General features: G+C 41.6%; 5 long non-coding RNA genes, 1 other non-coding gene and 2 pseudogenes across 38 annotated transcripts in view; 5 read left to right on the forward strand and 3 right to left on the reverse strand.

Annotated features, from left to right (window-relative positions):
• LOC143673851 (uncharacterized) overlaps positions 1-53,318 on the forward strand; it is a 135,348-nt gene extending 82,030 nt beyond the window's left edge. For 8 of the 11 annotated variants that reach the window (XR_013170731.1, XR_013170732.1, XR_013170733.1 and 5 more), the window contains 6 exons: positions 23,737-23,924; positions 24,427-24,718; positions 50,141-50,215; positions 50,822-50,929; positions 52,453-52,738; positions 52,997-53,318. This is a non-coding gene — a long non-coding RNA (uncharacterized LOC143673851). The remainder of the gene's footprint in view (positions 1-23,736; positions 23,925-24,426; positions 24,719-50,140; positions 50,216-50,821; positions 50,930-52,452; positions 52,739-52,996) is intronic. The other 3 variants (XR_013170734.1, XR_013170736.1, XR_013170730.1) reach the window with 3 other exon arrangements.
• Positions 30,458-30,563, forward strand: LOC143675264 (U6 spliceosomal RNA). The gene has a single exon (XR_013171504.1). It is a non-coding gene; the product is annotated as a U6 spliceosomal RNA (small nuclear RNA).
• A 21,820-nt stretch (positions 53,319-75,138) lies between the features above and the next one.
• On the reverse strand, positions 75,139-80,132 carry LOC143673854 (uncharacterized). Its single transcript, XR_013170743.1, has 3 exons — positions 80,060-80,132; positions 77,899-78,075; positions 75,139-75,330 (listed from the first exon to the last, which is right to left on the reverse strand). It is a non-coding gene; the product is annotated as an uncharacterized LOC143673854 (long non-coding RNA).
• LOC143673849 (cytochrome c oxidase subunit 7C, mitochondrial pseudogene) lies at positions 77,239-77,539 on the forward strand (annotated as a pseudogene).
• A 2,940-nt stretch (positions 80,133-83,072) lies between the features above and the next one.
• LOC143673850 (uncharacterized) lies at positions 83,073-167,842 on the forward strand. 20 transcript variants are annotated; one of them, XR_013170720.1, is made up of 23 exons: positions 83,073-83,215; positions 83,638-83,706; positions 84,792-85,001; positions 85,430-85,483; positions 85,630-85,735; positions 88,101-88,406; positions 89,178-89,236; positions 89,870-89,921; positions 91,330-91,519; positions 94,616-94,748; positions 98,127-98,306; positions 98,445-98,568; positions 107,170-107,474; positions 108,249-108,307; positions 110,285-110,370; positions 113,440-113,520; positions 114,953-115,531; positions 118,671-118,759; positions 119,240-119,664; positions 123,140-123,666; positions 124,170-124,227; positions 130,774-130,894; positions 142,635-147,163. It is a non-coding gene; the product is annotated as an uncharacterized LOC143673850 (long non-coding RNA). The 20 variants fall into 20 exon arrangements; XR_013170710.1 differs by lacking the exon at positions 98,127-98,306 and having other exon boundaries at positions 83,074-83,215; positions 119,240-119,400; positions 119,534-119,664; XR_013170715.1 differs by lacking the exon at positions 98,127-98,306 and having other exon boundaries at positions 83,074-83,215; positions 114,953-115,079; positions 115,370-115,531.
• LOC143673853 (uncharacterized) lies at positions 114,782-168,406 on the reverse strand. 3 transcript variants are annotated; one of them, XR_013170740.1, is made up of 4 exons: positions 168,247-168,406; positions 166,762-166,870; positions 162,106-162,181; positions 114,782-115,030 (listed from the first exon to the last, which is right to left on the reverse strand). It is a non-coding gene; the product is annotated as an uncharacterized LOC143673853 (long non-coding RNA). The 3 variants fall into 3 exon arrangements; XR_013170742.1 differs by lacking the exon at positions 114,782-115,030 and adding an exon at positions 134,673-135,166; XR_013170741.1 differs by lacking the exon at positions 114,782-115,030 and adding an exon at positions 161,426-161,510.
• Positions 168,407-168,459: 53 nt separating this feature from the next.
• Positions 168,460-171,397, forward strand: LOC143673852 (uncharacterized). The gene is made up of 4 exons (XR_013170739.1): positions 168,460-168,664; positions 168,968-169,075; positions 170,599-170,878; positions 171,137-171,397. It is a non-coding gene; the product is annotated as an uncharacterized LOC143673852 (long non-coding RNA).
• Positions 171,398-177,046: 5,649 nt separating this feature from the next.
• Positions 177,047-221,760, reverse strand: LOC143673855 (retinoic acid receptor gamma pseudogene; annotated as a pseudogene). Its single transcript, XR_013170744.1, has 3 exons — positions 221,618-221,760; positions 219,939-220,048; positions 177,047-178,838 (listed from the first exon to the last, which is right to left on the reverse strand). The product of XR_013170744.1 is annotated as a retinoic acid receptor gamma pseudogene (transcript).
• Positions 221,761-257,222: the final 35,462 nt, after the last annotated feature.

The raw sequence follows: 257,222 nt of genomic DNA on the forward strand, positions 1-257,222 counted from the left end.
TCCCACCCAGCAATAATTGAATGAGGCTTAAAGGACATGTCTTTTTGGGGGTCCACGAAAGATTCAAACCAGCACACAGTCCATACATGGTATATGATCAGTGGCTCAAAATATCATCACATAGTTGTGTATTTATCACCGTGATCAGTTGTCAAACTTTTGCGTCAGAAGAAGAAAGAAAGAAAAAGAAAAAATTCATTCATTCCATGTTCTTTACCCATCCCTCTCACTGACCACTAGTGTTTGTCTCTGTGCAGTTATTTTTACCCTTGCCCATCCCATTATTACTTTTTATCCATATATTGTTTTTTACTTATGTGTCCATACCCTGGAGAAGAAGAACATGAAATACAAGGTTTTCACAATCACACAGTCACATTGTCAAAGCTGTATCATTATACAATCATCTTCAAGAGTCAAAGCCACTAGAACATAGCTCGACAGTTCCAGGTACTTTCCTCTAACCACTCCAATACACCATAAACTAAAAAAGGAATATCTATAAAATGCATAAGAATAACCTCCAGGATAACATCTTGACTTTATTTGAATTCTCACAGCCACTGAATCTTTATTTTGACTCGTTTCTTCCCTCTTTTGGTCAAGGATGCTTGCCTCATCTCATGATCCCAGGTTCGAGTGAATCCCAGGAGTTCTAGTCCCACGATGCTGGGATGATTTACAACCCTGGGAGCCATGTCCCATGTAGGGGTGGGGGTGGGCAGTGAGTTCACCTGCTGAGTTGGCTTTGAGAGAGAGGCCACATCTGTGCAACCAAAGAGGTTCTCTGAGGGTGACTCTTAGGCATAATTGTAAGTGGGCTTACCTGTCTTTTGCAGGAAGACACTTCAAAGGGGAAAACCCCAAGATCGAGGGCTTGGCCTATTGAATTGGTTGTCCCCAGTACGTTGATCTTATAAACTGCCACTTTGCTGTACTCATTTGTTAGCTTTGCTGTAGTTTTATTTTTTTTGGATTTTCAACATACAGTGTGTCATCTGCAAACAATGAGAGTTTTCTCTCCAATTTGGATGCCTCCAATTTTTCTTTGTCTAATTGCTCTGGTTAGAACTTCCAGAAGAATGTTGAATAACAGTCATTTCAGTGGGCATCCTTATCTTGTTCCTGATCTTAGAGGGAAAGCCTTCAGTCTTTCCCTATTGAGGATGATAATAAGCTGTGAGTTTTTCATATTTTCCCTTTAGCATGTTGAGGAAGTTCCCTTCTAGACCTATCCTTTAAATTGTTTTCATCAAGAAGGGATGTTGAATTTTGTCAAATGCTTTTTCTGCATCAATCAAAATTATCATGTGGTTATTCTGTTTTGGTTTGTTGATATGGCATATTACATTAGTTGAGTTTCCTGTGCTGAACTACCCTTGCATACTTGGAATAAATCCCATTTGGTCATGGTGTATAATTCTTTTAATGTCCTGCTGGACTTGATTTGCAAGAATTTTGTTGAGGATTTTTGCCTCTATATTCATTAAAGAGATTGGTCTGTAATTTTTTCTTGCAGTATCTTTCCCTGGCTTTGGTATTAGAGTGATGATGGCTTCATAGAATGAGTTGGGTAGCTTTCCCTCCTGTTTAATTTTTTTGAAGAATTTGAGCAAGATTGGTAACAATTCTTTCTTGAATGTTTGATAGAATTCACATGTGGAGCCATCTGGCCCTGGACTTTCTTTTTTGGGAGCTTCTTGATGACTGATTCAATCCCTTTAGTTGTGATTGATTTATTGAAATTGTCTATTTCTTCTCAGATTAGTGTTAGTTGTTTATACCATTCTGTGACGTTGTCTATTTCCACTACCTTGTCTAGTTTATTAGCATGTAGTTGTTCATGGTATCTTCTAATTACCTCCTTTATTCTACAGTGTCAGTAATTAAGTCTCCGCTTCCATTTCTAATTTATTTATTTGCTTCTCTTTTATTTTCTTTTTATCAATCTAGCTAACAGCCCATCGATTTTATTGATTTTCTCAAAGACATAACTTCTGGTTTTGTTTATTTTCTTGTTTTCATATTCTCAATTTCATTTATTTCTGCTCTAATCTTTGTTAGTCTTTCCTTTTGTTTGCTTTGGGGTTAGTTTGCTGTTCTTTCTCTAGTTCTTCTAAGTGTGCAGTTAATTCCTTGAGTTTTCTCTTCTTATTTAATATAGGGATTGAAGGGAATAAATTTCCTTCTTGGCACTGCCTTTGCTGCATCCCATAAATTTTGATATGTTGTTTTTCATTTTCATTTTACTCAAGACATTTACTGATTTCTCTTTGTTCTAGTTTGTTAACTGCCATAATGCAATATACCAGAAATTGAATGGCTTTTCAAAAGGGGAATTTAATAAGATGCTAGTTTACAATTCTAAGGCTGAGAAAATGCCTCAATTAAAGCAAGTCTATAGAAATATCCAATCTAAGGCATCCAGGGAGAGGTACCTTGATTCTTGAAGGCTGATGAAGTTCAGGGTTTCTCTCTCAAGTGAGAAGACACATGGTGAACACAGTTAGGGTTTCTCTCTCATCTGGAAGAGCACATGGCGAACATAGCATCATCTGCTACCTTTCTCTCTTGTCTACCTGTTTCATGAAGCTCCGTAGAAGGTGTTTTCCTTCTTCATCTCCAAAGGTCACTGGCTGGTTCTTTCTGCTTCCCATGCCTATGTTGTTCTTCTCTGATCTTTCTGAATCTCTCACTTTCTCCAAAATGTTTCCTCTTTTGTAGGATTCCAGTAAACTAATCAAGACCAACCCAAGTGGGTGGAGACACACCTCCACCTAATCCAGACTAAGAAGTACTCTTGATTAAATCACGTCTCTGAGGAGATGATCTAATTACAGTTTCAAGCATACAATACTGAATAGGGATTAGAAGAAACAGCTACCTTTACAAAATGGGATTAGGATTAAAACATGGCTTTTCTAGGGTGCATACATCATTTCAAACCAGCACACTCTTGTAACTTCTTCCTTGACCCACTGACTGTGTGATGGTAGGTACTGGTGTCGGCTTGATCAAAAGAATTATGCCCCATTGTCTGCAAGGATATTTCATGGCTGATTGATAAACTGCAAGGCTGGTGTATCAAGTCATCAGTCAGTTGATTGCATGTGTGGTGATTACATCTGTGATCAGCTAAGGTGTATCTCCACAAATAATCCAACCAGTAGAAGGCTTTTAAGGAGGAAGAGAGACTCTTTCACTGCTTCTTCAGCCAGTGCACCTCTTCTGTTGAATTCATCCAGACCCTTCATGGAAGCAGCCAGCTTCACAGTCTGACCTATAGATTTTATACTCTTCATTTGCATGATGTGTGAGACACCTTTATAAATCTCATATTTACAGATGTCTCCTGTTGGTTCTCTTTCTCTGGAGAATGCTGACTAACACGGCCTTGTACCAGAAGTAGGTGAATTGGCGAAAAAGATACTCAAAATATCACCATTAGATTCTGCTGATTGTATGGTTATATGAGACGAGGCTTGTGTGTTTTGACACTTTTGTGCAGTATTTTGCAATTAAGAGGTGTAATGATCTTCACTGATTGTTGTTAGATATACTGGATAAAGTTATGAAGGAAAGAGATGAGGTGAAGGCTTCAGTTTGAGACTTCAGCACCATATGAATGATGTGAACATTTCCATTGTGTCTTGAAAGAAAATCTTATTTCTTGTCACAGACTTGAGATCTCTGAAACCAGACACAAAGCCTCATTGTGTGAGTAGCAGATTTAAAATATAGACTAAAACTCAACCTTGCAGAGTGTCTGCTTTAATTTTATGAAGGCTTTGATTGGAAAAGAATGGGACCATGAAACATGGGATGGTGATATATGGTCTGAGAATGATGGTGGGGAGACAAAATCCCTGGAATCTGCTGAGCCTTTGCTTGATAGATCTGTAATGGACTGCCCTGAGGAAAGAGCTTCCTGATGTCCAGCCTACCTTGAGGGAAGAGCTTCCTCACTTCCAGTCTCCTCAGAGGAGTCTATCAAACCTCCACCTAACAAGATTAACCCTTCATTGCCTGCTAACCCTGTAACCACCTTCCCTTATGAAACAGCCCTCATTCCTCTGTCTGGCGTGACTAATTCTGTTTTACCAGATGAAACTGCAATGGAATGCCCTCACGTAATTGGCTTGAAAGACACTTCTGTTTCTTTTCACTCCCCAACCCTCTTTTCTTCAAGACCTATAACTAGACTAAAGTCCCTAAAGGCCCTGAAAAGTGAGGTACGAAGTGTGACTCATGACGAAGTATGCTATACTCCAAAAGAACTGCATGAGTTCTCCAATCTGTATAGCCAGAAATCAGGGGAATATGTGTGAGAATGGATATTAAGTGTGTGGGATAATGGTGGAAGGAATATAAAGATGGATCAAGCTGAACTTATTTATATAAGCCCATTAAGGAGAGATTCTGCATTTGGTGTTATAGCTCAAGGGGTTAGAAGGGCCATTAACAGTTTGTTTGTATGGTTGGCTGACATTAAATGCTAGAACTGCCCTGGTATAATGAAGGTATCCAGAGGCTGAGAGACATTGTAATGTTAGAATGAGACCTAGACTCAGTCCCTGATATGGCATCATTCCCCAAGGTGATCAGCCTGCTACCATCATGGAAGAGGCAGCAATTTTGTTCTAATTGGATTAGACATACACTCTAGATATGATTTTGTATACCCTGCATGCAGTGCCTCTGCAAAAGCTACCATCTGTGGACTTATGGAATACATTATCTGAGGTCATAATATTCTATGCAGCATTGCGTCTGATCCAGGTACCCACTTCACAGCAAATGTAGTGCAGGAATGGGCACATGCTCATGAAATTCTCTGGTCTTACCATATTCTCCCTCATCCAGAGGCAGATGGGTTGATAGGACAGTGGCATGGCCATTTGATGACCCAATTACAGTGCTAAGTAGGTGGCAATACCTTTCAGGGCTGGGACAGTGTTCTACAGGAAGCTTTGTATGCTCCGAATCAGCATCCACTCTGTGGTTCTATTTCTCCCATAGCCAGGATTCATGGGTCAGGTCGAGGAATCAAGGTATAGAAATGGGAGTGGCACCACTCACTATCACTACCTGTGATCGCTAGGAAAATTTTTGCTTCCTTTCCCAGGAACCTTAAATCCTGTTGGTCTACACCCTTATTCCAGAAGGACAAGTGCTTCTACCAGGAATATGACCATGATTCCATTGAACTGGAAGTTAAAACTGCCATCTGGTCACTTTGGGCTTCACATTGCCACTGAATTAACAGGCAAGGAAGGGGATTACTTTTCTGTCTGGTGTGATTGGTTCTGATGATTAAGGGGAAATAGGACTGCAGTTATACAATGGAGATTAAGAAGAGTTTTCCTAGAATGCAGAAGATCCCCTAGGGCATCTCTTAGTCCTACCATGCCCTATGATTAAAGTCAATGGAAACTTACAACAACCCAATCCAGGTAGGACTACCAATGGCCCAGAAAACTTCAGGAATGAAGGTCATGGTCATCCCCCCTAGAAAAGACCCATGACCAGCTGAAGTTCTTGCTGAGGGTATAGGGAACATGGAATGGGTGGTAGAAGAAGGTAGTGATAATTATTAATTACAACCAGATGACCAGTTACAGAAACGAGGGCTGTGTGTGTTTGGAAATTTCCTCCCTGGTTTGAGTACATTTGCATTTGTTCCTAAGCACATATTTTGTTTTCCTTTTGTCCTATGTCATAAGTTGTATGTTCGTGTTACAGTATTTAAATATTTGAACTTCATAGAATATGAAGTTCAAAAGTGAATGTTACCTAGACTTGCATCCTATTCTGGAGAGATATAGTACATTTTTGGTTGTATATACGACAGTTGAATATTGTTAGATGAAAGATATGTCTGTTGTTGCATTGTATTTGGAAATTAAGCATGTTTCAAGGTGATATGTATAGTTGCCATGTTGACAAGGGGTGGACTGTGATAGTTAGGTTATGGTGTCAACTTGGCCAAGTGATGATGCTCGGTTGTTTGGTCAGGCAAGCACTGGTCTGCCCATTGCTGCAATGATATTCCATGGCAGGTTGATAAACTGGAAGATTGGTGTATTAAATCATCAGTCAGTTTATTGCACCTGTGCCTGATTACATCTATGATTGACTAAGGCACACCTCTCGCCATGTGATAATCCAATCAGTTGAACAGTGACTCTTTCACTGCTTCTTCAGCCAGCAAGCCTCTCCTCTGAAGTTCATGCAGACCCTTCAACAGACCTGCCAGCTTCAGAGCCTGCCATACAGATTTTGGATTCTTCTGTTTCCATGGTTGCATGAGACTCCTCTATAAATCTCTTACTTATATATCTCTCCTACTGGTTCTGTTTCTCTAGAGAACTTTGACTAGCACAGATGAAAATAAAAATGATTTGAAGAAAGGAAAACATAATATAGAATATTTATAAAGTAAATAAAACTATATTGGTATGAATTGTATTCACTCCCTCAGAAAGATATGTTCAAGTCCTAACCTCCATTTCTTTTAATTCACTTCCATTTGAAAATTGGATCTTTGAAGATGTTATTAGCAAAGAGTGTTCCCTTAATACACTATGTCTAGGGTCCTAATAAGTGAAAGAAATTTGTACACAGTCAGTAAGTGAGAGAAAGAAGCCATGTGATGAAGTCTGAGATTGAGTTGCTGCCATATGCCATGGAATTCCATAACACCCATCAGATGCCATGAAAGAGGCATGGGATGGATTTTCCCCTATAATAGTAGGCAAGGCCTGCTAGCACCTTGATTTCAAATGCCCAGCCTCCAGCACTGAGGGATAATCAATTTGAAGTTTTAAGTCACCCAGTCTGTGGTGTTGTGTTGCAATGGGCTCAGCAAACTAAGATACTAAAAGTTGGTTCTTGGAACACCAACAAAATTGACAAAACTTTTGCTCCACTGTGAAAAAATGAGAAAGGACTCAAATTACTAAAATTAGAAATGAAAGTGGAACATTACTGTCAACTTTAATATCTATAAATGAGACAACCTAAATCAATTAGACAATATTCTAGAAAAACAAACTGGGAAAACTGACTCAGAAGAAACAGAAAAGCTGACCAGAACCACTGTGCCCATTTAAAACTATTGTGTACTCCAGAAAAGCCATATCCTTTAATCCTATTTCCATATTGCTGGGTGGGATCTTTTTTATTATTTTGTTTCCATGGAAACGTGGCCCTCCCAGTTGTGGGTGGTAGCTTTTAATTAGGTGGTTTCCATGGAGATGTGTCTCTACCCATTCAAGGTGGGTTTCTTATTGCAGTCCTTTAAGAGGGAATAATTTTGGTAGAAGTGTCAGAGCCAGCAGAGCTGACAGCCAACATGAGACCCATACATTTGGAGATGCAGAAAGAAAACACCTGGGAAAGCTGTTTGATATGAGAAGCCAAAGGACTAGCAGATGCTAGCCACATGCCTTCCCAGATGGCAGAAGTGTTCCAGACCCATTGGCCTTTCTTGAGTCAAGGTATCCTTCTGTAGATGTCTTAGTTTAGACAATTGTTATGGCTTTAGAACTGTAAACTTGTGACTTAATAAATTCCCTTTTTAAAAGCTATTTCAAAAAAAAAAAAAGCTATTTCATTCCGGGCATACTGCATTTCAGCAGCTTTAACAAACTAAAACAAATTTTGATACTGAGAAGTGGAGTGCTACTATGGTATCAAACATATTGGAACAGCTGTTTAAATGGATAAGGAGAAGATTCTGGAAGAGTTATGAGGAGCTTGATAGAGAAGGGCTAAAATGCATTGAAGAGACTGTTGGTGGAAATGTGTCTTCTAAAGATACCTCTGAGGAGTGTTTAGACAGAAATAAGGAATAGGTCATTGGGAACTGGAAGGAAGATGACCCTTGTTTTAAAATGGCAGATAATTTGGCCCAACTGAGTCCTGCTGTTGAATGAAAGCTGGAATTTAAAGGTGACCACCCAAGATACTTAGCTGGGGAAATTTCCAAATAAATGTAAAAAATGCAGATTGGCTGCTCCTTGCAACTTATTGTAGAATTCAACAGGAAAGAGATAAGTTGAGAACTGAACTCTTAGGTACCAAGAATTTAGAGGGGCTGGAGACAAGAAAAAGGTGGTCCTCCCTACTATCCCCATGTTGCAACTCACATCCCAGCATTTCCAGAGAGCAGGGCTGCTGTGTAAGCCTTACAAAAGCGTAGGACTACTCCTTTCTAAAGCCCCGAGGAGAAATAACTTACAAATTTAGTGGCTTTTGCCCTGCAGGTGTTCAGAACTGTTTGGGTCTGATGACCTTGTGTTTCTTCCAATTTCTCTTTATGGAAATGAAAACATGTATCCTATGACTGTCCCTCCATTGTTTATTGGCAGTAGATAACTTGTTCTGAGTTATACTCTATACAAAGAAGGTGAATTTCTGCCTTAGGTGAGGCCATGCCTGTAACTGACTTTGATGAGATTTTGTAGTGGTTTTGTCATTGTATTGTAATTGTATTGTCACTGAAATGGTTTAAGGCTTTGTGATAGTGTAATGGCATGAAGGTATTTTATATATGGAAAGAACATGTCTTTTTCTTGGGCTCCAGAGGATGGAATGTGCCAGTTTGAAACTGTTGTGTGCCCTGGAAAACGATGTGCTTTAATCCTATTTCACTATTGCTGAGTGGGATCTTTTTTATGAAATTGTTTCCATGGGGATGTGACTTACCCAATTGTGGGTGGTAACCCTTAATTAGGTGGCTTCCATGGAGATATGTCTCTACCTATTCAAGATGAAATAGCTTACTGCAGTCCTTTAAGAGGAACCATTTTGGAAAAAGCTTCAGAGCTGACAGAGCTGACAGCCAACATGAGTCCCAGTCATTTGGATGTGCAGAAAGAAAACACCCCCAGGAAAGCTGTTTGAAATGAGAAGCCAAAGGACTAGTAGATGCCAGTCACATGCCTTCCCAGATGACAGAAGTGTTCCAGACCCATTGGCCTTTCTTGAGTCAAGGTATCCTTCTCTAGATGCTTTAGTTTGGACCAATTTTATGTCATTAGAGCTGTAAACTTACAACTTAATAAATTCCCTTTCTAAAAGCTATTCCATTCCTGGCATATTGCATTCCAGCTTATTTAATGAATTAAAACTCCCACAATAAGAAAGATTAAATCTGTACTCTGCAAACTCTCAGAAAGAAAATCCCCAGACTGCATGGCTTCACTGGTGAATTTTATCAAACATTTAAAGAATTAACACCAGTCCATCTCAATCTCTTCCAAAATGTAGAAGTTAAGGGAACACTTCTAATACATACTATAAGGCGATCATTAGCCATGACAAAGCTAGGTAATGATATCACAAGAAAAGAAAACTACAGACCTCTATCTCTTACAAATATAGATGTAAAATTCTCCACAAAATTGCATACTGAGTCAAGTAGCATATTCAATGGATTTTACATCATGACCAAGCAGAATTTATTCCAGGAAGGCAAAGGTGGTTCAACATACAAAAATAAACCAGTGTAATGTGCGATGTTAGTAGGATGAAGGAAAAAACATCATTTCAGTTGTTGCAGAAACACTAGTTGATAAAATTCAACACCTTTTCTCATCAAAAACACTCAACATACTAGAACTATACAAGAACTTCCTCAACAGGAAAAAGGGCATTAATGAAAGCTGATATCATACTCAGTGGTGAAATGTTGAAAGCTTTCTTTCTAAAACTAGGAAAAGATCTTCTATTGGGAGATCTAGGCCATGTAATTAGACACATAAAAGAAATAAATGGCCTCTATAGTGTAAAGAATTTAGTAAAACTGTCTTTATTCCCAGATGACATGATCCTTTTTATACAACATACACAAAAAATCCACAAGAAAAATAGTAGAGCTAGAGAAAAAAAAGCACAGCAAATTTGTAGGCTGCAAGATAAACGTGAAAAACTCAAATGGGTTTCTAAGCATCAGCAAAGAACAACTGAAATATAGATTATAAATTATATAATCCCATTCAGAATAGCATGTAAGTAGACAGAAAACAGAAGATAATTTTAAATGTGTTTTTCTGGGTGATAGAAACCAGAACCCATGTTTAACATATTCTATTATTTCATTGACATGACATCCCATGAAGGCAAAATTATAGGAATGGAAAGCAAATGTTTGCCAGATATGGGTAGTGAGGAATGACACTGAATATAGAGAGTATATATATTGTATGTAAATATTTTTAAAGTTTAGAAATCATGCTGGATTTTGAGGAAATTCAGGGTGGAATGCAATCTGTGGCAGGCAATATAAATATATTATACCTGAATGATACAGCCTCACTGAACATAGTTGGGAAAGAAAGGGAATAGTTTAAAGAACTCTAGAAAACTGTTTTGTCAAGATAATATAAGGCCAAAGACAAGACTAGTATACAAATACCATACCCTATTTGGTAAGATTGTTTCTCACAAGGGTTGCAATTTAGCTATTCTGACCACATGTGTATAAGGGTTGAAAATAAGTAAATATTTTGAAAATAATGAGAACCAGGTTTCCCGCTTTTAGGGAAAAATATTACAAATAAGCAAAAGCAGGAATGCCAGAATGGACCCTGTGGTGCTGGACTGCAGGCAGGAACATCAGTATAAACTGACACTTATTTTAATATATAGAAATAAATACAATGTGTACACATAAATTTATTTCCTAGCTCTATCCACAGAAAGTACCTAGAAGCAGTGAACCTGTAAGAATTAGCACATCTAGTGCTTAGATGCTGGTTTCTGAATATCACTCTTAAAGGAACCAGAGCCCTTTTTATAATAGCTAATTTGAAGACAGGAGTAAGGAAAATCCATGAGACCTAAGCATCTTATAATGCCAGAAGATGGAACTTTATTTGCTGTTGTTGTTGTCTTTGTATTTAAAAGGATGGCAATATGTCAAAAGGACACAGAGCCAGTCTCAAACAGCTCCCAATTTCCAAATCTGAAATATATTTAGCAACATAATAATTCTTGTTATAGATTATAGCCCAAATTGTAGAATAAATCTCTGTCTGTCCATACTGATCAAAACAACCAGCTAAATTAATTAATTAATTAATTAATAGGAGAGGAGGAGAAATCATCTTTAATAAAAGTAGGTGTCAATGCACTTGAGCCCAAATCACCAGCAACACACCTGCAGTATGTGCTGAATTTTCCTACTCATTGGGTGTCCTTACTCATTGCAAGGAAGAGGCTGCACACCACAGGGGAACCACAGAACATCTTAGTAAGATGGAGCTAGAACTTCTTTCAGTATTTGGGCTTTGGCCAGATAATTTTGGGGAGAGTCCAAAGAAGCAAGGTTTGCTCTGCTTTGAATACAGGAAGAAGCAGTAGTCACTCATATCAGCCAACAGGAGATTTTTCATAGTGAGCGGCACATGGACCTTGTTTCTGTCTGTGCTTAGACAAAATTATGAAGTGATCTTGTTCCACTTCCTCATGGTTTATGAAATTGTTTATATCCAGCAGGAAGCACCATGGTATGGCTTGAGTGCCAGGACATATTTTAACAACACATGCCTAGCTCTTAAGTTTCATGGCGGTTTCTGAGTGTCAGAGGCTGCTTTCTTTTTCAAACCAATGAGGAAAATATAAAATCACTGTTAGAATACCACAGTATAATTGATGTAGCCATGAACCACTGATAAGTGCTAGAATTATTGGGGAAACTTTAGGGAGAAACAGGATGTTTCAAAGAATCTCTCAGAAAATAGTTATTATTTATGATTGTGATTTTAACACAGGTCCACAAATTCATTGACATTCCTCCTTCTAGGAGGTGGGTCTTAACAGCACACCATCACCGCCAAGTGTGTGGGCTTATTTCTAACAAATGTAGGGAAAAGTAGCACCTTCACTATGGAGAAACCTGGCGGACACCACTTTAACCAAGAGACCAAGGTTCTATCACCGGGAATAGTAGGTGTTGACATCACGTAACCCATGTAAGTGGGGGAAGGCACATCACCTCTGTGATATGCTTCCGTATAACCTACAGCCTCAGTCAAATAATGAGAAAACATCAGACAAATACAATTTGAGAGACACATTACAGCTACTTTAGTAATTCTAGCAAGAAAAGATACTCATAAAGGTGTTAGCAGTTGTGGAACTTCAAAGTGGTCAGATTCTGGATTTATTTTGGAGGTAGAACCAACAGGATCAGAGTGCCTGTTTCCCTGCAGCCTTGCAAATAGAGGGTGTTCTCTCACACTTTCTTAGTTGTTGCCAGTGTGGTAAAAACATGATATCTTGTTGAATTTGATAAGCTTCTATGTTCTGATGAGTAAGGTGGAATAGTTTTTATTGTTTGTGGCTGTTTTGCATTTTTAAAGGGTGTGACAATATCATTTATTTGCATATGCTATGACTGTTTACTTAGAAAATCTTATGACCAACTATCAGATTTAATAACAGAGTTCAATTAAGATATCCTGATACAAGAAGTATAAACAGAGCATAGCTTTCTTTATAAAGACAAAAGCCAGTTGCACAATGCAAAGGAAGAAATCCCATTTACAAGAACAACAACAAAATTTGGGCATTAATTTAAGAAAAATACAATTACATGATGAAAACTACCAAAGCTTACAAAAATAGATTTTTAAGAAATGAGAACATGCACCTTATTTATGAATGAGAAGCCTGAAAAAAGATATCTATTCTTCATGAAATATTTACCATTTTTTTCCATTCCAATAAAAATGGATTTTGTTAGCACTTCACTCGTTAACTCTTATAAATATTACGCAAAATTGGCAAGAAACTTTTGGAACAGGAGTTTGTTTTTAAACATTTTTTATTGTGAAATATAACATATGAAGAAAATTGATATATTTCAAAGCAGAATTTAACAAGTAGTTAAAGAGCAAATTTCAAAGTAGGGTATGGGTTACAGTTCCACGATTTCAGGTATTTCCTACTTATCTATTCTAAATCACTACAGACAAAAAAGAAATACCAGTATAATGATTCAATAGTCATAATCATTTGTTAATTCCATCTTCTCTCTAACAACTCCTCCCTCTGATTTGATCTTTCTCCCAATATTCAGGAATATTTGTGCAATGATCATTCTGACTTCTTCATGTTGAAAAGGGGTGCTGATGTTATGGGATAGGGGGATGCAACTGTTTGGTGTTCTTTGAGAGACGGGTACCTCTGGGTTTTAGGGCTTATCTGACATAGGAACCATCTAGTGTTTTAAGTTTCTGGAAAATGAGCTTAGTGAGTGAAACTTCTATGGAGTCACAGATAGAGCCATGGATATTCTTTAGGGTTTTCAGGAATACTGTTGGTTGTGCTTGGCATACCATGGCAATTTGCAATATTTAGCTGAAGCTTGCATAACAGTAACCCCCAGAATAGCCTCTTGACTCTGGGTAAACTCCTTTAGCCACTTCAACCTTATTTTGTTACATGTTTTTTCCACCCTTTGGTCAAGTAGGCCTTGTCAATTCCACGATGCCAGCCAGGCTCATCCCTGTGAGTCAGGGCCCATGTTTCCAGGGAGACCCACACCCCGAAAGTCATGTCCCATGTAGTGGGGGAGATAATGAATTTATTTACAGAGTTGTGCTTAGAGAATCTGAGCCACAGAAGAGATACTCTGGAAGTGAACCTCTTAGGTGTAGTTATAGGTAGGCTTATATTTCCTGTTACAGGAATAAATTTCACAGGAGCAAGGCTGCAGATTGAGAATTTGGGCTATCAATTTTGGAGTCCCTAATTCTTGAGAGAGTGTTAGGAATTTCCCAGGGGGAAACATTTAATAGTTTCGTATTTTTTACTCCAGTCCCTCAAGGGAATTTGCCATTACTTTTTAATTATATGTCTAGTTAACTCTGGAATGTATCAGGGTATTTTATTAAGTTACACAGAATTACAAGATCTCATTCCCAGTCTAGGCTCCATGTGTTTATGTTTAATTGAGCTGGCCAGACAGGTTGTGTGCTGCAGAAAATGTAAGTTTTGTACAAAATAAAATCTCTTCCTTTGGTCTCACACAGAAGGTGAAGTTTTAAAACACAGACATCATCATCCTTTACCCTGTGTTATGATTTACCTTAGTCCCAACCAGAGCACCTTCGTTCATGTCTCCAATTAAAGTCTGCTTTCGTTTTTTCCTCCTTTACTAGTTGCTAGATGGAGTGATACTGACTTTCAGTGCTAACTCTGAGTCTTAGGTGTCACACAAGTGCCCAAAGTTTCAGGAAAACACCAGGGTATTTTCTTAAATAGCTTATTGAAGAATAAATGTTTTCAGGATTTTTTGGGTTTCTTGCATATATTTTTTCAAAAAATTGTTTATATTGAGATCATTACAGAGTCACAGTAATTGGCAAAAATTGTTTTCTTAAACAAGTTTCTCCCAATGGTTACACCCACTATGATATAATACAATATGAACACAAGTAAGAATCTGTAAAATGAGGCATGCAATAGTTCTGTACCATTTTCTTGTGTAGTTTTATGTAACCACCACCTCCTCAAGGTAGAACTGTTCTGTCAGCATATCATGCTACCCCTTTATATACAGTCATATGTACCTCCTATCAGTGACCATTCCTAATCTGCAGCAACTACAGGTGTGTTGTTCATCTCTATAGCTTTTTGTTTCAAGAATGTTATATAAATAGAATCATACAGCTTATGTTGTGTTGAGATTAGCGTTTCACTCAGCATAATGCTCTTGTGATCCATCAAAGTTGTAGTTACTGTGAGTAGTTCAGTTCTTTTATAGCTACCCAGGGTTTCACTGTGTGAATTTTAGCAGCGTTCGGCCATTCATCTGTGGAAGGACATTATGTTTTTTTTCATTATTTTGCTATTACATGCATTGCTGCTATAAACATTTATGTACAAGTTTTCATTTCTCTGGGATAAACAGCCAGGAGTGTCATTGCTATGCCATATTGTATGTGTTTGTTTAATTTTTCAAGAAATTCCCCCCTATTCTTTAGAATGACTACATTATTTTATATTGCTATGAGCAATGTATGAGAGGTCCATTACTCCCTTTCATGGCAAGTACTTGATAGTCATTAGTTTCTATGTTAGTTTTTATTAGAGGTATGTAGTATAATTTTATTTTGTCAGGTATTAATACAACTATTCAGTGTTTCTTTTTATTTGTGTTCGCATGGTTTTTCTTTCCTTTTATTTTCATACCTCCTCTGGTTTTTATATTTAAAGTGGATTTCTTGTACACCTTATTTATTGGAGTCTTGGAGGCATCATGTAGTTGGATGTTGCTGTCAATCTCTGCCTTTTAATTGGACTGATTAGACCATTGTTTCATTTCTTAAATGTTAGTATTATGACTGAATTTGAATGTACTATAGGAATATTTACTAATTATTTTTCCTATTTCTTCTTTTTGTTCTTTTTTCAGTCTTTAACTCATTGTAGTCTGCCTTCAAATAATGTTTTCACTTCACATGTAAGAATCTTACATGTTTCTTCCATTTTCTCTCTTTGTTATTCTTTGTTCTTTTTATCATATATTTTACTTATATATATCTTATAAACCGCAGAATGCATTGCTGGGTTTTTTTTTTATGGTTTTTGTTGTTGTTAATTTTCAGTAGATGGAATCCAGTGCCGGCAATGGGGCTTTCCCCATCTTTCAGATTCTGACCTCCCCAGGTGGGGTGCCTGTCACCACTAGGGCAGTGATGGGTCCGGGACAGTTTATGGAACCAGGTACCAGGGAGCACTGCTCATCTGACTGGTAGGTACTGGGGTGTGTTTGGTATCAGCCCACTTGTGAAAGGCCAGGAGGGCCTAAGTGGAAGGGGAGCCTGATCACCTCCCAGAGACTCTCCAAGTCCCAGTCTCCAGTTGGAGGACCAGGGGAAATGGAAGTGTTCATGTTCAGTTCCAGGAAGGGTGGTGTGAGTGTGTGGATGCGTGCACGCGTTTGTGTGCATGAAAGGAATCCTGAGCCTTAGGAGCTGCGTTCCAGGCTGCAATTGATTTCAGACCCTGCAATTCCTGTGACATTGCTTAAGGGCCAGGCCAGACTAAATGAAGTGACGGTTTGTTCAAAACCGTCTGTTGTTTGTCTGTAAGCCCTCTCCCCAGTTCACACCACCAATGTGGGAGGGAAAGTCAGTAAGACCCCGTTATGGTGCGTAATGTCCACCATTGGACAGTGTTCTCTCGGAGGCTGTATGCACTCTGAATCACCATCCGCTCTATGGTGTTTTCTCCATACTGAGGATTCACAGGTCCAGGAATCAATGGGTAGAAATGGGAATGCTACCACTCATTGTTACCCCTACTAATCCGCTAGAAAAAGTTTTGCTTTCTGAACCTACAACCTTAAGTTCTGCTGGTCTAGAGATGTTAGTTCCAAAAGGAGGATTCTCCCACCATAAAACAAAGTAGTTATTCCATTGAACTTGAAGTTAAAACTTCCAGCTGGCCAGTTTGGGCTTCCATGCTTCTGAATCAACAAGTGAGAGAATTGCTGTATTGGCTGGGGTGACTGATCCTGACTATCAAGGATAAATAGAACCACAATTATGCAGTGGAAGTAAGGAAGAGTTTTTCTGGAATATAGGAGATTCCCTAGGGTGTCTCTTAGCACTACTCTGCCTTGTTATTCAAGTTAATGGAAAACTACAATAACACAATCCAGGCAGGCATGAAGGTTTGGGTCACCCTACCAGGCAAAGAACCAAGATCAGCTGAAGTGCTTGCTGAAGGTAAAGGGAACCTGGAATGGGGAGTAGAAGGAGGTATTGATAAATATGAACTACAACCATGTGTGACCACTTACAGGAATGAAGACTGTGAAGGTATGAATATTTTCTCTTTGTTTTGTTATGGGTATGTTTGTATTTGTACAGGAAGCAAGTATATTTGTTTTCTTCTTTTATCTCCTTATCACATGGTGTTCTAGTTTGCTAGTTGCCAGAATGCAATATACCAGATGCAGAATGGCTATTAAAAAGGGAAATGTAATAAGTTGCTGGTTTATAGTTTTTAGGCCATGGAAATGTCCAAATTAAAGCAAGTCTATAGAAATGTCCAATCTGAGGTATTCAGGGAAAGATACCTTGATTCAAGAAGGCCAGTGAAGTTCAGGGTGTCTTTCAAGTGGAAAGGCACATGGCGAACATGATCAGGGTTTCTCTCTCATCTGGAAGGAAACATGGCAAACATGACGTCATCTGCTAGCTTCTTCTCCACCTCCCCGGGAGCATTTTCCTTCTTCGTTCCCAAATGTCACTGGCTGATGGACTCTCTGCTTCATGGTCCTTTGGCATTCTCTGTTCTCTCAGAATATCCAGCCTTTTCCAACAATGCTTCCTCTTTTAAAGGATTCCAGTAAAGTAATCAAGACCCACCTGGAATGAATGGAGACATATGTCTACCTAATCAAGTTTAATACCCACACTTGATTGAGTCATATCTCTATAGAGATAATGTAATTAAAGTTTCCAACGTACAGTACTGAATAGGGATTAGAAGGAACAGTTGCCTTTACAGAATGGTATTGGGATTTAAACATGGGTTTTCTAGGATACATAAATCCTTTCAAACCAGCACATATGGCATAGGTTGTATTGTTTATGTCATAGTATTTAAGTTATAGGATATCAAGTTTAAGAATAAATATTACCCAAGGACTTGTACTCCGTATTGGAGAGATTTAGTGTGTTTCCTCCATTGCTATGAGATATTAAATTTGTTGTTTTAAACCACCTAGTTTGTTTCTTTGTTGGAGCTGTTCCAGTTGACAGATGAATATTGTTAGGTGAAAAACTATGTCTGTTACTGCTGTAGTTTGCTAGTAGCTGCTGGAATGTGATATACCAGAAACAGAATGGATTTAAAAAGGGGAATTTTCTAAGTTGCAGGTTTACAGTCCTAAAGTAGTAAAAACATCCAAATTAAGCAAGTCTGTAGAAATGTCCCAATTAAGTCACCAGCAGAAGGTTACCTTCACTCAAGAAAGGCCGATGAAGTTGTGAGGATTTCTCTCTCAACTGGAAAGACAGATGGCAAACATAGTGACGTCTCCTAGCTTTCTCTCCAGACTTCTTGTTTATGACTCTCCTACTAGGGAGTTTTCTCTCTTCATCTCCAAAGGTCTCTCATGATTCTCCTAAGACTCTGAAGCTCTCTCTAAAATGTTTCCTCATTTAAAGGATTCCAGTAAACTAAGCAAGACCCACTTGGAATGGGTGGAGTCACATCACCACCTAATCAAAAAGTTAATACTAACAATTGGGCATGTCACATATCCATGGAGCTAATCTAATCAAAAGATTCCAATTTACATTATTGAATAGGGATTAAAAGAAGTGGTTGCTCTCACAAGTTTTGATCATGATTAAAGTATGGCTTTTCTAGGGTATATAATCCTTTCAAACTGGCACATTGCTCCTTCTAGACCCTAAAAAAGACATGTTTTACCTATATACAGAATACATTCACTCCCATATCACAAAGGCCTTAAAGTATTTCAGTAACAATAGAAATACAATAGAAGATTAAACCAGTACAAAGTCAGCTACATGTGTGGTCTCTCCTAAGGCAAAATTCTCTTCTGGCTCTGGACCTGTAAAACTCAGAACAGTTGTTTGCTGCCAATGTACAAAGGAGGGACAGTCATAGAATACATATTCCCATTTCCATAAGGAGAAGCTGGAAGGAACACAGGTGTTACCGGACCCAAGCAGTTTTGAAAACCTGCAGGGCAAACTCCAGTAGATTTCAAACTCTGAGAGTCATTTATTTTCAGAGCCTTTAAGAAAGCATCAGTCCCACCCTTTCCAAGGACCTGTGTAGTGGCCAGCCTCTTTCCAAATGTGACCTCGGGGGACACTGAGTTGACTGCCTCTTTCTCAGCTCCACCTTCTGTAAGCATCGAGGCTCCACACAACCCCTCCAAATTTTTCCCCTTATCCATTTAAAAAGCCAGTCCAACATGTTTGGTATTTGCAAACCGCAGCAGCACCTGTCAGTACCAAAATCTGTTCTAGTTTGCTGGCTGCTGGAATGCAATATACCAGAAATGGAAAGGCTTTTAAAAAGGGGAATTTAATAAGTTGCTAGTTTACAGTTCTGAGACTGTGAAAATGTCCAAATTAAAGCAAAGCTATAGAAATATCTAATCTAAGGCATTCTGGGAAAGATACCTTGGTTCAAGAAGGCCAGTGATGTTCAGGGTTTGTCTGTCGGCTGGAAAGGCACATGGTGAATATGGTATCATCTGCTAGCTTTCTTTCCAGGCCTCTTGTTTTATGAAACTCCCCCAGGGGCATTTTCCTTCTTCATCTTCAAAAATCTCTGGCTGCATGGGTCTCATAGTTCTCACGGCTCTCTCAGGACACTAAAGCTCTCCCCAAAGTGTTTCCTCATTTCAAGTTTCAAGTAAACTAATCAAGACCCCCTTGGAATGGATGGAGTCATATCTTCATCTTATCAAAAAGTTAATACCTACTTTTGGGCATGTCACATCTCCATGGAGATAATCTAATCAATTTACCACTGTGAAGTGCTGAATAGGGATTAAAAGAAAAGGCTGCCTCTGTAAGATGGCTCAGTAGTAATACATGGCTTTTCTAGGGTACATAGTCCTTTAAAACCAGCACAGGGTCCAAGCAAATCTATAAATATGTAGAAATGGCTTTTGAGTTACTTTGTAGTTAGTGATCAGAAGAATTATAACTTATGTGATAGAAAAAATATTTGATAAAATGACACCCTTTTATGATGAAATCACTCAACAAATTGGGTCTATAATAGAAATCTCTCAGTGTGGAAAAGGGCCCTAGTTAAAATCCCACCGCTATCATCTTAATGATGAAAAAGTGAAAACTTTATTAGGGTGCCTCCTCCTTTCAATTCTATTACACATTCTATTGGAAGTTCTGAGTTGAAGAATTAGGCGAGTAAAAAAATATATATGGCATGCATATTGGAAAGGAAGTAGTAAAACTAACTTGATTCTCAGATGACATGCTCTTTATTGTGTGAGTTTGCTAAAACTACCAGAATGCAATACACGAGAGATGGAACAGCTTTTAAAATGGGAATTTATTGTATTACAAGTTTATAGTTCTAAGGCTGTAAAAATGCCCAAATTAAGGCACCAAAAGAGGTTACCTTCACTCACAAAAGACTGCTGCTATCTGGAAAAGCTGTATCAGCTGGGAAGGTACCTGCCTGGCTTCTGCTTGTCTCTTGTTCCTGGGCTCCATTGCTTTCAGCTCCTTTTTCCTGTGGAGGTTCCTCACTTGGCTTCTCAGAGAATGGGATTCATCTCTTGGCTTCCCTTGGCTCTCTCCAGGTTATGGCTTGCTTTGCATCTCATGGAAAGGCACATGGCAATGCCTGCTGAGCCCTGCATCTTCAAATGTCTCGGTTTCCTGCTGGCTCTTTTGGATCTGTTGCATGTATTCCCAAGCATCTCTACATCTTAGGTTTCTCCAAAATCTTTCCACTTTTAAAGAACTCTGAATTATACAACTAATCATGGTGCTGTGCTTTGAAATTTATTGCTTTTTTGTATATATGTTATTTTTCACAAAAAAGCAAGAAAAAAAGTCGGTTGTGGTGATAAAAAAGTATTGAAGCCTTCTAGCCTTCTATATTCTGGAGCAACTAGAAGGAAAAATCTGAAAGGATCGTGGGGTGTCCCATGACAAACTCTGGGATCTGTCCTGTAACTTCTTGCCGAAGAGTGCTTTGAAAACTATTGCTTTTCCATTTCTTTGCTTTGTTTATATATTATGTTGTACAGTTAAAAAGTTAAAAAAAGCTACCATCCACTATTGGCTGGGTCACATCTCTATGGAAAGAATAAAAAGGTCCCACCCAGCAATACTGAATGAGGATTAAAGAGCATGGCTTTTTTAGGGTATTCAAGAATTTCAGACCAGCACAGATACCAAGGCAATTAACTGAAGAAGATATAGTCTAATGAAAAAGTGATGCTGGAATAGAATCCAACAGCACATTAAAAAAATTATACACTGTGACCAAGTGGGTTTTTTTTCCAGGTATGCAAAGTTGGTTCAAAATAAGAAAATCAAGCAATGTAATACAAAACATTTAGAAATTGAAGGAGAAAGCCACCTGATTTACCTCAATTGACACAGAGAAAGGCATTCAACAAAACTCTGCATCCTTTCTTGATAGAAACATTTCCAAATGTAAGAATCTAAGGAAACTTCCTCAACATGACAAAATGATAAAGCTAACATCGTATGAAATGGTGAAAGACTGAATGCCTTCCCCCTAAGATCAGGAATGAGGCAAGGATGCCCCACTGTTATCATTTTATTTAACATTGTGCTAGAAGTTTTAGCTAGAGAAATTAGATAAGAAATAAAAAGCATTCAAATTGGGAAGGGAGAAGTAAAACTCTCATTATTGGCAGACACCATGATTCTGTATTAGGAAAATCCTGAAAAAATTTTGACAGTGCTATTGGAGCTAATAAATGAATTCCGCAAAGTGGTGGGATACAAGATCAACAAAAATCAGTTTTGTTTCTAGAACTAGTAATGAGCTATCTGAGAAGGTAATTAGATAAAAACATTCCATTCACAATAGCATCTAAAAGAATCAACGTCTAGGAATAGTTTTAATGAGGGATGTAAAAGACCTGTACATAGAAAACTAGGAAACATTGCTATCTCTGCGGAGATAACCTAATGAAGTTTGCAATCCATAGTACTGAATAGGAATTAGCAGAAACCGTTGCTTCCCCAAATATGATAAGGATTAAAGCATGGCTTTTCTAGGGTACATAAATGATTTCAAACCAGCATAGGCCCACTCAATTCTGGGTGTGACCTTTCGATGGTATTACTTCCATGAAGATGTGATATACCCAACTGTGGGTGAGACCTTTGGATCAGATGGAGATATGACTGCACCCATTTGAAGTGGGTCCTGATTACTGAAGTCCTTTAAAAGGGGAGTATTGTAGAGAAAGCACATTTGCTTCAGAGCCAACAGAGACACAGATGTTTGGAAATGCAGAAGCCCTAGGAGACACCAGGAACTGAGAAACCTCACAGAAGTTATACAAGAACCAAAGCTGGCAGAGAGTTACACATCTGGTGATGAAGAAGGGAAATGCCCCCAGAGAAGCTGTATGGAACCAAGAGCAAAAGAATCAGCAGATGCCAGCCACTTGTCTTCCCAGATGACAGAGGTGTTCTGGATGCCATTGGCCTTTCTTAATTCAAGGTATGTGTTCTATGGATGCCTTAGTTTAGACATTTTTATCACCTTAGAACTATAAACTTGTAACTTAATAAATCCCCTTTATAGAAGACAACTCATTTCTGGTATATTGCATGTTGGGGGCATTAAGAAATTAAAAAATGTTTAGCTCTACAAGAATATAATTTACATATTAGAACAGCATGCTTGGATTTCCTGTTTCTAGAGATAAGCTCAGAGAACTTTTTTCTTCAAAATAGTAGAAAATAGTCAAGCATACTGACTTTATTAATGTAGGAATTGTTAACATTTTACTATAATTTTCTAATTGTGTTTTGCTGAAATATTTTAAGGAAATTACACATATGTAACAACACAAGCCTTAACGCTTTCATATGTATCTCTAAAAAAAGTAAGTAAACTTAGCTTCATGATCACAATTAACAAGAGCAACAATTATTTTCCTTTTAATTTCTGATATTAGTACATCCATAAATTTCCCCAGTTATTTCCATATATCTTCCATAGCTTTTGTTTTCTCTACCCGAAACCCTGTTATTTGCTGTTATGTCATAAATTCTAACCTATACACCTTGAGGCTCCAGGTAGTAGAGTGGAAATAACATCTTATAATTCCACAGTGCTTCCAAAACAGACACAGAAAATTAGTGGCTTCGGGCATGGTATGTTTTAGGGAAGTGCGGTCAAGACTCTTCCACAATTTCTTGTGCCATTTATGGTAGAGGGGCTGGGTGCTCTCTGGACCCACACAGTCCACATCTTCCTGCTCCGGCCCCCTGCAGATCCCTGGGGACTAGATTCCACCTCTCAAGGGAGAGTGCTCAGGGTGGCGTCCTGTGTGACCTCAGGACTAGTGTAGAGGAGAAGGCTTCCAACCCGGACTCAGAGCTCAGGGTAGCTGCGTCCTGGTGTGGAGCCAGTGCTCAGGGTGGGTCCAGGCATGGAAACTCTGGGCCCAACACAGGCTGCAGTCCTGAGCGGGAAGAGCCCCTGCTGCAGTGGTAAGACACAGGGGTTTTAAAGAGAACGGTGTGGGCTGAAGAGAGTTAGTTCTAAAGCCAGAGAGACCCCGGTAAATTCCAGCACTTTCACAGGAAGGACAGGCAGGTTCCTCATCTGAAAAGGAGGATGTCAGTACAACTACCTCCAGGTGTTATGCTCAGAGCAAAGGCATCACCTGTACATCATCCAGCCAAAGACCACTTAATAAGTAATGTGCAAATATTGGCTTCTGTCATATTTGGAAGACACTTTGTTCTTTTTATTTAGTATTTCATTTAATCCTTACAAATGCCCTATTGATAGGTATAACCATATTTTCAAAAAGCAGAACAGTTTAAAGGTGATATAACCAAGGTTACAGGAGGCAGATGAGCTATACTGGAAATGGAAATATACTTCCCCAAATCAGGCTATTCCTAATAGCCTTTGTGCCTAAAACCCAGTATTACAGTATTGACAGCACTTAGCAGAGTGACTTGTCCACAGATCCCCAAGACTATGATGGTGAAGTGAATGTGGACACAGGACCCTCTGCCAGGTGGATTTATGCTGTGAATTCTGGCATCTCTCCAGAGACTTGGGCCAGACTGAGGCTCTTACTCTTCCTGCTCCATCAGGACTGTTTTCAGTAGACACAGCCTAATATTCTAGTGGAGTGCTTGTCTGACAGACAGGTAAGGGGACCACACGTGTAGTTTTAAATTTCTCCTAGTGACATTAAAATGGTAAAAAAAAAATAGTGAAATTAGTTTTAAGAATCCATTGTGTTTAACACAAAACACCCAAAATATTATTTCAATGTTACAACCTAGTCACTTTCAAGAGCTTTGGTCACATGTGGCTAGCGGCCAAAGATATGGAAAGTACAGTTATTCAGAACTCTAAGAGTCAGATTTAAGGCCCTACCTACATCAGTAGTTTTCAACTTGGGAGGGAGACAGTTTTGCTCCCAAGGGTCCATTTTGTAATGGATGGAGAAATTTTTGATTGTCAGAACTGGGAAGGAATCCGCTACTGGCATCTATTGGGAAGAGGCCAGAGATGTTACTGAACATTTCATAGTGCCCAAGTCGGCTGCCCACACCACTAAATTATCCAGCACAAAATGTCAGTTATGCTGATTTTGAGAAAGCCTACTCTAGATGAGGGTTTTAACTGACATGAATTTTTCTCCAGTCCTAGGTCCCAGCCTCTCTGGAATGAAGCAGTGTTTGTCGGGCACAAAGGACAAAGTCCCACAAAAGGAGGCCTGCATGAAAGAACAGCCTCTCTGGCCAGAGCTGCAGAGCAGGGACAGAAGAGCCCAGAGAGGAGTAGGTGCTGAGTTGCACCACCAGAAGCAGTTTTTGGCTCCCCCTGTCCTGAGTGGGTCAGATGGGGATGTTGCCACATCCAGAAGCCACCACAGTCTATGTGACAGTGGACATCGTGGACCAGGTTGCAGAAGGTGGTGACCTACGTTGAAAGGGTGAGTGACTACACAGGAGCCCTCACATGGCTGGAGGGCTTAGAGACATGATCTGAAGGGAGGACAGACCCAGCTGAAACTGAGGAAATCCTGCCTCCACCCCTCCTTCAAGTGTCTCTCATTTTCTCCATTCTTCCCTCACTATTTCTAGATTCTCAGTAGTTCTCACACCATGTCAGTCACCACAGGTTGCGTCTAAGTTCTCTGAGGCTCCCTTTATCCTGAATATATAATATTAAAAAATAATAGTATAGGTAGGAAATTTTATTTCTGACACTTGAAAGCTTAATAAATTATTGGACGTCAAATTAGTGGCTTTTCCAGGTGCATTTAGGACATTGTGAGGAGTAGAGCACAGTGGTGTTCAGTCTGTCTCAGTAAGTCAACAGCAATGTCTTATCTAAAAGGACTCTTGAAAAACAGCACCCATTACAGCAACAGGATTAAGAAATTTTCTCTCATTAAGCATCTTTCAGGCTCAGGCCTTGCATAGAGTGGAGCGCATACCCTGGGGTTTGGGGGAGCCTGGCTGCCACCACATGGAGGGGTGAGCATGTGCCGTGGAGAGGGCAGAGAGCCTGGGTGCCGGCCCCATGCTGGGAGAGGGTGGTGCCAAGAAAAAGGTGTTCTCCCCAGTGTCCCGCAAGACTCCGTTTGGAGCGAGGCAGGCCTCTGCCTTTGTTACGGATGGGCCTGCTGCTTTCAGAAGCCCCAAGGACGAATGACCCTTGGCCTATGAAATCCAATGGACTTTGTCCTACAGATTTTCAAATGTACTTGGGTCCTGTGTCCCATGTTCCCTCCATCCTATTTGACTGCATATGTGTATGTTGGCAGCAAATGACTTGTCTTGGGGTTTTAGAGGTCCAAAGCCAGAGGATAATTATGCCTTTCAGAGACCGTGCCATAACTAACTTTGATAGGACTTTGTTCATTTCTCACTTTGAGTTTCATGCCTGTTCGTAGCAAAGTGGTTTAAGGGTCCCTGATACTGTTATGGAATGAATATATGTTGCATATGGGAACAACAGGTCTTTTTTAGGGTCCAAACGGTGAAATGTGTTGATGTGAAGGAATGCATGTCCCCTAGACAAGCTGTGTTCTAATTTAAATCCCATTTCAAAAAGGCAGAATAATCCCTATCCAATACTGTAGGTTTCAGACTGGAATGAGATCCTCTCCCTGCAGGTGTGATTTAATCAAGACTTTTTGTTAAGCTCGGTTAGGTGACGACATTACCGCAGTCATTTCAGTGGGTCTTGGTATGGTTCTGGAGTCCTGTGAAAGAGGAAGTATTTTGCAGAATGGCAGGTGCACAGAGAGCAGAACAGAACGACATAGCCATGAGAAGCAGAGTCTACCAGCCATCGACCCTTGGAGATGAAGAGGGAACATGCCTCCCAGGGAGCTTCCTGAAACCGGAAGCCGGTAGAGAAAGCTAGCAGATGACGCCGTGCCCACCGTGTTTCTGTCCAGACGAGAGAGGCACCCTGACCGTGTTCACCATGTGCCTCTGCAGACAAGAGAGAAAGTCTGACTGTGTTCACCATGCGCCTTCTCACTTGAGAGAGAAACCCTGAACTTCATTGGCCTTCTTTATCCCCAAGGTATCTATCCCTGGTTGCCTTAGATTGGAATTTCTATAGAGTTGTTTTAATTGGGTCATTTTCTTGGGCTTAGAACTGTAAACTAGCAACTTATGAAATTCACCTTTGAAAACCATTCCGTTTCTGGTGTATTGCATTGCTGCAGCTAGCAAACCAGACCCAATTTTGGTACTGGAGAGGGGGGACTGCTGCTGCAGTTCGCAAACACCAAAGATGTTGGAATGGCTTTTGAAATGGATGAGGGAAGGATGTGGGCCAATGGTGAGAAGCTTGATAGAGAAGGCCTAGGATGCTTTGAAAAAAACTGTTAGTAGAAATGTGTCCTCTAAAGATGCCTGTGATGAGGCTGTAGACGGAAAAGAGGCATGTGTGATTGCAAACGGGAAGAAAGGCGATCCTTGTTTTCAAATAGCATTTTGTCGGGAAGAATGGATGAGTGGCTTTGTCTGGAAGGTAGATTTCAAATGCCATGAACTTGGATATTTAGCATGAGAGATCTTCCACTGAAATGTCGAAAGTGCAACCTGGTTTCTCCTCTCATTATCGTGAGATGTGACCAGAGAGAGATAAGCTGTGGCCTGAACTCTTGGGTACGAAGAAATCAGAAGTGGGTGTTCTGGAAAATGATGGGCTTCCAGGAAGGGAGATGCCAGAGAATAGTACTCCCTGTATGGATGGAAACAGTCATTCTTTTCACAGAAAGCCAGGATCGGACATGGAGTTCTCCAGGGAGGGGATGTGGAAAAGCCTTATGCCTGATGGGCATGAACCAAGGCTACTGCCTAGAAAGCCAACGAGAGTGCTTTGGGACCTGTAGAAAGAGAGCCACTACCAGTCTGGACTGTGGGGTTCAGAGAAGGGAGACCATGGAAGAAAACTGACTTCAGAGGGAAAATGCATAGAGGCTGAGGTCTGAAGTCAAGAAGCTTTGGGCCAGGAGAGAGGACATACCCAAGCCCATTGAGAGGGTGAGCTTGCCCGAAAGGCTGATTATCGGCCTTTCACCTCGTGACAGTGTAAGCATCATTCCGCCTCAGGCCTTGCATAGAGTGGAGCACATACCCTGGGGTTTGGGGAGAGCCTGGCTGCCACCACATGGAGGGGTGAGCATGGGTCACGGAGATGGCAGAGAGCCTGGGTGCCGCCCCCATGCTGGGAGAGGGTGGTGCCAAGAAAAAGGTGTTCTCCCCAGTGTCCCACAAGGTTCCCTTTGGAGAGGGGCAGAGCTCTGCAGAGGCCTTTGTTCCAGGTGGGCCTGCTGCTTTCAGAAGCCCCAAGGATGAATGACTCTCAGACTATGAAACCCAATGGACTTTGTCCTGCAGATTTTCAAATGTACTTGGGTCTTGCCTCCCCTGTGTTCCCTCCACCCTATCAGACTGCATATGTATATGCTGGCAGCAAATGACTTGTCTTGGGGTTTTAGAGGTCCAAAGCCAGAGGGTAATTATGCCTTTCAGAGACCGTGCCATAACTAACTTTGATAAGACTTTGTTCCTTTCTCACTTTGAATTTCATGCCTGTTGGTAGTAAAGTGGTTTAAGCATCCCTGATACTGTTATGGATTGAATGTATTTTGCACATGGGAACAACAGGTGTTTTTTAGGGTCCAAACATTGAAATGTGTTGATGTGAAGGAGTGCACGTCCCCTAGACAAGCTGTGTTCTAATTTAAATCCCATTTCAAAAAGGCAGAATAATCCCTATCCTATACTGTAGGTTTCAGACTGGAATGAGATCCTCTCCCTGCAGGTGTGATTTAATCAAGACTTTTTGTTAAGCTCGGTTAGGTGATGACATGACTGCAGTCATTTCAGTGGGTCTTGGTATGGTTCTGGAGTCCTGTGAAAGAGGAAGCATTTTGGAGAATGACAGAAGCTCAGAGAGCAGAGCAGAACGACCTGGCCACGAGAAGCAGAGTCCACCAGCCAGCAACATTTGGAGAAGAAGAAGGAACATGCCTCTCAGGGAGCTTCCTGGAACAGGAAACCAGGAGAGAGAAAGCGAGCAGATGACACCGTGCTCACCGTGTTTCCTTCCAGATGAGAGAGGCACCCTGACCTTGTTCACCATGTGCCTCTGCAGACAAGAGAGAAAGTCTGACTGTGTTCACCATGTGCCTTTTCACTTGATAGAGAAACCCAGAACTTCATCAGCTTTCTTGATCCCCAAGGTGTCTTTCCGTGGATGCCTTAGATTGGAATTTCTATAGACTTGTTTCAATTGGGTCATTGTCTTGGCCTTAGCATTGTAAACTAGCAATTTCTTCACTTCGCCTTTTGAAAAACCATTCTGTTTCTGGTGTATTGCTTGCCTGCATCAAGCAAACGAGAACAGATTTTGGTACCCGAGAGTGGGGTGCTGCTGCTGCAGTTTGCAAACACCAGAGATGTGGAAATGGTTTTTTCAAATGGATGAGGGGAAGAATCTGGGCCAAATGTGAGAACCTTGAGAGAGAAGGCCTCGGATGCTTTGAAGAAACTGTTGGTAGAAATATGGCCTCTAAAGATAGCTCTGGTGAAGCCGTAGACAGAAATGAGGCATGTGTGATTGCAAACTGGAAGAAAGGTGGTCCTTGTTTTCAAATAACATATAGATAGGCAGAATGGACTAATCGCTTTGTCGGGAGGTTGATTTTCAATTCCAGGGACTTGGTTATTTGGAGAGATGTCTCATTGAAATGTCAAAAGTGCAGCCTGGTTTCTCCTCACATTATCATCAAATGCAACCGGAAAGCAATAAGCTGAGGCCTGAACCCTTGGTTGGGAAGAAACCGGAAGATGATGTTCTAGAAAATGATGGGCTTCCAGGAAGGGAGACTCCAGAGAATAGTGCTCCCTGTGAGGATGGAACCAGTCAGTCTCTTCAGAGCAAGCTCGGATCAGACATGGAGTTATCCAGGGAGGGTTTGTGGAATGGCCCTGTGTCTGATGGGCACAATCCAAGGCTACTGCCTAGAAAGCCAATGAGAGTGCTGTGGGACCTGTATAAAGTCCACTGGTGCCAGTCTGGACTGTGGGGTTCAGAATAGGGACACAATGGAAAGATACAAACTTCAGAGAAAAAAACTTGGAGGCTGGGTTCTGAAGTCAGGAAGCCGCTGGCCACGAGAGCAGACTCACCCAAGTTGGTGGAGAGGGTGAGTTTGCCCCAAAGGCCGAGAATGGACCTGCCACCTGGTGGCAGTGGAAGCGTCATTCCACCTCAGGCCTTGCAGAGAGTGAAACACATGCCCTGGGGTTTGGGGAGAGCCTGGCTGCCACCACATGGTGGGGTGAGCATGTGCCGCAGAGATGGCAGAGAGCCTGGGTGCTGCCCCCATGCTGGGAGAGGGTGGTACCAAGAAAAATGTGTTCTCCCCAGTGTCCCACAAGGTTCCATTTGGAGAGAGACAGAGCTCTGCTGAGGCCTTTGTGATGGGTGGGTCTGCTGCTTTCAGAAGCCCCAAGGACGAATACTCTCAGACTTTGCAATCTAATGGACTTCATCCTGCAGGTTTTTTAATCTGCTTGTCCTGTGTCCGCTGTGTTCCCTCCACCCTATCAGAATGCAGGTGTGTATCCTTCCTATGTTGGCAGCAAATCACTTGTTGGGGGGTTTTAGTGATCCAAACCAGAGGGTAATTTTGCCTTTCAGAGACTGTACCATAACTAACTTTGATAGGAGTTTGTTCATTTCTAACTTTGAATTTCATGCCTGTTGCTGGCAAAGTGGTTTAAGGGTCCCTGATAGTGTTATGGAATGAATGCATTTTGCACATAGGAAAACATGTCCTTTTTAGGGTCCAAACAGTGTAGGAGAAGCTGGTCCTGAATCCTCCGGGTTTCCACGGTGTTGCAGCTGAGGTCTTCTATTTTATTGAACACATTTAAGTGATACCCAGTTTGAGGTCCTGAAATGGGCATAGAAACATTTAAGCATAGATCTGTTTGTAAATTCAGATAGCATACTGTTATGTATCCTGGAATGCCTCAGGGAATCCACAGGAGTGTTTAATTATGAGAGGACAACAGAGGGTCCTCTGTCAGACAGTTTGCACAGGAGCCTTTGACTGCACTACATTTCTTTGGATGACATATCTCTGCAAAGCTGCATTCTTCAGAAGCAAGGACCATGTAAAAATCCATGTCGAGTGCTTGTTTCACAGCACAGATACTAAAATTGGAACAATACAGAGAAGATTGGCATGGCCCCTGCATAAAAATGACATACAACCTCATTTAGTGTTCCATATTAAAAAAATTCATGTTGAACAGGAAATGGGGAAGCCAGGCATCTGATTCAAAGATTTCCCAGTCTTGGAGTCCTTGTCCAGGACAGACCCAGAGCAAGCGAGTACGTTACTAGTGCATGGAATAACCTGCTCTTATTTGAGAGTCCCAACCTCTTGATTTCTGGTAATTTGCTGTTCTGCATGATTTTTTTTTGAAGTGCTTTTACAGCTATGATCAAATAATGATTTGTTTCTTGCCTGTTTCCATATGTAGACTATAAGCTTCCTGATGACATGGTCCCTGTCCATCTTGTTCGTAGCTCCAGGGAGTAACACAGAGCTGGGTATACAGAAAGTGCCCAGCCAGTATGCATGGGTTAATGAACTTATGTTTTCTTGACCTTATGTTTTCTTCTTGCACGTCTTCCTCTACTTGTCTGCCCCCATTTTATTTTTCTTTCCTTCTCCCCTACTATGTCCCTGGCATGCTGATATTACCCACAGACCTGGCTGAGTTCTATGATCACACCAGTGTCTGAAAATTGTGCATTACTGGTTGTTCATGTCTGGTGCTGTCACTAATGAGCCTTCACGTTCTTGAAACAAGAAATGTAGCCTCCCAAGAGGTTAATTCACCAACAAGTAATGTAGGTTGAAGGGGAAAGTTGGTGCAAAATATACCTGTTCAGCTTTTTGGAGTAGAATTTTGCCCCAAAAAGGCAGGGGTTAAGGCCTTTTCCTTTCCTTGTATAACTATCTAGTCCTGGGTAAGAGGAAAAGGCAGTAAAAATCTAACCTTGAAAAGCAAAATTTGGATTTTGTCATTAGCTGTAAAGGCTTGCTATTAGGAAACTACAATATTTAGCAGGGAAATTGAAATACTCAGATTACTGAGGATTTTAGAACCAAAAGGGACTTTAGAAATCAGTCACACTTCTGGAAGTAAAGAATATGACCCCATGATGTTAACCCATAAGTTTAAGGTCTCATTGTAGTTACCTGGCAAAGGCAAAATGAAAGCTCAGGACTGGTCCAGTTCATGACCTCATGTTCAGGCTTCATTGCAGCTGGTGCTATGGTGCCCTCGACATGCTCCTTACAACATCTTTCCATGGGTGCATGGGGAGAAACACACTGTCTGAGTCACTTCTCCAGGTGGTGGTGAGAATCGCCAAAGCAATGTACTAGCCTCAGTTTGTAAATCATCAAGTGTCCTACATTTACAAGACACCATTGTTACTACAAAAGCATTTCTAGAAAACTTCAGAGAAGAAGGAGAAGGAAGAAGGAAAAAAGAAGGAGAAGCAGCAGGAGCAGAAGCATGAGCAGCGGCAGTGAAGGAGGAAGAGGGAGGAAGAGGAAAAAAAGAAGAAAAGGTGATAACTCAGCTCTAGGCAAACAAAAATTGAGGGACATTCTACAAAGTACCTGACCTATTTCTTCAAAAGGGTCAAGGTCATACAAGAAAGACTGAGAAACCATCACAGATCAGAGATTGGGAGTCAAAACCATTAAGCAATGTGGGATCCTGGATTGACCCTTGAAACAGGGTAAGGACATTTGTGGAAAAACTGGGAAATTCAGATAAAGTCTGTAGTTTACTGAATCGTATTGGACCCATGTGAATTTCTTCGTTTTGACCAATGAAACACAGTTATGTAGGACGTGAGCACTTGAGGAAGGGGGTGAAGGATATTTGGAACTGTCTGTGCTGTTTTGCAGTTGATTCCTCTGTAAATCTAAAATCATTTCAAAATGAAGTTTCATAAAGTGTTCTCGAGTTCAGGGACCAGGAAGAACAAATAGGTAGATTACTACAGAATGGGTCTTGGTTTTGGTTTGCATGTTCCATTCTGGTTATTTCTGAATGTATTTTTTTTTTATTAATTAAAGAAAAAAAAGAAATTAACACAACATTTAGATATGTGATTGCATATGTAGAATGGAATGATTTCTAAATGTATTTTTTATTCAGAGTATTAATAGCAGTGTATTGTAGTTTCCTTTAATCTTTATGCTTCCTAAAACTATGAAAGTTGCTTCATGTAAATTTGCCAATCCCTTAACTCAGGATGAACAGGCAGAACCACTTACATGGTCAGTGGTATCTACTGAAGGCCTTCCCTGTGCATTACCTTAGAAACATTAAGATAACTGAGACAAGCCCAAGGCAAGAAACCTAGAGTCTAGTGGGGAAGATAAACTCAAAAGAAGTAATTATGGTATAAAGCAAATAATACAGAAGACTATGAATGAGGTATAATGAGAACTTGTATTATTTCCATTGCTTTTGGTTTGAAGGAACAGGAAACCTTAACCCAAACTGTTTTATGTTATAAGAATCCTCATGTACCAGGAAATCCAGAGACATGGCAGGTTTCAGGTGTAGTCCAATTAAGGCTTCCTTTCCTCAGTTATCCTCTTAGCTCCATGGCCCTTCATGTTGACACTGCCCTTCAGCTGGCCTCCCGCACAGGCAGAAGGTGGTCCCAGCAGCCAAAGAGCAACATTTCCAAGTTGGGGTCCAATGAAGAGACCTAGAGCTCTTCATCACATAGGATGTGTAAGTTATTTCTCAAGTCTTTAATATTTGAATGTGTTGATTTTGTAATCATTTTATTGCAGTAGACTTTACATACTATAAAGTTCATATATGTAAATTGTACATTTCCATGTGTTCTTGTTTGCTAGCTGCTGGAACGCAATATACCAGGAAGAGAATGGCTTTTAAAAAGGGGAATTTAATAATTTGCGAGTTTGTAGTTCTAAGGCCGAGAAAATGTCACAATCAAAACAGTCTATAGAAATGTCCAAATTAAGGCACCAAGAAGAGGTTACCTTCACTCGAGAAAGGTTGATGGGTTCAGTGTTTCTCTCTCAGCTGGAGGGCACATGGCAACAGTCTGCTATCTTTCTCTCCCAGCTTCTTGTTTCATGAAGCTCCCTCAGGGGCATTCTTCTTCATCTCTAAAGGTTGCTGGCTGGTGGACTCCATGCTTCTCTTGGCTTCATGGCTCTGCTCTGCTCTGCTGGGGCTTTTTTGTGGCTCTAAGAGGGACTCTCTCCAAAATGCTTCCTCTTTTAAAGGATTAATGGGTGCAGTTACAATTCCATGGAAGCTACTGATCAAAAGTTACCAGTCACAGTTGGGTGGGTGACATCTCCATAGGAACAATCAAATGCCCCCAGCCAGCAATATTGAATGAGGATTAAAGGACTTGGCTTTTCTGGGATCCACCACAGATTCAAACTGGCACACATGGATTTTATTATTTTTACAGAGTCGTACAACCATCATAATCTAATCTTAGAAGCTTTTTATCAACCCAAAAAAGAAACTGTGAAGCCATTAGAAGTCACTCTTACTTCCTTCCTCCTCCTCTCCAGCCCTAGGGAAACAGTAATCTACTATCATGTCTCTATAGACTGCTTACTTTAGACATTTCATATCATTGAGACCATAGAGTATGTGGTCTTTTGTGACTGGCTTCTTTCACTTTGCATATGGCTTGTGAGGTTCATCCACGTTGACGGATGTATCAGTACTTCATTCTTCCAATTACTGAGCAATATTCCAGTGTATGAGTATATCACACTTTGCTTATATGTGCTGTTTATATAGTTTTGAATCTTTTTTTTAATTTTAAAATGTTTTCTTGAGTTACAGACTTTAATATCTGTTCCATTTACTTTCCTTGCTTTTATCTTCAGCAACTTCTATTATTTGTTGTTGGATCCTCTTTGTTTATGCTCCGTGTTCAATATTTATCACCTTATCTTTTTATTTTAAATTTTTTAATCATTCTTAAACTTTTAATTTTGAGATACTTTCAAACTTACATGACAGTTACAAAAATAATAGAAAACCCATACAGAAAACTCCCACATACCTTTCTGCAGATACCCAGATTCACCAATTACACAATTTCACCACATTTACTACATTACTCTATCTATCTATCTATCTATCTATCTATCTATCTATCTATCTATCTATCTATCTATCTATCTATATCTAGTTTCTAAACATTTGAGAATAGGTTGTCTCTATCATGGTCCTTAACACACAATACTTCCATGTAAATTTCCTAAGAACAAGGATATTCACTTATGTAACTACCTAAAGTACAGTTATCAAATTCAAGAACTTTAGCATTGATAGAAAACTTTCATTCTACATTTCAGTTTTTTCACATGCCCAAATAATGCTGTCATTTTATCTTCTATCCTTTTAAATCTGTTTTGTTTTGATTTTTAAATTTTCCATCATTTTCACTTTATTTTTCCCTTAAATAGTTATGTGTTGGTTTAATCCACTCTTTAGTTCATTCTAACTTGAACTTCATATGTGAAAAGTTTTAAATAATTTTTTGTAAGTCTACTAAATCATTTCTGAATTTTTCTAACTCTTACATTAGTTGTTTTATGTCCTATTCTATGTTGTATTATTTTCTTAAAATTTTAGTCTTGTTTTACAAGTTGGTTGTGTGTAGGAGCCAAGGGTTAAAACAAGACCTGCAGGTGTTGTTGGGAGCAGCTGGCCTCAGGATGGTGGCAGTAAACTGTGGAGATTGTTATGTAGAGCAGTCTGGGAGGAAGAGAATGTTTATCCCAAATGGTTATGTTAAGTGTGAAGGAAGAGAGCACTGAAAAATAAGCTCTCTGTTCTTTCAAGAAATGCATGCATGCCTTTTGTCACCCTGCGGTATTTAAGTAGGCTCTGGATAAGAATAAAGTTGTCTGAAGTCTGTCTGAAGTAAACTCAAGCTTCAGATCACCTGAGCTCCTCTGTGTCTTCCTTCCTTCCTTCCTTCCTTCCTTCCTTCCTTCCTTCCTTCCTTCCTTCCTCCTTCCTTCCTTCCTTCCTTCCTTCCTTCCTCCCTCCCTTCCTCCCTCCCTCCCTCCCTCCCTCCCTCCCTCCCTTCCTTCCTTCCTTTTTTTCTCACCATTCCTTAATATCCTTCGAGCTCCATTTCAACAGGAAGCAACAGTTGTGTGCCAGTTTGAGGTTGTTTTGTACCCCAGAAAAACCATGCCCTTTAATCCTCATTTAATATTGCTGGGTGGGTTCTTTTTAATTGTTTTCATGAAGATGTTACCCACCCAATTGTGAGTGGTGGTTGACTTTTGATTCGATGGTTTCCATGGAGAAGTTTCTCCACCAATTTAAGGTGGGGTTGCTTACTGCAGCCATTAAAGATGAACCATTTTGGAAATAACTCACAGACAACAGAGCTGAGAGAGGCCACAGAGCCAGAGACCTTCAGAGATGCAGAAGAACAGCTCTGGGAAGTCCTTATGAAATGAGAATCCAGGGGAAAAAGCTAGGAGATGTTGCCGTGTGCCTTTCCAGCTGACAGAGGTGTTCTGGACTCATTGCCTTTCTTGAATCAAGGTAGCTTTCCCTGGATGCCTTCACTTGGGCATTTTCATGGCCTTAGAACTGTAAACTTACAATTTAATAAATTCCCCTTTGTAAAAGCTATTCCATTTCTTGTATATTGCATTCCAGCAGCTTACAAAGTAAAACAGGCAGTTACGGTTTTTACTTGTTTCAGTGGCATGTTGTTGCAGTGTGCTTTTACTGTCTACAGACATATTACTCTGCTTGTCAAACCTGTTTTCAAAAATAATAACTCTATAAAGGATTGGCCTCAATATTTTTCTTTTGTTTATTTTAAAGTGAAATTAGTTTTCTGATCATTTAGAAGGGAGGTGCTTTTATTACTTTACAGAACTCTTCTGTTGTTTTTGTGTAGTGTAGAAAAGGAGATGGTTCACCGTGTGGGATTTCTTGGCTCTGATCCTTCCTCTGCTTTGTTTTGGACATTCCCTTTCCTTCAATTCTGTTGTCCTATTCTGTTCAATTTTTATTCCATGCCTAGCAGTTTCCACTCAGTATGGTGCCCTGTCCTGGTAAGTTTTAAGAATCTTTAGTGGATAGATTGCTCCAGACTCTTCATACTTCCCTATGGTTCCCTTTTCCTATTCCACTGGGCACGTTCCCGACAAGACTTAGTTTTGCTCTCAAGTAGGCCAGTCGGTGAATATATTTTGACTCTTTAGGGGTTGTCTTGTTCTCAGGTCTATCAGAAGCCATACTATACCCTTCTGCTTCCTCCTGCACAGGTGCTGATACTAGTGGCTGTTGTTTGGTTTCACCCCTGCAATTCCAGCTTGTTAGTTTGGATTTTGTGGGGATAGCCAACCACTGTGTTTTATTATGAATGTTGCCTATTGGTTGTTAACTTTGCTATCTAGTTGCTCTGCTTAGGTTCATGGGGATTTGGAGAGAGTAAAAAGCTATGCCACCACCGCTGACATCTTCCCCCAAATTCCTGAGGTACAACTTTCAACTGTGTGTCACCTAAGGCAAAAAGTTTGATTGAGTTCCAAAAAGGGGGCTGGTCAGTGCACCAAAGAGTATGGAGATGGGAGAGCAGGATGTAAAAGGAGAATTAAAAAATAAAGAGAGATAGGAAGCTTGAAAAAAATCAAAACCTTACTTGAAAATTTTTTCTACAGTTAGCCCTTTAACTGTAATTCTCAAAAAAGGCATGATTATATTCCATAGACAGCAAGAATCATTGGATGCGTGTTTGAACCTAAGGCACTAGGTGACAGAAGAACCCATACACAATTATGTGTATTTACTGGCTTTGTTTCTTGTCCTGTGATAGCCAAGGCAGTCATGTTTTATATATTAATTTAGTGCTTGCCTCACCTTTCCTATTTGAAATTCTTCCTTTCATTCATATCTCCTGTATAAAATTAGTTTTATTTCCCTTCCTTCTTTATCATTTTTCTACTCCCTATTCTCTCCTCCCTACCTGTAGGTTTCATTAGCTGAAATCTCAGGATGCTTGGAAGGATGTGGACAAAGGTTATTCACACCAATTCCCCTTCCCTCAGGACAGACTGCAGGATGACCATAGTTAGTGGAGGGGTCATCATGACTGTCAGTTCAAAGTCACACCTCTCTGAAAAGAAGTTTTAGATAAAATCATTTCCAAAGACAATCAAGAATTGTGAAAGGACACCTACAATGAAACATTATCCTTATCAGTGTGACTATAAAACAAATAAAAAGGATGGCAAATATCTTACTCTTTCATTATTTATTCATTATTATTATTATTATTATTATTATTATTTGTGTTTTTAAAATATTTTTGTTCTTCCTTTCTCCTCTTATTATTATCTTAAATTTTTGATGATCACAGGAACATGTACTTTTAGGAAAATTTAAATATTGTAGTGGGGGAAAATATTTCGATTTTCTAAACCTGCCAGAATGCGATATTTCAGAAATGGGTTGGGTTTTTCAACTGTGATTGATTAGGCTACAAATTTATAATTCTAGGACAATAGAAATGTCCAAAATAAGACATCAACAAGAGAATACCTTCACTGAAAAAAACTTATGGTGACTGGGGTTTGTCTGTCAGTGGGAAGGCATATTGCAGCATCTACTGGTCCTTCTCTTCTGGATGGATTTCAAAATGGCTCTTTCCGTTACTGTGGGGTTTTATGGCTTCTCCTTGAGTGTTTTTCTTTCTCTCTTGGCTTCTCCCTGCCCTGCGGTGTCCTCAAAAATGTTTCTCCCTTAAAGGACTCCAGGAAGTGGCTTAAGACTCAACTTGAATGGGCAGGGCCACATCTCAATGATAGTAATCAAATCAAAAGTTCCCACAAAAGAATAGGTCTGCCCCCACAAGATTGTATTAAATGAACATAGCCTTTTCTGGGGGTAATAACAGATCCAGGCCAGCACAGAAGATGCTCATCTTCTCTTGGTGTTTTCCCAAATCACCTCCCAAATTTGATTTTGCATAACTTTTATCACAACCTATCTGCTGTCCCCACAGATTTGCTTCTGTCCCAATTCATCTAGACCTTTGCTCCTGTCACTCTCTCTGCCTAGATGCTGTCCCTGATCCTGCACATTTGCTCAAATCTCATCCATCCCTCAAGTTGAAGCTCTGAGCCCACTATCTCCCTGAGGTCACCAGCTCTGACATGCTGTTCCCCTTTCAGAGTGATGATCACTCTTGCAATGTCTCCCATGTCACAGCCTCTTCTCATTCAGAAATTTGTAGAGTTTGAATGTCTCATCACTTATCCCCAGTTTAACCTGTGCCCACTTTGAGGACTGGACTCTATCATCAGATATATAGATTCTGTAGCATCCCTGACTTACTAGGGTTCAAAGAAAGCTGTCCACAAACACCAGATTGACAAACTGATTTTAAAGTGGTACAAGGAAAACAATCAAGAAGATAGAAAGTGACTTGTTGAATTGCAGTCAGGGAAAGCACAAAATCAATGGAATTGGAAACTTATGAATTGAGGAAGGAGAGGTGAAGAATATTTATAGAACAGCTGTTTGCCAAGCAATTTAAAAATTTGGGGGGAATTTTAAAGAAAAAATAATAGTTTTAAAGTCTGTGTTGTACAGTAACTTTCATAAACCAATTTAAAATTGGGGTGAACAAGGAAAATGTAAAAATGCAGATATCAGAGTTTTTTGCACTTTAAATATTGAACACTAACTTAAATACCATTTGATTAGCTATCAAAATTGTGTAAATTCTCAAAATATCAGGTAGAAAGTTATTAGAAACATCAACTCTGCTATAGTAATGACCTAAGTTACTGAACATTTTTAAGTTGTTTTATTCCAGGAATATATAAAGATACAAATGTTTTGACAATTAATATATGAACATCTTAACTACTAAAAATGGATATCTTGGTGTGCCAGTTTGAAAATATCATGTACCTCAGAAAAGCTATGTTTTAATCCTGATCAAATCTTGTGTGATCAGCTGTTTTTTTAACCCCGATTCAATACTGTATGTTAGAAATGTCTGATTAGATTTTCTCCATGGTGATGTGACACACCCAATTGTGGGTTTGATAGTTTTCTTACATGGAGATGTGACTCCACCCATTCCAGGGGGATCTTGATTCATTTGCTGGTATCCTTTAAAGGAGAGAACATTTTCAAGAGAGTCAAATGACAGAAATGATGGAAGCCACAGAGCTGACTTCACAGCAGAACTGACAGATACACAGATGTTTGGAGATGCCTGGAGCCATTGCCATGAAATGTTAAGCCAGATCTGAAGAGAGCAAAGGGAAGCCAAGAGATGAAAGCCATCCCTGGAGAAGTAAAGTGAAGGAACCCCACAAGGAATAGAGGCTGAAAGCAATGGAACCCAGGAGCAAGGGATGAGCAGATGCCAGCCACATGACTATCAATCTGTCACATTTGTTCCTGACCCATCAGACTTCTTTGTATTAAGGGATCTTTCTCTAAATGCCTAAGTCTGGACAATTTTATAGGCTTAGAGCTGTAAACTTGCAATGTATTAAATTCCCCCTTTTAAAAGCCATTCCAGTTCTGGTATATCATATCCCAGCAGCTTGCAAATTAACACACTTGGTTAGCTTATCCATAAGCTTATTAAATGAAATATAATCACTGTAACAACTATATGCCAACAAACTAGATGACTTAGATGGAATGGACAAGTTCCTGGAAACACAGAAACAAGCTACAGTGACAAGAAGAAATTAAAAATCTCAACAAACCAGTCAGAAATAAAGAGATTCCATCAGTCATCAAAAGTCTTCCTACAATGAAAAAACCCAGGGCCAAATGGGTTCACACGGGAATTTTATTCAACATTCCAAAAAGAACTAACACCAATCCTGCTCAAACTTTTCAAAAAATCGAGGAAAAAGGAACACTATCTAACTTATTTTATGAAGCTAGCATCACTTTAATACCAAAACTGGGTAAAGATACTACAAGAAAGGAAACCTACAGACCAATCTCCCTAATGAACATAGATGCAAAATTTCTCAACAAAATAGTAGCAAATCAAATCCAATACCACATTAAAAGAATTACACACCATGACAAGTGGGGCTTATACCAGGAATGCAAGGATGGTCCAGCATTAGAAAATTACTTAATGTAATACAGCACATTAACAAATCAAAAGGGAAAAAAATCACAGGATCGTCTTGACTGATGATGAAAAAGACTTTGAGAAAATTCAACATCCTTTTGTGATAAAAGCACTTCAAATGGTAGGAATCAAGGGTAACTTCCTCAGTATGATAAAGGGCATATATGACACGCCCATAGCCTGCATCCTACTCAATGCTGGGTGACAGAAAGCTTTTCTGCTAAGATTAGAAACAAGAAAAGAATGCCCTTTGTTATCACTATTTTTCAACATTCTGCTAGAAGTTCTAGCTAGAGCAATCAGGCAGGAAAAAGAACTAAAAGGCATCCAAATTGGAAAGGAAGAAGTAGAACTTTCATTATTTGCAGATGTCATAATAATCTACTTGGAAAATTCTGAGCAATCTACAACAAAGTTATGTGAGCTAATAAACAGATTCAGCAAGTTGAGAGGATATAAAGTAAAGGTGCAAAAATCAGTAACATTTCTATACTCTACAATGACCTGAGGATGTAATTAAGGAAAAAATTCCATTCAAAATAGCAACTAAATGAATCAAGTATCTAGGAATGAACTTACCTAGGGATATAAAGGACTTCTACATGGAGAACTTCATAAGATTCTTAAGAGAAATCAAAGATCTAAATAGGTGGAAAGTCATTCCCTACTAATGGACAGAAAGGTTAAATGTTGTTCAGATGTCAGTTATACCCAAATTGATCTTCAGATTCAATACAAAATTCCAACAACCCACATTGAAGACTTGGAAAAACTAGTTACCAAATTCATCTGGAAGGGAAAGAGTCCCCAACACAAATATACATTTTCACACTGATATTCCTAAAAGTATTATTCACAATCACAAAAAGATGGAAACAATCCAAATACCCATCAACAGATGAGTGGATTTGCAAAATGTGGTACATATACATACAATGGAATATCATGCAGTAGTAAGACAAAATGACTTCCTGAAGCACATGACAAGATGGATGAGCATTGAGGACATAATTCTGAGTGAAATAAGCCAGACACTAAAGGACAGATACTGTATGATTCTGCTTTTATGACCAATGTAAAGGTAAAAGCACACGCTTATCATACAGAATACTGGGGACCTAGAGATGGGTGAATGGTTAACTAATGAGGATGAACTTAATTGTAATGGAATAGACAGAAGTGAAGGTGGTTCACTAGTATGTCTGTACATAATATTACCATGTTGAAGGTGAACCTGATTGAAAGGGGTTGTATAGACCCATGTGTCCACTGATTAACACTACACATATAAATAACTTCTTGCTTGAACTACTGCAAAGGTGTGAATCTTATACAAAGAATCTTGTACAAATAAATCTGCTACTGCCTGCCATGGGCTATGTTTAACAGGAAAACATCAACAGTACCACTGGAATACCATAGGATAAATACTGGAGGGAGGGACAAGAGTGAAGGGGAAGTTTCAGTGTTCTATTTGATGGGGTGTGTTTATTGGTTATCTTTCTCTTACTAATCAAATTAGTAAAAGTGAGAATGTTGATGGACTGTTGATATTGAACATTATACATGACACTCAGTAGATGGAGGTGGCTGAAGGATGCTCTGACTTAGAAGTAGATTGGCGAATAATGGCGGATACATATGATGGAATATTGTGCAGCTACAGAAAGAAACAAAGTTGTGAGGCATGCAACATTGTGAATGAGCCTATGGGACATTTGTTGAGGGAAAATGAGCCAGAAGCAACAGAGCAAATATTGCATGATCTCATTTAGAAGTAACTGTTATTTCTGGATATCGAGAGGCTGCTTTGTACATGTATAACCTGGTATTTAGAGATATGAATGAAGTCAATCAGGTCAGGATTAAGGGAATTCAGAATACAGGGGTAAGGAATATATTGTCTATATTTTAATACCTCACCTGCTCTTTGAGACCAAAGAAAGAAATGTTTATTTGTCCAGACCCTAATTTTTCGGTATCACAAAATCTAACTCAAGTTGTCTGGATACATTATTTATGCAATCCAAACAGGGAACCCAGAATAAGACTGAGGGCCTTTAATTCTGTATAGCTTAATGTAATGCCTGGATACACCTCAGAACATATTAAGCAGATAATCAAAATGTATTGGCAAAGTCCCTTGAGGGATGGGAGAACAAACATGGAACTATTAAACTTCATGACTGGGAAAATGCTGAGTACCATGTAAAACATTATGGACACCCAAAACTATACTCCAAGCCCTCAAGAGATCTTGAGGATTGCTCTTGTTCCTGTGAAGCTGATGTAAGTTTGCAGAGAAGTTCAGCCTACCTATAGTTATGTCTAAGAGTCACTTCCAGAAGGCCTGTTTTGTTGCTCAGATGTGGCTTTTCTCTCTCTAAGCCCAACTCTCCAAGTGAAACCGTTGCCCTCCCCACTAAGCGGGACATGCTATCCAGGGGTGAAAGTCTCCCTGACGGTGTGGGAGATGACTGCCAGGGGTGAGCTTGACCCTGGCACCATGGGATCAACAATGCCATCCTGACCAAAAGGGAGAAAGAAATTTAACAAATAAGGTATCAGTGGCTAACAGAGTACAAATAGAGTTCAGAGGATCCACTGGATATCAATCTTTTGTATGCTTCAGTTAGACATTGCTACATATCACAAGTTGCTAAACCCCAACCAAAACCGTTTCTGCCAATCCAGAATAATACCTAGCACATTATATCAGATTTTACAAAGGTTCCATGCACTAGGATAACTACACAAAACCTAAAACTTCCAAATGGGTCCCTGGACCAGGTAAGTCCTGAAACATAAATGGGTCAGCCTTTCCATAGCATAACCTGATCCCAACCCTCTCCCATATTATCATCAGTCCATGCCAACATGAAAAAGTTAGAATGGGCACAGTCCAAATACCCTGAAGAGTGGGAGAAAGATCAAAGGAAGTGGTCGAGTATACAACCAAGGAAGGCTTAACAAATAAATATGAGTGCTGAATCAAACGATTTCCTTTAGCCTCAGTACCTTAGAGCAGCTAGGAGTGAAAACCTAAAATTGTGGAGTTGTAACCATACCAAACTCTGAAATCTGTTCTAAAACTAATTGTCGAGATGTACTCTGAATTTTATTGCTTTTATGTATATATGTTATTTAAAGAGAAAGAGGAGTATGACAGAGAAGATAGGATTTAACAAATGACTGTGACAACTGAATATTTATATTGATATTTCTGTTGGTCTCCAATTTCTTGGAACAGGTAGAAGATAAAAATGAAAACTCATGCAACTGTAACCTATACCAAACTTTAAAATCTATTCTATAACTACATGTTAAAATGTACTTGGGAATCTACTGCTTTTATGTACATGTTATAGTTCACAATAAAAAAAGCTTTAAAAAATTGAGGTTTTTTCTAGTTTCTACTAGAATTTTTGCCATGACCTAGTCATTCTTCCCAGAAACAACCATATCTTTCATTTTAACAAATTTTGGACTCTGCTTTATAACTCACTGTATGTCAGCTACTGTGAGAAACATTACTTTAACCATTTACTAACACTGAAATCTAGAATCATCTTCTATTTGATGGCATGTCATAGATTGTTCTAGTCTAAAAGCTGCTGCGATGTGATATCCTAGAACTTGGAATGACTTTTTTAAAGTGGAATTTAATAAGTTGTAAGTTTGCAGTTCTAAGGCTGTGAAAATGTCCAAATTAAGGCATCAACAAAAAGGAAATGAATTTCGGGCTTTCTCTCTCAACTGGAGGGCACATGGTGACATCTACTAACTTTCTGTCCCAGCTTCTTGTTTCATGAACGTGCCCTGGGGGTGTTTTCCTTCTTCACCTCCAGAGGTCTGTGGCTATGTGGATTCTGTAGGATCTGGATACTCTCGTGGCTTTAAAGCATTTTCCAAAATGGTTCCCTGTTAAAGGGCTCTAGTAAGCAGTGCCCACACTGAATGAGTGGAAATACGTCTCCATGAAAACCATCTAATCACAGGTTGCCACCCACAAGTGGGTGCATAAGATTTCCATGGAAACAATAAAAAAGATTCCACCCAGCCATATTGAACGAGGATAAAGGGACATGGCTTTTCTGGAGTACATAATAGCTTCAAACCAGCACATTCCACTCTTTGCACCCCAAAAAGACATGTTCTTTCCAAATGCAAAATACATTTATTCCATAACAATATTAGAAAGCCTTAAACCATTTCAGTAACAATGCAAATACAATACAAAGTCAGAAACCCTACAAATCTCCAAAGTCAGCTACATGGTCTGTCCTGAAGCAAAATTTTCCTCTGGTTTTGAATTTGTAAAACTCAGAACAAATTACCCGCTGCCAACAGAACAAAGGAGGTACAGGAACAGTCATAGGCTACGTATTTCCATTTCCATAAGGAGGAACTGGAAGGAACACAGGTCTTACCGGACCAAAATACTTCTGGAAAACTGTGGGCAAATGCCATTAAATTTACTGAGAATCATTTATCCACAAGGTTTGTAAAGCGGCAGTCACACTCTTTCCAAGGACGCGTGCAACAGCCTGCCTCTCTCTGAATGCAGCCTTGGGGGACACTGGGGAGACCACCTTTTTCTTGGCTCTACTCTCTCTATGCATCAGGGGAGGACCCAGGCTCTCTGTCATCTCTGGGGCACATCCTCAACCCCTCCAGAATAATGGACAGCAGCCAGTCTCTCCTTAATCCCCAAGGAACATGCACCACTGTCTCCATGGTCCGGGGTGGCACAACACTTCCACTGCAACAAGGCGGCAGGTCCACCCTCTGTCTTGGGAGCAAACTCACCCTCTCCAGGTGCTCAGATGGTCTGCTCTCCTGGCCTGTGGTTTCTTGATTTTGGACATTCACTTCCATAGTTCTGCCTCTGAAGTTATTTTTCCTCCTAAGTGTCCCTTTTCTGCCCCTCTTAATCCAGACTAGCAGTGCTTCTGTTTATACAGATCTCTTTATGGGCAGATAAAAGGCAATTAAATCTGAAAGACAGTGTAGAGAGAAAGCCAAAGAGATGTTAAGTGAGGACCCACAGTAACTCAGAGAGGAGGCAACAGGAACTAAAAGCAATGAGGCCCAGGATAGGAGGATCAGCAGATGTGGCCATGTGTCTTGCTATCTGACAGAGGAACCCTGGATGCCAACAGCCCATCTTCAGAGAATGTTATCATTCAGTTGCGTTCTTAATTGTGACATTTTCACAACTATAAATTTGTAAGCTAATAAATCCCAAATGTAAAAGCCTACCAATTTTTGGCATATTGCATTTCAGAAGCTTTAGCAAGCCAAAACAGAAGTAAACAGGGTGCATATGTTTAGAAAGAGTTCCCTTTTTGGAATTATCTTTGAATGAGTAACTATGAAAGATTTCTCCCCTGCCTATCTTTGCAGTCAGTTAGCAATATGATTGTAATATATACTTATTTATATATGTATATATATTACACACCAGAGTAAGAGTGTAAAGCAGGATGTTCTCTTCAGTGGTTCATCATTCTTATGAGTAAAAGTTCATCTATTGGTGTGCTGGTTTGAAAGGGTTATACACTCTAGAAAAGCATGTTTTAATCTTGGTTCATCTTGTAGAGGCAACCATTACTTTTAATCACTATTCAGCTCTGTAGGTTGAAAGCTAGATTATTTCTATGGAGATGTGACACACACAGTTGTGGGTATTAACTTTTGACAAGAGGGAGATGTGACTCCATGCATCCCAAGTGGGTCTTGATTAGTTTTCTAGAATCCTTAAAAGAAGAAACATTTTGGAGGAAGCTTTAGAGCCATGAGTACCATGACAGCTGTTGCAGTCAGAGACCTTTGGAGATGAAAAAGGAAAATGTCCCCAGAGAAGCTTCATGAAACAAGAAGCCTGGAGAGAAAGCTAGCAGATGTCACCTTATTTGCCATGTGCCCTTCCAGTTGAGAGAGAAACCCTGAACATCATCAGCCTTCTTGAGCCAAGGTATATTTCCCTGGATGCCTTAGATTGAACATTTCTGTAGCCCTGCTTAATTGGGACATTTTCACAGTCTTAGAACTGTAAACTACCAACTTACTAAATTCCCCTTTTGAAAAGCCATTCCGTTTATGGTATATTGCACACCAGGAACTAGCAAAGTAGAATATATAGGTATCTCAATTTTTGCAATATTGTCATAATTCTTTGTTGTGGGTGCCTGTCCTATGCAAATATCAGGATTAATGATGTTGTGTTAGTTCCTGTAGTACAGCCATACTTTAAGTGGGCTTCCATTATGGAGACAGGAAATTCAGTTTAAAATTTAATACATATAATAGTAATGACAGCAAGGTTTTACTGGATGATAGATATAATTGTAAACACTCTTAATGCATAAGTTCAATGAAGTTTGGAGAGGAAACATATTCAGTAATTCAAGATGTGTTGAAAAGAAGAGTCTTAGAATATATTTTAGGAAACTGAAGCAAATGTAGTCTTTTATGATTATAACACATGAAGCCACAGATTTAATTTTATCTGTTAGTACAGGATAAATCAAACACTTATGTAAAGAAATAAATTTGAATTTTATGCAGGAATTATTAAACAGTCAAATGAGAAAATATGGTTTGGTACTGGGAGATGTCCAAGAAAACTGAAAATATGAGTAAGTGTAGAAGACAATTTTCCAAAGAAAACAACAGTATCTGAGGAAATATAATTAAGGGAAGATGAAAAATATTAAAAGACTAAGGAACAATTACATCAGTTATGGATGCAGAAAGAAGATAGGACGGATTAACTGAGGTGGAAGTGAAGAAAGTAAGGATTTATGGTTCTTGAGATATAAATTTCATTTTGCTCTTCTGACATAATGAAAATAAAATGACTCAGTTGTCAAAGATGAAGAAGTTTTACTGATCTCACTGCCATCCCCCTCCTACATGGGACATGATTCCCAGGTGTGTAAATCTCCCTGGCAATGTGGGAGGGACAGAAATCCCAGGATGAGCCTGGACCCTTCACCAAAGGATTGAGAAAGCCTTCTTAACAAAAATGGGATGAGAGAAATGAGACAACATAAAGGTTTCTCAAGGAGAGGCACATGGTGACATCTGCTGAGCTCTGGTTTCTGTCTAGCTTCAGCTCAGCTCCTGGCATCCCTTGCAGCTTCTGCTTTATGAAACTGTCTGCATTTAAGCTTTCTCCTAAATGACTCCCTGTGTTGGCTCTCTTAAGGACTCCAGTAACCTATTCAAGACCCACTTTGAATGGAGTCTCCTCTTCTAATCTAAAGATCACACCCACAATTCAGTGTGTCACATCTCCATGGAAACAAACTAATGAAAATACTCATTCAGGAACATAAGAACAAAGCTATTCTGGGGTGGCTAACAGTTTCAAACCAAAACATGTAGATAGCATAAAAATTACTTATAATATATACTGTAAAATTTACAACCACACTTCCACATCTAGTAATGTATTGGACTAAAAATTCTGGAAAACATAGCTGTGGTAAATGTATAAAATTACCATATAAAACTATAATAAAAGCTAAAACTTTTATGTTGCTAATAATTTGTCACGCACATTTGCAAGTGCTTTACATACATTAACTCTAAAATTGCTATTATTATTTTTCACATTTTACAGAGAAGAAACGCCATCTTTTTTCAAGTTGAGCTTGTAAGATAGTGAGGTCCAAAAATAGAAAGGAAAAACGAGGCTGATGACTTTGCATTGAAGCTATGGGCTGCCAGGACAGCTCTGCCCATTCCGGGAACTAAAGAAGGCAGTTAGTTCCATGGCAAACTCAAGGGCCTTGCACAGCAGAGAATTAAAACTAAACCCTGCATAATGCCTGAGACCTGGTGCTTTGTGTAAGAATGGGGTGCAGTCAGTCAAATCCATCCATAGGCCAAGGAAATGAAAGTGTGTGTTTAATCAGTCAGGTGTTTTTGTTTCTCCAAAAGACTGTTCCAGAAGAAGTTTTAAGACACCTAGTGGCAGAAGGTACATTTACAAGTCAGTGTATGAATAATTTTTAATTTAGATCAAAGAACTGTTCTTTTAAATTAATTTGACTCATTTTCAGCTGAAGTTTTCTTGTGCACATGGAGAAACTGAAGCAGTAAATATTCTGCTAGCAGAGGACTTTAAAAACAGTGACAGAATGCCAGTGGCAGATCAGTATTATCAGGTGCCTCAAATAGAAAATCAGATAAGTTAATTTCAATAACAGTTCCTTTTTTTAATTCAGTTTATAAAATCAAAGCTAAGTCTTTGGAAGTTCATTCTCTCACAGATGAATTATCTGACATTCTTAACTGCCATATTTAACTGACTTCAGAATTCTAACGTCAGTTAAAAACTCAACATTGAAGGAAAAATTGCTTTTGACTTGATTATAATAGTACAAATTTGGACAGGTACATATTTTGGTAAAAATAACATTCAAACTAAATTAAGAAACCCATGTAGCAGTAACGTACTTGGAATTGGTTTTGACACAGATTAATTCATAACTGGGTCCAAACTGTCGATCAAAACAGGCCAATCAAATGTACCACTTTTTCTATGTATACACAAAGTAACTGATCTGCAAAATTTCTTACAGTGGCTGATGTTAAATGATAACATTTTATAAAGCACTTTCTTTGTCATCCCTCATGGATTGGATATTAGAAACCTCTGAACCACAGAAGAACTGCTTTGTAAATCATCTTGTGTTGATAGGCAAGGGGTATTAGATGTATAAGTTTTCCTGTATTCTTTTTATTTCTTTTTCTGGAGTGATGCAGATGTTCAAAAATGACCATAGTGATGAATACATAATTATGTCATGGCATTGTGAGCCACTGATTGTATCCTGTAGATGGATTGTATGTGCTTAAAGATTTCTTAATAAAAATATATTTTTTAAATATCAATGTGTGTTTCCTCAACAGTAATTAATAACACTTTTTTTGGTAAGTAGGTCCTGTATTTTAGCTTTTTCTTTCAAATAAGTTGGAAATCTTTAATGAATATGTTCAATGAATCATGTACAAGAAAACTTTTTTTAACTCTTGAAGATTTTGGCAAATTGCATAACTGACAACAAACATAAAAATAAGACATTTTAAGAAGACCCTTACAAAATAGAAGAAACCAAACAAAATAAATAATTGAGAGCTCAAATGGAACATGAATTAATTTGAAAATTCTATAACTTTACAATAATATCTGTACTTAGGGGAAGAATCTTTTAATAGAGCACATAATTTTAAATTCGATAAATGTGAATTCTGCATCAGAAAGGACTGAGTGGAAAAATAGAGGAATGGAATAAAGACATTCCAAAGAATTATAAATAATTTATTGGGCATATTTTGTCGTATAAAAAGTATGCATTGAAGAAAGGTGCTCTAAATGGAGCTAAAGACTTAGCTACAGGTCACACCAGCCCTGCAGATTTATAGGAATTGTTGCACATCCATCTGATGATGTCCCTGGGAAGGAGAAGCTAGAATTGTCCCCTCAAGCAGAAGGGGGGAATTGGGGGGCCCTTTGAGGCACAAGGAGTGTCAGGGTCACAGAACTGGGAGGAAGAGACCCAGGTCTCACCTAGGCTCTGACACCTCAGTTGTTTCCTGATGTCCCCAGGCCTTAGGGGCAGCATGGAAGGCTGTGTGAGTGACACTGTGCAGTCTGGAGATGATAGGGAAGAGGAGAGAAAAGGTAGGGAGCTTTCATCCAGAGGGGGCAGAAGGAGGGGGTGCAGGAAGTGACCTCACTTCCTTGGAGACAGAGCCCTACAGAACTTGGAACCCCAAGAACTAGGCACCTACATTCCAGAGTCAACCCCTAACCACTCACTCCGGTAGAGAGGCTGAAGAGACCAACATGTTCTCTTGCTGTCTACCGGGTTCACGAGGCCGCGGGTCCAGGAAACTCCACCGTGAGAGCCTTATCCAACAGTGCAGGCGCTGGCTCAGCTCTCACCCTCGGAGATTCTGGAATTTTCCAAGGAGGAACCCAAGGGTAACCCAGGGGTCCCAGAAGGGGGATGCCCCAAGCTGACTTTGTGGCCCTGCCTGGGCAGTCTCAGCAGCACCCCTCCCTCTGTGGGTGCATGAGGGCAGGGACAAGAGTGGGGACAGACCCCGGGTAGAAGCAGGTGGCTGGGAATGGACATCTGGTGGGTTCATCATGACCCCAACACGTCCAGGCTCTAGGGTGGGCAGGGAAGAGTTGGAGTGGCACCACCTGCCCAGGTCTTAACCCAGCCCTGTGTAGCTGTCACCTCCTTTCCTCCTTGCCTGGTTGATGGTCTTGTCTTTACAGATTTCCCCCCAGGAGGCCAGGACAGAGCTGGATGATGGTGTTTTCAATACGTCTATGACCACAGCGCTGGCAGGCCAGAGTACCCAAAGGGACCAGAACAGGCTGGTGGTGAGATGGCAGCAGTAGGGTCCTCACCCAGGTCCCAAGTCAGCCGGGGGCTCCGGGTCTCAAATCCTGCCCAGACAGCACTCCCAGACTCCTCCCTGAGCTTCCCCTGTGTTGGTCCTCTATTCCAAGGAGTTCTGCATCCAGTCTCTGCCTTGACCAGGTGCAGTGATTCCTGGAACATCACAAAAGAGACGACCATAGTGATTCCTCCTCATGACAGACCATGACAGCCTTTCTTAGTGACATGTCCTTGGTCATTTTGTCTACCTGCCCCCAGGTGCTCTAGCACCTAGGTGTCCCACCTGCTGTCACCATGACAGGCCCTCCATACCTCTCCATCCTTAGGCATACTCAGTCTTCCTGAGTTGTTTTGCCTAAAAATGTGGGGAGAGTGAAATTATATGATAATACATGTGCTTCTGCAACATGCCATCACACCGAGCTCACCTTCATGATCCATCCATGTCAGGTGACAGGGCTGTGTGAAGGTTCAGAGGGAGGACAGAGTTGACAGGGGCCGCCTGTCACTACCATTGGTCCTTAACATGGCTCCTTCTGCTAATTTTTTCAACCAGCCTGAGAGACATTGTATGTCCCTGAATACCCTAATGTGTCCCAGTCACCCAGAGTAAATGCCAAGGAATGAGATGGTGAGGCTGAAGGTTAAGCAGATTTAAACTTTGAAGGGCAGGGGCCAAATCACTTGAAGCCCTCAAGGATCCCAAAGCATTTTGATGGTGGTGGCTACTTCTCTGCCATCCATCCACCCTGCATATGATCTAACTTTCTAATGTTGTCACTCTGGTGTCCACTAGGACAAAAACATCAAATTGCTCTTATAATTTAACATTGCCCCATGAAATAATGACCTGCATTTGAGTTCATTAAATGTCATACGGAACTTCTCTCTACTGAGTCATCAGCTTCTATCCTTGGACTTTCCAGGGGCTTTCTCCCACCCTGGAACTTCCAGGCGCTTTCCCCTTTACAGGATCAGGGCTAACTCAGATTCTCAAAGCTTCCTTTAATATGAAAAAGAAAGAAGTGCATGGCTTTGAAATAAAATACAGGATCCCAGGGTGAGTCTCCCTGAGCGTATCTGGGCAAAGAGGGAGGATTCAGGAGAATTTCCTACATGACAGGGGCAGACCTGGCCTCAGGCACCACAGAGGTGACATTTAGCAGCTGTAGAATCAAAGGGTCCTGGGTCTGACCTGTGTCTTCCAGCAGCCACATGGTCTTGGCCAGCCCTTGTTTCCTCTTCTATAGAACGGCACAGATTTGTGAAGACAAAGGGGGTAATACTATGACAGACTTTTTATAAAGGAAGGCTGCTATTACTGAGGTTAAAAAATAACCTGAATGCACTAAGGTTTAAAACATTCTTCTGCTAAAGACATCCATGTCCCACCTCTTTCCACTAGTTGTGAGGACTTGGGATTTCCAGGTTTGAGCATTTTTCCCAACTCTCTTGGTGATCCCAGTGTTACTACTGACAGCATTTTCCTCTCCTGACCCTCCAGTGTGAAGAACAGACTCCTGTGGTCACAGAAGGCACCCGCCAAATGCAGCTGATCATTGTGGACAACATCCTGGAGGAGCTGGGGCAGTGCCTGGTGCCCACCCCCCTGGGCAGGGAGTTCTCTGTAACATCTTCCCTTCGGGGAAACATGAGCAGGGGCATAGCCCAACAACAGGTGTTGGTGTTGCATCTGATCCTGGTCACCAGGCCAGTACACTGCCCCTCCTCATATGTCATCTTGCCAGCACTCCCCATGGGTCCCAAGATAGAAGAGGCTGTGCCAGAGGGTAAGAGGACTGTGCTTGGTTCCTTTGAGCCTGAGGGGAGGATATTGGGGAGAACCAAAGAATGAGGTCCCAGGGCTGGTATTGGGCTAGCAGCGAAGTGGACTGTCAGAATATATATTTGTTGGACCTCTCCCTGGGAAGAGCTCTTGGCCTGTGAATCAGGGGTTTGGGCATCTCACAGGTAGTGGGATATTTTCTGACTTTGGAGAGGTTCCTGGGAATGCTGTCATGCTGGTGAATATACTCCTCCTTTTGTAGCTCCAGTGCCACCTGTACTACCAAGGCTACCACCTGCTGTCCCAACAGCACAGTTAGAAAGCACTTCAACTCTGGATTTGGGACGAGCTCAAGAGCTGGAGCCCCTATTTACACCAGGTCCACTGGGTGAGGCAGGAGCTTCAAGGGAGGTGGAACTTCCATGTCAACATCCAGGAGCTGCAGAAGAGGACCCAGTGTTCCCCTCACCAACAAGACCCCTCCTATTCTTTATTATGTATTATTTTATCATGGTTTACATTATTTGTGAATTTTTTTATTATTAATTTTTAATTCATATTAAATTAAATGTTTTAATATTGTATTGAGGTGTTCATATCAGCATCCCGACGCATACATTTCAATGCTGAAGAACCATCAGCACTGTCGCATCCAGAACATTTCTTCTCTGTAAACAGGACCCTCACCGACTCAGCTGTCACTCTCCATTTTCACCTCTTCAGGACCCTGGGAACAACTGATCTGCTTCTGTCTCATGTGTCACTGTGTCCCAGGCCCCGTGCTGAGTATGTGATCCCAGTACAGAGTAAACCTCAGTCAGGGAAACATTGTTCCCTCATCATACTTGCCCACCATGTTCCAACTGGTAGGTTGAGGAACAGTTACTGGAACACAGAGCAGTGCTCACCCAGAGTCAGGTGTCTGTCACTTGTTTCCCCACTTGTGGCTTAGTCCCTCCTGCCTTGTGACCCTGGTCAAATGCTCAACTCCACATCCTTTACCCATTTCTGGCCGAGTCAGTCCAAGAAGTGAATCTGACCTTGTTGTCAGGACATGGCCAGTAGAGTGTGAGTGGCAATGGGTGAACCTGGGATTATGTACATATTGTTACCACGGTGTCCCCAACCAAGAGGGGCAAGTGGGCATCCAGGAGGATGGAAGAATGTGCAGGTGCAGGTCTTGGCATACCTAAGGGGAAGTGATGAGTGCATAGTTTAACCAGACCCTTACCAGGAGCATATCCCAAGAAATGCCAGGGAGGGAGGCTGTGAGGGAAGGACAGGTAATCTGGGAATTCTTTGACTCTTGAAGATAGTGGGATCCTTGTGTCTGGTAAGACAAAACTGGGGCCAAATCACGTGCTCTGCAAATATGTTTCTATTTATACTTCACTCTCACTCAAAGTCTTGAGGCATCTTCCTCCAGTAATTCAGCATGAAGAAAGATTGCTGCCTACCAAATGAACCTGTATTCATCACTTGCTTGATGAGATCTTTGTCTTCAGTTCTTTCCCTCTATTGACCTGAAAGGAAGCCCAGAGCTTCTTTTTCTTCTTTCTTACTTTCAAGCTTCATCCAAGGTTTTTAGGTACATTTTACGCATCTACATTTCAAGTATTCCAAATGTATTTTATTCTAATTGAACATTAGCTCATGGAGGCTATAATGTGATCATAGAATGAATCTCTTTTGAAAGACTCAAAAACGAAGCCCTTCAGAGTCATTAACAAAAAACGATGCCATGATCTCTTTATTCATGCAGCATGGGGGCTTGAAGATACACTTAAGAAATTTCCAGTAGGATGGACTGGAGGATGAGGAATGTGTGCAGTGCTGGGTTGAGCAGGGAATCAGGGAAGGGTTTGTAATGCCATTGAATGGGGATATTAGAAGGGGGCCTCCCTAGTTTTGTCATGCCTGGACAAACAAGAACATGGGGGAATCTGGGTACGTCCTTTCAAAGGGTCCTGTATGTTTGTGGGTCACCTGTACAGTGAAATGCATCTCCCAGAGACCATCTGCTTGCCCAGGTTGTCCCATTGTGTGGCTCAGTGCTGCCTGCTTTCCTGGGATCCAAGAGAAGGATGTCATTCTCAAATCCAACACATCTTCCTACTGAGCTCCTGGGATGGTCTCATGTACAGGTTCAGTGTTGTTATAGATTGTGCAATTGTTGAGTCTACAACCCTTGTTTAGTGACAGCTTCATGCCCAGCTTCTAGAGGAGTTCATGGCAAGAACAAGCAGGCATGGGAGTGGGGTCATCTCACTGTTACCTCTCCATCCAGTTCCAAAGGGAAACCTGCTCACCTGTGTGGGGCAGGACCATGGAGGGATACATGACTCATGCTCAAACGTCTTTCCTCCCCCATTTGCTTATGTCCTCTCCTCCAGAAATGCTTCCCTACCTCTCTTTACTCTCAGCAGTGCTACAGGTTCAACCATGCCTCTGGAGCCCATTGTTTCCTCAGTGATGGTCCTATTAGCCATGTGAGTGGCTGGCATGTCGATGAGGACAATACTGTGCCATCCATGTGGTTGGTGCCTGTCAGCTGTGGACATGTCTCCAGCACATTGATACTCATGTTGTCAGGGCCTCTGGATGTCATTACCCTCAAGGACAATGATGAAGCACAGAAAGGTAACCTGTGGCCTGTATGTGAAATCCAACCAGATCTGGTCCTTCAGTGCCCTCCTGTTCCCTCTCTTGGGCTCTTGGACCTGGAGGTGAACCCATCCCTTGAAGCTGCAGTTGACTCCTCTTTCTGGGTGACCTTGAGCATGGCTTCTCATGCCTGGACTTCTCATGTTTTGGACTGGACACTTCTCTGTAGGCTGCTTAGCACCATCCTGGGTGTCTAACCACTAGATACTGGCCCAAGCCCATCTAGCTGTGAGAAGCAAAGTATTTCTCCTGCCAGCTTTTGTGTCTCTGGGTCTTCACATCAATATATGTGTCAGGTGGGGTCTTAGTTGTGCTCTCAACTGCCCAAAGATTGTCAGGTGGAAAGTTACTGAATGAATGAATGAACAAAGCGTGTTAGGACAGCAGCCCTATGCCAAATGGTGAGGGAAAATTCTCCTTTGGTTCCAGTAATACCATATGGATGCCAAATCCATAGAAAAAATTGATTTAATGATGACAGTTCCAGCTGGGCTTGGGGTTGGCCAAACCTAGCCCTAATAGAAGGGAGCCAACCCCAAAATCTGTCATTGGCCTTCTACGATCATAGATAGGGTTCTGTAGGAGGTCTAAGCCTTAAGTGTCCTGACACTTAAATCAAACCAACCCCTTCGATTGTTGCACTGCCTCCACCTCCAGCTCTGCTCTATGTAGCTAGGGACAGGTACTGAGTCCCAGCTCAGGCTTTTGGAAAATGGGGTGAATGGATGTTCTCTTCAAGGCCCAACTCCTTTGAACCAACTATGCAAGGGCATGTGACAGTAACTAGCATGAGGTCACCTCCAAGGCATGGATATTGCCAGTTTTTTTACCTCCCAGAATCCCTGAGGGCCTCCCAGAACCACTTGGCAGCCTGCAGGTGTCTCTAGGGAATCCTGACTTATGCCACCATACTCAGTTGTTCCAGACATCTGCCTTATCTGGGCGAGAAGACCCTGGCCATTGGCCCAGGGCACTGTCACACAGTCCTTTAATTTCTTCGGCCGTAGAAAGCAGATACCATAAAATGGGGTGCCTGAAACAATGAGGAATTTTTAGCTGATTGGAGGCTGAGAAAATGTCCAAGTCAAGGCATCAGATAGGTGATGTTTACTTTCTGCAAACTGGCTTCTGGTGAGCCATGGCTTCTCTGTTACATGGCAAGACACCTGGCTGCATCTGTTGGTCTTCCTGATTTCCTGTGGGATCCATTGATTTCAGCTGCTTGCTCCACTGGATTTCTCTCTCCCCTTCTCCATATTCATCCATTTTAGGAAGGACTCTACAAACAGGATTAAGACCAATCTCGGGCCATACCTTCACGGAAATCACCTTATTAAAAGGTCTTACACTTATTAAGCACAGGAAAAGATGCTCAACATTATTAGGTATTCAGGAAATAAAAAAAACAATGAGATACCATTTCATACTCACAAGAATGGCTAGTCCTCAACAAAATGGAAAATTACAAATGTTGGTTAAGATATGGAGAAAAAGGAACACTCAGTTATTGCTGGTGGGAATGTGAATTGCTGCATCCACCATGAAAGACAGTTTGGCAGTTCATCAGAAATCTAAGTATTTAATTACCATATGACTGGTAATCCCACTACTAGGTATGTATCCCACAGCCTTCAGAGCTGGGACTCACTTCTTACCTCTTCTCCTTCCTCAGCTGGAGCTAAAGCTCTCCTCCTTGAATTGTGTCATGGGCTGGGCACAGGCTGTGCCCTTGGGGACTTTCTCCACATCAGCGTCATCCAGAAGTGAAGATGCCAGCTCATTCCCCCTTCTCAGCTCATTCCTTTCTCCTTCCCCAGGAATGCCAAGTGCTCCTGAACTTTGCATCCCTGCACGCGATCTTCTCTGCTCTATGTAGCAACTCCATCCAGCACCTGAAGCAGACATGGAAGGAAGCTTCCAGGTGGGATGGCCCTCTCCACAGCAGCCCCTGGGGGAACCGAGGATCTTGCCAAGGCAGGGCATTGTCCCGCCAGTGGCCTTAGCCCTGCTGGATGGCAACACCTCCTGTGGCTGACAATAAAATGGGTGGGGGGGTCTGAATCCCTATGTGACCTCAGCAGTCCTACCTAGAAAGAGAGTGGCTGACCTGTCAGGTAAAAGCCAATCCTTGGGGAAGATGGCGACTTAGTAAGACGCGCGGATCTTAGTTTCTTCTCCAGGACACCTACTAGGGGAGTAGAAACGATACAGAAAGCGCCCAAAGCCACAACAGAGATAAAAAAGACAGCGTACCCCATCCTGGAACGGCTGGCTGGCTGAGAGAAGCAGCTCGGGTGAGATCGCCGAGGCGCGCGGGCCTTACCGGGCGGGGTGGCAAGCGGCCGGAGTTACTCCCTTCCCCCTTCCCGGGCCGGCTGGGAGAATTGGAGAGGCGGTCCCCTGAAACAAAGACGGCTGGCGCCCACACCACGCGCAGCCCCCGGACCAACTGAGAGAATTGGATCGGAAATCCCCAGCCCGCGGAGAACGGTGACGGGTGGGGGAGGCCCCTTCCAAACCCGTGACTCCCGGGGAACGTGCACTCTCTCGGGCGGGCCGCTGCCGCTGGCGCCCTCCCGCCACGCTTGTTGCCCAGGGCCGACTAGGAAATTCGGACGGGCTCTTTCCCTGGCTGCGGCGACCAGCAACCCTCCCTGCGTTCGGACCCCGGGCCGGCTCAAGCCGTTTCGTCTAGCGAACCCCCAGGACGGCGAGAGTTTTCCAAAGTTTAAGGTCCCACAGCACCTTTTACTGGTGGGACCCGCAGACAAACGGGTGCCACGAGCGCCACCTACTGGGCAGGATAAGAAAAACAGCCCAGAGATTTCACAGAAAAATATTAAACCTTGCTGGGTCCAACACCAAGAGAAATCTGAATAAATGCCCAGACGCCAGCAGCAGAAGATAACTGTCCACGCTCAAAAGATTGAGAATATGGCTCAGTCAAAGGAACAAACCAATAGCTCAAATGAGACACAAGAGCTGAGACAACTAATGCTGAATATACGAACAGAAATGGAAAACCTCTTCAAAAATGAAATCGATAAATTGAGGGAGGACATGAAGAGGACATGGGCTGAACATAAAGAAGAAATAGAAAAACTGAAAAAAAAAATCGTAGAACTTATGGAAGTGAAGGATAAAGTAGCAAACATAGAAAAAATAATGGATAGCTACAATGATAGATTTAAAGAGACAGAAGATAGAATTAGTGATTTGGAGGATGGAACATCTGAATTCCAAAAAGAAACAGAAACTATAGGGAAAAGAATGGAAAAATTTGAACAGGGTATCAGGGAACTCAAGGACAATATGAACCGCACAAATATACGTGTTGTGGGTGTCCCAGAAGGAGAAGAGAAGGGAAAAGGAGGAGAAAAACTAATGGAAGAAATTATCACTGAAAATTTCCCAACTCTTATGAAAGACCTAAAATTACAGATCCAAGAAGTGCAGCGCACCCCAAAGAGATTAGACCCAAATAGGCGTTCTCCAAGACAATTACTAGTTAGAATGTCAGAGGTCAAAGAGAAAGAGAGATCTTGAAAGCAACAAGGAAAAACAATCCATTACATACAAGGGAAACCCAATAAGACTTTGTGTAGATTTCTCAGCAGAAACCATGGAAGCTAGAAGACAGTGGGATGATATATTTAAAATACTAAAAGAGAAAAACTGCCAACCAAGACTTATATCCAGCAAAATTATCCTTCAAAAATGAGGGAGAAATTAAAACATTCTCAGACAAAAAGTCACTGAAAGAATTTGTGACCAAGAGACCAGCTCTGCAAGAAATACTAAAGGGAGCACTAGAGTCAGATACAAAAAGACAGAAGAGAGAGATATGGAAAAGAGTGTAGAAAGAAGGAAAATCAGATATGATATATATATAATACAAAAGGCAAAATGTTAGAGGAAAATATTATCCAAACAGTAATAACACTAAATGTCAATGGACTGAATTCCCCAATCAAAAGACATAGATTGGCAGAATGGATTAAAAAACAGAATCCTTCTATATGCAGTCTACAGGAAACACATCTTAGACCCAAAGATAAACATAGGTTGAAAGTGAAAGGTTGGGAAAAGATATTTCATGCAAATAACAACCAGAAAAGAGCAGGAGTGGCTATACTAATATCCAACAAATTAGACTTCAAATGTAAAACAGTTAAAAGAGACAGAAGGACACTATATACTAATAAAAGGAACAATTAAACAAGAAGACATAACAATCATAAATATTTACGCACCGAATCAGAATGCCCCAAATACGTGAGGAATATACTGCAAACACTGAAAAGGGAAATAGACTCATATACCATAATAGTTGGAGACTTCAACTCACCACTCTCATCAAGGGACAGAACATCTAGACAGAGGATCAACAAAGAAATAGAGAATCTGAATATTACTATAAATGAACTAGACTTAATAGACATTTATAGGACATTACATCCCACAACAGCAGGATACACCTTTTTCTCAAGTGCTCATGGATCATTCTCAAAGATAGACCATATGCTGGGTCACAAAGCAAGTCTTAACAAATTTAAAAAGATTGAAATCTTACACAACACTTTCTCGGACCATAAAGGAATGATGTTGGAAATCATAATAGGCAGAGTGCCAGAAAATTCACAAATACGTGGAGGCTCAACAACACACTCCTAAACAACGACTGGGTCAAAGAAGAAATTGCAAGGGAAATTAGCAAATACCTCGAGGCGAATGAAAATGAAAACACAACATATCAAAACTTATGGGACGCAGCAAAGGCAGTGCTAAGAGGGAAATTTATTGCTCTAAATGCCTATATCAGAAAAGAAGAAAAGGCAAAAATTCAGGAATTAACTATCCATTTGGAAGAACTGGAGAAAGAACAGCGAGCTAACCCCAAAGCAAGCAAAAGGAAAGAAATAAGAAAGATTAGAGCAGAAATAAATGAAATTGAAAACATGAAAACAATCGAGAAAATCAATAAGGCCAGAAGTTGGTTCTATGAGAAAATCAATAAGATTGATGGGCCCTTAGCAAGATTGACAAAAAGAAGAAGAGAGAGGATGCAAATAAATAAGATCAGAATGGAAGAGGAGACAAACTACTGACTCACAGAAAAAGGAGGTAATAACAGGATACTATGAACAACTTTACGCTAATAAATACAACAATTTAGAGGAAATGGACGGGTTCCTGGAAAGACATGAACAACCAACTTTGACTCAAGAAGACATAGATGACCTCAACAAACCAATCACAAGTAAAGAAATTGAATTAGTCATTCAAAAGCTTCCTAAAAAGAAAAGTCCAGGACCAGATGGCTTCACATGTGAATTCTACCAAACGTTCCAGAAAGAATTAGTACCAATTCTCTTCAAACTCTTCAAAAAAATCGAAGTGGAGGGAAAACTACCTAATTCATTCTATGAAGCCAACATCACCCTCATACCAAAACCAGGCAAAGATATTACAAAAAAAGAAAACTACAGACCAATCTCTCTAATGAATACAGATGCAAAAATCCTCAATAAAATTCTAGCAAATCGTATCCAACACGTTAAAAGAATTATACATCATGACCAAGTAGGATTCATCCCAGGTATGCAAGGATGGTTCAACATAAGAAAATCAATTAATGTAATACACCATATCAACAAATCAAAGCAGAAAAATCACATGATCATCTCAATGATGCAGAGAAGGCATTCGACAAGATTCAACATCCTTTCCTGTTGAAAACACTTCAAAAGATAGGAATACAAGGGAACTTCCTTAAAATGATAGAGGGATATATGAAAAACCCACAGCTAATATCATCCTCAATGGGGAAAAATTGAAAACTTTCCCCCTAAGATCAGGAACAAGACAAGGATGTCCACTATCACCACTATTATTCAACATTGTGTTGGAGGTTCTAGCCAGAGCAATTAGACAAGAAAAAGAAATACAAGGCATCAAAATGGAAAGGAAGAAGTAAAACTATCACTGTTTGCAGACGATATGATACTATACGTCGAAAACCGGAAAAATCCACAACAAAACTACTAGAGCTAATAAATGAGTACAGCAAAGTAGCAGGTTACAAGATCAACATTCAAAAATCTGTAGCATTTCTATACACTAGTAATGAACATGCTGAGGGGGTAATCAAGAAACGAATCCCATTTACAATTGCAACTAAAAGAATAAAATACCTAGGAATAAATTTAACTAAAGAGACAAAAAACCTATATAAAGAAAACTACAAAAAACTGCTAAAAGAAATCAGAGAAGCCCTAAATAGATGGAAGGGCATACCGTGTTCATGGATTGGAAGACTAAATATAGTTAAGATGTCAATCCTACCTAAATTGATTTACAGATTCAATGCAATACCAATCAAAATCCCAAAAACTTATTTTTCAGAAATAGAAAAACCAATAAGCAAATTTATCTGGAAGGGCAGGGTGCCCCGAATTGCTAAAAACATCTTGAGGAAAAAAACGAAGCTGGAGGTCTCGCGCTGCCTGACTTTAAGGCATATTATGAAGCCACAGTGGTCAAAACAGCATGGTATTGGCATAAAGATAGATATATCGACCAATGGAATCGAATAGAGTGCTCAGATATAGACCCTCTCATCTATGGACATTTGATCTTTGATAAGGCAGTCAAGCCAACTCACCTGGGACAGAGCAGTCTCTTCAATACATGGTGCCTAGAGAACTGGATATCCATATGCAAAAGAATGAAAGAAGACCCATCTCTCACACCCTATACAAAAGTTAACTCAAAATGGATCAAAGATCTAAACATTAGGTCTAAGACCATAAAACAGTTAGAGGAAAATGTTGGGAGATATCTTATGGATCTTACAACTGGAGGCGGTTTTATGGACCTTAAACCTAAAACAAGAGCACTGAAGAAGGAAATAAATAAATGGGAACTCCTCAAAATTAAACACTTTTGTGCATCAAAGAACTTCACCAAGAAAGTAGAAAGACAGCCTTCAGAATGGGAGACAATATTTGGAAATGATATATCAGATAAAGGTCTAGTATCCAGAATTTATAAGAGATTGTTCATCTCAACAACAAAAAGACAGCCAACCCAATTACAAAATGGGAAAAAGACTTGAACAGACACCTCTCAGAAGAGGAAATACGGATGGCCAAGAGGCACATGAAGAGATGCTCAATGTCCCTGGCCATTAGAGAAATGCAAATCAAAACCACAATGAGATATCATCTCACACCCACCAGAATGGCCATTATCAACAAAACAAAAAATGACAAGTGCTGGAGAGGATGCGGAGAAAGAGGCACACTTATCCTGTTGGTGGGAATGTCAAAGGGTGCAACCACTGTGGAAGGCAGTTTGGCGGTTCCTCAAAAAGCTGAATATAGAACTGCCATACGACCCAGCAATACCATTGCTAGGTATCTACTCAAAGGACTTAAGGGCAAAGACACAAACGGACATTTGCACACCAATGTTTATAGCAGCATTATTTACAATTGCAAAGAGATGGAAACAGCCAAAATCTCCATCAACAGAAGAGTGGCTAAACAAACTGTGGTATATACATACGATGGAATATTATGCAGCTTTAAGACAAGATAAACTTATGAACCATGTAATAACATGGATGGACCTAGAGAATATTATGCTGAGTGAATCCAGCCAAAAACTAAAGGACAAATACTGTATGGTCCCACTGATGTGAACGGACATTCGAGAATAAACTTGAAATATGTCATTGGTAACAGAGTTCAGCAGGAGGTAGAAACAGGGTAAGACAATGGGTAATTGAAGCTGAAGGGATACAGACTGTGCAACAGGACTAGATACAAAAACTCAAAAATGGACAGCACAATAATACCTAATTGTAAAGTAATCATGTTAAAACACTGAATGAAGCTGTATCTGAGCTATAGGTTTTTGTTTTGTTTTGTGTTGTTTTGTTTTGATTTTACTATTATTACTTTTATTTTTTTCTCTATATTAACATTCTATATCTTTTTCGGTTATGTTGCTAGTTCTTCTAAACCAATGCAAATGTATAAGAAATGATGATCATGCATCTATGTGATGATGTTAAGAATTAATGATTGCATGTGTAGAATGGTATGATCTCTAAATGTTGGGTTAATTTCTTTTTTTCCGTTAATTAAAAAAAAAAAAAAAAAAGAGAAGGGATAATTGGAGATGAAGGGATACAGACTGTACAACGGGACTGGATATAAAAACTCAGAAATGGACAGCACAATACTACCCAATTGTAATGCAATTATGTTAAAACACTGAATGAAGCTGCATGTGAGGTATAGGTTTTTTGTTTTTGTTTTTGTTTTTGTTTTTTTCTTTCTATTATTGTTTTAATTCTTATTCTGATGTCTTTTTATTTCTTTCTAAATCGATGCAAATGTACTAAGAAATGATGAATATGCAACTATGTGATGTTATTAAGAATTACTGATTGTACATGTAGATTGGAATGATTTCTAATTGTTTTGTTAATTTTTTTTTAATTAATAAAAAAAAAAAAAAAAAAAAAAAGCCAATCCTTGGAGGAACGTTTTGAGGGTTATCTCCATAGCACTAGATTGCTTTGTCCAACCAAAATCAAAATGAGATAAGAAGACATCTCATTTGACATGGGAAATGGTTCCTCTATAATATGGAGGGTTTATTGACCCTCAGTTTCCAACCCATTCATCCAGGACACTGGGATCTGTGAAGTCTAAAATCAAATGGGTTTGCACTCACACCCATTCTTACCATCCCCCAAACATTCTGTTCTTTCTCCTCCCCAAAGGGACAGCATTTATCATTTGCAAATGATGAGTAAAACCTCCCAGAAAAGAGAATTGCCAGGCCAGGTAAAGTGGAGGCTGGTGGTGGCACCATGGTGGGAATATTCCTTGAAAAACTCCTGGCTGGTCTTGTCTAGACTAAGAGGGGAGAGGTATTTGTTTGGCTAGTCACTGCTCAGGGGCAGTTCGGGGGCAGGAGGCACTGGTCCCTGGATATGGTAGAAGTAGCTGGGCCATTTCAGGAACAGATAATAAACGGAAAGGTTTAGCCGGTGTCCTTCCCACCTGTAGGATTCTCCTCTGTTACCACATTGGCAGTGACATATGTCCCAGCTTGGAGGATTTCTGAAATTATGTCCATTGCTGTGTAGACATAGAGAGTTCTGGCCAGAGGGAATTTCCTAAGGGGGGTCCTTGGTGAGGACAGGCGTTTGGCATGGCCTTCGGCAGCAATGGGGGTCAGAGACTCCAGTGGGCTCAGGATGGCAGGACTGGACAACCACAGCTCCAAAGCCACCTCCTCCTTCTCCCTGCATGGCTCACCCCACTCGGTTGTCAGCCACAAAGCACGAGGGTGGGAAAACCACCCTGGGCAGAGGTGCTGAGTGCTGAGTTGACTTCAGCTCACACCAAGCTGGGCAGGGCCAACCACTCCTCGGACTCCCAACAGGACCAGGGGCAAGTGACAGCCCTGTGGGGCCTCTGTTCCTTATGGGGAAATGCTGTGAGACCACGCCGTGCTGCCTTCCTCACAAGGGAGCCCACAGGAGTTCAAGAGAGCACAGGAATGTGGTTGAGCTTTCCTCTGGTTCTGATGGGAGAAGGTGCTGGAGAGAGCACCCGGACAACATTATGGAACACTCAGTTGTCTGGGGCACATTTCATGCCTGCAGTTTGCACATGACACAGGAAACTCTGGGTGGCCAGCCCATTTGGTCAATGTCACGTCACAGGGAGTGCTGCTCCTAGGTTGCCTCCCAGTCAGGAGCATTTCTGTCAATTGACACCTCCAGGCTGTCCAAACCCCAGTCAGACAAGTGGGCTGATGGGGTCAGGAGAGGATGGCTTCAATGACCTTGTCCACCCTGGCAGGAGAGGATCTCTAAGGAGTCCAGTAGGGAGGTGATAGCAAGGAAAGGGCAAGAGAGGCCACTGTGGAAGAGAATGAGGGTACCTGAGGACACCGAGGGTCAGGTTGGGGTTGGCATCCATGACTGTACAGGGCTCAGTCCTTCTTGCACCACTGCTTTCTGTGCCCCTGAGCCTGGGATGCCTCCATTAGATGTGCCATCATCTGGACCCTGAGATGGAGGCTTGACCAGGTAGTATATAGGAGGCCCTGATTGTTCGCAGTCAAAGGAAGGCCTTGGCAGGGCCCAATTGAAGGTGGATCTGGGAGAGGTGGTTGAGCAACCTCATACTGTTTTGCGATTTGCCAAGAGCCATCGCTGGAAGGTGGCTAGCAGTGCTTTTGTGGTCCTAGGGGTTGGAGGGGAACTCAGTAGGAGGTGTCTGAGAGCCCCAGATGTTGGCAGGGTGAGGTCTGGGTGGGGGAAGGGGAATGAGAGAAAGAGACCTCAGGGTGGGGGCCTTGGGTGGGTTCCAGCGGGCTTGGGCACTCCACCTCACATCTGATGCCACTGTTTTCCCCCAGTCCAACATTCCCCACCTGTGGATGCTCCTGTCAGAGCTGGCCTCCCTTCAGTTAGCTCCCACGGACTCTCAGGAAGTGAGTAGGACTTGGGGCCAGGAAAAGGGTGTCGAGTCCCATCAGCATAAGGGAGAGCACCCCTCCCTGAGCCCTGTGCTCTCAGCCCAGGGCCCAGCTCATCCATAGGAGCCCTGAGAGCTGAGGCATCATGTCCCCCTTCCAGCCGTGGAAGCAAATCGTGGCCAGAAACCATAGGACTTATTCCTCTCCCACATCCCCTCCTGGCTGAGCTGGGCACAGACTGTGCCTCAGGTGTGGGCATGGGGGGAGAGTGAAGTCAGCCCCTCCATGGTGAGACCGCTGCTGAGTCCCTTCCTGCCTGACGCGCAGTCTCCCCATTGCATTCAGTGTGTGTTAGGCTGGAAGATCCCTATGCCTCTGACTAGATCCCCCTGTTCTGGCGCCCAGATTCCTGAATAGGTCTCAGCCCTGCGAGGGCTGGCCTGGCCCTGGTGGCCCCTCCCAATAGTGCACAGGAGAGGGTGAGGGGGCTGGTCAGGGCCTTTTGGAGCCTCTGCTGATGGACCTGGCTTTGTGTCTTGCAGGGAAGATTGATAAGTTACCAAATGGGACTGAAGGTGAGAAGCTGGGGACATCACTCCAGGGTTGAGGTGCAGGAGAGAGGGTCTGAGAATCACAGGGCATGAAGTCCTATTGCTCCATCCACCTTCAGTTTCTCACCAGGAGAGTTTGTTTCACAGAGACGAGGTAGAACTTCCCCCATGGGGGTTGGGGAGGTGTTGACATCCAGGACATTTCCCTGCAGGAGGGTCTGTGAGATTCCTGGGCTGAGACCAGGGAGGCCTTGGATGAGAGTGCAGGGAAGGAGGAGGCTCCTGTGACCAAATCCACAGACCCCAGCTGTAGCCCTGATCCCACCCAGCAAGGCCACCCTGGCCTCTTCTCCATCTTCTTCTTCCCTCTGTCCCAGGAATACAAGGTCATTTCCAGGATTGAGCACCTCCAGGAGGGATGCACCTACATCCTCTTTTGGCCCATGGAGGAATTTAAGGCCTGGTTTGGGCCGTGGATCATCAGTTCAGCGAGTCTGAGTGGTAAGGCCAGGGCAAAAGGTAGCAGCAGCAGGGCCACGCCATGAGCTGTGACTTTCTGTAGCCTCACAGCAGCCCTCTGCCCTGTAGCTACCATCTGTTTTGTGAGCGGGATCCCCTGGCCCTGTTGGACAGCAACACACTCGATGCCCCAAACCTCCCAGATGTTGTCAAGCCCGGAATGCAGGGTGAGTTCCCTTTCCAGGCTGGCAGTAGCATCTGCCTCAGGGCTCAGCATATTTTTGGACTCAGCATTGCCTGAGGGTGTCTACATTTTAGTATTGGGGACCCTTCTCTCCTGATCAGCCCTGTGACAGCATCATGACCCCATCGTTCTGGGCCTGGGTGTCCCACGATGGAAATGGGAGATGCTGAGAGACCTCTCTGTTGCCTGCGGTTCAGATCTCCCATGGCCTGCAAGAGCCCTTGGCAGGATGGCCCAAGCGCTGAGGGCAGTATGCACAGGAGGGAGCGGATGGGTCCCTGGCACCGGCCCCAGCTTAGGCGCCCTTCTGTCCAGCCCCCAGGGGCTCAGCGCTGAGCCCAGCTGCAGTGGGGCCTCCCTGCCCAGTGTCTGGCTCCAGCTTGGATGTGACCTCAGCAGTGGCCTCGCAGCTGTCTCACTCCCCAGACTTGAGGCTGATGCCTCCCAGTCTGACCTGGAAATGAGTGTGGGCCTCATCTCCAAATACCCTGATGGCCAGGAGAAGCAGGCGTCTGCCCATTTTTTTTCAAATTTGTTTTATTTCATTTTTATTTTTTCAATTCGTTTATTAATTAAAACAAATTTAACACATGAAATAAAACATTAACATAAATAATCAGTAATTCACAACATCATCATTTAGTTGCATATTCATTTGTTAGAACATTTGCATCCATTCAGAAAAAGAAATAAAAAGACCATAGAAAAAGAAATAAAACAAAAACAGAAAGAAAAAAAAGATTATACCTACCATACCCCTTACCCCCCACTTTCACTGATCACTAGCATTTCAAACTAAATTTATTTTAACATTTCCTCCCCCTAATATTTATTTTTCTTACATATGTTCTACTCATTTGTTAACAAGGTAGATAAGAGGAGGATCAGACACAAGGTTTTCACAATCACACCGTCTCATTGTGAAAGCTGTATCATTATTCAATCATCCTTAAGAAACATGGCTACTGGAACACAGCTCTACATTTTCAGGCTGTTCCCTCCAGCCTCTCCACTACATCTTGAATAACAAGGTGATATGTACTCAGTGCATAAGAATAACCTCCAGGATAACCTCTCGACTCTGTTTGGAATCTCTCAGTCATTGACACTTGTCTCATTTCACTCTTCCCCCTTTTGGTCGAGAAGGTTTTCTCAATCCCTTGATGCTGAGTTTCAGCTCATTCTAGGGTTTTTCTCAATCCCTTGATGCTGAGTCTCAGCTCATTCTAGGATTTCTGTCCCAGGTTGCCAGGAAGGTCACACCCCTGGGAGTCATGTCCCATGTTGACAAGGGAGGGTGGTGAGATGGCTTGTTGTCTTGGCTGGAGAGAGACCTGCCCACGTTTAGGGGAAGGAAATGAAGAAGAGACCCCACTCCACCCTTCTTCGCAGGAAGAAGAAGGGGCTCGAATGGTCAAGGGGCTGTTTCTAAGTGGCCCTGATGCCTCTCGGCCTTAGGGTCACCCTGCCTGTCTCCAGCTGGCCAGGTGGCTTAGCCATCCCCAGGGAGACTAGGACAGTCCAGGCAGCCACTTCCCTCCCACCAGCGACCCGGGGACTCCCAGCCCCAGGCAAGTTCCAGCCCTGAGCCTTTCCTCCTGCCTGGCATGACCCTGCCCCCTGACAGGCTCACCTGCACTCCAGATCTTCTACTGCCCCCTTGCCCCCCAAAATAAAGATGTAATTTTAGATGAATTTTGAAGTGCATGATGGTATTTTGTTTTCACACTATTGTCAAAACCTTCCGGGGCATGTTAGCCTGCAGTGTAGGGGCGTCTTCCCACTAATATAAGGCACTGAGTTAGAGTAAAGCCAGGACTAGCTCACAATTTTGCATCCTAGTTATCAAAGTAGAGAAGATGACAGGGATCCTAATGCCTTTGCCCTCCTTTATGCTCATTCTTTTAGTGTAATCATAAGGGAATTTCCTTAGCAGGTGTGGACATTTTAGGCACATACAGGCCAAAATGTCTAATTCTTGGCTATTAGAGCAAGTTGTTCCCAATTTAATGAATTCCCCAGCAGAATATTCCTTTACAATGATAGTTTCAGTTGCTGACTAAGAAGGGTTCTTAGAGAGGTTTTGCATGGGTTTGACTGTTTGACCTTTTGCTAATACTTTAATTGCATTGGTTATTTCTCAGTGTTCTTCCAGGGATTTCAGGATTTTGGATCCTGATCTTTTATTTATTTATTCATTTTTTAGCTAACATAGCTGTCACATTGGTTTGGTCTCCGTCTTCCCCCACCTCTCATATTTTTTTAGGTCATACTTTTCAGAACTGAGATCTTGCCACCTCTATTTTATTGTCTGTATAATTTAGTGTTCCTACAAGCTTGTTATTAAATGGGAGATGGAAATCTGCACACTCCTACTTCACTGCACCTTCAATTCTTTTGTTTTTGTAACACGTTCTCCATTTCCACCACCATTTCAAGTAGTTCCATTACATTCACACTTAAAGGGAGGTTTGCACAGTTAATCAATGCAGTGTCCTCTCCTTACAGCAAAGAAGCAGGCCTCCCCAGGCTCACTCCCGCTGGACCCTGCTCTCTCTAATACTGTGGACCCAAGAAGCAAAGGAGTACTGAGCATCTGTGATTCTGTGCTGTTCTTAGTTTCAGTTCCCTTAGATTTGATTTTGAGGTCAGGGAGGACATTGGGGCTGGGTCCAATGGGCTGATATTTAAAGGATAAGGAGGCTGGGCAAGAGGTCGAGCTTGAGGAGGGGAAGAGAGAAGGCAGAAAGGGTATTTAGCAGCACTGTGAGAAACAGAAAAGCAGCTAGCACAGTCGAGGGGAGAAAATTAAAGCAGCCAGTGGAAGCACAAGTTTTTTTTTTTTTTCATTTTGCTGAACTAGGAGCTATTTGTCAAAATATCTCATTTAGTGAATAATTTTATTTTGGGGGCTGTTAACATTTCTCCTTGAGATAATTCAATTTCACTAGACCAAAACAACCCCACAGGGGCTAAGTAAATTGGGGTTATTAGAGTGTACCCCTTTCTTTTATAAAGGAACTAGAACTAGGACCAAATCAGAAAACATCAAGTGAGAAGCCATCCTTTGCACATGTGCTTCCCCAGACTTGACTGCCTGATTATTTTTCATAATAGCACCAGAAGAACTGGAGAGAAATGGTAATGAATTCTTTTACCTGATGGCCAGAAACCTCCATACCGGAGGGCCTGGCAAGATTTTAGCTTCACAAACAGATTTCACATTACCTGAACTCGGAGGGAGTTCACAGATCCTAGAGGGGCAAGCCAAGGCGGTCAGATGTTACACAGGAGAAGATGGAATACAAAAAATCCCTGCTGGCACCAAGCCCTTCCCTGAGCTGCCATCCTGGCATCATCCCGGTGTTCACCTTTGAGACCCACTCTTCGCATTCCCATTGAGTCCTTAGTGTTGGAGTTAGTTTTTGATCGCTGTGTAAGAAATTACCACCACATTTCAGACAACACAAACTGATTAACTCAGGGTTTCTGCAGGTCAGAAGTCTGAGCAGAGTGGTCATGTACTCTGCTCGGGGTGTCACGAAAGAGATCAATGGAGTCTTTAGTAGGGCAGTTCCCACACCTTCTCAGGCTGTTGGTAGACCCGTTTTCTGGTGGTTAGACAACTGACATCTTCCTTGTGTTGCTACTTGTTGACCAAATTCTGCTCTCAGCCCCTAGAGGCCACTCTCAGAGCCTTGCCATTTGGTCCTCTCTATATGACCTTTCATATCCCCAAGCTGTGATTTCATGAAGGATCCAGTCCCCTTTCCAGGCTCACCTGACCAGGTCAAGCCTTCCCCAGAGATTCTCCATACTGATGAACTCCATGTCAATCGAGTAGACACCTACTCATGGTAGTGACATCCCATCCAGTCATAAGTTTCTAATGCAGTAAAGGGTAGGAGACCATGCAAGGACCAGTCACCAAAGGATGGAAATAATAATGCCATATTAGATTTCTGTCTTCAACAGTATTTATAAGGAATACACTCTGGTATGCAGAAAACTGGATGTCAGGAGGCTGGGGCAAAGCATTGCTGGGATTATTTAAGGAAAATGGGACAAATGTATTTTGCTGAACAGAAAAGTTTTTAGAAGAACAACAGAAAAGCAGTAATAAGGTCAGTAGGCTAAACTTAATCTGGTGAGAGCCACTCTGAGGAGTGTTTCTTAGGAGCTCATTGAAGAAGCCTTCAGCATTGGATTCACACACAAACTGAAAGGGCAGGGGAAACCTCCAATTACCAACCCCCCTTAGAACTGTGGTGACCACTCTCTTACCAGTTTGGAAAAGTTTTCATTGCTTTTGTGTGAACTTTCACCTCCTCATGTTTATTCAGAAAAAGCTTGCTTCATGGTAAGAAAAGTGGGTTTCCTTTGTTTAGGCAGCTCCTGCCTTGGCCAGTCCTGGTGGGTTCTAGCCACACTGAGCATTCTAAGCCTCTATTTAAGACCAAGCATTTTTGACCACACAGATGCTCTACTTAACCCTCCCCCTTAGGCCTGCCTTCTCCCAACCTGATTAGTCCACAGCCTCTCCCCCAATCTGTCACCACATTTTTTGCTGGCCTTCTCCAGGCAGTAGAAAAGCCCAGACTCTATTTTGTTTAAGGAGCTGATCTAAGGTTTCCTCCAGTCTCCTTATTAGTCAATGAAGCAATAAACCGTTTCTCTTCTCAAAATACACAGTGACTAAAAGTAGCTTCAGTGCACATCAGGCTGATGAGCTCACTTTTGGCAACAGTACAGGTCCAGAAAATGCAGCCATGGCTGGCTGAAAGCATTAGGGAGTATTTACCTATGTGAAAGGAGCAAAGAGTCAAGAGGAGCCACATGTTGGGGATAACTTCACCACAGTTCTGCCCCAAGGTCAATTCCTCAAGGGCAAATCAGTGTCTTCACTCTCTCCCTAGGGCCCACCCCAGCACAGTTCTTACTCTGCAAAAAGTAAAATCTCAACAAATAACTGTTTAATGAATAATAATATGTGTAGCTGAAATAGCACTTTGAGACATTATTTTTGCTTCAATTGCTATATGATTTGGACAAAACATCAAACCTAGGCTCTTTCTGAGGAGTGGTGTGTTCATGAACCTGCTCCTTCAATTTTCTCATTTTTCTTATACTGCCAAAGAAAGGATTTGTCATGCATTTCAAACGTTAGAGGCCTCCCCTTTCAAAGGATGGTTTGTACCTGATCGTGCTTTCCTCCTTTCTCTCTCCTATTTCTCTTATTGTCCTAGCCCTCTGAGACGGACCATGCATGAGAATTCCCGAGTGCAGAGCACCTGGAGGCCTGAGTTAGAGATTCTGGGTCAGCAGTGTTCATGGTCCAACTCCCAGGACCAGGGACAGGGCAGCAGGCGCGGGGCCTTCCTGCAGATACCATCTCAGTCTTAGCGTCTTTCTTTCTTTCTGATTTCATTTGTGCCCCCAGCCCTCCTCCCTCTATCATTCTCACATTCAGCTTCATTCAGTGTTTTAACATAATTGTATTACAGTTAGGTAGTATTGTGCTGTCCATTTCTGAGTTTTTACATTCAGTCCTGTTGCACAATCTGTATCCATTCAGCTCCAATTACCCATTATCTTAGCCTATTTCTATCTTGTAATGGTCTCTGTTACCAATGAAATTCTCCAAGTTTATTCAGTAATGTCAGTTCATATCAGTGAGACCATACAGTTTTTGTCCTTTTGTTTCTGGCTAATCCCACTCAGCATAATGTCCTCAATTTATTCTGTTTTACAGCTGCATAATATTCCATCGTATGTATATACCACAGTTTGTTTAGCCACTCATCTGCTGATGGACATTTTAGCTGCTTCCATCTCATTGCAATTGTCAATAATGCTGCTATAAACATTGGTGTGCAAATGTCTGTTTGTGTCCTTGCCTGCATGTCCTCTGACTAGATACCTAGCACTGGTATTGCCAGCTCATATGGGAATTCTATATTTACCTTTTTGAGGAACTACCAAACTGCCTTCTACAGCAGTCATACCATTTGACATTCCCACCAACATTGGATAAGTGTGCCTCTTTCTCCACATCCTCTCCAGCATTTGTCATTTTCTGTTTTATTGATAATGGCCATTCTGGAGGGTGTGAGATGATATCTCATTGTAGGTTTGATTTGCATCTCCCTAATAGCCAGGGAAGTTGAGCATCTCTTCATGTGCCTTTTAGCCATTTGTATTTCCTCTTCTGAGAAGTGTCTGTTCAAGTCTTTTGCCCATTTTGTGATTGGGTTGTCTGCCTTTTTGTTGCTGAGTTGAGCAATCTCTTTATAAATTCTGGATACTAGACCTTTATCTGATATATCATTTCCAAATATTGCTTCCCATTGTGTAGGCTGTCTTTTTACTTTCTTGATGAAATTCTTTAATGTGCAAAAGTGTTTAATTTTGAGGAGTTCCCCTTTCTTTCTTTCTTTCTTTCTTTCTTTCTTTCTTTCTTTCTTTCTTTCTTTCTTTCTTTCTTTCTTTCTTTCTTTCTTTCTTTCTTTCTTCAGTGCTCTTGCTTTCGGTGTAAGGTCTAGAAAACTGCCTCCTAGTGTATGATTTATAAGATATTTCCCTACATTTTCTTCTAACAGTTTTGTAGTCTTAGATCTAATGTTTAGGTGTTTCATGCATTTTGAGTTAATTTTTGTATTGGGTGTGAGATATGGATCCTCTTTCTTTTGCTTATGGATATCCAGTTCTCTAGGCAACATTCATTCATTTTCTTTAAATGTTTTTTATTTTAAAATGTAACATATATACAAAGCAAAGAGAAAAGAAAAGCAATAATTTTTGAAGCACACTTCAACAAGCAGTTACAGAACAGATCCCAAAGGTCAAATAATTATAAATAGGAGGTACTAATAAGCAGAAATATTATTTTAGGATACCTAAACCCAGGAAAATATCTGGGATTCCTATTGGTGATAAAGTCACAGATACTCCTAATACTATTGAGGTTATTGCCCATGTTTTATATTTCGATTAGAGGTTAGTGAAAATAAAGATGCAATTTTTATTCCATTCAAATTCATGGATACCCTGAATCCTTGGATCTCTTAGGGATGGAAAGAAAAGGTTTGTGGACCCTAGGTTAAGAATACATGAATTAAAATGTAAAAGCAGGTTTTCTTTAATATCAGCAAGAACAACTGGCAATCTTGATATTCATTTCCATTATTGCTTAGAGACAGAAGGGTAGAGAATACAGTGATCACTTGTATAAATTTTGTATTTATAAAGAATGGAATTCCAAGTAATGTTTTACTGCATTTAACTCCTACACTGATATGCATAACAGTGCATGACAATAAATTAACAACTCTCATGACAAGTCAATACTGAATAACAAAAAGCATAAAAGTTCTATAAAATGAGACTATCTTGTCCTTATACATTAAACTACAAAATGGTTTATGTTCATTATTATGAATCATGATACTGAATTCTCTCTGAATTCATAATTAATTAAATTCTATGTATACTGAATTTTAGAAGAAAAAGACTACCTATTTAGAAGAATATATTTGGCAGATGTAGTTAAATAATCAAATTTAACTATAACTAGCTCTTTTAAATTATGTCATCAGAGCTTACTGGTTAGCCATTTGATGTGTGTAGACATCAACAAAATAAAATTTCTTTTGAAACACATATCCTGATTCTAAGCCCTCTTAACCTAGATAGCTGATATAAGTACTATAGTAATTCACATTGCTTATGGTTGAGTTAAAAGTAAGTCATTATCCTTTACATCTAATAGGAATTAAGATTACTAAAATCAGCACTGAAAATATGAGGATATTTCAGTAAAATTTCATTCAAAAATCAAAATTAAAAGAATCAAGGTTTTTACAATTTGAAACAAATAATATTAGATGTATAAATTAATTAATTTTTAAAATGCTCTTGGATGTCCAAATCTGTGTCTTAACTCTAATTAATTTAATTGAGTTTAATAGTAAGCTATAACTTAACAATAGAAGAACACAAGTTTATCCCACTAGTTACTTTGCAGCTCGATTCAATTAAGTCATTTTCAAACTCAAGAAGGCTGGAAGGCAGATTATATTCCAATGGGGAGGTCAGTCTTTTCAAGTGTAATAAACCAACACTAAATTTTGCTCTCATCTCTTCCAATTCTTGAGTACCAATCTGTAAACCCTAGGAATAAAGCAGTATTACAGATGTAACTACAAAATTTGCTATCTTTTGGCTGCATTTCATTAAAATTATATAAAAGAAACATAACAATATTTAAAAAATTAAAAGTTTTAGCATTTTGTATGGAACTAGGTCTCAACAAGTACAATGTCTTAACAATATACAATTATTTTAAGTCACAAAGGAAACCAAATGGCCTCAAAGACTATTTCTAAAACGTCTGTTCTCATTCACTAGAATGCAAACTATTTTCACTAACACTCTGGGAAGAAACAAAAGCCACTTAACTGTGAAAAAGATTTGTTGGTGGCTTTAAAGATGACACTTAAGAGCACCACTTAAGAGATTATTTTGAGCATTATGGGAAAATTGAAATGATTGAAATCATGACTAACCAAAGCAGTGGCAAGAAGAGAGGCGTCTTCTTTTTCAAGAATCATAACTCTGTGGATAAGACTGTAATTAAGAAATACCATAATTTGAATGGCCACAACTGTGAAGTAAGGAAAGGCCTGTCTAAGAAAGAGATGGCCAATGCTTCATCCAGCCAAAGAGGTGAGATGGTTCTGGAGACTTCGGTGGTGGTCGTGGAGGTGGTTCTGGTGGGAATGACAACTGTGGTCGTGGAAGAAACGTCAGTGGTCGTGGTGGCTTTGGTGGCAGCCGAGGTGGTGGTGGATGTGGTGGCAGTGGGAACAGCTGTCATGGGCTTAGTAATGATGGAAGCAATTTTGGACGTGGCAGAAGCTACAATGATCTGGGCAATTACAACAGTCAGTCTTCAAATTTTGGACCCATGAAGAGAGGAAACTTTGGAGGCAGAAGTTCTGGTCCTTTTGGTAGTGGAGGTGAATAATTTGCGAAACCATGAAACCAAGGTGGCTGTGGTGGTTCCAGCAGCAGCAGTAGCTACAGCAGTGGCAGAAAAAAACATTTCCAGGAAACAAAGCTTAGCAGGAGAGAAAATCCAGAGAAGTGACAGGGAAGCCACAGGTTACAACGGATTGTGAACTCAGCCAAGCACAGTGGTGGCAGGGCCTAGCTGCTACGAAGAGGATATGTTTAGAAAGTGCTCATGTGTATGGGTAAAAAAACCCACAAGGACTGTATTTGTGACTAATTGTATAACAGGCTATTTTAGTTTCTGTTCTGTGGAAAGTGTAAAGCATTTCAGCAAAGGGTTTTAATGTAGATTTTTTTTTTGCATCCATGCTGTTGATTGCTAAATGTAATAGTCTGATCATGATGCTGAATAAATATGGCATTTTTAAAACGTGCTGTGTAAAGTTAGTCTACTCTGAAGCCATCTTGATAAACTGCCCCAACAGTGTGAAGTTAGACTTCCTTCAGGGTGATGTCAGGTTCCATTCAAAATTCATTTATTATCTTAGAAGACTGCTCATGTGCAGAGAAGCCTTTTTGTCTTCAGAAACCTTGGTGTAGTTGAATTGACAGTTATTGTGTTATGACCTGGAGTTCATCAGTAAAAAGGGTCACCCAATCAAACTTACAGAATTTCATTTGGTTATAAAAATGATTGTTGGTATATCCTGTGCAGTATATCTAAACTGAATAACGTACCAGTTAAAGTTATAGATGGGAAATGAACCTTTTGTATCATCCATTATCGCATGTAACGAATAAACAATACAGTTTAAGGGGATACCCTTTAAAAAAAAGCAGTCTCAGTGGAGAAAAAATTTGAAGGGATATACATTTAAAAATCACACACAATATTCTAAATTAACAAACTAGGTGCTTTAGGAGCAAATATGATGTGTTTATTTTTAAATGCACAAATATATATACCTACATCTAATATATAAATAACAGTTTTTTTTTGTAATGTACTTCTTGTACAGTCTTTGTAAATTACTAATCAGTATTTAAATTTATGTACAGCAATGCACATTCCTAAAATGATGACTGCAGAGACAAGGTCGGGAAAGTGTACTGAGTTGGCATCACCATTTCTCCTGCCTTCAGTTTCTGAGCTTTTCGCACGTCTCCACCAGGGCCATGTTGGGGCAGAGCATCTGGAGGCTCACGACCTCTGTGTCCACAGGAGCCACCATGAGGAGGGGCCTGGGAAGAATTTGCCATTTTCAGTAGAAAACAAGTGGCGGTTACTAGTTATGATGACTTTGTACTTTGGATCTGGATTTGTTGCACTTTCTTTATACTAAGAAGACAATTGCTTAAGAGATAAGAATGTTTTAGTTTTATTCATGAAACTGCTATGACGAGGAGCATTTTAAAAAGTACAGTCCTGAAACAGGGCTCAAACTCTGTTAAACGCATAGCATATTGGATATGTTTATAAATAAACTTACTACATGAACCAAAAAAAAAAAATTATGACCTTAAAAAACTCAAAGAACTAAGAATTTTGTAAGGAGTTTAGGCAAACTATTCACATTCAGATGATTAAATTCATTATTGCAAAGTCTTACATATAACTCAGTATAACAAACCTATCATTTATTAAATACTTGAAGACTGCTTTTAGTACTTATGGGAGGAAAGTCTTCAAATATTTTTATGGGTAGAAGTTCTGAGATGGTTTACCTTATACTTTCCTTGATCACAGCCACACAGAGTACTCTCCATGGTATAGCTTCTCTGTACTCCTATTTCTCTCCATACTACATCATGGGCTGTTGACTCTTCAGATTTTTCTACTATGAAACTACAGCTGCTCATGCAAAATGCTGGTGCAATATGACTCGGTATCTTAGGCAAAGTCTGTAAAGATAATAACAATAAAAGTAAAATTTCTTTTCATTTTAAAAAATGCAATAAAACCACAGAGCAGGGCCAATTATAAGATGGGCTAAAGATATGAATAGGCATTTTTCTGAAGAGCAAATACAGATGGTTTAAAAGCAAATTGAAGAGAAAATTTTTTTGAAGAGAAAATTCAACTTCACTCATATCTCTAATTGAAGTCTGATCTCTTTATCAGCTTCTTTGACAATTGCTGTATGGAGTAATGCTGAGTTTCACATTTACTCTAACCCTGAGTCTTAGGCATCACTAGGTATCCAAAGGTCCATGGAGATACCAGGGAACACCCATAGAGCACAGCATCTCTGAATTTAGAAATAACACTTAAAACTCAAGAATAACTTACTGCCCCAATTTTCTTATACGTATTTTCTAAAAGAGACCATGTGTAGAAGCCAAGAGTTTAAAGCAAGACCTACAGAATTTGTTGCAAGCTGCTGGCCTCAGGATGGCAGCGGTAAACTGTGGAGATTGTTATGTAGAGCAGTCTGGGAGGAAGAGAATGTTTACCCCAAACAGTTATGTTAAGTATGAAGAACACTGTGAGATAAGAATCTTGCTCCCTCAGGAAATGCCTGCATATCTATTGACATCCTGTGGTATATAACTAGGATCTGGTTGAGAATAAAATTGTCTGAAGTCTGTCTGAAGTAAACTCAAGCTTCAGACCCCCTGAGCCCGTCTGTGTCTTTCTTTCTTTCTTCCTTTCTTTTTTTCTCATCATTCCTTAATATCCTTCGAGCTCCGTTTCAATAGGAAGCAACAACCATGCAATATTTATCCTTTTGTTTCTGGTTTATTTTGCTTAACATAATGTCTATAAGGTTCATTCACACCGTTGCATGCCTCATGGCTTCATTTCTTTCTGTAGCTGCACAATATTCCATCGTGTGTGCACCACAGTTTGCCATTCCACTCTTCCATTTGTACCCTTCAATCACCTCCATCCTTTTACTATGATGAATAATGCTACCATAAACATCAGTGTACAAATGTCTATTAGAGTTCCTACTTTCAGTCTTCCAAATGTATTCCTAGTAAGAGGACTGCCTAATCATATCATGACCCTGTAGTTATCCTGTGAATCTGCTACTTTGCTGTGTTTTTTAAAAAGTCTTATGTACCGCAGAAAAGCCATGTTTTAATCCTGATTCAGTCTTTGTGGAGGCAGCCACTTCTTTTAACCCTAATGCATCATTGTAGGTCAGAAACTTTTGATTAGATTAACTCTATGGAGCTTCGGCTCCACCCGTTCCAGGTGGGTCTTGATTAGTTTACTGGAATCCTTTAAAAGAGGAAGATTTTGGAGAGAAACCTCAGAGCCAACAGAGAGAGAGCCAATAGAAACTTCAAAGCCGAGCAGACACACATGCCAACACTTGGAGAACAGAGACACAGATGTTTGGAGAAGCTTGGAGCCCCTCAAACATGGCCATGAGATATTAAAACAAACCAGCACCTGCAGAGAACCACAGGGAGCCAAGAGATGACAGCCAGCCCCTGAGAAGTGAAGTGAGGAGCCCCCACAGGATGAGAGACTGAAAAATGGGAGCCCAGGAGTAAGGGACCAGCAGATGCCACCTACGTGACTTCTCCTAGGCATAGCGACTTCCCATCTGTCAGAGGTGTTTCAGATCCATCAGCCTTCTTTGAATTAAGATATCTTCCCTGGATGACTTACTGTGGACATTTTATAGGCTTAGAACAGAAAATTTGCAACTTATTAAATTCTCTTTTTAAAAGTCATTCCATTTCTAGTATCTCACACTCTGGCAGCATTTAAGAAACAAATACAATTACCCTCCAGAGGGACTGCACCCTTCTGCTACCCTCTCAACATTGAATGAAGATACCTCTCTCCATATTTTCTCTTGGATTTGAATCTTTCTGTTTGTTTTGTGTGTTTTTTATTTGTAGATATCATTGAGATATGACCACATACCACATATTCTGTCAAAAATAAATCATCAATGTCTCACGGTATCCTCACATTGTTATATAACTTAAGCATTAAGATCCCATTTCCTGCCCCACCCTAGACCCTGGTAACGTATGTTCTAGATTCTGACTCTGAGTTTGTTTGTTCTAATTGTTTCAAAGCAGTGAGATCATAAAATATTTTTCCTTTGGCATCTGTCTTATTTCAGTTATCATGATGTCTTCAGTGTTCATCCATATTGTCACATGTATCTGGACTTCTCTCCTATTCACAGCTGAACAATATTCTATTGTATGTTATACTGCATTTATCCAGTCATCGCTTGATGGACACCTGTGGTACTTTCACATTCTGGCAATTGTGAATAATTCCTCCATGAACATTGATGTGCAAATATCTGTTCTAGTCCCTATGGCCAATGTTTGGGTGTATACCTAGAAGTGGGATTACTGGGTCATATGGTTGTTCTATACCTAACTTACCAAGCAACCACCAAGCTGTCTTCTGCACACCTGCAGCATTTTTCATTTGTATTTCTTTTTATTGAACTGTTTATCCCCTACCCATTCTTCTATTGATGTGCTCATCTTTTAATTATAGTGTCTAGTATGTCTTACTACCTCTATTCTGTGACTGATATAAAATGTACAATTTTCCTAGGGTTTGACACTTAATATTTGTCCCATACAGCCATTTGATGTTCATTTTTTCAAATGTAGCAGCTTTCCTTTATGATTTTGAGTCATATAGTTGGACATTTCCATTGTAACATTGTAAAGAATCATTCTGTGTAGTCTTCTAAAATGTGATAGACCTTATTTTATAGATTCATATCTTTGTATGCATTTGAATTTTGTCCTATTCTGGGGGGTGTGGTATAAATGTAACTTTCCATAGGGCCATCTAGTTATCCCTGTGACATTGACATCAGCCTTTTCTGTTCATTTGAGATGTCATCTGTATTAGGAAATTGTACATATTTGTAGGATTAAGTCCTGTCCTGAATGAGGTGGGTCACTCCTTCCCTGTGTCCTCCTTTCAGAGTGGAGGAGAAAGGGAACAGCTCTATATTTCTATGTCCACTTCAGGACCTCAAACTGGGTATCATTTACATGTGTTCAATAAAGTAGAAGCCCTCAGTTGTCACACTATGGAAAGCCAGAGGATTCAGGACCAGCTTCTCCTACACCTTGTGGCTGAGTCACATCAGTCACGCCCTCCTGAGCAATGCTCTGCCCTTGACGTAGGCTGCTGCACTGAAGGGCTTCAGCAAGATGCATGCCATAGAGAGGAGTGAACTTTCTGAGCTCCAAACCCAGACAGAAAAGTGAGTGCACTTATGAAGACAAAAACCCTGCATGTTATCTGCTCCTTCCCTGCAAGTCTTGCACACAGGCCACCACCACCCATGAGAGTCCCCATTTCAAGTCTAAAGCCGGTTGGGTCTCATGCAGGCTGCAGAAATTCCTTAATTTCCCTCTTCTTGCCCTAGAAGAAATTGACGTGAAACAGGAAGGCTGCTTAAAAGACTGCCTGGTATGATGGTAGCACTATATTGTCAATGTAATTAACAGCACTGAAGTATATTTGTGAATGTGGTTAAAAAGAGAAATTTTAGGTTGTGTATATGTTACTAGAATAAAAAATAAAAGAAAAAACATACAGTTGTCCAACATGGCAAACGCTATTGTAAAGGATGGATTATAGTTAATAGAACTATTGTAACAACGTTCTTTCATGAATCCTAAGTGTGCCACACTAATGCAAGGTGGTACTAATCGAGTGGTATAGAACTGTATTTTTTTTAAAGTAAACATATTAAAAAAAGGACCACCTGGTAGGTACACCTGAGACTTGGTGGGACTTCCTCTACAAAACTGATGCCAGCTCTCTCACTCCATGTTCCTCATTCCCCGCAATCTACCATTTCAGGGACCCGCACATGACACACTGCTGGGTTACCTCACATCAGGGTCTCATCAACAGCTTTAGCTAGAAACACTCTGGAAATCACATGGACTCTTGAAACCTTTCCCAGTACAATTCTAAAATAGGTTTATTGTTCCCACTGTTAAAAATAGTGACGTTGAGGGGATTTTCTCCAGTGATGAAATAGTTTCAGTATTTTGATAGAGGTGTGAATGGCAGGGATGGATAATCAGGTAAAACTCAGCTAACTCTGCATAGATGCGTGATAAAGAGGAGCAAAACGTTAGGGGTAGACTCTAGGTGGTGGATATACAGTGTTCACTGTTAAATTTTTCCAGCTTTTCGGTATGTTAGAAAAATTTTATTATATAATGTTGGAAAAATTAATTGAATTCTGCACTTCAGGGCTGTACGTTACACTATATGTAATTGATATCTCGAAAAAGGAGTATTATCAGAGCTGAGGGGGGTTGGGTTAATAACGGAATGAAAAGAAAACAATTATACTATTGGTTGACAGATGTGATTGTTTATTTCTTCTAAATATTTTTTAAAAGAAAAAAAATTCCTTTTAATTTCCTGGGCAACTCCGGTTCTCTTGAGTAGATAGGTAAGAACTATCCTAGGTCTAGACGACTTTGGAGTACAGGGCTGCTTTCTCCTTAAAATATGCTTTTCTCCTCCAAGACCTCTCGCTCCTCCTACCCTGAATCCCGAGGAAGAAAATCCCCGCGTGGTCTGCAGGTTCCCGAGGCAACGAGGACCGCGGCACCAGCATCTCGACGCGGCCCGGGTGCGCCCCGCCCGGCCCCCAGTGCCCAGCCCGCCTGGACCTCGTCCCGCCCCCGCCGCTCCGCGCCCTGCGAGCCTCCCGGCAAGACCCGGGAGCGCCTTGCACCCCGCCCGGCTCCAGCTCTGCTCACACACCTGCGCCCCGCCCCCGGGGTCCCGTTCCGGGCTTTGCGCCAACCCCGAGAGCAACCTGGAGCCGCTCCTCCCGCGCGCCCGGCCCCGTCCCGCCCCTTAAGCCCCGCCAGGACCCCGCGCCCCGCCCCGCGCCGCAGGTCCCGCGGCAGGTCAGCGGTCACGCGACCCCGGCGCCGAGCGGCCCTGAGCGCGGCCAGCCCGGGGCTTCGCAGTGGGCGAACTGCCGGCGCTGGACGACTCCGGGGAGCGGGTGCCGTTGGGCGCGCTGTTCCGGGAGCGCCGGGCCGTCGTGGTCTTCGTGCGGTGAGTGCGGGCGGCGCGGAGAGCGCTGCGGGGTGGCGGGCGCAGGGTGCTTCCCCCGCCCGGGGTGCGCGTCGGGCCCTCGGAGGGTTCGGAGCCTGAGAGGGAGGGTCCGCCGGGCCGGGCCGGGCCTTTCCCGCCCACTAGAGGCTTGCGGAACGGGAACTGCTCCTCCCGTTTCCTTTAACGGAATGGGAACCAGCCCCCAGAGCCGAGGCCCTTTTGTCAGGCAGAGGAGTGGCTCAGCCTGGATTGGGTCAGCCGGATTTTAATGCAAACCGGGCGCCTCGGGCACTCACCCCCCCTCCCCCACTCCCCACCCTGTCTTGGTAATTAGCGTCACGCATGAAGAAATACTTGGTCCCTTCTGGTCCTGGAGGATGTTATGTTGCTAACTTACCCTCTTTGCCCTGTTGTAATTTCAGTTTTTTCAGTTTAGTATCTGCAAGGAATACGTAGAAGATCTGACCAAAATCCCCAAGAGTTTTTTACAAGTAAGTTTTCTGAGAGCCAAGTGTCTCGTGCCGGCTTTAAGGGGACCTTCTGAAAGCTACCTGTGGTTTATAAGAAGGGCAGTAGGTGTGTGTGGAGTGCACAGACACCCAGAGAGCCAGAGTTTTAGCTACTCACCCCCTTTCACCTCTCCAACACCTCCAAAAAAAGAGGAGAGACACCTTAGCAATGGACTTCTGTCCTAGTTTATTCAAGGCTGCCTGCTTATAGACCTACTAACCATGGTAGTCATTTTCATGTTACTGAACAGTCTGTTTTCAAATGTCAAATGATAATGATCAAAAACATAAATTCTGGAAATTGCTGATGTATTCTTCCTTTTGTTTCTTTTATTATGCTCCAACTATTTGTTCACTGGAGGAAATACTATTTTATCTTAAAGGTGAAAATGTGTAGTTGTTAATAGATGTGCATAGCTCGTCCTTATGACAGCCAGGTATCTATAGTTTCCTTCAGGCACATATATAAGTTTATCTCCAGGTAAGTTTTTTTGTTTTTATTTTAATATTTTTATTGAGATATCTTCATGCACATGCAGTCCATTCCAAAGTAAACAGTCAGTGGCACAAAATACCATCCCGTAGTTGTGTAGTCATCACCACGATCATTTTTAGAACATTTGTATCACTCTGGAAAAATACAAAGAAAAAACTTATACATCCCAGACCCCTTAACCCTCCCTGTCATTGACCACTACTATTTCCATCTACCCAATTGAATTTACCCTTTGTCCCCCAATTATTTAGTGTTTTGTCCATATTTTTTTAACTCATCTGTCCATACCCTGGATAAGAGGAGCAGCAAACACAAGTTTTTCACAATCACACAGTCACATTATAAATGTTATATATTTATGCAGTCATCTTGAAGAATCAAGGCTACTGAAACACAGCTTGACAGTTTCAGGTACTTCCCTCCAGCCACTCTGATACACGATAAACCAGAAAGGGATATATGTAATGCATAAGAATAACCTTCAGAATAGCCTCTCTACTCTGTTTGAAATCTCTCAACCACTGAAACTTTATTCGGTCTCATTTCTCTCTTCCCCCATTTGGTCAAAAAGGCTTTCTCAGTCCAATGATGCCGTTTCCTGGCTCTTGCCCTGGAGTCCTGTTCCACATTGCCAGGGAGATTTACACCCCAGGGAGTCATGTCCCACGCAGGAGTGAGGGCAGTGAGTTCATCCAAGTGAGCTTTGTGTGAAGGGGCTGGACAGCCTTTCTGAATCTAAGATCTGTGTCACCAGAAGATGTCAACTGGAATGTAAAAGAAGGTAAAATTGTCTGATTAAATAACTCAACTTTAATAGCTTTTGTTCTTTTTTATGTATACCTTTGGGGGCAGTGAAGAGAATTATTATCTGTATCATTTTGAAATTCTTGGCAAAAGAATCATCTGAATTAATTGAACCCATTAGCATATAATTCTTTGCTCTGGCTCATGCAATTTTACTGCTTTAAAAGCCAATAGGGGCGGGCCACGGTGGCTCAGCAGGTAAGAATGCTTGCCTGCCATGCCTGAGGACCCGGGTTCGATTCCTGGTGCCTGCCCACGTAAAAGCCTATAGGTAGCATTAGAAGGGAATAAAAAACTTGGGGTGAGGGAAGTTGTATAAAACGTATAATTTCTTTTCTATTTTTTAGTTTTTAAACGTATATAATTTCTAATCATCTGTGTCTGTCCTTTTTTTTTTCTTTGAAGGAAGGAAATGTCACCCTTATAGTGATTGGACAGTCATCCTGCCATTATATTTAGGTGAATATTAACAGTAAATCTGTTCCAGAGATAAAAATTTTATTTGAGACACTAAGCGCAGGTAAAATTTGCACAAATTGCATTAGATGTTGTTACTTTTCTCTTATTTGTTCCTGTAAAAACTCCCAGCTATTTTCTTTCTTTAGCCTGTCTGCAAACTGCCTGGATATTCTCAAGAAATCTATGTTGATCCTGAGAGAGGGATTTATAAAAGAGTGGGAATGAAAAGAGGTGAAGAAATTGCGTCCTCAGGTAAGACATGACGTGTGTTATGTAGAAAAGCTGATGGTGTGTTTTCATGTTTGCATGTTATGCTCATAGGGGAGCAAATTCATAAATCAGACTTCTTTTTGTGATTCCGATAAGTGGTGTAGGCCGATACACCAGACTCTTAGAAGATTGCATTTCCTGGGTGTAATGACACAGAAGGCCATCGTGAAGTTTAGTACCCCATTGTGGTCAGTATTTGTAAGTTCTGCATATCATTTAGCGCTTTAGATAAAAACTGAGAGTTTTCACTTTAATTAAATGGGGTCAGGGGTTTAGGATGTATGGGTTTTTTTCTTTTTATTTCTTTTTCTGGACTGATGCAAAAGTTCTAAAAATGATCGTGGTGATGAATACACAACTATATATAAATATATCCATATATATTACACATATATATAAAATAACAGCTGTGCCAGAGATGTGAGAGGAAGAAGGTCTGGGAAGGCTTTGCAGAGGAGGTAAAGTCTAAGCTGTCCCCAAAAGGATTTAGCTGGGGGAAGATAAGGGTGGGGAAGTATGACAGAAAGTAGCATGTGCTACAGCACAGAGGCATGAAAAGCCGGGACTCGAGGCAGGTGGTGTCTCTGGGTGGAGTCTGGGAGCCAGTTGGGAGGTTGGTGTGAACCGACGGAGAGGTTGTGACCGACTGATGTCAGGTCTGGTGTGACAGCCCAAGAGGTTTGGGTTTATTCTGAAGTCTGTGAACGAGTCAGACAGTGTTTGACGTGGGAAAGTAATAGAGTCACAGACCCTCTGTGGAGGAGGAATTGGAGCAGGCCAAACCCAAGCCAGTGAGTTGGGTTGTGGTCATAGACTAGAAAGAAATCCCAGGGCCTGCAGTGGAGATGGAGGGAGGAGGTGGGTCTGGGGCCTATTCATGAGATGAAGTTGGCATGGTCCCTTGGCAGATGTTGTTAAAGAAGGCAGTCTCAACTGATGATGAGCTGGTGTAAACACAGGGTTTTCATTCTCTCTCTTTCTCTCTCTCTTCTTTTCTCTTCTCTCTCTGTTTCTCTCTCTATCTATCTATAACAGGACAGATTGCCAGCCTTACTTTTTGGTATACTATTTTCATGTACTATTATGGAGATTCAATATTTGTAAGTTCTGCATATCATATAGCGCTTTAGATATAAACTGCGAGTTTTCACTTTAATTAAATCTCACTATTTATTGCCAAAATAAAATTATAGACTTGAAAGAAAACAGATGAATTCTAAGCAAAATACGTGCTTATAATTATTAGAAAGGGTATACTAAAATCTTTTAAACTCTGTTGACTTCTATTAAAGTACTGTATTTCCAAACCAAAAATATTAGGTTTTCATAGAATAGTTTTTAGCAATACCTCAATGAAAAGTATAAAGGCATAAATCTCAGGATTAGTATCAGAACAGTCCTACTTGAAAATTAAGACAATGAAAAGATAATACATAATTATAATTTAAGATCCTGAGTTTTATAACACTTTAAAAATGTTCAGTGAAGTTGAAGATTTCAAAATAGAGAAGAATCATCAAGAGCTTTTTTTTTTTTACATCAATAGAATAATGTTATATATTTTTTTAACTTTTTATTTGGCAGTAAATAATTTTGCAATAAATAAATTATTTATTTGGCAATAAATAAGTTTAAACTTACAGGACAGCAGCAAAATTAATACAAACCTCATATTCAGAGAACACCAACAAACCCCCTCCACCAGATACCCAGATCTTCCAGTTTTAACATTTTGCCTCCTTTGCCCTGTCTGTCTGTCTGTGCATCTATCTATCTATTTTCTGAACATCTGAGAGCAGGTTGCCCACATTTTACTCCTTGGCACATAATACTTCCTTGTACATTTCTTATAAACTAGCATATTCATTTATATAATTGCCTTAAGTATACTTTATCAAGCTCCAGACATTATGTGAAATTAATTTTGAGGAGACATTGTGTTTAACCCAAAACATCCAAAATATGATTTCAGCATGTTACACTAGTCACACATTTCAAGTACTTTGGTCACATGTGGCCACTGGCCACAGACATGGGTAGTAGAGTCCTGAAGTCCAAAAGTCAGGTTTAAGGCCCTGTATTAGTTGTCAACTGGGGACAGAGAGGGCCAGTTTTGCTCCCCAGGGTCTGTTTGGAATGTCTGGAGAAAGATTTGCTTGTCACAACTGAGAAGGGAAGTGCTGTTGGCCTCTATTGGGAAGAGACCAGAGATACAGCTAAATATTCCACAATGCCCAAATCTGCCCCCTCATACCACACAATTACCCAGCACAAAATAGCAGTACTGCTGATTTTGAGCAACTCTACTCTAGATGAAGGTTTCGACTAACCTGATTTTTCTCCCCAGGCCTAGGTCCCAGCCTCCCTGGTATGAAGCAGTGTTCATGGGGCAGGAAGGACAGAGCCGCAGAAACAGGAGACCTACCTGAAAGAACAGCCTCGCTGGCCAGAGAGTACTCAGCAGAGCTACAGAGCAGGGCAGAAGAGTCCAGAAAAGAGCAGGCCTTGAATTGTTCCACCAGAAGTAGTTTTTGATCCCCTTGCTCTGGGTGAGCCAGATGGTGATGTTACCACATCCACAAGCAATCCCAGTCCTTGTGACAGTGGAAATCGTGGATCAACTTGCAGAAGGTGGTGACCTGGGTTGAAAGGGGTGAGTGACTGCCCAGGAACAGCCACATGGCTGGGGGGCTTATGAGGACATTATCTCCAGGGAAAACAGAACCACCCACAGCTGAGGAAATGCTGCCTCCACCCCTCCTTCAAGGGCCTCCCATTTTCTTCATTCTTCCCTCCCTCTTTCTAGATTCTGAGTTGTTCTCATACGTATCAATCACCACAGGTTGCATCTTGAGCTTGTCAGTGGCTCCCTCTATCATGAATATATAGAGTCACAAAATAATAGTACAGGTAGGGGATTTTATTTCTGACTCTTGAAAGCTTAATAAACTATCAGGCCTCAAAGGAGTGGCTTTTCCAGGTTCACTTAGCACAATGCTAGGAGTACTGGTGTTCAGTCTGTCTCAATAAGTCAACAGAAGTGTCTTATCAAAAAGTCCTCTTGAAATACAGCAACCAGTTAGACAACAGGATTAAGAAATTTTCTGTCATTAAAAAATCCCATCTTTCTTTTTTCAGAATTTTCTGTTGCTTTTTTAACTTGAGATATAAATACTATTAAGAAGCTATTAATATTAATCCTCTTTTAAGTTTTTGTGAGTTGGTCAGAGGGGCATGGATTGTTCATAGATCAATAGGAAAAAAGTTTAATTAAACCAGTGAAGAAATGGGGGGTTTAGCGCAGGTGATCGTATAGGAGATGCACAAGTTCAGGTCATGAAAGCTGTTGTGATAAGATTTTTAGGCAGGAAGAGAAGGAGCTCACCAGATCTCTCATGACTCAGTTCCTCTTTTTGTACCTCAGCTTATCCATTCCCGTTCTCTACACTCTTCCAAAAGGAGCAGAAATTGGACGTATCTCAGGTGAGATGTTTCTTGATGCATGTTTTATGGTGGATTTTATAGATGTTTATGGGTCCACACATTAAAATGGAAAAGTAGAATTCAAAGTAGATCAGAATCATTAGGTATTGTTCATTAAGGAGGAAAAGCAGAATAGAGGGATAAAGTTGTCTTCTAGGAAAATTCAGGTCCTCTGGTGTTGTAGATTTCCAAAGTGGAGCTTCAAGTTTAATTCTGACCACTCTGAAAGGCACTGGAGAAAATCAGAACAGATAATATTTGTTTAAATATTTGAATTAATGGGAAGAATAAATCAAACCTCGTGGAAACAAAACACACTGAAGTTTTTGCAAAACCTCCTGATGTTTTTCATGTAGGCGACAGCGCAGATCTTCTCAGTAACAACCCTCAAGTTGGAAAGACCATCCTTGGTCCACCAAGTTGCATTGGGGCCTCTGTTGTCAATCAGTTGACTGTGCAGGTCTAATCTAAACTTTGATTGTATAAAGCCCCAGTTGTCTGTGTATTGGCCGATACTCCACTGTCATAATTACTGTTACTTTATGGTAAGTCTTGAAAAATGGTAGTGTAAAGTCCCCAAGTCCTACTTCTTCAGGATTTTATGGTTATTTTGGGTCTGTTGCATTATCCTAGGAATTTGTCAATTTCCAGAGAAAATGCTGCTGAGGAGATTTTCACTATAGAGGTAAATGAAATGTTGGACATCTTTCATTAGATTTATTGTCAAAATGTCTATTCTTTCCATTGTCTAAATTTTTACATTATGTATTTAGAAATTTGTTGTTTGTTGCATGCATGTTGGCGTTACTTAGGATTTTTTGTAATTGATGAGTTGCTTCTCTGTTACTGCTTTCAAGAGTCACTCATTGTCCTTGGGGTCAGCACTATTTTATCATGTTTGTGATAAAGTGTGTTTGTGTTTAAATTATCGTACTTTGAGTTCTTGACATTCTTGAATGTGTACGTGAATAGTGACCATCCAATTTGGGAAGTTTTTAGCCATTTTCCTTCAAATTATTCTTCCCCTTTTTCTCTTCTCCTTCTGCAGTGCCTGTTACATGTATGTTGATGTCCCACTGGTCTCCAAGGCTTATTTCATTGTTTTCCATTCTTGTTTACTTTCTATCCCTCAGCTTGGGTTATCCCAATTGACTTTGATTCATGTTTACTCATTCTTCCTTTGGACTACTCCTATTTGCAGTTGAGTATATGCTTCCTATCTTCTGAACATTTGAGAGCAGGTTACACAAAGACACATTGAACACGAAATAGTTCCATGTACGTTTCCCATGAACATGGATATTCTCTTACTGACTGCTAAATCAATTACCATGCAATGGGTTGGCTTAAACACTGGGAATTTATGACATATGGATTTGAGGCTAGGAGTCCAAAATCAAGGTGATGCTTTCTCTAGAAGACTGGCATTCTGGGTCTCATACCAACAGTCCTTCTTCCATGGCTTTACATCACATGGCAGTGCACGTGGCAGCCTCTCCTGGCCTCTTTGGGTTCCACTGCCTTTCAACTCCTTCACATGACTTATTCTCACTCTGATATTCACTCTGCTTGTAAAGGATTCCAGGAATCTGGATTAAAACCCAACCTTAGCACAAGTACTTCTGCAGATATTTTATTTACAATAGGTCCACCCATACCAGAATGCCAACAAAGCCCAAAAGCATGCCTACGTTTCTCTATCTCTAAAATGTGCTTTTTTGTTGTTGCTATTTTTTTTTTTTTTTTTTTTTTTTTTTTTTTTTAAAGACAGAGAGAAGGAAGGAAGGATAGAAGGAAGGAAGGAAGGAAGAAAGGGAAACATCTTTAAACATTTTCTTGTTTTTATTGTATTTTGTTTTTCCGTTTTTTGTTACATGGGCTGGGGCCGGGAATCGAACCGAGGTCCTCCGGCATAGCAGGCAAGCACTTTGCCCGCTGAGCCACCGCGGCCCGCCCTGTTGTTGCTATTTTAATATAGTGAGACAGTCCTTTTATAATTGGCTATGTAGCCCAAGAATAGGCACATTATTTTCTCTGAAGGGTTAGGTAGAAAGTATTTTCAGCTATCACGTCATAAGATCTCTGCTATTCAGCTCCACAGTCAATATGTAAATATGAAGATAGCAGACGACGCCATGCTCACCAAGTGCCCTTCCAGATGAGAGAGGCACCCTGAACGCGTTCACCACATGCCTTTGCAGATGAAAGAGAAACTCTGTGTTCACCATGTGCCTTCTCACTTGAGAGAGAACCCCTGAACTTCATCGGCCTCCTTGAACCCAGGTATCTTTAGCTGGAAGGCATCGATTGGCATTTCTACAGACTTGCTTGTATTGGGACATTTTCTCGGCCTTAGAACCATAAGCTGGCCCCTTATTAAATTTGCCTTTTTAAAATCCATTCCATTTCTGGTATATTGCATTCCTGCAGCTAGCAAACTAGAACAGATTTTGGTACTGGAGAGTGGGGTGCTGCTGCTGCAATTTGCAAATACCAAAGCTGTTGGAATGGCTTTTGAACTGGACAAGGGGAAGAATCTGGGGGAACTGGGAGAACCTTGAAAGAGAAGGCCTAGAATCCTTTGAAGAGACTGTCGGTAGAAATGTGGGATCTAAAGATACCACTGGCAAGGCCGTAGCCAGAAAGGAGGCAGGCGTGATTGTCAACTGGAAGGCAGGCGAGCCTTGTTTGCAAATAGCAGATAATTGGGCAGAAGGATGAGTGGCTTTGTCCGGAAGGTAGATTTTAAATGCCATGGATTTGGATATTTAGCAGAAGTGATCTCCAAATGAAAGGTCAGAATTGCATCCTGGTTTCACCTCACCCCTTATTGAGAGATGCGACCTGAGAGAGATCAGCTGAGACCTGAACTTTTGGGTATGAAGAAACCAGAAGTTGATATTATAGAAATGATGGGCTTCCAGGAAAGGAGACGCCAGAGAATAGTGCTCCCTGTGAGGATGGAACCAGTCAGTCTTTTCAGAGCAAGCTCGGATCAGACATGGAGTTATCCAGGAAGGATACTCCTTATGTGTGATGGGTATGGCCCAAGGTTACTGCCTAGAAAGCCAACAAGAGTGCTGTGGGACCTGTATAAAGACAGCCACTGCCAGTCTGGACTGTGGGGTTCAGAGAAGGGAAACCATGGAAGAAAACTGACTTCAGAGGCAAAAGCATGGAGGCTGAGGTCTGAAGTCAAGAAGCCTCGGGCCAGGAGAGTGGACACACCCAAGCCCATGGAGAGGGTGAGTTTGTCCCAAAGGCCGAGGATGGGCCTGCCGCCTGGTGGCAGTGGAAGCGTCATTCCGCCTCAGGCCTTGCAGAGAGTGAAGCCCATTCCCTGGGGTTTGGGGAGAGCCTGGCTGCCACCACGTGGTGGGCTGAGCGTGTGCCGCTGTTCTAGTTTGCTAGCTGCTGGAATACAATAAACCAGAAATAGAATGACTTTTAAAAGGGGGAATTTAATGAGTTGCTAGTTTACAGTTCTCAGGCCAAGAAAATGCCAATTAAAACAAGTCTATAGAAATGTCCAATCAAAGGCATCCAGGGAAAGATACCTTGGTTCAAGAAGGCTGATGAAGTTCAGGGTTTCTCTCTCATCTGGAAAGGCACATGGCAAACACAGTCACAGTTTCTCTCTCAGCTGGAAGGGCACATGACAAGCAAGGTATCATCTGCTGGCTTTGTCTCCTGGTTTCCTGTTTCATGAAGCTCCCCGGGAGGCGTCTTCCTTCTTCATCTCCAAAGGTCGCTGGCTGGTGGACTCTCTGCTTCATAATGTCGCTCTCTCTGAAAGTCTTTCTCCAAAGTATTTCCTCTTTTATAGGACTCCAATAAACCAATCAAGATCCACCCAAATGGGTGGAGACATGTAGTCCCCTAATCCAGTTTAACAACCATTCTTGACTAAATCACATCAACCAGGGAGATGATCTCATTAGTTTCAAACATACAGCATTGAGTAGAGATTATTCTACCCTTATGAAATGGGATTTATATTAAAACATGGCTTTTCTTAGGGGACATACTCCCTTTCAAACCAGCACAGCCGCTGAGATGGCAGAGAGCCTGGGTGCCGCCCCCATGCTGGGAGAGGGTAGTGCCAAGAAAAACGTGTTCTCCCCAGTGTCCCACAAGGTTCCCTTTGGAGAGAGGCAGACGTCTGCTGAGGCCTTTGTGATGGGTGGGCCTGCTGCTTTCAGAAGCCCCAAGGACGGATGACTTTCAGACTTTGCAACCTAATGTACTTTGTCCTGCAGGTTTTCAAATCTGCTTGGGTCATGTGTCCCCTGTGTTCACACTACCCTATCAGGCTGCATACGTGTATCCCATGACTGTTACTCCTTCATATGTTGGCAGGAAATGACTTGTCTTGGGTCTGTAGAGGTCCAAAGCCAGAGGGTAATTTTGCTTTTCAGAGACCGTGCCATAACTAACTTTGATAGGACTTTGTTCATTTCTGACTTTGTATTTCATGTCTGTTGCTAGTGAAGTGGTTTAAGGTGCCCTGATACTGTTATGGAATGAATGTATTTTGCACATGAGAAAAACAGATCCTTTTTAGGGTCCAGATGGTGTAATGTGCTGATTTGAAGTGATGCATGTCCCCTAGACAAGTTGTGTTCTGATTTAAATCCAATTTCAAAAAGGCAGATTTTTGAATCTGCTTGGGTCCTGTGTCCCCTGTGTTCCCCCCACCCTATGGGAATGCAGGTGTGTATCCTTCCTGTGTTGGCAGAAAATGACTTGTCTTGGGATTTTACAGGTCCAAAGCCAGAGGAAATTTTGCCTTAGAAAGACTATGCCCATAACGAAGTTTGATAGAAATTTGTGTGTTTGTAACTTTGTATTTCATGTCTTTTGCTCCCAAAATGGATTAAGAGTCTCTGATATTGTTATGGAATAAATGTATATTTTTCGTATACTAATAACATATCCTTTTTAGGGTCCAGAGGGTGGATTGTGCTGTTTTGAGAGAATGTATGTCCCCTAGAAAAGCCATGTTTAAATGTAAATCCCATTTCATAAAGGCACAGTAATCCCAATTGAATACTGTATGTTTGAAATTGTAATCAGATCCTCTTCCTGGAACATTTGACAATGTCTGGAGGTATTTTTTATTGTCACACTGTGAATAGCGTTGCATGCATTACTGCAGTTTCATCTGTCGCCAGGAATGTGCTAAACATTGTATAACGTTTAAGAATTAGGTACCCCAGAGAAACCCTGCATGATTGAAAAGACAAGGAGAAAATAAAATGACTTGCAAGTAAAAAATATCTTATAAAGATACTATTGTCCTAACATCTTATAGAGTATAACATTTAAGTGATATTAAAGTATAAAAATATTTAAAGTATAAAATTCTTAATATTTCAGGGCAGAACCCCCCATGTGAAGTCAAATATGGTCTTGGGAAGCATTCAGAGCCTGTGGCGGGTGGTGACGGGCCCTCCTCTTAATTTTCAAGGAGACGCCACTCAGCAAGGTGAAGCCCTTATCTTACATCCAGGTAAGCATCCCAGCACAGGTTCAGCAGGTGCATGGGCTGTGCCTTTTATATGTCCAGAGGCCACTCATTTCCTCCATAAAATAGCTGCCCTAAGAAAGTGTGGACCTTGACGTTCTAACAGCCAGGGTGTTGTGATTTCATGGGGGCATTTTGTTTTCAAAGATGTCTGTGTACTTTGATGTCTGTTTATTTAAGGTACAGTGCCTGTCATTCCATGCCTGAGTGATTTCAGGTATTTGAGAAAGGGAAGTGCAAATGTGATTCTGTGATTGTGATTTATATATAGCTGTATATGTACTATATTTTTTACAAAATTTTATAACACTTTTTAACACTTTCTCTCACTATGAGTTTGCATGTTCTCTAATAATTAAGTTTCTTCATTGTTACCATGATCTTAAATGTAACGCAATGAATTTCTAACAATCTCATTTGCATAGCTACCAATTTAAAACTTCAATATCATCATAAACCATGCTCCCAAACCCCTTCACCCACCCAATTCTATGTACCTCGTATCACAAGTTACATAGTTACACATTATGAGTCCCGGACATTGATTTATCGTATCTTATGCATGTGCCTTTTAGATCCTATAGGAAGTAAAAAGTGGAGTTACTAATACAAAATACAATAGTACTGGTATTTATATTTGCCCATGATATTAATTTACTGGAGATCTTCATTTCTCCATGTGGCTTTGATTTCATGTCTAGGGTCGTTTCCTTTCAACCTACAGGACTCCCTTTGGCATGACTTGGAGGGCGGGTCTGATGGTGAAGAAGTCCCTCAGGTTCTGTTTTTCCAGGAATGTCTTAATTCCTCCCTCATTTTTAAAGACAGTTTTGCCAGATACAGACTCATGGTTGTCTTTGGTTCCTTTTCATAATTTCCATCTCACTAGCGATACTCTCTTTGTGCTCATCTGTCATTTCCCTGATTTCCTGTAGTTCTTTGTCCATGTTTTCTTTTAGCTCTTTGGGCATATTTAGTATGATTTTTAAAAATGTCTTTGTCTGGAGTGTCCCAGGTCTGAGCAGCCTCCTTGGTGGTTTCTGGTGCTTTAATCTTCTCCTTCGCCTGGGCCATCACTGCCTGTTTCTTTGTGAGGTGTACTATTTTGATTAAACTTGGAAATTTTGATGTTTTAATGCATCATTGCTGGAATTTTGACTCTGAAGCATGCATTCCTTAAATTTATATCCCTCTAATGTTATGACAGAGCTTTCCTTGAATGCTAGAAACTGACGAAAGAAAGAAAGACAGAAAGAAAGGAAAAAGAAAACACCTTCCCCAGTCTTTGCAGAAGGCCTGGGCAGGTGCTCTCCTTCAGTTCTTTTCCATACAGTGAGTCTGGAAATAGCTCCAGGCCAAGTTCTCCCTGGTCCTTTCTGCAGGTGTGTCTTGTCCTGGGCATGCAGGTTTGGCCCTAAGAAATCCCATCTACATGGGTGTGAATGTCCTCTCTTCCCTAGGAAATAGCTTCCTCATGGTCCTGGCAACTGCACTGCTCATCCTGCAGTCAGCAGCCCCTCGCCCCAGGCAGCCACTTGCCTGCTCTCTGTATGGGGATCCGTGAACCACCTTCCATGTGCAGAACCTACTCTGGGAGGGCGAGCCCCTTGGGCCATGGCTAGACAGATTGGGCCAGACACACCTGTTCCCAGTGTGTGCACCGAGGGCTGCTCTGCTCCCTCTGGAACTGGGGCCAGGGATCTGCACTGGGGAACTGAGTGGCTCCATGGTCAGCTGATGGTGAAATAAGGAAGAGGCCAGCCAGGGTGCTGTGAGATGCCACCACTTTTAAGCCTTTTTTCTCAATTCTGGGCTGGCTTGCACTGATACTGCAATTCTTTCTTTTTTTTTTTTATTGTACAGTATAACAGATATACAATCAAAGAAATAAAAATACAGTAGTTTTTAAAACACTCTTCAACAAGTGGTTACAGAATAGATCCCAGAGTTTGTCATGGGCTACATATGATCCTCTCATATTTTTCTTTCTAGCTGCTCCAGAATATAGGAGGCAAGAGGGCTGTATTCCCATATCTAGCTTCTGTGTATCTCTAAGTCCCCTGTATTCTATATTATAAGCCTCTGATTATACCTTTATGCTGGTCATAAAAGTGGACTCATACAGTATCTATCCTTTTGTGTCTGGCTAACTTCACTCAGCATTGTCTCCTCAGGGTTTGTGACATCTTCAGGATGTCTTTTTGTCTTACTGCTGCATAATATTTCATTGTATGTGTATACCACATTTTGTTGATGCGCTCCTCTGTTGATGGGCATTTGGTTAGTTTCCATCTTTTGGCAATTGTTAATAATGCTGCTCCGAACATCAGTGCGCAAATGTCTGTTTGTGTTGTTGCTTTCACCTCTTCTGGGTATATATCAAATAGTGTTATTTCTGGGTCATAGGGCAACTCGATATTTAGTTTCCTAAAGAATTGCAAAACAGTCTTCCATCATGGTTGCACCATTATACATTCCCACCAGCAGGGCAAAAGTGTCCCAGTTTCTCCACATTCTCTCCAACATTTATAGTTTCCTGTATTTTTAATAGTAGCCATTCTTATAGGTGTGAGGTGGGTATCTCATGGTAGTCTTAGTCTGCATTTCCCTTATAGCCAATGAAAATGACCATCTGTTCATGTGCTTTTGAGCCATCTGCATTTGCTTTTCAGAAAAATGCCTATTCATATCTTTAGCCTATTTTATAATTGGGTTATTTGTTCTTTTGTTGTTGAGTTGTATGATTTCTTTGTATATTGAAGAATCAAACCTTTGTGCGATATGTGATTTCCAAATATTTTCTCCCATTGAGTTGGCTCCCTCTTCACCTTTTTGACAAAGTCTTTTGAGGTGCAGAAGCATTTGATATTGAGGAGTTCCCATTTATCTATTTTTTGTTGTTGTTGTTTGTGCTTTGTGTGTAAAGTTTAGGAAGCTGCCTCCTATTACTAGGTCTTAAAGATGTTTCCCTTCATTTTCTTCTAGAAGCTTTATGATGCTAGTTCTTATATTTAGGCGTTTGATTAACTTTGAGTCATTTTTGTGTAAGGTGTATGATAGGGGTCCTTTTCATTCTCTTGGCTATTGATATCCAGTTCTTCCATGCCCAGTTATTGAAAAGACTATTTTGTCCCAGTTCAGAGGATTTGGGGACCTTGTCAAAAATCAGTTGACCGTAGATTTGGTGGTCTAGTTCTGCAGTCTCGATTCCATTGGTGAGTGCTTCTATCTTTGTGCCAGCACCATGTTGTTTTGACCACTATGGCTATATAATAGGTTTTAAAGTCAGGGAGTATTAATCCTCCCACTTCGTTCTCCTTTTTTAGGATGCTTTTAGCTATTCAGAGTCTCTTTCCCTTCCAGGTGATTTTGGTTGTTGGCTTTTTCAAAATCTTCAAAGTAGTTTGCTGGAATTTTGATTGGTACTATGATGAATCTGTAGATAAATTTGTTCCAGAAATGGAACAAAATGGAATAAGAATGACTGAAAGATAGAACTGTTGATGCAGCTGTCTGGCCCTAAGGACATCCTCAAGTCATGAGGTCAGTACCAGCCTTGTGACTGAAGAGGTGGGGTCACTCCCCAGAGCTTAGAGAGGATCGTGGCCACCACCTGGTATTTCAAGAGGATAAACCCTGGGGTTTCAATGGGGCTTTAATAAAATGTGATTGTTGTTTTAGGAAGAATGAGCTTGGACACAGTAAGAGTGAAATAGAGAGACAGCCATGTGATGGAGTCAGAGATTGAATCACACTGCCACAAGCAAAGAAATTTCATTGTCACCCATTAGAAGCCAAGAGAGAGGTATGTAATGCATTCTCTCCTTTAAGAGAAGACTAAGCCCTAATAACACATTTATTTTAGATGTCTAGCCTCCAAAAGTATAAATATGCTGTTTTAAGCCAGTCCATCTGTGGTACTTTGTGCAGCAGCCCCATCAAACTAAGACAGATACTGTTCTAGTTTGCTAGCTGCTGGAATGCAGTATACCAGAAGTGGAATGGCTTTTAAAAGGGGGAATTTAATGAGTTGCTAGTTTACAGATCTAAGGCCTAGAAAATGTCCCGATTAAAACAAGTCTATAGAAGTGTCCAATCAAAGGCATCCAGGGAAAGATACCTTGGTTCAAGAAGGCCGATGAAGTTCAGGGTCTCTCTCTCAAATAAGACGGCACATGGCAAACACAGTCAGGCCTTCTCTCTTGGCTAGAAAGGCACATGGTGAAAACGACGTCATCTGCTAGCTTTCTCTTCTGGCTTCCTATTTCATGAAGCTCCCCGGGAGGCGTTTTCCTTCTTTATCTCCAAAGGTCACTGGCTGGTGGACTCTCTGTTTCGTGGTGCTGCAGCATTCTCTGCCCTCTCTGAGTCTCTCATTCTCCAAGATGTTTCCTCTTTTATAGGACTTCAGAAACTAACCAAGACCCACTCAAATGGGTGGAGACATGTCACCCCCTAATCCAGTTTAACAACCATTTTTAACTAAATCACATCAACCAGGGAGATGATCTCAGTACAGTTTCCAAAATACAGTATTGAATAGAGATTATTCTACCTTTACGAAATGGGATTTATATTAAAACATGGCTTTCTTAGGGGGCATATATCCTTTCAAACCAGCACAGATACTTAAGGTTTATTCTTTGAAACAGCAACAATATTGGCAAACTTTTGCTACAGTAGGCATAAAAAAGAGACAATTCAAATTACTAAAAGCAGAAATGAAAGTGAGAATATTACCCTCATCTATAACATCTACAAGTTAGATAACCCTGATGAAATGGACAAATTTTTAGGAAGACACAAACAACCTAAACTGACCCTGAAGAAACAGAAATACTGAATAGACCCACACCAAGTAAGGAGATTAAATCAGTAATGTAAAACTTTCGAAAAAAGAAAAGTTCACAGTTGATGACTTCATTGGTGTTTTACCTAACCTTTAAAGAATGAGCATCTGGCCTTCTCAATCACTTCCAAAATGTAGAAGATATGAAGGAACACTTCGTGACTCATTGTGGGAGACCAAGCATTCCAAGATACCAATACTAGCCCAAAATATTAAGATAAAATGCAGACCAATATTTCTTAGCAATATTGATCCAAAATGCTACATAAGTAGCAAATTCAAACAAGATGCATTTTTAAGATATAATACACTATTATAAGCAGAATTTACTCCAGGAATAAAGGGTAATTCAACTTACAAAAATAAGCTAATATAATGTGCCATGTAAATAGAATGCAGGCAAAAGCCCATGATAATCCTAACTGAGAGAGAAAAAGCATTTGCCAGAACAACACCCATCCATGATAATGTCACTCAACAAATTGGGAGCTATAAGAGAAATCTGTCAACATCAAGGACCTTAGTAAAAAACACACAGCTATCATTTAAAACAAATATTTTTATTTGCAAAACTTCACAAATACAGTCCATGCACGGTATATAAGCAGTGGCTCGTGATATCATCACCTAGTTGTGTTCATCACCATGAGAACTTTTAGAACATTTTCTTAACTCCAGAAAAGAAATAAAAATAAAGGAAGAATTTATAATTCCATACCCCTAACCCTTCCCTCTCATTGACCACTAGTTTTTCCATCTACCCAGTTTATTTTACCCCTATTATTAATTTCTTTTTATCCATTTTTCTTTACTCATCTGTCCATACCCTAGATAAAAGGAGCATCAGAAACAAGGTTTTCACAATCACACATTGACATCATAAAAGTTATATCTTCATACAATTATGTTTAGGAATCAAGCCTTCTGTAACACAGCTCAACTTTTCAGGTACTTCCCTCCAGCCACTCCAGTACACCATAAACTGAAAAGGAATATCTATAGAAAACAGAAGAATAAGTTGCAGGATAACCTCTTAACTCTGCCATGGAAAGTGTATTTTGTTTCATTTCTCTCTCACTCCTTTTGGTCAAGATGTCTTTTCCAAACCCCTGATGCTGGGGCCCAGCTTTTCCTAGGATTTCTGTTCCACAGTGTCAGGGAGATTTACACCCCTGGGAGTCATGTCCCATGTAGTGGGGAGGGCAGTGAGTTCACCTGCTAGTTGGCTTAAGAGAGAGGCCACATCTGAGCAATGATAGAGGTTCTCTGGGTGTGAAACTTAGGCTCAATTTTAAGTGGACTTAGCCTAACCTTTTCAGGAATAAGTTTCTTAGGGGCTGTTCTAGTTTGCTAGCTGCCAGAAAGAGTATGCCAGAAATGGAATGGCTTTTTAAAAGAGGAATTTAATAAGTTGCTAGTTAACAGTTTTTAGGCTGTGGAAATATGCCAATTAAAGCAAGTCTATAGAAATATTCAATCTAAGGCATCCATGGAAAGTTACCTTGATTCAAGAAGGCTGATGAAGTTCAGGGTTTCTTAAGTGGAAGGGCACATAGTGAACATGACCTCATCTGCTAGCTTCCTTTCCAGCTCCCTGGGAGGTGTTTTCCTTCTTCATCTCCAAAATTTGCTGGCCAGTGGACTCTCTGCTTTGTGGTTCTGTGACATTCTGTCATCCTTCTCTGCTTTCTCTGAATCTCTCTTTTATAGGATTCCACTGGAGTAATCAAGACCCACCTAGAATGGGTGGAGACACATCTCCATCTAATCCAGTTTAACAACCTCTCTTGATGGAGTCACATCTCCAGGGAGATGATCTAATTACGGTTTCAAACATACAGTACTGAATAGGGATTAGAAGAAACGGCTGCCTTTACAAAATGGGATTGGGATTAAAAAATCGCTTTTCTAGGTTACATACATCCTTTCAAACCAGCACAGGAGCCAATGTCGAGGGCTCAGTCTGTTGATTTGGTTGTTCCTATTGCTTATAAGGGAAAAAAAGCACAGTGGTCCTCTTAAATGGTGAAAAACTAAAAGCTTTCTTACCATCAGGAAGATTGCAAAGTAAGCTGGGTTGAGTGCACCCCTGCTACAAGGAACAGCTTGAGAGGTGACAGAAAAATGACTGGGACATTGATTCCAGGGTGTAAGTGACCTGGGACTGTCTTCTGTACCACTTAGGGTGGCCCTGGTTACAAAAATTGAAGAATTGAAACACAGAGAACCTGAGACCAACCAGCTAGTGCAGAGTCTAATGTGCCCCTTTCCAAAGAGAGGCCCAGATCCCTCAGGAGTGCAGACACAGGAAGCAGGGACTAGGAAGTAAGCCAAGCCATGTTTCTTGAACATTCTATACCCACACATGCTGCTCCTGCCCTGTGCTTCCCCCACACCCTGGCGTCTGAACCCCATCACCCGCTCATTCATCGCCCACAAGCATGCCTGCCTCAAAGCCCCCACACATCCTCACCCCACCCAAACCGGCTCACCTGCCTCAGAATGACACACCTCTCCCATGCAAGTGCACAGTCTCACCCCACCCCGCCTGGGAACTGTGAACCTACTCCCAGCCCCTAGCCCCCCTCCCCCTCCCTACTCCCTGTAGGTAGTCACCTGTACATCAAGTCTGCAGGTGCTCACCTTATACATCTGCTCACCAACATCTGCCCCGAGACCGTAGAGTTATGCAACACCCCCCAGACCCTGTACATACGTACATCAGTGTCTTGCCACTCCTGAGCCATGCACGTGCATGCGTGCATCTCTGCCTCACCCTCCCAATTCTGGGCAAGTTTGGTCCTGTGCCTCAAGCCACACCCGGCCTCACCCCATGCGAGTGTAACCCCACCCCACTGGCCGTGAGCTCTGCACACATGCACATAAGGACTCCATTCCCAGTTGTGCACACACTACCACCCTGGCCCCCAGACACATGCATATGCATAGCCACATCCCACTGTGCACCCCAACAACTGTGTACCAACCTCTTGACACCTGCACCGCACAACCCCTGCCCTGCACAAGTGCAGATTTTTGCCCCATCCCCTGGCACAAGTGCCCTACTCCCACACCTGGCAGATGCTCATGTGCATATCTGTTCCCCATAGCCCCTGCTGTGCACAAGCATTACTCTGTTCCCCCCCTCCTGCAGCTGTGCACCCCTGTTACGGACCTGCCCACCTGACATCACCAACCCCTGACCAACATCCTGCAACCCCCATGACCTGTGCCCCAACCCTACACACTTCGGCTTTTGCATCCCAGCCCCCATAGATCCCTACCCTTGTACAAGGACACACCTTCGCTATGCACTACCTAGGCCCCATACCAAACCCTCTGTTACCCACAGTCCCCACACTCCATGTGCCCACCCACATGCTGCCCATGCACCAAACCCCGTGTGTCCACAAAGCCCCCCATCTGCCACACTCCACACCCTACCTCTGTGTCCCCCATGCCGCACCCTGCTGGTGTGTGCCAAGGCCTGCCTGAGCTGTACTCCACCCCCACAGCCCCCACACTCACCTCCACTGCCCAGTGCCCTGCCCTCCAGGCTCACAGGCACCAGCATAGCATCCGCAACCCGTACCTATGCATGTGCCGCAGCCTGTCACCACAGTAATGTGCTCCACATCCTGCTCCACATCCATCCCGCAAATACAGATCTCTAGAGTACTGAATGAAATCAACTTCCAAAGGAACCCTATCAAGATACTTACATGTCTCAAAGGCCACAGAAGATCTCTAACCATATGAAGATGCAGAAATGTAGAGCCCAGCCTAATGACCAAATTAAAACAGCAGAGGAGACACAGACTTTGGAACAACTAATCAAAGTTGTTCATATAAATCTACTATATAAAGTAAATGGGATGGCTAGTGACATAAAGGAGATCAAGAAGACACTAAAAGAACATAAAGAGGAATTTGAAAGAATGAATAGTAAAATACCTGATATCATAGAGGTAAAAGATGCTGTAAACCAAGTCAAAAATATAGTAGAGCTACAAAACAGCAGATTTCTAGAGGCAAAAGAAAGAACAAGCAAGCTAGAGGATAGGGGAATTGACTTTGAACATACAAATGAGTAAGTGGGAAAAAATGAAAAGATGTAAATTGGAGTTCAGGGAAATGATGGACAAAACAAAGTACCCAAATATGAGACTCATCAGTGTCTCAGAAGGAGAAGAGAAGAGTAAAAAGCTAGAAAGATTATTTCAGCATATAATGGGGGGAAACTTCTCAACCCTTATAAAAAACATAAATACACAAATCAAAGAAGCCCAATGAACTCCAAATAGAATAAATCCAATTAAGCCTACTCCAAGACACATACTAACCAGTCTGTCAAATGAGGATAAGCAGAAAATCCTGAAAGCAGCAAGAGAAAAGCAATCTACTGCATATAAAGGAAAACATGAAAATCGAGTTGGGACTACTCACATCGTGCTGATGGTGGCAAGATGGTAGTGGATGATGCATTTAAGATCCTGCAAGACAAAGACTTCCAATTCATAATTCTCCACCCAGCCAAATTGTCCTTCAAAAGTGAAAAAGTTAGAATCGGCATAGCTCAAATACCCCTAAAGTGTGGGAGAAAGATCAAAAATGATGGTGGAGTTATACAGAGAATGTAGGATTTAGCAAACGAGTATGATTGCTGAATTAATATATTGATATTTCTTTTAGTTTCCAGTATCTTAGAGCAGCTAGCAGTAAAAACCTGAAATTGTGAAATTGTAACCTAAACCAAACTCTGAAACCTGTTCTATAACTAATTTTTACAATGTGCTTTGAAATTAATTGCTTTTTTGTATATAGGTTATTTTTCAGAAAAAAGGAAAAAAAAGTTGATTGTGATTATAAATGCATAGCTATACGATGATATTGTGAACCATTTGTTGTACATTTTGGATGATTACATCATATGTGAATATGTAATATATGTCAATAAAAGTAAAATAAAAAGTTATGACAATGAAAAACAAAACTTTCTTACTGAAATCAGAGAATAGACATGGATGCCTGCTCCTGCCAATTCTATTGATGATTGTATTGGAAGTTCTGGGACAAGGAATTAGGCTAGAAAAGGAAATACATGGCATCCATATTGGAAAGGAGGAAATAAAACTTTATTCCCCAATGACATGATCATTCTCATAGAAAATCCAAAGAATCCACAAGAAAACTGTTAAAAAATGAAGTCAGCAAAGTTGGAGCCTACAAGATAAACATGAAAAAATCAGCTGTGATTCTGTACACCAACAAAGAACAAATTAAATGGAGATAAAAATTCCTTTCACTCTAGCAACTAAGAACATGCACCAAAGAAAGACTATCCTAAATAGATAAAATGAAAGTGAAACCTGTTTAAGGGAAAGTTAAGTTTGTTTTTTTCTTTTCCAAGGAAGCTCATATGATACTGAATAGGGCCGAATTTGGCAGAGACTGAAATTCGCATCTATAAAGAGGACAAATCCATAGTAACTTCAGAAATCCAACAACTTAGAAGACTCAGTCCCTGTCTTCAGCTCCCCCAGCTCTGCTTGTGACCCCCATACAACCCTGGTTAATGGAGCCCAGAGGAGAACTGATTGTGTACCTGGCCCTCCCTTTCCCCCACCGCCTGTCCCCACCTTCTCCCCTCCTTTCTCCCTCCATTCCCTTCACCTTGTCTGATGCTGCATCTCCAGGACATCCCAGACTTCTGTATGGCCTGCCATAAGAGCAGCATGCTACATCGAAGAGGCAAAGCATAGTAAAACTTATAAAGGGGACCGCAAGTGCACAGATAGGGCAGTTTCAGGAACGTGAGCTCAACAGCCGGAGAGACCCTGATAAATTCCAGCACATTCACAGGAGCGACAGGTGGGTTCCTCATCTGAAAAGAAGGGAGTCATTCTCAGAGCAGAGGTGTCGCCTGTACATCATTCAGCCAAAGGCCACTTAATAAGTAATGTGTAAATGTTGGCTTCTATCATATTTAGACATCACTTTGTTCTTTTCATTTAGTATTTCATTTAATCCTTACAAATGCCCTAATTATAGGAATAACCATGTTTTATTCCTAATCCCATTTTGTAAGGCAGCATTTCTTCTAATCCCTATTCAGTATTGTATGTTTGAATCTGTAATTAGATAATCTCCCTGGAGATGTGATTTAATTAAGAGTGGGTGTTAAACTGGATTAGCTGGAGGCATGTCTCCACCCATTTGGGTGGGTCTTGATTAGTTTCTGAAGTCCTATAAAAGAGGGAACATTTTGGAGAGTGAGAGATAATCGGCGAGAGCAGAGAATGCTGTAGCACCAGGAAGCAAAGAGTCCACGAGCCAGCGACCTTTGGAGATGAAAAAGGAAAATACCTCCCAGGGAGCTTCATGAAATCAGAAGCCAGGAGAAAAAGCTAGCAGACGTTGCCGTGTTTGCCATGTGCCCTTTCAGCTGAGAGAGAAGCCCTGACCGTGTTCGCCATGTGCGAACTTGAGAGGGAAGCCCTGAAATTCATCGGCCTTCTTGAACCAGGGTATGTTTCCCTGGATGAATACCTTTGATTGGACATTTCCATAGACTTTAATTGGGACGTTTTCTTGGCCTTAGAACTGTAAACTAACAGTTTATTGCGTTCCTCTTTTTAAAAGCCATTGCATTTCTGACATATTGCATTCCGGCAGCTACAAACTAGAACACCATATTTTCAAAAAGGAAAACAGTTTTAAAGGTTATATAACCTTTAAATATAACTTTCAGGGGTGGGGGAGCTGGAATGCAAATGCAGATATGCTTCCCCAAATTCAGGTTTTTCCTAATAGACTCCATGCCTATAATTCAATGCTAACAGCACTTAGCAGAGTGGCTTGTCCCCACATCTCCAAGACTGAAGGTGAAGTGAGTGTGGACACAATGACCCTCTCCCAGGTGAATTTATGCCGTGAATTCTGGCATCTCTCCAAAGACCTTGGGCCAGACTGAGGCTCTTGCCCTTCCTGCTCTGGCAAGTCTGTGTCTGTGTTTAGTAGGCGCAGCCTGATGTTCTAGTGCAGCGCTTATCTGATAGGTAGGTAAGGGACCACGTGTGTAATTTTTAATTTTCTCCTAGTGACATTAATAAAGTAAAATAAATAGGTGAAATTAATTTTAAGGAGACATTGTGTTTAACCCAAAACATCTGAAATATTATTTCAACATGTTATACTAGCCACATTTCGAGTACTTTGGTCACCTGTGGCTACTGACCACAGGCATGGGTAGTACACTCCTGAAGTCCAAGAGTCAGGTTTAAGGCCTTATATTAGTCCTCATCTGGGGACGGGGAGGGCCAGTTTCCTCCCCAGGGTCTGTTTGGAATGTCTGGAGACAGTTTTGTCATCACAGCTGAGAAGGGAAGTGCTGTTGGCCTCTATTGGGAAGAGACCAGAGATACAGCTAAATATTCCACAATGCCCAAATCTGCCCCCTCATACCACACAATTACCCAGCACAAAATATCAGTACTGCTGATTTTGAGCAGCTCTACTCTAGATGAAGGTTTCAACTAACCTGATTTTTCTCCCCAGGACTACGTCCCAGCCTCTCTGGAATGAAGCAGTGCTCATGGGGCAGGAAGGACAGAGCCGCACAAGCAGGAGACCTACCTGAAAGAACAGCCTCACTAGCCAGAGAGTACTCAGCAGAGCTACAGAGCAGGGCAGAAGAGTCCAGAAAAGAGCAGGCCTCGAATTGGTCCACCAGAAGTCGTTTTTTATCCCCTTGCCCTGAGTGAGCCAGATGGTGATGTTGCCACATCCACAAGCAATCCCAGTCCATGTGACAGTGGACATCGTGGATCAACTTGCAGAAGGTGGTGACCTGGGATGAAGGGGTGAGTGACTGCCCAGGAACAGCCACATGGCTGGAGGGCTTATGAGGGCATTATCTACAGGGAAGACAGAACCAGCCAGAGCTGAGGAAATGCTGCCCTCACCCCCCTTCAAGGGCCTCCCATTTTCTTCATTCTTCCCTCCCTCTTTCTAGATTCTGAATTGTTGTCACCCCGTGTCAGTCACCACAGGTTGCATCTTGAGCTTGTCTGTGGCTCCCTCTATCATGAATATATAGAGTCACAAAATAATAGTACAGGTAGGGGATTTTATTTCTGACTCTTGAAAGCTTAATAAACTATCAGGCCTCAAAGGAGTGGCTTTTCCAGGATCACTTAGCACAGTGCTAGGAGTACTGGTGTTCAGTCTGTCTCAGTAAGTCAACAGAAGTGTCTTATCCAAAAGTCTTCTTGAAATACAGCAACCAGTTAGAACAACAGGATTAAGAAATTTTCCGTCATTAAAAAATCCCATCTTTCTTTTTTCAGAATTTTCTGTTGATTTTCTACCTTGAGATGTAAATAATATTTAGAAGCTATTAATATTAATCCTCTTTTAATTTTTTTGTGAGTTGATCAGAGGGGACATAGGTTGTTCATAGATCAATAGGAAGAGAATTTAATTCAACCAGTGAAGAACTGTGGGGTTAAGCGCAGGTGATCCTGTAGGAGATGCACAAGTTCAGGTCATGAAAGCTGTTGTGATAAGATTTTTAGGCAGGAAGATAAGGAGCTCACCAGATCTCTCATGACTCAGTTCCTCTTTTTGTACCTCAGCTTATCCATTCCCGTTCTCTACACTCTTCCAAAAGGAGCAGAAATTGGACATATCTCAGGTGAGGTGTTTCTTGATGCATGTTTTATGGTGGATTTTATTAATGTTTATGGGTCCACGCATTAAAATGGAAAAGTAGAATTCAAAGTAGATCAGAATCATTAGGTAATATTCATTAGGGAGGAAAAGCAGAATAGAGGGATAAAGTTGTCATCTAGGAAAATTCAGGTCCTCTGGTGTTGTAGATTTCCAAAGTGGAGCTTCAAGTTTATTTCTGATTTTTCTGAAAGGCACTGGAGGAAGTCAGAACAGATAACATTTGTTTAAATATTTGAATTAATGGGAAGAATAAATCAGACCTCATGGAAACAAAACACACTGAAGTTTTTGCAAAACATCCTGATGTTTTTCATGTAGGCGACAGTGCATATCTTTTCAGTAACAACCCTCAAGTTGGAAAGACCATCCTTATTTTACCAAGTTGCCTTGGGGCCTCTGTTGTCAATCAGTTGACTGTGCAGGGCTAATCTAAACTTTGTGTTGTATAAACCCCAGTTGTCTGTCTATTGGCTGATACTTCACTGTCATAATTACTGTTGCTTTATAGTAAGTCTTGAAAAATGGTAGTGTAAAGTCCCCAAGTCCTAGTTCTTCAGGAGTTTATGGTCTATTGCATTATCCTAGGAATTTTTTCAATTTCCACAGAAGACGCTGCTAATGAGTTTTTCACTATAGAGGTGAATGAAATGTTGGACATCCTTCATTAGATTTATTGTCAAAATATCTATTTCTTTCCATTCTCTAAATTTTCACCTTCTGTACTAGAAATTTGTTGTTAGTTGCATGCATGTTGGTGTTACTTAGGATTTTTTGGAATTGATGAGTTGCTTCTCTGTTAGTGCTTTCAAGAGTCACTCATTGACTTTGACTTCCAGCAGAATTTTATCATGTTTGTGATACAGTGTGTTTGTGTTTGAATTATCATACTTTGAGTTTATTGACATTCTTGAATGTGTACGTGAATATATTGACCATCAAATTTGGGACGTTTTTAGCCATTTTCTTTACTTCAAATTATTCGTCCCCTTTTTCTCTTCTCCTTCTGCAGTGCCTGTTCCATGTATGTTGATGTCCCACTTGTCTCCAAGGCTTAGTTCATTGTTTTCCATTCTTGTTTACTTTCTATCCCTCAGTTTGGATTATCCCAATTGACTTTGATTCATGTTTACTCATTCTTCCTTTGGGCTACTCCTATTTGCATCTGAGTGTATGCTTTCTATCTTGTGAACATTTGAGAGCAGGTTACACAATTGCACATTAAACACAAAATGGTCCCAGGTACATTTCCCTTGAACATGGGTATTCTCTTATTGTTTTAGTTTCCTGGCTGCTATATCAAATACGATGCAGCAGGTTGGCTTAAACACTGGGAATTTATCACTCATGGATTTGAGGCTAGGAATCCACAATCAGGGTGGTGCTTTCTCCAGAAGACTGGCATTCTGGGTCTCTTACCACCAGTCCTTCTTCCGTGGCTTTATGTCTCATAGCAATGCATGTGGCAGCCTCTCCTGGCCTCTTTGGGTTCCACTGCTTTTCAAATCCTTCTCATGACTTATTCTCAGTCTGATATTCACTCTACTTTTAAAGGATTCCAGGAATCTGGATTAAAACCCAACCTTAGCACAAGTATTTTTGAAAATATTCTATTTACAATAGTTCCACCCAAACCAGAATGCAAAGCAAGCCCAAAAACATGCCAACATTTCTGTCTCTCTAAAAAAAATGTGCTTTCTTTGTTATTTTAATATAGTAAGACAGTCCTTTGATAATTGGTTATGTAGTCCAAAAATTGGTACATTATTTCCTCTGAAGGGTTAGGTAGAAAGTATTTTCAGCTGTGAGAGTCATAAGATCTCTGACTGTTCAGCTCCACAGTCAATATGTAAATGTGAAGCTCACAGATGACTCCGTGCTCACCATGTGCCCTTCCAGATGAGAATGGCACCCTGACCATGTTCACCATGTGCCTTTGCAGAAGACAGAGAAAGTCTGACTGTGTTCACCATGTCCACTGTCACTTGAGAGAGAAATCTTGAACTTCATCGGCCTTCGTGAACCAAGGTATTTTTCCCAGGATGCCATAGATTGAACATTTCTAAAGACTTATTTTAATTGGGACATTTTCTCGTCCTTAGAACTGTACACTAGCAACATATTAAATTCCCCTTTTTAAAAGCCATTCCATTTCAGGTATATATTGCATTCCTGCAGCTAGCAAACAAGAACAGATTTTGGTATGGGGTAGTGGGATGCTGCTGCTGCAGTTTGCTAATACCAAAGATGTTGGAATGGCTACTGAAATGGATAAGGGGAAGAGTCTGGGAGAATTGCAAGAACCCTGGCACCAGTCAGCCTTTTCAGAGAATGCCAGGATCAGACATGGAGTTATCCAGGAAGGATACTCCTTATGTCTGATGGGCATGGTCCAAGGCTACTGCATAGAAAGCCAGCGAGAGTGCTGTGGCACCTGTATCAAGAGAGCCACTGCCAGCCTGGACTTGGGGTTCAGACAAGAGACCTACTGGATGAAAAACAACTTCAGAGGCAAAACCTTAGGGGCTGAGGTCCGAAGTGAAGCAGTCTCTGGCCAGGAGAGCGGACCCACCCGAGCCTGTGGAGAGGGTGAGTCTGCCCCAAAGGCCGAGGATGGGCCTTCCACCTCATTGCAGTGGAAGAGTCATTCGGCCTCAGCCCTTGCAGAGAGTAACGCACATTCCCTGGGATTTGGGGAGAGCCTGGCTGCCACCACATGGTGGGGTTGAGTGTATGCCATGGAGATGTCAGGGAGCCCAGGTACAGCCACCATGGGTGGTCCCAAGGAAAACTTGTTCTCCCCAGTGTCCCCCACGGTTGCATTTGGGGAGAGGCAGAGCTCTGCGTAGGCCTTTGGAACAGGTGGGCCTGCTGCTTTCAGAAGCCTCCAGGAGGAGTGACTCTCAGAATGTGAAGTCTAGTGGACTTTGCCCTGCAGGTTTTTGAAACCGCTTGTGTCCTGTGTCCCCTGTGTTCCCTCCACCGTATGGGATGCATAGGTGTATACCATGACTCTTCCTCCCTTGTATGTTGGCAGCAAGTGACGTATCTTGGGTTTTTAAAGGTCCGAAGCCACAGGGTAATTTTGCCTTTCAGAGACCGTGCTGTAACTCACTTTGATAGGAGTTTGTTCATTTCTAACTTTGTATTTCATGTCTGTTGCTATCGAAATGTTTTAAGGTTCCCTGTTATTATTATGAAATGAATGTATTTTGTATATGAGGAAAACATGTCCTTTTTAGGGTCCACACGGTGGAATGTGCTGATTTGAAACAATGTATGTCCCCTAGAAATGCTGTGTTCTTATTTTAAATCCCATTTCATACAGGCAGAATAATCCCTATCCAATGATGTAAATTTGAAACGGTAATCAGGTCCTCTGCCTGGAGATGTGATTCAATGAACCGTGGTTGTTATGCCGGATTAGGTGACGACATGTCTCCAGGCATTTTAGTGGCTCTTGGTAAGTTTCTGGAGTCCTGTAAGAGAGGAAACATTTTGGAGAATGAAAGACGCACGGAGAGCAGAGCAGAACGACATGGCCACGAAAAGCAGTGTCCACCAGCCAGCGAACTTTGGAGATGAAGAAGGAACATGCCTCCCAGGGAGCCTCCTGAAACAGGAAGGCAGGAGAAGAAAGTAGTAGATGACGCCGTGCTCACCATGTGCCCTTCCAGATGAGAGAGGCGCACTGACTGTGTTCACCATGTGCCTTTGCAGGCAAGAGTGAAACTCTGTGTTCACCATGTGCCTTCTCACTTGAGCAGGTTGAGAAACCCTGAACTTCATCACCTTGTTGACCTGAGGTATCTTTCCTTGAATGCCTTTGATTGGACATTTCTGTAGACTTTTTTTAATTGGGCCATTTTCTCGGCCTTAGATCTGTAACCTCACAAATTATTAAATTCACCTTTTGAAAAACCATTCTGTCTCTGGTATATTGCATTCCTGCAGGTAGCAAACTAGAAGAGGATTTGGTACTGGGGAGTTGGGTGCTGCTGCTGCAGTTTACAAATACCAAAGATGTTGGAACAGCTTTTTAAATATATATGGGGAAGAATCTGGGAGAATTGTACGAACCTTGAAAGAGAAGGCCTAGAATGCTGTGAAGAGGCTGTTGTTAGAAATGTGGGCTCTAAAGATACCTCTGACAAGGCCGTCGACCAAAATGATGCATGTGTGATTGCAAACTGGAAGGAAGGCGATCCTTGTTTTCAAATAGCAGATAATTGGGCAGAATGGACTAGTGGCTTTGTCTGGCAGGGAGATTTTAAATGCCATTGAACTTGGATATTTAGCAGAAGATGTCTCCAAATTCAAGGTCGAATGTGCAGCATGGTTTTTCCTCACAGTTTATCGTGAAATGCGACTGGAGAGAGAGAGTGAGCCCTGTTCTCTTGGGTAGAAAGAAAGCAGAAGTTGATGTTGTGGCAAATTGTGGGCTTCCTGGAAGGGAGACCCCAGAGAATAGTGCTCCATGTGAGGATTTAACCAAATGTGGAACCAGCCAGCCATTTCAGAGAAAGTGAGGATCGGACATGGAGTTATCCAGGAAGGATTTGTGGAAACTCCTTATGTGTGATGGGCATGATCCAAGGCTGCTGCCTAGAAAGCCAACGAGAGTGCTGTGGGACCTGTAGAAAGACAGCCAGTGCCAGTTTGTACTATGAGGTTCAGAGAAGGGCCACAGTGAAGGGAAAGTAACTTCAGAGGAGAACCATGGAGGCTGAGGTCTGAAGTCCAGGACCTCAGGCCAGGTGTGGGATCCCACCCACGTTATGTGTTTTAAGGACTTCCCTTTTCTATATTAAGTGATTTGTTCTATCCTTGATGTAAGCAATTGGTCTGAAGGGATTTAGACAGGGATTAGTCTTTCTCTACCCTAGGCGGTACTTCAGGGCAGGGGGCATTCTTCTGGATTCTCTCTCGTCTCGTCTGTGACTGTCAGCTTGGGCTCTAGGGCCAATCCCATAGGACAGTGGAAATCCTGCCATGTCTGTAGCCCCCAGGGCTTTCACACAGTCATCAGAGCCCACAGTTGGCTACATTTTATAAATGTTGAAATGTGTCTCCTTTTTTCTTCTTACTGGTTTATAGGGATTCTGGTGGCATCTCCTCCAAATCACCAACTGAGCAGGCCCTTTTGCACTCTTCAGTGACCTGCCTCTCCTTATCCAGGTTGGTATTTGCTCTGCAATTTCAGTTCCCTGGTGGGTTCAAGAAAACTGATTTTTAGGTTTCCCAGCAATTTTTTTCTCATTGTGAAGATGTTTTGCTTTTTTCAGGTCTCTGTATTTGAGCTAAAGCACAAATGCACAATGTATGATTTTAATTTTTTGTAATTTGTTGAGGCTAATGTTCTGTTTGTAAAATAAGAAAAATGCACCAGAAAATAACATATTATGTAGTGGCTAGTCCATTTAGTTTCAGTCAGCGTGGTTTATTATGTAATTTAAATCTTTTACCATGGTGGTGAGCAGATTTTTTCTGTGAATCTACGCTGGTTGGCTTTGTAAGCTGTACTCTGTGTTGCAGCTACTGAACTCTGCAGTTATAGCACTATAGCAGCTAAGGTGATACCTAAAGGCGTGAATGTGGCTGTGTTCCAATAGAATTTTAACTACTGAAACAGATGGTGGGCCAGATTTGGCCTTTAGGCTGTAGTATCGCATTCCTGTCAATTTCTCTTTGCATATTTGGAGGAGGTACATGCAAAACAGGTGTCTGTCTTCTGGTTCATAAGACTATTTCATCATTTTAAACTGTTCTTTTTATCTTTCGTAATTCTTTCTTATCTTAAAATCTACTTTTCTTGGTATTAATATAACCACATCAACTTTCGTTTGGTCAGTGTTTACAGGATGTGTATTATTTTATCCTTTTTGCTTTGTCTTCATATCTCTCTCGATAAAATGTACTTTCTTTATTATTTTCATATAGTCAGACAGTCCTTCTTTTAATTGGCTATATAGTCCAGGAATTGGGACTTTTTTTGCTATGAAGGGTCAGTTAGAAATTATTTGCAGCTGTGAGAGTCATAAGATCTCTGAGTGTTCAGCTCCACAGTCAGTTTGTAAATATGATATGGCAGTAAGTAATAGGTCCGAGTGGATTTAGGCAGTGACTGTTCTTCCCCTAACCTACCCAGAAGCAACCAGAGTCAATATGTAAATGATTGTGCATTGCAACATTCCAATAAAACTTTATTTGTAAAAACTCAATCCAACTGGAATTGGTGCATAGTTTGCTGACTGCTGTCCTAGAGTATGCTGAGGGTAGTCTATTTGGATGTGTAATGAAAGTTGAAGAAAGTGTATTTATGTTTTTTACATGCTATAAAAAATAGTTTTTAAAAGCAACAGCCTTTCTAATATATTTATTGACAGTACATTTTTATAACTCGTAAATATATACACATTAATTATGTTATAAACGTTTTTATGAGTTGAATACCATCAAAGCATAGGATAAAGTCCAGGGTAAGCATTCTTTATAATCATTTTCTTTAAGATTTTTAGGATAAACACCCTAAGAATAGATTTCTTATGTATTTTCTGTGAAATAACCTACTTGTGAATCCTTCAACATGAACAGAAATGTCTTGTTCCAGGCCTCAGTGTCACTCAGGGACGTGGCTGTGGAGCTCACCCAGGAGGAGTGGCAGCACCTGGGCCCTGCTCAGTAGAACCTGTAAAGAGATGTGAAGCTGGAGAAATGCATCCGCCTCGTCTCCGTGGGTGAGCATGTTTATATGACTTACTTGTGTACGTCTCTATAGAAGGCATTTCCTTTTTAATGTTGCCATTACACATGAACACTTTATTTATACTTTAATGATACTCATCTTTTTTCATTTTGAATTCCAAAGTAACTGAATCTTTATGAGGTCTAGAAAGAGTGAATATTCTGTGCAACACAGCACCTTCAAGATGCCTCTGAAACATTGTCTTCTTCCTCTTTTGGAAAAAGGTGCCAGACACAAAAAGCTCATGTGTGCGCCTAAGCATTCAATTTTTCCAATTTAAAGGGCATTGCATTTTCAGACCAGAGGTGTTCTTCAAGTTGGACAAGGAAAAAAGCCTTGCTTCCTAAGGAGCGGTTCTCAAACCATAGCTACCCAGGAGAGTTTCTGAGTTTTGGCAGGCAGAATCCTGCAGAGGTCATTAGATTCTGGAAGGTCAGCTGAGAGGTAAGCACCTTTGTTTTCCAAGATTAATTTTAGAATGCCCACAAAAGGAAAAGATTGATAAACTGGGGCCCAGCTTTTCCTGAGATTTCTGCCCCACATTGCCAGGGAGACTTACACCACTGGGAGTCATGTCCCATGAGGTGGGGAGGGCAGTGAGTTCACCTGCTGCGTTGGCTTAGAGAGGCCACATCTGAGCAATAATAGAGGTCCTTGGGGTGTGATGTTTAGGCTTAGTTTTAAGTAGGCTTAGCCTAACCTTTGCATAAATTAGTTTCATAGGGGCAGACCCCAAGATGGAGGGCTTGGCCTATTGATCTGGTTGTCCCCTTTGCTTGAAAGAATAAATAGTGCAGTTGTTATCTTAATGGTGAAAAACTGCAAACTTTCTTACTATCAGGAAGATGGCAGAATGAGATAGGTTGAGTTCAACTCTGCCCCAAGGAACAGCTAGAGAAGTGAAAGAAAAATGACTAGGACAGCGATTCCAGAGTGTAAGTGACCTGGAAGGGTATTCTACACCACTTAGGATGGCCCTGTTTGTAATAACTGAATAATTTAGTCACAGAGACCCAGAGACCAACCAGCTAGTGCAGAGTCTAATGTGTCCCTTTCCAAATGGAGACCCTGATCCCTTAGGAGTGCAGAGCAGGGAGACAGGAACTAGGAAGTAAGCCAAGCCACGTTTCTTGAAACTGCTACACCCACACATGCTACCCCTGCCCTGTGCCTCCTCTCATACCCAGGCACCCGAACCCCATCACCCACCCCCTCACCACCTTCCCACACCCCTGCCTCAATGCCCCCAGGCATCCCTGCCCCACACAGACATGCTCGCCTGCCACAGGCTGATGCAGCTCTCTCACACAAGTGCACAGTCTTGCCCCACCACTCCCAGGAACTGTGAACCTGTTCCCAGCCCCTACCCCTCTCCTTTCCCTCACTGGCCCCTGTAAGCAGTCACCTGCATACCAAGACGGCAGGTGCTCACTTTCATAGCTGGGACACATCTGCCTCCAGAGCATAGAGTCATACAACCCCACCCCATCCTCCTGAACCCTATGCACACATGTCAGACCCTGGTCTCCAGATCCACGCACGTACATGTGTGCTTTCCCACCATGCCTTCTCAATTCTCAGCAAGTGCTGTCCTGTGCATCCAGGCCACACATGTACACCCTCACCATGCTGGCCGTGACTTCTGCACATGTGCACACAAGGACTCCATCCCCAGATGCACACACATTAGGACCATGTCCCCGGAAACACGTGTGCATAGCCACATCCCCCTGGGCACCCCCACATCTGTGCACAAACCTCTTGACACCTGGACCCCACAGGCACTGCCCTGCAGAAGTGCAGACATTTGCCGCACCCCCAGCACAAGCACCCTGCTCCCACAACTGGCATGTGCATGCATGTGCCTTTGTATCACATAGCTCCTGCCCTGCACGTGCATGATCCTCTGCCCCACGCTCCTGCACACCCTTGTCAGGGCCCCACCCACCTGATATCACCAACCCCTGTCCCACATCCTGCACACCCCACACCCTGTGCCCCAAACCTGCACACTTGTGCATCTGTATCCCAACCCCTCATGGACCCCTACCCCGTACAAGGATGCACCTGTATCATCCCCTACCTGGGCCCCATACCAAGCACTGTGTTACCCACAACCCCCACACTTCATGTACCCACCCACATGCTGCCCATGTACCAAACCCCGTGTGTCCACAAAGCCCCCCATCTGCCACACTCCACACCCCACCTCTGTGTCACACCCTGCTGGTGTGTGCCAAGGCCTGCCTGAGCTGCACTCCACCCCCACGGCCCCCACACTCACCTCCACAGCCCAGTGCCCTGCACTCCAGGCTCACAGGCACCAGCATAGCATCCCCAACCCGTTACCCATGCATGTGGCGCAGCCCGTGACCACACAGATTTGCCCCCACATCCTGCTCCACATCCATCTCGCACATACAAAGCTTTAGACTACTGAATGAAATCAACTTCCAAAGAAACCCTATCAAGATACTTACATGTCTCAAAGGCCACAGAAGATCACTAACCATATGAAGAAGCAGAAAAATGGAGCCCAGCCTAATGACCAAATTAAGACAGCAGAGGAGACACAGTCTTTGGAACAACTAATCAAAGTTGTTCATATAAATCTACTATATAAAGTAAATGGGATTCCTAATGACACAAAGGAGATCAAGAAGACACTGAAAGAGCATAAAGAGGAATTTGAAAGAATATATAGAAAAATAGCAGATATCATAGAGATTAAAGATGCTGTAGACCAAATCAAAAATATTCTAGAGATACAAAACAGCAGATTTCAAGAGGCAGAGGAAAGAATAAGCAAACTAGAGGACAGGACAACTGAATTTGTACATACAAATGAGCAAATGGGGGGAAAAAAAGGAAAGATATGAATTGGAATTCAGGGAAATGATGGACAAAACAAAGTGCACAGATATAAGAATTATCGGTGTCCCAGAAGGAAAAGAGAAGAGTAAACAACTGGAAATATTAGTTGAGTATATAATGAGGGAAAACTTCTTAACCCTTATAAAAGACATAAATATGCAAATCAAAGAAGCCTAATGAACTCCAACTAGAATAAATCCAGATAGGCCTACTCCAAGACACGTACTAACCAGTCTGTCAAATGAAGAGAAGCAGGAAATCCTGAAAGCAGCAAGAGTAAAGCAGTGTACTACGTACAATGGAAACCGCATAAGATCAAGTTGGGACTACTCAACTGGCGCTGATGGTGCCAAGATGGTAGTGTGTGATGTGTTTAAGATCCTGAGAGAGAGACTTTCAGTCAATAATTCTGTACCCAGTCAAATTGTCCTTCCAAAGTGAAAAACTTAGAATGGTCATAGCTCTAATGCCCCTAATGAGTGGGAGAAAGATCAAAGGTGATGGAGTTATACAGAGAAGTTAGGGTTTAACAAATGAGTATGATGGCTGAATCAATTTAATATTTCTTTCAGTCTCCAGTGTCTTAGAGCACTTAGAAGTAAAAACCTAAAATTGTGGAATTGTAACTCATACCAAACTGTGAAACCTGTTCTACAACTGTACAATTGTTGCAATGTGCTTTGAAATTTATTGCTTTTTTTGTGTATAGGTTATTTTTCACAAAAAAAAAAGAGTCAATTGTGATAATAAATACACAGCTATATGATGATATTGTGGACCACTGACTGCACACTTTGGGTGAGTACATTGCATGTGAATATATAATATATGTCAGTAAAAAATAGAATAGAAAATTCTGACAATGGAAAAAAACTTTTTTACTAAAATATAGAATAGACATGGATGCCTGCTCCTGCCAGTTCTATTGAACATTGTATTAGAAGTTCTGGACTGAGGAATTAGGCTAGTAAAGGAAATATATACACCCATATTGGAAAGGAGGAATTAAAAGTATATTCCCCAATGACATGTTCCTACTAATAGAAAATCCCAAAGACTCCACAAGAAAACTAATAGTTAAAAAATGGAGTCAGCAATGTTGGATATGAAAAAATCAGTTGCGGTTCTATACACCAACAAAGAAAAAACTAAATGGAAAAAAAAATTCCCTTCAGTCTAGTAACTAAGTACATGCAACCGTGAAAGACTATCCTAAATAGATAAAATGAAAATGTAACCTGTTTAAGGGAAATTAAGATTATTTTTTTCTTCTCCAAGGAAGCGCACATGATACTGAGTAGGGTCCAATTTGGCAAAGACTGAAATTCCCATCTATAAAGAGGACAAATCCACAGGACCTTCAGAAATCCAACAACTTAGAAGACTCTGTTTCTGCCTTTGGCTTCCCCAGCCCTGCCTGTGATCCCAGTACAACCCTGGTCAGCTGAGCCATGGGGAGAGCTGGTTGTGCCCCTGGCCCTTCCTTTCCCCACCCTCTGACCCCACCTTCTCCCCTCCTTTCTCCCTCCTTTCTTCTCCCTTTTCTGATGCCCCTTCTTCATGACTTCCCAGCTTCTCCTGCATGGCCTGCTGTGCCTATAGGAGCAGCACCACACTTCGAAATGGAAAAACCTGGGACAGGCTCCTGGAGCACAGAGCAGGACTCAGGGACCAATTTCAGGCTTACAGTAGGATGAAGAAGGGTGAGTATTTCCTAAGAAAATAGCCAAGGAATTTTATTTTTTATATTTTTACAAAAACCTTTGTTTTCTTCAAGAATTTAGGAATTCCTTTATTGCAGCTTGAATCTCTCTGAGAGTTTCTTATTGCAGTCCCAGGGAATTCACCATCACAAGCTCAGCAGCCTTCTCCCAGCCCTCACCAGTACCCCACCTTCTCTTCTACTGGGCCACTATGTTTCAGTCTGTTTCCATTCCACAGGTGGCCCCAGACACTAATCAAGGCAGGAACTCTCAGTGGCAGCCCCCTCCACTCAGGATGGATCAATACCATCTCAAACAGCACAGTTCTGTGTGTCTTGGCCAATGTACAGTGGGGCACATGGAACTGCATCTACTGACCCAGGCCTAAGCAGTTTTGGCCACTCTGGGAAGACCAGCCACAATGTAATTTTCTCCCATGCTCCTTTAGATCCTTTGTGCTGAGTAATTCATAAAACGGTCATTTGCCAAAAGTTTCTGTTGTGCCCTGAGTCTTCATTCCCATGACATATGCTTTAGTAGCTCTCTACACAGCATAGACAGGCCCGTGCTTTGTTCCTGTAATCACTGCATGCCCTTTTCCCCACTGATTTAAGCCTCGCCTATGACATCTATTGCCTTGTCACTTTTTCTGTTTCGTGGACTTGAATTTCTGTTGTATCAGTACCAATTTAAAAACCTATTTTGGTGAAGCACTTATGTTAATGCAGAGAAATTGCTATGTATTTTCAGCTTATCATCATTGAAAGTTTTTATTTGAATGAAATTTGTAATAGTTTCTTTAAGTTGGTAAATAACATCTATAAATGTCAGAGGAAAAACACATGGAAAACATTTTGACAATTCTGATTTTATTAAAGAAATTTCAGTCTTTTCCTAGAGAAACCTAGTATTTATTAATGTTTTTTCAGTATCAACAGGGTAGTTTTATTCCTTTATTTGCATAAGTTGTAATAACTAAGTGGGAAAATTGATATGTTTTCTTACTAATAGAAACATATTTTCCATGTATAAAAGTAATAATGACCAAGAAAATATGTGTGAGTGGGTGTATGTAGTTTAGTAACAAAAGGTCATAAAATATTCTGCTAAGGACTTGGAATTTGGTAGAGTCAGAAGTGGGCATATGAATTTCCAAAAAGTTCTTCTCTTCAAGAAACATGAGGTACATAACAATCTTTTTCTTATTTACTTTCAAGCATGGCTTATGTACATTTGAACAGCTTACTTGCTTTTCCTTTGTTTCTAGAGAAAACTCAGAGAATCACTTTTGTAACACTTTTCTCTTAATTCTGGACTTCATTTTCTAGTATCAGGTATCAGTTATATTTCGTAGCTTTGTTAACTAGAGCCATTTACATGTATCTTTATCTTTGGTACCTCTGAGTTTTAAAAAGTGTATACTCTAGTGGTAGCACATATTTTCTCTTTATACACTTTATAAAAATTTCATATGCAGAAAAGTAGAAAATAGTTAAGATAAGCATACTCATCTGAATATAGGAATTCTTAAGGTTTTTCCATATAGTTCTCCTCTAATTGTTTTTTGGTGAAATATTTCAAAGGAAATTACACATACATAACACCAGCTTAAACACTTTCAAATGCGTCCCTTTAAAAAAAACCTCCCTTCATGATCACAATTAACAAGAGCAACATTTATTTTCCTTTTTATTTCTGATATCAGTCCATCAGTAAGTTTCCCCAATTGTTTCCAAATGTCTTCCATAGCTTGTGTTTTCTCCACCCAGAATCCTACAAGGGTCACACTATCATTTGCTGTTATGTCATAAATTTTAACCCATAAACCCTGGGGTTTTAGGATCACCTGGGCTCTAGGTATCAGACGTTTAATGACACTTTGTAATTCCTGAAGGCTTCGAAAAGAAAATCAAAGACAAAAGTTAGTGGCTTCGTGAGCGATGCGTTTCCGGACTTGCAGTCACGGGTGGTCTGCGGTTTCCTTGCTGTTCCTGGTGGAGGGCTGGGCGCCCTGTGCACGCGCAGTCCACACCTTCCTGCCCCCGCCTCCTGCAGATCCCGAGGGACCAGGTCCCGGTCTCGGGACGGGGCGCCGGGGACGTGTCCCCGCGACCGCAGGACTAGTGTGGAGGAGAGGGCTCGCCACCCGGGCGGAGAGGGAAGTCCTGGACCTCGTGGACAATAGAAACTGTAGTGGGACTCAGAGCTCCCAGGAGCTGCGTCCTGGTCCAGAGCCGGTGCTCGGGGCGGGCCCGGGGGTGGAGACCCTGGGCCCAGCGCAGCCTGCAGTCTGGACCGGGAAGGGCCCCTGCAGCGCCGCCGGGAAGACATGCGGGTTTGTAAATGGACCGCGAGCAGGGGAGGGAGCTCCACAGCCAGAGAGACCCCGGTAGATCCCAGCGCTGTCACAGGAGGGGCAGGCGGGTTCCCCATCTGCAAAGGAGGGTGCCAGTAAACTGCCTCGTGTTGTCATCTCAGAGCAGAGGCGGCGCCTGTGCATCTTCCAGGCAAAGGCCACTGAATCACATGTAAATGTTGGCTTCTGTCATATTCGGAAGACACTTTGTTCTTTTCATGTAGTATTGCATTTAAAAAGGAAAACAGTTTTAAAGGTTATGTAATCAAGGTTACAAGGGGCTGGGGAACTAGGCTGCAAATTCAGATATGCTTCCCTAATTCAGGCTATTCCTAATAGCCTCCGTGCCTAAAACCCAGCGTTGCAGTATTAATGGCACTTAGCAGAGTGGCTTGTCCCCACATCTCCAAGACTATGTGGTGAAGTGAATGTGGGCACTGTCCCTCTGCCACATGGATTTATGCTGTGAATTCTGGCTTCTCCCCAAAGACTTTGGCCCAGACTGAGGCTCTTGGCCCTTCCTGCTCTGTCAAGTCTGTGTCTGTTTTCAGTAGGCACAGCCTGATGTTCTAGTGAAGTGCTTGTCTGATTGATAGGTGAGGGGGCCACGTGTGTAATTGCAGATTTTCTCTTAGTGACGTTGAAAAGGTAAAAAGAAATGGGTGTAATTAATTTTAAGAATCCCATTGTGTCTAACCCAAAACATGCAAAATATAATTTCAACTCATTAAAGCCTAGTTGCATTTTGAGAGCTTTGGTCACATGTGACTAGTAGCCCCAGACATGGAAAGGGCAGTTATTCTGTACCTACATCAGGAGTTTTCTACTGGAGAGGGAAATGATTTTGCTGTCCAGTGTCCCTTTTGGAATGTCTGGAGAGATTTTGGAATATCTGAGAAATTTAGGAATGTCTGAGAAATTCCAGAAAACTGGGAAGGGAAGTGTTTTGGGCATCTGTTGGGAAGAGACCAGTAGTAGTACATGTGGGTGATATTCCACAATGCACAAGTGAGCCCCCACACCACTGAATTATTCAGTACGAATCGTCAGGACTCCTGATTATGAGAAGCCCTGCTCTAGATGAAGGTTTTACTAACATGAATTTTCCCCCGGGTCTAGGTCCCAGCCCCCCTGGAGCAAAGCCGCACTTGTAAAGGAGCCTGTGTGGAAGAACAGCCTCTCTGGGCAGAGACTATTCCTCAGAGCTGCAGAGCAGGGGCAGAAGAGTCCGGAAAGGAGCAGGTCCTGAGTGGCACCACCAGAGGCAGTTTTTGGCTCCCCCTGTCCTGAGTGGGTCAGATGGGGATGTTGCCACATCCAGAAGCCACCACAGTCTATGTGACAGTGGACATCGTGGAGCAGATGCAGAAGGTGGTGACCTACGTTGAAAGGGTGAGTGACTACACAGGAGCCGTCACATGGCTGGAGGGCTTGTGAGAGCAGGATCTGAAGGGAGGACAGACCCAGCCAGAGCTGAGGAAATCCTGCCTCCACCCCTCCTTCAAGGGCCTCCCATTTTCTTCATCCTTCCCTCACTCTTTCTGGACTCTCAGGTGTTCTGACACCGTGTCAATCCCATGTTGCATTTGGATTTGTCTGAGGTACCCTCTATCCTGAATATACAGAATTTTAAAATGGTACTACAGGTAGGGGGTTTTATTTCTGACTCTTGAAAGCTTAGTTAATTATTGGGTCTCAAATAAGTGGTTTTTCCAGGATCACCTAGGGCAGTGCTAGAAGTAGAGCACAGTGGTGTTCAGTGTGTCTCAATAACTCATCAGAAGAGTCTTATCAAAAGGCCTCTTGAGAAACAGCAACCAGTTAGAACAACAGGATGAAGACATTTTCTGTTATTAAACATCCCTTTTTTTGGAATTTTCTGCCAATTTTATAACTTGAGATATAAATAATATTAATGAAACATTCATCCTCTTTTACGATTTTGTGAATTGATTAGAGGAGACAAATTGTTCATAAATCAGTAGGAGAAAAGTTGAATTCAGCCAGTAAAAATCTGGGGTTAAGCCTAGATGATGTCTAAGAGATGCCCAAATTCAGGTGGTGAAAGCTGTTGTGGTCAGGTTTTTAGGCAGGCAGATGAGGAGCTCCCCAGATGTCTCATGACTCCATTCCTATTTTTGTACCTCAGCTTATCCATTGCAGTTCTCTACTTTCTTCCAAGGAAGCAGAAAACAGACATATCTCTGGTGAGTTATTTCTTATCACATTGTTGATGGTGAATTTTATAGATATTTAGGGATCCACACATTAAAATGGAAAAGTGGAATTCAAAACAGATAAGGATCATTTAGGGAGGATATAGAAAAGCAGAACAGCAGGGGAAAATCAGCATGTAGGAAAATTCAGGTCCTCTGGTGTTACAGATTTCTGAAGTGGAGGTGGGAGTTTATTTCTGACCTTTTCTGAAAGCCACAGAAGAAAGTCAGGGAGATAATATTTATTTAAAGACTTGAAATGATAGGGAAAATAAATCAAACCTCGTAGAAACAAAACACACTGAAATCTGGGAAAACTTCCTGATGTTTTTCATGCAGTTGACAAGGCAAATGTTTTCAGTAAGCATCCTCAGGTTGAAAAAACCATCCTCGGACAACTGAATTGCATTGGAGCCTCTGTTGTCAATTGACTGGATGGGTCTAATCTAAATTTTACTTGTATCAAGTCCCAGTTAGCAGTGTCTTGGCTGGTCCTTACTGTCATAATTACTGTTGCATTATAGTAAGACTTGAAGTATGGTAGTGTAAGGCCCCCAAGTTCTACTTTTTCAGGAATCTAGTGACTCTTTTGGGTCTGTTGCATTTTCCTAGAAATTTCATCATTTACTGCAGGAAACATTGCTTAGGAGTTTTTACTGTAGAGGTGAATGGAATGTTGGATATCTTTCATTAATTTTATTCCTGGATATTTAATCTATTTTGACACTATTTTAAAGGATATTTCTTCGATTTCATTTTCCAGTTTGTTTTTAGTTCGTTCAAATACAGCGAATTTTCAAATATTGATCTTATATCTAGCCATTTTAATATCTTCACCTATTAGTTTTAGTAGTTGATTTGTAGTTTTTTTATGTTTTAAATGTGCACAATCATGTCTTTTCACATAAAGACAATTTTCCATCTCCCTTTCTTATCTATTTTATCTTTAATTTGTTTTTTAGCTTATTGCTAAGACTTCCAATACAATGTTGACAGGAAGTAGTGATAACAGACATCCCTGTCTTATACCTCACTTGAAGGGGAAAGTGCTCAATATTTCACCATTAAATCTTATTTTCCTTCTCAGTATTTCTTTTGTACATACTCTTTATTTGAATAAAGAGGTTTCCTTTCTGTTTTAAGTTTCCCAAGTATTTTTTATCACGTATGGGTATTAAATTTTGTCAACTGCTTTTTCTATTCCTAGTGAGACCATCATATAATTTTATTCCTTCATTCTCTTAGGGATAAATTATATTGAATGTTTTTTTAAAATGTTTAATGCAGGCTTGCATTCTTGAGATAAATCCCATGTGATTATGATGCAGTATTCTTTACCTTTATCTCTGGATCTCTGGATTCAGTTTGTTAATATGTGAATTAGTACTTTGAGTCTAAATTAATAGAGAGATATTGCTGTGTCAGATTTTGACATCAGTGTACTTCTCTTATAAAATGAGCTGGGAAATAGTTCATTCTTTCCGTTCTGTGGAAGAATTTGTGTTAGATTGCAGTTATGTACTTCTTAAATGTTCATATGTTATGGAAACATATACCACTGAAGCCTGATTTTCTTTTTGATTACTTCTAATTATGTATTCAGTTTCTCTAATATATATATTTTTTTGAATGGGCAGGCACTCGGAATCGAGTCCAATGCTCCTTTTATCCAGAGTGTGGACACATGAGTAAAATAATATGTTTAAAGAAAAGAATAATAGGGCGGGAAGAGGTAAAATAAATTGTGTAGATGAAAATCTAGTGGTCAGTGAGAGGGAAGGGTTAGAGTATGGGATGTACAAGTTTTTCTTTTTTTTTTTATCTTTTTCTGGAGTGATGCAAATGTTTTAAAAACTGTTCATGGTGTTGAATACACACTATGTGATACTATTATGAGCCATTGATTGTACACCATGTATGGAATATATGTGCATGAAGATTCGTCAATAAAAATATTTAAATAAAAACAAACCACAGTGTGATATCATCTGACACCCACCAGAATGGCCATTATTAAAAAAAAACAGAAAATGACCACTGTGACCAGCATGGCTCAGTGTGGGGACTGAAGGGAGATGATAGGGAATAAAGAAAGATGAGAGACAAAGATACAGTTAAAGCTGGGAACAGGTGGAACTCTGAGCTCTGATGGAGACTGAAAGACCCCAAGAGGTTCATCATTGTAATTTTATAGGGCTGTGAGGTAAAGAAAGTAACAAAAGTGTAACTAAGGAATGGAGACCCCAAGAAGCTCATCTCTTATTTTATAGGGCTGTGAGGTAAAGAAAGTAACAAAAGTGTAACTAAAAATGGGGAACGAGGAAGCAGGGGCTGAACCATCTGCTTCCCTGTGCTGGGAAGAGTCAAAAGTTACACATGTTTCTCAAGGCCTCCTTCAGCCCCACACTCAAGCTCCTTTGCAACGCTTTAGTCTTTTCAGGACATCAGGGGCCTATTCCCACAGAGACAGCATTGCCATATCTCAGTGGTGAGCATGTGACCTCTGCCTCATCCATGCCCAACAGTTTACAGCCATTTTCAATGCCTTCAAATACTCTTCCCCTTTCTCTCTACTACTTCTGCAATTCCCATTATGTGTATGTTGGTGTCCAAGAGATCTTTAAGGCTCTGTTCATAGCTCCTCACATTGATTATTCTCAGTTTGCCTTTATACAAGTCTCCTGATTTTTCTTGATTCCTACTCATATTTGCTATTATGTCCCTTTAGGGAGTATTTCATTCCAGTTATTAAATTTTTCCTTTCTATAGTTTCAGGTTTCTTTCTTTTCCTTTCTTTTTACTTTTTCTTTTCAAATAATCTCAAAATTAAAGGACAGCTGCAGAAACAATACAAACACCATACAGAGAAGTCCAGCAAACCCCCCCCACCCCAGACACCCAGGCAGATCCACAAACATTCGCATTTTATCACCTGTGCCACATCAGTCTCTCTGTCACCTGTCTGTCTTTCTGTCCTGTCTGTGTATCTATCTATCTGTCTGTCTGTCTGTCTGTGTTTCTGAACATTAAGTGCAGGTTACAAATATACTACACTTAGACACATAAGACCTCCATGTACATTTATTTCCTTTGAACAAGGATATTCACTTATGTAATCACTTTAAGCTCAGTTGTGAAGTTCAAGAAATTCAAATTGATATAGTTTACAGTATACATTTAAATTTTCTCTTATGTCCCATTAGTGTCCTTTTGAGCCTTTTCTCCTCCATGCTTAGATCCCATCCAGTATCCTCTATTACATTTGTCATTATCTCTTTAATTTCTCCTTTCTCTTTCTTTGTTTAAATTGTGAAACATATGTACAACATGAATCTCCCCTTCCTTCCCAAACATACCAGTCAGTGGGAGTATCACATTCACAGTGTTGCAGGGCCCTCATCACCATCCGGTTATAAAACTGCCCTTTACCCCAAGCAGACACCCTGCACTCATTCTGCATTCACTCCTCAACCTTGGTAATGTGCACTCTGTTTCTAGTCTCTGCATTTTGCATATTCTCCAATATTTTCTTTGTGGCTACCTAGTGACTTAAATTTAACATCCTAAATCTGTAAAAGTCTTGTATTTGTATTTACTCTACCATTTTCTTTACCAGAAATCTTTATTTCATCATGTGTGGCTTCACTCAATTTTCTAGTGTCCTTTTCTTTCAATGTACAGACCTTCCTTTAGTACTTCTTGTAGAGTTGGTCTAGTAGTGATAAAATCTTCACCTTTTGCTTATCTAGTGATGTCTTAATCCCTCATTTGTTTGTGTGTGTGTGCTCTATGGTGGGGATCCCATTTCATTCTTTTTCCATGTGAGTATCCCACTGTTGCAGCACCATTTGTTTACATTTTTCTTGGTTGCTTTTGCTTGTTTGTTTGTTTTGGGAAGCGCATGGTCCAGAAATCAAACCCGGGTCTCCCGCATGGTAAGTGAGAATTCTACCACTGAACTACCCTCACATATCCATTAATTCCTCATGTTTGAAAGATAATTTTGTCAGTTATAGATTTCTTTGTTGGAAATTTTTTTGCTTATGAGTTTTGAAATATGTCATCCCATTGCCCTCTTGCATCCGTGGCTTCTGATAAGATCTCAGCTCGTAATCTTCTTGAGGCTCCCCTGCATGTGGCATGTTGCTTCTGTCTTTTGGCTTTCAGAATTCTCTCTTTATATTTGTAAGTCAACATTTTGATTGTAATGTTGTGCAGTTTCAGTTTATTTAGGTTTATCCTGGTTGAAGTTCATTGAGCATCTTGGATGTATATGTTCATTAAATCTCAGAAGCTTTCAATCATTACGTCTGTTTAAAGTCTTCACCTGGAATACCCAGGTCTGATCTCCTCATTGATGGTTTCCAATCTTCTCCTTTGACTTGACCATAACTTCTTGTTTCTTTGTATTTTAAAAAATCTTTTGCTGTAACTTGGGCATTTTGGTTTATTTTAAGCTGCTATTGCTAGGATTTAGACCCTGAACATCTATTCCTTATGTTTGTATAGCTAGTTTTATATCAGAAGTTTCATTGAATGCCAGGAGCTAAAAAGGAAAAATGAAAATCCCCCTCCTAATCTTTGCAGGTTGATCTGTTTGGGTGCTCTCCATTAGAGTTTATCCATACAGAGTGTTTAGAGAATAACGCCAAGCCAAAGCATAGGGGCCTCCTAGGTCCTTTCTGCATGTGTGTCTGGTCTGGGGCATGCATATTTGTCCCTAGGAATCCTCCTTTTACAGGATAGCAGTGTCCTCTGTTCTATAGGAAACAGATTCTTCACAGTCCCAGACACTGCACTGTATGTCCAAGCCAGCGATATCTTTCCCTAAGAGGCAACATTTGACTGCCTCCCATAATGTTCTGTGGGAACTTTCTGTACATAGGATAGGTTCTGTGACAGAAATCCCTCAGGCCACCAGCAGACAGATTAGGCCAGACACACATGCTGCCTGCGTGAGCACAAGGGTAACTCTGTTCCTTCTGAAATGAGGGTCAGGGATCCACCCTGGGAGTGCAGGTCTCTTCCATTGCAGGCCAGTAAGGGAGGGAAAGGGACCAGCCAGGGCACCACAAGTAGTCTTTCTTGATTTGGCAGAAACCCTATTACTGCAGTCATTTAACTTTGTTTTTGGAGCTTTGAGAACCACATTTCTGCAAGTTCTTACTAGTTGTTCAAAGCTTCTTTGGGCAGTCAGAGCCCTGAAACCTTTTCACTCTGCCATTTGGATCAGGTGAGAGCCCAGTGGGCTGGTTCTTTTTCAGAATCTCCTTATTGAGTGACACATTGTCTTCATACTTTCCTTTACTTCTCATTTTTGTTTACTAGATTTTAAAACAAATAGCATACAATTAACTGGCTCAACAATAATAAAATATTGACTTATGATTTCATAATTTAGAATGCTTGCTTCTTCCAGGGATTGGTCTCAGTTGGAGCTAATGAACTCTGCAATTGAAGCACTATAGCAGCCATAGATAATACATAAAGGAGTGAACATGTCTGTGTTCCAGTACAATTTTACTTACAAAACAGGTGGCGGGCCAGATTTTTCCTTTATATTGTAGTTTGCTAACCCCTGTTCTCTATCCTTATTAATTATTTAATTAAATGTCTATGTTTTACATGAATTAGAGAGTTGTGTTAAAATTGCAAATAACTGTAGATTTGTCTACTTTATTTATGTCAACTTCTGTTTATATATTTGGGAAAGTTACATGCAAATTTAACTTTGCTTTATCTTGTTGAAGGGAACATTTTATCATTGTAAACTGTTCCTCTTTATTTTTCATAATTCTTTCTTACTTCAACACCTACTGTTTTGATAATGATGTAACCCCCATCAACTTCTTTTCATTAGTGCTCACGTTCACATGGTATATCATTTTACATCCTTTTCATTTTCAGTCTACAAATAACTTTCTATAGGAAATATTTTATTTGTTGTGGTTTTAATGTAGCCAGACAGCCCTTCTTTGAATTGGATTGTATGGTCCAAGGATTGGCAATTTTTTTCTGTAAAGAGTTAGATAGTAAGTATTTTCAGCTTAAAGAGTCATGCAGTCTCTGATGGGACAGTTCAGCTCTGCTCTTTTTAAATGATTGGGCATCACCCTGTTCCAATAAAACTTTATTTATATTAAAATAGTGGCAAGCTGGAATTGGCCCATGAGCCATACATAGGTTCCTGACCCCTGACCTAGAGTATGCCAAAGGAAATCTGTTAGGGTGTGGAATGAAAATTGTAGGAAGTTTGTTTATATTTTATATGAGCTACAAAAATAAGAATTAAAAAACAATAGCTTTTCTAATATATTTATTGATAATACATGTATATAACTCATAAATATATCCAAGAGAATTATATGCTATAAGCTGTTTTTGTAATTGAGTACCTACAGAGTATGAGCTAAAATTAAGTCCAAATAGGCATCCCTTATGCTGTTTAGAGTAAACAGCATAAGAATAGATTTCTTGTGTATTTTCTATAAAACCTAAGTATGACCCTTCAGACTGAACAGAGATCTCTTGTTACAGACAGTGTCATTCTAGAATATCAGTGTGGCGCTCACCCAGGAATGGCAGCTCCTGGGAACTGCCCAGAGGACCCTGTACAGAGATGTGACACTGCAGAAATACAGCCACCGTGTCTTAGTGGGTGAGCATGTTTGCATGACTTTCCTATGTACCTCTCTACAGAAGATATTTCCTTTACATTTTGCCTGTGCACATGGACACTTTATTCAGAGTTATGGTAAATATTTAATTAAATATTTAGTCTTTTCTTTCAGGAGTCTAAAGTAACTGAACACTCTTAGGACTAGAGCATTTGAAAGCAATGGGGAGTTTAGATGAGTCCTTCAGGATGCTGCCTTGGAAGCTTTGTCTTCTTCCACTTTTGGAAACCAAAAGGCTCATTTATCTGACCTAAGTTCTCAGTTGTTCCTGTTTCAAACCAGAGGTGGTTTTGAAGTTGAAACAAGGAAAAGGGCCCTGGTTGTTAGAGGAGCAGTTCTCAAACTAGAGGTACCAAGGTAGGTTCCTGAGCAGTGCCAGACAGAGATTGTACAAATTCAAAAAATATTTTTGCATGAGGAAGAACAAGGGAATGTCAGTATTGAGGGTGTTGAAAATAGTCATTCACAATTTAAAACTTCAACTTCTGTGTAAGACTAAAGGAAGAAATGTTTATTTGGTGCAAAGTTTGTAGTTTGACGAGTATATCTCCTAATTTAACTTGTATGGTCAGTTTAATTGAACAATGTAAGTACATGGAACCTTGAATTGGGGATGAGATTTTGTTGGTTTCTCCAGGTTGGTGTGATAGCCCGATAAATCCCAGAGTGATTTGAACAGTGAATAAAGAAGTATTTGCAAAGGCTCCTTGGGGAAATGGGGAGAAAGGGGGAAAACTCAACTTCCCCATTTGAAAAATTCCTGATATTCTCACAAGCAATGAGAACAACTGTTTCAATAGGCCAAGCCCTTGATCTTGGGGTTTGCCCCAAAGAACCTTATCCCTGAAAGGATAGGCTAAGCCTACTTAAAATAGATCTAATAGTCACCCCCAGAGAAATTCTTTTGTTGCTCAGATGTGGCCTCTCTCCCCCTAAGTCAATATGGAAAGAGGACTCACTGCCCTCCCCCCAGTACTTGGTACATGAGTCCCAGGGATATAAACCTCCCTGGCAATGTGGGACAGAAATCCTGGGATGGGATGGGACTTGGCATCAAGGGATTGAGAAAACCTTTATGACCAAAAGCAGTGAGAGAGAAATGAGAGAAAATGAAGTGTCAGTGGCTGAGAGATTTCAAACAGAGTCAAGAGGTTATCCTGGAGGTTATTCTTAAACATGGTATAGATATCCCCTTTTTATTTATGATGATTAGAGCAGCTAGAGGAAAGTTCCTTAAACTGTAGAGCAGTATTCCAGTAGCCTTGTTTCTTGAAGATGATTGTATAATGATATAGCTTTTGCAGTGTGACTGTGTGATTGTGAAAACCTTGTGTCTGATGCTACTTTTATGTAGGTTTGGACAGATGAGTAAAAAATATGCATAAAAATGAACAAATAATAGGGGGACAAAGGTTAAAGTAAATTCAGTAGATTGAAATAATAGTAGTCAAAGAGAGAGAAGTAAGGGGTGTGGCATTTGTGAGTTTTTTCTTTTTACCTCTTTCTTTCTTTTGCTGGAGTGATACAAATTTTCCAAAAAATAATGATGGTAATGAATACACAACCATATGATATTATGAGCCTTTGATTATGAACCATGTATGGGATGTTTGTGTGTCAAGATTGTATGTTTTTTGTGTACAAGTAAAAATAGTAAAATAAAAACAAAAAAGCTCTTTCCAAAATTGATACAGAAGAATTAAAATATCTGAATGCCCTAAAAAATCATTTTTTAAAGTCCTCATGCCATATATTAAATCAATGTTTTTCCTAACTGTATACCCTGGGAAAAGGCATTATTATACCCTATAGGATGCATAAAATAATATTTATGGCATTGTTTTTTATACTTGCCAAATATAGACATATTAACAGTAGATGGAAGAAACAGTTATATTCTTTATGGAATATTAGGCATCTGCAGAAAAACTTGTTAAATGTTTAGAAGCATATTAAGCAAAAGAAACCAAAAGAATATGCCTATATGGTTACATTTCTGTAAAGTTCAGAAACAAGCAAAATTCAACTGCATTTTTAGGAATTCGTATGTTGGTGGTGAAACAATAAAGAAAAGCAAAGATCAAGTTACATGAATATTAAAGAATATTAAAGAGTGGTGAAATTTCAGCATAAAGAAGTTGTGATCAGGCAAAAATAGGAAATACAGGTTTGTGTAGAGCCAATCATGTTCTATTTCTTGACTTAGTTTCTAATTCTATATTAAAAATTATTTAGTACTTTGGAATGTCACATTTCATATGAGTTTTATGCAGATGTATATTGTGTTTCACACCTAATAAAGACATAAGAGATGGACCAAAAGTGACAGATGATATTTGTAACAGATATAACCCAAACAGGTGTGCATTTAAAATGCATAAATAATTCAAACTTTTCTTAGTTTTCCTGTGATAAGGACTTCCTTATACCCCATATAAACTTATACCCCTCATGTCCAGTACTGCATGTCTTCCCTTCCTTCACTTTATTTTTATCCAAACCCATTCTCACCATCTAATGCAACATGAATTGCTTTTATATACATACATATATATGTATGTATATATATGTGTATATATGTATGTATATATACGTGTGTATATATATGTGTATATATATACATATATATATATATATTTTTTTTTTTTTTTGCATGGGTAGGCACCAGAAATCAAACCTGGGTCTCTGTCATGGCAGGCGAGAACCCTGCCACTGAGCCACCATTGCTCACCCATTTATATTTTCTTTTATTGTCTATTTCTTCTGACATAAGGCCTATGAGGATAAGTATTTTTCTCTATTTTCCTTGTTTCATCCCCATTGTGCTTGAGTATATGCTTCTCACACATTTAGAAATCAGTAAATATTTTTTAAAGTTGAATATCATACAAGTTATTTCATGAAGTAAATAATTAAAAAGAAAAATGGACTAAAAACAGATCAAACAGTTTTCAAAGGTAAAAGTTCAAATACCTACCATGCATATTCATTACCTAATTAGTGATCTGGCAGGTGTAATTTCATATCATGACTTGTGAATTTATATACCCTGTAAGTTGTCAAAGAGTAAGAACGCTGACTCTACCCAGAGAATGATAGTTTGGTGTAATGTCATAAGAGGAATTTCACAAGGCAAGCAGCAGTATAAACTGGCACAGTACCCTGGGGAAGGAGGTGGGCATTACACTTAAAGGGAATACGTTCATTCTGTATCCAGCAGTTCCACTCCCAAGCTTACATACTCGAGAAAAATTCTACCATAAATGTTCACCAGGAAAAAGGAAGTCCATGTCAACAGTATTTGTAAGAGTAAAAACTAGAAATCATCTGCTATGTTCCTACAAGGTTGCCTAAAAATAAATCATTTTTCCATATAGTATGTTTAATTAGCTACATGCAATAGCAGGTATAATTGTAAGAATCAAAATATATAGCGCAAAAGCAAATCTCAGGAATCTATATGTTACAATACAGTATTAATAATACTCAGAAACAGTAAACAATAAACAGCCTCTTGCTTTCTGCACCAAACATATAGTATAACTGTGAATGATAAGAGTTACGTCTGGGGTTGGAAAAGAGGGGGAGGCATGATAGGTGAGGCGTATTCACATAGATTGAAATATGTTGATGATCTCTAGCAAATTGTGCTTTCTGGGCATTTGAATTTTAATTTTACTATGTTACCTGTTACTTAGATATGTACTTAGGCATATATCACATTTAGGTAAGAAACGTGTGAGAGCAGATGAAGGGTAGACAATGCAGACAGCTATTTTAAGATCTGTCCAATCATATTGTTCATTACAAAATTAAGCCTGTATGACACAAGTTCCTTTAATTTACATCCATTTTTCCCTCCTTCACTGTGAAATTATCTCACACTTGTTAGTGAACTCAGATGGATCATTTCCTATTTTCTCCTTACTCCTGAAATTATATTCCAGCATCTTCAGTCAACTACCAAACATTTTTGCCCTATTTGATGGTTGTGATCATCCTTCCTACAGTCAATGTGTCCTTGAATTTAACATCAGAACACGATTTGGCTCATACTTTCCTATTACTGTGTAATAATGCTTACCCACCAATTAGTGAGTTGGAGCAACCATTTGTTCAGTTTGCCTTTTCAGCTGGGTCAGCAAGGTGGTTCTCCTCGTAGTCCCACCTGGGTTGTTCTTGTGGTTGCCGTCATCTGGGTTCTTGACTATGGAAGGGTGATCCAGGATGGCCTCTGATATCTCAGGCCTCACCTGGAATGTGGAACAGCAGGGATATTTGGGCCTCTCTCCACACGGTCTTTCATTTAAGCCTTTTTTATGGAATCATAGTCTCAGAGATCCAAAAGAGCAAGCCCAAGTGCTGAAGTGCTGTCCTCTTGCACAGATCGCATTTGCTGATGTCTCAGTGGTCTAAGCATGTCACTTGGTCAATCTCTGAGTGAGTCTGACAAGGGACTTCACAAGGGCCTGGATATTGGGAGGCTTGGTGAGTTGGGGGCCATTAACATAGCAGTCTGCTGCATCTGCCAAATAATTACCTCATGGCTGTGTGTCCCACCAGAACTGTAGTCCCATCTTTTACCTGCATGCAAGACTTCCTAATCTTTGACAATTGAGTCCTTTCATTTTCGATATATCAGAAACCAAAACTAAATTTTCCTCTCATAAACCATAAATTCTTTTCATATTCCCCATATCCATATTAGTTATTCTGTACTATCATCTTTTTGTTTCCATAACTGCCATAAAAGTTACTTTATGTCTTTGATTCTTTTTACATTTTCTCTTAATGATCACTCTACAGATCCTGTTGTTTTATCTAGAATGATGTCTTCTACATTTCCTCATATTCTCGGTTTCCATGGATGGATTCCAGCCAGAACCCAGAACCAGACCATGTTTCTCCTCATTTGGTAAAATTTCTAGTTAGAATTCAAATTTGTTTTTTACATGAATATTTGGTTTCTCTTGCACTGACAGGTAAAGCTAAACCTGTGGTTTCATCTGTTATAACCACACTAGCATCCATTAGTTCCAGTCTCCTGAAATACATGTACGACTCTTCCCTCCAACACATCTTTCGCTATTGAATACTGTTCCTCTGTAAATACTTCATTGAATACATTCATTAAAAGTGCTTAGAAATTATATCTGTCATCTTATAAAAGCTTTCTCTCATTATGATTATTGTTATTGTTCATATAACAATTCTAGCTTAATTTTCCATGTAGAGAAGGTGAACTCACTTAGTGGCTCTACCTCACAATCTAACACTTCACCATTCACACTGATATTTGATAGCATAGGACAGCACCCCACAAAAAAGAATGATTTGGCCTAAAATGTCAGTATTTCCAAAATTCAATAGTGCACATATTAACCTTTTTTACACAAAAGAAATATCAACAGAAGTGAATATCCTCTGTTTTACTAAGCCTGGAATATAATGTACTTAGATACAGACACAATCATTTTGTTCACTGACTGCAAAGATAGGGAAGGGAGAAATGGATCATAGTTATTCATTCAAAAATTTTTATATGGGAACCTTTTCTATATATATGTGCCCAATTCACATCCTTCTTAATTCTTACTTGTAAGGTATGATTGGCATGAGCATGATTTTATCTGGGAAAGGTCTCCAGTAAGTTCTTGTGCACAGTATGTGTGAACCAGTGATTTCATTTCTGCTCATAGAGGTTTTAAAAAAGGAGAGTTGTAGGAACATCTGCCAGAATGTTGTATAGGCTGTGATATACGCTGCAGATATACCTGAAATAGTTAACATTCTACCTTTCATAAGGAAAATTTTCAATATTCCATAAATTGGGAAAAGGCATTAATTGTGAGATAAACCATTCTATACACTACAAAGCGAAAATGCCCATTAAACCATAGCACACCATCAGATACAAGATGAATCTTGCGTTCAGTCATAACAAATGGTTAGAAATAACATGTCTCAAAATAGTTGCCATACCATGAGTTGTCATGGTATGAGTTGGCAGAAAATGAACAGTATGATTATGTTTCTGAAAAGTATATAGTAGGTCATGGCAGGCCTCCTGTAAGAACTAGAAAAAGCTGACTAATTTTTAAAATGCTACATTTAAAGACATGAGAGAGGACTGCAGAAGTAAGAAGAACTAGATGAACTAAAGTTTTAGAGAGGAGAAGATTATTTGTAAGAGAGTTGAGGATTATCTGCCATTATTTTCCAGGGGCTGGGTGTATGTGGCATTTGTAAGTTAAGGACTTGAGTGTAGGATACACTGAGGGCAATGCTAGGTGGGAGAGGAACCAGGAAAACTTTCAGTAGTCTTTTGGGATTGGAATTAAAAACTTCAAGGTGAGGCGCCTTGAATGCACAGCTGGGTTTCTGCAGAGGACGTTTGCTGAGTTGGAGCCTGCCGAAGGGGTGGAGAAGCTAGGGTGCAAGGTTCTAAAAGGCAGAGTTAAGTGACCTGCAGTCTTACTATGCTAAAAATGCAGCCATCCAAATGGGGTGTATGGAATGTGGGCATGTTAAGAATGTATGTACTTGTATGTTGTTTTATCAATAAAAAAAAAATTGCTAAAGAGAAAGAGAAGGTTTTAGGAAAACTATTTAATCTGCATATAGCTCCTGTTTCTTCAACAAAAATGACTCATAAATTTGACTCACAAGGAATGAATTTGCATCTATTTGTGAATTTATCATTAATAATAGAAATTATTCCACAAAGAAAGCAGTTTAGTGTATGTCAGAATTTAGCTTTTGATATTACTTTTAAGATAACTCCTGCAGAGAAATTTTGTGGCTGTCATAAACATGTGGAAACTCTGCTATGAGAAAGATATGGCCAAGTATCAAAAGTTCACATTTCAGTGCAAGCTGTTGAGGGTAATGAATTTGGAAAGTCCTTCATGATAAGGCTCCCTGTACTGCACATAAAAGTTATCACAGATGTTGGAAATCTTCTAAAGAAGATGAGTTTAGTCAAAACTGTAATCACACAACTCAAAAAATCTGGCCCAGGGGATAAACATTTTCAACTTAACCAATGTGAGAAATCTTCCAGTGGTCAGTGAGCCATTTTGAAATATAATACAGTTCACATGGCTGAGAAACACTCTGACTATAATGTAATGGAAATAATTTCAGCAAGAATTCACACTTCTCTCAACCTTCTCTCACACTTCTCAGTTTTATAAAACTGTCACAGAGGAAACCTCATGTATGTAATGACAGACCACAAACTGGAAATAAATCCTTTGAATATGACAAAAATGAAAAATCCTACAAAACGTCCACCCACAAAGTATGTCAGAGATAAAACCCTATACATGTTATTAATGTGGGAAATCCTTCAGTTAAAAAGGACATTTCATTCGATGTCAGAAAACTCAAACGAGAAACAAGCAAGAAACAAGGGAAATAAAGCAATCAAGATGGTAGACTTTAACCCAATCATATCAAGATCACATTCAGTGTAAATGGTTTAAAATAAAAAATTGAGGATATCATCAAAAAAGACACAGTAATGAAATCCAGAGCTCGATCCTACAAAAAAAATAAAAAGAATGAGTTGACAAAAACCCCTTTTGTAGAATGCGAGAATCTAGTAAAAGCATTAGAACAGCTAGGAGAAAGCTTGTTGGAGAGAAAAGCATCTGGCTTATGGAAAGAAAGCAGTTTCATCTTAAACTGCCTGCCTACCATCCCCACCCTGTACCCCAGGTCAGCAGTGACCATGACAATGGCAGCTGGCACTGCTGGTGAAAGTTGCTAGAGCCAGAGGAAGCAATATGGATTCTGTTAAGATTGAGGTTTGACCTTCCTAGCAGCCACCTAAATTGCTAACACAAAGGCTTGCTTTTGTTTCACCTGACTTTGGGGAATCCCAGGGCTGGAATATCTTCCTAAAGGCCTTTTTGCCAAAAGCATTTACAGTCACACATATTGGCACAAAAGCCTGGGGCAAAGCATAGCAGTCATGATGCTCAGTCACGAACTGAAGTCCTGAGAGGGAAGGATTTGGGAAAGGTGATATGTAGGGGAATAGGAGCTCTTAAAAGTGTGTTGTATAGGCCTAGAGAGACAACAATCACTCACTACCAACTAGCTTAAAGGGGCTGCAAAAGAAGTGAAAGCAAAGTCAGATTTAAAGTGGTTTGCCTAAGAGTTTGAGTGTCCCAACACAAAGCCAATCTATGAAGAGTAGGACAAAATCTCTCCCTCTCCCTCTCCCTCTCCCCCTCCCCATCTCTCCCCCTCTCTCTTCTCGCTCTTTCTCCTCTCTACTTTCTCTTTCTCTCTTACACCCCCCCCCCCACCTACAAACATTTAAGAAAACTGTCAAAAAAGTAGATAGCACTGTCTACTGCGCTAATGGAACACAGACTTCAGGGGTCAAAAAATGGCAAGGAATATAGGCTTTTCCAAAGATAGTTCAGAAAAGTCACTAAACAAGAAAACAAAAACAATGCATAAGAAGTAGCTACAGCAAACTCCAGTAAGGAAGGCATGTATTCAAAATTTCATTTTCAGCAAAAAAAAAAAAATTACGGATAATACAAAGTAACAAGAAAGTAAGGCCCATTAAGAGGAAAAAAATACAGCAGAGTCCCTGAAGGAGAGTCAAAAGACATATTAGACAATCACTTTAACTGCCTTGAATATTCTCAGTGAGATAAAGCAAAGCATGGTCAAAGCCAAAAGAAACCAGGAAAATTATATCTCAACAAATGGATAGTATCAATAAAGAGAAAGAAGTTGTAAAGAGAACCAAAGAGAGCTGAAAAATACATGGCTATGAAAAATTCACAGAGTTGTTTCAAAAGCAGATTTGAGCAGGCAGATGAAAAATCAGAGAACATAAAAATAAATCAATTAAGGTCATCCACATGAGAAGGAAAACAGAAAAAATGATGAAGAAAAATAAACGAAGCCTAAGAGACCTCTGGGGCACCAGCAAGCATAGCAACATCTGCATAATGATAGCGCTAAAAGGAGAGGAAAAAAAAGGGAATAAAGAATATTAAAAGAAATAACAGAAATGTTTCTAAATTTAATATAAGATTTGTTTACTTCACAAAAGTTCAGTAATCTCAAAGTTGGTTAAACTCAGATTTACACTGACACATATAATAATCAAAATATCAGGACTCAAAGACAAGTGAGACTCATGCAAGCAGCAAAAGAAAAATGACTTGTCATGTACAAGAGATGCTCAATAATATTTCTTTCAGAACAACAAATGTCTCCTCAGAAACGATGAAGCCAAAAGGCAATTCTGTGACAAATTAAACTGAAGGAGAGAAAAAAAAAGTGTCAACCGAGAATTCTAATACCAGTAAATCATCCTCAAAAATGAGGTCAAAGGCGGGCCACGGTGGCTCAGCAGGCAGAGTTTTCGCCTGCCAGGCCGGAGCCCGGGGTTGGATTCCCAGTGACTGCCCATGAAAAAAAAATAAAGGAGGGAGAAATTAAGACATTTCCACATAGAAATAGAGGAAATTCATCGATCTGGATTCACCCTACAGGAATAATTAAAAGGCATCCTCTAGAAATTAAAGGACACTTGACGATAACTCAGAGCCATATGAACAATCAAAGAACATACTTAAATGCAAAAGCGAAAAAAATGCTGAATATTTGACTTGGAATTTTTCCTATATGAATTAAAAGTCAAATGCATAAAGCAATAATTATAAATCATTTTAATGCGCACATAAAATCCAACAACAAAAATTTAAAAGATCCCAAGTCAATAACAATACTTTAGGGGTCATAATGTAAGTATCTAGTATCAAGAACATGTAAAGAACTCATAATGTAAAGAACTCATAACTCAGCAGTAAAAGACAAACAACCCAGTTTTAAAATGGAGAAACTCTTGAATAGATGTTTCCCCAAAAAGTATATTAAAATGGCCAATAAATACATGAAAAAATGATTAACATCATTAATCATTAGGAAAATGAAAAAAAAAATTACATTCCGATACTATGTCACATCTACGAGGATGACTATAAGCCAAAAAAGCAGAGAATAACTGGTGAAAGTGTGGAGAATTTTATATTTTCTTTTTGCTGTGGGAATATAAAATTGTGGAACATCTGAAAAAATCATACATTAATTACAGAATTATCATATGACTCTAATTCCAATTGAGGTAGATAACCAAAAGAAGTGAAAACAGATATTCAAATGCAAATTTGTACCTGATTGTTGGAGCAGCACTATTTATAATAGTCAAAAGGTGGAAACAACCTAAATGTCTGTTAACAAATGAGTGGGTAAACAAAAAGTAGTATATCCGAACAATAGGCTATTACTCATATCCAAACAATAGTCTATTACTCAGCAATAAAAATAAATGTAGTATAGAGACATACTATGACATGTATGGACCTTGAACAATTGCTGAAAGAAAGGAAACAAAAAGATCAATTTTATTATTCTGTTTTTATGAAATATCGGGAATAGTTAAATCAATGAATATAGAAAATAGACTAGAGTTTGCTACAATCTAGTGGGAGGAAGAAATGGGAGATGATTGCTTAATGTCCATAGGGTTTTCTTGGGAGATGACAAAAATGTTCGAAAACTAAATAGTGCCGATGGTTGCACAAAACTGAGACTCAATTAAATGCCTCTGAATTGTACACTTTAAATAAGGTTGAAATAGTAAATTTTATGTAAGGTATATTTTACCACATTTTTTTAAAGTATCAAAAACAAAATAGGTTATTTTTAGTAAGAGTATTTCCGGGGCACTAAGTGACACTACCTAATGATAAAAGGGTCAGTCTACCAATGTCTTCTTAGACTGCGTTTTCCAGGAGTGTCTCACTTATGATAAAGAAATGGACCATAAGACCTACTGGATTTTGTCCTTGCATTAGAAAACAGAAAAGAACCTGCAACTCTGCAATATATTTTCAAACTGCTTGATATTGAGAAGAAAGGATATTTAAATGTTTTTTCCCTTAATTATTTCATTAGTGCCATATAGGAACTGATGAAAATCCAGAGACAAGATCCTGTTTTATTTCAAGATGTTAAGTATGAAATCTTTGACATGGTAAAAGCAAAGGATCCTTTCAAAATCCCTATTCTGGATTTAATCAACAGAATCCAGGAGACAGTCACCACCCTTCTAACTGATCTGAATGACTTCTGGACTTATGAGAACAGAGAAGCCCTTGTTGCAAATGACAATGAAAACTGCAGATCTTGATGACTCATGATCATAGAAAGACTAAACTGCATTCATTAAGATGTGCTTTGCTGCATCAAAACTTCGAGGGAGAATTCTTAATAATGGTGTAAATAAAACACTTTCATCTTCCTGTGAGGACTCAGCAATTGTTTTGTTTACTGGAATTTGAGTTACGATAGTTTGAAAGCAAAAGGACCAAGTACTGCTTTTGAGGAAGTGGTAAATTCTGATTCTGTTTAGTTTGAATTTGGCAAGTGTGGTTTGCTGAAGGTAGGTGTCCAGACTACTTTACAGTTATTCATGAGATATTTCATACTAATCAGAATTTGAATATTTGAAGGATAGTTTCTAACATGGTCATTTACTTCAGTCTTCTAAAAGATATGTCAAAGATATATCAAGGCACAGCAATTTCATTTCTGGTTTAGAAGTGTTTGGACATGATCTTTCTTTTAATAGGATATTTCCAATGATGTATTCATACTAACATTTTATTTTCATTAAAATCACAGGTATGAAGAACAAAAAAGGATCAGTCCTCCAAGAAGGCAGCAATCCTGTGTGCATCAAACAAGGGAACTTCAAAATATGTGAAACCAAAAATGACAGAACTAAAAGGAGAAATAGAGCAATTCACAGTGATACATGGGGAATTTAGCATCCTCTCTCAGAAATTGATAGAATCACTAGAGTGAAAATCAGCAAGCATATAAAAGAATTGAAAAGTGTCATCAACCAACATCTCGACAAGTCTGGGGTTTCCACATCCTGAACATTAAAAAAAAAAAAAGACAGGCCCTTAATCACCTCCTGGAAGATAACCTCTAAACCTTGGAATCTTCTGTCTGATGAGTGTCTTTGTGTACCTGGGGGCCTTGGGCCATACCAGATAGTTTATTTTTTGAACAGTGTGTCTTATGGTGGAAGTTATGGGCCACATTGTAACAGATTGACCTCTGGAGGGGTTGGAGACTAAGTAATTAAGATTAGTCAGGTGGGCACTCCATGCCTACCTGACTCCCAATAAAAATAATTGACAAAAAGATGCAGCAGAGCTTCTCTGTGTGTGTTATCACACATTACTACTGGGAAAGTGAAGCACTGGCCTTATCCTTATGTTTCCACTGGAAAAGGACAAGTGGACGAATATTCCTGGTCTCTCCTGAACTCCTCTTTATGTTTCTTTTCCCTTTGCTAATTTTGCATTGTATCCTTTCACTATCATAAATTGTACTTGTAAGTAGAACAGCTTTTCTTGAATTCTGAGTCCTTCTAGTAAATGATCTAACCTGACGCTGGTCCTAAGAATACCTGGATACAGATTCTGAAACACATTTTTCATTTTTATAGTGTTTTAGATATTCTATAATTTTGATTTTGATGTTCTGCTTGACTACCTACTTGACTGAATAGGAAGGGAGACCCCAGGGAATAGTGTCCCATGTGAGGATTTAACCGTATATGGAACTAGTCAGTCACTTCAGAAAAAGCCAGGATTGGAGTTGGAATTACCCAGAAAGGGTGTGTGGGAATTCCTTCTGTCTGATGGGCATGATCGAAGGCTACTGCATGGAAAACCAAGAAGAAGATAGCAAGATCTGTATTAGGAGAACCACTGCCAGTCCGTGCTGAGAAAGATACATAGGAGGAAATATAACTTCAGAGGCAGAGAGCTTTTTGTGGCCCCACTGCTTGGAGAGGGTGTACCTGAGAAAAAGGTGGCCTCTTTAATGACTCCCAAGGTTGCATTTGGAGAAATAGGGCCATTGCACAGACCCTTGGAAAGGGTGGAACTGTTGCCTTCTAAAGCCCCAAAGATAAATGGCTCTCAGACTTTGAAATCTAATGGAGTTTGCCCTTCAGGTTTTCAAAACTGCTTGGTTCCTGTGACCCCTGTGTTCCTTGCAGTTTCTCCCTATGAAAATAGGAGTACATATTCTGTGACTGTCCCTCCTTTGTATGTTGGCAGCAGATAACTTGTTCTGGTTTTATAGGTCTGGAGCCAGAGGAAAAGTTTGTTTTAGAACTGACCATACCTATAGCTGACTTTGACAAGACATTGTAGTGGTTTTAACTTTGCACTGTATTTGTACTGTTAATGAAATGCTTTAAGGCTTTTGTGATGTTGAGATGGAGTGAACATATTTTTTAAGTGTGGAAAACATGTCTTTGTTAGGGGCCAAAGGGTCGAATGTGCTGGTTTGAGAGGATTATGTAACCTATAAAAGCCATATTTTAATCTTGATCATCTCATAGAGGCAGCCATTTCTTTTAATTCCTATTCAGTACAGTAGGTTGGAAAATTGATTAGATTATCTACATGGAGATGTGTTGTGCCCAACTGTGGGTATTGACCTTGGATTTGAGTAAGATGTGACTCCACCCATGTCATGGTCAGGTTCCATGTGTCAACTGGCCACATGGTGGTATCAGTTTGTCTGGTTGGGCAAGTGCTCCCTGTCTTTTGCTTTGAGAAAATGTCATAGAATTAAATCATGATCACATCAACTGTATCCACAGCTGATTCCATTTGTAATCAGCCAAAAGGAGTGTCTTCTCCAATGAGTGATGCTTAATCACTGGAAGCCTTTTGAGGAGGATTCAGAAGTGATAGGCTCTATTCCTCCTTTGGCCAGTGAACCTCTCCTCTGGAGTTCATCCAGACCCTCCATCGGAATCATCAGCTCCACAGCCTGCCCTACAGACTTTGAACTCTACGTTCCCATGATTACATGAGACACTTTTATAAATTTCATATTTACAAATATTTCCTGTTGATTCTGTTTCTCTAGAGAACCCTAACTAATACAACCTGTTACAGGTGGGTCTTGATTAGTTTACTGCAATCCTTTAAAAGAGGAAACATTTTGAAAAGAGCAAGCGAGCCATGAGAACTACAAGACCCCATACAGCCAGAAATCTTTGGAGATGAAGAAGGAAAATGCCCCTGGAGAGCTTCATGAAGCAGGAGGCCTGGAGAGAAAGCAGACATTGCCATGTTCGCCATATGCCTTTCCAGCTGAGAAAGAAACCCTGAACTTCAGCCTTTCTTGAGTGAAGGTAACATCCTGTTGGTGCCTTAATTTGGACATTTTTATAGACTTGCTTTTCTTGGGACATTTTCATGGCTTTCGAACTATAAACTTGCAACTAAATTCCTCCCCTTTTAAAAGCTGTTCTGTTTTTGCATTCAAGCAGCTTGCAAACTAGAACAGAGATCTATAAAGGTCTCTCTCAACCTGGGAATGAAAGATTCCAGAATCCATAGGATAAGCTGTGAAGCTGGTGGTTCCAGTGAAGGGTCTGTTTGAACTCCACAGAAGAGGCTTGCTGGCTGAAGAAGTAGTGAAAAAGGCTTCTTCCTTAAAAGCCTTCAACTGAATGAATTATCACATTGAGGGAGACATATGTTAGTTGATCGCAGATGTAATCAGCTGCACATACAATCAAGTGACTGACGATTTAATACACCAGATTTCCAGTTTATCACTGAACCAAGAATTATCCTTGCAGCAACAGGCCAGTGCTTGTCTGACCAGATAACTGGAGATTATCACTTGGCCAAGTTGACACCAGGACCTAACCATCACAGTCCACCTCTTGTCAACTTGGCAGCTGTACATATCGCCTTGAAGCATGCTTAATTTCCAGATAGAACCCAAAAGCAGCCATATCTTTTGCCTAACAATACTCAGTTGTCTGGCATACCAGAAATGCACTACATCTCTCCAGAGTAGAGTACAAATCCTTAGTAACATTCACTTATTTAAAAAAAATTTTTAGTGAGAAATCTTCACAAATATGCAGTCTGTTCTAGTTTGCGAGCTGCCTCATGAAACAGAGCTAGCAGACTTTGTAATGTGTCCTTACAGCTGAGACAGAAACCCTAAACTTCATTAGCCTTTCTTGAGTGGAGGTAACGTTTTGTTAATGCCCTTAATTTAGACATTTCTAAGGCCTTGCTTCAATTTGAACATTTTCTCAGCCTTAGAACACATAAAATTGCAACTTAATAAATTCCATTTTTTAAAAGCCTTTCCATTTCTGGTATATCACATTCTGGCTTCTTGTTTCATGAGGCCCACCCAGGAGCATTTTCCTTCTTCATCCCCAAAGTTCTCTGGCTGCATGGGTTCTCATGGCTCTCATGGCTTTGAAGCTGTTCTGGTTTGCTAGGTGCTGGAATGCAATATACCGGAAACGGAATCGCTTTTTAAAAGGGGAATTAAATGAGTTGCTAGTTTACAGTTTTAAGGCCTAGAAAATGTCCCAATTGCAACAAGTCTGTAGAAATGTCCAGTGACAGGCATCCAGGGAAAGATACCTTGATTCAAGAAGGCCGATGAAGTTCAAGGTTTCTCTCTCCGCTGGAAGGGCACATGGCGAACACAGCATCATCTCCTAGCTTTCTCTCCTGGCTTCCTATTTCTTGAAGCTCCCCGGGAGGCGTCTTCCTTCTTCATCTCCAAAGATCGCTGGCTGGTGGACTTTCTGCTTTGTAGTGTTGCTTTCTCTGAATCTCTCTGAAAATCTCTCATTCTCCAAAATATTTTCTTTTTTATAGGACTTCAGACTGATCAAGACCCACTCAAATGGGTGGAGACATGTCATTCCCTAATCCAGTTTAACAACCATTCTTGACTAAATCACGTCATCCAGGGAGATGATCTCATTACAGTTTCAAACATACAGTATTGAATAGAGATTATTCTACCTTTAAGAAATGGGATTTATATTAAAACATGGCTTTTCTTAGGGGGCATACTTCCTTTCAAACCAGCACAGAAGCTTTTTCCAAAATAGCTCCCTCTTAAAGGGCTCCAGTAAGCAACCCACCCTGAATGGGTGGAGACACATCTCAATGAAAACCATCAAAAGCTCCCACCTAGCAATAATTGAATGAGGCTTAAAGGACATGTCTTTTTGGGGGTCCACGAAAGATTCAAACCAGCACACAGTCCATACATGGTATATGATCAGTGGCTCAAAATATCATCACATAGTTGTGTATTTATCACCATGATCAGTTGTCAAACTTTTGCGTCAGAAGAAGAAAGAAAGAAAAAGAAAAAATTCATTCATTCCATGTTCTTTACCCATCCCTCTCACTGATCACTAGTGTTTCTATGCAGTTATTTTTACCCTTGCCCATCCCATTATTACTTTTTATCCATATATTGTTTTTTACTTATGTGTCCATACCCTGGAGAAGAAGAACATGAAATACAAGGTTTTCACAATCACACAGTCACATTGTCAAAGCTGTATCATTATACAATCATCTTCAAGAGTCAAAGCCACTAGAACATAGCTCTACAGTTCCAGGTACTTTCCTCTAACCACTACAATACACCATAAACTAAAAAAGGAATATCTATAAAATGCATAAGAATAACCTCCAGGATTACATCTTGACTTTATTTGAATTCTCACAGCCACTGAATCTTTATTTTGACTCCTTTCTTCCCTCTTTTGGTCAAGAATGCTTGCCTCATCTCATGATCCCAGGTTCAAGTGAATCCCAGGAGTTCTAGTCCCACAATGCTGGGATGATTTACACCCCTGGGAGCCATGTCCCATGTAGGGGTGGGGGTGGGCAGTGAGTTCACCTGCTGAGTTGGCTTTGAGAGAGAGGCCACATCTGTGCAACCAGAGAGGTTCTCTGAGGGTGCCTCTTAGGCATAATTGTAAGTGGGCTTACCTGTCTTTTGCAGGAAGACACTTCAAAGGGGAAAACCCCAAGATCGAGGGCTTGGCCTATTGAATTGGTTGTCCCCAGTACGTTGATCTTATAAACTGCCACTTTGCTGTACTCATTTGTTAGCTTTGCTATAGTTTTTTTTTGGATTTTCAACATACAGTGTGTCATCTGCAAACAATGAGAGTTTTCCCACTTTCTTTCCAATTTGGATGCCTCCTATTTTTCTTTGTCTAATTGCTCTGGTTAGAACTTCCAGAAGAATGTTGAATAACAGTCATTTCAGTGGGCATCCATATCTTGTTCCTGATATTAGAGGGAAAGCTTTCAGTCTTTCCCTATTGAGGATGATAATAAGCTGTGAGTTTTTTATATTTTCCCTTTAGCATGTTGAGGAAGTTCCCTTCTAGACCTATCCTTTAAAATGTTTTCATCAAGAAGGGATGTTGAATTTTGTCAAATGCTTTTTCTGCATCAATCAAAATTATCATGTGGTTATTCTGTTTTGGTTTGTTGATATGGCATATTACATTAGTTGAGTTTCCTGTGCTGAACTACCCTTGCATACTTGGAATAAATCCCATTTGGTCATGGTGTATAATTCTTTTAATGTCCTGCTGGACTTGATTTGCAAGAATTTTGTTGAGGATTTTTACCTCTATATTCAATGAGATTGGTCTGTAATTTTCTTTTCTTGCAGTATCTTTCCCTGGCTTTGGTATTAGAGTGATGATGGCTTCATAGAATGGGTTGGGTAGCTTTCCCTCCTGTTTTATTTTTTTTTGAAGAATTTGAGCAAGATTGGCAACAATTCTTTCTTGAATGTTTGATAGAATTCACATGTGGAGCCATCTGGCCCTGGACTTTCTTTTTTGGGAGCTTCTTGATGACTGAGTGAATCCCTTTAGTTGTGATTGATTTATTGAAATTGTCTATTTCTTCTCAGATTAGTGTTAGTTGTTCATACCATTCTGTGACGTTGTCTATTTCCTCTTCCTTGTCTAGTTTTTTAGCATGTAGTTGTTCATGGTATCTTCTAATTACCTCCTTTATTCTACAGTGTCAGTAATTAAGTCTCCTCTTCCATTTCTAATTTTATTTATTTGCTTCTCTTTTATTTTCTTTTTATCAATCTAGCTAACAGCCCATCGATTTTATTGATTTTCTCAAAGACACAACTTCTGGTTTTGTTTATTTTCTTGTTTTCATATTCCCAATTTCATTTATTTCTGCTCTAATCTTTGTTAGTCTTTCCTTTTGTTTGCTTTGGGGTTAGTTTGCTGTTCTTTCTCTAGTTCTTCTAAGTGTGCAGTTAATTCCTTGAGTTTTCTCTTCTTATTTAATATAGGGATTGAAGGGAATAAATTTCCTTCTTGGCACTGCCTTTGCTGCATCCCATAAATTTTGATGTGTTGTTTTTCATTTTCATTTTACTCAAGGCATTTACTGATTTCTCTTTGTTCTAGTTTGTTAGCTGCTATAATGCAATATACCAGAAATGGAATGGCTTTTCAAAAGGGGAATTTAATAAGTTGCTAGTTTACAATTCTAAGGCTGAGAAAATGCCTCAATTAAAGCAAGTCTATAGAAATATCCAGTCCAAGGCATCCAGGGAGAGGTACCTTGATTCTTGAAGGCTGATGAAGTTCAGGGTTTCTCTCTCAAGTGAGAAGACACATGGTGAACACAGTTAGGGTTTCTCTCTCATCTGGAAGAGCACATGGCGAACACAGCATCATCTGCTACGTTTCTCTCTTGGCTACCCACTTCATGAAGCTCCATAGGAGGTGTTTTCCTTCTTCACCTCCAAAGGTCACTGGCTGGTTCTTTCTGCTTCCCATGGCTATGTTGTTCTTCTCTGATCTTTCTGAATCTCTCACTTTCTCCAAAATGTTTCCTCTTTTGTAGGATTCCAGCAAGCTAATCAAGACTAACCCAAGTGGGTGGAGACACACCTCCACCTAATCCAGACTAAGAAGTACACTTGGTTATATCACATCTCTGAGGAGATGATCTAATTACAGTTTCAAACATACAATACTGAATAGGATTAGAAGAAACAGCTGCCTTTACAACATGGGATTAGGATTAAAATATGGCTTTTCTAGGGTGCATACATCATTTCAAACCAGCACACTCTTGTAACTTCTTCCTTGACCCACTGACTGTGTAATGGTAGGTACTGGTGTCGGCTTGATCACAAGAATTATGCCCAATTGTCTGCAAGGATATTTCATGGCTGATTGATAAATTGGAAGGCTGGTGTATCAAGTCATCAGTCACTTGATTGCATGTGTGGTGATTACATCTGTGATCAGCTAAGGTGTATCTCCACAAATAATCCAACCAGTAGAAGGCTTTTAAGGAGGAAGAGAGACTCTTTCACTGCTTCTTCAGCCAGTGCACCTCTTCTGTCGAATTCATCCAGACCCTTCATGGAAGCAGCCAGCTTCACAGTCTGACCTATAGATTTTATACTCTTCATTTGCATGATGTGTTAGACACCTTTATAAATCTCATATTTACAGATGTCTCCTGTTGGTTCTCTTTCTCTGGAGAATGCTGACTAACACGGCCTTGTACCAGAAGTAGGTCAATTGGCGAAAAAGATACTCAAAATATCACCATTAGATTCTGCTGATTGTATGGTTATATGAGACGAGACTTGTGTGTTTTGACACTTTTGTGGAGTATTTTGCAATTAAGAGGTGTAATGATCTTCACTGATTGTTGCTAGATATGTTGGATAAAGTTATGAAGGAAAGAGATGAGGTGAAGGCTTCAGTTTGAGACTTCAGCACCGTATGAATGATGTGAACATTTCCATTGTGTCTTGAAAGAAAATCTTATTTCTTGTCACGGACTTGAGATCTCTGAAACCAGACACAAAGCCTCATTGTTGAGTAGCAGATTTAAAATATAGACTAAAATCTCAACCTTGCAGAGTGTCTGCTTTAATTTTATGAAGGCTTTGATTGGAAAAGAATGGGACCATGAAACATGGGATGGTGATATATGCTCTGAGAATGATGGTGGGGAGACAAAATCCCTGGAATCTGCTGAGCCTTTGCTTGATAGATCTGTAATGGACTGCCCTGAGGAAAGAGCTTCCTGATGTCCAGCCTACCTTGAGGGAAGAGCTTCCTCACTTCCAGTCTCCTCAGAGGAGTCTATCAAACCTCCACCTAACAAGATTAACCCTTCATTGCCTGCTAACCCTATAACCACCTTCCCTTATGAAACAGCCCTCATTCCTCTGTCTAGCATGACTAATTCTGTTTTACCAGATGAAACTGCAATGGAATGCCCTCATGTAATTGGCTTGAAAGACACTTCTGTTTCTTTTCACTCCCCAACCCTCTTTTCTTCAAGACCTATAACTAGACTAAAGTCCCTAAAGGCCCTGAAAAGTGAGGTACGAAGTGTGACTCATGATGAAGTATGCTATACTCCAAAAGAACTGCATGAGTTCTCCAATTTGTATAGCCAGAAATCAGGGGAATATGTGTGAGAATGGATATTAAGTGTGTGGGATAATGGTGGAAGGAATATAAAGATGGATCAAGCTGAACTTATTTATATAAGCCCATTAAGGAGAGATTCTGCATTTGGTGTTATAGCTCAAGGGGTTAGAAGGGACATTAACAGTTTGTTTGTACGGTTGGCTGACATTAAATGCTAGAACTGCCCTGGTATAATGAAGGTATCCAGAGGCTGAGAGACATTGTAATGTTAGAATGAGACCTAGACTCAGTCCCTGATATGGCATCATTCCCCAAGGTGATCGACCTGCTACCATCATGGAAGAGGCAGCAATTTTGTTCTAACTGGATTAGACATACACTCTAGATATGATTTTGTATACCCTGCATGCAGTGCCTCTGCAAAAGCTACCATCTGTGGACTTATGGAATACATTATCTGAGGTCATAATATTCTATGCAGCATTGCGTCTGATCCAGGTACCCACTTCACAGCAAATGTAGTGCAGGAATGGGCACATGCTCATGAAATTCTCTGGTCTTACCATATTCTCCCTCATCCAGAGGCAGATGAGTTGATAGGACAGTGGCATGGCCATTTGATGACCCAATTACAGTGCTAAGTAGGTGGCAATACCTTTCAGGGCTGGGACAGTGTTCTACAGGAAGCTGTGTATGCTCCGAATCAGCATCCACTCTGTGGTTCTATTTCTCCCATAGCCAGGATTCATGGGTCAGGTCGAGGAATCAAGGTATAGAAATGGGAGTGGCACCAGTCACTATCACTACCTGTGATCGCTAGGAAAATTTTTGCTTCCTTTCCCAGGAACCTTAAATTCTGTTGGTCTACACCCTTATTCCAGAAGGACAAGTGCTTCTACCAGGAATATGACCATGATTCCATTGAACTGGAAGTTAAAACTGCTACCTGGTCACTTTGGACTTCACATTGCCACTGAATTAACAGGCAAGGAAGGGGATTACTTTTCTGTCTGGTGTGATTGGTTCTGATGATTAAGGGGAAATAGGACTGCAGTTATACAATGGAGATTAAGAAGAGTTTTCCTAGAATACAGAAGATCCCCTAGGGCATCTCTTAGTCCTACCATGCCCTATGATTAAAGTCAATGGAAACTTACAACAACCCAATCCAGGTAGGACTACCAATGGCCCAGAAAACTTCAGGAATGAAGGTCATGGTCATCCCCCCTAGAAAAGACCCATGACCAGCTGAAGTTCTTGCTGAGGGTATAGGGAACATGGAATGGGTGGTAGAAGAAGGTAGTGATAATTATGAATTACAACCAGATGACCAGTTACAGAAACAAGGGCTGTGTGTGTTTGGAAATTTCCTCCCTGTTTTGAGTACATTTGCATTTGTTCCTAAGCACATATTTTGTTTTCCTTTTGTCCTATGTCATAAGTTGTTTGTTCGTGTTACAGTATTTAAATATTTGAACTTCATAGAATATGAAGTTCAAAAGTGAATGTTACCTAGACTTGCATCCTATTCTGGAGAGATATAGTACATTTTTGGTTGTATATACGACAGTTGAATATTGTTAGATGAAAGATATGTCTGTTGTTGCATTGTATTTGGAAATTAAACATGTTTCAAGGTGATGTGTATAGTTGCCATGTTGACAAGGTGTGGACTGTGATGGTTAGGTTATGTTGTCAACTTGGCCAAGTGATGATGCTCAGTTGTTTGGTCAGGCAAGCACTGGTCTGCCCATTGCTGCAATGATATTCCATGGCTGGTTGATAAACTGGAAGATTGGTGTATTAAATCATCAGTCAGTTTATTGCATCTGTGCCTGATTACATGTATGATTGACTAAGGCACACCTCTCCCCATGTGATAATCCAGTCAGTTGAACAGTGACTCTTTCACTGCTTCTTCAGCCAGCAAGCCTCTCCTCTGAAGTTCATGCAGACCCTTCAACAGACCTGCCAGCTTCAGAGCCTGCCATACAGATTTTGGATTCTTCTGTTTCCATGGTTGCATGAGACTCCTTTATAAATCTCTTACTTATATATCTCTCCTACTGGTTCTGTTTCTCTAGAGAACTTTGACTAGCACAGATGAAAATAAAAATGATTTGAAGAAAGGAAAACATAATATAGAATATTTATAAAGTAAATAAAACTATATTGGTTGGAATTGTATTCACTCCCTCAGAAAGATATGTTCAAGTCCTAACCTCCATTTCTGTTAATTCACTTCCATTTGAAATTTGGATCTTTGAAGATGTTATTAGCAAAGAGTATTCCCTTAATACACTATGTCTAGGGTCCTAATAAGTGAAAGAAATTTGTACACAGTTAGTAAGTGAGAGAAAGAAGCCATGTGATGAAGTCTGAGATTGAGTTGCTGCCATATGCCATGGAATTCCATAACACCCATCAGATGCCATGAAAGAGGCATGGGATGGATTTTCCCCTATAATAGTAGGCAAGGCCTGCTATCCCCTTGATTTCAAATGCCCAGCCTCCAGCACTGAGGGATAATCAATTTGAAGTTTTAAGTCACCCAGTCTGTGGTGTTGTGTTGCAATGGGCTCAGCAAACTAAGACAGATAATAAAGTTGGTTCTTAGAACACCAACAAAATTGACAAAACTTTTGCTCCACTGTGAAAAAATGAGAAAGGACTCAAATTACTAAAATCAGAAATGAAAGTGGAACATTACTGTCAACTTTAATATCTATAAATGAGACAACCTAAATCAATTAGACAATATTCTAGAAAAACAAACTGGGAAAACTGACTCAGAAGAAACAGAAAAGCTGACCAGAACCACTGTGCCCATTTAAAACTATTGTGTACTCCAGAAAAGCCATATCCTTTAATCCTATTTCCATATTGCTGGGTGGGATCTTTTTTATTATTTTGTTTCCATGGAAACGTGGCCCTCCCAGTTGTGGGTGGTAGCTTTTAATTAGATGGTTTCCATGGAGATGTGTCTCTACCCATTCAAGGTGGGTTTCTTATTGCAGTCCTTTAAGAGGGAATAATTTTGGTAGAAGTGTCAGAGCCAGCAGAGCTGACAGCCAACATGGGACCCATACATTTGGAGATGCAGAAAGAAAACATCTGGGAAAGCTGTTTGATATGAGAAGCCAAAGGACTAGCAGATGCTAGCCACATGCCTTCCCAGATGACAGAAGTGTTCCAGACCCATTGGTCTTTCTTGAGTCAAGGTATCCTTCTGTAGATGTCTTAGTTTAGACAATTGTTATGGCTTTAGAACTGTAAACTTGTGACTTAATAAATTCCCCTTTTTATTTTTTTATTTTTTTATTAATTAAAAAAAATTAGCTAACAACATCTAGAAATCATTCCATTCTACATATGCAATCAGTAATTTGTAATATCACATAGGTGTATGGTCATCATTTCTCAGTACATATGCATCGATTTAGAGAAAGAAGTAGCAAGACAACAGAAGAAGAAATAAAATGATAACAGAGAGAAAACAAAAATAAAAATAAAAAGTACAAAAATATATAAGAAAAAAAACTATAGCTCAGATGCAGCTTCATTCAGTGTTTTAACATAATTACATTACAATTAGGTAGTATTGTGCTGACCATTTTTTTTTTTTTAGAAATCATACCATTCTACATATGCAATCAGTAATTCTTAACATCATCACATAGATGCATGATCATCGTTTCTTAGTACATTTGCATCGGTTTAGAAGAACTAGCAACACAGCAGAAAAAGATATAGAATGTTAATATAGAGAAAAAAATAAAAGTAATAATAATAGTAAAAAAAAAGAAAAAAACAAAAAAAAACCTATAGGTCAGATGCAGCTCCATTCAGTGTTTTAACATGATTGCTTTACAATTAGGTATTATTGTGCTGTCCATTTTTGAGTTTTTGTATCTAGTCCTATTGCACAGTCTGTATCCCATCAGCTCCAATTACCCATTATCTTACCCTGTTTCTAACTCCTGCTGAACTCTGTTACCAATGACATATTCCAAGTTTATTCTCGAGTGTCGATTCACATCATTGGGACCATACAGTATTTGTCTTTTAGTTTTTGGCTAGACTCACTCAGCATAATGTTCTCTAGGTCCATCCATGTTATTACATGCTTCATAAGTTTATCCTGCCTTAAAGCTGCATAATATTCCATTGTATGTATATACCGCAGTTTGTTTAGCCACTCGTCTGTTGGTGGACATTTTGGCTGTTTCCATCTCTTTGCAATTGTAAATAACGCTGCTATAAACATTGGTGTGCAAATGTCCGTTTGAGTTTTTGCCCTTAATTCCTTTGAGTAGATTCCCAGCAATGGTATTGCTGGGTGGTATGGCAATTCTATATTCAGCTTTTTGAGGAACCGCCAAACTGCCTTCCACAGTGGTTGCACCATTTGACATTCCCACCAACAGTGAATATGTGTGCCTCTTTCACCGCATCCTTTCCAGCACTTGTCATTTTCTGTTTTGTTGATAATGGCCATTCTGGTGGGTGTGAGATGATATCTCATTGTGGTTTTGATTTGCATTTCTCTTATGGCCAGGGACATTGAGCATCTCTTCATGTGTCTTTTGGCCATTTGTATTTCCTCCTCTGAGAGGTGTCTATTCAAGTCTTTTTCCCATTTTGTAATTGGGTTGGCTGTCTTTTTGTTGTTGAGTTGAACAATCTCATTATAGATTCTGGATACTAGACCTTTATCTGATATGTCGTTTCCAAATATTGATTCCCATTGTGTAGGCTGTCTTTCTACTTTCTTGATGAAGTTCTTTGATGCACAAAAGTGTTTAATTTTGAGGAGTTCCCATTTATTTATTTCCTTCTTCAGTGCTCTTGCTTTAGGTGTAAGGTCCATAAAACCGCCTCCAATTGTAAGATTCATAAGATATCTCCCTACATTTTCCTCTAACTGTTTTATGGTCTCAGACCTAATGTTTAGATCTTTGATCCATTTTGAGTTAACTTTTGTGTAGGGTGTGAGATATGGGTCTTCTTTCATTCTTTTGCATATGGATATCCAGTTCTCTAGGCACCATTTATTGAAGAAACTGTTCTGTCCCAGGTGAGTTGGCTTGACTGCCTTATCAAAGATCAAATGTCCATAGATGAGAGGGTCTATATCTGAGCACTCTATTCAATTCCATTGGTCGATATATCTATCTTTATGCCAATACCATGCTGTTTTGACTACTGTGGCTTCATAATATGCCTTAAAGTCAGGCAGTGCAAGACCTCCAGCTTCATTTTTTTTCCTCAAGATGTTTTTAGCAATTTGGGGCACCCTGCCCTTCCAGATAAATTTGCTTATTGGTTTTTCTGTTTCTGAAAAATAAGTTGTTGGGATTTTGATTGGTATTGCATTGAATCTGTAAATCAATTTAGGTAGGATTGACCTCTTAACTATATTTAGTCTTCCAATCCATGAACACGGTATGCCCTTCCATCTATTTAGGTCTTCTGTGATTTCCTTTAGGAGTTTTTTGTAGTTTTCTTTATATAGGTTTTTTTTTCTCTTTAGTTAAATTTATTCCTAGGTATTTTATTCTTTTAGTTGCAATTCTAAATGGGATTCGTTTCTTGATTTCCCCCTCCGCTTGTTCATTGCTAGTGTATAGAAATTCTACAGATTTTTGAATGTTGATCTTGTAACCTGCTACTTTGCTGTACTCATTTATTAGCTCTAGTAGTTTTGTTGTGGATTTTTCCCGATTTTCGATGTATAGTATCATATCGTCTGCAAACAGTGATAGTTTTACTTCTTCCTTTCCAATTTTGATGCCTTGTATTTCTTTTTCTTGTCTAATTGCTCTGGCTAGAACCTCCAACACAATGTTGAATAATAGTGGTGATAGTGGACATCCTTGCTTTGTTCCTGATCTTAGGGGGAAAGTTTTCAATTTTTCCCCATTGAGGATGATATTAGCTGTGGGTTTTTCATATATTCCCTCTATCATTTTAAGGAAGTTCCCTTGTATTCCTATCCTTTGAAGTGTTTTCAACAGGAAAGGATGTTGAATCTTGTCAAATGCCTTCTCTGCATCAACTGAGATGATCATGTGATTTTTCTGCTTTGATTTGTTGATATGGCGTATTACATTAATTGATTTTCTTATGTTGAACCATCCTTGCATACCTGGGATGAATCCTACTCGGGCATGTTGAATAATTCTTTTAATGTGTTGTTGGATACAATTTGCTAGAATTTTATTGAGGATTTTTGCATCTATATTCATTAGAGAGATCGGCCTGTAGTTTTCTTTTCTTGTAATATCTTTGCCTGGTTTTGGTATGAGGGTAATGTTGACTTCATAGAATGAATTAGGTAGTTTTACCTCCGCTTTGATTTTTTTGAAGAGTTTGAGGAGAGTTGGTACTAATTCTTTCTGGAATGTTTGATAGAATTCACATGTGAAGCCGTCTGGTCCTGGACTTTTCTTTTTAGGAAGCTTTTGAATGACTGATTCAATTTCTTTACTTGTGATTGGTTTGTTGAGGTCATCTATGTCTTCTTGAGTCAAAGTTGGTTGTTCATGTCTTTCCAGGAACCCGTCCATTTCATCTAAATCGTTGTATTTATTAGCGTAAAGTTGTTCATAGTATCCTGTTATTACCTCCTTTATTTCTGAGGTCAGTAGTTATGTCTCCTCTTCCATTTCTGATCTTATTTATTTGCATCCTCTCTCTTCTTTTTGTCAGTCTTGCTAAGGGCCCATAAATCCTATTGGTTTTCTCATAGAACCAACTTCTGGCCTTATTGATTTTCTCTATTGTTTTCATGTTTTCAATTTCATTTATTTCTGCTCTAATCTTTGTTATTTCTTTCCTTTTGCTTGCTTTGGGATTAGTTTGCTGTTATTTCTCCAGTTCTTCCAAATGGATAGTTAATTCCTGAATTTTTGTCTTTTCTTCTTTTCTGATATGGGCATTTAGGGCAATAAATTTCCCTCTTAGCACTGCCTTTGCTGCGTCCCATAGGTTTTGATATGTTGTGTTTTCATTTTCATTCGCCTCGAGGCATTTACTATTTTTTCTTGTAATTTCTTCCTTGACCCACTCGTTGTTTAAGACTGTGTTGTTGAGCCTCCACGTATTTGTGAATTTTCTGGCACTCTGCCTATTATTGATTTCCAACTTCATTCCTTTATGATCTGAGAAAGTGTTGTGTATGATTTCAATCTTTTTAAATTTGTTGAGACTTGCTTTGTGACCCAGCATATGGTCTATCTTTGAGAATGATCCATGAGTTCTTGAGAAAAAGGTGTATCCTGCTGTTGTGGGTTGTAATGTCCTATAACTGTCTGTTAAGTCTAGCTCATTTATTGTAATATTCAAATTCTCAGTTTCTTTATTGATCCTCTGTCTAGATGTTCTGTCCATTGATGAGAGTGGTGAATTGAAGTCTCCAACTATTACGGTAGATGTGTCTATTTCCCTTTTCAGTAATTGCAGTGTGTTCCTCACGTATTTTGGGGCATTCTGATTCGGTGCTTAAATATTTATGATTGTTATGTCTTCTTGTTTAATTGTTCCTTTTATTAGTAGATAGTATCTTTCTTTGTCTCTTTTAACTGTTTTACATTTGAAGTCTAATTTGTTGGATATTAGTATAGCTACTCCTTCTGTTTTCTGGTCGTTATTTGCATGAAATAACTTTTCCCAACCTTTCACTCTCAGCCTATGTTTATCTTTGGGTCTAAGATGTGTTTCCTGTAGACAGCATATAGAAGGATCCTGTTTTTTAATCCGTTCTGCCAGTCTATGTCTTTTGATTGGAGAATTCAGTCCATTAACATTTAGTGTTATTACTGTTTGAGTAATACTTTCCTCTACCATTTTGCCTTTTGTATTATATATATCATATCTGATTTTCCTTCTTTCTACACTCTTCTCCATAGCTCTCTCTTCTGTCTTTTCATATGTGACTCTAGTGCTCCCTTTAGTATTTCTTGCAGAGCTGGTCTCTTGGTCACAAATTCTCTCAGTGACTTTTTGTCTGAGAATGTTTTAATTTCTCCCTCATTTTTGAAAGACAATTTTGCTGGATATAGAAGTCTTGGTTGGCAGTTTTTCTCTTTTAGTAATTTAAATATATCATCCCACTGTCTTCTTGCTTCCATGGTTTCTGCTGAGAATACTACACATAGTCTTATTGGGTTTCCCTTGTATGTGATGAATTGTTTTTCTCTTGTTGCTTTCAAGATCCTCTCTTTCTCTTTGACCTCTGACATTCTAACTAGTAATTGTCTTGGAGAACACCTATTTGGATGTATTCTCTTTGGGGTGCGCTGCGCTGCTTGGATCTGTAATTTTAGGTCTTTCATAAGAGTTTGGAAATTTTCAGTGATAATTTCTTCCATTAGTTTTTGTCCTCCTTTTCCCTTCTCTTCTCCTTCTGGGACACCCACAACACGTTTATTTGTGCGCTTCATATTATCATTCAATTCCCTGAGCCCCTGCTCAAATTTTTCCATTCTTTTCCCTATAGTTTCTGTTTCTTTTTGGATTTCAGATTTTCCAGCCTCCAGTTCACTAATTCTAACCTCTGTCTTTTGAAATCTACCCTTGTACGTTTCCATTGTTTTTTCATCTTTTCTACTATATCTTTCATTCCCATAAGTTCTGTGATTTGTTTTTTCAGAATTTCCATTTCTTCTTTTTGTTCATCCCATGCCTTCTTCATGTCCTCCCTCAATTCATTGATTTGGTTTTTGAAGAGGTTTTCCATTTCTGTTCATATATTCAGAATTAGTTGTCTCAGCTCCTGTATCTCCTTTGAGCTATTGGTTTGTTGCTTTGGCTGGGCCATATCTTCAGTTTTCCTGGTGTGATTTGTTATTTTTTGCTGGTGTCTGGGCATTTAATCAGATTTTCCTGAGTGTGGGACCCAGCAGGTTGAAAGACTTTCCTGTGAAGTCTCTGGGCTCTGTTTTTCTTATCCTTCCCAGTATGTGGTGCTTGTCTGTCTGCGGGTCCCACCAGCAAAAGATGTTGTGGCTTCTTTAACTTTGGAAGACTCTCACTGCTGGGTGTGTGGTGGAGACAGAGGAAAGGTTGTAGGTTGGTTTTAATGGCTTCAAATGGTGAAGTCCAGGGATCTGAATTCCTTGAGAGAGGGATTCCACCTGAGTTGCGTTTCACCCCTCCCGCGGGGAAGGTTCAGGTAGTAGAGAGCCCTGAAAGCAGCCAGTTTCTGCGTTCAGGGCAGTTGGAACCTTTGTAATCCCAGCGCTGAGCCCAGAGGCAACCACGCCTCCGTAGAAACAGCCGCAGAAGGCTCTGTTTTGCCCCCTTTCTTCTTTTTCAGTTAGCCCAATAGGCGACTTCTGCCTTGATCAGTTTTGCCTGAACTGAGGGCCTATTTTTGGTAGTCAGAAGTTGTTCAGTAATACCACTATTGCTGTTAGGTTGGGCTCAGTCTCTACTACTGTTGGAGACTCTTTACTTTCCCTCCGGGAAGTCTCCTGTGGGGACGGGATGCTGGCTGCCGTGGCTTGGAGAACCACGGATCCTAGGCTCCCAGCCGGCCCGGAGAGCCACGAGTGTGGGAGGGGCTCCGGTCGCTGTCCGCCGCGGCTTGGGGAACTGCTAATCCTAGGCTTCCAGCCGGCCCGGGAAGCCGTGTGTGTGTGGGAGGGGCGCCAGTTGCTGGCCGCCACGGCTTGGGGAACCACTGATCTGAGGCTCCCAGCCAGCCTGGAGAGCCGCATGTGTGGAAGGGGTGCTAGTCGCTGGCGCCACGGCTTGAGGATCTGCCGATCTGAGGCTCCCAGCCGGCCCAGGAAGCTGCACGTGGGTGAGGGGCACCAGCCGCCGCAGCTTGGGGAACCGCTGATCTGAAGCTCCCAACCAGGCCGGGAAGGAGGGAGAGAGGGGCTCCGGCTGCCAGTCGCCGCGGCCCAGAAAAACACGTGCCTCTCGGGAAACTCAATGCAGCGAAATCTCTTCGCCGGTCCAGCTGTTCCAGAATGGGGTACACTGTGTGTCTGATCTCTGTCGTGGCTCCGGGAGCTGTTCTGTACTGTTTCTAGTTATTTAGTAGTTGTTCTGGAGGAGGAACTAAGACGCGCGCACCTTACTAAGCTGCCATCTTCTCCGGACGTCCTGGATATATATTTTATATTATACAATTTAAGTGTTAGTGTGGGCTATCGTGGCTTAGCAGACAGAGATCTTACCTGCCATGCTGGAGACCTAGGTTTGATATCTAGTTCCTGTCCAACAAAAAAAAAAAAAAAAAAAAAAAAAAACTTAAACCAATACATTGAAAATAAAAACTAAAGAAGGTTTTTAGTTTCAGTCAAAACAGACTTCTAAACAGGGATAGTATCAATAAAGATTATGTAGATCAGTACACCATTCGATGGTGTTTTCTCCAAGAAGACATTATTATCTTTAATGAGTAGCTGCTACCAACAGAGCATCCAAATTCATAAGCCAAATCAAATGAAACTACAAGAAAAAAGGACAAACACACTGGGTCCTTGGAGACTGCAACACTCCTCCTGTCATAATGGGAACATCCAAAATGCTGGCAATCAGTAAGGAGATAATTGAAGTGAACAATGTCATCAACTGTGTTTATTGGCATTTATAGAATACTTCATACAACAACAGCAGATACACATTTTCAAGATACATGTATTTCAACAATGTGGATCATCAAAACCACAAAACAGATGTCCACAGAGGACTCTTCTGAAATTCCCCCTTGCTCCTATGCCCACCCTAGCCTGGAAGTTGGTTTCTGGGTGCTAAACCCATGTTCTCCCTTCCGGCTCACTGGCACCCAGCCCCAGTCATCCTCACCTCTGAGTTGGCTGTCATTGAATCAAGAATCCAAAGCTTGGAAGCAAAAAGTGGAGCCCAACATAGCTACTCAGACCTGCAATAAATTCAGAGACTTAAGATAGACACAGCAATCAAGTGCATGGCGGTGTGGTTCTGACCCAGATATTTCATCTGGGTGCAGCCTAGCAGCACCTGTAAGCAGCAATATGTGGGGGTTAAGAGAAATCCACTGAGTATTGATCCTGCCAGATGTGAGGATGGAGGTCATGGCACTTTGGGGGAGGCAATCTGGAAACCAAGTCAGGGGCTTTTCCTGTCACCATCTCTGCCCTCTGAGGGTACACTGTGGGCTGGACTCCTGTGCCTGCCCTGCTCCACAAGCCAAGGCCTCACTAAGTGCTCTTCCTCAGTGAACTCCAGGTGCTGTAGCTGGGAAATGAGAAGGTAGACAGGATGCTGCAAGTCAGAGCTGGCATGGGGAGCTCCATGTAGGACAGGCTCCCGGAGGGGCTCTCTCCTGATCACCAGCCTCCCCTCTGTTCCCAAGGGGCCGAGACCCCATTCATAGATCCCTGTGACTCCTTCCTTCCTGAGAGGAGGCCCAAGGCCTCAGGCCTGTTCTGGAAAAAAAAAATATCTGGGAACAGAGTCCTGAACAGACTCTCCCAGGGACAGTTCCCAAACTAACACACCTGGTGGAGACAGGGGACCCTCTTCCTGATGCAAAGATCACTCACCTTTCAGTTGACCTTGGATGTTGGCTGAAGTGTCAAAACATGGGGGGATACATTCTTATCTAGATGGGTCATGAGAGGTCCCTTTAACATGCTGTGCATCCTCCATGCTTATGTGTTCTGGGGTCCCTGTCTGACTCTCTGATGAGAAAGGAAGCCCAGAAGGCAACAATCTTTATCTGATAGGCTCACTATGTTATGCTCAGAGCCTGAAATGTGCCTGCACATAGCAGGTACTCAATAAATCTGGGCAGATTAAATGAACCACAACCAGAATCATTACAGTTATCTGAGTGTACCCGGGAAATGTGCCAACCAATGGGGTTTTTGTTCTCACTCCACCAGGGATAGGGACTCCCTAGATGGAATCTCAAATCTCACATACAAAAGAAAATGTAGATTTGTGCACTTTTCCAGTGTTTTGAGGGTGAGAGCAGATAGTGATACATGAGTCCCCAGCCTCTCCTGATTGAAGAGAATCATCCTGCATGGCATGATTAGTAAGGTTAAAGAAGGTGTAGAAGGATGGAGCAGCAGATTGCTACTTGGACCCTAGGATCAGAGAGGTAAACCATAAATGTATTTCAAGAGGAAAACCCAGGGAGGAAGCTCAGTAGGGACTCCAGGTGGCATCTGGACAAGGGGCCCTTCTCGGCCCCTCAGGGCTCTGGGTGAGGAGACCACAAACCACCCACACTCACTCTGTACCAGCACTGCACCTTTGGTCCACATGGGGCCCCATGCCTGTACAGGAGCTTGTGAAGACCACCCTGCCCATCAGACCCTCACTGACCTTCTGTGTGGAGTTCTGCAAATAAGACCCCAGCAGTGGGGCCATGAGGCACCAGGGGAGGTTGGGTCATGGCTTCAGTCATGCTGCCAGGTGACCATCTCTACCCAGGGCTGGCTGGGGACCATGTCATGAGGCCCTCCAACTTGGGGGCTAAGAGCTGGCAGATAGAGGTTTGAGATGCCATGTAGGGCACATGTCTCCCACACCAGCATCATCTTTGCAACCTGCTGGATATACTTTGGATGTGGAAATGTTATTCAGCCACAAGTACATGGAGATTAATGTGTCCACACCTCCAAGGATGTACCAACCATCATTGAAATGTGGAATCCAGATCCCAAGGCCCTGAATTGGTCACCTGAACTAAGCAGACCACAGCCCACCAGAGAAAAGAACTTCTCCATGGCACCAAGCCCTGTGGCCATCCACATACTCACCCCTCATCTGTCCACATGGGTACAAGCCAGGCTTAACAGGGAGGCATGTGCATTGCTCCTGGCCAGACCCATCAGACGTGGGTCAGCCTGATGGGTCAGAAGCATGGGTGGGGTGTCCCCAGCCCTGACATTTGCTTCACTCCTTTCTGCTCACAAAGGCCCTCAGGCTTATTTGGCTAATTTGATACTTCCCAGGTTCAATACATCATAAGATATGCGTGCGGTGTGATATGTGACAGTGATCTGGTCCATTTGATGCCTTGTAGTTTTGAAGACTACCACAATGGGGTGGATCTTCATTAAATGTCCTCTGGTTGTCCTGCATATGCTTGCACAGAAAGGAAAGGCTCTGGTTTGGAGGCATCCACTCTACCATTGAGCAGCCAGGCCTGGGGCTGTGTCTTTAAGCCCCGACCAAGACCACAAGTGGACAAGTGGAATCAGGTCTACTTTATACTACAAAAAGCTGCATGTCAGCCCTGAACCCCACTGGCTCCCTCCTATCCACAGCCAGACCACCTTGACACTAAACATGCAACTGTCTGCCAGCACAAAAGAAAGCAACCTGGGCTGTGGGGAAATAAAGAACTTCACAGAGGAGCTCTTTCTAGTGCCCCATTCACCCCTTACTCCTTGAAGAAATAAAGGAGATAATGAAAGGATAATATGAGCAACTGTATGCTAAAAAGAACTAGACAATTTAGACAAAATGAACGACTTTCTAGAAAAGCATGAACAACCAAAAACCTGATTGGTGAAGGTGGAGCACATACACAGGGGCTTGTGGAGAGCCTGTCCACCACCCTACTCTTCTGAAGAAGTTGAACATGTGCCCTGGAGATGGAAGAGGGTCCAGGTGCCTCCCATATGCTTGGGAAGGATGAAGTCAAGAGCAAGGTGATCTCACCTATGTTCTGCAATGTTGCAATGCTAATATAGGTGTTTGAAGAGAAAGAGCCACTCTGTAAGGCCTTGGAAAGAGTGTGAGTGCTGCTCCTCCAAGCTCCAAGATGTCCCTGGGAAGGATAAAGCATCATTCTGTAAATGATTCTCAGGACTTGAGATCTAATAGTGGTTTCCCTGCTGGTTGTCAGAAATGTTTGCTCCAGTGACTGGTGTTTTCCTGTAAACTTCCCCCATCAAAATGGCGGCCTTTATCTCATGACTATACCTCCTTTGTATCAGATAAGTTATTGCGAGCTTCACAGGTCAACAGCCAGAGCAAAGTTTGCCTTATGAGAGTCCATGAGTTTGTACTCTTTTTGACTTTGCATTGAAACTGAAATGGTTTACAACTTTTATAATATTGTGCTGGAATGAATGCATTTCGTATTTGTAAAGAACATGTCTTTCTCAGTTGAAAGGTGGAATGTGCAGGTTTGAAACTGTTCTGGACCCCAGGAAAGGCATGCTCTTTTAATCCCATCTTGTGGGTGCACATCTCTCCTGGGAGGGGTATTTTGATTAGGTTGTTTCCATGGAGATGTGTCATCACCTATTCACACTGGCTCTTAATCCACTTACTGCTGTCTTGCAAGAGAGGGACATTTTGGAAAGGACACGTATGTTTGGAGAGGGAGAAAGAAAACATGCCAAGACATGCTAGAAGCACATACAGGAGCTGAGAGAGCCGGGTGAAACCAGAAGCCAGGAGAGAAGGACAGCAGATGTTGCCATGTGCCTTCCCATGAGACAGATGAGTCCAGAGACCAGCTGCCTTCCCTCCAGGAATGTGTCCTCTTGTTAGGGCCTAAATTTGGACAATTTCCTGGCATTAGAGCTGTAACTTGTATCTTAATAAACTATATGAAAGAGAGAACACAACCAAAACACAAACATGGTAACTAATGATGGGGACAATGCTAGTGTGAGGTAGAAAGGGAGCTGGAACCAAGGAGGTGGCAAGGAGCAGAGAAAAACCCTGGGAGGCAGCTCTGCCATGGGGCAGTGGAATCAGCCTCTGGACAACATGCCCAGGGGCCCCAACAGGAGTAGAATAAAGAGATCCCAGGTTAATGGGCAGGGAATGCGTGTGGCCCCAAGTGGTCTACATGCCATGGCCATCTCTGGGGCATCCTGGACCAAAGAATGCTGCATCCTGCCACGTTCTCTTTGGGCACCTGGAAGGAGAATAAGCCCCTAGTGTTCAGGGCAGATACAGGAAATGCCCCAGTTTCTACCTCCACATATTGGGGTGCTTGGAGTGGAAGAATCTCAGGATTTCACAGGTTTAGATAAGTGTCTTTAGTCTCAGTTTTCCATCGATGGCCTAGTGTGCTCTGAGCCCCTGGGAAATTCTTTCTGTTCCCTGGGTTGCTTCTGAGCACTACCAGGCCAAGAGGTTTGGGGAGGTGGGTCTTGGGAGGGTGCAGAGCATGTCTTCTCCTTTGCTCCATGTGGTGGAAGTGGGGCTGCTTTTTGACTCAAGGTGTGAAGTTTCAGTAGGTGATTTTCTTGCCCGGAACTGCAGTGATAGGTCTGGTCACAATGGAGCAGCCTCTTTCCCAACTGTGCCCAGGAGGCTTCTGGAGATGCAGGAGCCAGGAAGGAGGCACACTTGGGTCTTTCTGGCTATTCCCCTGCCTAAGATTGTACATCCTGTTATTAGCACTCACCTCTATGCTCTGAGCTGGTCAGAGGTGTATGTGTTTGTCTGGGAGCCACTGATGATCTCATCTGTCCCTTCATCATCTGTGCCCCAATTCCTCACCTGAGCCAGTGGTAGGTTGGAGCTTGGTTCCAGTGTTGAAAACCACTGACATGGCCTCTGCACCCAGGTACTCAAAGTCCACCATTGGTAAATGCATGAAAAAAACAACCTTAGAAAGGAAAAGAGCAGATGTTCTAGTGAAAAGAAAGCAGGGGCTGAGAGGGCAGACTGGGGGCCCCCAGGTGGGAGTGACCCAAAGGCTCCCTGTAAGGTAACATCTCTGCTGTGAACATAATGATCAGAGGGGCCATCCCTCCACAGGAAATCTGCTGAGAGGAGGCGCAAATGTGCAGACTCAGAGGCAGAGTGTGTGTGGCCAGAGGAGGTGAGAAAGGCAGATGATATTGCAGGCAAAAGCTAGGAGGGGAGGATGGAGAGAGGAAGAAAGGCAAGCCCAGGTCTTCCACCCTGAAGATGATTCAGGTGTCTGTGAGGCTGTGTGGACCAAGAATCTGGACAGGGCTTGGCTGGGGCTGCTGCCTCCAGGCCACACCTCAGCCTTTGACTGTGATGTCACCCCCTGCTCCACTGGGGAGGAACTGCTTCCATCCCCATCCTGGGGCTGTGGCAGGGTCCAGTCTGGATGCTGGGCCTGAGATCCTTCCTGCCTGTCCCCATGACCTCCCTCAGCCTTTGTGTATGGGCCTCTGAATAAGACACCTCTTTTTATGGCAGCTTGCTTCCCAAGAGTGCAAGTGAGTAGAAGAGACAGGAAAACAGAGACAGAGACAAAGAAACACACAGAGAGATAGGGAGAGAGGGAGAGAGCAAGAGAGAGAGAGGGAGACATAGAAAGGGAAAAAGACTGAGAGCAACACAGAGGCTCAAAATAACAGAGTGATATTGGGGCAAGGGACAACCACCAAAATATTCTCAAAATCTCCTTTAACTATAGCTTGGAGGTGAAATTGCATCAATCCCTTCACTTCTGCCATGTTATATTATTGAGAAGTGAGACACATAGTCCAGCCCACACCCAAGAGGAATGGATTACATCAGGATGTGGAGACCAGGAGGAAAGGGCTCTGGAAAGGCTCTTGGAGCCATCCCAGCAGGCTAACTAAGCTGAGGCACTTGGATCTGATTCTAAATGGAATTGGAAGCCTTTGGAGGGTTTTCATTCCAGGGTGAGAGGCTCTGATTTTCACTGAATTTCCAGCCCATCCTGGAGGGAAAGGGAAATGGAGCCAAGAGTGCTCATGACCTTCCCAAGATCACAGCCCCAGTGCTCAGCGATGATTTGAGTTGTGTTTCTTTCTTCTTCCCACCCAAGCTGGCAATTCCTCCTTCTCTAAGCTGAAGACTTAGCTACAGGTCACACCAGCCCTGCAGATTTATAGGAATTGTTGCACATCCATCTGATGATGTCCCTGGAAAGGAGAAGCTAGAATTGTCCCCTCAAGCAGAAGGGGGGAATTGGGGGGCCCTTTGAGGCACAAGGAGTGTAAGGGTTACAGAACTGGGAGGAGGAGATCCAGGTCTCACCTAGGCTCTGACACCTCAGATGTTTTTTGATGTCCCCCGGCCTTAGGGGCAGTATGAAAGGCTGTGTGAGTGACACTGTGCAGTCTGGAGATGACAGGGAAGAGGAGAGGGAAGGTAGGGAGCTTTCTTCCAGAGGGGGCAGAAGGAGGGGGACTCAGGAAGTGACCTCACTTCCTTGGAGACAGAGTCCTACAGAACTTGGAACCCCAAGAACTAGGCACCTACATTCCAGAGTCAACCCCTAACCACTCACTCAGGCAGAGAGGCTGAAGAGACCAACATGTTCTCTTGCTGTCTACCGGCTTCACGGGGTCGTGGGTCCAGGAAACTCCACCGTGAGAGCCTTATCCAACAGTGCAGGCGCTGGCTCAGCTCTCACCCTCGGAGATTCTGGAATTTTCCAAGGAGGAACCCAAGGGTAACCCAGGGGTCCCAGAAGGGGGATGCCCCAGGCTGACTTTGTGGCCCTGCCTGGGCAGTCTCAGCAGCACCCCTCCCTCTGTGGGTGCATGAGGGCAGGGACAAGAGTGGGGACAGACCCCGGGTAGAAGCAGGTGGCTGGGAATGGACATCTGGTGGGTTCATCATGACCCCAACACGTCCAGGCTCTAGGGTGGTCCGGGAAGAGTTGGAGTGGCACCACCTGCCCAGGTCTTAACCCAGCCCTGTGTAGCTGTCACCTCCTTTCCTCCTTGCCTGGTTGATGGTCTTGTCTTTACAGATTTCCCCCCAGGAGGCCAGCACAGAGCTGGATGATGGTGTTTTCAATACGTCTATGACCACAGCGCTGGCATGCCAGAGTACCCAAAGGGACCAGAACAGGCTGGCGGTGAGATGGCAGCAGTAGGGTCCTCACCCAGGTCCCAAGTCAGCCGGGGGCTCTGGGTCTCAAATCCTGCCCAGACAGCACTCCCAGACTCCTCCCTGAGCTTCCCCTGTGTTGGTCCTCTATTCCAAGGAGTTCTGCATCCAGCCTCTGCCTTGACCAGGTGCAGTGATTCCTGGAACATCACAAAAGAGACGACCATAGTGATTCCTCCTCATGACAGACCATGACAGCCTTTCTTAGTGACATGTCCTTGGTTATTTGGTCTACCTGCCCCTAGGTGCTCTAGCACCTAGGTGTCCCACCTGCTGTCAGCATGACAGGCCCTCCACACCTCTCCATCCTTAGGCATACTCAGTCTTCCTGAGTTGTTTTGCCTAAAAATGTGGGGAGAGTGAAATTATATGATAATACATGTGTTTCTGCAACATGCCATCACACCGAGCTCACCTTCATGATCCATCCATGTCAGGTGACAGGGCTGTGTAAAGGTTCAGAGGGAGGTCAGAGTTGACAGGGGCCGCCTGTCACTACCATTGGTCCTTAACATGGCTCCTTCTACAAATTTTTTCAACCAGCCTGAGAGACATTGTATGTCCCTGAATACCCTAATGTGTCCCAGTCACCCAGAGTAAATGCCAAGGAATGAGATGGTGAGGCTGAAGGTTAAGCAGATTTAAACTTTGAAGGGCAGGGGCCAAATCACTTGAAGCCCTCAAGGATCCCAAAGCATTTTGATGGTGGTGGCTACTTCTCTGCCATCCATCCACCCTGCATATGATCTAACTTTCTAATGTTGTCACTCTGGTGTCCACGAGGAAAAAAACATCACATTGCTCTTATAATTTACCATTGCCCCATGAGATAATGACCTGCATTTGAGTTCATTAAAGGTCATACGGAACTTCTCTCTACAGAGTCATCAGCTTCTATCCTTGGACTTTCCAGGGGCTTTCTCCCACCCTGGAACTTCCAGGCGCTTTCCCCTTTACAGGATCAGGGATAACTCAGATTCTAAAAGCTTCCTTTAATATGAAAAAGAAAGAAGTGCATGGCTTTGAAATAAAATACAGGATCCCAGGGTGAGTCTCCCTGAGCGCATCTGGGCGAAGAGGGAGGATTCAGGAGAATTTCCTACATGACAGGGGCAGACCTAGCCTCAGGCACCCCAGAGGTGACATTTAGCAGCTGTAGAATCAAAGGGTCCTGGGTCTGACCTGTGTCTTCCAGCAGCCACATGGTCTTGGCCAGCCCTTGTTTCCTCTTCTATAGAATGGCACAGATTTGTGAAGACAAAGGGGATAATACTATGACAGACTTTTTATAAAGGAAGGCTGCTATTACTGAGGTTAAAAAATAACCTGAATGCACTAAGGTTTAAAACATTCTTCTGCCAAAGACATCCATGTCCCACCTCTTTCCACTGCCTCTGAGGGCTTGGGATTTCCAGGTTTGAGCATTTTTCCCAACTCTCTTTGTGATCCCAGTGGAACTACTGACAGCATTTTCCTCCCCTGACCCTCCAGTGTGAAGAACAGACTCCTGTGGTCACAGAAGGCACCTGCCAAATGCAGCTGATCATTGTGGACAACATCCTGGAGGAGCTGGGGCAGTGCCTGGTGCCCACCCCCCTGGGCAGGGAGTTCTCTGTAACATGTTCCTTTCGGGGAAACATGAGCAGGGGCATAGCCCAACAACAGGTGTTGCATCTGATCCTGGTCACCAGGCCAGTACACTGCCCCTCCTCATATGTCATCTTGCCAGCACTCCCCATGGGTCCCAAGATAGAGGAGGCTGTGCCAGAGGGTAAGAGAACTGTGCTTGGTTCCTTTGAGCCTGAGGGGAGGATATTGGGGAGAACCAAAGAATGAGGCCCCAGGTCTGGTATTGGGCTAGCAGCGAAGTGGACTGTCAGAATATATATTTGTTGGACCTCTCCCTGGGAAGAGCTCTTGGCCTGTGAATCAGGGGTTTGGGCATCTCACAGGTAGTGGGATATTTTCTGACTTTGGAGAGGTTCCTGGGAATGCTGTCATACTTGTGAATATACTCCTCCTTTTGTAGCTCCAGTGCCACCTGTACTACCAAGGCTACCACCTGCTGTCCCAACAGCACAGTTAGAAAGCACTTCAACTCTGGATTTGGGGCGAGCTCAAGAGCTGGAGCCCCTATTTACACCAGGTCCACTGGGTGAGGCAGGAGCTTCAACGGAGGTGGCACTTCCACTTCAACATCCAGGAGCTGCAGAAGAGGACCCAGTGTTCCCCTCACCAACAAGACCCCTCCTATTTTTTTTTATGTATTATTTAATCATGGTTTACATTATTTGCGAATTTTTTTATTATTAATTTTTAATTCCTATTAAATTAAATATTTTAATATTGTATTGATGTGTTCATATCAGCATCCCGATGCATACATTACAATGCTGAAGAACCATCAGCACTGTCGCATCCAGAACATTTCTTCTCTGTAAACAGGACCCCCACTGACTCAGCTGTCACTCTCCATTTTCGCCTCTTCAGGACCCTGGGAACAAATGATCTGCTTCTGTCTCATGTGTCTCTGTGTCCCAGGCCCCGTGCTGAGTATGTGATCCCAGTACAGAGTAAACCTCAGTCAGGGAAATATTGTTCCCTCATCATACTTGCCCACCATGTTCCAATTGGTAGGTTGAGGAACAGTTATTGGGACACAGAGCAGTGCTCACCCAGAGTCAGGTGTCTGTCACTTGTTTCCCCACTTGTGGCTTAGTCCCTCCTGCCTTGTGACCCTGGTCAAATGCTCATCTCCACATCCTTTACCCATTTCTGTCCGAGTCAGTCCTAGAAGTGAATCTGATCTTGTTGTCAGGACACGGCCAGTAGAGTGTGAGTGGCAATGGGTGAACCTGGGATTATGTACATATTGTTACCACGGTGTCCCCAACCAAGAGGGGCAAGTGGGCATCCAGGAGGATGGAAGAATGTGCAGGTGGAGGTCTTGGCATAATGAGTGCATAGTTTAACCAGACCCTTACCAGGAGCATAACCCAAGAAATACCAGGGAGGGAGGCTGTGAGGGAAGGACAGGTAATCTGGGAATTCTTTGACTCTTGAAGATAGTGGGGTCCTTGTGTCTGGTAAGACAAAACTGGGGCCAAATCACGTGCTCTGCAAATATATTTCTATTTATACTTCACTCTCACTCAAAGTCTTGAGGCATCTTCCTCCAGTAATTCAGCATGAAGAAAGATTGCTGCCCACCAAATGAACCTGTATTCATCACTTGCTTGATGAGATCTGTGTCCTCAGTTCTTTCCCTCTATTGACCTGAAAGGAAGCCCAGAGCTTCTTTTTCTTCTTTCTTACTTTCAAGCTTCATCCAAGGTTTTTAGGTACATTTTACGCATCTACATTTCAAGTATTCCAAATGTATTTTATTCTAACTGAACATTAGCTCATGGAGGCTATAATGTGATCATAGAATGAATCTCTTTTGAAAGACTCAAAAATGAAGCCCTTCAGAGTCATTAACAAAAAACGATGCCACGATCTCTTTATTCATGCAGCATGGGGGCTTGAAGATACACTTAAGAAATTTCCAGTAGAATGGACTGGAGGATGAGGAATGTGTGCAGTGCTGGGTTGAACAGGGAATCAGGGAAGGGTTTGTAATGCCATTGAATGGGGATATTAGAAGGGGGCCTCTCTAGTTTTGTCATGCCTGGACAAATAAGAACATCGGGGAATCTGGGTACGTCCTTTCAAAGGGTCCTGTATGTTTGTGGGTCACCTGTACAGTGAAATGCATCTCCCAGAGACCATCTTCTTGCCCAGGTTGTCCCATTGTGTGTCTCAGTGCTGCCTGCTTTCCTGGGATCCAAGAGAAGGATGTCATTCTCAAATCCAACACATCTTCCTACTGAGCTCCTGGGATGGTCTCACGTACAGGTTCAGTGTTGTTATAGATTGTGCAATTGTTGAGTCTACAACCCTTGTTTAGTGAGAGCTTCATGCCCAGCTTCTAGAGGAGTTCATGGCAAGGACAAGCAGGCATGGGAGTGGGGTCATCTCACTGTTACCTCTCCATCCAGTTCCAAAGGGAAACCTGCTCACCTGTGTGGGGCAGGACCATGGAAGGATACATGACTCATGCTCAAACATCTTTCCTCCCCCATTTGCTTATGTCCTCTCCTCCAGAAATGCTTCCCTACCTCTCTTTACTCTCAGCAGTGCTACAAGTTCAACCATGCCTCTGGAGCCCATTGTTTCCTCAGTGATGGTCCTATTAGCCATGTGAGTGGCTGGCATGTCAATGAGGACAATACTGTGCCATCCATGTGGTTGGTGTCTGTCAGCTGTGGACATGTCTCCAGCACATTGATACTCATGTTGTCAGGACCTCTGGATGTCATTACCCTCAAGGACAATGATGAAGCACAGAAAGGTAACCTGTGGCCTGTATGTGAAATCCAACCAGATCTGGTCCTTCAGTGCCCTCCTGTTCCCTCTCTTGGGCTCTTGGGCCTGTAGGTGAACCCATCCCTTGAAGTTGCAGTTGACTCCTCTTTCTGGGTGACCTTGAGCATGGTTTCTCATGCCTGCACTTCTCATGTTTTGGACTGGACACTTCTCTGTAGGCTGCTTAGCACCATCCTGGGTGTCTAACCACTAGATACTGGCCTAAGCCCATCTAGCTGTGAGAAGCAAAGTATTTCTCCTGCCAGCTTTTGTGTCTCTGGGTCTTCACATCAATATATGTGTCAGGTGGGGTCTTAGTTGTGCTCTCAACTGCCCAAAGATTGTCAGGTGGAAAGTTACTGAATGAATGAATGAACAAATCGTGTTAGGACAGCAGCCCTATGCCCAATGGTGAGGGAAAATTCTCCTTTGGTTCCAGTAATACCATATGGATGCCAAATCCATAGGGAAAATTGATTTAATGATGACAGTTCCAGCTGGGCTTGGGGTTGGCCAAACCTAGCCCTAATAGAAGGGAGCCAACCCCAAGATCTGTCATTGGCCTTCTACAATCATAGATAGGGTTCTGTAGGAGGTCCAAGCCTTAAGTGTCCTGCACTTAAATCAAACCAACCCCTTCGATTGTTGCACTGCCTCCACCTCCAGCTCTGCTCTATGTAGCTAGGGACAGGTAGTGAGTCCCAGCTCAGGCTTTTGGAAAATGGGGTCCATGGATGTTCTCTTCAAGGCCCAACTCCTTTGAACCAACTATTCAAGGGCATGTGACAGTAACTAGCATGAGGTCACCTCCAAGGCGAGGATATTGCCAGTTTTTTTACCTCCCAGAATCCCTGAGGGCCTCCCAGAACCACTTGGCAGCCTGCAGGTGTCTCTATGGAATTCTGACTTATGCCACCATACTCAGTTGTTCCAGACATCTGCCTTATCTGGGCGAGAAGACCCTGGCCTTGACCCAGGGCACTGTCACACAGTCCTTTAATTTCTTCGGCTGTAGAAAGCAGATACCATAAAATGGGGTGCCTGAAACAATGAGGAATTTTTAGCTGATTGGAGGCTGAGAAAATGTCCAAGTCAAGGCATCAGATAGGTGATGTTTACTTTCTGCAAACTGGCTTCTGGCGAACCATGGCTTCTCTGTCACATGGCAAGACACCTGGCTGCATCTGTTGGTCTTCCTGATTTCCTGTGGGATCCATTGATTTCAGCTGCGTGCTCCACTGGATTTCTCTCTCCCTTTCTCCATATTCATCCCTTTTAGGAAGGACTCTACAAACAGTATTAAGAGCAATCTCGGGCCATACCTTCACGGAAGTCACCTTATTAAAAGGTCTTACACTTACTGAGCACTGGAAAAGATGCTCAACATTGTTAGCTATTCAGGAAATCAAAAAAACAATGAGATACCATTTCATACTCACAAGAATGGCTAGTCCTCAACAAAATAGAAAATTACAAATGTTGGTTAAGATATGGAGAAAAAGGAACACTCAGTTATTGCTGGTGGGAATGTGAATTGCTACATCCACCACGGAAGACAGTTTGGCAGTTCATCAGAAATCTAAGTATTTAATTACCATATGACTGGTAATCCCACTACTAGGTATGTATCCCACAGCCTTCAGAGCTGGGACTCAAACAGATATTCAGATACTGATGTTCACGGTGGCATTATTCACAATTGGCAAATGATGGATGCAACCCAAGTGTACATCACCTGATGAATTGATAAAGAAAATGTAGTATTCCAATATAATGGCTGCTCTGTAACATGGCAAGACATGTGGCTGCATCTGTTGGTCTTCATGACTTCCTCTGGGATTAATTGATTTCAGTTGCTTGCTTCAGTGGATTTCTGTCTCCTCTCTCCATATTCATCCCTTTTAGGAAGGACTCTACTAAGAGGATTAAGACCAAACTTAATCCGTGCCTTACCTGATAACCTTATTTTTAAAGCCAATCCTGGACATACATGCCAATCTTTTGAACAAAGAGAGAAAATGTGACAGGCAACCAGGGGAAAAAAATCATTACCTACCAGCAAGAACAGATTGAAAAATGATTTTTCAGCAACATTGAAAGCCTGAAAAAAAAGGTGTGCTGAGAAGAAAACAGTCAGTGTAGAATTCTGTACCTTGTAAATGCTTTTCACTTAAGTGAGGATTGGTTGTCGGTCAGAAACTATTTTTGCTTGTCAAGAAGTCCTTATATGTAATGATCATAAGGTAAGAATATTTGTGTTTATATGGTTTTATGTTTAATAAAATTTTTTAAAAAGTGTCTTTATTTCACTCAGGTTCTCGAAAAGAAGGAAGATTAAATAGGAATGGTGAGTAAAGACAAGGCAAGACATTTTAAATATAAACACTGTTTGTATGAATCTGTCTAGTTTGGTAGCCACTCATCAGATGTGACTATTTAAAATAATTAAAGTTAAAAGTTCACTGTCTTTGTTGCATGAGCTGCATTTCAAGAGTTCAGTGGCTGCATGGCCAGTGGCTATGATATTGAACCACACAGGGAAGGGACATTATTTCCACATGGCAGAAAAGTGCTAGTGGTCAGTGCTTGAATAAAGCAGTAACATGGTTTCATACTTTGGAGGCTTAAAGAAAGTCAAACTATATCTAAAATACAGGACAAATAAGGCAGATGTACCATATAAGGAAGTGATGAGTTGAAATCTAAGGTTATCTGTAGGAAGGGTAAGAATTAGAATCTAAGTTTAATATGCTCAGTACAACTTCTAAGATAACCACTAAAGATAGAAGCAATGTATACTAAACCAGAAAAAAATGGGGTGAGGAGGGCTGGAGCCCAATATGGAAGGCCAAAAAGAAGAAAACCTAGAAAAAGTGAACTGAATGGAAGGCAAAAGTAAGATGGTAGGATTAAATGTAAATCCAAATGAAGCTGATGAGATATGGGTGAATTTTATGGTGTGTGAGTTAGTATCAATAGAGCTAGTAATAAAATTTTTATATTTTCTGAACTCTCCAGTTAGGAGACTTTGGTAGAATTTCCAACAAAGCAGTTTAGTACTGTTTGCAGGCAGCACCCCAAAACCATCAGGAAGACAGGCTGAGAGGAACAGGGTGAAGGTCCATGAGCCAGTACTGACAAGAAGGACCAACAGACAGGACACTTCAAGGTCGAAAGCACTGCCAAAGAAAACCTTTTATTGGTGAGAGGTCAATTCAACTTAAAGTTGAACCCTTAAACATTCACCAATATCATTGCTTTGAAATCCGTAGCTAAACCATCCACAGTTACAGGGAAAATTGACAAGTCACAGTGAAAGTTAGAGGCTTTTAATTTCTAGGAATCTATGGCCAGCAGAAGGGACTCAGGTGGGTGTGGAAGATTCAAATGATATCCTTTACAAGCTTGACTAAGGGACCCCGGGCAGTGCACCTGTGGACACGAATATGCCTTCGTAAATTGGAGTTTTTATGATGATTGATCACCTGCTAGTCCAGAAAGCAGAGCTTCACAGATTCAAAGAATCAGCATCATGCAAACTATAGTATCAGACCTTGTCACAATTTTAAAATAAGCTTTTTACATGCAGTTTTATTGAGATACACTCACACTCCGTACAGACCATCTGAAGAATGCAATCACTGGCTCACAGTATCATCATAAAGTTGTGCATACATCCCCATGATCAATTTTGGAATATTTTCATTACTCCAGGAAGGAAACAAAAATAGAAAATAAAACCCAAATCCTCCCATAACTGTTATCCCTCCCTGCCTCATTTACTGATGGTATTGGTGTGGTACATTTTTAACTGTTAATGAACTAATATAAAGTATTAGTTAGCCATAGTCTGTAATTTGCAATAGATACATTTCCACCCATGTATCCATTATTTTTTAACACTTGCTCCCCTACTATTTATTTATTTTTAATCCATATGTTTTACTCATCTGTACATACCATAGATAAAAGGAGCATCAGACACAAGGTTTTCACAATCACACAGTCACATTGTGAAAGCTATTTCATACAATCATCTTCAAGAAGTGTAACAGCTCCACTGTTTCAGGTACTTCCCTCTAGCCTCTCTAACACACCTCAGACTAAAATGGCTACACCTATATAATGTGTAAGAATACCCCCCAGGATAAATAACCTCTTGACTATGTTTCAAATTTCTCAGCCACTGACTTTTTATTTTCTCATTCCCATTTTTGCATTTTGGTGGAGAAGATTTTCTCAGTCCCTTGATGCTGAGTCCCAGCTCATTCTAGGATTTCTGTCCCATGATGTCAGGGAGGTTTATACCCCTGGGAGTCATGTCTCATGAAGAGAGGGGGAGGGCAGTGAGTTTGCTTGCAGTGTTGGCTGAGAGAGATTGGCCACATCTAAGCACAAAAGAGGTTTTCTGGGGGTGCTGATGCCCTGGAGGTCAGTGATCTTCATGAGCATCCTTGGGAACATACAGGGCTGGCTGGGCTGCTGGCACCAGGCATATAGCTTCAAGCCTTCCAGAAGTGGCTCCTGCAGCTTGTCCACCTTTTCAGGTTTCTCCAGGTCCGTGTGAGCTCCACAGATGAGCAGATGATGCTGAGCAGCCCAGTGTGAGCATCATCCATCTCCAGAGGCAGGAGCTGCCCAGCAAAGGCAAAGATGAAATTTGTGAGGGACCCAAAGCTGGCATTGTGCATCTGGGTCTGGTTCAGGGTTAGCTCATCACAGAAGATCATGGCATCCCACTCTGGGGTATACTGTGTGCAGATCCTCAGCATCAAGATTTCCAGGCAGGCAGCCTTGAGCGGAGTGATCTGCCTGGGAATATTGAGTTCTGTAAAGTCAGACAGTCACTTGGCAACCTCCACCGTCTTAATGATGCACTTGGTATCCAGCTCACTGAACTTGCCCCACAGCCCCAGACCCAGCTGCACCCAGCGATCAGCACTGGAGTTTGTGGTGTATTTGCCCTGCTGGCACTGTGAGGGAAAGGCCCCCTGATGGGCTTTGCTGATCTTGGTGACAGAGTGTTCTATCTGGGAGCTCAGTTCATAGTTGTCAGGTGACCCTTCTTCCTTCACCTCTTTCTTATTATTTCAATCATTCCACACAGTTTCCTTGGACATGCCCCCTTTGAAGCATTTCTGTAGCCAGCAATGCTGGTGGTAATTCCAGGTCACCTTGTTACTTATACTGTTTTTGTCATGGTGACATGTACATCATGTTCTCCTGGATACTGCAGTGGAAGAAGCCCTCGCAGCCTTCGCAAGAACTGATCCCATAGTAGTAGCCAATGGACTTGTCATTGCACTGAAGCATGGAATGTAGACCTGAGGAGGTAGAGGGGTGAGGGTGAGCTGGGCACCGTCTCCTCTGAGCTGGAGCTCTGCATCACACTGACAGAGGGGCCATCTCCTTGGGGAGGACAGGCTGGCCCAGGCCCTGAAAGCTGAGGCTCAGCATATGGACAGGCAGAGGCCCCCTGAGTGCCCATGGAAAGATAAAGGAGAAGTCAGCTCTTGGGTAGCCAGATCCAGGCCCCAGGGCACTCCTTATTGATGGCCATGGCAGCTGCAGTGTGGTTGGCTGAGTCTCCTAAGGTCTGCAGTGGGCATGGGAGTTCTTCAGCCACCTCCCATGCCCATGCCTTCTTCCCCAGTCTGTGGCCTCCAGGCCTGCCCTATCTGGCCTGTCCACTGGCTTTCCAAGAGTTATGGAGGGGGAGGGAGGGGGAAGGAATGCCACAGAGCCCCAAGGTTTTGGCACTGCACAGGTGCTTGGATGGACCATCAAAGTGCCAGAGATAACGGGGGACTCTGGGGGGCCATGGTGCTAGCCCGAGACATTTCTGGGACCTCTGCCAGCTCCCCTGCCCACATGACCACTCCGAAATATCTGACACATTTTCTACCAAACCACACACTGGCTCTACAGGTGGCGACATGGAAAATATTTTCCTTCTTTTTCTCCCTTCCCACTCCCAATTTCCCTCCCCATTCCCCATCTCTCTCCTGCCCTTGCTCCTCCCTCCCCTGCCACCTGTCCCTGCCCAGCTCCCTCTTAGGTTCGTGGGGACTGGGGTTTTCTTTGATCTGTTTTAAGTTGATTTTGTAAATGGTGGAGGAAGGGGGTCCACTTTCTTTCTTATGTAAGTGGAGATCCAGTTTCCCCAACACCATTTGTTGAAGAGACTATTCTCTCCCCCTTGTGTGGCCCTTGCCACATTGTCAAAAATAAGGTGGCTATAAATATGGGGGCTCTCAATTCAGTTCCATTGGTTCACATGTCTGTCCTTGTGCTGGCATCATGCTCTTGATTACAGTGGTTTGTAGAAAGTTTTAAGATGAAGTATGAGTCTTCCAACTTTTATTTTTCTTTTACATGATGGTTTAGCTATTCAAGGTCCCTTCCCCTTTCATTTAAATCTGATGATTGGAAGGGAGGGAGAGAGTTGAGTGGGCCTAGCCATCTTGTCTTCCCTTCCTGCCTCCTGTTGGCATGGGGATGGGGGCTTGAGGTAGGGGTGCTGCATTAGGGGTAGGGCCTCTGCCCCAGGGAAGAGAGGAAGATGCTTGTCCTGATGTACTAGGCAGCTGCTGCCAACACTGCCTGGCAAGGCTCAGTGTGCCTGGTTATGAGGAGAGGGGCATGACATGCTCCATTCTGATCTTTCAGGGGTGGTTTAAGAAGTTTGTAAACTTAAGAGCTCCACCCCCAGCAATGCACACAGCTGTAGTAATTTGCACCACATTTCACAGTGATAATGGACCTGTAAGTCACCCATAGACATGGTCACAGATCCTTTGAATCAGATGACCCTTAGTTTTTCATTCCTTCCTGCAGCAAACTCCCACTGAATGCCCATGGGAGCACCTGGTCCTTCCAGCCCTAATATTCTGACCACTGGGAAGGCCTGAGGGGCCCTGTCAGCCAACTCCATTAGAGGACAGGTTCAGTAGCCCATAGCCTGAGATTGGGCCTGCTCATTCTTCTAAGGCAAAGGACACTGGGAACCCTTTTGCTTCTTTAAGTTTAGGGAATTAAACTATAATGGCCCAGCAAAAACAAAATCAATAAATAATTACATGCAAATTGGCCCCAAATGCAAAACAACAATTTTACTTGGGACTCACCCAAATGAACAAAAGCTGTCCTGACCCTGCCTGGAGGAAAAGCAGCTGCATGGGACCTAATGAATGTCCCTGCAGGTCCATGCCCCAATACAGCTACGGGAGCTTTAGGAAAGAGTTCAGGGGTTCTGGATATTACACTATAGCCCCACCAGGGGACAGGTGCAATGTGAATGGAGATGTGTAGTTCTCACAACTAGAGGGGCCTATGCCAGCATTTAGTGATTGGAGGACCAGGATACTGTTAAACACCCTATAGTGCATGGAACAACTCAATACAAAGCTGTCCAGTCCAAAAGTCCAGGAGTGCAGGCACTGAGAAGCCCTGCTCCAGGCCACACAGGAAGGGGTGTCCACTGTAGCCTCACAGGGATGGAGCCACCTCCAGTCCCCAGAGCTCAAGGGGAGAGGCAGGAGGGCACTGGTATGTAAGATCCTCTTGGCTTTCCCATGCACACCCCATGTGTGTCAGCCATGCATACTGCTAAGAGGGCCAACATGGTGTAAACACTGGGATGCAGAGACCATGGTTGGAGCTGTAGAGCTACTGAGGGGGAGAGGTTTGGGAGGCAGTTCTGGAGAAGAGGACAGGAGCAAATGTGTTAAAAGTTAAAAAGGGACAAGTTAGTCATGTATCCCTCCATGGTCCTATCCTGCATGGGTGAGCAGGCATCCCTTTTGGAATTGGGGGAGGGGCAACAGTGCGCCTATCCCCCTCCCAAGCCTGCTTGTCACTGCCATGAGGACTTCTAGAAGCTCGACAGGAGGTTCTCCATAACGAAGGGTTGCAGATTCAACAATGGTACATTTTATGACAACATTGAGCCCTGCACATGAGACCATCCCAGGAGCCCTGTAGGAAACTGTGTGGAATTGAGAATGACATCCTCTTCCAGGTTCTCATAAAAAGAGGCAGCACTGAGACACACCGTGGGAGAACCTGGGCAAGCAGTTGGCCTCTGGGAGATGCATTTCACTGTCAAGCCATGGCCTCACCAACACACAAGCATATGGGAACCTTTGAGAAGGCTTGTCCAGGTTCCCACAGTTCTTACCTCACTTGATCAGATCAGGCCTGACAAAACTCAAGAAGACCCCTTCTAATATCCTTCTCTCAGTGGTGTCATTAACCCTTTCATGATTCCCTCCCCAACCCAGCCCTGTACACATTTCCTTATCCTCCAGTCCATCCTACTGGAACTGTCTTAAGTGTATCTTCCAGCCCCTTGCTGTGCGGATGGAGAGATCATAACATGATTGTCTCTGGTTAATGACTCTGAAGGGCTTCATCTTTGAATCCTTTAAAAAGATCTTCATTCTGTAATCACATCATAGACTCCATAAACTAATATTCAATTAGAATAAAACAAGTTAAGAATTCTTGAAATGTAGATACACTAAAAGCACCTTAAAATTCAGGATGAAGCTTGGAAGCAAGAAAGCAGAAAGTGAAGCTCTGGGCTTCCTTTCAGAGCAAAGGAGGGAAGCAATTCAAGACATAGATCTCATCCAACAAAATGTTGAATATAAGTTCATTTGGCATGAAACATTCTTTCTACATGCTGAATTATTGCAGGAAGATGCCTCAAAACTTTGTGTGAGGGTGAGGTATAAATGCAAATATATTTGCAGAACCCATGATATGGCCATAGCTTTCTCTTACCAGACATGAGGTTCCCACTATCATCAAGAGACTTGAAGAATTCCCAGGTCATCCATGCTTCCCCAATGGTCTCCGTCCCTGGTCCTTCTTGGGATATAACCCTGGTGAGCATCTGGTTAATATAATCTGATTATGCAGACTCATCTCTTCAGCTCAGGAATGCCAATTCCTCCACCTACATGTTCTCCCATCCTCCTGGATGCCCACCTGCCTTACTTGGTGGGGGACCCTATATCCCCAGGGCCACCTATTGCCACACACCTTCTACAGGCCATATCCTGACAACAAGGCCAGAACCACCTCCTGGACTGAGTCTGCCAGACCTGGATACAGGATGTAGAGCTGAGCACTTGGCCAGGGACACAAGGCAGGAGGGTCTGAGTAAACAAATGGGGGGAACAGATGATAGACACCTGACTCTTCCTGAGTCCTGCTCTGTGCTCCAGTTCCCATTCCCCAACCTTCCAGATGGAACATGATGGGCAAGTTCCTTATCCTTCTTGAGCCAACTCTGTCCTCAACTGTAAAGGGGGGGCAATAGCTCCCTGACTGAGCCTGACTCTGCTGTGACCTAAGAATCTCCATGTGCTCAGCACATGGCCCAGGACACAGAGACACTCGAGATAGAAGTAGATCAGTTGTTCCCAGGGTCTTAAGGAGGAAGGAATGGAGAGTGACAGCTGAGTGGAGTGGGAGTCTTGTTTGTAGAGAAGAAACGTACTGCATGTGACAGTGCTGATGGTTCTTCAGCATTGTAATGTATGCATGATGCTGATATGAATACTTTAATACAGTATTAAAATATTAAATGAGAATGTTAAAATTAATAATAAATAAAATCACAGATAACATGAAGCATTATAAGGTAACATAAAAAAATAGAAGGACTCTTATCAGAGAGCGGAACAGTGGGTCCTCTTCTGCAGTTCCTGGTTGGTGTAAGGGAACTGCCACCACATATGGGGCTTCTGCCTCACTCAGTGGGCCTGTTTTCATTGGGGGCTCTAGCTCTGGAGCTGGCTCCAAGTCCATAGCTGAAGGGCTTTCTACCTCTGCGGGTGTGTGAGCAGGAGGTAGACCTGGCAGGGCAGGTGGCACTGGAGCTGTAAAAGGAGGAGTATATTCAGCAGGATGACAGCATTTCCAGGGACCTCTCAAAATACCCACTACCTGTGAGTTGCCCCAACCCCTGATTCCCAGTCCAAGAGCCCTACCCAGACAGAGGTCCAGCAGATAAATATTCAGACATTCCACTTTGATTCTAGCCCAGCACCAGCCCTGGGGACTCCTCCCTGGGTGCTCCCCCATATCCTCCCCTCAGACTCAAAGACACCCACCACAGTCCTCTTACCCTTTGGCACAGCTTCCTCTGATATCCAGGGACCCATTGTGAGAGCTTGTAAGATCACAGGTGAAGAGGGGCATGGTACTGACCTGGTGACCAGGACCAGCTGCAATTAGAGCTGTGGTTGGGGTATAACCTGACTCATGTTACCCTGTAAGGTACAGGTGAGAAAGAACTCCCTGCCCGGGGGAGTGGACACCAGCCACTGCTCTGGCTCTTTGACGCTCATGTTGCTGAGGACAGGCTGCATCTGGTTGGTGTCTTCCATGGCCCCAGGAGCCTCCTCTTCACACTGGGGTATCAGGGGAAGGAAAATGCAGTCAGCAGTTCCACCAGGACCACCAGGAGGGTTGGGAAAGGAGCTCAAACCTGGAAATCCCAAGTCCTCAGGGATTGTGGAAAGACATGGGACATGGATGCCTCTAGCAGAAGAAAGTTTTAAACCCTAGTGCATTCACATTGTTTTGTTACCTAGGTAATAGCAACCCTCCCTTATAAAGAGCCTGTCATAAGGGCATTATCCCCTGATTCGTCACAAAGCTGTCTCATTCTATAGAAGAGAAAACAAAGGCTGGCCAAGGCCATGTGGCTGCTGGAATACACAGGTCAGACCCAGGGCCCTTTGACTCTACAACTGTTAAATGTCACTTCTGTGGTGCCTGAGGCTAGGTCTGCCCCTGTCATGTAGGAAATTCTCCTGAATCCTTCCTCTTCCCCCAGATATGCTCAGGGAGACTCACCCTGGGATCCTGTATTTTATTTCAAAGCCATGCATTTCTCTTCTCTCTTTCATATTGGAGATATTTTTGAGAAACTGGGTTTTCCCGGATCCTATAAAGGGGCAAATGCTTGGAGATTCCAGGGTAGGAGAAAGACCCTGGAAACTCAAGGACAGAAATGACTCAGTAGAGAGAAATTCTATATGACCTTTAATGAACTGACATGTGGGTCACTATCTCACGGGACAATGGTAAATTAAAAGAGCAATGTGATGTTATTTGCCTCACTGACACAAAAGTGACAACATTAGAAAGTTAGATCATATGCAGGATGGATGGATGGTAGGGAGGCAGCCACCACCATCACATGTTTTGGGGTCCTTGAGGGATTCAAGTGATCTGGCCCCTGCTCTTCAAACTTTAAAACAACTGCTGGGGCCACATCAGTGATCAGACACACAGTGTTTATCAGTCTGGACAAGCTGGACCAGCTGCAATCCCACCCAGTACTGTGAGTCCCCCAAGCCGCAGAGGCCAGCACCCCTCCCTCACAGGCTGGTTCCCAGAGGGAAAAGGAAAGAAACTTTACTAACTGCAGGGACTGAGCTCAACCAAGCTCCAATTGTGGAATTAATTAACAAATTCTGACAACAGAAAATAGGCCCCCAGCTCAGATAAACCTCAAATAAGAGCTAAAATAGCTTTTGCACTGGCGCAGAGAGGGCAGGGCTGACCGAAAAAAAGAAAACAAAACAAACAGAGGATTTTTTGAATGGACAGCAAAAACTGGAATAGGTCTGGACTCTAAAAAATGGGGGGATGGGCACATAAGACCTGGAGATACATAGAACAACATACTAACTTAAGCTCCTGATTATCAAACCTGAGGAATGGGGGTCCTGCTCTGAAAAGGATTTTTTTTGCTTCATTTCTACTGCTTAACTACTCATTAGATAAACTGCAAGGCTTCTCAGACTCCAATTGACCGAGGCAAAATTGGAATTAGGCTTATATGAAAGACAAAGAGGCTAGCCACGTGAGAGGGGGTAATTTCTTGGATGCTGTACCTTCCCCAGGAGATGGGTGAGGCCCATCTCCAGTGGAATTCCTCCCTCAAGGAATTTAGACCCCAGGGACTGGAAAACTGAGGCAATTAAAGCCAGCCTACAACCTCTCCTCTGTCTCAACCATGCCCAAAGCAGGGAGAATCTGCTGAAGTTAAAGGAACCACATCACTTTATGCTGATGGGACCTGCATGCAGACAAGCACCACATATTGGGCAAGACAGGAAAAACAGTCTAGAGACTTCGTAGGAAAGCCTGTCAACCTGCTGGATCTCACCCTCAGGGAAAACTAATGCAGGTGGCTCTTTCCTCCTGAGAGAAGGCCAGTTTGTTCTAGGAAAATCTGACTGGGGCCTATCATATCTAAGTAGAATCTCCTAAGAAAAAAAGGGGGGGTGTTCCATACAGGCAGGACAAGAAACAAGAAAACAAGAACTGAAAAATACTGTGTTAAACAAAACCTATGCTAGAGCTCTAGGATAAGCTGAACTGAATGTCAAAGAACAGATAGAGAACAAAGCAATCCAGCAAGAAAATCCTAGGCAAAAGAGTGAAAACAATCTCCAGAATAAAATAAGTAAGGAAATTAAATGCCTATGCACCAGCAAAAAAATAATGAGTCATACTAGAAAAATTGACGATATGCCCCAAAGGAACAAGCCAACAATTCAAATGAGGTATAGGTGTTGGAACAGACTTTTCAACTTTTCAGGATTTTCAAACAGACATGGAAAATCTCATCAAAAATCAAATCACCAAATTGAGGGAGGATATAATGAGAGCAAGAGATGAACAAAAAGAAGAAATCAAAAGTCTAAAAAAACCAATCACAGAATTTATGGGAATAAAAGGCACAGTAGAAGAGATAAAACAATGGAAACTTACAATGCTTGATTTCAAGAGGCAGAAGAGAGGATTAATGAATTGGAGGATGGGACATCTAAAATCTGACAAGCAAGAGAAAATCATTTTTCAGGAGACAAGAAAGAAAAAGGAGGAGAAAATCTAATGGAGGAAATTATCACTGAAAATTCTCTAACTCTTATGAAAGACTTAAAATTACAGATCCAAGAAGTGCAGCATACCCCAAATATTCCAAATATGTCTATTTGGAATAGATCCAAATAGACATACTTCAAGACACTTACTAATCAGAATGTCAGATGTCAAAGTGAAAGAGAGAATTTTAAAAGCAGCAAGAAAAAAGCAATCCATCTCACACAAGGGAAGCCTAATAAGACTATGTGTAGATTTCTCAGCAGAAGCCATGGAGGTGAGAAAACAGTGGTATGATATATTTAAGATTCTAAAAGAGAAAAATGCCAGCCAGGAATTCTATACCCAGCAGAAATGTCCTTCAAAAATGAGGGAGAAATTAAAACATTTTAAGACAAAGAAATCACTGAGAGAATTTGTGACTAAGAGACCAGTTCTTCCAAGAAATACTATTCGGAGCAGTAGAGGCAGATAGGCAAAGACAGGAAAGAGAGGTGTGGAGAAGAGTGTAGAAATGAAGACTATCAGCAAAGGAAAAAAGAGAAAAAAATAGATATGAGATATAAAATCCCAAAGGCAAAATGGGTAGAAGAAAATACTGTTCTTACAGTAATAACACTAAATGTTAATGGGTTGAACTCCCCAATCAAAAGACAGATGCTGGCAGAATGGATTAAAAAACAGGACCTATCTATATGCTGTCTACAGGAGATGCATGTTAGACTCAAAGACAAGCATAGATTGAAAGTGAAAGGTTGGTAAAAGATATTTCATGCAAACAGCAATTCAAAAAAACGCAGGAGGAGCTATACTAATATCCAGCAAATTAGGCTTCAAATGTAAAACTATTAAAAGAAACAAAGAAGGACACTATGTATTGATAAAAGGAACAATTCAACAAGAAGATATAGCAACCATAAATATTTATGCACCGAACCACAGTGCTCCAAAATACACGAAGCAAACACTGAAAAGAGAAATACACCCATCTACCATAGTATTTAGAGACTCAATTCCCTGCTCTCATCAATGGAAAGAATATCTAGACAGAGGATCAATAAAGAAACAGAGAATTTGAATTATACAACAAATAAATTAAACTTAACAGACATTTATATAACATTACCCTCCACAACAGCAGGCTACACCTTTTTCTCCAAGTGCTCATGGATCATTCTCAAGGATAGACCATATGCAGGGAAACAAAGCTAGTCTCAATAAATTTTAAAAGGTTGAAATCAAACAAGGGGTATAACACGTATGAGTTTTTTCTTTCTTTTTCCAGAAAGATGCAAATGTTCAAAAATGTTCATGGTGATGAATACACAACTATGTGATGATATTGTGAGTCATTGCTTGTAACCAAGTCAAGAATTTTCATAAGTTGAGAATATATGTCATGAAGGTTGGTTATTTTCTAAAAATAGAAAAAAAATTTCTTTGCATTAGCTCTCTCTAAGTCTCAAGTTTTCTCTCTTCCCATCTCATTCCTTTTTCTCCAGACACCAAAGTCTTGGGCAGGTCACTACTCAGTTCCAGCTTTGATGCTGTAGGGATAGCATCCTGGAAGTTTTGCATGAACTGGCATACATTTTGCAGAGCATACATTTTGTGTGTGTGTGGGGTTTTTTTTGGTGTTTAAAAAAATATTTTTATTCTAAAACCTCAAAAATAAACATACAAACACTCTTGGCATACAAACATTCCACACATGGTGTACAATCAATGGCCACAATATCATCACATAGTTGTGTATTCATCATCATGATCATTTTTTGAACATTTGCATCACTCCAGCAAAAGAAATAAAAAAGAAAAAACTCATACATACCATACCTCATACCCCTCCCTCTCATTGATCAATAGTATTCCAATCTACTCAATTTGTTTTAACCTTTATTCCCTCTATTATTTGTTTATTTTTTATTCATATATTTTACTCATTTGTCCATACCCTAGATAAAGGAGCATGAGGAACAAGGTTTTCACAATTGCACAGTCCATTGTAAAAGCTGTATCATTATACAATCAAGGAACAAGGCAACTGGAACACAGATCTAGTTTCAGGTACTTGCCCCTAGCCACTCCAATACACCATAAACTATAAAGGGAATATTTATATAATGCATAAGAATAACCTCCAAGATAACCTCTCGACTCTGTCTGAAATCTTTCAGCCACTGACTGTTTAGTTTTTTCTCATTTCTCTCTTCCCCCTTTTGATCAAGAAGGTTTTTTACAATCCATTGATGCCAGGTTCTGGCTCATGCCAGGATTTCTGTCCCACATTGCCAGGGAGATTTACCCCCATGGGAGTCATGTCCCACATAGGTGGGGAGGGCAATGAGTTCACATGCTGAGTTGGTTTAGAGAGAGAGAGGACACATCTGAGCAACAAAAGAGGTTCAGAGCATACATTTTGTATGACTCTTAGGAGTTGCTTTGTTAACAGGGGATCTGAGAATGTCCCGTTGTGGGATCAGAGCTCATGTGACCAGACCCTCAAGACCTGAGGCAGAGGGTGTGCCTATATGACCTGAGGGAGGTGCACCACGGTCTGCCATGCAACAGGCTTGGGGACCACTATGAGAACCCCTCCTATACCCCATTCCTATCTCTGTGCTGACTTTAGAAAGTTCAGCTTTGGAGTTTCCACACACCAACAACAGGGCAGGGCCTGTGTTCCTGGCTCTGGTGCAGTTCCTGTAGGGACCAGGGGACTGGAAGGGAATGTGGGTAGCGTGACCTTACCTTTTGCCCAGAGGACCCAGTGTGGTTGTCCATGAAGTCCTCATTATCATATATGTTGCCCTTGGTGATGGAGGGTTGCAAACATCACTCCTCAAAGTCTTTGTCCTACAAGGTCCCTGCAGGTAACAGGAGGACCTAGTGTGAGGTCAGCTCCCTGCCACCTCACCCCACCATGAAGCCCTGGTAAACATCAGCAGTTCACCCCTTACCAGTTGGATTATACTGTGGCTTTCTGCTGGGATTTGGGGGGTGGTAAAAGGGAGGACTTTGCAGATGTGGTCATCGATCCCAAAAACCTGAGACCCCATTGATGTCCCCCTGAAGCCTCATTTCTTGTAAATGGGGCCCACCTTTAAGGCTGGGCTCTGGGCTCACACCTTATTGGGAGTGGTCACCATGACAGACAAAGGGCTCCTCAGATGCTCCCCAAGGATGGCAGGAAGGTGCTGAGGTGGCGTCACATGGATGAGTCCACATTTGAGACAAGGCATAGACACTCCACTTGCACAACAGCTTGTGGATGTGACTGTAGCCCTTCCCCTCCTTGGGGGTCCTGCTCACTGCACCTCAGAAAAGGCCTCTACAATCATTGTCATCATCGGAAAAGCTTCAGGGAGGGAAGGAGAGGCCTGTGGGGATTTGAGGCCTGCCTCTGGCAGCCTGGCTGTGACATAAGCAAGCCTCAGTTTTCTCTCCTGTAGGATGGGGAATAACAGCCTCTATCTCCAGACCCTGTTTTCCACCAGGGGTAGTCTAGTCTGGCTGCCCCCAGTGGTAGTTGTTCAGAGGGCATTGTCTGGGTGGGCTATTTGTTTCCCCCCAACCACAAGTTCTGGGGCAGGGGGTCAGAACCTTCTTTCTCATTCTCCACTCCTGGGATGAGGCTGACTGGACATGGAGTCAGTGTCCTGATGCCCATGTCTTCCCACCTCCTGTGCACCCTGCTAGAAAAGACCCCACAAGCAATTTTCACATCCTCACACCTGGATCATCACAAATGCTGCAGGGTACCCTCTCCTCACTCAGGGCCCCTGCTCAGTTCTCCCCCCATGTCTGGTCCCCCATCCATGCTGTCTCACCCTCAAGACTGGGCTCAGGAGGCCATCGTCAGGGCTCTTGTACAATGCAAATGTTGACTCATTAACATTCAGTGTTTTTAATGTAAAGGTAGTATAGACTTCTTATATTTTGTCCTTTGATTTTTATATCCCATCGCTTTTTTGTGTCCTTTTTCCTTTATTGCAGCCTCCTTTTCTGTATAGTTGATCTCTTGTGATGTATTTGATCACTTTCTCATTCCTTTCCCTGTATATTTTTAAAATTTACTCTTTGTGTTTACCCTGGAGTTTGTATTACACAACCTATGCTTATAACCTACTCATCTGAAAAGATACCAACTTAGCTTCAATTATATATATTCTCTGTTTCTGTATCCCTCAGTTTCCCATCAGTATATTCTGTTTGCTCCACATTACCACTTTATACTTTGTTTATCCTTTATGAGAAAATATGACCTTTTTGGTTCTACCGTATTCTGGCTCTTATAAGAATTAAAGAGTAGAGTCATATATTGAAGATAAAAAACTATTGGGTTTTGCATTTATAATTTTAGTTATCCATACTGAAGATCTTCACTCTTCCACAGTCCTCCAAGCCACTCTCTCCTGTCTTTTCCTTTCAAACTTATGCACTCCCTTCACTCATCCTTGTCAAGCAAATCTTTTGTCGATGAACTCAGTTTATGCCACCTGTGACTATTTTAAACTCTTCCTCTTCTTTGAAGAACAATTTTCCAGATAAAGAATTTTTGACTGGCTGTTTTTCTTCTTGAGTACTTAAAACATACCATCCCATTGCCTCTTTGCCTCCATGGTTTCTGATGAAAAATCAGCCTTAGTTTAATTGAGGATCCCTTGTATATGAACAATTGTTTTTCTCTTGCTGTTGTTAGAATTCTCTCTTTAGCTTTTTCAACTGACATTCTGACTAATATATGTCTCAGAGTAGGTATATTAGTATTTATTTTCTTTGGAGTATATTCTACTTTTCTGTTGTGTATATTTACATTTTTCATAAGATTTGGGAAATTTTCAGCCACTGATTTCCTCAAATATTCTTTCAGGCACTTTAATCTTGCATTTTTTTTCTGGGACACTCATGATACATTTGTTTTTGTGCATCATGCTGCCACTCAAGCCTCTGAAATACTGCTCCATTTTTTTCATTTCCTTTCTCTATGTGTTCTGCTGACCATATGATTTCTATTGTCCTATCTTCTAGTTTGCTGATACTTTTTTCTCCCTTTTCAAGTATGTGTTGCATGTCTCTAGCATGTTTTTACTTTCTAAAATATTTTTATTGAGAAACATCCACACACATACAGGGTAGCTATCTTATACCATCCTGAACTTGTCAATATGTCTAGTGTTTTACAATCTACATTGTTGTGTCTTTTGTAATTCTGTTATGCTTCTTTTTAATCCTTGAACCCTTCTTCATGATCACATATGGTATTATTAATATTCTTTAGCTTTATCCTCACTATTAGTTTATTTCTATCCTTCTTTTCCTTCATGTCCTTGAATTAATTTAAATTTCTTTGATCTTCTTTGTTTTCACTTGCTTCAAATTCTGTATCTCCTCTGAAGTTTTCATTTGTTCCCTTGACTGAGCCATAACTTCCTGTTTCTTAGTATGACTTGTAATACTTGCTGATGTCTACACATCTAATTATCTTGATGTGAACACACAGAAGGTCAGCATTTCACTCTTGCTTGGGGATTTATTGTTGATTTGCTTTGTGTTAAGGCTCTTCTTTACTGCTTGATCCAAATTACTCTGGACCATTAGGGTAGCCTTGATGAGATTTTCTCAGCTCTTCTGTACAAGATTCTTGCCTTGGATTTCTAAGTACAATTTTTAAGATTGCCCTTTTGGCATACAATTGTTCTACCTCCAAGAGAAAGATTTCTTTACCCTGTTCCTCACCAATATATATATATAGTAAACAACAAACATGCAAACATTCTTTTAAAATTATTTTTATTATAAACAGAGAACAAACATACAAACATTCTTGACATACATATATTCTTGACATGGTTATAGTCAATGGCTCACAATATCATCATCTATTTGTTATTCATCACCATGATAATTTTTTTTAACATTTGCATCTCACCAGCCAAAGAAAGAAAAAAGAAAAAAACACATACCTGTCAGACTCCTTATCCCTCCCTCTCATTGACCACTAGTTTTTCAATCTACTTTATTTATTTTAACCTTTGTTTCCCTATTGTTTGTATATTTCCTCTCCATATTTTTCACTTATCTGTCCATACTGCAGATAAAAGGAGCATCAGACACAAGGTTTTCACAAGCACAAATAACATTGCAAAAGCTATATCATTATACAATCATCTTCAAGAAACATGGCTACTGGAACACAGCTGTACAGATTCAGGTACTTCCCTCTAGCCACTGTAATATCACATGAACTAAAAGGGGGATATCTGCATAATACATAAGAATAAACTCCAGGATAACCTCTTGACTCTGTTTGAAATCTCTCAGTCCCTTGATGCTGCATACCAGCTCATCTTAGGATTTCTGTCCCATGTTGACATCATGGGACTGAGAAAGCCTTCTTGACCAAAAGGGAGAAGAGAGAAATCAGATAAAATAAAATTTCAGTGGCTAAGCGATTTCAGACAGAGTCAAGAAGTTGTCCTAGAGGTTATTCTCATGCATTATATAATAGCCCTTCTCAATTTATTGTGTATTAGAATAGCTAGAGGGCAGTACCTGGAACTGTTGAACTGTATTCCAATAGACTTGATTAATGAAGAAGATTGCATAAGTCTATAGCATTTGCAATGTGACCATGTGATTGTGAAGCCCTCTCACTGATACTCCTGTAACCCAGGGTATGGACAGATGAGTAAAAAAAAATGAGGACAAAAAAATAAATAAATAATAGGCAGGGTAGATGAGGGGTGAAAAAAATTAGGTGGGTTGCACTTCTAGCGGTCAATGAGAAGGTGGGTAAGGGGTATGAGGGGTTCAGAGTTTTTTTATTTTTATTTTTTTCTGGAGTAATAAAACGTTTTTAAAATGATCATGGTGATCAATACACAACTATGCGATGATATTATGAGCCACTGATTGTATACTTTGGATGGACTGTGTGGTGCATGAAGATATCCAAATAAATATATTTTTTTAAAAAGAAAAAATATGTATATATGTACAACTTTTGATATTGTGGGATGCCTCTGGAAGATCCAGATAATATTTAGATGGCAGTTCATTCACTCATCAATTTAAATGTATTCAATATCAGATGTACTAAGGACTATTCTACGTATTAGAAAGGAAATTTAGATTGATGAAGAGAAGAACATTGATTTCCATTTAAAGGGTGGACAGGTTAAGCCTTACTAGGAGGGTGAGAAATGAGCAAAATCTATAAAAAGATAATCAAGTCAGACGTCTGAGGGAAGAGCCTTCCAGAGGATGGGAATTGTAGATGTTGGGAATAATCACAGGTGGAGCCCACATGATGGAATCTGCCATCTGGTGCCCTCAGGATGCAAGAGTGGAATCTGCAAATGGGAGAATGGGGGCAGAGGAGGACTGAGAAGATGTGGGATTAATTCCCTGCCACATCATGCATTGGCTGTGTTCACCAACAGCTGACTCATATAGCAAGAGTCTGCATGTCTTCAGTGCTTTATCAGGATTACCAGTCTCTCCATGCCTATTTCTCAGACTGTGAAACAAAATTCAATAGTGTAGGAAAGAGACTTATAATCCATTGTTGCTTTAAGAATGGATGGATAGACCAGAGATGTATAAATGGAAGGATGATTGCGTGAATGGAAAACAGTTAGACAGACAGATATATAGGCAAGCAGATAGAGTATGGATAGGTGTGTGTGTGTGTGTGTGTGTGTGTGTGTGTGTGTGTGTGTGTGTGTGCAGGTAGATGACAGAGATAAGTAGATTATGGATAGAGAGATAGATAGAAACAGAGAGATATGTATGCTTAACAAGCCACTTCTTTAGGCTGTAGTGCTTTGATTGTTTGTACCAAGTAATTCAAATAGGAGATATCCATTATAAAGGGAGTGTAAAAGTGCTTACTTGAGTCACCATGAGGTAAACACATGGAAACACATGCAGCCATCAGCCAGGATCGATGTGCTTGTGTCATGGATTGAATAGTGGTCCTCCAAAAGACGTGCCCACATCCTAATCCCAGATCTGTAAATGTTGCCGTATTTGGAAAAGGGTTCTTAGCAAATGTAATTAAGTTAAAGATCCTGGAATAATGAGCTCAGGCTGGATTATTTAGATGGATCTTAAATCCTATAACAAGTCTCCTTTCAGGAGAGGAGATTGGAGACAGACAGAAGAGAGGATGTAGACACAAGGATGAGAAGGTGATGAGGTGATGTAAAGACCCAGGCAGATAATGAACTGATGTGGTGATAAGCCAAGGAAGCTGGCAATAATATGAATATAGAATAGGCCATGAGCATGTTCTGTCCTAGACCCTCTGGTCTCCAGAAGTGACAATGATAATGAATTATAGATAATGTACTTCTATTATTTTATGCCACTGAGTTCATGGTAATTTGTTACCACAGCCATAGTAAATTGAAACACTTGTGAAAGACTTTTTCCTAGGTCTTAGAACTTTACTGCACAAATGTGTCTGACCTACTCAAAATAATCTTCAACCTGTCAAGGCCAGACATCCTGACACTCTAAAAGACCAAGACACAAATCCACCTTCCCTGGAAGTATCAAATCCATTTCAAAATGGACATTTTACACTCCCAAATCTACTCCTATTTATTCCTTGATATTCCCAGATAATACACCAAATACTGGGGACTCTTCATAGCCTTCTAGTATGTACAGCACCATTAGTTTCATCCCGATTTGGAAGAAGTTAGGAAATACAATAACAGGGTAACATTGGAGGCCAAATTACTCCTTTCATTCATGGAAACCCTGGTTTCCATAAGAACTTACATTGGAATGAGAGTCAAAGTGTGATAACTGAACTCTGAAAATTGGCAGACTTAACACACCCATTTTCACCCTGAAGGGAGAGAAGAGAATTAGTTATGTAAAGCATGCCCACTTACAAACTCTTCCCATGTTTTCAAGGTAAGTCCTGGCCACTCCAGAGGCAGGGTGAAAAAAAGGAACAGAGGTTGGAATTGCCCTAAAGAGCTCTGTGGCAGGACTGAGACCCCTGGAACAGGAAAGGCACATTCCTGCACTGTCCTCTACCCCCAAACACAATGTAAAAGCAATCAGAAATCTCTTTAATGCTGATTTATGCTTAGTACACAAATGGCTGGAGATGAGAGCAAAAAATCTTGACTAGCTGCTAATAAAACCCTTTGAAAGCAGACTCCACCACACACCTCAAAGGGAGAATGCTGACCGCTATTCTTCAAGTATTTCTTGCCAAGAGTACCCAGAATATTCATACTATTTCAGCTACATATGACCTATAGCCTGATCATACGTGCTTTTCTGATATTAGTCTGAATAAGGAAAAGCATAAGAAGCCATGTATCAAACTTTGGGAAGATATTCTTTAACGGGGGTCAATCACTGCTACCACTTATTAGAGGTGAACCTTAGTCAACAGTATGAATGTACTTTCTCTTCTGTATCTGGTAGATGACCATAAGTAATATGTGCTCTACAACTTTGTTTTGTAAGCTGTATGACTGGGGTCATGTTTCATTCCTTTCCATGTGAGTATCCCCTTAGTGCAGCATGATTTGTTGAATTTTTGTTTGGTGTTTTGCTTGTTAGTTTGTTTGTTTTTGAAGTTCATGGGCTCAGAATCAAACGTGGGTCTTCTATATGGCAGGTGAGAATTCTACCACTGAACTACCCTTGCACCCATACCACTTTTTTACTTACTCAAACCTCTTGCTGCTAGCTAACCACTTTTCATCAAGCACCATTCAGAGTCAATTCCCATAGAGAAAATAATGTGATTGCTGGCCTCAAGGAACTGTCTAGAAAAGGAGAGAGATATGTAAAATGTATAATTATAATTCTGTGCAGCAAAGGCAGCAATCACTTCTGAAAAAGTGCACTGGTGGCCAAAAGAAGAGTGTGATCAAAAGGTGAAAGAGAAGGATTCCAGCCAAGATGGCAGCTTAACAATGTGTGCATTATAGTTCGTTCTCCAGAACAACTACTAACCAAATACATACAGAAGAGCTCCTGGAGCCACGTCAGTGACCAGACACACAGCATACCCCAGTCTGGAGGGGCTGGACTGGCTGCAAGCCTCCCCAGAACCATGAGTTCCCCAAGCCGTGGTGGTTGGTGCCTCCTCCCCCACAGGCTGCTTCCAAAAGGGGAAAAGAAAGAGACTTTACCAGCAGCAGGGGCTGAGCCCAACCAAACATAAATTGTGGAATTAATTAACAAATTTTGACTACTAAAAATAGGCCCCCAGCTCAGGTGAACCAGGTCAAAGTAGAGGTCATTCATTTTTGCCCTGTTGCCAAGGGGACAGGGCTGACAGAAAAAGGAAAAAAAAATGAGGAAACAGGTCTTTGTGACTGTGTTTCTACAAAGGCTTGACTGCCTTTGAATGCAGTGGCAGGGCTCCTCAGGCTGCAACTGCCCCAGGCATAGGCAGAAACAAACTTGTTTGAGGGCTTGTCTGGAGCCTGTGCCTTCCCCAGGGGAGGGGTGAAGCCCAACTCAAGTGGAATCCCTCTCTCAAGGAATTCAGACACCAGGGCTTGGTAATTTGAAGCCATTAAAACCAGGCTACAACTTCTCCTCTGTCTCCACCACATCCCCAGCCAAAGTTAAAGGTGCCGCATCATCCTATGCTGGTGGAACCTGCAGGCAGACAAGCACCACATACTGGGTAGGATAAGAAAAACAGAGCCCAGAGACTTCACAGAAAAGTCTTTCAACCTGCTGGGTCTCACCCTCAGGGAAAACCGATGCAGGTGACTTTTTCCTCCTGATAGGAAGCCAGTTTGGTCTGGGAAAATCCGGCTGCAGTCTATAATACCTAAGTAGACACTCCTAAGCATGTGTGTGTGTGTGGGGGAAACACCATACAAGCAGGGCAAGAAACAAGAAAACAAGAACTGAAAAATTCTCCTCTGTTACACAAAACTTACACTAGAAGTCCAGATAAAGCCAAATTGAATGTCAAAGAACAGATAGACAACAAATTCCTCCAGCAAGAAAACCCTAGGTAAAAGAAGTGCAAGCAATCTCCAGAATAAACTAATTAAGGTAATTAAATGCCCAGACACCAGAAAAATTAACAAATCACATTAGGAAAATTGAAGATATGGCCCAGTCAAAGGAACAAACCAACAATTCAAATGAGATACAGGAGCTGAAACATTTAATTCAGAATATGTGAACAGACATGGGAAACCTCATCAAAATCCAAACCAGTGAATTGAGGGAGGATATAAAGAAGGCAAGAAATGAACAAAAAGAAGAAATTGAAAGTCTGAAAAAACAAACCACAGAACTTATGGGAGTGAAAGGCATGGTAGAAGAGATGAAACAACAATGGAAACCTACAATGGTAGATTTCGAGAGACAGAACATAGGATTTCTAAACTGGAGGATGGAACATCTGAAATCCGACAAGAAACAGAAACCAGAGGAAAGAAAATGGAAAAATATGAGCAGGGACTCAGGGAATTGAATGATAATATGAAGCACATGAATATACGTTTTGTGGGTGTCCCAGAAGGAGAAGAGAAGGGAAAAGGAGGAGAAAAACTAATGGAGGAAATTATCACTGAAAATTTCCCAACTCTTATGAAAGACTTAAAATTATAGATCCAAGAAGTGCAGCATACCCCAAAGAGAATAGATCCAAATAGACATACTCCAAGACACTTAACAATCAGAATGTCAGAGGTCAGAGAGAAAGAGAGGATCTTGAAAGCAGCAAGAGAAAAGCAATCCATCACATACAAGGGATGCCCAATAAGAATATGTGCAGATCTCTCAGCAGAAACCATGGAGGCGAGAAGACAGTGGGATAATATATTTAAATTATTAAAAGAGAAAAACTGCCAACCAAGAATTCTATATCCAGCAAAACTGTCCTTCAAAAATGAGGGAGAAATTAAAACATTTTCAGACAAAAAAGTCACTGAGAGAATTTGGGACCAAGAGACCAGCTCTGCAAGAAATGCTAAAGGGAACACTAGAGACAGATATGAAGACAGAAGAGAGAGGTGTGGAGAAGAGTGTAGAAAGGAAGACTATGAGTAAAGGTAAAAAGAGGGAAAATTAGATATGACATACAAAATCCAGAAGGTGACATAGTAGAAGAAAGTACTACCCATGCAGTAATAACACTGAAGGTTAATGGATTAAACTCTCCAATCAAAAGACATAGTCTGGCAGAATGGATTAAAAAACAGGACCCATCTATATGCTGTCTCTACTCAAAGGACACGAGGCCAAGGACACAAATGGACATTTACACACCAATGTTTATGGCAGCATTATTAACAATTACCAAGAGATGGAAACAGCCAAAATGTCCATCAACAGAGAGTTGACTAAACAATCTGTGGCATTTACATAAGATGGAATATTATGCAGCTGTAAGACAGAATAAAGTTATGAAGTATATAACAACATGAATGGACCTTAAGGACATTATGCTGAGTGTGATTAGCCAGAAACAAAAGGACAAATACTGTATGGTCTCACTGATATGAACTGACATTAGTGAATAAACTTGGAATATTTCCTGGGTAACAGAGACCATCACGAGATAGAAATAGGGTGAGATATTGGGTAATTGGAGCTGAAGGGATACAGATTGTGCAACAGGACTGAATATAAAAACTCAGAAATGGACAGCACAATACTACATAGCTGTAATGTAATTATGTTAAAACACCGATTGAAGCTGCATGTGAGAATGATAGCAGGAGGAGGGCTGGGGACATAAATGAAATCAGAAATAAAGATAGATGGTAAAGATAGACATGGTATAATCTAGGAATGCCTAGAGTGTATAATAATAGTGAAATGTACAATGTACAAATTTAAGAAATGTTTTTGCATGAGGAAGAACAAAGGAATGTCATTATTGCAGGGTGCTGAAAATAGATGATAATTAATACTTTAAAATGTCACCTTATGTGTGAGACTAAAGCAAAAAATGTTTGTTACAAAATTTATATTTTGACTAGAGCATTTCCTAATATAACTCATGTAGATAGTTTGATTGAATGTCATAAGTACTTGGAATCTCAGGTAGGACATGAGATTTTGTTGGTTTGTCCAGAGTGATGCCCCGATGAATCCCAGAGTGATTTGATCAGTGACTGGAAAAGTATTTGCAAGCCCCCTTCAGGAAATGGTGAGAGTGGGGAGAAATTCAACTTCCCCAAGTTGAATTCTTGACATTCTCACAAGTAGTGTGGACAACCAGAGCTATAGGCTGAGCCCCCAGTCTTGGGGTTTGTTCATATGAAACTTAACCCCACAAAGGATAGGTCAAGTCTACTTAAAATTTAGGCCTAAGAGTCACCCCCAAGAGAGCCTCTTTTGTTGCTCAGATGTGGCCTCTCTCTCCAGCCAACATGACGAGCAATCTCACTACCCTCCCCCTCTCTGCGTGGGACATGACTCCCGGGGGTGTGGACCTTCCTGGCAACGTGGGACAGAGATCCCGGAATGAGCTGAGACTCAACATCAAGGGACTGAGAAAAACCCTAGAATGAGCTGAGAATTAACATCAAGGGATTGAGAGAACCTTCTCGACCAAAGGGGTAGAGTGAAATGAGACTAAGTGTCAATGGCTGAGAGATTCCAAACAGAGTCGAGAGGTTATCCTGGAGGTCATTCTTATGCATTAAGAAGATATCACCTTGTTGTTAAAGATATAGCAGAGAGGCTGGAGGGAACTGCCTGAAAATGTGGAGCTGTGTTCCGGTGACCATGTTTCTTGATGATGATTGAACAATGATATAGCTTTCACAATGAGATTCTGTGAATGCGAAAACCTTTTGTCTGATGCTCCTTTTAGCTACTATATCAACAGAAGAGTAGAACATATGGAATAAAAATAAATAATAGGGAGAACAAATGTTAAAATAAATTTAGGTTGAAATGCTAGTGGTAAATGAAAGTGAGGGGTAAGGGGTATGGTATGTATAATCTTTTTTTCTCTGTTATCGTTTTATTTCTTTTTCCGTTGTCTTTTTATTTCTTTTTCCGTTGTCTTTTTATTTCTTTTTCCGTTGTCTTTTTATTTCTTTTTCTAAATTGATGCAAATGTTCTAAGAAATGATGAATATGCAACTGTGTGATGATATTAAGAATTACTGATTGTATATGTAGAACGGAATGATATCTTAATGTTTTGTTTGTTAATTTTTTAATTAATAAAAAAGTTTAAAAAAAAAACTTACAGGATGCATCCTAGAGTTTACCATTGGCTATCATACCATCATCTCAACTTTTCCTTCCAGCTGCTTCAGAACATAGGAGATGGGAAGGAATATATATATTTGTATCATCACAATCAACTACTCCTTCTAGCTGTTTCAGAACATAGGAAATGGAAGGAATAGATACATTTCTATCATCACAATCACCTATTTTTTTGTGTGTGAAAAATAACATATGTGTAAAAGCAATACATCTCAAATCACATCACAAAAACTAGCTGTATGAACAGATTTCAGAGTGTGGTATGGGTTACAATTCTACAATTTTCGGTTTTTACTTCTAGCTATTGTAAGAAACTGGAGACTAAAAGTAATATCCATATAATGATTCAGCAGTGATACTCATTTATTCAACCCTCTCTTCTCTGTTAAACTCCACCATTACCTTTTATCTTTTTACCACTCTTGTGACGGTATTTGGGATATTCCCACTCTAACTCTTTTATATTGGAATGGGTTGTCAATAGTGTGGATTTGGGAGATGGATCTAACTCATGTTTTGGAGAGGCTGGGTCTGCTAGCATTCAGGACACATCTTGTGCAGGGACCAGCCTGGGCAAGTTGGTTTCTGGAAAATTACCCTAGTGACTGGAGCCTTTGTAGAATCTTATCTGTTGCCCTAGGTGTTCTTTACGATGGGGTGGGATGGTTGTGATTGTCGTTTGACAAGTTATGATAGGTAGCAATGCCTAACTGAAGCTTGCATAAAAGTGACCTCCAGAGTAACCTTTCGACCATATCTGAACTCAGTCAGCCATTGTTACCTTATTTGTTACATTTCGTTTCCCCCTTTTGTTCGGGATATCATTGTTGATCCCATAGTATCAAGGCCAGATTCATCATTGGAGTTTGTCTCCCACAGCACCAGGGAGAATTTCACCCCTGCCCTGGATGTCATGTCCCACATAGGGGGTAGGGAAGTGATTTCATTTTCAAAGTTTGGCTTAGAGAGAGAGAGAAAGGCCATGTCTGAGCAACAAAGAGGTCCTCCAGAAGTAACTCTTAGGCATACTTATAGGTAGGCTAAGCTTCTCTGCTATGTACATAAGATACACAAGAACAAGTCTCAACATCGAGGACTTGGTCTATTAATTTTGGTGTGCCAAATGTTTGCCACTCAGGGGTTGCCCAAGTGGCAAAAGTTAATAGTTCCATATTTTTTTCTCACAACCCTCAAGGTTCTTTACCAATACTTTTTGATTATCTGCTTAATATATTCTAGGCATCCAGGCATTACATTTAGTATACAGGATTAAAGGACCTCATTCTTATTCTGGACTCCCTGTGTTTTGAGTGTTTAAATGAATTATCCAGACAGCTTGTTACATTATGTGCTACAGGAAATTTAGTTTCCAGGCAAAATAAAACTTTTCCTTTGAGCTCAAAGCATAGGTAAGGTCCTAAAATATAGACAAGGTCTTCCTTACCCCTGTGTTCTCAACTATCTTAAGCCCTACCTGAGCAGATTTGCCCTTATCTTTAAATACCAGGTTATATGTACACAAAAGAGTCTCTCAAAATCCAGAAATAAAATTTGCCACTCTTGACTAATTGTGACTACTATATGAGCTTACAATCAAGGCCCCTGTTTTCTTATAAGCATTTTCTAAAGGAGGACATACAATAATTCCTCTTTGGTTTCTGGCTTATTTTGCATCACTGCATGTCCCACAGTTCCATTACAATGTTAAATGCATCAACACTCTATTCCTTTTTGTAGCTGCACAGTATTCGCTCATATGTATACGAGTGTTCAACAATCTACTTCTCACTCTTGCATCCTCCAGCCATCTGCATTCATTAGGCATCTTGTATAATGTCCAAAGTCCACAGACCATTAACACTGTCAATTTTAGATAATGTCATTGTTCCCAAGAGCAAGAGAAGCAATAAATGTACCCTCACCAAATAGGGTATCTATTGGCCCCTCAATTCTTGTTCCTACCCCCAGAAGTTACCACTGGTGTTGCCTTGGTTCTGCGGACGTTTTCTTGTTAAACAGGCCCATGGCATCCCAGTTTTCCACTCTACCCAGAACTTAAGTACTCTTTGTACAAGAGTCGTACCTTTGCAGTAGTTCATGCAAGAATTTATTTATATTTGTAGTGTTAATCAGTGGGACACATAGTTCTATACAACCCCTTTCATTCATGTTCACCTTTTATATGGTAATACTAGTTTTAGGCCCACTAGTGAACTGCCTTCACTTCAACCTATTCCCTTACATTTGAGTTTCAACCTCATTAGCTGGCCGTTCACCCATTTCTAGCTTCTATGTATCTCTTAGTCCCCTATATTCTGTATTATAAGCCTCTGATTTAAGCTTTGCCATGGTCATAAATGTGGAGTCATAGAGTATCTATCCTTTTTGTGTCTGGCTTATTCCACTCAGCATTATGTCCTCAAGGCTCATCCATCTCATGTGCTTCAGGACATCATTTTCTCTTACTGCTGCATAATAGCCCATAGTATGTATATACCACATTCTGTTGATCCACTCCTCTGTTGATGGGCATTTGGATAGTTTCCATCATTTGGCAATTGTGAATAATGCTGCAGTGAACACGGGTGTCCAAATGTCTGTTTCAGTGCTCTCAGCTTTTCTGGGTGTATACCAAGTTGTGTTATTGATGGGTCATAGGGTAGCTCTATATTGAGGTTCATAAGAAACTATCAGACTGTCTTCCATAGCAGCTGCAGCATTATATATTCCCACCAGTAGTGCAGAAGTGTCCCAATTTCTCCACATCCTGTCCAACATTCATACTTGACTGTTTGTTTAATAGCCATCCTTACAGGTGTGTGGTGGTATCTCATTGTAGTCTTGATCTGTATTTCCCTGATACCTAATGAAAATTGGCATCTCTTCATGTGCTTTTGAGCCATCTGTATTTGCTTTCAATAAAGTGCCTACTCATATCTTCAGCCCATTTTGTATTTGGGTTGTCAGTTCTTTTGTTGCTGAGCTGTATAATTTCTTTCTATATACAGGACATCAAACCTTTGTGCAATGTGTGATTTCCAAATGTTTTCTCCCATTGAGCTAGCTACCTCTTCACCTTTTTGACAAAATCTTTTGAGGTGCAGATGCATGTCATTTTGAGGAGTTCCAATTTATTTATTTTTTTCTTTCGTTGCTTGTGCTTTGGGTGTAAAATTTAGGAATTTACCGCCTGTTAGTAGGTCTTGAAGATGTTTCTTACATTTTTTTCTGGAAGATTTTTGGTGCTAAATCTTTTATTATTATTATTATTTTGCTAATCCTTATATTTTGGTGTTTGATCCACTTTGAGTTAATCATTGTGTTGGCTTTTTAGGTAAGGGTCCTCTTTGATTCTTTTGGCTATTCATATCTAATTCTCTCATGCCCATTTATTGAAAAAACTATTTTGTCCCGGTTCAGTGGATTTGGGGACCTTGTAAAAAATCAGTTAACTTTAGATGTTGTGGTCTATTTCTGCAATCTCAATTTTAATCCATTGGTCAATACTTCTATCTTTGTTGCAGTACCATGCGGTTTTGGCCACTCTGGCTTTTACAAGTTTCAAAATCAGGAAGGGTAGCCCTCCCACTTCGTTCTTCTATTTTAAGATGCTTTTAGCTATTTGGGGTCTCTTTCCCTTCCAGGTGAATTTGGTAACTAGCTTTACAAGTCATCAAAGTAGGTTATTGGAATGGTGATTTGTAGTGCATTGAATCTAAAGATCAGTTTGCATAGAATTGACATCTTAACTATATTTTAACCTTCCTATCCATGAGCAGGGAATGATTATCCACCTATTTAGATCTTCTTTGATTTCGTTTAGCAATAGTGTGTAGTTTTCGTGTACAATCCTTTGTGTCCCAGATTAACGTCATTCCAAGGAACTCGATTTTTTAGTTGCTATTTTGAATGAATTTTTTCCTTAAGTGACTCCTCAGTTAGCTCACTGCTTCTGTATAGAAATGTTACTGACATTTGCACATAATTTTGTATCCCACCACTTTGCTGAATTTATTAGCTCAAGTAAATTTGTTGTAGATTTCTTAGGATTTTCCAAGTATACTATCAGATTATCTGCAAATAATTAAAGCTTTACTTCTTCCTTGCTGTTCTAGTTTGCTAGCTGCTGGAATGCAATATACCAGAAATGAAATGGCTTTTAAAAAGAGGAATTTAATGAGTTGCTAGTTTACAGTTCTAAGGCCGAGAAAATGTCCCAATTACAACAAGTCTATAGAATAGTCCAGTCACAGGCATCCAGGGAAAAGATACCTTGGTTCAAGATGGCCGATGAAGTTCAGGGTTTCTCTCTCAAGTGAGAAGGCACATGGCGAACACAGTCAGGGCTTCTCTCTCAGCTGGAAGGGCAAATGGCGACCACGGCGTCATCTGCTAGCTTTCTCTCCTGGCTTCCTATTTCATGAAGCTCCCCGGGAGGCATCTTCCTTCTTCATCTCCAAAGATTGCTGGCTGATGGACTCTCTGCTTCGTAGTGTCACTCTCTCTGAATCTATTTCTCCAAAATGTTTCCTCTTTTATAGGACTCCAGTAAACCAATCAATACCCACCCAAATGGGTGGAGACATGTTGTCCCTTAATCCAGTTTAACAACCACTCTTGACTAAACCACATCAACCAGGGAGATGATCTCATTACAGTTTCAAATATACAGCATTGAATAGGGATGATTCTACCTTTATGAAATGGGACCTATATTAAAACATGGCTTTTCTTAGGGGGCATACTTCCCTTCAAACCAGCACACTTGCCAATTTGGATGCCGTTTATTTCTTTTTCCTCCCTGTTTGTTCTAGCTAGAATTTCTAGTGCAATACTGAATAACAGGAGTTCAGAGGGCATCCTTGTCTCTTTCCTGAATTTAGGGGGAAAGCTTTCAATCTCTGTCCATTGAGCATGATATTGACTAACAGTTTTTCATATATGTCCTTTATCATACTAAGTTACTTTTGATTCCAATCTTTTGAAGTGTCTTTATCAGAAAAGGATGTCAATTTTGGCAAATGCTTTTTCAGTATCAATCATGATGATCATGTGATTTTTCCCTTTCCATTTGTTAATGTGCTATATTACATTGATTTTCTTGTGTTGAACCATCCTTGCCATTCCACTGTATATGCCAGTTGGTCATGGTGTATAATTCTTTTAATGCATTGTTGGATTTGAATTGCTTTTATTTTGTTGAGAATTTTTACAACCACGTTCAGTAGGAAGATTGTCCTGCAGTTTTCCTTTCTTATAACATCTTTACCTAGCTTTGGTTTTAAAATGATGTCAGCTTCATAAGATGAGTTAGGTAGTGTTTCTTTTTGCCCAATTTTTTGAAAAGTTTGAGCAGGATTGGTGTGGCCCTGTTCTTTTCTTTGTAGGAAGATTATTGATGACTGACTGAATCTGCTTAATTGTATTTGCTTTGTTGAGATCTTCTATTTCTTCCTGAGTCGATGTGGCTTCTTTGCGCATCTCCAGGAATTTATCCATTTCATCTAAGTTCTCCAGTTTGTTGGCATATAGTTCTCCATAGTAACATCTTATGATTTCCTTTATTTCTTCATGATCTGAGCTAATGCACCTCCTCCTCATTTCTGATTTTTTAAAATTTGCTTCCTCTCTCTTGTTTTCTTTGCCAGACTTGCTAGTGGCCCATCATTTTATTGATTTTCTCAAAGAACCAGCTTTTGGTTTTTTTTATTCTTTCTTTTGTTTTTTTTTTTCTCTCATTCATTTAGCTCTGCTTTAATCTGAGTTATTACTCTTCTTCTTTTTGCTTTGGGGTTAGTTTACTGTCCTTTGTCAAGTTCTTCCAGGTGAGCAGTTAAGTCCTCGACTTTTGCTCTTTCGTGTTTTTTTTTTTTACTTTTCTGCATGGGCGGGCACCGTGAATCGAACCTGGTTCTCCCACATGGCAGGCAAGAACTCTGCTACTGAGCCACCATGGCCCACCCTCTTTTGTGTTTTTTAAAATAGGCATTTAAGGCAATAAATTTCCCTTTCAGCACAGCCTTTACCACATTCCAAAAGTTCTGGTATGCTGTATTCACATTTCCATTCATGTCTGGATAGCTACTGATTTCTCTAGCAATTTCTTCTTTGACCCACTGGTTGTTAAAGAGTGTGTCATTTAATCTCCATATATTTGTAAGAGTTCTCATTCTTTGGTGATTTTGACATCCAGCTTCATTGTATTGTGAAGAGAGAAAGTGTTTTGAATATTTTTAATATTTTTGAATCTATCAAGACCTGCTTTGTGCTCCAGCATACCATCTATCTTGGAGATTGTTCCATGAGCACTAGAGAAGAATGTATATCCTGGTGTTTGGGGGTATATTGACCTATATGTGTCTGTTAGGTCTACCTCAATTATCATGTTGTTTAATTTCCCTAATTCCTTGTTGATCCTCTGTCAGGTTGTTCTGTCTATAGAGGACAGCGGTGTATTGAAGTCTCCTACTATTATTGTTGAAACACCTATCGCTTACTTCAGTTTTGCCATTGTCTATCTCATGTACTTTGGAGCTCCTTGATTGGGAGCTTAAACATTTAAGATTGTTATTTCTTCTTTGTGAATTGTCTTTTTATTAATAAATGGAGTTGTTCTTTATCCCTTATGGTATCTTTACATTTAGAGCCTATTTTGTCCAATTTTAGTACAATTTAGCTTTCTTTTGGCTTCAACTTGCATGGAATATCTTTTCCAACCCTTTCACTTTCAAACTATTTTTTTCTTGTGTGTCTTGTAAGCAGCATGTACTTGAATTATATTTCTGAATTCATTCTGCTAACCTGTATCTTTTAATTGGTAAGTTTATTCCATTAACATTCAAAGTTATTATTGAAAAGGCATTTCTTGAATCCATCATGTTATACTTTTGATTTTATTTGTCAGATTTAGGTCTTTTTCCTCTTTCTCTTTGTATTCCTTAAATTATCCTTAGTGGTATTCTTAAATTCTATGCCCTCCTCCAGAACTCCCTCTCCTGTTTTTTTTTTCAGCCAGCAGAACTCCTTTTAGTATTTCTTGTAAGACTGGTCTTGTTTTGACCTTTTTTTTCAGGACTACTTTAATGATGGTAGGATTTTAAGTAAAGCTGCATGAGATTTATTTTACATTATATAAGATGTCATTGATTAAAAGGTGAACTATTATTTATGGTACAGCTAAGAGGAAATACAGCACACTTTACAATGATGAAAGGACATCAGTTTTAAGATGCATCTTGATTTCATTGATGGTAATATGCATAAAATGTGTGTGCTTAGATATGTGAGTTCTCTCTATGTATCCACAGTTAAAAGAACATAGGCAGCAATTAACTTCAGGTTTTAAAATATATGGAGCTTAAATTCATTGGAAGAATTAAGATTCATTTTTTTACAATATTGCTTAATCTTGGACTTTAGAGAATTCCAAGGCTGGAATTCAGGATAACTAGAGAAAATATGAATGTAAGGTTATTGTTGCAAATGAACATTTAGGAGACACCAGTGGCTTCTTGAGACTAGAAGAGAAAAACTGTGTTAGTGAAATGGTAGTTAGAATGAATAATGAGTATGCAGCTAATGTAAAATTTTCATTTCCAGAATCGTATCTTTTAACCTTTTCAACCTTTGATACTTAGGTCAGTGGACTCAAGGCTTTCATATGTTTCTGAATAGGCCTGATTCATTGTTGCATGGAGTGTGGATAGCAGCAGGGTGAAAGCAGTTAAATATACATGAGAAACTTATGATAAATGAGTATAAAATATACTTGTAAGGTTTCTGTGACCAGGTTGAAACCATTAGGTTCTCACAGTCATTAAAAATAAAATATGTTGAAAAGAAGATGAAAAGCTGCATTAAGAATAAAAACTAGGAGCAAAACTAGTTTTCTTGGGAGAATAAATGAACATTTTGAAAGAAGGAAAGTTAAGAATGATTTACCAGAGAAGTTCATTGAAAAGCTCTGATAAAATAGAACAAGATACCTAATTTAGTAGAACCAGGATAGAGCAATAAATTCAGTCCATGTAGAAAAATTATTTATACACATCAATTAACACTTCCACTTGTACATTTGTGTTTCCATGAATAACACTACAATAAGAATTAAAGAATGACCTACAGCATAAAGATATCAATGCCATTATATGTTTTTCATTGGCTATAAGGGAAACGCAGATCAAGACTGCAATAATATACCACCTCACACCTGTAAGAATGACTGCTAGTAAACAAACAGGACATGATAAATGTTGGAGAGGCTGTGGAGTAACTGGGACATTTTTGCACTGCTGGTGGGAATGTATAACAGTGCATCCACTATGGAAGACTGTTAGGTTCCTTAGGAAATTAAATATCAAGCTGCCATTTGACCCAGAAATAATACTACTTGGTATATACCCCGAAGGGCTGAAAGCAATGACACAAACAGAATCTGCACACCAATGCTCATAGCAGCATTATTCACAATCACCAAAGATGGAAGCAAACCAAATTCCCATGAACAGATGAGTGGATCAACAAAAAGTGGTATGTACCTACTATGGGATATTATGCAGCAGTAAGACGAAATGATGTCCTGAAGCACATGATGAGATAGATGAGCCTTGAGGGCATAATGCTGATTGAAGCTAGGCAGACACAAAAGGATAGACATTGTCTGATTCCACTTTAATGACCAGCTTAAAGGTATAATCAGAGGTTTATAATACAGAATATAGGGGATTTTTAGATAAATAGAAGCTAGAGATGGGTGAACCATTAGTTAAAGAAACTGAACTCGAATATAAGGAAATAGACAGGAGGTTCGCTAATGAATTTATAAGTATATTACCATATGGAAGATGAACAAGATAAAAGGGATTCTATAGACCTACCTGTCCCAGTGATTAACACTAGAAACATGAATTAGTTCTCACAAAAATTACTTCAAAGATATGACTCTTGTATAAAGAGTGTTTAAGTCCAGGACACAGGGGGAAAACTGCTATTGTGTGCTATGAGCTATGTTCAAAAGGAAACCATCTGCACTACCACAGCAACAGCAGACATAAATAATGGGGAGAGGGACAAGGTTTTAGAGGAGGTTTAGATCTCCTATTTGGCAAGGATATATTTACTGGTTTTCTTTCTCTTGGGAACAATGAAATTATCTAAAATTGAGAATGTTTATAGACTATGGACTTTGAGCCCTCTACATGATTTCTGATGCATACTGGTAGCTGAAGGATGCATTGATGGAGAAATACATGGATGAATGATGGTGTATACTTATTAACAAAATTTGTGCTGTTACAAAAAGGAACAAGGTCTTGAGACATGCAACGATGTGAATGAACATGTGTGACATTTGGCAAGACAAAAAAAGCCAGAACCAAAGAACAAGAATGGTACGGGCACCTTTAGAAAATGCTTATAAGAAAACAGGGGCCTAGATTGTAAGAATTTAGAGACGACACATTAAGTCCGGAATGCTGATTATTATTTCTGTATTTTGAGAGGCAGTTATATATATATATAACCTCACATTTAGAGATAAGAATGAAGCAGAGCAGATTGGGGTTAAAGTAATTCACAAACAAAGGGGAAAGGAAGACAGTGTGTATATTTTAGAACCACAAGTACTCTTTGAGACCAATGGAAGAAAGATTTATTTGGTCTGGAATGGAAATTTTCTGTAATGCTTAATCTAATTCAACCCATGTGTTTAGCTCATTTGAACAATTGAAACACAGGGAGCACAGAATAAGAAAGATGTTTTTTTAATACTGTATAGATTATTGTAATGCCTGATACATCCTTGAACATATTAAGCAAAGAATCAAAAAAGTATTGGCGTACCTTGTTCATGGATTGGGAGACTAAATATAGTTAAGATGTCAATTCTACCTAAATTCATTTACAGATTCAATGCCATACCAATTAAAATCCCAAGAGCATAATTTTCAGAAATAGAAAAACCAATAACCAAATTTATCTGGAAGGGTAGTATACTCAAAATAGCTAAAAATATCCTAAGAATGAAAAATGAAGTTGCAGATCTCATGCTATTTGACTTCATGGCATATTATGAAGCTATAGTGCTCAAAACAGCATGTACTGACAGAAAAATCGAATAGAGTATTCAGATATAGACCCTCTTATCTATGGATAATTGACTTTAATAAAGCAGTCAAGCCAACTCACCTGGGACAGAAGAGTCTCTTCAACAAATGGTTCCTAGAGAACTGGATGCCCACATGCAATTGAATGGAAAAGGATCCATATCTCACACCCTATAAAAAATTAACTCAAAATGGATCAAAGACCTAAACATTAGATCTAAGACATAAAACTTTCAGAAGAAAATGTTGGGAAATATCTTATAAATCATATAATAAGAGGCAGTTTCCTAGACCTTACACCCAAAGCATGAACATTGAAGGAAGAAAGAAATGGGAACTCCTCAAAATTACAAAAAAAAAGTATTAGCAGGGTGGGCCACAGTGGCTCAGGAAGCAAAGTTCTTGCTTGCAATGCTGGTGACCCAAGTTCAATTCCTGGTGCCTGCTCAAACAAGAAAAAAGAAAAGTCAAGTGAGGGATGAGAGAAAAATAGAGAACTATTTAACCTTACCATCAGGGAAACCACTGATACTGTATCAAACACCCAGATCAGTAGGCCATGCTCTCAATCATGAGGTGTACTCTTGTAAAGCTCATATAGGTAGTGGAGAAGCTTAGACTACCTACAGGCATGCCCAAGAGTTGTTTCTGGAGGATCTCTTTTGCTACTGAGATGTGGCCTCAGTCTCTCTAAGTCCAGCACTGCAAGTGAAATCATTGCCCTTCCTCCTATGTGGGACATGACATCCAGGGGTGAAAGTCTCCTTGGTGACATGGGAGACAATTCCCAGGGATGGATCCAGACCTGGCACTGTGGGATAAACAATTCCATCTTGACAAAAAGGAGGAAAAGAAGTGTAATTAATAAAGTATCAGTGGCAGAAAGAGATCAAGTACAATCAAGAAGCTATTCTGGAGGTTGCTCTTACATAAGGTTCAATTGGACCTTGCTACCTATCATAATCTGCCAACCCCCAACCAGAACCATTCCAGACAATCCTAAAGGACACCTCGAGGAATATATGAGGTTTCACAAGGGTTCCATGCACTAGAGTAACTTTCCAGAAACCTACAACCTCCAGATGGGCCCTTGGTCTAGATAAGTCCTGAAACTTAGCCCAGACTCTCCAGAATATCAGATAGTTCCATCTCCCTTCCCTATATTAGTGACAGACTCTTCCTTTATGAAAAATCTAGAATTGCCATAGCCCAAAGACCTCTAATGAGGGGTTTGGAAAGATCAAAAGTGATGGGAGAGTTATGCAGAGAAGATAGGATTTAACAAATGAATATGAATGCTGAATCATTAAATTGATGTCCCTTTTAGTCTCCAGTATTTCAGAGCAGCTAGAAGTAAAAATATAAAATTGTGACATTGTAACCCATGTCAAAGTCTGAAATATGTTCTACACTAATTTTGGTGCTGTGCTTTGAAACATATTATATATATATATATATAATGTAAGCCAGACACAATAGGATAGATACTGTGTGACCTTCCAGGGGAACATGAGCCAGGGCATACCACAACCACAGCAACTGGTGCAACTGGTCCTATAACATATATATATTTTATTTTTCACAAAGAAAAAGAAGGAAAAAAAGTTGATTGTGTTGATAAAGAAAATGTTTAGGCCCTCTAGCCTCATATATTCTGGAGCAGCTAGAAGTAAAAATATGAGAGGATCATATGGCAGCCCATGACAAACTCTGGAATCTGTCCTGTAACTACTTGTTGAAGAGTGCTTTGAAAACTATCATTATTTTATTTCTTTGCTTTGTATATATGTTATACTATACATTACACCCAAAGCACAAGCAATGACAGAAAATAGATAAATGGGAACTCCTCAAAATCAAGTGCTTCTGCACCTCAAAAGACTTCATCAAAAAGGTGAAGAGGCTTTATGGACCTTAAACCTAAAGCAAGAGCACTGAAGAAGGAAATAAATAAATGGGAGCTCCTCAAAATTAAACACTTTTGTGCATCAAAGAACTTTATCAAGAAAGTAGAAAGACAGCCTACACAATGGGAGACAATATTTGGAAATGACATATCAGATAAAGGTCTAGTATCCAGAATTTATAAAGAGATTGTCCAATTCAACAACAAAAAGACAGCCAACCCAATTACAAAATGGGAAAAAGACTTGAACAGACACCTATCAGAAGAGGAAATACAAATGGCCAAAAGGCACATGAAGAGATGCTCAATGTCCCTGGCCATTAGAGAAATGCAAATCAAAACCACAATGAGATATCATCTCACACCCACAAGAATGGCCATTATCAACAAAACAGAAAATGACAAGTGCTGGAGAGGATGCAGAGAAAGAGGCACACTTATCCACTGTTGGTGGGAATGTCAAATGTTGCAACCACTGTGGAAGGCAGTTTGGCGGTTCCTCAAAAAGCTGAATATAGAATTGCCATACGACCCAGCAATACCATTGCTGGGAATCTACTCAAAGGACTTAAGGGCAAAGACACAAATGGACATTTGCACACCAATGTTTACAGCAGAGTTATTTACAATTGCAAAGAGATGGAAACAGCCAAAATGTCCATCAACAGACGAGTGGCTAAACAAACTGTGGTATATACATACGATGGAATATTATGCAGCTTTAAGACAGAATAAACTTATGAAGCATGTAATAACATGGATGGACCTAGAGAACATTATGCTGAGTGAGTCTAGCCAAAAACTAAAAGACAAATACTGTATGGTCCCAATGATGTGAATCGACACTCGAGAATAAACTTGGAATATGTCATTGGTAACAGAGTCCAGCAGGAGTTAGAAACAGGGTAAGATAATGGGTAATTGGAGCTGAAGGGATACAGACTGTGCAACGGGACTAGATACAAAAACTCAAAAATGGACAGCACAATAATACCTAATTGTAAAGTAATCATGTTAAAACACTGAATGAAGCTGCATCTGAGCTATAGGTTTGTTTTTTTTTTTTGTCTGTCTGTTTGTTTGTCTTTTTTTTTTTTGCTTTTTGCTTTTCTTTTTTTTACTATTATTATTTTTTTTATTTTTTACTCTATATTAACATTCTATATCTTTTTCTGTTGTTTTGCTAGTTCTTTTCCTAAATCGATGCAAATGTACTAAGAAATGATGATCATGCATCTATGTGATGATGTTAAGAATTACTGATTGCATATGTAGAATGGAATGATTTCTAAATGTTGGGTTAATTTCTTTTTTTTTCTTTAATTAATAAAAAAAAGGTGAAGAGGCAGCCAACTCAATGGCAGAAAATATTTGGAAATCACACACTGGACAAAGGTTTGATACCCTATATACATAAGGAAATCATACAGCTCAACAATGAAAGAACACACAACCCAATTATGAAATGGGCTACAGATTTGAATAGGCATTATTCTGAAGAGTAAACACAGATGGTCAAACATGCATGAAGAGATGCTCATTTTCATTACATATATGCAAAATTCAGATTAAGTCTACAATGAGATACCACCTCACATCTATAAAAATGCTTTCCTTTAAACAGACAGGAAACTAGAAACATTGGAGAGAATGTGGGGAAACTGACACACTTATGCACTGCGGTGAGAATGTATAATGTTGCAGCCACTAGGGAAGACAGTTTGGTGGTTCCTCAGGAAACTAGATACCGAGTTGCCTATGATAGAGTATATATTCAGAAGAGTGGAAACAGTGATACAAACATATATTTGCATGCTGATGTTCATAGCAGCATTATTCACAACTGCCAAAGAATGGAAACAATCCAAATGCCCATCAACAGATGAGTGGATTAACAAAATGGGTTACATACATAAGATGGAATTTTATGCAATTGTAACACTAAATGACATCCTGAAGCACATGACAAGATGGATGAACCTTGAGGACCTAACGCTGAGTGAAATAAGCCAGACACAAAAGGATAGATACTGTATGACCTTCCAGGGGAACATGAGCCAGGGTGTACTGCAACCACAGCTCCTGGTGCAGCTGGTCCTGGTCACCAGGTCAGTGCCCTGCTCCTCTTCACCTGTAATCCTGCCAGTCCTCACCATGTGTTCCAGGATAGCAGAGGAGGCTGTGCCAGAGGGTAAAAAAACTGGTGGGTTCCTTTGAGCCTGAAGGGAGGATACGGGGGAGCACCCACGGAGGAGCACCCAGGGATGGTGTTGGGCTAGGAGCAAAGTGGGAGGTCAGAAGATTTATCTGCTGAACCTCTCCCTGGGAAGGACTCCTGAACTGGCAATCAGGGACTTGGGCATCTCACAGGTAGTGGGAGCTCCAAGTGATGCAGCAAGTCCCCTACACCAGCAAAGAGCTACAGAACAGGACCTGATGTTCCCCACTCTGATAAGGGTCCTTATTTTTTTTTTGCAAGTTACATTATAATGCTTCATGGTATCAGTGATTTTATTATTAATTTGAACATTCTCACTAAATTAAATGTTTTAATGCTGTATTGAATTGTCCATATCAGCATCATGCATACATTACACTGTTGAAGTTCCATCAGCACTATTGCATCCAGAGCTGGGGTGGGCCAGTCTGGGTGCTGGGCTCACACCTTGATTAGGAGGGGTCACCCTGACAGGCAAAGGGGCTCTTCCTATGCTCCACAGGTACAGCACATAGCTGCTAGTATGACATTACATGGTTGGTTTAACATTTAAAACAGACACTCTCACCTGTCTTGCATTCACTACTTGTGGACATGGCTGCACTCTCTCACCTCCTTGGGAGTCCTGCTCACTGAACTTCAGTAAAGTCCTTTTCAGTCACTGTAAACCCTAGACAACCTTCAGGGAGGAAGGTGCAGCTGTTGGAGGTTTGGGTTCTGTCTCAGGGTTTACTGCCCTTATGACAGGCTATTTATAAGGGAGGTGTTATTATCACTCAGGTAACCAAATAACCTGAGTGCACTAATATTGTCACTGCCCCACCACAATTTCTTTCAAGAAGCTGAGACTTTCTTCTGCTAGAGACACCTATATCGCACCTCCTATCTCAGTCACTGAGGTCTTTGGATTTCCAGTTCTGAGCTCCTTACCACCTGGTGGTCCTGGTCGAGCCAGTGACTGCATTTTCCCCACCCCAAACCCACACCAGTGTAAAGAGGAGTCTTCTGGGAACGTGGAGATGACCTGCATGCAGACTATCCTCAGGCCCAGGGGACAGGAAGAGCTAGGGCCATGCCTGGTATCTGCTCAAACCACCGGGGAGTGTTCCATCACTTCAAACTTCCAGGGGAACATACTGCATGGAATCCCACACCAAGGGTCATGGTCCAGCTGGTCACCAGGTCAGTCCCCTGCCCTCCTTCACACTTGAGCTTGCCAGCCAGGGCCATGTGTCTTTGGATGCCACTTTACTCCTCTGAGTCTCAGGCTTATCCTTTGAGATCCGGGGGTGAAAGGACACACATCACAGGGCTATGGTGAGGATCAAAGGAGATGAACTATTTGAAGAATTGACCCATCCTGGCCCTGGGTGACCAACTACTAGAGGGGCTGGAGGTGGTCCAAATTATTCTTTTCCTCTCCCCCGCTGGAGCAGCATCTGACTCTGCCCTCACCTACCAGTGGCCCTGGACTCACCTATATTCCAATTTGTGAAGATGGTTGGAAATACCTTCCTGGAATCCCCATCTGAGGTATGATCAGGGCAGGGATCCCTGGGGGCTGGTGGGCCCAACTTGATGTTAGATCTCTTTAAAGCAATTGATCATGGGTGCCTCTTATATGCAGGATATTTCTAGTTTTATTATATTTGGGGGACTAAAGTAGAAAGAATTTCCATTTCCCTGGGCTTCCCTTCCATTGAGGTGTCAGACAGTGACCCGAGAACTTAGGAGCAGGGAGGGTGCACAGCACATCAAATTTGATACCCTCATGGTATCTCTAGGTGTGGATGTGGCTTTCTAGCCTCTGAAGAGTATGGCCAACCCTGGACCAACTGAAAATGTGAGTGGTCCATGGGTGAAGAATGTGGGGTACCTTTCTCTGAAGTTGAGTGTGAAAAATGGAGGGAGGGGTAGTAGGTGGGAGAAGCAGGTCATAAACCTGGTTTGCTCGCTGATGATGATTCCCACCATCCCTCCTTCAAGCCATTGTGGTTCAAGGTGGCCCCCTTTCTCATCTCCAACTAAAGATCCATGTTCCCAGTTGGGAGATGTGGTGAGCATCCTGCTCCCCTCTCTCCCTAGATCCTCAGTGTAGGGTGTTTAGCTGCCAGCATGGGAGATCAAGCTGATTCCCTGCTGCGAGTTGGACAGTTTCAGAGGGACTAAACCCTTACAGGCCCTCATAACTAACTCAGGACTTAGTGCATAAGCTTCAGGTTGAGGTGCAATGGGGGCCCTGGGAAGGCCTGGGTGGAAGGTCCCCAATCACCCAGTTATTTAGGTAGCACTGACTGTCACAAATGCACTGCAATGAGTAGAGAAGACATAGTCCCTCCCTGCCTTGCTGGTGCCAAGATTTCTAAGGGGATGGGTCAGGGGAGTCAGACATACATATGTGAGGGTTCTCTGAAGAAGGGGAGATCTGTTCAGATGATTGATTGTGTGCCCTTATGACTGGACATCTTCACCAGGCCCCTGGTCTGTGATCAAGATAGACACTGGCAGGACTCAGGGAGGGGTTGAGGTGGGCATAAAGGCCAGGCCTGTGGTCTGTTGTCCACGTTCCCCCTCCAGCACCATCTGCTCCATCCCAGGTGTCTGGCTAGGCCACCCCATGAAGAACTTCTTTCAGTCACTGGGCTCTCCTGGCTCAAGGCACTGATAGTAAAAAGGAAAATGAGCATTCTGGGCTCAGATCTCCACTGCTGGCCCTCCTTTTTCATACTCAACTTGAGCCTCTGGAGTCAAAGGAGGCAGTGTCAGGGGGTAAAAGGACTGTGGTGGGTGCCTTTGAGCCTTTGGAGAGGATATGGGGGAGCACCCAGGGAGGAACCTCCAGGGCTGGTTTGGGCCAGATGCAAAGAGGGACCTCAAGCCAGTTATCTGCTGGACATTTGTCTGGGAAGGACTCCTGGACTGGGAATCTTGGGTTTGGGCATCTCAGGGGCAGTGGGCTATTTTCTGACTTTGGAGAGGTCCCTGGGAGTGCCATTATGTAGGTGAATAAACTCTTCCTCTTGCAGCTCCAGCATCAGCTGCACTGCCAGCTCTATGTCCTGCTCACACATCAGCATAAAAGAAAGCAATACCTTTAGAGGTAGACACCCCACCAGATTTTCCACAAGCTCTGGTGCTGGTGCCAACACTATCATCACCCATGCACTTTGAGCCTGCTCCAGAGCTGGAACCCATGACAAGACCAGGGTCACACACTGAAGCAGAATAAACACCAGCTGCCCCCACCCCCCACCCCCATGCAGTGAGCTTGTTCAGTAGTCCATCTGCATCCCAGGAAGAGGGAGCAGACAAGCTTCTGCAAGCCCTTCCTCCAACTGAAGCCACACCAACCCTGCTGTAGTCAGGAGCTGAAGAAGAGACCCTTCCTAACCCTCTCCAGTGAAGGTAGTTTTCTTTCTCATCACTACATCCATAATTATATTTCATATAATGTGTGGTTACATTTAGTCTTAGGATACACTTTAAATTAAATACTGTATTTTAACACCTTATTGAAGTGTGCATATCAGCATCTTGTGTACATTACAATCTAGGCAACCATCCTCACTGTCACATCCAGAACATTACTTCCCCCAAAACAGGACCCCATCTCACTCTTCTGGTGCCAGGAGGACAGTGTTAGAGGGAGCAGGCCCTCAGAGGCATGCAAAGATAAGGTAGCACTTGACGCATGAGCTTCAATTTCAGGTGCAATGAGTGCCGTGAGAAGACTGCTGTGAGCAGCCCCCAGTGAGCAGTTATTAAGGAGCACCTGCTGTTGCAAGTGCTGTTCAATGAGCTGAGCCAATCCTGACCCTCCCTGCCATTGTGGAGCCCAGATGTCTGTTGGGAGGGGTAGAGGAAAGAGGAAAACTGATATGGGTCAGGGTCCCTGAAGAAGGGAAGATGTGTTCAGAACACTGATCATGAGTCACCTATGATAGAACCAGACCTGCTCTCACACCAGATACAAAACTTGACTCATTTCCAGTTCCAGCTCAAGGCTAGTTCCAGTGTTAGACACAATGCCAACTTCTGATTACAACCAGCTCCAAAACAATCTGAGCACATATGCAGACAGAGAACAAGTTTCTGAATCAGGTCAACCACCAAATCCAGTGCTAGACCCAGCTGCAATGCATCAGTTGCAGCTATAGTACCATCTCTAGCACCAGCCATTAGTCCAGATCCAGAGAGAGCACCAATTCTCATGCTTTAGGCAACAAATCCTGAGCTCATGTCAGCACCAAGTTCGAGGTAGAACCAACTACAGCTGTGACAGCAGCTGCCAAGGTAAAGCCTTCTTAGGTGCTAACTCCCAAGATAAAGGCAACATCAACTCAAATGATTAAGCCATGCCACAGGCCAGTTCTTGCACCAATTCCACAGATATAGTCAGTGACAGATAGGAACCAGAAACAGCAGAGTCAGAACCAGCTTCAGTGCCTGATTCATAGAGAGGGTGGCCATAGCACCAACTCCAGAGCTACGAGCATCTCCAGCATCAACTGTGAATTCCAAAGCAGCTTTAGAACCACCTTTAGCACTAGCTCTCTCAGAGTTTCAGCTTTTCTCTCTCTTCCCTTCTTTTTCTAATTTCTCCAGACATCAGAGTCTTGAGCATGTCACTATTCAATTTCAGATTTGTTGCTCCAGGGATAACATTCTGGAAATTTTGTATGAGCTGTCATACATTTTGCAGAGCATACATTTTGTAGAACTCTCAGAGTTGCTTTGGGAACAGGAGATCATGAGATTGTCCCCTTGTGGGATCATAGTTTGTGTGAACAGACCCGCAAGCCCCCAGGCAGAGGGTGTGCTTGTATGACCTGAATGAGGTGCACCAAGGTCTGCCATGCAACAGACTTGGGGAACACCATGAGAATGCCCCTCCTGCACCTCATCCCTGCCCCTGTGCTGACTTTAGATAGTTCATCTTTGGATCCTCCACATGCCATCAACAGGGCAGGGTCTGGGATTCTGGCTATTGGTGCAGTTCCTTTAGGGAGCAGGGGTGTAGAAGGGAATGGGGGATGAGCATGACCTTGCCTTTTGCCCAGAGGGATCCAGTATGGTGGTTCATGCAGTCCTCATTGTCCTTGGTGATGGAAGGTTGCAGGCATCACTCTTTGGAGTCCTTGTCCTACAAGGTCCCTGGAGGTGATAGAAGGACCTGGTGTGAGGTCTGCTCCCTGCCACCTCACCCCATCAACAGGCCGTGTCAAGCATGACTGGCTCACACCTTACCAGTTTTTGTGTCATTTTGTTTAATGTTGGGATCTACGTGTGGGAGGTGGCAAACGGGAGGACTTTGCAGATGTGGCCGTTGGTCCTAAAAAGTCGATTCCCCTGTTGATGCCTCCCTGAAACCTCCTTCCATGTACATAGCACCCACATGTGATGCTGACATGCTGTGGGTTAGGCTGGGCTCTGAGCTCACACCTAATTGGGAGAGGTAACCCTCACAGGCAACAGGGATCCTCAGATGCTCCCCAGGGAGAGAAGGAAGGTTCTGGGGTAGCATCACATGTGCGAGTCCATATTTAAGACAAAGCATGAATATGCCACTTGCACAACAGCTTGTGGGTGTGACTGCAGCCCCTCCCCCCTGCTCACAGAACCTCAGAAAAGCCCTCTTCAATCACTGTCATCATCAGAGAAGCTTCAGGGAGGGAAGGAGATGCCCATAGAGGTTTGGGTTCTTGCTTTGGTTGCCTGGCTGTGATTTGAGCCTCAGTTTCCTCACCTGTAATATAGCAATTAATAGCTTCTACCTCCAGGCCCTGTTTGCCACGAGGTGGAGGCTAGTCTGGCTCCATGCAGGGGTAGGTGCTCAGGGATCACTCCCTGGGTGGGCTGAGTTTTTGTTTCCACCCAACCACAAGATCCCAGAGTGGCAGCAGTTTCCTCTTTCTAATTCTATCTGTTCCTCCTGGAATGAAATTGGCTGGACATGCAGTTGGTGGCCTGATGCCCATATCCTCCTATCCTGTGTGCACCCTACTAGTAAAGACCCCACAGGCAGGTTTCACACCCCCACACCTGGAGTATCAGAAATGTTCCAGGGTATCCTCTCTTTGCTCAGAGCCTCCAGCTCAGTGCACCCCCCCATACTTGTCCCAGTATTGTCCCATCCACATTGTCTAACCCTCAAAGCTGGGCTCAGGGACCCATCCTCAGGGTTCCTGTGCAAAGCACAGGATTTGGGCTTCAGAAACCCTGCTCAGCACCATCAGAGCCTCATAACAGAAAACTTAATATGGGCCCTACCAGTGCCTTAGTTTCCTCTATGGAAAGGTAGGTGCAGGGATCAAAGCCAGGCAGGTGAGAGCCTGAGGGGTCTGGGCTCAGGAGGGCCACTGGGATTCAGAACTCCAGCCCAAGATGAGCCCCTAAGGTTCAGCACATGTCCAGGGATGGCACATAAGAGGGACTTTGGGTCCCACCTTCAGGCTGCACTCAATTTCCCAGACCTGGGGGCCCTGAGGGCTGGAGCCCGTGGCCCCTCTGCAAAATGGGCAACAGCATTGGGGTGGGAGAGGCTCCCCGGCCTTAGAAAGTGTGCCCCAACCGAGAACACTACAGGGGCTTCTCTCCTCCCCTGGGGCTCTTCCCTCCCTTACACAGCTGCTATGGGGAGAGGTGCAGGGGAGGGGAGGGCCCTGACCTGCCTCTTCCTGGCCTCCTGGGCCACTGATCCCTGCAGGTCCGCAGAGCCCCCACCTGCATCTCAAGCTCCCATGCACGCCAGCTCCAGCCCCTGGTGTCCTTCCCGGCTGCCCTTGTCATATTCCATGGACTCAGAGAGAGGAGGACACACACCAGGCTGTGGGGGGCAGGGAATCCGTTGGCACGTGTGGGGCAGGGCCGTTGGTGCAGTGCGCATGCGCAGGTTGGGGGCGTGTCCCATGACCTCACTGTCCTCTGGTCCACGTGGGCAGTGTCCCACCACCCTGCACCGGGTTCACTGTGTCCCGCGCTAGGGGAGAAAGTCCTGTGTGTACCCTTAAACCTCACCAATCCACTGCGGGTGAGGGAGCCTGGCACTCTGGCCGCAGTGAGCACATCTAACCCCTCAGTGTGGAATTAGAAAATGAGGCCCAGAGAGGCAGGGACTGGCCCAGGGACCTGGCAGTTTCCAGCAGACTAGGTCAGGACTCAGCCCCCTCCCTGTTGCTTCCTATGAAATGGAGCTCGAAGGATATTAAGGAATGATGAGAAAGAGAGAGAGACTGAAAGAAAGAGACAAACAGATGGGATCAGGGGGTCTGAAGGTTAACTTTAGCAAACAACAGACAACTTTATTCTGAACCAGATCCTGCTTATATACTGCAGGGTAACAAAAGGCATGCCTGCTTTTCCTTAGGAAACAAAGTACTTAACTTTCTTCATACTTAACATAACCATTTGGGGGTAAATGAACATTCTGTTCCTCCCAGACTGTTCCAAACAAAGCAAGTAACAATCCCTCAGTTTCTTGCCCACCCAGGGACACCAGCTGCTCCCAACAAATTCTGTAGGTCTTGTTTTAACCCTTTGGCTCCTACATTTCCCCCTTTTTATTTTACTAGCCAAGGGGACTGTGCCTGTCTTAGGTTGCCCTTAAACTCTGAAGGAAGGGTCTTACCCATCACTGGCTACCAGTCAAGCTCTCTGACTTTGATTATTTGTTGTTTAACACAGCCAAGGAGGAAGAGAAAAAGTATAAACAGCCCCAAACTTAATGCAGTTCCAGTGACCGCAGCCACTGTGATAATTCCAATGATTCCAATGACAGCTGTAATTATGACTCCAATTAGTCTCTTGGTCCTTTTCAGATATTCTTTTGCCAAATGGATCAGGACTTGTGTTTCTGGAGAGAATTGCTAGGATCTTGACATCCGCACTGACATCCAAATACCTCTTCTTTTTCTTGCTGCTATAATCATCTCATTTTCCTGCAACATAAATGCTTGGAGACAAGTGAATAGAAAATAATTCTCACAATTAAAAGTTTGATTTCTTATATGCATATAGTGTTTATGGTTGCTATTTAAAGGGAAGTTATAGTTACTAGAATTTTTTATATAAATTGGTCCCAGTCCTAGGAAAATTTTCCATAAATTTCTCTGAATAATGTATTTATCATCCCCAAAATTTGGCACAAATCATCCTCTATGTAATAAACTTTTATTTAGCTTGCCTGTCCATATAATCTCAGTTATCTTCAAGTTAGAGATGGGAGACCCCACAGGGGCTGCATTTCTTACAATTCCATAGGAATCATTAATTATGATAACTGCTCGGTCCATATGACATAATTGCCATCCATTCCAACTTCCCTTCCCATCTAACAGGCAAGTATCATTTGATTACATAGAGTTATGCATACGGGTCTTTCTAAAAATGGAAGAGTTAAATTTGATATCATTATTCTACTTCTTTAAGTAGTTTTGGAAGTTTTGAATCTACTGGACCTGGGAATCCTAAACTTGTTTTCAGATATTTTGGTAAAGTTAGATCTGCCCATGTTAGGGCCTGCAGCAAAGGTGGGTTAGAAATATAAGCCCAATAAGTATAATTATGTCCCTGTCCTTCAGCAATTAAACTTATGTGTCCTATAATACACATTACCCATTTAGTTATCTTCATCCGGGTCAACATGTCTGGGTTTTATTCTCTTCGAGGGAATCCAAACCGAGGTTCCGTCATCTGCAATGACAAGAGCAAATCCCCTACCCCACACCTTTACCATGCCTGGTTTCCACAACTCAGCCTTAACATCTTTCCAATAGATCATCTGCAGCTGCAGTTCTGTTTGGGTTGTATCATTTTTCTTTTCCAAATTACTAAAATGTTGTCCTGCAGGAGTCTGTGATGAATTATCATAAATGTTTAAAAAATTTAAAGTAAACAGTGCTTTTGTTAATTGATGTTTTGGTGTACTTATTTTCATAACATCATCCTTCTCATCATCATCTCTCCCTTTTTGTTTTATTAGCATAGACTTTAGTGTCTGGTTTGTTCGTTCAATAATTCCTTACCCAGAGGGGTTATGTGGAATTCCTGTGATATGAGTAATATGAAAAGTAGTACAGAATTTTTAGAAATTGCTTCCCTGTATAAGCAGGGCCATTGTCCATTTTAATAGATTGAGGGCACCCCATAACAGCAAAAGCATTAAGTAAATGTGATCAAACATGGCAGAAATGTTCTCCAGATTGTGTGGTAACCCAGATGAAATGAGGACAACTGTCTATAATAACATGTACATACTGCATTTTACCAAAATGTGAAATATGAGTAACATCAATTTACCATAATTCATTTGCTTTTTGACCTCGAGGATTAACCCCTGATGTAAATGGGAGTTCATTTAAAGGGCCACAAGTTGGACAAGTCCTAACAATGTCCTGAGCTTGCTGTTAAGATAAAGATGGAAATTTCTTTCACAGCCCTTTGCTATTGATATGAGTCAATTTGTGAAATGCTGTGGGATCCTGAATTACTCCCACAAGAGTATCTGCCTGCTGATTTTGTAATGACAAAGGACCTGGAAGGTTAGTATGAGCTCATATGCATGATAAAAAAGAGGATTAATTCCACTTCTGACTAATGTTTGTAAATGTAAAAACATTCGGGACAATTCATCTCTTTCAAACAAAGAAGCTGTCTCAATGTGAGTAACTGTTTGGCAAACATATTCAGAATCAGAAACAATATTAAGAGATTGTGGAAAAAATTGCAATACTTGAATTACAGCTGCTAATTCAGTATGCTGGGCTGAGGTATAAGGCGTTTTCCAACTTTTGTTTCCCCTGGGGTGACATATGCAGCCTGTCCATTACTACTACCAACAGTAAAGATGGTAATGGCTCCCTCTAGTGGGGAAGCCCAAACTATTTTAGACAAAATCCATTGTGTTCTTTTTAGAAATTGTAAAAGTTTGACATAGGCAAATGATTATCAGTTTGTCCTTTAAAGTCACTTAATGCTATTTGCCAAGAGGTATTGAAAATATATAGACTTTGAACCTCTTCTTTTTTGAGATCACACAATATGAGATTAGGATCATGACCTCTTAATTGATAATATCTTTGGTGACCTTTGGCTATTAAAGAAATGATTTTTTGCAGATATGTATTTAAGCCTTTTTGTCTATTGTTTGGTAAAAAAAAATCCATTCTAAAAGACCATCTTGCCAAAATAGGTCTGTGGGAGATTGCAAGGTAAAGAAAATAATAAAACCAACAGGCTTTTCTAGATCTATTTGAAGAAGATGTCCTTTCTGGATGCGTTGTTCAATTAATTGTAACTCTTGTTCAGCTGCAACTGTTAACTGCCTTTTGCTTAATAAATCAGAATCTCCTTGTAAAATATCAAACAAGTTTTGTAACATATAATTAGGAATCCCTAAAGTGGGTCTCATCCAGTTAATATCACCTAACAATTTTCGAAAATGATTTGAAGTTTGTAAATTATCCTGTCTTAAATGTATTTTTTGAGGAATTATTTTATAAGCAGCTATTTGCATTCCTAAGTATAGGTAAGGCTCAGTCTTTTGAATCTTTTCTAGAGCTATTTACAGCCTATATTGAGGTAAAAAATTTTATAATAGCACCGAAAACCTTTTCCAAAGAGTCATCATTGTCACGTGCAATTAAAATATCATCCATATAATGAATAACAAGGGCCTCTGAAAATTTATTTCTTATTTCTTGTAAGGGTTGATGCACAAATAGTTGACACATGGTGGGACTGTTCATCATCCCTTGGGGTAAGACACACCATTGATATCTTTGCATCGGAGCCTGATTATTCAGTGCTGGAACAGAAAAAGCAAACTTTTCTTTATCCACTCGATGCAAAGGGATAGTAAAAAAGCAATCTTTTAAATCAATAAGCAATTTCCAAGATTGAGGAATCACAGAGGGTTGATAAGCCCCCGGCTGAAGTGCACCCATAGGGTTCATGGCTTTATTTACTGCTCTTACATCAGTCAGCATTCTCTACTTCCCAGATTTCTTTTGAATAACAAAAACTGGAGAATTCCATGGACTTTGGGAAGGTTCAATATGTTGTAACTGTAATTGCTCTTGGACAAGATTATGAAGGGCGCTCAATTTTTCTTGAGGAAGTGGCCATTGATACACCCATATTGGTGCAGTAATAAGCCATGCTATTGGGGTAATTATGCCCTTTGTTTCAATGGCCCCCACTATAAATTTGTCTGCTCCTTAGAATATCCTAAACCTCGATAATCCCTTGTTTGCCTAGTGTTTTGAAACTGCATCTTCAAGTATAGTTGTTCTGCTTTATCTGGTAAGGGAGGGATATGTAAATATGCTCCCCACTGTGAAAGCAAGTCTCTGCCCCAGAGATTCAAACCAACATCTGCCATGAAAGGTTGTACTGTTGATTTTTGTCCTTCTGGGCTGATTGCTTCAAATGTTTCAGTACTTTGATAAATATCACTCATGGTATCTATGCCGGTAAAATCAGTAGGTACCTTTTTTAATGTCCAATTCTGGGGCCAATATCTTTTAGATATGATAGCTACATCAGTTCCAGTACCAATCAATCCCAGGAAAATTTTATCTTTAACAGTAATAGTAATTTCTGGGCAGTTGTCCCCAATAAATGTCTGCCAATAAATTTCGTTTCCAGTTGACCCAAAATCTCCTTGACAGTTAAAAGGCAGAGAAGGAGGAACGTGATAAGGTAAGAGTAGTAATTGAGCAATGCGTTGCCCAGTTTTAATTTGAAAAGGCTGTAAAGATTGAGCCATAATTTTCAATTTCTCTTTATAGTCACTGTCAATTAAACCAATTTGTATCACTAGACCCTGCTTAGTTAAACTACTTCTTCCAATTATTAAGTCAACAGTATGGTTGGGCAGAGGGCCAGAAACTCCAGTGCTAATTAATTGAATACCCATTTCAGGTTGAAGTAAAATATCCTCAGCTGCAGGTAGATCTATTGCAGCACTACCGCGAGTTGCAGCTTTTAACTCTAAGATTGGAATGCACGATTTTTGCTGTTGCTGACAGTATACTGTGTCTATGGAGCTTGGCTCATGTTGTTTGTCCTGGGGCCCTGAGCTAAGTCCACAAGGCAGTTTCCCAACCTTTTCAATAGAGCACCATTTTTATGTGTTCTAGAATGACATTCATTAGCCCAAGGAAAGCCCCTCTGACAAATAGGACACAATCTGGATGGCAGTTTCTCAGTTGGAATGGAATTATTAACATGAAAAGATTTACAGTTTTTCTGAAAGTGTCCAAATTTTCCACATTTAAAACAATTTCATTTCTTTTTATTCAAATTAGACTTCATAGCAGCTGTCAGTACTGCCATTTGATGAGAAGTAGAACCAATGTCTTGACAGGCTCTTATATAGTCCTGTATGGAACCACCAGTAGTTTTAATGGGTTGAATAGCCTTTTTACACCCACTGTTAGCATTATCAAAGGCTAATGTCATTAATATTAAATCACGGGTTTCAGATGCTTGCACGGTTTTTTGAATCACTTCTGTTAGATGTGCCACAAATTCAACATATGGCTCATTATTTCCTTGAATTACTTTAGCAACAGTTAAAGCAGGCTGTCCTGGTGTAGAAATTCTTTGCCAAGCTGCAAGGCAGGCCATTCTGACTTGGTTGATAGCTCTATCATCATATTGTAACTGTCCTTCAATACCTGCCCATTGGCCAGTGCCCATGATTTGTTCTGCTGTTATTAACACTGGAGGTTGCTCATTAGCATTCCTCCTAGCCAATTGATTAGCTTCATCAGTCCTCCATGTTTTAAATTGTCACAATTCAGCTGTACTTAAAACAGTTCTGGCTAGCATCTCCCAATCCCAAGGAATTAATCTATCAACATGAGCCATGCCCTGGACTAGACCTGTAGTATATGGAGAATTCACTCCATACTGGGCACAAGCTTGTTTCAAATCTTTTAACAATTTAAAAGGAATGGGCTCATGATGAATTTCTATAGTGCCCTGAGGATTATTTTCATCAGGAGGCAAGTGATTAACTGTTACAGGGAAAGCTGATAAAAGTTGTATTGCCTCCAAGTCCCCTTGCTGAGATCCCTGTAGTAAACATTTCTTTTTGGTGTTTTGGGTGTAGGCTTTGGTATTATTACATGATTCATATATTTAGCTGAATCACCAGTATCTGTAAAAAATGGATTCTGAGGAGGCTGTGGAACCAAGGGACTGGGCATAGGGGCAGAAGGTGGATTGCAAATTCATATAAGGAATATGGAATTTTGCTGATATAAAGTAGACACATTAATAGCTTTTGTTTGATAAGAGTCTGGGAAGTCTTGAGGGCAAGTGAAGCTTGCCTTCTTTGAAAAAGGGTTGGTATGTGCTACAGTGTAAGAACACTGAGCTACAGTCAGCGCCAGCTGTCGCTCCACCATAAGATCATTCTTGCTCCTCACGTGGGCGCTGAGAGCAGGAGCTGAGGGAGCGGAAGGCTCCCGTCTTGGTGTTCCCTACCAGGTTGCTGGCAGAGCAGCTCACCCAGATGGACGTGGTGAGCAACTGGGCTCCTAAGGGGGGAATGCGATGGACCTTTTCTGGCATCTGCTATCCCTGAATTGCCATTCTCAGACCTGGGGTCCAATGATGTGGGTCCAAATCCCAACTCCACCATTTTCTACCCTGGTGACATGGGCAAGTTCTTCATTCCTAAGGCCTCATATTCCTAAGACCTCATATTCCCAGCTGGAGAGGACATCACAGGACACTGCTCTGACCATGCATGTCAGAGCACGGGAGTGCAGACAATAAACATCTTAGGACCAAGGGGAGCTGGTCAGAGACTGGCATGTTGTGGGCAAGAGGGGAATATCAGATGTGCAGCAGAGTCCAGAGCTAGCCCAGCCATCTGTCCCAGTGGCCTCCACGGCATCCACATGCACCAGACATGATGTGTCCTGGACATGAGGACAGGCTCCACACTAAAGTCCGGAATGTAGTAGCAGCAGGGGACATGCATGTGAATGAGATTAGAGGGAGTCACGCAGCTGTTGGGAGGTGCACAACATGCTCCTTGGGCTGCATCCTCGGTATGTGGGGTTGGAGTCCCCGTCCTGTGCTTGGCGGTGGTGAGGAAGGACTTGAGGAAAATACAGCTCTCTCCTCCCTGCCGGTATAAGGGTCCGGAGTTTTGCAAATGCTGAGCACCCTCAAGGAGCAGAGAACCAAAGCCAGAGGCCCCTTCATGCCCCAAACCACAATGTCCACCTGCAAAGCTGCTGATCTCTATACTGGGCAGTGACCTGCGGATGGTGGGTTCTGCGTTGGGTGGCTCAAGACAGTGTGACACTCCTGCTCTCCACAAGAGCTGTTCAGGAAGGTGGTAGCTTTCGATTGTGTGCAACCCTGCGCACAGAGAAGTTTGAGGAGCACCTGGCGCCCACCATCCACGCTACCATCACCCAGATGCACCACGTGTCCAACTGTGTAATAACCACCTGCCTCGACGACCAGAGCACGACAGCCTCGGACAGGGCCAGGATCCTGGAGCACTGGATAGAGGTGGCCAGGGTACGCTGTGGGCGAGCAGGACCTCCCAGCATCCTGGGTCCTGGGTGTCACTCTTGGCTTTGATCAGCTCTCAGGATTGGAATCTGTGGTCCAAGTCGCTCCCTGGGCCCCAGCTCTGCTTGTTTCCTGGCACAGTCCTTTCCTTGCCTGTCCCAGGAGTGGAGCACTCACTTCTTACCTCTTCTCCTTCCTCAGCTGGAGCTAAAGCTCTCCTCCTTGAGTTGTGTCATGGGCTGGGCACAGGCTGCGCCCTTGGGGTCTTTCTCCATGTCAGAGTCATCCAGAAGTGGAGATGCCAGCTCATTCCCCTTTCTCAGCTCATTCCTTTCTCCTTTCCAGGAATGCCAAGTGCTCCTGAACTTTGCATCCCTGCACGCGATCTTCTCTGCTCTATGTAGCAACTCCATCCAGCACCTGAAGCAGACATGGAAGGAAGCTTCCAGGTGGGCTGGCCCTCTCCACAGCAGCCCCTGGGGGAACCAAGGATCTTGCCAAGGCAGGGCATTGCCCTGCCAGTGGCCTTAGCCCTGCTGAATGGCAGCACCTCTTGTGGCTGACAATGAAATGGGTGGGGGGTCTGAATCCCTATGTGACCTCAGCAGTCCTACCTAGAAAGAGAGTGGCTGACCTGTCAGGTAAAAGCCAAGCCTTCTGGGAACCTTTTGAAGGTTTTCTCCAAGGCACTAGATTGCTTTGCCCAACCAAAATCAAAATGAGATAAGAAGACATATCATTTGACATGGGAAATGGGTCCTCTATAATATGGAGGGTTTATTGACCCTCAGTTTCCAACCCATTCATCCAGGACGCTGGGATCTGTGAAGTCTAAACTCAAATGGGTTTGCACTCACACCCATTCTTACCATCCCCCAAACATTCTGTTCTTTCTCCTCCCCAAAGGGACAGTGTTTATCATTTGCAAATGATGAGTAAAACCTCCTAGAAAAGAGAATTGCCAGGCCAGGTAAAGTGGAGGCTGGTGGTGGCACCATGGTAGGAATATTCCTTGAAAAACTCCCGGCTGGTCTTGTCTAGACTAAGAGGGGAGAGGTATTTGTTTGGCTAGCCACTGCTCAGGGGCAGTTCGGGGGCAGGAGGCACTGGTCCCTGGATATGGTAGAAGTAGCTGGGCCATTTCAGGAACAGATAATAAATGGGAAGGTTTAGCCGGTGTCCTTCCCACCTGTAGGATTCTCCTCTGTTACCACATTGGCAGTGACATATGTCCCAGCTTGGGATGAGAATTGTTTGGAGGATTTCTGAAATTATGTCCATTGCTGTGTGGACATAGACAGTTCTGGCCAGAGGGAATTTCCTAAGGCGCCCTTGGTCAGGACAAGCATTTGGCATGGCCTTGGGCAGCAATGGGGATCAGAGACCCCAGTGGGCTCAGGATGGCAGGACTGGACAATCACAGCTCCAGAACCACCTCCTCCTTCTCCCTGCATGGGTCACCTGACTGAGTTGTCGGCCACAAAGCATGAGGGTGGGAAAACCACCCTGGGCAGTGGTGCTGAGTGCTGAGTTGACTTCAGCTCGCACCAAGCTGGGCAGAGCCAACCACTCCTCGGACTCCCAGCAGGACCAGGGGCAAGTGACAGCCCTGTGGGGCCTCTGTTCCTCATGTGAAAATGCTGTGAGACCAGGCTGTGCTGCCTTCCTCACAAGGGAGCCCACAGGGGTTCAAGAGAGCACAGGAATGTGGTTGAGCTTTCCTCTGGTTCTGATGGGAGAAGGTGCTGGAGAGAGCACCCGGACAACATTATGGAACACTCAGTTGTCTGGGGCACATTTCATGCCTGCACTTTGCACATGACACAGGAAACTCTGGGTGGCCAGCCCACTTGGTCAATGTCACATCACAGGGAGTGCTGCTCCTAGGTTGCCTCCCAGTCAGGGCTGGCGATTGGTGACAGCAGCATTTCTGTCAATTAACACCTCCAGGCTGTCCAAACCCCAGTCAGACAAGTGGGATGATGGTGTCAGGGGAGGATGGCATCCCTGATCTTGTCCACCCTGTCAGGAGAGGATCACTAAGGAGACCAGCAGGGAGATGATAGCAAGGAGAGAGCAAGAGAGGCCACTGTGGAAGAAAGTGAGGGTACCTGAGGACACCGAGGATCAGGGTGGGGTTGGCATCCATGACTGTACAGGGCTCACTCCTTCTTGCACCACTGCTTTCCGTGCCCCTGAGCCTGGGGAGCCTCCATTAGACATGCCATCGTCTGGACCCTGAGATGGAGGCTTGACCAGGTAGTATATAGGAGGCCCTGATTGTTCACAGTCAAAGGAAAGCCTTGGCAGAACCCAGTTGAAGGTGGATCTGGGAGAGATGGTTGAGCAACCTCATACTGTTTTGTGATTTGCCAAGAGCCATCGCTGGAAGGTGACTAGCAGTGCTTTTGTGGTCCTAGGGGTTGGAGGGGAACTCAGTAGGAGGTGTCTGAGAGCCCCAGATGTTGGCAGGGTGAGGTCTGGGTGGGGGAAGTGGAATGAGAGAAAGAGACCTCAGGGTGGGGGCCTTGGGTGGGTTCCAGCGGGCTTGGGCACTCCACCTCACATCTGATGCCACTGTTTTCCCCCAGCCCACTGTTCCCCACCTGTGGACCCTCCTGTCCAAGCTGGCCTCCCTTCAATTAGCTCCCAAAGACTCTCAGGAAGTGAGTAGGACTTGGGGCCAGGAAGAGGGTGTCAAGTCCCATCAGCATAAGGGAAAGCACCCCTCCCTGAGCCCTGTGCTCTCAGCCCAGGGCCCAGCTCATCCATAGGAGCCCTGGGAGCTGAGGCATCATGCCCCCCTTCCAGCCATGGAAGCAAATGGTAGCCAGAAGCCATTGGCCTTGCTCCTCTCCCACATCCTCTCCTGGCTGAGCTGGGCTCAGACTGTCCCTCAGGTGTGGGCATAGGGGGAGAGTGGAATCAGCCCCTCCATGATGAGACCGCTGCTGAGTCCCTTCCTGCCTGACCCGCAGTCTCCCCATTGCATTCAGTGTGTGTTAGGCTGGAAGATCCCTATGCCTTTGCCTAGGTCGCCCTGTTCTGGTGCCCAGATTCCTGAATAGGTCTGAGCCCTGCGAGGGCTGGCCTGGCCCTGGTGGCCTCTCTCAGTAGTGCACAGGAGAGGGTGAGGGGGCTGGTCAGGGCCTTTTGGAGCCTCTGCTGATGGACCTGGCTTTGTGTCTTGCAGGGGAGATTGAGAAATTATGACACAGGACTGAAGGTGAGAAGGTGGGGACATCACTCCAGGGTTGAGGTGCAGGAGAGAGGGTCTGAGAATCACAGGGCATGAAGTCCTATTGCTCCATCCACCTTCAGTTTCTCACCAGGAGAGTTTGTTTCACAGAGATGAGGTAGAACTTCCCCCATGGGGGTTGGGGAGGTGTTGACATCCAGGACATTTCCCTGCAGGAGGGTCTGTGAGAATCCTGGGCTGAGATCAGGGAGGCCTTGGATGAGAGTGCAGGGAAGGAGGAGGCTCCTGTGACCAAATCTACAGACCCCAGCTGCAGCCCTGATCCCACCCAGCAAGGCCACCCTGGCCTCTTCTCCATCTTCTTCTTCCCTCTGGCCCAGGAATACAAGGTCATTTCCAGGATTGAGCACCTCCAGGAGGGATGCACCTACACCCACTTTTGGCCCATGGAGGAATTTAAGGCCTGGTTTGGGCCGTGAATCATCAGCTCAGAGAGTCTGAGTGGTAAGACCAGGGCAGAAGGTAGCAGCAGCAGGGCCCCGCCATGAGCTGTGGCTTTCTGTAGCCTCACAGCAGCCCTCTGCCCTGTAGCTACCATCTGTCTTGTGAGCGGGAGCCCCCGGCCCTGTTGGCCAGCAACACACTCGAGGCCCCAAACCTCCCAGATATTGTCAAATCTCGGAGTGCAGGGTGAGTTCCCTTTCCAGGCCAGCAGTAGCATCTGCCTCAGGGCCCAGCGTATTTTCGGACTCAGCATCGCCTCTGGGTGTCTGCACTTTAGTATTGGGGACCCTTCTCTCCTGACCAGCCCTGTGACAGCATCATGCCCAAATCGTTCTGGGCCTGGGTGTCCCATGATGGAAATAGGAGATGCTGAGGGATTTCTCTGGTGCCTGGGGTTCGGGTCTCCCATGGTCTTCAGGAGCCCTTGGCAGGGTGGCCCAAGCACTGAGGGCAGTATGCACAGGAGGGAGCAGATAGGTCCCCGGCACCAGCCCCAGCTTAGGCGCCCTTCTGTCCAGCCCCCAGGGGCTCAGCGCTGAGCCCAGCTGCAGTGGGGCCTCCCTGCCCAGTGTCCTGCTCCAGCGTGGATGTGACCTCAGCAGTGGAGTCGCAACTGTCTCACTCCCCAGATGTGAGGCCAATGTCTCCCAGTCTGACCTGGAAATGAGTGTGGGCCTCATCTCCAAATGTCCTGATGGCCAGGAGAAGCAGGCGTCTGCCCATTTTTTTTCAAATTTGTTTTATTTCATTTTTATTTTTTTCAATTCATTTATTAATTAAAACAAATTTAACACATGAAATAAAACATTAGCATAAATAATCAGTAATTCACAAAATCATCATTTAGTTGCATATTCATTTGTTAGAACATTTGCATCCATTCAGAAAAAGAAATAAAAAGACAATAGAAAAAGAAATAAAACAAAAACAGAAAGAAAAAAAGATTATACCTACCATACCCCTTACCCCCCACTTTCACTGATCACTAGCATTTCAAACTAAATTTATTTTAACATTTGCTCCCCCTAATATTTATTTTTCTTCCATATGTTCTACTCATTTGTTAACAAGGTAGATAAGAGGAGGATCAGACACAAGGTTTTCACAATCACACAGTCTCATTGTGAAAGCTGTATCATTATTCAATCATCCTCAAGAAACATGGCTACTGGAACACAGCTCTACATTTTCAGGCAGTTCCCTCCAGCCTCTCCACTACATCTTGAATAACAAGGTGATATCTACTTAATGCATAAGAATAACCTCCAGGATAACCTCTCGACTCTGTTTGGAATCTCTCAGCAATTGACACTTGTCTCATTTCACTCTTTCCCCTTTTGGTCGAGAAGGTTTTCTCAATCCCTTGATGCTGAGTCTCAGCTCATTCTAGGATTTCTGTCCCACATTGTCAGGAAGGTCACACCCCTGGAAGTCATGTCCCATGTTGACAGGGGAGGGTGGTGAGATGGCTTGTTGTCTTGGCTGGAGAGAGACCTGCCCATTTTGGGGGGAAGAAAATGAAGAAGAGACCCACTCCACCCTTCTTCGCAGGAAGAAGAAGGGGCTCGAATGGTCAAGGGGCTGCTTCTAAGTGGCCCTGATGCCTGTTGGCCTTAGGGTCACCCTGCCTGTCTCCAGCTGGCCAGGTGGCTTAGCCATCCCCAGGGAGACTAGGACAGTCCAGGCAGCCACTTCCCTCCCAACAGTGACTCAGGGACTCCCAGCCACAGGCAAGTTCCAGCCCTGAGCCTTTCCTCCTGCCTGGCATGACCCTGCCCCTTGACAGGCTCACCTGCACTCCAGATCTTATACTGCCCCCTTGCCCCCCAAAATAAAAGGTGTAATTTTAGATGAATTTTGAAGTGCATGATGGTATTTTGTTTTCACACTTTTGTCAAAACCTTCCGGGGCATGTTAGCCTGCAGTGTAGGGGGATCTTCCCACTAGTATAAGGCACTGAGTTAGAGTAAAGCCAGGACTAGCTCACAATTTTGCATCCTAGTTGTCAAAGTAGAGAAGATGACAGGGATCCTAATGCCTTTGCCCTCCTTTACGCTCATTCTTTTCATGTAATCATAAGGGAATTTCCTTAGCAGGTGTGGAAATTTTAGGCACATACAGGCCAAAATGTCTAATTCTTGGCTATTAGAGAAAGTTGTTCCCAATTTAATGAATTCCCCAGCAGAATTTTCTTTACAATGATAGATTCACTTGCTGGCTAAGTGGGGCTCTTAGAGAGGTTTTGCTTGGGTTTGACTGTTTGACCTTTTGCTAATACTTTAATTGCATTGGTTTTTTTCTCAGTGTTCTTCCAGGGATTTCAGGACTTTGGATCCTGATCTTTGATTTACTTATTCATTTTTTAGCTAACATAGCTGTCACATTGGTTTGGTCTCTGTCTTCCCCCACCTCTCATATTTTTTTAGGTCATACTTTTCAGAACTGAGATCTTGCCACCTCTATTTTATTGTCTGTATAATTTAGTGTTCCTACAAGCTTGTTATTAAACAGGAGGTGGAAATCTGTACACTCCTACTTCACTGCACCTTCAATTCTTTTGTTTTTGTAACACGTTCTCCATTTTCACCACCATTTCAGGTAGTTCCGTTACATTCACACTTAAATGGAGGTTTGCACAGTTAATCAATCCAGTGTCCTCTCCTTACAGCAAAGAAGCAGGCCTCCCCAGGCTTACTCCCGCTGGACCCTGCTCTCTCTAATGCTGTGGACCCAAGAAATAAAGGAGTAGTGATCATCTGCGATTCTGTGCTGTTCTTAGTTTCAGTTCCTTTATATTTGATTTTGAGGTCAGGGAGGATATTGAGGCTGGGTTAGATGGGCTAATATTTAAAGGATAGGGGCCCTGGGCCGGAGGTCAAGCTTGAGGAGGGGAGGAGAGAAGGCAGAAAGGCTTTTTAGCAGCACTGCCAGAAACAGAGAAAAGCAGCCAGCACAGTCGAGGGGAGAAAACTAAAGCAGCCAGTGGAAGCACAAGCTTTTTTTTTTTTTCATTTTGCTGAACTAGGAGCTATTTGTCAAAATATATTATTTAGCAAATAATTTTAATTGGGGGGTGGTTAAAGTTTCTCCTTGAGATAATTCAATTTAACTTGACCAAAACATCCCCACAGGGGCTAAGTAATTTGGGGTTATTACAGTGCACCCCTTTCTTTTAGAAAGGAGCGAGAACTAGGACCAAATCAGAAAACATCAAGTGAGAAGCCATCCTTTGCACATGTGCTCCCCCAGACTTGACTGCCTGATTATTTTTCATAATAGCGCCAGAAGAACAGGAAAGAAATAGTAGTGAATTCTCTTACCTGATGGCCAGAAAACTCCATACCAGTGGGCCCGGCAAGATTTTAACTTCACAAACAGATTTGACATTACCCACAACTCAGCGGGAGTTCAAAGATCCTAGAGGGGCTAGCCAAGGTGGTCATATGTTAAACAGGAGAAGATGGGATACAAAGAATCCCTGCTGGCACCAAGTCCTTCCCCGAGCTGCCATCCTGGCGTCATCCCGGTGTTCACCTTTGAGACCCACTCTTTGCATGCCCACTGAGTCCTTAATGTTGGAGTTAGCTTTTGATCGCTGTGTAAGAAATTAACACTACATTTCAAACAACACAAACTTCAGGGGTTCTGCAGGTCAGAAGTCTGAGCAGAGTGGTCACGTACTCTGCTCAGGGTGTCACGAAACAGATCAATGGAGCCTTTAGTAGGGAAGCTCCCACACCTTCTCAGGCTGTTGGTAGACACATTTCTTGGTGGTTAGACAACTGACGTCTTCCTTGTGTTGCTACTTATTGACCAAATTCTGTTTTCAGCCCCTAGAGGGCACTCTCAGAACCTTGCCATTTGGTGCCTTCTATATGACCTCTCATATCTCCAAGCTGTGAATTCATGAAGAATCCAGTCCCCTTTCCAGGCTCACCTGATCAAGTCAGCCTACCCCAGATATTCTTCATATTGCTGAACTCCATGTCAACCGAGTAGACACCTACTCAAGGTACTGACATCCCATCCAGTCATAAGTTTCCCATGCAGTAAAGGGTAGGAGACCATACAAGGATCAATTACCAAAGGATGGAAATAATGATGCCATATTAGATTTCTGTCTCCAACAGTTTTTTGTTCCCAAAGAACTTCAAACAGAATAAACCCACATAGGCCTTCACCAAGGCACATATTAATCAGTCTGTCGAATGTTGAAGAGAAGCAGAAAATCCTGAAAACAGCAAGAGAAAAACAATCTACTACAAACAAGGGAAATCAAATGACACTGAGTTCAGACTACTCAACTAGCACCCTGGAGGTACCAAGACAGTGGTATGATGTATTCAAGAACCTGAAAGAGAAGGATTTCCAGCCAAGAATTCTGTACCCAGCCAAATTTTCCGTTAAAATTGAGGGGGAGATTAAAGCTTTCACAGACAAAGAAGTCCTGAGAGAATTTGTCAACAATAGACCAGCCCCACAAGAAATACTTAAAGGAGTTCTACGGACTGAAAAAAAAAAAAAAAAAAGACAGGAGAGGTAAGTCTGGAGGAGGGTACAGAATTGAAGAGTACCACTAATGGTAATTTAAATAATACAAACGAAAATAATATATAGATCTGACAAATAAAATTAAAAAGGTGATGGTGGAGTCAAGAAATGCTTTTTAAGTAATATCTTGGAATGTTAACGAACTAAATATACCAATTAAAAGATACATATTGGCAGAATGGATAAAGGAACACGATCGAGCTATATGCTGCTTACAAGAGACTCATCTTAGATGCAAGAATACAAATAGATTGAAAGTGAAAGGATGGAAAAATATCTTTCATGCAAGTTGTAACCAAAAGAAAGCAGGAGTAACTATACTAATATCGGACAAAATAGACTTTAAATATAAAGACATTATAAGAGACAAAGAAGGACACTATTAACTAATTAAAGGGTCAATTCACCAACAAGATATAACAATCATAAATATTTATGATTCCAAAGTACATGAAACAGACATTGGCAAAACTGAAGGGAGTGATAGGTGTTTCAACAATAATAGGAGAAGACTTCAATACACCACTCTTCTCTATAGATAGAACAAACAGCTAGAAGAACAACAAGGATATAGAGATGTTAAATAACTTGATAAATGAATTAGACCTAACAGACATATATAAGGCATCCACCCCAAAACACAAGGTTATGCAATCTTCTCTAGTGCTCATGGGACATTCTTCAGGATAGATCATATGCTGAGACACAAAACAGGTCTTTATAAATTTTAAAATATTGAAATTATTCAAAGCACTTTCTTTGATCACAATGAGATGAAGCTGGATCTCAATAACCACCAAAGAATGAAAACATTCAAATATATATGGAGATTAAGTAACACATTTTTAAACAACCAGTGGGTCAAAGAAAAAATTGCTAGAGAAATCAGCAGCTATCCAGAGATGAATAAAAATGAGAGTACAACATATCACAACTTATGGGATGCGGCAAAGGTTGTGCTGAGAGGGAAATTTATTGCCTTAAATGCCTATATCAAAAAACAAGAAAAGCAAAAATTGAGGACTTAACAGCAAACCTGGAGGAATTTGAGAAAGCACAGCAACCTAACCCCAAAGCAAATAGAAGAAAAGAAATAACAAAGATTAAAGCAGAGATAAATGAATGGGAGAACAAAAGAATAATACAAAGAATCAATGAAACCCAAAGTTGGTTCTTTGAGAAAATCAATAAAATTGATGGGCCACTAGCAAGACTGACAAAGAAAAAAAGAAAGAGGGTGCAAATAAACAGAATCAGAAATGAGAAAGGGTGCATTACCACAAACCCTAAAGAAATAAAAGAAATCATAAAAGGATACTATGACCAACTATACACCAACAAACTAGTCAACTTAGATGAAATGGACAAATTCCTGGAGACAGAATAACAAGCTACACTGACTCAGGAAGAAATACAAGATCTCAACAAACCAATCACAAGTAAAGGGACTCAATCATTCATCAAAAATCTTCCTACAACAAAAATCCCAGGACCAGATGGCTTCACAGGGGAATTTTATCAAACATTCCAGAAAGAACTAGCACCAATTCTGCTCAAACTTTTCTAAAAAATTGAGGAAAAAGGAACGCTACCTAACTCACTTTATGAAGCTAATATCATTTTAATACCAAAACCTGGTAAAGATGCTATAAGAAAGAAAAACTACAGACCAATCTCCCTCATGAACATAGATGCAAAAATTCTCAATAAAATATTAGCAAAGACTCCAACAACACATTAAAAGAATTATATGCCATGACCAAGTGGGATTTATACCAGGAATGCAAGGATGGTCCAACACAAGAAAATCAATTAATGTAATACAGCATATTAACAAATCAAAAATGAAAATCACGTGATCATCTAGATTGATGCTGATAAATCATTAGACAAAATTCAGCATCCTTTTTTGATAAAAGCACTCCAAAAGATAAGAATCAAAGGTAACTACCTCAATATGATAAAGGGATATATGAAAAACTGATAGCCAGCATTGTATGCAATTGAAAGAGTCTGAAAGCCCTCCCCCTAAGATCAGGTGCAGGACAGGGATGTCCACTGTCACCACTATTATTCAACATTGTGCTAGAAGTTCTAGCTAGAGCAATCAGGCAGGACAAAGAAATATAAGGCATCCAAATTGGAAAGGAAGAAGTAAAACTCATTATTTGCAGATGATATGATACTATGCTTGGAAGATCCTGAGAAATCTACAGCAAAGTTGCTTGAGCTAATAAAAAAATTCAGCAAGGTGGCGGGATATAAAATTGTTGTGGAAAAATAAGTAACATTTCTATACACAAGCAATGAGCCAGCTAAGGAGTCAGTTAAGGAAAAAATTCCATTCAAAATGGCAACTAAAGGAGTCAAATACTTAGGGTATTTGAACTGAACTAGGGATGTAAAGGATTTGTACACAGAAAACTACGTAATATTGCTATAAAAAATCAAAGGAGATCTAAATAGGTGGAAAGACATTCCTTGCTCATGTATAGGAAGGCTAAGTATAGTTAAGATGTCAATTTTCACCAAACTGATCTACAGATTCAACACAGTACCAATCAAAATTCCAACAACGTACTTTGAAGATTGGGAAAAGCTAAACTACCAAATTCATCTGGAAGGGAAAGATACCCCGAATAGCTAAAAGCATCCTAAAAAAAAACAAAACAGAACAAAGTGGGGGAATTAACACTTCCCGACTTTAAAACCTACTATAAAGCCACAGTGGTCAAAACAGCATGGTACTGGAACAAAGATAGAAATGTTGACCAATGGAATCAAATTGAGATTACAGAAATAGACCACTAAGTCTATGGTCAGCTGAATTTTGACAATGCCTCCAAATCCTCTGAACTGGGACAAAATAGTCTCTTCAATCATTGGGTATGGAAGAACTGGATATCAATAGCCAAGATAATGAAAGAGGGCCCCTATCTTACACCTTACACACAAATGAACTCAAAGTGGATCAAATACCTAAATACAAGAACTAACACCATAAAGCTTCTAGAAGAAAATGTAAAGAAACATCTTCAAGAATTGGTAATAGGAGGTAGCTTCCTAAACTTTACCCCTAAAGCACAAGCAATGAAAGAAAAAATAGATAAATGGGAACTCCTCAAAATCAAATGCTTCTGCACCTCAAAAGACTTTCTCAAAAAGGTGAAGCAGCCAACTCAATGGAAGAAAATATTTGGAAATCACATATAGGACAAAGGTTTGATTTCCTGTATATACAAAGAAATCATACAACTCAACAACAAAAGAACAAACAACCCAATTATAAAATGGGTTAAAGATTTGAATAGGCATTTTTCTGAAGAACAAATACAGATGGCTCAAAAACACATGAAGAGATGTTCATTTTCACTGGCTATAAGGGAAATGCAGATGAAGATTACAATAAGATTCCACCTCACACCTATAAGAATGGCTGCCATTAAACAAACAGGAAACTAGAAATGTTGGAGAGGATGTGGAAAAATTGAGACCCTTATGCACTGCTGGTGGGAATGTACAATGGTACAGCCACTATGGAAGACTGTTTGGCAGTTACTTAGGAAACTAAATATCAGCTTCCCTATGACCCAGCAATAGCCCTATTTGGTATCTACCCAGAAGAGCTGAAAGCAATGACACAAACAGACATTTTCACACTGATATTCATAGCAGTGTTATTCAGAATCACCAAAAGATGGAAACAAACCAAATGCCCATCAACAGACGAATGGAGCAACAAAATATGGTATATATATATATATATATATATATATATATATATATATATATATATATATAGTGAAACATTATGCAGCAGTAAGACAAAATGACTTCCTGAAGCACATGACAAGATAGATGAGCCTTGAGGACATAATGCTGAGTGAAATTAGTCAGACACAAAAGGACAGACACTGTATGATTCCACTTTTATGACCAGCATAAAGGTATAATCAGAGACTTATAATATAGAATACAGGGGACTTAGGGATACATAGAAGCTAGAGATGGGTGAACCATTAGCTAAATGAGGTTGAGCTTCCATGTAAGGGAACAGATAGGAGCGAAGGATATTCTCTAGTGGGTCTAGAAGTAAAATTACCATATTGAAGATGAACAAGATTGAAAGGTGTTGTATAGACCTATGTGTCCCACTGACTCACACTAGAAATATGAATGAGTTCTCATAAGAATTATTTCAAAGATATTATTCTTGTATAAACAGTGTTTAAGTCCAGGGTACAGGGGGAAACTGCTATTGCATGGTATGAGCTATGTTCAAAAGGAAACCATCAGCACTACCACAGCAAGAGCAGAGGTAAATAATGGGGGGAGGGACAAGAGTTAAGAGGAGATTTAGATTTCCTATTTGTAAGTGTGTATTATTGGTTTTCTTTCTCTTGGAAACAATGAAATTATCTAAAATTGAGAATGTTGATGGATTGTGGACTTTGAGCCCTCTACATGATGCCCAATGAATGCAGGTGGCTGAAGGATGCACTGACAGAGTAGAATGGTCAGAATGATGGTGTATACTTATGAGTGAAGGCTGTGCTGCTCTAAAAAGGAACATTGTCATGAGACATGCAACGATGTGAATGAACATGGGGGTCATTTGGTGAAACAAAATAAGCCAGAAACAAAAAAAATAATAATAATGGTATGGTCACCTTTAGAAAATGCTTATAAGAAAACAGGGGCCTAGATTGTAAGCTTTTAGAAAAGATACATTAAAAGTCTGAGTGGTGATTGTTATTTCTGGATTTTGAGAGGCTGTTTTATATATATACCCTGATGTTTATAGATAAGAACGAAGCCAAACAGGTTGGGGTTAAAGTAACTCAGAACATAGGGGTAAGGAAAACAGTGTCTATATTTTAGAACCACACATACTCTTTGAAACCGATGGAAGAAAGGTTTATTTGGTCTGGAACTGAAATTTTCTGTAGTGCATAATCTGATTCAACCTATCTGCATAGCTCATTTGAACAACTGAAACACAGAATTAGATAGAGGTCCTTTAATCCTTTATAGATCATTGTAATGCCTGGAGACATCCTAGAGTATATTAACCAGATAATCAAAAAGGGTTATGATAGATAGCAAAATCTACCTAAAGTCCCATGAAGGAGGGGAGAAAGAATATGGAATTATTAAACCTCACCATCCAGGAACCCCTTGATACTGTGTCAAAATTTAGGGACACCCAAATCAGTAGGCCAAACCCTTGAGTCATAAGGCTTACTCTTCTGAAGCTTATGTAGGTACCATAGAAGCTTAGACTACCTATAGGCATGCATAAGAGTTAATTCTGGAGGACCTCTGTTGTTGCTCAAATGTGGTCTCAGTCTCTCTAAGCCCAACTTTGCAAATGAAATCATTTCCCTTTCCCCTACATGGGACGTGACATCCAGGGGTGAAAGTCACCCTCGCAATGTGAGAGAAGACTCCCAGGGATGAATCCAGACCTGGCACTGTGGGATCAACTATTCCATCCTGAACAAATGGGGGAAAAGAAGAGTAATTAATAAAGTGTCAGTGGCAGAGAGAGTTCAAATAGAGTTGAGAGGCTACTCTGGAGGTTGCTCTTATTCAAGCTTCAGGTAGATTTTGCTATCTATCATAACCTGCCAACCCCCAACCAGGACCATTCCAGCCAATACAAAAGAACACCTAGGGCAATTTATAAGATTCCACAAAGATTCCAGGCAGTAGAATAACTCGCCAGAAACCTACAACCTCCAGATGGGTCCCTGGTCCAGATAAGTCCTGAAACCTAGCCCAACCTCTCCAGAATATCAGATAGTTCCATCTCCCTACCCAATATTAGTGAAAGACCTTTCAATATCAAAAATTTTTAATTGCCATAGCCCAAAGAACCCCAATGAGAAGTATGGAAAGACCAAAGGTGATGGTGGAATTATACATAGAAGATAGGACTTAACAAATGAATATGAATGCTGAATCATTAAATTGATATCTCTTTTAGTCTCCAGTATTTTAGAGCAGCTAGAAGTAAAAACCTAAAATTGTGAAATTGTAACCCATGTCAAAGTCTGAAATATGTTCTACAACTAATTGTGGTGTTGTGTCTGGAAATTTATAGTTTTTTTGTATATGTGTTATTGTTCACAAAAAAGACAGAAAAAAAGTTTATTGTAATGATAACAAAGTATTTAAGCCTGCTAACCTCCTATATTCTGGAGCAGCTAGAAGAAAAATATGACAGTATCATATGGTAGCCCATTACAAACTCAGGGATCTATCCTATAACCACTTTTTGAGGAGTGCTTTGCAATCTAATGCTTTTTTATTTCTTTGCTTTGTACATATGTTATACCATACAATAAAAAAGATTTTTAAAAGTGGCAAAGAAGGACACTATGTATTACTAAAAGGAACAATTCAACAGAAAGACATAACAATCATAAATATTTATGCACTGAGCCAGAGTGCTCCAAAATACATAAGGCAAACACTGAATAGAGAAATAGACACATCTACCATAATAGTTGGCGACTTCAACTCCCCACTCTCATCAATGGACAGAACATCTAGACAGAAGATCAATAAAGAAACAGAGAACTTGAATAATACAATAAATGAACTAGACTTAACAGACATTTATAGAACACTACACCCCACAACAGCAGAATACACCTTTTTCTCAAGTGCTCATGGATCATTCTCAAGGATAGACCATATGCTGGTCACAAAGCAAGTTTTGATAAATTAAAAAAGATTGAAATCATACAAAACACATTCTCAGATCATGTCATGGTTAGGTTCATGTGTCAACCTGGCCAAGTGGTGGTACCTGTTTGTCTAGTTGGCCAAGTGCTGGCCTGTCTGTTGCAATGAGGACATTTCATAGAATTAAATCATGATCATGTCAGCTGCATCCACAACTGATTCCATTTGTAATCAACCAAAGAGAGTGTTTTCTGCAATGAGTGATTGCTCACTCTAATAAATGGAAGCCTTTTAAAGAGGATTCAGAAGAGACAGGCTCTCTTGCTGCTTCAGCTTGAAAGCCTCTTCTGTGGAGTTCATCCAGACCCTCCATCAGAGTTGTCTACTTCACAGCCTGCCCTGCAGGTTTTGGATTCTGCGTTCCCATAGTCATGTGAGACACTTATAAATTTTATAGTTGTGAGTGCTCCCTGTTGATTCTTTTTCTCTAGAGAACCCTAACTAATACAGATCATAAAGGAATGAAGTTGGAAATCAGTAATAGGCAGAGGGCTAGAAAATTCAGACATATATGGTGGCTCAATAACACACTCTTAAACAACCAGTGGGTCAAAGAAGAAATTACAAGAGAAATCAGTAAATATCTTAAGACAAATGAAAATGAAAATACAACATATCAAAATTTATGGGATGCAGCAAACGCAGTGCAAAGAGGGAAATTTATTGCCCTAAATGCCTATATCAAAAAAGAAGAAAGAGCAAAAATCAAGGAATTAACTGTTCACTTGGTTGAACTAGAGAAAGAACAGGAAACTAACCCCAAAGCAAGCAAAAGGAAAGAAATAATGAAGATTAGAACAGAAATAAATGAAACTGAGAACATGAAAACAATTAAGAAAATCAACAAAACCAGAGGTTGATTCTATGAGAAAATCAATAAAATTGATGGACCCTTAGCAAGGTTGACCAAAAGAAGAAAACAGAGGATGCAAATAAATAACATTAGAAATGGAAGAGGAAACATAACGACTGGCCCCCCGGAAATAACGGAGGTAATGAGCGTATACTATGAACAACTACGCTAATAAACTAGACAACATAGATGAAATGGACAACTTCCTAGAAAGGCATGAACAACCAACTTTGACTCGAGAAGAAATAGATGACCTCAACAAACCAATCACAAGTAAAGAAATTGAATCAGTCATTAAGAAGTTCCCAAGAAAAGAAAAGTCCAGGACCAGATGGCTTCACATGTGAACTCTACCAAACATTCAAGAAAGAATTAGTACCCATCCTGTTCAAATTCTTCAAAAAACATTGAAAAGGAGGCAAGGCTACCTAACTCATTCCATGAAGCCAACATTACCCTCATACCAGAGCCAGGCAAAGATATGACAAGAAAAGAAAATTACCGACCAATATCTCTAATAAATATAGATGCAAAAACCCTCAAAAACACTCTTGCAAATCGAGCCCAGCAGCACTTTAAAAGAATTATTCATCATGACCAAGTAGGATTCATCCCAGGTGTGCAAGGACAGTTCAACATAAGAAAATCAATTAATGTAATACACCATGCCAACAAACCAAAGCAGAAAAACCACATGATCATCTCGATTGATGCAGAAAAGGCATTTGACAAAATTTAACATCCTTTCTGTATGAAAACACTTCAAAAGATGGGAATAGAAAGGGAACTTCCTCAACATGATAAAGGGAATAATGAAAAACCCACAGCTAACATCATCCTCAGTGGGGAAAAACTGAAAGCTTTTCCCCTAAGATCAGGAACAAGACAAGGATGTCCACTGTCGCCATTGTTATACAACATTGTTTTGGAAATTCTAGCCAGAGCAATTAGACAAGAAAAAGAATTACAAGGCATCAAAATTGGAAAGTAAGAGGTAAAACTCTTACTGTCTGCAGATATGATAGTATATGTCGAAACCCTGAAAAATCCACAGCAAAACTGCTAGAGTTAATAAATGAGTGCAGCAAAGCGGCAGCTTACAAGATCAGCACTCAAAAATCTGTAGTGTTTCTAATGCTAGTGATCAATAAAAGCGAGGGGTATGGTATGGTATGTATAATCGTTTTTTTTTTCTGTTTTTGTTTTATTTCTTTTTCTATTGTCTTTTTATTTCTTTTCCTGAATTGATGCAAATGTTCTAAGAAATGATGAATATGCAACCATGTGATGATATTGTGAATTACTGATTATATATGTAGAACGGAATGATCATATGTTAATGTTTTTGTTTGTTGTTAAATTTTTTAATCAATCAATAAATAAATTTTAAAAACCTGTAGTGTTTCTATACACTAATAATGAGCAATCTGAGGGGGGAAACAAGAAAAAAATTCCATTTACAACTGCAACCAAAAGAATAAAATATTTAAGAATAAATTTAACTAAGGATACAAAAGACCTAAACAAACAAACAAAAAACTACATGAAATTGTGAAAAGAAATCACAGAAGACCTAAATAAATGGAAGGGCATACTGTTTTCATGGATTGGAAGACTAAATATAGTTAGGATGTCAATTCTACCTAAATTGATTTATAGATTCAATACAGTGCCAATTAAAATCCCAAAAACTTACTTTTCAGAAATAGAAACATCAATTTGGGGCAGGGTGCCCCAAAATATCCTGAGAAAGAAAAATGAAGTTGGAGTTCTCACACTACCTGACTTTAAGGCATATTATGAAGCTACAGTGGTCAAAATAGCATGGTACTGGCATAAAGATAGGTATACTGACCGATGGAATCAAATAGAGTGTTCATATATAAACCCTCTCATCTATGGACAATTGATCTTTGATAAGGTGGTCAAGCCAACTCACCTGGGACAGAACAGTTGCTTCAATAAATGGTGCTTGGAAAACTGGATATCCACATGCAAAAGAATGAAAGAGGATCCATAATCTCACACCCTATACAAAAATTAGCTCAAAATAGATCAAAAATCTAAGACTACAAAGCTATTAGAAGAAAATGTAGGGAAATACTTATAAAACTTATAATAGGAGGTGATTTTCTAGATCTTACCCCCAAAACATGAGCACTGAAGAAAGAAATAGATAAATGGGAACTCCTCAGAATGAAACACTTCTGAACATCAAAGAACTTTGTTAAGAAAGTAAAAAGACAGTCTACACAATGGGAGACAATATTTGGAAACAACATATCAGATAAAGGTCTAGTATCCAGAATATATAAAGAGATTGTTCAACTCAACAACAAAAAGACAAACAACTCAATTACAAAGTGGACAAAAGACATGAATATACACTTCTCAGAAGAGGAAATACAAATGGCTAAAAGGCACATGAAAAGATGCTCAACTTCTCTGGCTATTAGGGAAATGCAAAGTAAAATGACAATGAGATATCATCTCACACCCACCAGAATGTCCATTACCAATAAAACAGGAAATGACAAGCGCTGGAGAGGATGTGGAGAAAGAGGCACACTTATCCACTGTTGGTGGGAATGTTAAATGGTACAACTGCTGTGGAAGGCAGTTTGGCAGTTCTTCAGGAAGCTAAGTATAGAATTGCCATATGACCCAGCAATACCATTGCTAGTGATCTACTCAGAGGACATGAGGGCAAGGACACAAATGGACATTCGCACACACCAATGTTTATAGCAGCCTTATTTACAATTGCCAAGAGATGGAAATAGCCCAAATGTCCAACCACAGATGAATGGCTAAACAAGCTGTGCTATATACATACGATGGAATATTATGCAGCTGTAAGACAGAATAAAGTCATGAAGCATGTAACAACATGGATGGGCCTTGAGGACATTATGCTGAGTGAGATTAGCCAGAAACAAAAGGACAAATACTGTATGGTCTCACTGATATGAACTAACATTAATGAATGAACTTGGAGAGTTTCAGTTAAGAACGGAATTCATCAGGTGATAGAAATAGGGTAGATATTGGGAAATAGGGGCTGATATTGGGTAATTGTGATACAACTGTGCAACAGGACTGATTGTAAAAATTCAGAAATGGATAGCACAATACTACCTGATTGTAGCACAATACTGGAAGCACATGGAATGAAGCTGAATAGAGGGGGGAGGATAGAGGGGGGAGGACTGGGGGCACATACAAAACCAGAAAGAAAGATGATAAAGACTGAGATGGTATAATCTAAGAATGCCTAGAGTGATAGTGATTAAACATATAAATTCAAAAATATTTTTGCATAAGAAAGAACAAAGGAATGTTAATATTGCAGGGTGTTGAAAACAGATGGTCATTCATATTTTAAAACTTCAACTTCTGCCTGAAACTAAAGCAAAAAATGTTTATTTGGTATAAAATTTGTATTTTGACTAGTGCATTTCTTAATATAACTTATATGGACAGGCTACTTGAACACCATTAGTACATGGAACCTTGAATAGGGCATGAGATTTTGTAGGTTTGGCCAGTGTGATGCCCCAATAAATCCCAGAGTGATGTTACCAGTGAATAAAGAAGTATTTGCAAAGTCCCCTTGGGGGAATGGTGAGAAAGGGGGAAAATTCAACTTCCCCATTTGGAGAATTCCTGATATTCTCGCAAGCAGTGGGGACAACCAAATCAATAGGCTGAGCCTTCAATCCTGGGGTTTGTTCATATGAAACTTATCCCCACAAAGGATAGGCTAAGTCTACTTAAAATTAGGCCTAAGAGTCACCCCCAGAGAACCTCTTTTGTTGCTCAGATGTGGCCTCTCTCTCTCAGCCAACATGGCAAGCAAACTCACTACCCTCCCCCTCTCTGCATGATACATGACTCCCAGAGGTGTGGACCTCCCTGTCACTGAGGGACAGAAATCTTAGAATGAGCTGGGATTCAGCATCTCAGCTGAAAAGGGGAAGAGAGAAATAAGACAAAATAAAGTGTCAGTGGCTGAGAGATTTAAAACAGTCAAGAGGTTATCCTGGACATTATCCTTATGCATTATATAGATATCCCCTTTTTAGTCTAAGGTGTATTAGAGTGGCTAGAGGGAAGTACCTGAAACTGTAGAGCTGTGTTCCAGTAGCCATATTTTTTGAAGATGAATGTATAATGATATAGCTTTTGCAATGTGACTGTGTGATTGTGAAAACCTTGCGTCTGTTGCTCCTTTTATCTGTGGTATGGACAGATAAGTAAAACATATGAATTAAAAATAAATAAATAATGGGGGAACAAACCTTAAAATAAATTGAATAGATTGAAATAGTGATCAATGAAAGGGAGTGGTAAGGGGAATAGGGAAAAAAATAGGTGGAACAAAGATTAAAATGTATTGGGTAGATGGAAATACTAGCTGTCAATGAGAGGGAGAGGTAAGGGGTGTGGTTTTTTTCTCTTTTTTTTTTTTTTTTTTTTTTTAGAGGGAGGAAGGGAAGGAAAGACAGAGAGAAGGAAGGAAGGATGGGAGGAAGAAAGGGAAACATCTTTAAACATTTTCTTGTTTTATTGTATTTTGTTTGTTTGTTTGTTTTTTACATGGGCTGGGGCCGGGAATCGAACCGAGGTCCTCCGGCATGGCAGGCAAGCACTTTGCCCGCTGAGCCACCGCGGCCCGCCCTCTCTTTTTGTTTTCTTTTTCTTTTTCTGGAGTGATGCAAATGTTCTAAGAAATGATCATGGTGATGATTATACAACTATGTGATGATATTGTGAGTCATTGATTATATATGAAGAATAGAATGTTCATATGTTAAGAATGTTCATGCTTGATGTTGTTATTTTTTGTCAATAAAAAAAGTAATACAAAAAAAAAGCTCTGATAAGACCCTTCACCATGGGCCTAGATTGTAAGCTCTTACAGCAGTCATATTCAGGAGTTGTAACTGTTATTTCTAAATTCAGAGATACTGAACTATTTGTTTATAACCTAGTTGTCCCCAGAAAGCCTGAATATTTATGTGACCCCTGAGACTCAGAGACAGAGCTCTGAAGTTCTGAAAGTCAGCAGCACCCCACGAAGGAACTGTTTATGAAGTTGAAAAATGATCAGACTTCGAGTGGAGATAGGAATGAAGTTGATCTGGCTAGGATTAAGGTACAACAAAATACAGGGTGAAGGATGATATGGCCCATATTTTAAAATTTCAACTCCTGTATGAGACCAAAGGGAGAGATTTTTATTTGGTGTAAAATGTGTATTTTGGGTAGTGCATGTCCTAATTTAACTTGGGTGGTCAGTTTATTCGAACACTGTGAGTACACGAAATCTTGAAAAGTGTGTGAGACTTTGTTAGTTTGTCCAGGTTAGTGGAAACACTAGTGGGTCAAGCAGAGGGAGGGGAAAGGAGGATGCTATGTATGAGTTTTTCCTTTTCTTTTTTTTTTTCTGGAGTGATGCAAATGTTCTAAAGGATGATCATGGTGATGAATACGCAACTACATGACGATATTGTGAGCCACTGATTGTACACCATGTGTGGAGTGTATGTGTGTGGAGATATATCAAATATATACATATATATATGTGCATAAAATGTTGGCCCTAGACCTGGCAATGCAGTTGTCTCAAGTCCAGAGCTGGTGCAAGGACTCATGCCTGAGAAGGTTCTAGGCTGCAGGAGGTGCTCCTTCAGGTGCTGGTGTGGGAGTAGGAGGGAGAGCTGGCCATGCAGCCAGTGCTGGAGGTGTAAGAAGAGGAGGATCCACCAGCTTGATAGCCCTCCCGGGGCCTTTTTGAAATTGGAAAACATCCCGCAGCTGGAGACACCCCCAAACCCATGATTTCCAACCCAGAAGACTGTCCGGGACTTCTCGCTCAGCGTCAAGCCCCCGGCCGGCGAAGGGGACAGAGGAGAGAGAGACAGACGCAGACAAACCGACTTGAATGGCAGACACGAATCCGTAACACGCGGCGGTTGTGAGCACAGACCTTTACTGGAGCTAAGCTTGCATTCTTTGTAACAGGTTCCGCGCGGGCTAAAATACCCCACGGGGGAGCAACCTCTATGCGGCCGTCAGGTACGGCTCCCTGCGGGTCGTCTCGCTTTCCCCGTCCGGGTAACGCCTTTATATACAAAATCCAAACCCAATGGGCTAACGCCACGTATACAAGGGTGATTGGTAGACAGGGTTGGCGGGCACGTACGTCATACGCGGAGGCAGGATGCGGGCGCCATCTTGGCTCACTCGATGGGCGGGGGGAACTCTAGAGCAGGCTGCGGCGTGTCCACTAGGCCCGACCCGGGAGGCGGCTCTCCACATCTCCCCCTTTTTTATTCATTTTGACCCAGTGTCTCCATTGATGAGTGAGCTCCCGTGGGCCACTCAGGCCCACTACATGTTTTGGTGCTTTGGGGAGTCTGGACTAGGCTTGCTAGGCACCAACCAGAATGCCTCCTCATATAGAGACCGGAGAGCCCGTGAACTGGAAACAACGTGACTCTCCCTGCAGTGCTTCGCCTCGCAACTGGGTTATGTAGGGGGGCAGGAGAGCGGCAACCAGAGCCGAGAGCGTCATTAGGTGTCTCTGTGCAATGGCCGGAGTCTAGTCTGGCCAGGACCGTGACTCCGCCGTAGAGATCATCCTTTAGACAAAAATTATGACTTCTGGTGCCGCCTTTTACACCCGGGACACGGCCATGGGCTTTGCAGCAGATCCTGTTTTCGAGCGCCCCGCCCTGAGTGGCCGGGACGGGTCATACAGTGAGGGGGGAGCTGGTTCGTTGCCAGGAGCATCAGGGGCGAGTGACATAGCCAACATGGTAGTGACACGTAATTGCTGCTGTGTCTGGAGCAAGCGTTCTAACAAACATTTAACAGTGACTAAACCCACTAATAGTCCCACTGCCACGAGGATCCAAGTAGTCAAATTGGGCCAAGAGAACCATGAGGTGACTCGGTTCCACAGACTTTGTACAGTCTCGCCCAGTTTGGAAAGGTCGAAATCAACGGGGGTCAACTTGATATCCCCAAGCACTCGAAGGTCTGAATCCACCTGTTGGGAGAGGTTAGTAAAGGTAGGGAGGTTTTAAAGCTGGTCCCCTTTCTATACGATAGAAGGGTGACTAGCGCTCCTGTTGTCATCTTGTCGTTCGTCGCCATCATCAGCAGAGTTGGAGACCGGATCTGGTGGCTCTGGTTGGAGGCTTATCAATTTTCTGGGCAACAGTTCCTTGGCGTCCTCGGGCGACGTCACGGTTCTCACCAGTCTTTCCGGAACCCACACAGGTTGACGTCCTGGTTCCTGGGGAAAAACACAAACAGAGCCTCTGGCCCAGCTGAGCACTGGGTCAGGGCCTTGCCATTGTCCTGACAGGACATCCTTCCAACGGACTAGACCTCTATGTGGAGGACTCGGAGTAGTGTGCTGAAGAGCAGGTGTCATTCCTAGTGAATTTTCATTTAAAAAATTATATGTAAATAAGGCTACAGACAGTTGAGCCTTCGGGGACAGGCCGTGGCCTATTCCCCCTTTCTGTTTTTTGAGCAAGTCTTTAAGAGACCTGTGTGCTCTTTCAATGATTCCTTGCCCTTGAGGGTTGTAGGGGATACCATGTTTTAATTGCACTTCCATATTTGCACAAAATCTTTGGAAGGCTTTGCTGGTGTAAGCGGGTCCGTTGTCTGTTTTTAATATTTTCGGCTTACCCCAAGCTGCCCAAGCGGCAAGGCAGTGTGCAATTACTTGGTGGACTCTTTCTCCTGATTCGGCAGAGGCAAATAAAACTTGAGAACAAGTATCCACTGACACATGCAGGTATTTAACTTTACCATACTCTGAGTGATGGGTGACATCCATTTGCCAAATGTCTCCCGGGATGAGACCTTTAGGGTTAACCCCAACTGAAGGGACTGCTCTTTGTTCTACACAATTTCCGCACGCTCGGACTATATCTCTAGCTGTCGCACGTGGTATATTAAACCGCCTAGCTAGGGTACCTGCATTGATGTGAAATCTGTCATGGAATTCTCGGGCTTGCTGATATGGTGTCAGCGCAGGGAAGATGTGTGGCTGTCGAGTGGCTACATCTACTATGTGATTTCCTTGTGCCATGGGGCCAGGCAGGCCTGTATGCGCTCTAATGTGAGTTATGTAGAAAGGATGTTGTCTGGCACATATTGTCTCTTGAAGTTTGATAAAGAATGGTCTTACTGAGGAGGAATATTTTATAATGCCCACCGTCTCTAAAATATTTACAGAATTTACGACATAAATCGAATCAGATATAATATTTAGGGGATCGGTAATTTCTTTCAGGACTGTAATAATGACCTGTAATTCTACCCATTGAGGTCTCTGTGGTTGGAAGAACACTGTTTTGGGAGTACTCCCTTCCACACAGTATGCTCCTGAACCGGAGCTGGAACCGTCCGTGTACACGGTGAGGGCGTTCACTAGTGGCTTGGGTGAAGTCACTCTAGGAAAGATTACTGGGTGTCGGGTAACGAATTGCAAGAGGGGATCTTTTGGGTATTGGTTGTCAATACTTCCTAAAAAGGTACACCGGAGAATGGCCCATTGATCTATACATCCAGTAAGTGTCTCAAGTTGCTGGGAAGAGTAAGGTACTCTGAGGTTTTTAGGTTGTTGGCCAAAATGTTGTACGGCCCTTTTTATGGCTTCTAAGGCCAACTCTGCAATCGCCGTAGGATAATGCTCTAAACTCTTCTTAGGAGAAACTCCGGGGTGGACCCAGAGTAATGGTCCCTGTTGCCACAGCACCGCCGTGGGCTGTAGCTCTGTTGGCAGTAAGCAGGCCTCAAAGGGCTCATGGGGGTTTATTCTTTTTAAAGCAGCGCTACTGAGTGCCTGTTCTACTTGATATAGTGCTTGCCTCGCTTCGGGAGTGAGGTGCCGGGGCGAAGTTATGTTCGAATCCCCTTTTAGCAAGTCAAATAAAGGCGCTAATTTGGCATTAGGTAATTTCAGGTACGGGCGAATCCAATTGATATCTCCCATGAGTTTTTGCAAGTCATTGAGGGTATGTATGTTGTCTAGCCTAAGAGACACCTTTTGGGGGGATACATGAGTAGGTGTAATTTTTGCCCCCAGGAAGGTGGTAATCTCTGCTATCTGGACTTTTTCAGGGGCTACTTCTAGGTTGGCTTTTCTAAGTGTAAGGACTAAATGTGACAGAGCTGTCTTAAGGAGATCTGTGTCTTTATGAGTCAGCAAAATGTCATCCATATAATGAAGGATTTTTACTTGGGGGAAGTGCTGCCGGGTATCGGCCAGTTTTGCAGCAACATACAACTGGCACATGGTAGGGCTGTTAGTCATGCCCTGGGGCAGGACTGTCCACTCGAAGCGGTGACAGGGCTTCTCTTGGTTAAGAGAGGGCACAGTAAAAGCAAATTTTGGGGTATCTTAGGGTGAAGTGGAATGGAAAAGAAGCAGTCCTTGAGATCCAAGATGACAATAGGCCAATGTTTTGGTATAGCTGAGAGGAGGGGCAGCCCAATCTGAACAGGTCCTAAGGGCTCCATGCAGTTATTAATAGCCCTTAAGTCATGTAACAGTCTCCATTTACCTGATTTCTTTTTTATGACAAATACGGGGGTGTTCCAAGGTGATGTGGAAGGAATGATGTGGCCCTTTTTTAGTTGTGCTGACACAAGAGTGTGTAACGCTGAGAGTTTTTCCTTTGGTAAGGGCCACTGAGGCACCCAAACCGGGGTTTCGGTTTTCCACCTTAGTCTTATAGGTGTGGATGGGAATCTCCCCTCAGTGGCCCCTAGGAAAAACCCAGGCCTCGTTTATCAGAATTGGAGACAGCCTGTATAGGTGTTGTGCGCCCCTGCAATGAGGCTCCTAAGCCTTTGCCAGGGACATATCCCATTCCTTTTAACAGATGCTTAGAAGTTGGAGAACAGTTACTGGTCAAAGTAACGTCCATCTGGGCTAGAATGTCTCTTCCCCATAAGGACACAGGCAAGGGTAGTACATAAGGTTGAAAACTGCCTTGATGTCCTTCTTCATCTGCCCAATGAAGGGCGGTTGCGCTCAACATGGGTGTTGAGACCTGACCTATTCCTCTAATGGCTTCCTCCGCTTTGCACGTCGCCCAGGCGGAGGGCCACTCTTGCTGTCTTATGATTGACCGATCGGCCCCGGTATCTAGTAGGCCCAAGAAGGGTCTGCCTTGCACTTTAATAGTCAGCATGGGGCGATTCTCCAGGGACATATGAAGGCCTTCAAAAACTTCTCCAGTAGACCCAAATCCCTTATCTCCTCTTTGTCTGGCTTTACTCGGAAAGAGCGGATGTAAGCTGGGCAAGAGCAGGAGCTGTGCCAGCTTATCACCCTCTGCAATGACCAGAGTACCTTGCTGAGATTGTACCATAATCTGGACATAACCTGTGAAATCTGAGTCTACAATACCTGGCATAACTGTTAATCCTTTCAAGGCTGTGGATGCTCTCCCTAATAGGAGCCCCACAGTACCTGTTGGTAAGGGCCCTTTAAAGGAGGTCCCCACCAATTGGACTCCCATGGAGGGGGTCAGTACAAGCCTGGAGGTGGCACAGAGGTCCAGTCCTGCTGATCCGGGGGATGCACGAACGTGGACGGGTGTTGTGTCGTCGTATGGCAAGCAAGGGGGCCCACCGGAAGGGCGGACCCCCTCTGCCCGTTTTTTGGAACCTGCTCAGGACGGCCAGAAATGCGCTTGCCCTGCGCATCGAAGGCTGATCTACAGTCTTCTGCGCGATGGGGTCCCTTGCGGCAACGGCCACATAGTCTGGTCATCGCATGCGGCCTATCATATTGTTGAGTGGTGGGTGGTTGGTCTTTATTGGGACAGTTTCTCTTAATGTGTCCCGACCGGCCACAGTGATAACATCCCTTAGGTCTTATTCCTAAGTCTTTGGTTTTCTTTGTATTTACTTGTAAGGAGCTGGCTAGCATGGCAGCTAGACCTGCAGCAGTTAACGGGCTGCCAGCGTCTCTACAGAGACGAACCCACTCCGTCATGCTCTTTCCCTTGTTTTGTACCAGGATAGCTTTACACTCTTTATTGCATTGTTCAAATATCATTTGTTTGACTACGGTCTCTGCTACTCCTGGGTCTGAGAAAATTCTCTCAGCCGCAGTTTGCATTCTGGCTACAAAATCCACGAATGGTTCAGTGGGGCCCTGGTGTATGCTACTGAGTGAAGCTTGAGCCTCTCCCTGGCCTGCCAACTTTTTCCAGGCGCCTATGAAACAGCGGAAAATCTGTCCATAGACTTCTTGAGGGAACCCTGTTTGATTCTGGGAATGGGCACCTTTCCCCAATAGCATATCTGCATTCCACCCGCCACGTCTCCCCGCTGCGTTTTTTGCGGCTTGTTCCTCAGCCAACTCCTCAAACCATGCTTTCCAATCTATGTATCGGCCTGGTGGCAAAGAAGCACGGGCCAACTGATATATATCTGCGGGTGTGTGATTCAGGGCGGAAAGGTTTTCAACCATATTCAATGTAAAAGGGGCATTGGGGCCATACTGATGGACGGCCTGCCTCAACTCCTTTAAGACTTTGTAATCATATGACTCATACTGATTATTACCTTGGGGATTGATAATAACCAGGTACATTTCTGAAGCTGGTTCTGGCTTAAGCGGTTGGTAACCGCCCAGCATACCGAAAGGTCTAAAGGTTGAAAAAGGAATCCAATTCCAGAAATGCCTCCCTCTATTGTTTGATGACGTGGGACCCTGAGGGCCTGCGTACGCAGGCGGGGGGCACAGCTGTAACTGCCCCTCCCTAGACCAGCCTGTAGGGGGTTCCGGGTCTCGCAAAGGAGGGCCACTGTAATTACCTGATTCGGCCACCAGAGGGAGCCCGTGGTGAGGGTTTTTGGCGAGATCACCAAAACCATTCACC

Source organism: Tamandua tetradactyla, chromosome 2 (assembly GCF_023851605.1).
Source record: "Tamandua tetradactyla isolate mTamTet1 chromosome 2, mTamTet1.pri, whole genome shotgun sequence".
Lineage (NCBI taxonomy): Eukaryota > Metazoa > Chordata > Mammalia > Pilosa > Myrmecophagidae > Tamandua > Tamandua tetradactyla.